The 216,055-nt window shown below is 59.7% G+C and overlaps 17 protein-coding genes across 41 annotated transcripts; 5 read left to right on the forward strand and 12 right to left on the reverse strand.

Annotated features, from left to right (window-relative positions):
- The first annotated feature begins 896 nt into the window (after nucleotides 1-896).
- Nucleotides 897-44,309, forward strand: INTS3 (integrator complex subunit 3). Its single transcript, XM_072846787.1, has 30 exons — nucleotides 897-1,351; nucleotides 4,835-4,918; nucleotides 6,086-6,169; nucleotides 11,542-11,655; nucleotides 11,917-12,001; nucleotides 13,641-13,707; nucleotides 17,297-17,441; nucleotides 18,406-18,535; nucleotides 21,802-21,899; nucleotides 22,672-22,863; nucleotides 23,757-23,844; nucleotides 24,419-24,498; nucleotides 26,514-26,605; nucleotides 27,199-27,305; nucleotides 28,112-28,231; nucleotides 29,661-29,790; nucleotides 30,686-30,740; nucleotides 31,689-31,792; nucleotides 32,353-32,397; nucleotides 32,863-32,982; nucleotides 33,137-33,290; nucleotides 35,181-35,249; nucleotides 37,316-37,391; nucleotides 39,145-39,258; nucleotides 39,345-39,393; nucleotides 40,475-40,642; nucleotides 42,740-42,840; nucleotides 43,068-43,140; nucleotides 43,240-43,396; nucleotides 43,524-44,309. The coding sequence occupies exons 1-30, from the start codon at nucleotides 1,256-1,258 to the stop codon at nucleotides 43,599-43,601; spliced, it is 3,075 nt and encodes a 1,024-aa protein (XP_072702888.1). The 5' UTR covers nucleotides 897-1,255; the 3' UTR covers nucleotides 43,602-44,309.
- A 945-nt stretch (nucleotides 44,310-45,254) lies between these two features.
- SLC27A3 (solute carrier family 27 member 3) lies at nucleotides 45,255-49,442 on the forward strand. The gene is made up of 10 exons (XM_072846517.1): nucleotides 45,255-45,755; nucleotides 46,565-46,774; nucleotides 46,848-47,006; nucleotides 47,089-47,213; nucleotides 47,286-47,480; nucleotides 47,571-47,661; nucleotides 47,741-47,939; nucleotides 48,088-48,185; nucleotides 48,307-48,437; nucleotides 48,522-49,442. The coding sequence occupies exons 1-10, from the start codon at nucleotides 45,275-45,277 to the stop codon at nucleotides 48,696-48,698; spliced, it is 1,866 nt and encodes a 621-aa protein (XP_072702618.1). The 5' UTR covers nucleotides 45,255-45,274; the 3' UTR covers nucleotides 48,699-49,442.
- Nucleotides 49,443-51,650: 2,208 nt separating this feature from the next.
- Nucleotides 51,651-95,733, reverse strand: GATAD2B (GATA zinc finger domain containing 2B). 3 transcript variants are annotated; one of them, XM_072846518.1, is made up of 11 exons: nucleotides 95,584-95,733; nucleotides 69,587-69,916; nucleotides 63,861-63,990; nucleotides 63,458-63,589; nucleotides 62,984-63,115; nucleotides 60,571-60,741; nucleotides 58,308-58,623; nucleotides 57,219-57,421; nucleotides 56,129-56,239; nucleotides 55,473-55,590; nucleotides 51,651-55,136 (listed from the first exon to the last, which is right to left on the reverse strand). In XM_072846518.1, exons 2-11 carry the CDS (start codon nucleotides 69,913-69,915, stop codon nucleotides 55,003-55,005), a joined length of 1,776 nt encoding a protein of 591 aa, XP_072702619.1. In that variant the 5' UTR covers nucleotide 69,916; nucleotides 95,584-95,733; the 3' UTR covers nucleotides 51,651-55,002. The 3 variants fall into 3 exon arrangements, with proteins under 3 accessions (XP_072702619.1, XP_072702620.1, XP_072702621.1); XM_072846519.1 differs by lacking the exon at nucleotides 95,584-95,733 and adding an exon at nucleotides 80,485-80,716; XM_072846520.1 differs by lacking the exon at nucleotides 95,584-95,733 and adding an exon at nucleotides 79,416-79,742.
- An 839-nt stretch (nucleotides 95,734-96,572) lies between these two features.
- On the reverse strand, nucleotides 96,573-106,690 carry DENND4B (DENN domain containing 4B). 5 transcript variants are annotated; one of them, XM_072846838.1, is made up of 27 exons: nucleotides 106,614-106,690; nucleotides 103,850-104,160; nucleotides 103,523-103,775; nucleotides 103,362-103,431; nucleotides 103,032-103,201; nucleotides 102,699-102,940; nucleotides 102,541-102,607; nucleotides 102,401-102,459; nucleotides 102,159-102,303; nucleotides 101,891-102,066; nucleotides 101,675-101,775; nucleotides 101,381-101,596; nucleotides 101,150-101,295; nucleotides 100,922-101,061; nucleotides 100,721-100,844; nucleotides 100,387-100,593; nucleotides 100,173-100,301; nucleotides 99,941-100,094; nucleotides 99,301-99,668; nucleotides 99,099-99,221; nucleotides 98,843-99,018; nucleotides 98,030-98,153; nucleotides 97,719-97,952; nucleotides 97,542-97,647; nucleotides 97,284-97,449; nucleotides 97,137-97,201; nucleotides 96,573-97,005 (listed from the first exon to the last, which is right to left on the reverse strand). In XM_072846838.1, the coding sequence occupies exons 2-27, from the start codon at nucleotides 104,146-104,148 to the stop codon at nucleotides 96,860-96,862; spliced, it is 4,206 nt and encodes a 1,401-aa protein (XP_072702939.1). In that variant the 5' UTR covers nucleotides 104,149-104,160; nucleotides 106,614-106,690; the 3' UTR covers nucleotides 96,573-96,859. The 5 variants fall into 5 exon arrangements, with proteins under 5 accessions (XP_072702939.1, XP_072702936.1, XP_072702937.1 ...); XM_072846835.1 differs by having other exon boundaries at nucleotides 99,301-99,866; XM_072846836.1 differs by lacking the exon at nucleotides 101,675-101,775 and having other exon boundaries at nucleotides 99,301-99,866; nucleotides 101,891-101,972.
- Nucleotides 106,691-107,062: 372 nt separating this feature from the next.
- On the reverse strand, nucleotides 107,063-119,604 carry CRTC2 (CREB regulated transcription coactivator 2). Its single transcript, XM_072846873.1, has 14 exons — nucleotides 119,392-119,604; nucleotides 115,416-115,517; nucleotides 114,965-115,083; nucleotides 114,679-114,738; nucleotides 112,959-113,027; nucleotides 111,361-111,464; nucleotides 111,082-111,111; nucleotides 110,763-110,842; nucleotides 110,519-110,568; nucleotides 110,137-110,381; nucleotides 109,107-109,555; nucleotides 108,306-108,617; nucleotides 108,046-108,220; nucleotides 107,063-107,927 (listed from the first exon to the last, which is right to left on the reverse strand). Exons 1-14 carry the CDS (start codon nucleotides 119,566-119,568, stop codon nucleotides 107,719-107,721), a joined length of 2,181 nt encoding a protein of 726 aa, XP_072702974.1. The 5' UTR covers nucleotides 119,569-119,604; the 3' UTR covers nucleotides 107,063-107,718.
- A 516-nt stretch (nucleotides 119,605-120,120) lies between these two features.
- On the reverse strand, nucleotides 120,121-124,782 carry SLC39A1 (solute carrier family 39 member 1). Of its 5 annotated transcripts, none has more exons than XM_072846587.1 (4): nucleotides 124,627-124,782; nucleotides 123,632-123,918; nucleotides 122,686-122,816; nucleotides 120,121-121,077 (listed from the first exon to the last, which is right to left on the reverse strand). In XM_072846587.1, exons 2-4 carry the CDS (start codon nucleotides 123,801-123,803, stop codon nucleotides 120,457-120,459), a joined length of 924 nt encoding a protein of 307 aa, XP_072702688.1. In that variant the 5' UTR covers nucleotides 123,804-123,918; nucleotides 124,627-124,782; the 3' UTR covers nucleotides 120,121-120,456. The 5 variants fall into 5 exon arrangements, with proteins under 5 accessions (XP_072702688.1, XP_072702684.1, XP_072702687.1 ...); XM_072846583.1 differs by having other exon boundaries at nucleotides 120,121-121,083; nucleotides 124,627-124,781; XM_072846586.1 differs by lacking the exon at nucleotides 124,627-124,782 and adding an exon at nucleotides 124,499-124,615 and having other exon boundaries at nucleotides 120,121-121,083.
- Nucleotides 124,783-124,847: 65 nt separating this feature from the next.
- On the forward strand, nucleotides 124,848-127,605 carry CREB3L4 (cAMP responsive element binding protein 3 like 4). Of its 4 annotated transcripts, XM_072846577.1 has the most exons (9): nucleotides 124,848-125,561; nucleotides 125,693-125,903; nucleotides 126,060-126,169; nucleotides 126,253-126,330; nucleotides 126,408-126,514; nucleotides 126,598-126,666; nucleotides 126,752-126,827; nucleotides 126,906-127,002; nucleotides 127,096-127,605. In XM_072846577.1, the coding sequence occupies exons 1-9, from the start codon at nucleotides 125,403-125,405 to the stop codon at nucleotides 127,338-127,340; spliced, it is 1,152 nt and encodes a 383-aa protein (XP_072702678.1). In that variant the 5' UTR covers nucleotides 124,848-125,402; the 3' UTR covers nucleotides 127,341-127,605. The 4 variants fall into 4 exon arrangements, with proteins under 4 accessions (XP_072702678.1, XP_072702677.1, XP_072702680.1 ...); XM_072846576.1 differs by having other exon boundaries at nucleotides 125,693-126,169; XM_072846578.1 differs by having other exon boundaries at nucleotides 125,430-125,561; nucleotides 125,785-126,169.
- Nucleotides 127,606-127,633: 28 nt separating this feature from the next.
- LOC140644084 (uncharacterized) lies at nucleotides 127,634-131,571 on the reverse strand. Of its 3 annotated transcripts, none has more exons than XM_072846582.1 (13): nucleotides 131,371-131,571; nucleotides 130,251-130,311; nucleotides 130,095-130,155; nucleotides 129,883-129,960; nucleotides 129,727-129,816; nucleotides 129,576-129,641; nucleotides 129,396-129,446; nucleotides 129,263-129,317; nucleotides 128,604-128,802; nucleotides 128,478-128,518; nucleotides 128,277-128,362; nucleotides 128,102-128,181; nucleotides 127,634-127,983 (listed from the first exon to the last, which is right to left on the reverse strand). In XM_072846582.1, exons 1-13 carry the CDS (start codon nucleotides 131,492-131,494, stop codon nucleotides 127,827-127,829), a joined length of 1,149 nt encoding a protein of 382 aa, XP_072702683.1. In that variant the 5' UTR covers nucleotides 131,495-131,571; the 3' UTR covers nucleotides 127,634-127,826. The 3 variants fall into 3 exon arrangements, 2 of the variants coding, with proteins under 2 accessions (XP_072702683.1, XP_072702682.1); XM_072846581.1 differs by having other exon boundaries at nucleotides 128,604-128,853; XR_012039740.1 differs by having other exon boundaries at nucleotides 127,914-127,983; nucleotides 128,102-128,198; nucleotides 128,604-128,853.
- A 226-nt stretch (nucleotides 131,572-131,797) lies between these two features.
- RPS27 (ribosomal protein S27) lies at nucleotides 131,798-132,965 on the forward strand. 2 transcript variants are annotated; one of them, XM_072846902.1, is made up of 4 exons: nucleotides 131,798-131,889; nucleotides 132,112-132,220; nucleotides 132,329-132,439; nucleotides 132,742-132,965. In XM_072846902.1, exons 1-4 carry the CDS (start codon nucleotides 131,884-131,886, stop codon nucleotides 132,768-132,770), a joined length of 255 nt encoding a protein of 84 aa, XP_072703003.1. In that variant the 5' UTR covers nucleotides 131,798-131,883; the 3' UTR covers nucleotides 132,771-132,965. The 2 variants fall into 2 exon arrangements, with proteins under 2 accessions (XP_072703003.1, XP_072703004.1); XM_072846903.1 differs by having other exon boundaries at nucleotides 132,614-132,753.
- A 4,862-nt stretch (nucleotides 132,966-137,827) lies between these two features.
- Nucleotides 137,828-142,424, reverse strand: ECM1 (extracellular matrix protein 1). The gene is given in 9 exon segments (XM_072846737.1): nucleotides 137,828-137,975; nucleotides 137,978-138,047; nucleotides 138,148-138,235; nucleotides 138,610-138,830; nucleotides 139,318-139,689; nucleotides 139,777-139,958; nucleotides 139,961-140,077; nucleotides 140,628-140,699; nucleotides 142,305-142,424. Coding segments are annotated over 9 exon segments (1,290 nt in total). The 5' UTR covers nucleotides 142,345-142,424; the 3' UTR covers nucleotides 137,828-137,847.
- Nucleotides 142,425-143,417: 993 nt separating this feature from the next.
- Nucleotides 143,418-154,030, reverse strand: TARS2 (threonyl-tRNA synthetase 2, mitochondrial). 5 transcript variants are annotated; one of them, XM_072846732.1, is made up of 18 exons: nucleotides 153,926-154,030; nucleotides 153,541-153,767; nucleotides 152,909-153,032; nucleotides 152,696-152,817; nucleotides 152,502-152,619; nucleotides 152,059-152,123; nucleotides 151,885-151,963; nucleotides 151,645-151,791; nucleotides 151,451-151,549; nucleotides 150,832-150,998; nucleotides 150,585-150,747; nucleotides 150,368-150,505; nucleotides 146,139-146,213; nucleotides 145,962-146,062; nucleotides 145,735-145,836; nucleotides 144,665-144,737; nucleotides 144,274-144,388; nucleotides 143,418-143,669 (listed from the first exon to the last, which is right to left on the reverse strand). In XM_072846732.1, the coding sequence occupies exons 1-18, from the start codon at nucleotides 153,983-153,985 to the stop codon at nucleotides 143,521-143,523; spliced, it is 2,124 nt and encodes a 707-aa protein (XP_072702833.1). In that variant the 5' UTR covers nucleotides 153,986-154,030; the 3' UTR covers nucleotides 143,418-143,520. The 5 variants fall into 5 exon arrangements, with proteins under 5 accessions (XP_072702833.1, XP_072702834.1, XP_072702832.1 ...); XM_072846733.1 differs by having other exon boundaries at nucleotides 144,274-144,382; nucleotides 146,139-146,216; XM_072846731.1 differs by having other exon boundaries at nucleotides 146,139-146,216.
- Nucleotides 154,031-154,616: 586 nt separating this feature from the next.
- RPRD2 (regulation of nuclear pre-mRNA domain containing 2) lies at nucleotides 154,617-176,159 on the reverse strand. Of its 2 annotated transcripts, XM_072846610.1 has the most exons (11): nucleotides 175,586-176,159; nucleotides 168,955-169,084; nucleotides 166,261-166,361; nucleotides 164,944-165,021; nucleotides 162,995-163,047; nucleotides 162,300-162,426; nucleotides 161,128-161,303; nucleotides 160,166-160,451; nucleotides 159,554-159,820; nucleotides 159,065-159,268; nucleotides 154,617-158,372 (listed from the first exon to the last, which is right to left on the reverse strand). In XM_072846610.1, exons 1-11 carry the CDS (start codon nucleotides 175,800-175,802, stop codon nucleotides 155,644-155,646), a joined length of 4,368 nt encoding a protein of 1,455 aa, XP_072702711.1. In that variant the 5' UTR covers nucleotides 175,803-176,159; the 3' UTR covers nucleotides 154,617-155,643. The 2 variants fall into 2 exon arrangements, with proteins under 2 accessions (XP_072702711.1, XP_072702712.1); XM_072846611.1 differs by lacking the exon at nucleotides 164,944-165,021.
- A 441-nt stretch (nucleotides 176,160-176,600) lies between these two features.
- Nucleotides 176,601-190,471, reverse strand: PRPF3 (pre-mRNA processing factor 3). 2 transcript variants are annotated; one of them, XM_072846738.1, is made up of 17 exons: nucleotides 190,326-190,471; nucleotides 189,677-189,758; nucleotides 187,796-187,977; nucleotides 186,918-187,048; nucleotides 183,584-183,730; nucleotides 183,030-183,113; nucleotides 182,699-182,919; nucleotides 182,030-182,336; nucleotides 181,161-181,327; nucleotides 180,446-180,528; nucleotides 179,719-179,862; nucleotides 179,336-179,435; nucleotides 178,700-178,813; nucleotides 178,028-178,146; nucleotides 177,351-177,434; nucleotides 177,189-177,250; nucleotides 176,601-176,867 (listed from the first exon to the last, which is right to left on the reverse strand). In XM_072846738.1, exons 3-17 carry the CDS (start codon nucleotides 187,938-187,940, stop codon nucleotides 176,721-176,723), a joined length of 2,055 nt encoding a protein of 684 aa, XP_072702839.1. In that variant the 5' UTR covers nucleotides 187,941-187,977; nucleotides 189,677-189,758; nucleotides 190,326-190,471; the 3' UTR covers nucleotides 176,601-176,720. The 2 variants fall into 2 exon arrangements, with proteins under 2 accessions (XP_072702839.1, XP_072702840.1); XM_072846739.1 differs by lacking the exon at nucleotides 190,326-190,471 and adding an exon at nucleotides 189,995-190,149.
- Nucleotides 190,472-190,669: 198 nt separating this feature from the next.
- MRPS21 (mitochondrial ribosomal protein S21) lies at nucleotides 190,670-192,221 on the reverse strand. Of its 2 annotated transcripts, none has more exons than XM_072846741.1 (3): nucleotides 192,034-192,221; nucleotides 191,617-191,712; nucleotides 190,670-190,893 (listed from the first exon to the last, which is right to left on the reverse strand). In XM_072846741.1, exons 2-3 carry the CDS (start codon nucleotides 191,697-191,699, stop codon nucleotides 190,713-190,715), a joined length of 264 nt encoding a protein of 87 aa, XP_072702842.1. In that variant the 5' UTR covers nucleotides 191,700-191,712; nucleotides 192,034-192,221; the 3' UTR covers nucleotides 190,670-190,712. The 2 variants fall into 2 exon arrangements, with proteins under 2 accessions (XP_072702842.1, XP_072702841.1); XM_072846740.1 differs by having other exon boundaries at nucleotides 191,617-191,715; nucleotides 192,034-192,220.
- A 526-nt stretch (nucleotides 192,222-192,747) lies between these two features.
- On the reverse strand, nucleotides 192,748-195,686 carry CIART (circadian associated repressor of transcription). Its single transcript, XM_072846486.1, is given in 7 exon segments — nucleotides 192,748-193,285; nucleotides 193,397-193,475; nucleotides 193,561-193,636; nucleotides 193,845-193,936; nucleotides 193,939-194,166; nucleotides 194,674-195,016; nucleotides 195,675-195,686. Coding segments are annotated over 7 exon segments (1,221 nt in total). The 3' UTR covers nucleotides 192,748-192,894.
- Nucleotides 195,687-195,807: 121 nt separating this feature from the next.
- On the forward strand, nucleotides 195,808-201,549 carry CA14 (carbonic anhydrase 14). Its single transcript, XM_072846487.1, has 11 exons — nucleotides 195,808-195,858; nucleotides 196,029-196,049; nucleotides 196,900-197,350; nucleotides 197,421-197,563; nucleotides 200,210-200,305; nucleotides 200,385-200,451; nucleotides 200,572-200,729; nucleotides 200,811-200,937; nucleotides 201,020-201,040; nucleotides 201,117-201,201; nucleotides 201,334-201,549. Exons 1-11 carry the CDS (start codon nucleotides 195,808-195,810, stop codon nucleotides 201,413-201,415), a joined length of 1,302 nt encoding a protein of 433 aa, XP_072702588.1. The 3' UTR covers nucleotides 201,416-201,549.
- Nucleotides 201,550-201,783: 234 nt separating this feature from the next.
- Nucleotides 201,784-206,248, reverse strand: APH1A (aph-1 homolog A, gamma-secretase subunit). 2 transcript variants are annotated; one of them, XM_072846973.1, is made up of 7 exons: nucleotides 206,122-206,248; nucleotides 204,304-204,474; nucleotides 203,991-204,112; nucleotides 203,617-203,739; nucleotides 203,312-203,439; nucleotides 202,752-202,875; nucleotides 201,784-202,469 (listed from the first exon to the last, which is right to left on the reverse strand). In XM_072846973.1, the coding sequence occupies exons 1-7, from the start codon at nucleotides 206,232-206,234 to the stop codon at nucleotides 202,405-202,407; spliced, it is 846 nt and encodes a 281-aa protein (XP_072703074.1). In that variant the 5' UTR covers nucleotides 206,235-206,248; the 3' UTR covers nucleotides 201,784-202,404. The 2 variants fall into 2 exon arrangements, with proteins under 2 accessions (XP_072703074.1, XP_072703075.1); XM_072846974.1 differs by having other exon boundaries at nucleotides 201,787-202,469; nucleotides 203,991-204,064.
- Nucleotides 206,249-216,055: the final 9,807 nt, after the last annotated feature.

Genomic DNA, 216,055 nt, shown 5'->3' on the forward strand with positions numbered 1-216,055 from the left:
CTCCGGGGGGCTCGAGGTTCCCGAGTGGAGTCCGGGAGATCCGCGGGTGCCCGACCGTGAACGCCCCGGGGGGGTCCTGAGACTCCCGGGGGGGGCCCCGGCCATACCCGACCCGGGGGGGTCCCGAGATTCTCCGGGGGGGGTCCCAGCCATGCCCGACCCGGGGGGGTCCCGAGATTCTCGGGGGGGGTCCCAGCCATGCCCGACCCGGGGGGTCCCCAGATTCCTGGGGGGGCCCGGCCGTGCCCGACGCGGGAAGGTTCGGGGAGTCCCGGCCGTGCACGTCCCGGGGCATTCCCGGGGGTCCGGGGGGTCCCGGCCGCCCCCGGGAGCGGGAGGGCGGAGCGTCCGCCTGAGGCAGGCCCCGCCCCCGCCGCCCCATTGGCCGAGCAGCCCGCCTTGGCCCCGCCCTCCAGGCCTGCTACCCGCGCTGTCACTCCGAGCCGTGCCGCTGTTGCCATTGGCCAGAGGATGGGAGGGGCGGGCGCTTCCGGCCGCCGTGTGCTTCCTCTTCCCCCCGGGCCCTCCCGTCCCTCTCCCAGTGACTTCCGGTCGGCGGCGCTGGGCGGGGGGTGCGGAGCCGCCGCTCCCCTCCCCCCGGCACCGAGACCCCCGCCCCGCCGCCCGGCGGAGCCCTCACCCCCCCCGCCCCGGCGGCAGCCGCAGCGCCCGCCCTGCCCTGCCCCGCCCCGCGCCGGGGACCTGTCACCCTCCCGGCCACCCCCGCGGCGGGGCCCCCGGGACTCCCCTCCCCACAGGCCTCCCCCGGGGCCTCCTCCCCACAGGCCTCCTCTGGCACGGCCGACGGGGACCCCCTCCCTCCCCGCCCCGGGACCCTACTCCCCACAGCCCCCCGGGATCCCTCCACAGCCCCTCCCGCCCCCAGGGCCCCCCATAGCACGGCCCCCCAGCACGGCCCCAGGCCGCAGGCCGCCGGCCTGGCCTAGTCGAAGAGCAGCCCCCTCCAGCCCTGCTAAGGGAGGCAGCCCTCCGCCCCCTGTACCCCCTCCCCGGCCCGGGGTGAAGCCCCTGAGGCGCAGGCAGGGGTGCCCCCCTCCCCTCCACCCCATTGCTTCCCATTGCAGGAGCGGGGGGTGCTCCGGAGGGGGGGTATTTCCCGTAAACACCCCCCGCCCCGTCCTCCCACGAGGAAGAGCTGGGTGGGGGGGATCGCCAAGCAAAAAGGGGGGACTCCTCTCAGGCCAAGCCCCCTGGATAGGGGCTGCCCTCCCCCCTCTCCTGCCCCCCCCCAGCCATGGAGATGCAGAAGGGGAAGGGGGGAACAGCAGGAGGAGGAGGAGGGAAGTTGCTGGTCTCCACTCTTCTGGATGCCAAGGATGAGTTGGAGGAGGTAGGTGCCTGGGGCTGGGGGCAGCGGGGCTCCAGGGGGTGGGGTACGGGCTCGGCCCCGCATGGGGTGCGGGCAGGGTGGCACACGCTGCTCCCCTTGCCCGTCCCTGTGCGGGGAGGGGGCTCGCTCTAAGCAGAAACCACCTCCCCGCCAGGGTCTCCCTGCCCGCCTCGCCCCAGCCGTGCTTGGGCAGGGCGGCTTCAGGTGGCGGAGCGGGATTACGAAGCTTGCCTCGCGCCTGAGCACCGACAGGACTCATCTTTCCAGTATCTGGGAAACTTTCTGACCTGTGTTCACCAGGCCCCGAATTACACAGCGCTGTCCTACTTCCCATTGAGCTTTTCTTCCTGCACTGGGAAAAGAGAGCTGGTTCTTTTACAGATGGGGAAGGTTTGGGGTCTCCCCAGGACAACTGGGGTCTGTTCCTGGTGTGGAGGAGCCGTGGAAGAGCGGGTGGCTCAGGCACCCGGGCGAGGTGGACGCATTGCTCTGTAACGCTGGGTCAACTCGGCAAGTGTTCAGGGATCTTCCTAAAGCTGATGTAGGGCCGGCTTCCCCGGTGCCACGGGGGCGGCGATGCTCTCGTGAACTGCTAGACTTGTGGGAGAGGCCGGTTATTTATTGTGTGATGGAAACGAATGTATTTGGGGCTCATGAAATGGTGCAGACAAAAAAAAAAATGTTGGATTTCAGTTGCAGGAGAAAAACAGGGTGGTAACTGGAATAACTAGGTCTCAAGGTCTGGAAACTGTCCTTTGCCATTTGGAGTGTATTTATATTCCTTCAAAGCACTCGTCGGTCCCCGTGTGTGTTTTGGGTCCTGTCCAGGTCTGGACAGAACGTTCCCAGCTTCGGACCCATGCAACTCTGCAAGCCCGGCATGGCCGGGAGCTTTGGTTGGGCTTGAAAATTGGCTCCAGGCTATCGAAGCGGGGTCTCCTGGGGTCCAGGTCGCTCTCACCCGGATCTTTCCCCGAGAGCATCGGGTCTGGGAAGGAGCCACCACGAGTCAGCGAGCGCGGTGGAGCTTGGTTTGGTGAAGGTGATGTATCTGATCAAAGACAAGTACGAGAAGACGACTTTCCAGAGGCGTTTTTATCCGGCAGGCCTTCCTCCCGTGCCTCTCTCAAACCACTGGAAAGCAGCGCTTTCGACTAAAAGCCCAGTCAGTTGGGAGAAACTGGTTTGGGTGTTAATTAAACTCCTGAGCGCTGATGGATTTACTGTCACAAGTTTCGTGTTTCTTGCGTTAAAGACTCCAACAAACAGGAAGCGGAGCGTACGTCGAGCGATCGTTGCGCATCGAGTTTTCGCAGTAAACAGGCTGCCACGTTTAGGGAAAAACCTCCTCCGGTCTTTGCCTTTAGCAGTCGTCGGAGCTGCTGGTGGCAATAAGTTGAACACGTCTGTTTTGGGGAGAAAGAGGTGATCGGAAGGACTGGAGCTTGTAAAAATATATCTCGTACCAGGTGTTAACAGAAAGAAATCCTCACCTTGTTCCGCTGTGGACTTTGGTAGAGGCAGCAGAGCTCGTTACAGGAACACGTGCCGTTAAACTTGCTCAAAGGTAGCAATACTGTTTTCAAATAGCCTCCATAGCTGGCAGGAGCGAGTTGGTGCGTCTCCTCTTTATCCCAAGAAGGGAATACCAAACCCTGATCCTGCAAGTCCGTCAGCAGGTCTCAGATCAAAGACATTATTTGACGCTGAACTTCCTTGCAAAGCTCTTCTGGTGGTTCATTGGCTGCATTATCTGCCAACAAGTTGTCTTATTTCTCACTGGGATTTTTCTAACTCTGTTTTTTAGCCGCTGGATCTTGTCCTCCCTTTCAAATAATTCATCAGCTTTAGATTTGAGATTTTCATGGGTTTTGCCCCATTGCTCTTTCATAATGCCATCGCTCGGCCTGGAACAAAGCCGGTTTCACAAAGGCATTGTCTCTGTATTACTGACCAGTACATCTTCTTTCATATTGCCTTGGAGTGGAGAACTGTTGACCTCTTTCTCAATAGCTTCTTCACTGCAGCCCCTTTGATATGCAAAGGAGTCGCTAATCATTTCCATAATCGGTGTGATGTGTTTGCATTTTAATCAAGAAGTGACTGTGTAGAAATAACCTTCTTGTAACCTGCTTATTGCTTGTCTTAGGCTGCATTTGCCGCTTTTCCCTGGTGCAAACAGGTCACCGCTCCGTTAACTGTAGGCTCCAAGGAAACTCCAGGAAAGCAAGACCGTGTTTTGCCGGCTGCCGGTGACCCTCGAGTCGCTGTCGTGGCCGAAACAGTCCAGCCGGCTCTGCAGTTCTGGCGCGGAAGTGGTGGCACCGGCAAAGAAGGCCGGGCACATCTCCTTCGCACAGCAACAGAGCGGTTTATGGAGGAGTTTAATTTAGAACAATGTCTCACCGTGCAAGTCGTAGCGTGAGAGCGAGACCCTGGTGGTAAAGGAGCCCTGCGGTCGAGCCACTGTTGTGCTGGCAGCCGGGAACCCTGCTCTCCACCTGTTTGCGGGCTCTCGGGTGTCATCGCTGCTGCGAGAGCATGTGGTGAGCCTGAGAGTCCATGGGGCCCTTCTGTCACCGTCCCTGAGATGGCACCACGAGGCGGGGAGAGGATGTGGCATGCCCGTGCCTGGAGTGACGCTGCCCTGCTCACGCTTTCCCCGCACCAGAGGCAGGCATCGGCTCACACTGGTGCCCAGCCGACCAGACAGGAGAAACCATTTCACGCCCTACATGAAGAGGAGGCAACCCTCTGAATTCTCTCAAGTTGAGTGGACGCCTTTGCCATTTGCTTCTCCGGTATTTTCATGCCTGTGCTCTTGTAACTTACAGTCCTGACTTCGTGGCTCTTCCCATCACTTCATCCCTCGGGGTGCTTGCATGCAAACATCTGCTCCTGCTGTTTATTCTCAGCCAGAAGTTGCTCAGATGTTAAGTGATGAGAACAGAAGGTTTCCAGGCTGTTGTCCCGCAGCCCAGGGTTCCCACACGGACGGGAGCGGTGGGTCTTGCGCTACGGAGCTGCTGGATGACGGGCTCTGGCTTCCCGGCGCTGGGGGCTGGGGACAGCTCATCATCTCGGGGTGCAGCTCCGCTCGCAGCGCGAGGATTGACGACCCTGCCTCAAATTCAGCCTTTGCACGACTGCGTCTTGGCCTCGTATCAAAGTGACATCAGTGTTAGTATCACTGAATAATCACGCATTTACTTTTTGGCTCTTTGAGCGGTGTCAGCAGAGTATTTAAAACCCAAACCGGTGAATAAATGAACATTGATGAAGCGGTAGCTTCTCCAGCTGGCAGGAGGTTCAGAGCCTTGACATGAGCCAAGAACGGCTGTTGCGTCGCTGGCTGGTTTTTCTGTCCGTTCAGGTGCTTGGGTGGGGGTCAAAGCAGCCTCTGCTGTATCTTGTCTTGGTAAGGATGTGCTCAAATGTACTTGTTCTTCCAAGTTTGTGATGTCTGGCTTTTCTCTGTTTCAGAGACTAGAAAGATGCGTGGGCATCGTGACTTCGCTAACCAACGGGCTGTCGGAGAGGGAAGCTAACGATGCCCTCAATGCTCATGTAAGTGTCAACTCCTTGAGAGATGAGAAATCCTGCCTGGATGAAATAATTCTCGGTATATTATACCAGCACGGATCTCCGTCTGAGGGAGCAGGCATGCCAGGTATTAGCAAGGCACAAAGAACGGGCAGATACAAAGAGGCTGGGGAATGGAGCCTGCCGTGCTCTCGCGGCTCTCAGCCTGTCAAGGATTCCCGGAGCTATTACAGTTAAAAGACAAAACAACATCGCGGCTTTAATCCTTGCCTAGTCACCTATTTGGAAGCCGACCTGCAGTGCAATTTCTGGCTGAAAGGTGGCTGAGTGTGTCTCTCTCCCAGCATACGAGTGCTCTGTACGCGTGCACGCACGCAGGAGTCTGTCACTCTGCGTGTGCTGCTGGTGTTTGCATTTCTCGTGTATTTTTGTACTCCTGCGCTGCTCAGATCAGCTTTTTCCTGGCCTCCAAACAGCCAGACTCCAGACCACTGGAAAGGGCAGGTTCAGCCTTTCTATTGAGGGGATGGAGCATTTATTTCTAACCCTGCATAGTCTTAAAATACTTGCCAGCAAGCCGCAGATGTTACCGTATAAGGAAAACTGTCGTGTGACATGTTAATGGGCTCTCGGACATGTTGGTTGCATTTTTTCCTCCCCAGAACACCTTAGGCTGTTGGACTCAGTGGTACAGAGTTGCCTTCCCTTAATGGGAAAAGGTCGGCAACCCAGGCTGGATTTCAGGGCTCTGAAGCTCACGAAGTGCTTTCCCACATGGATGAACAGGTTGTAGATAAGTCTGGAAGAAGAGCCCGGGCAGGTCCCCAGCCGCAGGACAGGGCTCAGGGATCTGCTGCTGTTCTTGTCTGGGGGTTTGTTGCCCCTCAGTAAGGAGATAACCTGAAGTGGTCCAACTAAAACCACTGGAGAGCTCTCAGTATGGAGAGGTTTGCACCAGCATTAACTTTGCAGCGGGGTACAAATGTTAGGGAGACCCTGTATTTTTCTGTCTTCCCTTGTGATCCTGCTTTGAATTCCTTGCGGGCTGCTGCGTGCTCATTTGACCACCCATTTGGTGGCCTTGAGACGGGTTTCCTTCTTCTTTACTTTACTTTGTTGTTGCTTTACTGACCTTCCTCTAACATCCCATCCCACCTGCTCACTGATGGCACTTGCATTTTTCTCTCTCAGATATGTAAAGGAACCCCCCAACATGAGGAGATCTGCCTGGGTCTTTTCACTCTGGTCTTGACCGAGCCTGCTCAGGCACAGAAGGTAAGGCACGCCTGCGCCCGTCGGTGAGTGCGGAAAGTTTGTCCGCAAGAGAATTTGCTTTCCAGGCAGCCGGGGATTCGGAGCTGTGAAAGTTTTGGGTCTCACGCAGGCGTCGGAAGGCGCCTGGCTGGAACTCTCAGCGCTGAGCAGTGTTTATTGTAGCAGGGCAGTGACTTTGCTTGGACCGTTCCTGGTTTTGTTGTGTCCACGTGGCACAGGGGCCGCAGCAGCTGCTGCTCAGGGGAATGCAGATGCTGCCACCAGCGAAGGGAGCTCGGCTGGCTTCTTTCACAGCCCTAGAATTAATTGTTTTTCGCTGTGGGAGGCGAGTACTGATTCTTCAAGAAACTGTAAGGCCTTTCCCAGTTTCTGTCTTGTCTTTGGAGGCCCAGAATGGATTTGCGTGCTGGAAGCCAGATGTAGATGCCTACAGAAATAATCACCTAGACTCTAGAGGAGGAACATGTTCAATTCCTAGAGAAAATTGCTTTTTAGCAGTGCAGCTCTATTAATTTCCCAGATGGGCTTTAATTTTTAAATAACTCTTTTTAACGACGCTGTAAACTGTGATTTTAAAATTGTAGTTACTCACCTACAGGAAGATGAATGTTTTGTATTCTAAAGATCTTGGATGTGGATTTGGCGTTGCTGCTACAAACTGGGGGTGCTCGGGGAGGGAGTTGAAAACGATGTTTTGTTATAGAAACCAGACCTATTTGTAGCAGCTACAAGGAAAAACAAAAGCACTGTTGGAAGGGCCGTGCGTGGCGAGCGAGACCTGGGGGTCCTTGTTTGGATGCATTTCAGTTAACGGGTGCTGCACAGAATTTGAAAGGGTTGAACTGGACTCTCGAAGTCAGCAGGGTCCGCCACGAGCGCGGCCGAGTGGCGTGCCATTAGGGATGCTCTGTAAATCCTGGCGCTGCGCTGAACCGAAGGTGACTCATGCAATATTCTCTCTTGATTTAATCACTGCTATGAGGGCAGAGCTCTCTCCACCAAAGCAATAGATCCGCATTAGCTGCCGGAACTCAGAGCTGCCTTGGCATTGCTAGATGGGACGGTCCTTGTCGATGAAGGTGCAGCTCCGTTCCCCAGAAATCACCTCTTGAAAGCAAAACATGTTTCTCCTGGGAGTCTTTAGGCCTGGCTGCTTACAGTGCTGGTGCAAGTCGGGTTTCTCTCTGGTTAGATGGCCGTGTTTTGCTCTGTCTCCTTGTTGGCTTTCCCAAACCCTGACCACAGAGTCCCCAGCCCTGCTGTCCTTAGGCTCTGGCCTGATTCTGCCTCCTGCGCTGAGCTCAAGACTTGTAAACCTGGAGAGGCTGAATCCAGCTGAGGCTTGGCGCACTGCTGAACACATCCTTGTTTCCAAGACGCTGCGGGAGCCAAAGAGTATTTCTCGTTGCTGACTAGCAGCGCTCTACAGGATGGTCTTCCTCCTCCACGTCAAATAAAATGCTCTTCTCCCCTCTAGGATGAGGTGGGGAGTATCCAGACACCATTAACTGAGCGTATATAACGAGTCTTTCGTGGGGCAGGTGCTTCCATACACTGGAAGCAAAGGTTGAATGAGTCCTGCATGCGCCAGCTTTCCATCTGCACGGCGCTCGCTGGCCATCCCACTGCGAGAAGCCGAGAGAAACCTGCCCGGCACGTTCCCCTCTGTGGTCTCCTCTGGCAAAGGGGAGCGAGGGGGCGAACGGTTCGGCTCCCTTGCAACCGAGCTGCTGACAGGCACTGACGCCGTCTCTCCGAGATGGCAGGCTGGGGGCATGCTTTGCTGCTCGTGGCCACGTTAATTAGAGGTGGCTGGTCCTCCTGCTCTTGTCAGATCTGCTCTTTGGAGCACGTTACTTTTCTTAGGGAGTAATTGGATCTGCCAGTCTGCTGGGCTTTGATGTCATCTGTTGCTGCCACCTGCCCTGTATCCAGACAGTAAGGACAGGAAGGCAGTCAGTGATTTTTCTACCAGACTCTGGGAGGCGAGTTACTCCTTGCCTTTGCTCCCTGCCTATGAAGAGGGGTTAACACTTGCCTGACTGATAAGGAATCTTGTGAGACTCTTGAGAGAGCTCTGATATCGTCACACAGAGGGCAGAGCTCTGTTCATCCTCCAGTGAGAAGCCCAGGGGTCCAGGACGCTCGGCGCAGCCCGCCCCGGTCATCTGCAATAACCATTCCCACATCTGGTCACAGGTGAAGATTCGCAACCTCGGGTGTCAGCACGGGAGCGTTGTGTCAGGGAGCATCGAACCCAGCGAGGCTGGTGTGGAAGTGGTACCGCTCTGAATCGAGCATACTCCACGAGGCTTCACCGTGCTCCTGGGACCTGTTGTTTTGCTAAAAAAAAAAAAAAAATTATATTGTAGGTGGCCGTGTTTGCATTCAAGGATATTTTAGCGCCTGTTGCCCTGCAAGCCGAGCAGAGGGTGCAGCGTGTGCTCCAGTCCCAGCACGCTAGCAGAGGCATCTCGTGCCATCTGCTTGGTCATCTTGTGTTTCTTCAGTGGATGTCTGTCCCCGGCGTGCGGATCTGTCTTCTCTTGCTCTGTCCCCCACCTGCATCTGCTGGTGCCAGGAGGGGAGGTGGAGGTACCCCCTCTTCCTCCCGGAGAGGCTGTTTAAAACACATCTCCGTTCCTTTTTGGGAGGGGGCTTGAGCTGCCCCATCCCTTTGCTGATCAATTAAAGAAATGGTGGCACAGCCCTCCCCTCACAGGTCTCCTCCTCCCCTTGACACTCCAGCCAGGAGATATTAGCTGTGCTCAACTTGTCCAGCTGTGAGGAGGGACACTTGACCGCCTTCAAATATCAAAGTGACAGCAAGTGATCCATCAGATCTCCCTCCTCCGCCTGGCATCTCTCACTTTAATTAACACTCTGCTCTGGGATCAGAGTGCACGGAGCCCTCCCCACAGATGAGCGCAGCGATTCCCTGACATCTCCTCCGGTGTCTGTCCACCGTGTGCCTCTTCTGCCCTGCTGCTGGGCAGGAGGGGGCTTCTCTCCTCCACTCGATGGCTGTTTTCTTTTTTTTTTTTGTTTTTTTGTTTCTTCTCTCCTCATTTAAAGTGAACATTTATCATTTGTTCCTTCCTGTTAATTAAAACAGCCTGTACAAGTGGCGGCTCCAATCTGCGGAGAGCAGGGAGGAGACGATGGATTGTTTGCAGCCCTGGCAATAACCAAGAAATTCAGGTTCTCTCCCCACCCCCTAGCTGCCGGAGCCCTGAAAATTTTCTCCAAGCACCTTCCTTTGGATTATGGCTACCATCCTTGTGCCGGAGGCTGTTAGGCAGGGGTCCAGTCTGACCCGTCTGAGCAACCGGTCGGTGACATGCCATACTGCCGTGACCCTGATAAAATGGGACTTGTTCTCCTCTGGCCAGCTGTACTTTGGGCCAAGGATCAGCAACATCATAGGTGCAGTTCCAGTTCTGGTTTTCTGCAGTGTTTGCTCATGGGATTTGAGGAAGTTTGCAGTAAGCAAGGTGAAGAGCTGCCAAACTTACCTAGGTAATAGGATTATGGTGTCCTTCCTCCTGCGACTTAAATAGTGAACCAGAAGTAAATCGCTTAGAGTGTCTCTTCTAGCTGTTTGTTCCAGCCCTTCTCCTGAGGATGCTGCCAGAATCAGCCCAGCCGGTCGGGAGCTAATCCACGCTGTCAGGGCCGTATCACAGGACCTCTTGGTGTCTTTAAATGCAGATGTGGACACTGCACCTCACACACGTCCGGCAGAAAACCAAAGCCTAGACGTTTCACCCGGAAAAGCATGAATTCTTTGAACACAGAAGCAGCTACGACCGCCAAGAAAAGCTACTAAGATGAAAAATGTTCACCTTGTCACTGCTCCTAAGGGTGCAGAAATGCACCTGCCTGTGAGAGGGAAGTGCCAGGGGCGATGGGTGGTCGTAATCCTGTCATCAAGCACAGGAGGTAGGATCCAGGCAGGGTAGGGACCTGACAACACCGGCGTTTTCCAAATGAATTAAAAGCTTTGTCTGAGTCCAGGCAGACCACAGGGGAACTGGCATCCCGCGTGCTCCCTGGCCGGCTGTGTCCTGGACCAGCTTTATCCCCTGTGTTTTCCCGTTGGTGTGATGTATGTGTTTCTTTTTCCAAGCTGATGCAGCGGAAGGAGATGTGCGTTCCTGGCCAGGTAGTCGTCTGCGTGGAGACTCTGAGTCTGGCTCTGCTTTGCGGGTATTCATTTAGCATTTCAAAAGCAATTAAAGGCCCCAAAGAGTCTACACCTCTTGGATTCTGGTTTTTGGTTCAGGATATTTTTTATATATGGTTTTGTTTTTGTTTTTTTTTTACACAGTGCTATATCAAAAAGGGAGGGAGAAAGCCTGAGCACAGGGAGCCTAATCAAAGAGATCTTTTGAGGCCTCATTAACTCTCTGAAGGAGGATGCAGAGACCAGAACCCTGCTCTCTGGAATATCATGACATTTACTGGCACAAATTAACATTCATGCAGAACCGCTTAGCAAATTACTTCCTAATCACCCTCCACCCCCTGCTGTCCTGACCAGAGGGGAAGGGAGAGCCAGCACCTTTGCTCTCTGGCCAGCGTTTTGTCTGTCTACTGGTGGCAGACGAGAGTGGAAAAAGTCCTTCCTTTCCCTACGATAGTTCCCTCTTCCCATAGCAGAGCCCCACCAAATGTGCCGGTTTGGACCATGGGCAGGATGTCTGGATTTCTAACCCGAAACAAGCCAACATGGTAGCATGGTTTTGAGCCAAACGGTCTCCAAATTCAGCTCTGTCTGACCTCGGAAGTCTTGTGTGAGCAGGAGCGGGTGGCATGGGGACAATCTGCCTCCGCTCCTGCATCTCCTGGAGCTCCCATGGTATTGAAGCCGCATCACATCGTGGTCACCCCAAGTCCTGTGGGCATCTTCAGTGCAGTTCCAGTTGTCACTGGTGCCAGGGAGACTGGAGCAGCGGGGAGCTTAAGCGATCTGGATGTGACTGTTTCTCAACTGATCCTTCCTGAATGACCGTTGTCTGTCTTTTCTCTCTAGCGCTGGTCTCTCCAGATATGTGGCAGGGTGCAGGGAAGGCTGGGATGAGGGGACAGGGACACCTGACAGTGTCCATTCTGGAGTGAGAAACCTTTGGCTCTCGGGGCTAAATCCAGTGAATCCAGCTGTCAATTTATAACGCCCCAGAGGATTAATGGCTCTCCCTGCCTGGCCGTGGGGTGCCGATTCAGGTCACCCCATGGGAGTCTGCCTGCCTTGATGTTCTTTCCCTGAGATTTGTTTATTTGCTGTTACCTGGTCAGGTTTGATAAAACCATTGTATGTTTTCCATTATGGTCCTTCATCCGTAACCATCTCCCGCTCTTCTCTGCTGCAGTGCTACCGGGACTTGGCACTGGTGAGCCGAGATGGCATGAACATTGTTCTCAACAAGATCAACCATATTCTCATGGAGAAGTACTTGAAGCTGCAGGACACGTGTCGGACTCAGGTGAGGAGAAGGTCTTCTCCCCAAAATCGCTCCTTTGACACCAACCAGGCAGAGGATGAGCGTTTGAGTGGGCATTTGAGTGTGGAGAGCTTGAGGGGGGGCAGTTGGCACCGGCAGAGATCCTTTGCTCCATGTTAAGGACTCACCTTTGGAAGGGAAATGTGGCAGCATTTGTCAGCCGAGGCAGCCACAGTGTTGGGGAGAGGTGTTGGAGTGGGGGGGTCTGTGGCAAAAGCTGCACTGATCTCTCCCTCTGCCCAGCTGGTGTGGTTGCTGCGGGAGCTGGTGAAGAGCGGGGTGCTCGGTGCAGATGGCGTCTGCATGACCTTCATGAAGCAGATTGCAGGTGAGTTGTGCCGCAGGAGTGAGGTGACCGCTGCCTGCATCCCCCCCCGGCTTTTGCCAGCAGGCTGGGTGCTGTCGGTGGTGTACCAGGGCTGACTCGTGGCATGCTGCGCTTGGCGTCAGAGCCAGAGCCTGTGCTGCCGTGCAGCCAGCTCCGGACAGGCTTCCTGCCTGTCTCTGTACCCAGCTGACAGGCAGGAGCAGGGCTCACTGGCAGGCACCAAGCTTGCCCCAACCTGTCTGGTGAGGAAATCTCTCCAGGGAGAATGGGGCAGAGGATAAGCCTTCAAGAGGCTGTTGCTCCCGACAGCCTCTATGAGGGGTGAATCACAGGGAGCGCCAGGAGGCTTCTGGCAAATGCTGGAACAACCAGGAAGTGTATTGGTTCCTGTTGTTGCCAATTTTCACGCCGTAGCACTGCGCAAGAGCACCAGGTTCATCCTTAGTCCCTGCTCTGACCTCTGGGATGGCAAGAGCCATGCATGCAGCTCCTCTATAACTCGTCAGAGACGCAGGAGGCTGCTTTACCCCACATGAAGTCAGTAGCTCCTCCAGGGAGCTGGCCGTATGGTAGCCTGTAGCGTGTTCCCCCCAGCCCTCGGTGTAAGCACCCCACAGCCGTGCACGCATACACACGCACACGCCTTTCCGGATTCACAGGAACGGTGCCTCTTCCGTGTTCTCTACTCGGCGCTGGTGCCGGCCGCTGACGTCCACGAAGGAGGAATTAATGTCCCACCGTAAAACCTGACATTGTGTTTTTATTGTATGTGCCTGTGACACGGGGCCGGGCAGCCTGGATTGGAAATTGCCGTGTCTGCTCTTCAGGGGAGGAAGAATGGAGAGGGAGGGGACAGAGTCCTGAGTGTGAGCCAAGCTGCCCTGGCCCTGTTGTCACAGTGTAAACACAGAACATTTTAAAAACCACTGGTGAAGGCATCCCTTGTTTCCCCTCGGTTGCACCTCCCCATTCAGGGCCCCTTCTGTTCTGGAAGGACGCCTCTGTCTCACTTCTCACCGCTTTTACGATGCCTTAATTGTTATGATCCCATTGTTTTGGCGTGCCTGCTTTAGGCGTTTTCTGTGCCCCTGTGAGCAGGAGTCCCGCTCTGCTCCCAGCTACGTCAGCCAAAGGCTCCAGCTTCGTGCTGGTGGCCCGCGCTGGGGGCATGAGACACCACTTTGACACCTGGCCTTTATTTGAGAGTTTGGGCATTCTTTGCAGATGCTGTTTCTCCTTTGTGGGTTCAGCAGCTGCAAATGTTTTCTCTTTTCCAGCTACTGAATCTCATTCCTTTCCGACTTCTCCTTTGCTTTCCAGAAGGATAATTACTGACTCCATATTATCACAGTTCTTCTGCAAGAATACTGTTGCAGCAAAGACCCCTTTGATCCCCTCACAGAAAGGCACTTGTACCTAGAAACGTGCCATATCTAGGAACAGCCAAGCAGGTGTGGCAGGCAAAGAGGGACCAGACACGAGCGTGTGTGCTCCAGACAGGGAGCAAGCTCCTTAATTAGCTTTGCCTTACTGGGGATGCAGGGATCGAAGCAGTCGGTGGTTCAGTTGAGTCTGGCACCAGAACCGCACCCGTTCATCTGACTGGCTTTTCTCTTCCCTGTTGCCCTTTCGCTTTCAGGTGGGGATGTGACAGCAAAGAATATCTGGCTGGCCGAGAATGTCCTGGAGATACTGACTGAGCAAAGGTACGGCTGGTCGGGAGGTGCTGGCGAAGGCTGGTGCAGTCTGAAGACAGCAGCGGCCAGGCTCGAAGCGAGGGAGAGCGCTAAGAGGGTGGTTGTCCTGCTCAGTGCAAGAGAGGCAGATTTTGGGGCAGCGTGTTTGTGGTGACAGCCTGCGCGGGAGTGTGTTGATGGGGTTTCCTGCGCAAAAGACCTCTGCGTTCCCTTACTGTGTTACCAAGCATATTTTCAAGCCGTGGCACAGATTTCTAGCTCTCGGAGCCCTCTCGCTGCAGGTCGTGTGTGGGAGAGCGTCCTGAAGTCCCTCCATTAGCAAACCTCCTCTGCGGGGTTTGGAGAGGGGCTGCACGTCACGTCAAATAAGATGGTCTGCACAGACTCCTACCTCTCCCGGAGCCGTGTGCGAGGACACGGCTATTCCCTAACGTGCGGCACCCGGGAGGTGGTCAGCCCACCCTCTGGGCAGCACGGTGGCATCGCCTCGCGTGGCTGCGGAGCACGCGTGGCTCGGGAGCAGCACCCCAGGAATATTTTCTTCCTGAGTTTCCCAAGCTGCAGGGGAGGTGTTCCTTTTGGAGGAGTAGGACAGAGTTAATTCCAAAAAGCTTCCTGTGTTTAAACAGCTCCTGCTTCATCAGGGCTGCAACTTTAATTTGTTGTGGACAGGCCATCTGGGAAGTATTGTCCTATGGGCTCAGCATTGTCCTTTGTTGGCAAAGCAGCCGCTAATTGATGATAAGCAGAATTCCTAACTGCAGCCTTTGGCTGGGCAGAGTCATTATTTTTAAATAGCCTATAGCTTTTCACCGAGCGCTGTCTATAATAGCAGCGATTCTCCGAAAATCGCTTATTACTGCAGTTAACAATCAAGTTGTTAAAGTATTTATTTGGCCGCAGCTAACAGTCCTAGTGATTTTTATTCCGGGAATAGCTGTGTGGGTGTGTGCTGCTGCGAGTGCCATCTAGTGCCCCACCATCCACGGGAAGGAGAGACCCTCTGAGATCTTCTGGGCTCGGCTGACCTTCGGTTCTTCGCAGTATCGCTTCGGCTGCCTTTGCGCTAAGCTCAACTCTTCTGTTCCCAACCATATTTAAGCCCCTACCAGCTCTTGATGCGGTCTTCCCACGTACTGGTGCTACTCGCCGCTGCCACCCCGCGCCTTGGAGCATCTCGGAAGCGCTCCTCATCTCGCCAAAGCACGTTGCAGCTCTTGTCTTGCAAACAAAAAACTGCAAACAGCTGGACTGTGGGAGAAATAGCAGCTTCTCAGTGGTGATCCAAAGCCACACCTGGCCGCGGGTCTGCAGGAGATAGTCCTGTGCACTAAATAACAGCTGAGCTTTGTCACTTGAGGAGAGGAGTTTGTCAGAGGAGCAGATGTGAGAGGAAAAGGCTCGGCCCCTGTTGCAGGTATTGCTGGAGCATCAATGATACGTACTGTAGCAGTGCAGAAACTGTCTGAGCACGGGGAGAGCTGAGGATTGGAAGTGAGCCCAAGGGAGAACCTGCAGCTCTTTGCTGGGATTTATGTGCTTTGATTAGGGGAAAGCCAGAGCTTTAATTAAAGCCACGCGTGTGAAGATCTGATGCCACATTCAGAGTGTTGAGTGCTTGGTTTAATTAAAAACAGTTACAGCAAAGCTGCTTCTCAAGCACTGCCCACCTCACAGAGGAGGCAAGTCTGCTACCTCTCGAAAGCCGGGTGTTAATTTAGCTTCTTGCTGCTAATGGCGGCACGAGTGTGATGCTTCCTCCGAGTGTTTTCATTTTCTCTGCCTGTCGGATCGATGAATCCTGTGGCTGTGGGTGACTTTCCCCCCCCCCCCTTTGACAGCATTTTTATTTTCTGCACAGCCCTCACTGGGAAAAGGGGGAAATGCTGACCTGCCAGCCCCCCGGGATCCCGGCCTTAATTATTCCCACATCCTCCCTAACATAACCTCTGCTCAGCACGGTGTGCCACCAGGCCAGCCCGCCCAGCCGACTAATTAACCTGCTCCTACATCCAGCTAGATGCAGGGAGAAGACCCTGGGAAAAACAAGCACTTGTCACGTCTTGCCAGGTTCCCCCTCGGTGATTTAGGCAGCTGACTCATTCGCCACCGGGCTGGTGTCTCTTCAGGTGGCCGTGGCGTTACAGCTGCTGCCCACAGCGGTGGCACTTCCACGGGGCTTCTGATTTACAGCTCGCCGAGCCAAGGGATGCTGTGGGTGATCAATCACGCTGGAGACACCGAGCCGGCCTGGCCCGTTCTTGGCATCCAGCGCAAATAACCAAGCTGACGAGGTCCTTTTTATGGACCGAGAATATTTATTGTCGCGCTTAGATAAGGGAGGTTGAGAACACGGCACGCCCAGCAGACAGGGCGCTGCTGCACAGAGCAGGCAGGGTAGCGCAGGCAGGAGACAGCGGCGGAGCAGCCGATGGAAACGCTTTGCCGGTGGACTCTGCCGCTCCAAGGGAGCGGGGCTGAAGCACCTGCCTGTACTCGGGATGTGAAGCCAGTTGGCTGAGAAATAAATTTGCTTCCAGAAAGCCAGTGCTGGGTATAGAGCCCCTGTGCTGACCAGAGCACTGCTCGCCCCTGTCCTTCCCCGAGGCAGGACAGATTCCTGCCGTGCCCACGATGGGGCTGCGATGTCTCTCCCACCGCAGACCCTCTCTGCGCAGCTAGATCTGCCCTCTCACAGATCTCCCTAGTAGTATTTGATCTTAAGCACATCTGTTTCTCCCCAGTTCTTGCCGTTCAGTGCTTCCAGCTCCCCAGTAGTCACGACTGCTCTTTTCCTTCTGCTCCGCACACCGTTGCCTGGTCAAGCCGGGGCAGGGGCAGCTCTTCTGCCCCCAGTGCTGCGGGAGCTGCTTCCCAGCCCGGTGCAGGGCTCAAGAGCTGCTGTATCTCATTAACAGCTGCCCCGTGTGACCTGCTGCTCAGGATGCCACCGATTTTGCTGGATTAATCCACTTGGCACTGGCAGACTGGCAGCAGGGGAGCGTGAAAACACCTTTTGCACGGGTGTGCGTGAGAGCATTCGGGGCCTGATGGTATGGGAAGGTCCTTTGTAGCTTGTCCGAGTGCATTGTCTCTTGCTTGGTGCTGTTCTGGCTCTGGACACCAGTAGAGAGGCTCCTGTGGCGGTTGGTGTTAGCATCGAGGTCAAGTCTGTTCATGAGGCAGCTGCTCCCTGTACTCGCTCCTGAGCACTTTGTTGCTTGCAGTTGCAAATACCTTAGATTGTTGTGGCAGTGAACATCTCTGTGGCCCTGGAAGTCCACCCAGTGCTTTGCATGACAACATCTGCCACCCTGCCAGAGAGCTTGGGGTGCGAGCACCCGGACGGTAAACTGTGGTGGGACTGTCCTGGGGGAGGAAAAGGTGGACCAGAGCGTAGCAAGCACCCAGTACGGAGCAGGGAATGGTCCGTGAATGAACATTTTCCATGCTGGCACAACAGGCTGGAGTCCCTGCCCTTGTGATTTCCTTTGTGCCTCAGTTTCCTCTGTCCTGAGTCTCCACGTTTATATCACTTCTGGCTGTGGTTCCCTCACAGAGGTGGCTGAAGGTGTTTCTTTTTTTTTCTTCCTTAAAGAGAGTGGGTACTGAAAAGCAGCCTCTTGATAGCCATGGCGGTGTACACGTACCTACGGCTCATCGTGGACCATCACGGCACGTCTCAGCTCCAGGCCCTTCGTCAAAAGGAAGTGGATTTCTGCATCTCCCTTCTCCGTGAACGGGTGAGCAAATCGGGGGACTCGGGGGATGGCTGGGAAAAGAGACCTGCCTCTCTGGAGAGTCTGTGTCTGCGTGTGGTGGCGTTACCCGTGTTCCTCGTGCAGCTGGAAGTGTGAGACATGCCGGTTCCTCAGAGTCACCCCCCAGCTTGCACCGTGTAGGCAGCGGTGTGCGGTTCATTCTCAGTGCAGGCTGTGAATGGCTTTTGAACCCATTTACACCAGCTATCCCATCAGACTCCAGGCTGTAGAGAGGGGGAGAGCAGCTGTTTTGATGGAGCTGCCTCATTTCAGTCTCTTTTATTCAGGCCACAAGGGTTGAAACCATTCTCTTTCTGCTGCTGTGGCCCCTCAGTGCTTGTGGCTTACCATAGCTGCAAGAACATCCGTTCCTCCCTTAGGGAGGCAGCCGGTGTCTTCGCAGGCTTAGGGAGAACACGATAGCCAGCTCCAGGCCGTTCTTTGATCCATATCATGCAGGAGAAGGCACCGAAGCTAGGCATAGGCAGAAATCCTTGCGTTTGGCGTCCCAGCGCTGCAGGATGTGATGGCTCTGCAGCTCCCTGCCCGCTGGTCTGAGTGCTGCCCGCTCTCCCCTTCCTCCTTGCTGGGCAGGGAGGACCAAGTGTCAAGTCCTAGCTTCAGAGACTGGCTGCAGTTCTGGAGAGAAAATGTCAGATTTATGGGCCGATTGTTTGCTTTACAAGAGAGAGAACATTTTAAAATAGCTGCTGACCTTCCCGCCTGTCACCCTGCCTCTCAGAACCTGCTAGCTTCAAAAGAGGGGCAGGCTGCCAGGGGCAGGAGTGTAGATATTGTGCAAAGAGTGAATCATCTGGAGCCAGCGGTAAGGTTGAAGGACTGACTGTTCCTCCCTTCCCCTCCTCCTGCCCCCCAGTGCCTTCTCCCTTCCCCCTGCTCAGGAGCAGGTAAACAGTAAATGAGATTTTTCCTCTCCTTTCCCCAGTTCATGGACTGCTTCATGATCGGCCGCGACCTTGTGCGGCTGCTGCAAAACGTTGCAAGGATACCCGAGTTTGAGCAGCTCTGGAAGGACATCATCCACAACCCGCAGGTCCTCAGCGCGCAGTTCACAGGTAGGCAGGGCCGGGGCCAAAGGGGCAGCCAGCTCCGTCCTGCCCTGCCCGCACGCAGGGATAGCCTCTGCCGGAGCCCCGCTAGCCACAGGCAACCCCCTCCTGCCTTCGCACGCCCTTGCGGCAAGGCTGCCATGACTGTCGGCCCATTCCGGGGTGAGTTGGAGCAAAAATCCTGCACAGGAGCTGTCTTTCACTCTGCACACCCTGTCTGGCCCAGGTCTCGGGACCACGCTAGAGCGGACAGGCTCTGTTACGGCCCTACTAAAGCAAAACACACTGGGTGTGTGGGTTCCTTCCAGGTGCTCTCTTAGAGGAGAGCGTGCAGAGAGAGCTACAATTACACCGTGTGATCCCACCTCCGTCAGCGTCAAGGCCCATGTGGCTACTTCCAGAGCCTCTCTCATCACTAACTAGAAGGTCCCTCCAAAAGCAGCTTTCTGCTGGCTGCAGGGAGCTTAGGAGTAGGGACAGGGAGCCTGGACCAGTCTCCCAGGGTCAGCTCCAGCGCTTGGCAGCTTTTACCATTTCTTTTAAATGTTGCAGAGGCCTTGTAGGCATCTGGGCTTTAAACCATCCTGAAAAACAGATACTTCAGACAGCTGTAATGATAGATCATGAGAATGCAGCTGGGCCACGACAAGAGGGTCATTAAATTGTATTGCTTGTTCTGGGCTTAACGCTGCCATAATTAACTGGTTTATAAGCTGAGATGAAGCTGGAGCCCAAAGATATAAAATGTCTGAGTCTTTCAGACTCTCCAGAAGAAAGCCTGATGAAGCTCCGTAGCTCTAAAGCAAGAAGTCCAGAAGATGCAGCAACTGACACTTTCCAAATGGGATTTTATTTCTCCCAGTAGCCTTGCACGCTTGGTGTGCCGAACGCTCAACCGTGGAGCTCTCTGCACAGTCTGGGTCAAAATAGACATGATGGAGAGAGTGTTATAGTTATAAATTATTCACTTCTCTAGGCACTGTCACATCGTTATCTGTCTGCAGCAATTCTAGTGAGTCTTTGGAAATGGGGCTTTAAAGTGTTCTCCCCCCGTCCCCAGTGCCTGCTCTCCTCTCAGGGGCTGTGTTAATGTCACTTTAAAGATCTCAGATTATGCTCAGGGAAACTCACAGCACATCGTTTGATTAAATGCTCCTTAAGCTCTGTGATCTCTGGCGGCTTCTCCATCTCCAGGACCTGTCCCCTGGTCTCTGCTGAGACTTGCCAGCCGAAGGGCTCCAGGGACGCAGTTCCCCTCTCTGGGTTATCAGAGTTAGCCTGTGGGGCTTGCGGAGGCAGAGGAGTCTTAGCCCTACACCTAAGGAAAGCTCACATTTCACATTTCCAGGGCTCAGCCCTGCCTATTCCTGCGGCTGTACGTTCACTAGAAGCATTTCTTAGCTCTGTCTGGATCTTCCCAGCTGAGTGCTGAGCTTTCGTGTCCATGCTTGGAGCGTCCTGGGCACCTAACAAACGTCCCTCTAGCTTCACCTACTTCCCACACCAGTGGGGGCAGCTGGTCAGGGTTATTTCCTGGTTTGCTGCCAGTTTTAGCCAAATGACCCAGCAAAACAATACCTAAATCGGAGCTAACATCAGTGCTCCTGACTCATTCTCTTCGGACAACTAGCAAACCCCCTGTGGTTTTCGCCCTTTCTCCTTTGGTTCCCTTTTTCTTCTGTTTGACACCACAACCAGCAGCCTGTGGCGTTGTCCAAAGGTTCGTAGAGGTGAGACGACACCTGGGTAAGTGCACACACACACGAGCGTGTTTCTCCTTGCCGTTTCAGCTGCAAAGCGCTGGAGCAGGCAGAGTTCACGCGCGTCCCCAGGGGACAGCCCAGCGCAGGCAGCTGGGCAGCCCTCGGGGCGGCAGGGAGAGGTGGGCTGTGGCTGGCGGTGCACCAGGAGCCCGGTCTGGGTTTGTCACTCCTCCCTGTCCCGCAGAGGACCCCGCAGTTGGCTCTGGGGGCTGGATGGAAGGGCTCCGAGCAGAAGCAGATCTCTCCAGGGGTACCCTCATTCCTACTTGCTCGTGTGGAGCCTGGAAAGTCCCTTTCCCAAAATAATTTCCCCTGCAGTTGGTCATAAGACTACTTCTTTGCCCTCTTGCCTGCTGTTGAGAGCCTCTAATAATTGCTCTGCAAGGTGGCTATTATCTCTAGCAGCTGCCGGTCCGTGTGCTCTCGGGTTTGTATTGCTCTGTAACCTCTGATCCAAGTCAGTCTTGCTGAGCTCCACGCTCCTGCGACCAGGGCCAGGGCTCAGCAGCACTAAGCAAGAGGGAAAACTGCAGCAGGGGGCTCCGGGTGCAGGACCCGTCCTCCCTCTGAGCAGCTGGGAGCTCTTAACAAGCAAGGTGCTTTTGTGGCTCTCTTCCCCTGATGCGCAGCTCGCTCCACCCTTTCTCTGAGCTCCGCAGGAGCTGGCATCTGTTCTTTCTGCTTTGAAGCTTCCTTCCTCCAGCCGTCCCCCAGGTGTGACCCTCCAGCTGCGGGGCAGAAGGACGACTTCCGAACGGCGAGAGAGCGAAGCGCACCTCGTGTGCGCAGGGTCCCTGGCGCCTGCCTGTCTGCATCAGAGCTGTCTGCCCTGTAAATCCTTCAGGTCTCGTCAAGCAGCAGCAAAGCCTCTCCGCTCAGGTCATAAATTCCTCCTCCTCTTGCAACTGTCTGGGAACGAGAGCGGCTTTTGCAACCTCCCCTTCTCCTTCCCATCCTCCGTTCTCTACACGTGCGTACACACACGCTTTCTCTTATGTCTGATCTTCGTTGTCACGTCCGAGTACCTCTACTCCAGGGGAGGAATTGGACTTACGTGCTGGCACATCCCAGGACAGGCACTCTCTATGCCAGCCTTTTTTTTTTTGGTGCCCAGGCTGAAAAAGGGGGATATGGGGAGATGGGGTGGGAGATGGGGAACGTGCTCTGTTGGTTACAGCTTGGGACTTGGCGTCTGGACTTTCTCATTTGTCCTCCAGATCTTGTCCCTGCCCTGCTGCGCATCCTCTCTCCCTTTCTCCAGGCTCTCCTTCCTGGCGTCCTCATTAGTGATCTCTGACAAAAGCTTGCTGCAGACAGGAGATGTTTTAGGATAACTTTTCCAGCCAAAATCTTGATCCCTTTCCACTGCCTGTAGCCTTGGGAAAAGGGAGCTTAGTGCTCCAAACTTAGCTCGCTGCAGATGTTGGTAGATCCCTGCCTGGATCCCGTTCGTGCCATGCCGTCCATGGGGCCGTGTGAGCGCAGACCGACCTCTCTGTCTCTCCCCAGGTGTCCTGCAGCTCCTCCAGTCGAGGACTTCTCGCAAATTCCTGGCCTGTCGCCTCACTCCTGACATGGAAACCAAGCTGCTCTTCATGACCTCACGGGTAATTCCCTCATGCTCACCAGGGGTCCTGTGCCAGTGCGGGGGAGCAGGGTGCTCGTCCCTGCTCGGTCCACGGTGCCCCAGTCCCGTTCCCACGCTGGCACTGGGCACGGGGAGGGAGGGCAGAGCATCGCTCTGGGCAAAGGGCAGAGCTTTACCGGTGCGAGTATTTGTTGCTTCTGTCATCTAATGGCAACGGGAGGAGGAGAGGCTGCCCAGCAGGAGCTGATGTAGATGGGCCTGAGACATCCCTGGTATTCATTAAAAGGCACAAAACAGCTTTGCAGGGGAACATTGCTCCTGGCTGGCCGCTTTCCAAGGCAAGCGCTTTCTCTGAACGGCCACGATGCGGTGGGTTATCGGAGCTCCGACAACAGCAGCCGTATTCAAGAGAGGCCAGGAGCTGCACAGTGACAGCACCGGGGTTAACTGTTATCTGTGTTCTCACACCAGGCAGAGCTCACTTCCCCCTCGCTCTGCCTCCAGCCCAGCCGCTCGCTGGCTGAGGCTGCTCGCAAGGGCTGTGCTGTGCCACACACGTGGGGCGCATGGTCCCGTCCGCTCAGCTGGAGACGGGCCCTGTGTGAGAACGCTGCACAATGGCTTTTTTGCTTCCACGGTCCCTCTGAAGACACTGCCAGCACAGGGCTGATGGGGAGAAGGGTGTGAAGCAGAGTTTGCCAAAAGAGGAAGCTTAGAGGATGGCAGACTGTGGTTCTAGCAGCCTTTCCCCAAGCCTTGAGCAAAACCTGCATCTTTCCCTTTCCCTTCAGGTCCGGTTCGGCCAGCAGAAGCGGTACCAGGACTGGTTTCAGCGGCAGTATCTGTCCACCCCAGACAGCCAGTCCCTGCGCTGCGACCTCATACGCTACATCTGTGGCGTGGTCCACCCCTCCAACGAGGTGCTCAGCTCCGACATCCTCCCACGCTGGGCCATCATTGGGTGGCTGCTCACCACCTGCACGGTGAGTTGCGAGGGCCAGACCCGAAAGCGAGGCACGCAATTGCCTGGGATCTCTTCCCTTCCAGGGAAGGGGGTAGTCTGCTGATGCTGGAAGCTGCCGGGGAGGTTGGGATTAGGTATTTGCTGGCTGAGCTGAAGGAGAGAGTTGCAGAGCAGTGGTTAGGACACCAGCCTCTCTTCTGTGCTCTGGATTTTAGTCCTGGCTCTGCTGCACGTTGGATACTTTGGGATCTGCTTTCCCAGCATAAACCTCGCCTTCTCACTTTCAGCTTGTCGTGCCCTTTGTTTCTGCTTTATGTTTATGGCCCGTCTACAAGGCGTGGGGCCTCTCCTGTCCCAGCGGGGTGCGAGAGCGCATGCAACAAGATGCCTCTTTACAGCCTTGTTGGCTTCCACTCTCTCCGTTCGGCCTGTCGTCCCTTGTCCCACCCAGGGCTGCCGTCTGCAGCACTTGTCAAACAGAGCAGAAGCTGCCGAGGAAACGGCTGTTGCTGTGTCCGTGAACGTGTAGCAGATAACGCCAAGGGATGTGCAGGGCCCAATTATACACGATTCAGGGTTGTAGCCAGGCTTTGCAGAGCACGTGGCTTGTATCTCCCAGTCTTGGGACTGCCTTGGCCTCTGCCGCTCTGCGTGCTGCCCTGGCTGGAGCTGCTTTCAAAGCAGGCAGGTTTGCTCAAGAATTTCTCACCCTCTCTGAAAGCTCACTCCTGCGCAGCAGCAGCAGCGGGTACCTGGGGGGGGGTTTCGCCAGCTCTGCCCTATCCTGCTGGTGGGAAGAGCATCGCCAGCCCCCGCCTCGCAGCAGCAGGGCCCGACACGTCGGGCGTGCAGAGAGGATGGCGGCTCAGTACTGTATTCATCAGGCAGTTTGTATTTTTTTTTCTTCTCTAGTCCAACGTTGCTGCTTCAAATGCCAAACTGGCCCTATTCTATGACTGGCTCTTCTTCAACCCCGAGAAGGACAGCATCATGAATATAGGTATTCCATGGGGAGTCTTTCTCTGAACGGGCAAGGGTTGAAAAAGGGGTTAATGCCTTCCAGAGCTGGTAGAGGTAGGGGGATCTGGTGGGGAAAGCCCAACAGATTACCTCCAAAGGGCATCAGTTCCCTCCCCTGCCCTGAACTCCTGGGATTTGCTGGCTTGCAGGAGAGCTGCTTTGGTGGAGCCACTTTTAATTGTGGCTTTCCTACCCGTGGTAGCAGCAAGCGTCTTCCTTGAGGTCAGCGGCTGGCCCCAGAGCGTCCCTCCCTGTGGGCAGGCAGGCTGCCTGACTGCAGGGCTGTCCCAGGGCTCAGGGCACATGAGCAAGGACTGATACAGCTGGGGGCATTGCTGGGAGCTCCTGCCTGCAGTGAAGTTGGTCCCTGCTGTTGTTTGAAGCCTAAGTGTTATTTAGGAGCTGGATGAGGGCAAGGGTGTGTAACAAGCCAAAAGAAGGGGGTTCGCTCTGTGCCCCAGGGGTAGAAGGCTGGGTCTGCAGGAACGGGGGGCACAGGGGGTATGGGCATCTCTGGGGCTCTCAGCAGAGGTCTCCCTGCTCTCTCCTTCCAGAGCCTGCCATTCTGGTGATGCATCACTCCATGAAGCCTCACCCTGCCATCACCGCCACGCTGCTGGATTTCATGTGCCGGGTGAGCTGCCCCTCGCTCTCCGGGGAATTATCTGGCTTGCCAAATGAGTTGCATGATGGGGGTTGAGTGATGAGGGCTGTGAAAGCAACCGCTGGGGTCCGCGCGGTCCCTCTGCCACCAGTGGGACAGCGAGACTCCTCAGGAGTGTCAACAGAGGACAGCGTAGAGGGAAAGAGCCGTGCTCTCATCTACTTACACCAGCCAGCTGCGCAGAAGTCACACTCCAAAGAGAGCTGGTCACTGTGTCAGCCTCGGGGGCTCGTTTTAGCCTCGTACGCTTGTCCGTGGTGGAGTGAAAGTGCGCTGGCCGGGCGGTGCTCCCTTAGGGATTGCAGCCAGGCCCTTCAGCCGTGCTCTTCTCCAAGCACTCCCCATCGCTGGCGCAGCAGCACGTTGGTGTTAGGTCAGTGCTTTTCCTTCTCTGCCAAGACAGAAGCTGGGAGCAGTCGAGTGGTGAGCTGCACAGACTGCTTCCTCGGGCTGCCCCTTGCTCTGTGCTGACCGGTCATGAAGGGCAGGAACGGTAACACAGGCTCAGGCAAGACAGATTTCTTCACCCCCCAGAGAGTTTCGGGGCAGAGGCCCGTTGCATCTCCATCCCACAGGAAGGGAATTTCATGAATCCCTAGAGCCAGTGATACTGGCGCAGCAAAATAGCATCATCTCACTGCCCATTCTTCAGAGCCAAAAAAACCCCAAACCAAACCAAACCAAACCAAACCAAAAAAAGCTGTTTCCCCTTCTTTTTTTTTCCACATTCCTCAGTGCATCATCTGGTCTGTTCTGGCCTGAGCCTCTTGATTGCGAAATAGCCTGCAGAGTAGCTCAGTATCTGCTGGCAGCCCTTTTAACTTCCCCTTACCTATGCTAAATTAAGGAGGGATTTTCCCCTTGCTGATCTGCCAAGAGCACAGTCAGGCACACTGCTGCGGACACTCAGCCATATTATTCACCTCTTAAAACCAGCCACCAGAGGCTTTGGTGAGTCCTCGCAGTCTCTTGATAAATCCAGGGCTGTTCCTGGAGGTCGGAGCTTTGAGCCCACGTGTCATTCGTTAACGGGAATGCCACTGCGGGAACACATGTAAGACTTCCCAACTCTGCAAATAAATCCTTCCAGAATGGTGAGCATTAGTAAGAAAAAGGCTTCTGAATTGTTCCCTTTAGTACCTAATGAAATCCTTGGCCCAGTGTCATTCCCTGAGGGCAAACAGAATCTCACTGCAGCAGGGGACAAGTCCGACCCATCATCTCCCTTTCAAAGGACAGCCCTCCTTGGGCAGGGAGCAGAGCTGGTCCTGCCCCTCCGTCCTGGGGGAAACAGTGCCAAGAGTTGCTGGTTCCAGTAATTTGGTCCCAGGGAGGCCTGGTGGTGTTTCTTGGAAGCGAGGTCTTTCCGTGGCATGAGCGCTGGACGAGCTGCAAGTTGCATCACTTTGCTCCCTCATTCCCAGCACGCTCTGTGTGCTCCCGTCCCCAGGCTTCCCAAGTCCAAAAGCAGCTTCTGGCAGAGGAACTAGGTGGAAGGTTCTTGGGATGACCCAGATTTCAGGGAGGAGTCCTCTTCCTCCCTCCAGAAGCAAAGGACTGTGTGTGGGCAGAGCTGAATGTTGTTTTGGGTGCCCTTCTCGTATTCCCCCTGCTCCTGCAGCAGTCGCTGCTGCTTGGAGCACGGCCCTGGCAAGCCCCAGGGCTTCTCACAGCTCGCGAGGCAGTATCTGTGTGTTTTTTCTCATCCCTGGGAGATGCACCGGCTGGCACTCTGGGGTAGCAAAGCCAGAGGCATGGGCTGGTCCCCCTTCTGTCCACCGTCCCCAAGCTGCTGCACTCAGAGAGCTCTTCTGCTGCTGCCCCTCTTGGTCAAGAGCGGCTGGGATGTGGTGCTTGAGTCGAGGGTGACCCAAGAAGCTGACCAGTGGCCTTAGCTAGTCCCGGCTGTGTCCTGCCGGCCGACATGAGCCCGACGGTAGGCAGAAGGGTTCATGGCACTAATGTGGTCGTTCTTCTGTTTTCAGATCATTCCCAACTTCTACCCCGCACTGGAGGCTCACGTCCGGCAAGGCGTGTTCAACTCTCTCACCCACATTGTGGAGAAGCGAGTCCTTGCGTAAGACAGCCCTGAATTTTACTACATTTATACAACTGCTGTGCCCCAGTTTTCCTGGGTCTCACCAGCCTAGTCAAAACGACCTCCAGGCTCCAGAGTTGCGGAGGGCATTTTTCTTGCGTATGAACCATAGAAGAAGCCATAGTTGTGTCTTTATGGTGCTGAGGCTTGTCCCTTCCTTTTCCTTGAAGCAAGGGAATGGGTGGGTTGAGAAAGCAATAGCCACTCTGCTTCAGATGAATAGAAATGTCCCCAGCCCTTTCTGGTCCCTGAGCTGACTGGAGCAGCCTTGCTCATGGTGCTCCAGCCTGCAGACAGCTCCTGCATCAGCCACGTTCCCCTCCCAGGAGGTAAGACCTCTTCTCCCCTTGCCACGTGCCTTCTGGTGACACAGGTCCCATTGGTGGCAAAGTGAGGGAACCCCAGCTGAGCTGCAGGAAGGTGGGACCTCGTAGCTTGTGGTCCGTAACACAAACCAAAGCCCTGATGTAAGGGAGGAGATCCCCTTGCGTGTCCACCGAGGTGAAGCTACGCAGCACAGCACCGCATCCCGGCTCTTTCTCATCCCTGTCCCTTCCTACCCCCCAACACAGACATCTGGCCCCTCTCTTCGACAACCCCAAGCTGGACAAAGAGCTCCGCGCCATGTTGAGGGAGAAATTCCCGGAGTTCTGCAGTTCGCCCTCGCCCCCCATCGAAGGTAGGGAGCAGGGTGGGTGGCGGAGGGAGGCTGCGGCAGGTGCTGCTTTCCCAGAGATGGGGCTTTCTCCAGCTCGCGCTGTTTGGAGGGTCGGATTGGGACTCCTGGGAGAGGAGGGCTCTGGGTGCTCGTATTTATGGGTGGTTGTGGTCTCCCTTCATCTCAGCCCTGCTGTACACTAAAGATGCACGTTACCCGTTTCTCTCTCTGCTCCGTAGGGGCTCCTTAGCCTTTCTTCTCTGTAGGCTAATTGATTAACATAATTAGGTTAAACAAAGAGCAAGCATTTCTAACCTGTATTTAACAGGAGAGTGCTGCTGCTTTGCCAGATCTGCTGAAGGACTGTGCCTGTAAGCCTGTCTCTTTTTCCTGTGGCATCAGCCGCTCCGGCTGAAGGGACCCACCTAACCAACAAACCCTGCTGCCCCAAGCTTCTCGGCCTCGCAGAGCTGGCAAAGCTGTTGCTCTGCTCAGGGACTCGGGCTCTGCTGTTGGCCTGGGTGAGGGATGAAGCACGAAGGATGCTGGGCAGCTTAGGTGGGGAATGATCCGGTCCTGCAACGCTTGGCACCGGGTAGGGTTGGTTAAATGGAGTCACTGAGAATGCCCTTCCCCAGCTTGAGTTTTCCAGCGTCCGTCACTTGCCCAGACTCTTTCTTCCCTTTTCAAAGCACTTTTATCTCCTTGCCGGAGCCTGTTTATCGGTAGAGGTGACTGGTAGGCAGAGCCTGCCCTGCCCCTCGGCTGTGCGAGGAGCCATCATAACCTCACTTTCTGCTCTGACCCCTTTGCGTACGTTCTTGCAGTCAAAATTGAGGAACCCGTTTCCATGGAGATGGACAATCATATGTCAGAAAAGGATGACAGTTGCTATGACAACGCCGAGGCCACATTCAGTGACGACGAAGACGACTTGAACAGCAAAGGTGAGGAGTGCAGTCAGCTGGGCTCCAATGCTCTCAAGTACTTCTGCATCGCCGCAGTGTGACTAGCCGCCGTTTGCCTCCGCGCCGGCCGGTGTTTCCCCGCTGGCTTGCAAGCGCCTTCCCTTCGTGATGGAGGATCCCCAGACAACCAGCTGTAAGCACAGTTCCCTCAAAGCCCCTTTCCCACGAGCAGTGGGAATTGCTGCGCTGGAGGCAGACTCCCTTCTTGAGATCCAGGTTTCCTTCTGCAAGAGAGGCTGTTGAGGCCGATCCTCTGCTGCTTCCCAGTCCCTGACAGCCAGACTCAGTAGATCAGATACAGACCTATGCTCAAAGGGAAAGGCTGTTGGGCTTCATCTCCTTGTCTGGTTATTCCCTAGAGCTTAGACCCTTCGAACACAGCGCTTTCTCCACCCGTGTGTCCTCTCTAGATGTCTGACTAGTCTCAAACCCCGCTTTGCTGCACGGTTGGGAATCCCTGTGGCAGATGCCGTGCCGGATGGTTTGTTTGGGAACAGGGTGTCTCTGTTCTCAGGCAGCTGCTAATGAGGCTCAGGCCTCTAATTGCTCAGCCGCACGGTTTTCATTACACTCGCTCCCTCTCGAAGCCATGGGGCTGACAAGCCTGCACAAGGCCAGAATCCCCTTCTGCTCACTCTCTGGAGCTAGAGGCATCTCAAGCTGTTCCTGGCCTTGGTGGTAGGACTCTTGTGGGCTTCCTGCCATGCTGGAGGGCTACCCCTGCGGTGGGGAGGGGCCACAGGCCCAGGATGGGGGAGAGAGTGAGACACTGTGCTGTAGCAGTGTCTTCTATAGTCCCGTCGAGCCCTGCCAGCTGCTGGGGGCCCCTGAGAGGGACACAGGCTTGAAAGCCATGTGCAGAGAGGATTTCTGCAAAGGGAATCGGCCACCTTGTCCCGTCCCTTAGTGGCAGCTTCTTTGTGAGCGCTTCTGCCTTGGCCCTGGCGCTTCTGGACTCTGCTGCAGTTCATTTTTGTGGCCTGGAATGAGCCTGGAGGATGAGGGTGTGGAAAAGCAGTTGGGGTATCTCAGTCCCAGAGTCCTGAACACAAGCATTTGCGCTTCGGGTGGAGAGAGACATGCGAGCTAGCTATGTTCGTTGAGCGTGTTGAAGGACAGGCAAAGCATCAGGTTTGGAAACTGGACTGAACAGGAACCACAATTCTGGACGCCCCCTGCGTTTGGATCTCATCCCACCTTCCTGCTGTGACCTGGACACATCTCTAAAGGGTGATGGCAAGATCTGAGGCTGGACCGCACACTGGGGGCACGCTGCTTGTCCTGGGGTGGTGACTGCCCCCGCAGCCCCACACAACTCCCGCTGCTAGGACAGAGATTGCCTCTGGTACTTCTCACATGTAGCTGCTTGGGAAAATAGACTACTCCACTGCTGCTTTCTTTGTTGCAGGGAAGAAGAGGGAGTTCAGGTTTCATCCGATCAAAGAAACCATTGTGGAGGAGCCTGTTGATATCACACCATTCCTGGACCAGCTGGATGAGTCACTGAAGGATAAAGTCCTGCAGCTGCAGAAGGGAAGGTTGGTATCATTTGGTCGTGTTACATTTCGTGTTGATCTCTTCAGGGCAATGACACACAAGACCTTTTAGTCCTGTTGTACAATGCTGCCTGCTCCAGAGCCCTTCTCTCAGAGCAAATCTTGTAGCTTGTCTCCCTTTAACACGGAGAGGTCCTCCTGCACAGTTTCTGCAGGAAATGTCCAGGTGGTTTTGAAAGGTGCTGGGTTAAGAGCCTTGTAATTTGTCCTTGGAGCAGGCTCAGACCAGGACACAACAGCAATTTGCTGGGGGCTACAGCATTTCTCTGAATCAGTGACAGGAAGGCAAAAGGCTCTGAGTTTCATCCTTCTCCGCTGTTGGATTGACGAGGGGAGGTTGCGTAGGCCTGTGGGGCTATTGCTGCCTGGGGGTTTCAGTACATCTCTGCGTGGGACGCATTCCCTGGGGACAGCGATGTACCTGTGTCTGCGTGTTCTCTGGACTTCCCCACCTCCACTCTTGATTTTCAGTGACCTTGGAATTAACTCCATCTAAAGAAGGTTAAAAAAAAGCTCTTGCTTTGCAGACCTCGGCATAGTAGACTGATTTAACGTAATTTATGGCTTTATGGCTTTAAGTGCATTTAATCTTATGGTTTTAGTCATTTAATTTGTTTGTCTTGCTGCAGACAACCTCGGGCACTTTTGTAAGTAGGTGCTGCAGCGGTGCAGCGTGTTCTTCCAGGGCTGGGTCTCTGCAGCGTGTGCTTCTGAGCCGTGCCTTCCTCTAAGCCTGGCACCAGCACAAAGCCGAGCCTCCCCCACTCTCAGGTCCTGGGGGGCTCCTGAGCAGAGCCAGCTCAGCACAAAGCCCCCTTGTCCCTGCTCTCGGTATCTTCCTATGTAACTTGGATTTCCTCTTGTTTTTGTGCTGCAGCGATACGGAAGCTCAGTGTGAGGTCATGCAGGAAATCGTGGATCAAGTCCTGGAGGTAACTGCACGGACCCGGGGAGCAGCGCTGCTGCCTAACTGTAAAATCAGAGCAGCTGGAGTGGCGTGGGCTGGGCAGCTCCCAGCCTGCACGGCTCTGCCCCGAGAGCTGCAGCTGAAGGAGGGACGCAGAAGCCTGAGGACAGTCGAATCCCAAATGAGTTCAAAATGGCACTATACAGCTCTATCTGTGGTTGTTAAACACAGCCCCAAGCTGCTGCTTGCTGGAAGGGTGTAGCAGGGGAAGATCGCTCCGTCCATGCTCAGTTTCCTTATACCCCGTGCCTAAATGTCCCCAGTACCCCTGTCAGATGGGACGCTGGGTGAGGCGCGCTCACATTTTGACCCCACGCCACTGCTATAGTGTCTGCAGAGCTTCCGGGGGGCTTATGCATGTGCCATGCATCTGGGATGCTCCCTTGCTTTTGGCCCTGGGCTTTGTGCTCAGGAGAGGCTGCAGCAAGCCCTGCCCAGCAGAAGAGCTGCGGATGTTTTCCAGGAGCTGAGCATTCAAGGGAGGTTGCATCCCCTGCCTCTAATCAGCTCCCTTTAGAGTCAAGTGGCTTTTTAGCATATTAGAGCTGCCTCTCCCCTCTGTGGGAACATGGGGAAAGGGCTTGTCAGGGTGTAAATCCTCGTTGCCAAGTGCCTTCAGTTCCTGTTAGCCCTTTGCAGAGGGAGAGCTGAGCTCAGTGAATTACTAGCCATTAGAGGATAAGTGGACCACAGTGATTGTGAAGTGCTTCAGAGCTGGACGTCAATTAGGGGCTTGTCTCGATGACGACCAGCTCTTGGTGCTGCAATATAGCAGCAAAACGGCTCCTGAGCAGCCTGGGGTCCGTTCCCCGCAGCAGTGACTCTGCTGTGTCCCTTCCAGCTGTACCTGTGCTGAGCAGGCAGGGTTTGAGCTTGTGCTTTCTCCTCTCACTCCTTCCTTTCTCTCTACCAGGAGGACTTCGACTCGGAGCAGTTATCAGTGCTCGCATCCTGCCTCCAGGAGCTATTTAAGGCTCATTTCCGTGGTGAGGTTTTGCCAGAAGAAATCACGGAGGAGTAAGGATCTATGTTTTTGTGTCTCATCCTTTCACACTGGGCTTTTCCCAGTAAAATATTCACCATTTTCAGAAGGCTGTGCTGAAGCCAGTAGCTTCCCCTGTGAAGCAATCCAGGGTTCACAAGCGGTCAGTGTGGAGCTGGTCAACAGTTGTCATATCCAGGGCTCGAAAGAGACCATCTTCCCCCTCCCCACAAGCGCAGGGAGAACCTCCTGCCGCAGGTCCTTGTGTCAGAGCTCAGTTTAGGTGATGCTCTGGTGGCTTCTGACTGTCTGACCAGGGCACACAGGGTCCTAAATACTCCATCTCTCCCTGCCGTACTCGCACAAACCAGCACCGTACACTCTTCCTCCAGGGTTTTGTTGGAACAGGGCTCAGAGTCAGAGCTGCTGGGTTCTGTTAGCAGGACCAGACCATTCCTGTCTTCTCATTAGCTTGGGGTAACCCTTGATGGCCTGAGGACCACAGCGAGCAAGGTCCAGGGCTTTTTCCCTGCCATTGCTGGGGAAACACGGGGTGGGTGCACATAGGGCTCTGACTATTGCGTTTGTCCCTCAGGTCTCTGGAGGAGTCGGTGGGGAAGCCTCTCTACCTAATATTTAGGTATGTCTGTTCTGAAATTTTTGAATAATCTTGTTAGGGCTTTCTTGTTTGCTTCCTGACCACCACCATGGGTGAACCCTGTGGGTCTAATTCTGCCACGCCCCAGCGCTGATCCCAGAATCAGAAGAGTTTATTGCTTCGTTCTGCCTATGTTGCATTTTGTTTAGTAGAAAGACTTAAAATACAGGAAAATCACAGCTCATTTGGTCATTTGTGGAAGCCTGGGATCCCTGGGTAACTGAAGTTTGCTTGGTCCTGACCCCTTTGTTGCTGCACGTCCTGCCGTCCTCTGCTGCAGGGGTGGGAGAGGTGGCCCCTGTGTCCAGTCCAGAGAGTGAGTGGCCAGGACCACCTGGTGCTAGGAGCTGGGTTTCCCTGCAAGCTGCTGGTCCTCGTCATTAGCGGAGAAGCTCGTGCATGGTATCCCGTGTAACATAGCTGTCTCCCTGTCCTGCACTCCCCAAGGAACCTCTGCCAGATGCAGGAGGATAATAGTGGTTTCTCACTGCTGCTGGATCTCCTGTCAGAGCTCTATCAGAAGCAACCCAAGATCGGCTACCACCTCCTGTACTATTTAAAAGCCAGGTAGGCCAGTGGAGATTGCGGGGAAACGTCCAAGCTGTGACTTGGCTCGCACTGCCTCCAAGAGACAGCTCGGTGTCCTACCACCACCACCCCAGCCCTCGCTGTGGCACGGGGCTGGCAGGCTCCTCTCTCACCTGGACACGTCTCCTTCTAGCAAAGCTGCAGCAGGGAAGATGAACCTCTACGAGTCCTTCGCCCAGGCCACGCAGCTGGGGGACCTGCACACGTGTCTGATGATGGACATGAAGGCCTGCCAGGAAGATGATGTACGGCTGCTCTGCTACCTCACCCCCTCCATTTACACAGAGGTAAGGCCCCTGCCAGGCACCAGGAACCCCAGTTCAGATGCACAGGGCGTCCCCCTCACCTTCCTGTGGGCAGGCTGGGGGCTGGGCTTTGCTTCTGAGCTTCAGACCTGTTACACTGCAGCAGAGAAGCCATAAAGCCTAGAAAAAGTTCTGTCAGGCTGAGCACAACACAGTCTCCATCCACTCCCCAACTCAGCTTAATGGGGGTCAGCGTGCTGCCGTCGAGAGCGATGTTCAGCTGTCGTCCTACCTGCTTACAGCCACGTTAAAGCCTGCCGCGCTTTGGGGATGGCGAGGTACTAACCTTGCTGTCCCAGATTCATCTCATGCACGTGCTTGGCTCCCAGCACAATGTTGTCTGCGCTCCCTGGTTAAAGAGGTTTTGCTCTCTGCTGCTTTTCTTCTGGAGAGCAGCAGGTGAAGGCTCCGAGCAGACGTGTCAAAGTCTGGGGGAAGCGGCGCTCGGAACGAGTGTTGCTGCCTGCCCTGAACCCTTGGGTTTAATGAAAGGTTTTATTGCTTTCAGCACTCAGTGCTGAGGTGGAGCCAGCTGGACTTAGCGGAGAGCACGTTTGGAACGGGGAGCCAGGCATCTGCACTGGATAGGTCACAGCTCAGTCCCAATTCACGCAGCCTTGCCTGGGTCTTGGACAGAGCTGCTGTTACCTTCCTGCTGCCAGGATGCTGTTGAACTCTCTTGCAGCCCCGTGCAGGCTGCAGCCTTTTATTTGAAATAGTTGCAGGATGGAGGCTGCTTCCAACAAGCGTCCAGAGATCGCCCAGCTTCAGGGAGCAGTGCTGGGGGTTGGAGAGAGGGAGGGTAACATCACGCACTCTGAATAGACGGAGGGGTCACAGTTCTGCGTGTACTTTCTCATTCCCTGGGAGGAATGAGCTGGCCCCGCTCCTCCCTCCTTTCTGGCTGGTTCAGCAGGAACATCTGCTGGGCGTTGAGGCCGTCCAGCCCCATTCCTCCCAAGTGCTTTGCAGGGGCTTCTGTGGGGAAAGGGACACAGCAACAGCGTGGAGAGGGGAGAAAAACCTGCGCGAGAGTAGTCACCACGCCACGCAGCAGCACGGTGCATGCTCTGGGGGGGATCCTGGCGTAGAGCAGCAGCTGGATCCCCTCCCTGGTCCTTTAGGTTTAACAGCCTTCCTCCCCAAAGCGGGGTCAGACTGTTGCTGCCCCCGTGGGCGTAGCGACCAGCTCAAGTCAGGCAGAATGTCCCGAGAGCAGCCTGTCTGGACAGCCAGATCCGAACGGCCCAGCCATAGCTTGCTGCCGCCAATTTTCCTGGCCTTTTGCCCCCTGTGTTGATTTCTTTTTATTTCCTTACAGTGCTGCGTAACGCACAAAGCCCTGGAACGGCGAGCAAAGCTAGCAAGGATAGGGGAAAATGGGGAATTTTAACCACTCTGGTCTGGCTGACTTCGGCCACCCGCAATCAAAGCAGCCTTGCTCCTCGCGCAGCTCCGCTCGGTCCAGGTGGTTGGTGTCAGCTGCATCTCACAGATGTGCTGGGCACTCGCTCGCAGCAGCCTGCCGGTGCCGCTGCCTTGCAGCCCTCGGCCCGCTCGAGCAGTAAATGAACCTGCCTGCTCCAGGCTGCGCACAGAAAACAGCCTGTCAACCCTCCTGCGCTTTCTTGGCTCCTTTTCCCACTCAGCCGCTTCCCCGTTGCGTTTAGGAAGCGGTGCTGGTTCTGGTCCGGCCCCCGGTGAGCCGCCGGGTCAGGCAGGGCGATGCTGCCCCTTGCAAGGAGGAACACGTGCGTGTGTCTGAGCCTGAACCGAGGAGGAGTTTTGCCTCAGCTATGGGGATAGGAGCTTTTGACTGGCCTCTCCCTCGTGTCTTTTCCTGAGCCCTGCCTTGCTTTTGTACTCTTCCAGTTCCCAGACGAGACCCTACGAAGTGGCGAGCTGCTGAACATGATTGTAGCTGTCATAGACTCATTCCAGGTAAGGAGGGGACCGGTGTCTGGGGTGGGAAGCAGCACGTTCCTGAAGTGGCAGCACTTGTCTCCTCCGCTCCCAGGAGGTTTAAACCTGAAAAGGCCCAAGCGCTCTGCTTGTGTAGTCCTCCTTGCCCCCATTCTTGAGTGAGGCACTGGGCTTTGCGAAGAGGAGCCCCAAAACCTCCGGGTATCTCTTCCCCTTGAGGAAGCTGCGGTGTGCAGTGTCAGAAGGCTGAATCCAAGCTGCTTCTTTCAAGGGATGTCCCTGGCCGCTGAGCTGCAGCAGACATGTCAAGAGAGATTTGCCTGGGTTTGCTCTTGATCCTTCTCGAGTTGCAGGCATTGGCGAAAAGCACCGCCACGGCCAGTGCTGCTGTGGGCAATCAATAATAATAATAATAATAAACGCCTTGGCAGGGAGGTGCTTAGTGCTGCTGGGGAGATGCAAAGCTATGGGCAGCGTCACAACGGGCACGTGTGCGGGAGGGCGCAGGAAAGGTGCAGGCAGCACGTCCCCTGCTGCCTGCGGGCTGGCAGGGCTGAGAATGCGCCCAGCTCTTCCCGTCCTGGTGGGAGATCTGCTGCAGGCTCAGCAGGCTGGGGAGGGGAAGGCCAAGCCCTCATTAGACCCTCCTGGAAGGAACCTTTCCCCATGGTCACTCTGAGTTGCCATGAGCAACCCAAAAATAGTCAGGGCGAAAGCTGGGGGCGGGGAGGTGGGCACCAGCAAGAATGCTGTACTGCGTGTTTCTGCTGTCTAGGCTCGTCTGGAGCGTGATCTGCTGATAACCCTTTAACTCACCCTATTTATACACCATTCCTGGCCAGTCGTGCTTTTCCCAGCTGCGCAGGGGCCAGAACGCCTCGCCAGCAAGTTTTGCTTGGCAGGCTGGAGCCGAAGTTGGGTACAGGAAGGGTTTGAGTCACGATGCCCTGACCCCTCCGGCTCAGCCCTGCTCTTACTCCTCTGCTCCTGGGCTCTGCCCCATGCTGAAATGCAAAGGTTTTGTTTTTCCCAGCAGAGGCCCGTAGCGTTTCCTCTCCCCTCCCTCCTCCAATTCCTTCGTTCCTTCCTGTTATTCTTCATCTATTTCCCCACGATGCTCTGGCTGCATGGCCCCTGCGCCCGGCCAACGTGGGGTCTGCGAGCAGAGCCGTGGGGCAGAGCCCGGCCAGCTCAGCCTGCCCTTGGAGCTCCGCGTGCCTCCAGCACCCTGCGCCCCAAGCAGGCTGCAGTGGCTTGGACCCAGAGGCTGAGGAGCAGGGAGGAAGGTAGATGAGAGCCAAGGTGAGCTGTGCAGCTGAGCCTGTCCAGCGCAGGAGCGGGGAACGGTGCTCCCCAGCTCCTGTCCCTGCTCCAGTGCAGCCCAGGCAGGCTCCCCGTGCACCCCGTCCCCCTGCCTCCACTTCCACCTCTCCCAGGGACGAAGGGGGTGAGAGCGCAGGAAGCACCACGCGTCTGGGTAGTGTCAGCTCCTGCAGACCAGGGATGGTCCGGGGCCCCAAGCAGAGAGGTCTGGGCTTGTCGGCGCTTTCCCAGCAGGCTGCTAAACCCTCCCCGCTGCCAGCCCCCGAGTGGGCTTTGTGCATCCATCAGCAAAAGCCTGGGTCTGAGAGTGCCTGGAGCACAAGGAGCAGGTCCCCAGCGCTTGTGCAGCTGAGCCGGTCTGTCTGGGCCCGGCAGCCGAGCTCTCCGAACAGGGTGACACCATCCCACCCGCCCTGGCCCAGCCTGTGGGGATCTGCTGTCTGTCCTGCGTGACACTTGCTCCCCAGCCTGGGTGTTGATGTGTGAAACCATTAACCTCTCATTACTTCTTTGCCTCTGCTGGTGCCTCGCAACAGCTGCCTCTCCCTGGAGCTGCTTAAGCCAGCTCTGATTTATGAGCCACCTGCAGCCCACGGGGTTTCTGGGACTCCCCACTGGATCCCTGCTCTTGCGGAGATGGCTGATTTTGGCAGAGCGACAGCTTCCCTGCTTGTGCTCCGGACCTGCCCGGTGGTCCCCCACATAGGAAGGCTTCTGCAGAGCCTGGGCATCCCGCTAACCCCGTTTTCTCTGCCGCCCAGTTGCAGGAGCTGGTGTGCCACGTGATGATGGGGAACCTCGTCATGTTTCGGAAGGACTCGGTGCTGAACATCCTGAGTGAGTAGCACTCCTGCAGGCACGAGCGCATCTCGGAGAGGGCGGGGGTGAAAGCGGAGCAGTTCCTGGGCACCCCCAAGCCTTCCTGCCCTTTGGGCCCCCATTTTGCAGAGACACTCCAAGTCCCTAGAAAGGGAGCGTCTTCCCTGGACAAGGAGAGCCTTCACCACAGCTTTGCCCTTTCTGATCAGGAGGGCTCGTAGTCCGTGGCCACGCCGCCCTAGGAAGAGCCCTGCAGAAGCTGGCTGCTCACGCAGCATCCGAGAGAGGCTCTTGGGCTGGGCGTGTTATACCGAGGTCTGGATTTCCTCATGGTATTATTGCCGCTGCTTAAAGGATCACTGCCCTAAACCGGATTGTTCGACTTAGCTGTGAGATCCAAGCTGTGCGCTCTAATGGGTTTTACCAGGCTGGCTGTATGATGGCTTGGGAGCCCTGGCTCTCCGCAGTGCCAGGCAAAGTGTAATCCAGGGCTCTGCACATCTGCAGCCTGCCTGGGCAGAGGGAAAAACAAAAAAAAGAGAAAGAGGAAAGTCCCAAAATCTCGCCCAGCTCTGCAGCCTCTCCACGTGGTCCCAGCTGCTGCGTCTCCGGGGATGTGAACTTGTCCTGGTGCAAACCCGTGGCTAGTGCTGCGCAGTCGGCTGTTCCCTGCTGTGCAGCAGCTGATACGGCGATGCCGGAGGCCAGGCCTTTCTGGGGACGGCTGAACCTCTTCTCCCAGTGCAGCAGGGGTGAGGGCAGCTGGGAGGTGATGGCAGAAGGGTGGTCAGAAAAGTTGGAACCGGGATTTCCCTTTGTTTTCCGCTGACTGTGACACCCCAAGAGCAAAAGGACCCTCGCTTCTCTTTAGTCTGGCCCTTGGACCATCCTGAACTAACAGAGTAAGCCTCTCGGATGGACACCCAGCCCTTTGCCAGGACCACGGTCCCCTTAGCCGCTGCATAGGAAAAGGCCGGTGCCCGTGATCTCTCCCTCACGGCATTCCTCGCCTTTCCCCCCAGGAGCACCAGTGGGTGACCCGGTTCCTCTTGTAGCTTTTTAATTGGACTTCGGTTCGCATCTATGCAAGCCGCTGGCTGTCATACGGTGGAAAAGCCCTTTCAATCTCCAGCCAACGCTGCGTTTTGCCCGTGCGCGCCCCGTGGCTCCTGCCCAGCAGTCGGAGCCGGCCGTGGCTGCGGCCCTCTGGGCCAGGGTGGTTTTGGGCAAAGCCAGTGTGGAGAGCTCGGTGCATGGGAGCGTTTCCAGAGAGAAGCCCCATCGCCCTCATCCGACGGCTGCCCAGATCCAGCTTTGGTGTTACACAAGCTGCAAGTAGCAGTCTAAGCCCATTAATTAAAGAGCCTTGTTAATTCTCTTCCTCTGAGCCCCGAGCAGCTGCTTTAGTGACTTTGCAGCTCTGCCACCTGTGCCTCAGCTGGCAGAGCCTACCCCAGTGCCTCCTGCCAGCTCCTGGAGCCCCTGCTCGGCCTCAGCACGCACGGGGCTGCCCGTGCTGCTCACACAGCTGCCCTGGCACGGTGCGGACCCCGACACATGCGGCAGGGTTTCGGGCGCTGTGCCTTTCTCCGGTGCCCTGCTCTGGGCCGGAGGGGGGAGTGTAATGCCGGGCAGGAGCGGCGCAGTCCCTGAGCGCAGCTGGACCTCGCAGAGGGACTGTGGCAGAGCTGCCTGGGGTGGCTCTGGCAGCTTCCTGCCGTTCCTCCGGGCGCCGTGCAGGCTCCCCTCACCATCCTGTGCTTCCCCCTAGTTCAAAGCCTGGACTGGGAGACCTTTGAGCAGTACTGCACCTGGCAGCTCTTCCTCGCACACAGCATTCCTCTGGAGACCATCATCCCCATCTTGCAGCACCTCAAATACAAAGGTGAGCTGTCCCCCGCACGGGAGAGGCACAGCGCTGGGCCACAGCGGCCATGAGCTCTTGTGCTGAGGGTGTCCTTTCCTTTGCAGATCACCCTGAGGCATTATCCTGCCTGCTGCTGCAGCTGAGGCGAGAGAAGTAAGTGCCGCGGGACACAGGGCTGCATGACGCTCTGCGGAGGGTTGTGTGGCCGCAGGCTTGTGGGGCTGCCCCCGACACGCTGCGGCTGGTGGCTTTCTTGAGCACCGTCAGTGTGGCGGGGACGAGGAGATGCCACCCGCTCCGGCTTGTGCTGCTTGAGGAGTGGGGCGTGGGGAAAGCCCCTCTTGCTGGCACTCCCCAGCTCGCTCTGGGTGCGAGTCCGTGTCCTGGAGCCCCTGGGGACAGAGTAGGGTGGACACGTGTGATGAGACCCCAGCGGTAGCACCCTTCCCAAAGGCAGCAGCTCCCTGCCGTGCCTCGGCTTCGGGAGCACCGTTTGCCGAGTGCCACCTCTCTTAGCCCGAGTGCCGATGGGCTGTTTGTCTTTCACCTTGCACATCCTGGAGCCCATTACTTAACGGAGAGCAGGCTGTCACCTGCCTCCCGCGGGGCGCGGTGTTAGAGCTGCCTTGGCATTGATCTATGCTCTCTCTGCCTGCTCCAGTGGATTGGCCACATCCCGCCACGCCGAGTGAAGAGCACTTTATTTGTTTTCATTAATGCAGCGTATGAGGCTGGCTAATCTAATCCCAGCTCTAAATTACGTTAGTGAAAAGCCCGCGATGACGGAGAGCCCGGGGCAGGCTCGGGCCGCGAGCGTGCAGCAGCGCTTTTCCCACGGCAGGGAGGGAGCGGGGCTGGCACGGCCAGGTGATATGGGCTGGGCAGGGAGCTTGGTGGCAGCTGGTCCCCAAGAGGATTGCTTGCCAAAAATCTCGGGGAAGCAGAGGAATCTGAACACTGCCCGTCATCCTCTGAGCCTGGGAGCCAATGTTGCCGGGGTTGCTGAAGAGCGTGCAGGTCCCAGGAGGCGTTTGGGGAAGCTCGGTCCCATCCGAGCTGTGCCCGGGCTCCTGTGCCAGGTCCCTCGCAGCGCGGCAGCTCCACAGACTTGTAATGTCCAGGTCTGAAGCCTCCCATCAGGCTCAAGTGGGCAGCAGTGGCTGCAGAGGTACAGCTGACCGAGGTACAAGCCGCTCATCCTTCCTCCTCGCGTGCCCTTCCCCGTTTGCCGTAGGCCCAGCGAGGAGATGGTGAAGATGGTGCTGAGCCGGCCCTGCCACCCCGACGACCAGTTCACCACGAGCATCCTGCGCCACTGGTGCATCAAACATGACGACCTCCTGGCCGAGCACATCAAGTCGCTGCTGATCAAGAACAACAGCCTACCGCGAAAACGCCAAAGGTGAGGGGCCAGCGCAGGCACAACGTCTCCCGCTGCTTCCCCTGGGGCCGCCCTGCCACCGGGAACCGAGTGACAGACTCGGTTGTGCCCCGCTCCGTGCACCGGCCAGGCAGCCCAGACGACGCGTGCCGTCGACGCAGCGCGGCCATGCCAGCCCATATTGCCGGTTACACCATCGTCTCCTCGAGGCCGGGGCGGTGCCACTGCCCACCCACATGCTGACACGCAGCCAGAGCCCCGAGCGAGCGTCTCTGCTCCAGAGCTGTGCGGGAGGCTGCTCTTTGATCTCGCCTGTGCTGACATCCAGCCAGCAGGACCCTTTTATGCCGAGCCCATTACCCGAGCTGTGTGGGGAAGCACTTTCAGCTGCTTGTGTGAGCAGTGCCAAGCCTTGGTGCTCCCCTGCTGCGGCCCTGCTGTGCCTGCCTGGGCACAGTCGGATGTTTCCAGAGCATCTTTTGGTGCAAATAGTCTTCCAGACGTGGTTTGCTTCGTCTCTGCTGGGACGCTGCTGCCTCTGGGGTGGATGGGGTCAGGGTCCGTCAGTGCAGTGGGACTAAAGGACGCAGCTGGGCCGAGCTGTAGCCTGCGGAGGTTAAATCCCAGCTCCCCGGGGCAAGGTTCCTGATCTCCTGCCTTTGGAGGGAAGGGGCAGAGGGCCTGTTCCCAGCCACCCTGCGTGGGCAGAGCGCTGGGTGCTGGAGGAGGCGGCTGGACCTCACCACCGTGGGCTGTGGGAGAGAAAAGGAGAGCAGCACGGGATGCTGCAGCTGGTTCTGCACCGCCGTGCCGGCTCCTGGCCGTGGTGGCACATGGGACACCTCACCCCAGCCCCAAGATGTCCCTCGGCGGGGAGGCAGGAGCTCTCTCTGCTGCACTCAGCTCCCCGGGTGGTTTCCCAGCCTTTTATCCAGCCTCAAAGACCAACATCAGGCTGCAAGGCAGCCTCTGCCCTTGGCGCAGCCGTCACCCGCCGGGATGGGAGACCCCCGGTCCCACTGCCCGCTCCGTGCCGGGTGACGGCAGCGCGGGTGTGACCAGCCCCACCGGCAGCCCCTCGGTGCCGGGGTCTGGGTTAGGGGGAGAAGAGGGTGCTCTGCTCCGGCAGCCCCCGGCCCGCTGCGCTGGGCTGACGGGGTCCTCCGCGGCCCCTTCCCGGCTGGGTGCCTGCAGCCCTTTGCTGGAGTAGGAAGGACATCTAGTGTCCTGGGCAAGCAGAGCAGCACCGCGCTCCCACCGCAGCAGCGAGGGCTGCGTGTCCCCGAGGACCCCCACCCAGCGCCCAGGGAGCCGGCAGCACCGTGGCACGGAGCTGGGTCACGGCCAGCGGGTCGGAGACGGAGCCTTGCCCGGGAGGTTTGCCATCGCCGGGATCTCGCTGGCGCTGCCGGAGCCCTGTGTGCAGGTCACACACCGGCACCGGGAGAGCGGCCAGTCCTGCCGGCTTCTCGGCCACCTCGGGGTCCCCCCCGTTCTCCAAAGAGGCTGCCGGGGAAGTCTGTGCCTTCATCTGTTCCTCCGCATTAATTAATGGCCTTTCACAGCTGAACAACGCAGCTATTTTCCCTGTGTTTCTGTTCCGGGATCCGAGCCGTATCCAGGTCTAATCCCCACCTAATTAACGGACGGCCAGCTGAGGCCCCGGCTGTTGGCAGCATCCCGGGTGCTGGCACCGCGCCACCGTCCTGCGGCCGAGGCTCGGCACGGGGTGCTTAGTGCTCCCCAGAGCTGCCGGGGATGGAGGCGGTGAACACCCTGAGCAGGACTTATCCCCTTAATCCCCGGGCTGGAACAGCGCACGCAGACCAGCCCGAGGGGACCCTGCGTGTGCCGGAGACGGAAAATGGAGCCTATGTGCTCCCCATCCCCGGCCCCCCCGCTCCAGCCTCTGGGTGCTGGGGGCACGCCGGGGCCGCGCGGATGGCAGGGTTATCTGTGCCCCACATCTGCTTGGGGGTTTGGGGGTGCTGCTGCAGGGCCGTGGCACTCGATCCACCCACAAGCGGGGGCTCCTGCAGCCTGTCCTCGGGGGGACGAGCTGGGGGTGGGCAGGAGGAGCGGGGTGCACGCTAACGGGCGCTGCTCTTCTGCCCTCAGCCTGCGCAGCTCCAGCAGCAAACTGGCCCAGCTCACCCTGGAGCAGATCCTGGAGCACCTGGACAACCTCCGCCTCAACCTGACCAACACCAAACAGAACTGTACGTACTGCCGCGCAACCGGGACAGGCCCCGGGGCCGCAGCCGCTGCCCGTCCCCATCGTCGTGAGGTGCCCCCGGGGCGCACGTGGGAACTGGGATGTTCTGGGATACTGGGAGCCCCTTGCAAAGCTGCCTGCATCCAAAACCCCGGGTGGGTGGGGGGTTCCCCTGCCTGGGGGTACCCGCCGTCAGGTCTCTGACTCCTATTTCTGCTGGTTTCTCGACAGTTTTCAGCCAAACCCCCATCCTGCAGGCGCTGCAGCACGTCCAGGCCAGCTGCGACGAAGCCCACAAGATGAAGTGAGTCGGTCCCTGCCTGCCCAGCGCCGGGTGGCCTCGGGACCGCGAGGCGGGTGCCCCAACAGTGCCTGACCCCCACCACCCCCTGCTTCTTTCCAGGTTCAGCGACCTCTTCTCCCTGGCAGAGGAGTATGAAGACTCCTCCACCAAACCCCCCAAGAGCCGCCGAAAAGCCACCCTCTCCAGCCCCCGCAGCCGCAAGAACGCAGCCCAGCCGGCCAACAACGAGGAGGAGTCAGCTTCCAGCAGCGCCTCGGTAAGCGTCCCCCGTCCCCCCGGCACCCCCATAGCCCCTCGGCCGCATCCGCACCTCGAGGAGGCGCAGGGAGGAGCTGGGTCCCCCCCGGCAGCAGTGACCCCGACTTCCCCCTCTCCCGGCACAGGAGGAAGAAGACACCAAGCCCAAACCCACCAAACGGAAAAGAAAAGGCTCCTCCGCCGTGGGCTCGGACAGTGACTGAGGGCTCTGCCCTCTCCCCCAGCCGCTCTCGGGTCCCCGTGGCGCCCGGTGGCCCTGCCACGCTCGGAGAAAAGCCATTGCCAGGACGGGAAGGAGAGCACGCGTCCCCTCCGGGAGCCCCCGGGGCCGGGGCCACCCCGGCTCCCACTGCGGGCGCTGTGCTTCCACGCCAACCCTCCCCACTTGACTTTTTAGCTCCTTTTTACCATCGGCCGGGGAGGGATCGGAGCGTGCACCCCCCAGGACCTGGCTCCAGCCCCTGCCCGCTTCGAGGGGCAGCGTGGACAGGGGTCCCCGAGAGGGGACGTGACACCATGGGGAGGGGAAGGGGGACTCGGGGGGGGGGGGGGTCTATCACACGTCCCCTATTTTCATATAAAAAATGTAAATAAACAGTGCGAACTGACTTGCTGCTCCAGGATGCTTTGGGGAGGGGTGAACTCGTGTCCCTGCCCGCGGGGAGGAGGAGAGGCCGAGCCCCCCGCAGCCTCCGCTCCCCTCCCAGGGCCGCGTCTCCCTGGGGTGCTGCTGCGGGGGGGACCCGCCGGGCAAGGGCTTCGGTTCGGCGAACCCTGCCCACGCCGGAGCTCGTCACCCGCGCGAGAAGGGGACGCCCCTGTCCCATGTCACCCCCAGAGCTATTAGCGTTTTTAAGTGTTTTTAAAAAAAACAAGAACAATAAAAAAACTCTTAAATGTTTTGTACAAAACGCCACCTCTTTGTGCCGCATGTCCCGGAGGGCTCCGGGGCCAGAGTCCCCCCCGGTGCGGTGCAGCCAGCGGGCCGTGGCATGTGGCTACCAGGGGACCGTGGCCCTGCCAGCTCCCCCCGAGCCAGGGAGGGGGGGGGATCTGGGACGAGGCTGGGCTGGAAGCACAACGGGGAGGCCACGGTGACTGGGGGGGACGGGGACGTGGTGGGGGACCATGGCGAGGGGACGAGGCTGGGGATGGGAGAGGGGGCTGGGGGGTGGGACGGGGACAGGGACGTGATGGAGGGGACGGGGATGACATGGGGGGCTGTGGCGAGGACGATGGGGACATGGAGGGGTTCTGGGGGGGACAGACAGGGCTGGGGCTGGAAGAGGGGTCTGGGGGGTGGGATGGGGACAGGGACGTGATGGAGGGGACGGGGACGGGATGAAATAGGGGGCTGTGGAGGGGACAATAGGGACAAGATGGGAGGGTCCATGGCGAGGGGGACGGGGCTGGGGATGGGAGAGGGGGCTGGGGGGGTGGGACGGGGACAGGGACGTGATGGAGGGGACGGGGATGACGTGGGGGGCTGCGGCGAGGACGATGGGCCTGGGGACACGACGGGGGCCGGTGGCGAGGACGATGGGGACATGGAGGGGTTCTGGGGGGGGACAGACAGGGCTGGGGCTGGGGGGTGGGACGGGGACAGGGACGTGATGCAGGGGACGGGGATGAAACGGGGGGGCCGGTGGCGAGGAGGACGGGGACAGGGCGGGAGGCTCCGCGGCGGGGGGCGCACAGCGCTGGGGCGGGGCGAGTGGCGGGGTGAAGCGGGAAGCGGGGCCGGGGTGGCGGCGAGGGGACACGCGGGGCGGGGACACGCGGGGCGGGGCGGCCGGGGGGCGCGGCTCCCGCCGTGGGCGCGGCACCGGGCGTGCCCGCCCCGCCCCGCCCGCCCCGCCCCGCGCCGCGCGGGGCCATGGCGCTGGCGGCGGCGCTGGCGGCGCTGGCGGCGCTGGCGCTGCTGCAGCGGCTGCTGCGGCCGCACCTCTGGGCCGACCTGGCCTTCGCGGCGCGGGCGGCGCGGTGCCGGCGGCGGGCGGCGGCGGGCGGGGGCGGCAGCTTGGCCGCCCGGTTCCTGCGGACGGCGCGGGAGGCGCCGGCCCGGCCCTTCCTGCGGGCGGCGGGGGGCGCGGAGCCCTACGGGCGGGCGGCGCGGCGGGTGGCGCGGGTGGCCAACGCGCTGCGGCGGCGGCCCCTGGGCGGCGGGGACGGGGGGGAGCTGGGTCCCGGCGTGACCGTGGGGCTGTTGGTGGGCAACGAGCCGCGCTTCGTCTGGGGCTGGCTGGGGCTGGCGGCGCTGGGGGCCCGGCCCGCCTTCCTGGGCACGGCGCTGCGCCCCGCCGCCCTCCGGCACTGCCTGCGCGCCTGCGGGGCGCGGGCGCTGCTGGTGGCGGACGGTGAGGACCGGGGCGGGGAAGGGACCCGGGGGGACGGGACCGGGGGAAGGGACCCGGGGGGCCGGGACCTGGGGGGAGGGACCCGGGGGAAGGGACCCGGGGGGGCCGGGACCTGGGGGGAGGGACCCGGGGGAAGGGACCCGGGGGCCGGGACCTGGGGAAGGGACCCGGGGGGCCGGGACCCGGGGGGACGGGACCGGGAGGGGGCCGGGACCGAGCGGGGACGGGACCGGGGGGGGGGACAGCGGGGAGTGGGAGGAACAACGGCGCCAGGGGATGGGGTGCGACCGGGGAAGGAGGGGGGGGAGCGGGGAGCGGGGATGGGGCGGGACCCGGGGCACCGCGGCTGGCAAAGGCTCCAGGGATGGGCTGGTACCGGGGGCAGCAGGGAAGTACCGGGCTCCGCGGGACCGGGGATGGGGTGGGACCGGGGCCGCTGCGGGTGACGGGCTCTGGGGCACAGGGGTGGCACCAGGGGTGCGGGGGTCTCCGGCCCCGCCAGGCAGGGATCCGGGCAGCTCGGGGGGCCAGGGTGGCTCAGCACAGGGGTGGGTGATGGGGAGCATGTGGGTGCCCCCCGTGGGTCCCTCCAGCTGTGCCCCGTGTTTTGGTCCCCCCAGAGTGGCCCCATCCATCTGCCCCGCACGGGCCCAGCCGCTCGCCCCCCACGCTCCCCCGGGCCAGGGCTCGGGGCGGGAATGGGGCAGCCCTGCTCCCCATCCTCTCCCCACCCTGGGCCGGGCTGGGGGGACCACAGGCTGTGCCCTGTGTCTGCCCCCACGCCAGCCTGTCCCGTTCCCCCCCCCCAGGCCTGTTTGCAGCGGTGGAGCCCATCCTGCCCAGCCTGCGGGAGGATGGCATCGTGGTGTGGGTGCTGGGCTCGGGGCCGTACCCCCCCGGCGTCGTGGCCCTGCAGGAGCTGCTGGATGCGGCCTCCGAGGAGCTGGAGCCCGAGGACGTCTGGCAGCCCGAGGACATGAACGACACCTGCCTCTACATCTTCACCTCCGGCACCACCGGTGGGTGCCTGGGGCTGGCGGGACAGGGTGCCCTGGGTGAGCGGGGGGGCTCGACGCCGTCTCCCCCTTCCAGGTCTCCCTAAAGCTGCCCGCGTCTCCCACCTCAAGTCCATCATGTGCCTGAGCTTCTACGAGCTGGTGGGAGCCTCCAGCCGGGACGTGGTGTACCTGGCGCTGCCCCTCTACCACATGGCCGGGTCCCTCCTGGGCATCGTCGGCTGCATCGGCATCGGTGAGCAGGGCTGGGGACCCCGCGGCGAGCCCGGCGACGTTTCGGGGGGGCTGATCCCCCGCCCCGGCCCGGTTTTCCGCAGGGGCCACTTGTGTGCTGAAGGAGAAGTTCTCAGCCAGCCAGTTTTGGGACGACTGTCGCGCCGAGGGCGTCACTGTCTTCCAGTACATCGGGGAGCTCTGCCGCTACCTCGTCAACCAGCCCCAGGTCGAGGGGGGAGCCAGGGTGGGGGGGGGGGGTCCGGGGAGCACCCCCAAATCTGACCCTGCGGCCCCGCAGCGTCCCGGGGAGCGGGAGCACGGGCTGCGGCTGGCAGTGGGCAGCGGGCTGCGCCCCGACGTCTGGCGGAGCTTCCTGCAGCGCTTTGGGGCCATCCGCATCGTGGAGACCTACGGGATGACCGAGGGCAACGTCACCCTCTTCAACTACACGGGGACGCCGGGGGCCGTGGGGCGCAGCAGCTTCATCTACAAGGTGAGAGGGGCTGGGGGGGGGGTGCTGTGCCCCCCCACCCCATGCCCGTCCCCACGGGGACGCTGACGCCCACCCGGCCCCTCTCCCCAGCTCTTCTCGCCCTTTGAGATCGTGCGCTACGACGTGAGGGAGGGAGCCCCAGTGCGGGACGCGGCCGGGCGCTGCATCCGCGTGGGGACGGGTGAGTAGCGGGGCTTGGGGGAGGGGGGGGCTTGGGGGTCCCCATGGGTGCCCCCTGTCACACGTCCCCATCCCCGCAGGTGAGACGGGGTTGCTGATCGCCCCAGTGACCCCCCGGACCCCCTTCCTGGGCTACGCCGGCAGCCGGGAGCTGTCAGAGCAGAAGCTGCTGCGGGGGGTCTTCGCTGAGGGTGACACCTACTTCAGCACCGGTGACCTGATGGAGCAGGATGCGGCCCAGTTCGTCCGCTTCCGCGACCGCACCGGGGACACCTACAGGTGCCAGAGGCCCCCACCCATGGGGGACACCCCCCACCCCTGCCCTGCCCCATGGGGACAGCGCAGCAGCCCCACAGACCCCATCCATTGCATGGCCGGGGGGCGTCGCTCAGCCCCATCCTGCTCATCCCTGTCGTTCCCTTCCCAGGTGGAAAGGCGAGAACGTGGCCACCACAGAGGTGGCCGAAGCCTTGGTGGCCCATGAGTCCCTGCAAGATGCCACCGTCTACGGCGTCACCGTGCCAGGTACAGATGCCCCCACCCCGTCCCTTCACAGTGTCATTGTCGTCCCGTGTGTCGTGTGTGTGTCGTGTCCCCCCCCCCCCAGCCCGGTGGTGGCCCCCTCAAGCTCTGCCCTCGCCCGCAGGCCACGAGGGTCGTGCTGGGATGGCAGCGCTGGTGCTGCGTCCCGGCTGCCAGCTGGACGGTCCCGCTCTCTACCGGCACGTGGAGCAGCTCCTGCCGCCCTACGCCTGGCCCCGCTTCCTCCGGCTGCAGGTAACGGGATGGGCTGGGGGGTACCCCGGGGGGGTGGGTGACCGGGGGGGAGGTCTCCCCAACCTGCCCCTGCCGCCCTCCCAGGAGCGCCTGGCGATGACGGAGACCTTCAAGCAGCAGAAGGTGCGGCTGGCGCAGGAGGGCTTCAATCCGGCTCACGTCCCCGACCCCCTCTTCCTGCTGGATGAGACCACCAAAGCCTACGTGCCCCTCAGCCCTGCGCTCTGCGAGGGCGTCCTGGACGGGCGCCTCCGCATTTAGACCTCGCCCGGGCGCCCCAAGCCCATGGGTGTCCTGGCAGCGGGTGCCCCAAAGCACCCGTGTCCGTCCCACCAGCACCGGGTGCCCCATGGGTCCTCCACATCCATCCTGCCAGCCCTGGGTACCCGCGTCCGTCCTGTGGGTCCCCGCGTCCATCCTGCCGTCCCTGGGTACCCCACATCTGTCCTGTGGGTCCCCGCGTCCATCCTGCCGTCCCTGGGTACCCCACATCTGTCCTGTGGGTCCCCGCGTCCATCCTGCCGTCCCTGGGTACCCCACATCTGTCCTGTGGGTCCCCGCGTCCATCCTGCCATCCCTGCATGCTCCACAACTCGTGCGGGTCCCCACATCCATCCTGCCGTCCCCAGGTACCCCACACCCCTCCTGTGGGTCCCCACGTCCATCCTGCCGGTCCCCATGTCCATCCTGCCATCCCTGGGTACCCCACACCCCTCCTGTGGGTCCCCACGTCCATCCTGCGGGTCCCTGCGTCCGTCCCACTGTCCCCAAGTGCCGCCTGGTTCCCCATGGCCATCCGCGTCCCCTCCACTGCCCACGCTGGGGGTCATGCCACTGTCCCTGTCCCTGTCCCCACCCGTGGGGCGCCTGGCCCCGGCCACCTGTGCCTTCCCCCCCCCCGGGGTCCTGCTCTTTATATGTACAAACGTACTATTTTTTGGGGGGGCGGGTTTTTTTGGCAAATAAACTCTTTTGTAGCAAGTCTCATCGCTGTCGCCCCCGTCTCACTGCACGATGGGGGGGGGGGTCACCCCCGGGAGGAGGAGGATGTGTCACCTAAGGCTCGGGGAGGGGGACACCGACGCCACCGTCCCCGCGTCCCCTGGGCCTCTGCAGCGAAGGGGTGGGGGACAGGGGAGGTCCCGCTTCGGGGGGGGCCCCAAACCATCGCCGGTGGGGACCCCCACCCCTCTTGCAGCCCCAACGCAACACACCAGCCACAGCGAAAGTTATAAACCATTCCTTTCTTTATTAAACATAGCTTGCAAGTGATAAATATTACAAAGGGTTTGGTGTTTTTTTTTTTTTAATTTTATTTTATTTTAAGCCTTTCTCCAAAAATTAGGTTATTATTTGTCCTCGGTCGCCGCGTCCCCAGCTGCCAGCATTGACCCGGCTTTGCTTTGTCATTAAACCAGATTTCAAACACAACGCAAGGCGGGGGGGGGAGAAAAAAAAAAAATCAACTTAAATTTGTGCAAAAGGCCTGGTATCCCGGCCCCCCAGCCCCGGTCAGCTCGGCTGTGCCCCCCCCACCCCTGCACCCCGCTTCTTGCAGGAGGCTCGAGTTTGGGGGGGGTCACTTGTGGCTGCCCCCCCCCCCAAATTCCCAGGCTTGTTGGGGTGATGCTTGTCCCCCTTCCCCAAAAAGCCACAGTGGGGGGGGACAGGACAGGTTTGGGGGTGCAGGAGACAGCAGTGGGGTCAAGCTGGGGTGGGGGGGGCTGGAAGCGCAGGGGGCCGAGGCACCGTGCACCCCAAAGGACAGGGAAGGGTGGGAGTTGGGGCTGGGGGGCAGCTCTGCACCCAAAGCTCTGCGGGGGACGGACGGACGGACACAGGGACGGCCTCGAGCCAGCCCGTCCCTGCTGGGGTCACAGTGGAGATGGTGGGGTGCAACCCAGGGCACGGGGCTGGGGGGGTCCCCAGGTGCCCTCCCGCCCCAGAGCCCCTGCCCAGGCTGGGGGGGGGAGGGGCTGCCCAAGCACGGCTGGGCCCGATCCTGGCACCGAGCACCTGGGAAGGGAGATGGGGAGCGGGGGAGCCCAAAGCTGATGGCATCCAGGAATGGGGGACACTTCCCACCCCCCCAATGTTCCCCAACCCTAATCCTCCCCTAAAGCTGCTTTTTTGTGCCTGAAAACTGGGGCTGAAATCCTGCAAATGGGGACTGAAATGCCACAACTCAGGCCCAAAATCCTGCAAATTTGGGCTGAAATCCTGCAAATTGGCACCAAAAATCCCCCAAATTTGGGCTGAAATCCCAGAAACTGGTCCTAAATCCCCCCAGACTGAGCCAAAATCCTGCAAATTCAGACCAAAATCCCACAAATTAGACCTAAAATCCCACAAACTGGGGACAAAATCCTGCAAACTGGAACCAAGATCCCACAAATTGGGCCTGAAATCCTGCAAACTGGTACCAAAATACTGCAAATTGGGCCTGAAATCCCAGAAACTGGGCCTAAAATCCTCCAAATTTTTCCAAAATCCTGCAAATTCAGATTTAAATTCCCCAAATTGGACCTAAAATCCTGCAAATTGGGGCCAACATCCTGCAAATTGGAGCCAAGATCCCACAAATTGGGCCTGAAATCCCAGAAACGGGGCCTAAACTCCCCCAAATTGTGCCAAAATCCTGCAAATTCAGACTGCAATCCCCCAAATCGGGCCTAAAATCCTGCGAATCAGGGCCAAAATCCTGCAAATTTGGCCTGAAACCCTGCAAATTGGTGCCCAAATCCTGCAAATTCAGACCGAAATCCCACAAATTGGACCTAAAATCCTGCAAAGTGGGACTGAAATCCTACAAATTGGAGCCAAGATCCCCCAAATTTGGCCTGAAATCCCAGAAAATGGGCCTAAAATCCCCCAAACCGAGCGAAAATCCCGCAAATTCAGACCGAAATCCCCCAAATCAGGCCTAAAATCCTGCGAATCAGGGCCAAAATCCTGCAAATTTGGCCTGAAACCCTGCAAATTGGGGCCAAAATCCTGCAAATTGGGGCCAAAATCCTGCAAATTGGGGCAGAAATCCCTGCTGGGGGTGGGGTGGGGTTTTTTTTGGGGGGGTGCGTGCCGCCGGGGGCAGAGGAAGGAGGCCGCAGACCGCAGGTTGTTATAGATGTATATTGTATATATGCCAATGCAATAATAAAAACAGTGCAAATACAGTTACAGTTTATAATACTCGTCCCCCCCCGGCCCCGCTCCCCCCGTGCTCAGCGCTGCCCCCCACGGGACCCCCTCCCTGCCTCCGGGGCCGCTGGTGCCGCGGGGGGGCCGAGTTTGCGTGTGTGTGAAAGGCACAGATTCGGGAGGTGGCCGCCGCCACCAGTGCATCGCCGGGGCCGGGGGGGGCCACCGGTCCCGTGTCCCCCCCTCCCCAGCACCATTTCCCCCCCCCCTCCCCAAACCAGCCGAGCCGAGCCGCCGGGAACCCCCCTTTTGCACGTTTCATGTCATACACACGAGGTCACACTACGAGAAGGACGTGACGACTTCCACAACACCCATGGCTAGGCGGGTTCGCTTTCCGGGTTTTTTTTTTTGTTTGTTTTCTTTTTTTTTTTTTTTTCTACACAATGTACAATTTTTTTTTTTGTATTTTTTTTTATCCTTTTTTTTTTTTTTTTTCCTTTTTTAATGTGTCAAGAAATAGCTTATATACACGAATGAGTCCTTGTTATAACATTTCGGCAGCAATATCATAAGCTAATGAAGGGTCGGGGCTGGGGGGGGTCGGGGAGAGGTTAGAGGAGGGACGGGTTATGCCTTTGGAGGAACCAAAAATTAAAAAAAAAAAAAACCAAAAAAAAAACCAACACCCCCCCCCCCAAATTAACTCCCAATAAAAGCATTTTCACAAGCGGATCTACCCCTAGCTGTAAAAGAAACGCGAACGAAAGCGGGAAAGAAATCCTTATTTCTGTATCGGGGGGGGGGGGGGGGAAAGGAAAAGGAGGATTTTCTACCGTACGTCACATCCCTGGGAGCTGGGGGGCAGGGGGCTCAAGCCAAAAAATAATAATAATAATAATAATAATAAAACTGTTAAACCTGGGCAGGTCACAGCGGAAGCCTGGGGGGGCTCAGGGACGGCCCCACTCCCTCCACGGGACCCCAGGGAGCAAGATGGGGCTCGGCCTCCCCAGCCATGGTTTTGGGGCCTTTTTTTTTTTTTTGGGGGGGGGGGGAGGGGGAACTGCCTGCAGACCCCGGGGCCGAGGCGCCCGCTCCGTCCCGGCCCCATCGAACCCCCCTCCAAGAGGGGGGTGGGCAGAAAAGGGTCCCCCCGTCCCCGGGGGCGGATTTCACTTATAGCACCATGAAGTCGGCATCTTGTTCTCCATCGCTTCCCCCGTCCGCTCCAACCCCACCCCCCCACCCCCCCCCCAGCATTAAGTATTGCACTTGGATTTTTGTAGTTTTTTTTTTTTTTTCACTACTTTTTTTTTTTTTTTTTTTTTTAATTTTATAATTTAATCTCAACCCATGCGCCCAGGTCACCTCGTACCTCTCGGTAACACCTGACGGGGGAGAATGGCACTTGAGCGAGGGACGGGGAGGGGGGCTCGACCACGTCAAAGGGCCCTGGGGGGGCGGGGGGGGGGAGATGAAGGGTAAAGGCGATAAAGCAAAAAGAAACCCCCAAAATAACCAAAACCTCAGGTTTATCCAAGAAGAAGCGATTCGTCAAAGTGCTCCCGTGGAAGCAGGGCAATAAAAGGGGATTTGAAAAGGATCGCAGCGCCCCGGGGCAGGGGGGAGCGTGGAAGAGGGGAGCCAGCTAAACAAGATTAAAAACAAAAAAAACCCCACAAAAATATATATATATGTATATATATATACGCCACTACGCTTCACTAGCTTCCAAAAAAAAAAAATTTAAAAAAAAAAAAAATCCTTTTGCCTCTGGAGGGCCCCGGGCGGGGGGGGGGTCGGGGCACCCAGCCCCCTCGGGGGTTAAGTGCTCATTGAATTGAGGGGGGATGCTGGCGGGGCGGGGGTCCCCCCCGACCGCTTGAGGGGTGGCATTTTGGGAGAGAAGGCGCCTCGTCCCCGACAGCAGGGGGGGGCTCCCGAGCCCCCCCACCCATCGAGCAACTCCCCACGGGCGAGCTGGCGCTTCAAAATTGCACGAGAAAATTTTAATGTCAGGGAAAAAGAATTTTAAAAAAAGGAAATTAATACAAAAAAGATTTTTAAAAACAACCAGAAAACTCTCAGGAAACCCCCGGGAGCAGCAAACCCCTGCGTGGACGCTCGGGTTTGGGCAAGTTTGGGTGCCGAGGGGTCCCGGCGGAGGCGAGGGGACGGGGGGGACGCGGGGATGGCTCTGCCGGGGTCTCTCCGGCAGCCGGGGCGCGATTTCCGCTGGCTAGGGGTGCTGTCTGCAGAGGAGGAGGAGGAGGAGGAGGAGGAAGAGGAGGTGAGGGCCCGTTAGTGTGAAGGTTAAGTGCAAATAGAGCGTTTCTCAGACGACTTTTCGCGGCTTATTTCTTGCTTTGGGTTCGTTAACCGCCGGCCGGAGCCCGGGTGCCGCGCAGGGACCGCGGTGCCGTCCCCATCGTCCGCGAGAGCCGGCGGCGGGTGACGATGACCGAGAGCGGTTCCGGAGCATGCAAGAGCGCGGAGGGGAGATGATGGGGACTCACCGCGCCCGAGGCCACCGGTCGTTCGCAGTCCGCTCTAGAGCCTGCCGAGAAGCACCGCCGGCACGCACCACGGCGGCTGCCCGCCCGCCGCGTCGGGGGCTCACTGGGCGGCATCGACGCCCCTCTGCGCCCCGCCGGGCTCCTCGGGTCGGTCAAGGGGGTTGCCAGCACCGTCCATCGACCCCGCCGGCGCCGATGCCCGCGTGCCGGTGCCGATGGGCACCGGCTCCTCACCAAACCGGGCTCCCTTCCTCCGGGGAGAGAGAGAGAGATGGGAGCTAAGGTGTCGGGATCGGCGTCTGCTGACTTCTTCTGCCGAGCCAAGGGAATTGTAGCACCCTACCGCAGACGGCGGTCCGGGCTCCAGCCCATCGCATCTCTTTGCCCCCGTTTCCCCGTGAGTCAGCATAGGCTGCCCTTTAAAAAAAATAACGGTCACTTAATGTCGAGTGGATGCCCTTACAAAGTCTCTGGAAAGGAAAAAAAGGTTTAACCATCCATTTAGCAAAGGAGGGGGGGGGGGGGGGAGGGGGGAAGAAAAAAGGAAAAAAAATAAAAACAAAAAACCCCACAACACAATTAAAAATTCTATGCTTTGTCATTACAAAAAAATAGCATAAAACAAGCTTTAACACATGTAGAGTGCTGATTTCAAGCAGACATTGTTCTGACCTCGGGCAAAGGAAGTGACCTCTCACTGCTATAGAAAACCAAAGAAGTTAAGGTTTGGAAAAAGGACAGGTCGCTGAAGGTTTGAAATGGGTTTTTTTTGTTTGTTTGTTTGTTTTTTCATTCGTTTGTTTTTTGTTTCTTTTTTTTTGTCTTTTTTCCCCGTGTACGGTAGGCACCAGTACAGGCACTGCATGCGACGGAAGTGGGGAGGAAGGGAGGGGGACGGTCAATAGGCGTTATTTCTGTCCGCTGATGGACTGCGATATAGAGCGGGGTGGAATCATATCCAAAAGGTATTCCCGCTGCCGGTCCGCCAAACTCGACGCTTTGTGGCCTCCGATCCCAGCATTCAGGTAAGCGATGTTAACACCTGGAGAGGGGAGAGAAAAGCAGGTGGGGACCCCTCCAACACCCCCCTCCGCTCGGAGGTCCCCGTTTTGTGGCCGAGCCCAGCGAGCCAGGACGCTCCCAGCTTTTCCCTAGGAAGCAATAATTTAACCCAAACCCACCCTCCGAAATCCACGGAGGTCTGCAGGGCCTCTGCGGCAGGGGGAAGGGAAGCATCACGATCACCATCAGCCTGTGCTGGTGGCAATACGCACCCCTCCCCAAAAAAATCAAACCGGGCACAGACTGACCCGTCCCGCTCTCCGTCTAGCCCCAAGCCCCGTCCTCCCCGCGCTCCGGCGTGGAGCGGGGACGTTACCTGGCATGCCGAGGAGACCGCCCGCCACGGACAGCTGGGGTGCCTGCGCAAAGTTGGAAAGCATGGAGCGGGCAGAGGTGGGGATGCCACGCTGCAAAGTGCTCTGGGGCTGCGGAGCCTGAGGAAGAGGAGAACAAAGTTGGTAGGAAGGCACCGGGATCGCCCGGCAGTCTGGAAGCAGTCGCTGATGGAGCTGCAGCCAGAGGGTGAAGAATCTGTTCTGGTTTTTGGCCGCTACGTGGAAAATACAGTTTGCAGATTGCTCTCGTAGAGATACGTAATCGGGCGGCAGAGTCCGGAGCCGTGCTGCGGGCTCCCCCGCCGGACGGCATGGGATCGACAGGGGAGGGATCCGGAGGGGAAGGGGTGGGAGAGGAGACCAACAGCAGCTACGGTCTCTGCTGGCACGAGGAAATGGGGTGCAGGGGACTCAGGTTAAAAGTAACCCCACAGTCCCCAGGAAAAAGGGCAACCAGACCCCAAAGCTGCCGTAAGAGAGAAGGCAGCGGGATGCTCGCACCCCCCTCCTCGTCGGGGAGCGCTTGCTGTGCCCACCCCGCTCCAAACTCGGAATCTGGGCTACAAGCGAGGGGACGCACGCTCCGGCTCGGCCGGGAGCCCAGCGCCGGAGCTATGGAAGAACGAGCGCCGCTCACCTGCCGGAGCGTGTGGTGCCGCATGATGTTCTCCTGTTTGCTGACGCTGGAGACGGCAGGAGCTGCGGTGGGGGACAAGGCTGCCTGCTGCTGTAGCCTCTGCTCGATCTCCTGAGCAAAAGAACCAGAAGCATCCTCAGAAGCCCGCGCCATCCGATTAGACCTCGCCTCCCCGACGAGACGCAACAGGTCCAAGCTGATCCCTCCGGTGCCGTAAGCGGGGCACGCCGGGGCTCACGCCGACACCGGCCGCGGTGGGTGGCATTCCCGGAGAGGGGGGAAGCAGGTCCCTCTCCCCACGCGCCGCAATCGCTGCTTTATTTGAAAACCACTGAAAACCCAGCTGCTTTCCCAAGGTGTTACTGGAACCGCAGTCTTGCGGCAGCCAACACGAACAGCTTTTCCATCTCTGCACCCACTTGTTACAAACAGCCCAAAGACTTCTTGCTCCGCAACAGGCACGTCCCATTTGTCAACAGCCAGATTCCACTCGTATTTAGGGTTTGGTTTTTTTTTTGTTTTTTTGTTTTGGTTTGGTTTTTTTGTATTTTTTTTTTACAGTTCACAAACGATGATTCCAGCTTATTTTACCCCAGGGCCTCTAAACAAGTTCTCCAACACCGATTTATCACGGGAATTTAGCGAATTCCTCCCTTCCACAGAAAAGTGAGCAGGCAGCAAGCGGTTAAGCGACTTCCCCCAAGTTCCAGGAAAGTCAGTAGCAAAACCGGGGAGGGAAGGCAGCTGTCCCCAGCCAGCCCTGGAGCTACAAATCCAGGGGGAAAACAACGCACACAGGGAGAGGAGCAGCCACTCCAGAGTGCTCTGGACACGCAGCACCAGCATTTCGCTGCTAGAAGCTCCATGTGCTGAGCTGGGCATCCCCATGAGCTGGGCATCCCCACGGAGAAGCCAAACTCCTCAAGCTCACGCACGGGGAACCCCGACTGACCTACCGAAAAGCCACGCGGCTGGAGACGTGCAAAGGGAAGGGGAGCAGGGGGACCCGGAGCCTGGGGCAGGGAGCTCCAGGCTCTCCCGGAGCAAACGTGGCCCACCAGCGCAGCTCGCAGAGGGGCCGTGTACTTGCCTGCTCCTGCTGCAAAGCTTTCACGAAGGCGTTCTTCAGTCGGTTGGTGTGCTCTGCCTTCAGCGCCTTCTTCTGATTGGAAGTCATGCACTGCTCGCACAGGATCTTCCCGTTTTTCTCCTGCTTCCAGTGAGGGGTGAAGTCGGTGCGGCACTGGGCACAGACAAAGGGCTCCACACGCAGGAGGGACGCGCAGCTTTTCCCTGGGAGTCACCAAGAATGGGAGTTAGGTGGGAAAACGGGAGCGCCCCCCACCCTCACACCGCCTCCTCAACCCCGGGCATGACAGCAACGGGCTCCCGTGCACACCGTCGGAGCACGAGGGAAGGTCCCAGCAAATAAATGGATTTTTCAGGACAACGTCACATCAAAGTCCAACCCCACTCGGGGCAAGAGCTCAGCATCCTGGGAGAGACACAGGAAAAATCCTGCCCCAGGGACGGAACAACCCGATGGTGCTGGGACCAGCTCTACAAGACTATAAAAATCTGGGGGTCCTGGTGGTTGAGTCGCATGAGCCAGCGATGCACCGCAGTTACGCCGTGCTGAGCATGCACGGGAAGAGCATGGGCTCGATCCCAGCCAGCTGGGAGGCGGCAACTCGGAGGGAACGGTGAGGTGGGAGCTAAAACCTCTACAATCCCGCAGGGACAGGACCCCGGGCAGTCACAGTTCCGAGGATTTTGCATCTCAGCTCCCAAACATTCAGGGAAGGGCCCGGGAGACCCCTCCCCAGGTGGGCACCGCCCGACGAGCCCCAGGGCACAGACGCTGCTGCTCCAGGGCCGGCTGCAGGCTTGGCACATCAAGGCTGCTGGCCTCGCCAGACCGGCTCCGTGCCCACAGGGTCGGCACGCAGCTCCCTAGTGCCCGGGGGGGTGCGGGCTCTGCCCTGCCCTCTGCTGCAAGCAGCCACAACAAGAAGGAGTGGAGTTCAGGGCTGGGTAAGACCAGAAACCATTCTCTTGCAGCCTCCCAAGCTGCAGATTTTGGTGTTTTGCAAAAAGAAAAAGGAAAAAAAAATAGGAAATGGCACGTGGGAGCACTGTATCGCGGCGGTCAGGGAAAGCTGCAGCTCCCCGAGCTCACCTTGACTGTCGATAACGCTCTGCACCACCTCCTCCAGCCCCACCATGTAGATGAACTCGCTGTTGGCTGCGCTGGGCAAGAAATGCAGCAGGGGAGCGGGCGGCTTCGGGGGTGGGATCTCCAGCAGCGTTTTTTCCAGCTGCTTGCGCAGGGCAAGCTTGGCGGCTGCCTGGGAGTTGGCGGCATCGTTCAGAGCACTGGGACTGGGGAGCGGAGACGACACCCTGTTCACAGTGCCAGGCTGGATGTGAGAGGCAAGGTTCATATAGATGGCTGAAGACGACGTACGCTGGCAAGGAACAGAAGAACTTGATTGCTGGAGAGGAAGAGGAGATGAGGATTAATACAGCAAATTAATACAGCCTTCGACTATGGCTCAGCCCCTAAAGTAACCTGGATGAGCCAGATCGCCTTCTCACAACCCTCCCTCTGTCTGCAAATGTTCCCAAAAGGACCTGGGGAGACAGGAGCCGTGCTGGGATTCGGGAGCAGGGAGCTCGTCTCAGCCCCTACGATAATGTAGTGCCAGTGCCGAGGAGCCTCCGGTGCACCGGAATCCACAAGAGGAGTCTTGGCGTCTGGAGCAGCCCGGGGACTTCTGCAGGCGAGGGAACATGTGTGCAGGGTCCGGCCTCAGGACCCGGCCTCGGCCTCGCCGAGCGCAGGTAGCGCTGAGCGCCGCAATTCACGTGCCGGCACCATCGCTCCCTGTCGAGTCCTGCTCCTCCACCTCTTGCTTCGCTGATCTGGCAGGCGCCCAGGCAGCATCCCCGCTGCCAGATGGTGTCCGTCCCCTCCCACACAGGTGCTCCGAATGTGCCAGTTCCCTCCTCTTCCATTTCCAGCAGCTTTCTCCTGCATCCTCCGTTCATTTGGATGCGCGGTCCCTCTGGCACGTGACCGTAGCAAAGCACAAAGACTCCTGCTGACCTGAAGATGCAGCTTTCGCAGTCTTTTGTGAGAAGAAGCCATCAGCCTGCAACCTATTTAAGCCCAGGCAGGGCTGCTGTCAGCCCTTCACCCAGCCTACCTGTTTCCCAGGGTAGGAACACTTCCACACATACAAAAGGAAAAATCCCGAACAGTAACAAACCCTCTCAGCAATTCAAACAGGGTCAGCTACCAAAGCTTGGGGAACATGGTTGTGTCGATCGAGAATAACACACAGAAGATCAGTTTGCCCCAGTTTTCTTCTTTAAGATGGCTAACACATCACCGATTGGGGGAAAAAAAAGGCAGAGAACCAAGCTAATCCCAAACCAGTTGTTCTAACGTAGGTCCAGGAAAATTAAGGGCAGAGCTGATCAGGGATGACTCACACTGATTTAAATAGTTGATGAATTAACGCCAATGAACTTGCAACTCTTCTGTAACAATAGTTGGGGTGGTTTTTTTAATCAAACATGTAATTAGGTTTGTTTGACAGTTGTTCAGATGCAAGACTTCCAGATCGTTATGTAGCCATGTTTATAATTTACAAATTTGCACTATACTATCGTTAGGACAGATTAAATGGCTTAAGAACTGGCAACAAACCCTAAACAGAATTAACAGGGGTCGTTAACCCGGGCTCGCACACACACAGCGCATCTCAGCCAAGCGTCGCGGTCTGGGATGATGAACAGAGACTGTCCCACAGCACAGGAGACGCAGCCCAGGAACCAAGGCTCTTCGCAGGCGAAAGGTGTGATCGCTTTACGCAGCACCAGTGCTTAGAACTGGAAAGCGTTATTTTTTTTTCCCCTCTCCATTTCCAGTCTTCACGGAAGTCTTTCCTTTCTTCCAAAAGTAAAACAAATGGTTTTAAGCATCCTGCTTCTCGACTGCAGGGAGTTCGCTGCGCTCTTCCGGCAGACAGAAGGGGAAGAAAAGCACACGCGAGCGAGCGCTTGCTATTGACTGCGGGAAGAGGAACCAGTCCAGCTCACAAACCAGTCACCCTGCTTCACTGGGGTGGGTCTTTGTGTCGCTGTTACAGCAGGAGGCCAGTGCTGCTGGGAGGAACCACTGCTTTGGTAGCTGGCAGCTCCAAATAGGAAGTTTTAAAATTATTTATCATTTCATTCTTTCACGCAGGTCAAGGACAGCCGTCTTCGTCCACGCTTGGGATGTATTTCCACCTTCAAGCTTCCCTCCAACGTCTTCGTGCTGAGCTCTGAGCACCTCCGTGGCTCTCATCAGATTCGTAAAGCACCTCCTTTCCCTTCTTGCTAACCCCACCAGGCAACCGTGCCCAAAACCCAGCGGCAAATTAGTAACCTACCGGTTGGTAGTTGATGGCTGGATTCATGCTTGGAGTTGTAGTGCGGATGAGGCCAGGTTTAGGAGGAACCCGCTGCCCTTGTAACTGGGCAGGGTTTGGAGCAATCACACGCTGCGACATAAGCATATGGGGCAGAGTCGTATTTGTGGCAGACCTAATGACACTGTGACCCTGTCGAGAAAGGAAAGAAGAAGTAAATAAAAAAAAAGAAGGACTTGAGGCAAACCAGAATTTTTAGTTCCCTGATCAGGCTCTGCAACAGCTGAGGATTTCCACGTATCTGGAACTCCAGTTAACTTCTAACGCGAGACACCGCTCAAAGAACTTAACTTTTCCTCTAATTGTCCTTTATTTTAAATAATCACAGCCGTTTTGCCTAAAGGGAGAATGCCTCAAGTTAACATACTCATATTGTCTGTAGAGAGGCTGGAATTGCACCTGAGTCAAGAGAAGGGGTAGTAATCTCGTGGAGCAACCGCTTCCCAGGAGCCAGCCAGCTCACTGGGAAGAGAACAGACCTCCAGGATCTAGGCTGGGATGTTTTGGAAGGTAATTTTCAACACACACATTCGTGGCCTATCTTTGCATTAAAAACAACCCCGTCAATTTGTTCAATATGGAAAAATGCAAAGGGAAAAGAGGGGATTAAAAAAAAAAAAGGAGGCTGTTTGCCATCTGCATAGAGCTATTAAAACCAGAATTCACACCGGTGCCCGAGTTCAAAGTGAAACAGTTATAAGAATCCTGACTAACAGGGAGATGGGTGTTTGCCTTTGGTGCAGGAATGCAGAGGCGTGCTACAACCCTCAATCCCAGGCAGTCGGAAACATGACACCGGGATTGGAAAGACCTGAGCGCAGGCTGAGCCAGGGCTTGACCTGCCCAGGCTTCTCCTAACGCTCAGCTCCCAGCAAGGTCTTCGTGTCTCTGGGCATCGCCAGAACGGCTCCAAGGGGGGAGGACAGGTAGAAGGGCTCATTTTTTTTAGCAGAGATTACCTTAAAGCATTAAATACCTCTTGGCTGACAACCTTTTTCTCCCTCCCTCCCCCTTTCCTTTTTTTTTTTTTTAATTAGACTTGTTCTAGATGAGGTTCTTCGCTGTCACACATAAGAAAAGCTTCACAAAGACTGTGCAAACAATGCGTTTCCTCTTCTCCTAAAGCCCATTTCCTTTACCAGCCCGATCCCACTGCGAAGCCACAATAGACTTGACCCGGAATCGTTGCCATAGCAAAGAAAACAAATGCCACAAACAAAGAAGATGGTTAATGGAGGGAGTAAACGATCAGCAAGATTGAAATGAAAGTCTTTTGGCAAAAGCAGGAGAGAAAGCTACAGGCAGGCAGACACGCTGGAGGATCACCTCCATCCTCGTCCCATACACCAGCTTCCCAGCATCTGGGTTCACAACCGCATCGCGGGGACTTTGTATATTCCAATATATTATCAAAGAAATATAACTGACAGCCTCCTGCTGAAAGGACAAAGTCCATTTGCTGATGCTACAGAGCTTGGGGACACCCGGGGAACGCTTGGGGAGGGGTAAGAGCGTGCCCCAAGGTGGCAGGGGACCCCAAGCCCTGCAGCAGAGCTGGACCAAGCCCCAGGAAAGAAATCCCCATCGCCCGTCAGCGTCAGCACCCCGCTCCACAGGCACAGGCCGAGTGCCCTCCTTCCAGTGAGCTCATACCGTTGGCTTCTTGTTTACTCGTGCAACATTAAACAATTGTGTCATCTAGAATTGGCATTCTTCAGCACGCAGGCAGAAAGGTAGCAGCGTCAGACAGCACCCTGCTCTGCCTATAGCGCTCTCCCAAAGAAGGTAAACATTTCAACTCCCTGTTTCGCTTGCATTTTTCTTCACCCTCTTCCTCTGACCATTCTGCACGGTTTCAAAGAGCAGCTCTGCTGACCGGCCATTCCTGCGGGTACGTGCAAATGAGCAGTCTTCTCCCTGCAGCCCCAGAACTTGTATTCCCAAGCAGCAGACAACTTTCTTCAGGGCCACCACATCTAAATTCAGCTCATTCCACCTCACACGACCCAAATCATCGGCTGGACTAAACTTCAGACTTCCCTGCTGAAAAATCTGCCACTTCTGAAGCAGCAGAGCACCCAGACCTCCCGACGCACATCATGCAAGGGGCCGAGAGCTGCGACAGGCACAAAGTGTTACGGGAATGGCTCAGTCACCACTGCCCAGCTTCAGAGACGACCTCGCCTGCAGAGAGAACTTCCCAGACCAACTGTGGGACACCAGACTGTTCTACTGATGGTGCTGAGACCTGCCAGCATTTATCTGCCTCTTGGAAAAAGCATCTCTGTCAGGCAGAGACAAACGTGCAGCGTCGCGTGTGCACCAAGCAAAATCATAGTCTTTTGCACAGAAAACGGGTGTCAGGAAGACTCACCTGTAATGTCCTTAAGTTCTGAGGCTCAACCCCCTGAGCTCCAGGCCTGGAGGGAAGCTTGGACAGTCCCTGCTGTCCCACGTGAGCAGGAGATGGCTGGACAATAGACGCTGCGTTCTGGACAACTGGAGTCTAGATTGAGAGAAAATGAAAAGGAAAGGTTTGGAAAGGAAATCCATCGACAGACCCGACGTGGACCAAGCCTCATCGACGCTACATCAAATACTAATACTTCAGAGCTGCAGAGATTTATCTTCCCAGCTGGCCCTGAGGGCAGCATGCTAAGTAGGATGGGCTGTGGATTTGCTACAGACACACTTTGGTAAGAAATATCACACAGGAGGACAAATGTGGAGTAAAGGAAGGTCCAAGAGCAGAGCAAGTCTTTGTGTTTGCCCGCTAACAGGCTTCTACGAGGCCCAGCACCTTCCCCTTATCCCACCCAGCCCCAAACGATGCTGCCCAGAGCTTCACCTTCTGTACCACGTTCTCCTTTTGCAGCTGACTTTGCCTCAGTTTCTTCAGCAACACAAGCCTGGCCTCCTCCAGCCGTAGCTCATCCCGAAGCTGCTTGATCAGCTGCTGTCGCTCCTCTATGCTTTTACCCTACAAAGAGGCAGAAAATCAGTCAAAACTCAAACAGCTGAAACCTGCTGCCTGTGCCTTGGTGGCAAGAGAGTGTGAGGAAGCTTTAATACAAGCAAGAATTTGTACCACAGATAACCAAGGATCCAAGAGCTGGATCCTTACACCCAGAAGTTACCACATTGCTCAGAAAGCCCCTGAGCTCCCAAATCCTTCAGAAAAGCAGAACCCCCCTGCAACAGAACAGCTCTCCGCTGGAGCAGCCGCCTGGGACAGCCGAGAAACCCCTTACCTTAAACATTTCAAGATTTGCTGCCTTAAGTCTTTCCTCCATACGAGAGCTGGAACGGGGACTGGATGCCTCATTATCGGAGAGGACAATTATATCTGGCGAAGGGGTTAATCGTCCCCTGTCCTGGTCACTGCGTAACAGAAGCGGGGGGGGAAAAAAAAAGAGAAAAAGACTGAGCCACAACACCGAGACATCGGCAGCAAATCTGGGAGCGGGACAACCCCCCCACCACCACCACGGATGCGAACCGGAGCTCGGCACTGCTCTCCACGCCTGCAGAGCTGACGAACACCAGCGGACCGCCGGCTTGAGGACAGAAGCATCCTCTGCTCGCAGGAGGGAAGAGACTCGTTCAAAAACGTTTTCTTCCCCAGGGTGAAAGGTGGGTTGTTTTAAGCGCAAGGTAAGCAGACACGTGATGCAAACGCTATCTGCGAGAGGACCGGTTGGGTGTTAATAATGAGCCATACAGTAACTAAACAGGGAGACACGACCGTAGCTAGGTGCTGAGATGAGAGGGAACAGGGGTAGATACTCCGGCCTGGTATTGTTCATACTTACTCAGGAAGATCACCACGATGCTGGAGATGAGAACGGGCTAAGTTCCCCAGTTAACAGAAACATAAAAACTCCAAGCCTATCTCAATACAAATCTATTTTAAAAGGTCACTCCATAAAGGAAAATCTGAATAAATACCCTGCATAGAGTCAAAAGATCCAATTGAACCGAGATCTAGAAATCAGTAAACGAAAGGAGCAGCAATGACAACAGCCCGTCACTGGGGGGGGCGGGGGGGGGGAATTAAAAAAAAAAATCAATGCTATAATCCAGCAGTATCCACGCACCGCACTGTTCGTGGTGGCATCATTCAGAGTAGGGAGACACTAATAAAAGCCCTTTGCTATCACCAATTTAATGTAACGATGCTTGGAGAGCCTTGGAAAAATGCGAAATAGTCCAGCGTGAAGCAGCACGAGCACTGTGGTTATAAAGGTGCCGGACGTGCTGCCACCGAGGCAGACAGACTTATCGTTCTCGGACTCCCTGGACGGTCTTTGCTGTGAGGCTGCGTGGGGGGGAAGGAGACACACAGATTATCTTATCCAAAACTTTTAGCTTTGAACATCCTGGAGGAAGCACGGAGCCAAATCCCAGCTCCCAGGCTTGGCTGTTCCAAGGGCGGTGGGTCCGGAGAGGATGCTCGGAGTGGGACGTTGGCTCGCAGGGGGTTTTGCCTTCGGCAGCTTCGTCTCCCAAACGTTACAGCTGCTTTTGTGGGCATTTCAAAGCACTAGTGCTGCGTAGCTGCCCCCTTCTCCAGCTGTTGCACATCTACTGCAAACCTCATCGATCATGGAGTTTGCAAGTCACTCTTCAGCTGGAGAAATGCCCCCAGCAGCTTGGCTCCAAACCATAAAAAAAAAAAAAAAAAAAAAAAGAAGAAATCAAAGCCGTGAAAGCTCTCGGCTGAGCCCAAAAGCGCCGAAACATGGCTCTGCACGGCATTTGTGGGTGCATTATTTCAGCGCCCTCAATAACCTCTTTGTGGGCCGTCACACACTTAAGGTGTCACATGAACGCGGTATCTGCTGATCAACAGATAGCCTGTTCTTGGGGATCCCCTTTCAGCACCCCACGGATGCTGTGTGTGGGACCCAAACCAGGGGTCTTCCAGCTGCTGCTCCCTCTCCGGAGCGAGGAGGAGTTTCTCAGGTCACTGGTGGCAGGAGGGTTTCCAGCTGGGGCTGAGTTTGTGGTCTGTCCCAGCAGCGCGGTCAGCAGAGAAGGTCCAGAGCATCCTATCGAGGTAAAGTCAGCCCGAGCCGGTCCAGGCAAAGCAAGCTGCATCCAAGGAGTTTCATATTTAGCTGGCCAAGAGCAAGAGCTGCTTTTGGATGAGTTTTCAACAGCTCTTGAGTGGCCCATCGCCCTCCCATGGCATTTTATCTGGCTTCTGCTGCGAGCAACCCAAGGGGCCCATCTCCAAACTATCCATTAGGGCACGTCCATACACGAAAGCGCTCGGGAATAAACACGTCCTCGTGACGAAGCAGGGATCCTAGGTCAACTCGCAGCCACCATTCCCCAACAGAGTTTCACATGTCAACAAATACTGTGATGACCAAGTGTTTGGATAGGAGGCTCTCCAGCATGCACAGGATCACACGTCAAAAATAAAACACATCAGGCTTCAGCTGAGGGTCCCTTCCCCCATCAGCATCAGGGCTGCTCGCACGGACCCCGCAGGCACCAAAACCACATCCCTTATTTTGCTGCAAGCCTCTGGATGCACTTGCTTTGAGTAACAGCGTCCCAAACTCTCGGACCAGAGAGACTGAAGGCAATCAAGCATTGAGCACAACAGCTTTTCTTGCTCCTCTCGCATCCTTGGCCACATCTCGGGCACACCCGGAGTAATAAAGCATCGGATTTGGGTTCAGAATTTTCCTAAACATAGGCTGTCATTACGGCTGCTGGTGATTATTTTGCACAAGCATCCAGATATGTCCGGGCTGTTTTATTTACATTCCGTCAGGGGGAAAAAAGCAAAGCCAGAGTCAAAACCAGACAGGGGAAAACAGGGCCATCTGCAAAGAATTGCTGAATATGTCAGGGTTGTTTTATTTACTTTTGTCAAGGGAAGAGCGTAATTACAACAAAACTACTGGAAGAAGAGCTACGCCGAGGGCACAGGAGGCAGGCAGAGGTGACAAGACGTGGAGCACGTTCCCAAGCCAACTCCAGCTTAGCAACCCCTTATCAGCTGGGTAGGAAAATTAAACACCCCCAGCCTTATTTCTCTAGCAAGAGACATTTTTCGCACTCAATTCTTTCAAAACTCGTAGCAGAATTTTTCTACCTCTTTTTAGGGCTGATTTCTTTTCAATCAGTTAGTGATTCAAGTGTCTGCATCCAGTGCTGGTACCTAACTGGATTCCCCGCATCTTGCACAATATTCAAGCAACTCAGCTGAGCGCGCAGCCCTCCGCAGTGCCCGACGCTCACCTGCCAGCTCTTCGGGGAGAAGACGACCTGCACAGTAACTTACCCAGAGCCATGGTTATTCCTACAGCATTTAACACCTCAAGAGCTTAAACCCATTTGCCAAGTGCCTGAGTATTACCCGTGTTGTCTCACCCACAGGGCTTTTTAGGAGAATTGCACTTTTCAGAGGTGCAACACCCCGATGATGCACTCGGAGCAGGACACAAGTAAACCCCGGGTACCTACAAAGGGTGTTGCTCGTACCTGAATGCTCCCACGAGCACAGATAAAACCCTGTGGTACACAATAATAACGTCTCTGCCTCGCCGCATGCAGTTCTTCAGATTTTACGGGAGGCTGAACCAGCGGCAGAGGTGACCGGGCAGATTTAAGCCACATATATTGTCATTAAAGAAAAATAATCCAGGTGGTTTTCTCCTTCCCACCTCCGGCACTCCAGGTCTGTTCACCACTTTGGATGCTCTGCAAGCCAGGGTGTGACAGGTAAGAAAGTGCCCGTGAAGGCATTAATCTTTATAATATTTATTATACTGACAGCACCCAGAAGGGACTTGAAGCATTGAGATCCCCTGCCTTCAAACCCCCCGTCCATCACCCGGTCACCAGCCCTTGTGGGACAGGAGCCCCCCAGAAGAGCAGGGAGCACCCCCTCGTTATCCAAAAGCCACCACCGACACAAAAAGACCCCGATATGACGCATCAACGAAGACAAACAATCCCGGTTTTGCTGAATCACGATCCCAGTTCCTCAATGAAGACGGAGAGTGAGAACAGAGAACGTTGGCAACACGCACCCCGTCACGAAGAGGGCTCACCCTGCCCTCGAACCTTCCGGCTGAAGCGGCCAAACTTCCCGTACATCCACACGCAAAGACGTACTCAACCAGTTGGGACACCAGCATCTATCTCCTGGCCTGTGAATGCAGCTCCTGTCGTTGCAGGCGGAAGCTCTGCACAGGAATTACCACCACCTCCTTCATAGAATCATTAAGGTTGGAAAACACCTCTAAGATCATCTAGTCCAACCATCAAACACGCTTCAACTGCAAATACCTGGTTCCTGAGGAAGGTGCGGTCATTCATCTGAAGCACCAAGAAAACATAAGACTCACAGAACGGTTTGGGTTGGAAGGGACCTTCAAAGGCCACCTCGTCCACCCCCCGCTGGGAGCAGGACCATCTTCCACCAGATCAGGTTGCCCAGAGCCCCGTCCAACCTGGCCTTGAACGCTTCCAGGGACGGGGCATCCCCCACCTCTCCGGGCAACCTGGGCCAGCGTCTCACCAGCCTCAGCGTAAACAATTTCCTCCTTACATCTAGCCTGAATCTCCCCTCTTTTAGTTTAAAACCATCACCCCTTGTCCTGTCGCTACAGGCCCTCCCAAAAAGTCCGTCCCCACCTTTCTTATAAGTCCTGAAAGGTGCAATAAGGTCTCCCCGCAGCCTTCTCTTCTCCAGGCTGAACAACCCCAGCTCTCTCAGCCCGTCCTCACAGCAGAGCTGTTCCAGCCCTCGGACCATTCTCGTGTCCCTCCTCTGGACCCGCTCCCACGGGTCCACGTCTCTCCTGTGCTGAGGACCCCTGAGCTGGATGCAGCGCCCCGGGGGGGTCTCACCAGAGCGGAGTCGAGGGGCAGAATCCCCTCCCTCGACCTGCTGGCCACGCTGCGGGTGACACAGCCCAGGAGACGGTTGGCTTGCTGGGCTGCCGGTGCCCATCGCCAGCTCATGCCCAGCTTTTCATCCACCAAAACATCACGGGAAGGTCTCAGCACTTTGCACCTACTTAAAACAGGGCTCCTCCGTTCTGCTCCTCAGCCTGTTAGCCAAGCCTGCGCTGGCTTGGTATCCAAATTAAGCCAAAAATCAAAATCGTTAACATTTGTTTCCTTCTCTGTCCCAACAAAACTGAAATAAGAACAGAGGCGGGATGCACCGGTGCTGCGCAGCACATGGGACGGGCTCTCACGTGTGACCCTCCGACTCCCCCGCGCAGAACCTGGCTGCAGGTGTTGGCTGCGGAAATTGAGTTGCAGGAGTTCACCGATGATAAAAATCAGGTGTGTGCACGCTGCACGTACTGAGAGCGTGAAGAATGCCAAAGCTTCTCCTGGAAAGCAGGCACAGCTCACCAGCACTCAATCGCTCAGGCAACTGCTTCTCACGAGCAGTCTCAGGCTCAGCAAGAAAAAACATTTATTTCTTCCTCGCAGAGGCACTAGCCTGGCCAGGGTCAGGTTTGAGAGTGACTGTCCGTGCCACTTGCCTGAGATCTGGCCTCCAGCTAAAGAAAGGACTTCTGCCACCACTTTTGTAGGTGCTAATAAAAAGTCCTGGCTGGAGGGGAAACCCTCCTCCTCCTTCGTGCACACCGGCAGGGTCTGCTCTGCCAGCCACCCGACAGTTGTAGCTTATAATACTAAACGTACGGATGGAGGAAGAAACAAAATCCATCTGGTTTTGGAGTGGAATAAGAAGGGCAGCAGAAGCAAAAACAATGAAAGAATAAGTGCTGAATGCCTTCCAGAGAAACTCTCCTGGGAGAGCAGGCTCCGCTCCTCGGCGTTCAGCCAAAGGGACCTCGCAGACACCGGGAAGACTCCCCCGGGCCCCCAGGACCGCAAAACGTCAATTTAATTTCTGACTTGGGTTCTCACATCTGGCAGAGCACAGGATTAACAACAGGCAAGCTACAGACTCTAGTCGTTTAGCACCTACCTTCTCCTTGCACTCATATCCACCGGCTCATCGTTAATGTTTTCCTTCCCTGGCCTCCCTGCAGTCCTGCCATCCCCATGGGGCCTAAGGCTCCCATTCAGCTTTTCTTCATAGACTTTCACACCATCCTGTTTCACCGGGAGCTCGTGGGGCACCTCAATGCCCGAGAGGTCTTTCCTCTTCAGCAGTGCCAGCATCTTCAGGCGCTCCATCGCCTCATGTCCTTCCATTTTCAATCTCTTTGCCAGGACATCATCCCGATCATCTGCTTGGTCCAAGCTCCGTTTCAAGAGGTTCAGGCGCAGAGCATCTTCCGTCATTCTGTCCATCCTGCGGGACAGAGGTTGACATAAGGACACAATCAGCATCACGACAAACAGAAAACGGCTGCGGCAGACCCGGCTTAATTCCCCCAGGGCCGGCGGGGACCTCCGAGCCCAGCCTCCCCCCTCGGGGAGCACCAACCTCCCACGCACCTGCATGCAGTGACCTGCCGGCAGCAGTGCTGCCCGCTTTTAGTCCCGATCCTAAACCAGCCAGGCGGGGAGTTTCCCAAGCAGAAGGAACCGCACGCACCCGATGGGCGAGAGCACCCCAAAGCCCTTGAGAAGGAGGGCACAATCCCTCATTCAGCATTAAAACACCGCCGTCTATGACTTGACAAGATTTACTAGAAGGGGGAGCTGGAAAACACTCGAGTTGTCCAGGGACACAAAGAGGGCAGCTCAGCTCCTTCCCACACTACGTGTGCCCAGCCTTAGTTTTTGTAAGGCTTCATTCGCAGGCTTCGTGCCGTGGACTTTTTTTTTTTTCCTGAGGAGACCCGAGGCATGGCCTGAGCCCTCTGCTATCAGTACGAATGCCACGGCATGCCATGTTTGGTAGCGAGCTTCCAAAATACAGAAAATCCCCTACCATATGGGTTTTTCTGCTCTTCCTACACTTTTGGGCAAAGTTGCCCTTTTAGTCGGCGAGGAACGCGAGGCACCTTCTCACTCAAGGGATGAAGGCACACACAAGAGCATCCCCACCCACGCTTGCTCTCCATCTTCCCTGGCCGACCTCCTGCCTCTCCTCCAGGTGCAAAAATGCCCCGTGGCAAACAGATGCAGTAAAAAAAGGGGGAAGGAGCCGCAGAGCCCATCCCAACCCCATCTCTCTGCTCCCAGGCTGATAAGAAACTAGCTATAACAAAAAAAAAAGCCAAGGGAGCTCCACCTGAAAACAAGGAAAGACCAGCTCGGTGAGGTCTTTACCTACCGACACGCAGACCGGGGCTGGGGACGATGACAAACAACCAGGGAGTAAGTCAGAATTAAAACGTGGCCGTCTCAAGAACGCCGATAACTTTTTTCGCTCCGCACGCCAGCAGCTCACAGGGGCTCGTTAATAAGGTCTACGTGCTCCGAGCTGAAAGATGAGGCCAAAGCGGCTGAATCTCAGGCACTTCTGCTCCTCCACGCTTGCTTCAGGTGGAGCTTCCTAAACTTGGCTCCAAGTCACTCACAAGATAAAGCTTCTCCGAGCCAAATTTCTGCCAGGAAAACGTTGTTCTGGCTCAGTTTTAAATCCCCTATAATTACACATCTTCCAAAGTACAGCTGTCACACAAGTTCAACTACAGCATCAATATGGTTTCAAGGGTACGAACCGTGCTCGAGAAACCTTACTCTTAAAAAAAGGGGTGCAGTCGCGGCAGGCAGCAAGAAAACAAATGCAAATCTGCAATGCAACAGAAAAAAGTCCGACCAAGCCTCTGGCACAGTCCGATCTCAAAGAGACTGCCATGTTCAAGGTGAGCACCTTAGACTTCTTTCTACTTGACAGTCTCGTCTCTCTGCAGGAAAATGCACGTCTACTGCAACCAAATATAGAAAGGCAAGCACGGGCAAGCCAAGGAAGACACATGAAATGCTGCTCTCCGCCCCCATCCCTAAGAAGTGACCCCAGGTTAAATTGAAGCTGTGAGTGGCGATGGGTTATTTAAGACACCATGGGATAGCGAGAAGCCTCACCGCACCCAGCGCTGCGGTCTGGATCCGGCTGCTGGGAAAGCGCCGAGCTCCAATTAACTCAGCCATGAAAGGGCCTCCACGGCTGCTTCCTCCACTTCATACTCTTGGGAGATGAAAGAAAGCGAGGAGGAGGAGGGAGAAGTCCAGATACCTGGCAGACAAAGGCTGGCGCATGGGGAGGGAGCACAGGCACTTTCTAACCAGCCATTGCTTCGTTGTTTGCTAGAGGACACGTTAAAAAAGCATCCCTAGATAGTGGTACCCACCCACGGTGCGGTCAAGTTATCCTGCAGGTTCGCCCCTACTGGGAAGTCACTTTGTCCCTCTGAAACGAGCTCCACATGGAAACGTAAACTGAACATATCGCTTAAAAAAAACCCCAAACAACACACACCGAGCATAGGAGAGCTGGTGCCACCTTGACTGATAAGCAATCTGAAGCAATTTCACTGAATTATGTCTTGGTACTCAAAAACCTTGTGCTGCTTCATGCACGTGGATATTTCACGTCATGTGTTCTGACAACAAGACAAACGCAGCTGTAATATTGCTGGCAAGCAGAAAAATAAAACAATACTAGAGCACACAAAGGAGGTTCAGGCTTCCTGAGCGCACAGTGGTCGTCTTCTGGCCTTCAGAAGGGTAGTGAGATGTACTCACTAGCGAGATGCGCAAGGAAAACCATCAGAATGTTGTAAAAATTTGGCCGTTTTAAAAAATATGAAAGGTGACATCCGCACCTCAAGGTGCCACATCCAGCAAACTTGGCACGGACAAAAAAAAGCAAAGTACCCAAAGGGAGAGTTGCTGGGCTCTGATGGGGTTTCAGATCAAGCCATACCCCTTCACAGGCAGTTATTTAAGCAAGGTAAAGCACCGCCATGAAACGTGAGCAGAGTTGTGTGTCTCCTTTAAAGACCCACGGCAGTCGCCGTCCCTTTGAACTGCTACATGGGAAAAGAGAAGAAATTACCCCCTAGTAACTGCTGGTTCAGAGCCGGGCTGCCTCTCCGCACCCACAAGCAGAAGGAAGCTGTAAAGGCCCGTCTGCAGGCACGCAGGTGAGGAGGAGCGTTACCGCCATGCTCCGATCGGAGTCAGAGCATGACACAAAGCCAGCGACGGAGGCACTGGCAGGATCCGTGCCAAGTGATGGAGTCGGCAGCAGCCAGGGTTCACCACCACCAAGACCACAAAGGAGACACAGCGGCGGTACGAAAGGAAAACAAACTTTTTGCTCGGCCTCTCTGCAAGACAGAAGGTCTCCTTCTGCCTCCCCTTCCCTGCAGAAAGCCCAGAGACCTACCGGGCCCATCACCAAACTGGGTTTTTGGGTGTCCCTCACCTACACGGACCCATCCTGCTCCATCGCGAGAGCGGTACCACGTCCCCCAGCACCACAGCATCCCTGTGATTTTCCAGCTTTGCCCTCACCCGCTAGCACAGAGCTGGAGCACGAGCAGTTTGTCTTTTGAAAAGTTAAGGAAACACCATCTTGGGATGCAGAAGAGGAACGCACCGGGTTAGGAAATCAAGGTCTTGGCCAACAAACACCGAGGAAACAACACACCAGCCTCCAGGACTCAATGGCCACCAGTCAGCGGGATTTCGGGCAGCATCATTTAGCACATCCACTTGTTGCTGGTGGGAAGGACTGAGCAGACCATGAATGAAACCCCTGCTTGCAGAGACGCGAGTAGATGGTATCTGAAGGGTTTCAAAATGCCCTCCCCTTTAACGTAAGTGGCTTCGGTACTAGAACCAAATCAAAAGCACTGTTATCAGAAACAGGTACCACAACTATTTAATCCTTTCAAGAGGAGGCTTTCCAGGCTTGGTAAGGAGCACACGCTTTCAGCCAGATTCAATAAAAATTAAATTAGGCTTCAGATTCTTTGTTGAATGGGGCCCTTCAGTGTTAACACTCAGCTGCGAGGAGGGGGAAGGGGAGGGGAAAAACTGCGGCTTTACTGGGAGCCCTGGGAATTTCCAGAGCACCTCGACTGCAGAGCTGTGCAAGCCAGGGGAGAGCACTCGACTTCATCCAAAAATCAGCACAAAAGAGCAGGAATTCTTTCAACCAGGGGCTATTCAGCGGGTCTGAAGGTCAGACAGTCAGGAACTTCAGTACTGGCCCTGCTCCGTGTCACAGTAACCCAAACGAAGAGCAGAGATTAAACCTCTCCGGTTTGACTCATGAACAAGGACTGGCTGTGGAGCATCTCCTCTTTATCAGCAATCTGGGATTATCAACTAAGCAAGAGCAGACTTTTCCCCCCCTCCTCTGAATTTTAGCCACTTTTCAGAAGAAACCGGCCTCGTTAACCAGACAGTAATGTTAAATGGATGCACATTGAGCGATGCCGTTCAGCTGCACCAGACAATACGGGTGTGCTCGAGTCACACCTGAAGGACGGGAGGCAACGGGCACGATGGCACAGCTTCACCGACACGGCATCGCAAACCAGATTATCCTGCCTCACCTCCCTCCAGCAAAGCCCTCCCGGAGACGTGGCACATCCCAGGAAGCAGGCTCTCCCTCTCGCTTCCCTAAGGAATTTTATTTAAAAAAAAAAAAAGATACAAAATTCTCAAATGGTGGCAAAATCCCCCAGGGGAAAACAAGAGAGCTATAAAACATGTTTTGTTTCTCACTTGATACAGACTGTAATTATCTCCAGTTGCAGCTCTGTAGGTGAGCAAGCTCTCCTGACTACCTAAAAAAAAAAAAAGCTGGTGTCAGTTTAGAGCCAACATTTAAGAGGCTCCCAGGGAGAAGGAGGCCAGAAGAGGAGAGGGGACACCCTGCTCAGCGCCCGCGACGCAGGGACGTGGGGCGGTCCGGGAGATGAAACACAGCATCGTCAGCAAGACTGGAACGGCCGCATCTTCCCCGCTCTGATGCTGGAGGAAAAATGCCTTCTAGGAATCCCAGCAAAACTTCTGCAGCCGAGCCGGAGAACCCACAGCACCTAGTTGCCATGGGAGCATCGTCCTTGTGCTCTACTGATGGCAATTCCCCGATATTTTGGGCTCACCTTCATTTTTGGTTCATAAAGTCCCCGCGGACGACACCACGGGCACTTTGTTGTGTGCGGAAACGCAAGAGCATTGCAGCCCGGTGCCCGTCTGTGCCGATGCAGCACTGTCAGGGGCAAGGCAGTCATTAGCTTCAGCATCATGTGCTCCTCTATATGTTCCTTTAGCTTTAGGCGGTTTCACTTCTCCGGTGCTCGAAAGACAGGTTTGCCATTCCCAGACAAACAAAGCAGCAGCCCAAGTTTCCATTTATATTTGATACAGCACCCACAAGGGAAAAAAAATAAAAAAAAATCCAACACAACTATTTTAAAAGCTGGAACAAGTAAGTTGGGCCAAAAAAATTAATATTGTACTGGAGAAGCAAGTATATCTAGGGACTAGATACAGCCGGTTCTTAACGTGCAGCCTGTACAGATAAATATCCTTCTGAGATCCACCTGATGAAGGTGGGACCAAGCAACTGAAATTTGGCAGCATCAGCAGAATTTCAACTCGAGTTTATTCAGGCAAGTCCCAGGAGGTTACAACCCCTTCCCTGTCTGTCTTTTGGGGCTCCTCCGTTGTGCTAACCCACACTTTTGTCTTTCTCGACTCCTACGCGACCAACCGCATCGTCCAGTCACTATTCCCGGCCTCAGACCCTCTAGAACTAATGGATGGGTTGCAATTAACAGGCTGACACACAGCAAAGCTGAAAGGCAATGCAAGATAATGTGCCATCCTACCTGCCCGACTGAGAACCAGCAGTACCCAGAAGGAAAAATCTTAAGAAACCAGCGGACGCTCAGCAAGACTCCCCGGGAGCCAAGAGGAAGGCTGCAGATGCAGAAAAAACAGACAGAAATCCTCAAATTTCTACCTCTGGATGTGATCCAGACCAGGAGGTGCAACCTACACTTCTCCTTTCTCGCAGGAGTCCAAGCGAGGAGCCCGAGGTCAAGGCCACGACATCCAGAAGTCATGCCACCGCTGCCGGAGGCTTCCTCCAGCTCCCAGGCTGGAGCTTTCTGGCTGCCCACACTCCGGGCAGCATCAACCACAATAAGCATGGATCAGCCGAGATGGGACACACTCCAACGCTCCATCCCTGGCCGGGCAAGAGAAAAGTCTCCTCTTTTCCTCTGCTCCGGACTCCCTGCACGAGGGATCTCTGATCTGCCACGAGGGATCTCGGATCCGCCTTCTCTCTGAGCCATCCGGGGCTAAAACTTTTTGCAGCGTGCTCCAAAATCCTCCTGGCAACCCTGCTCCTGCCTTCCTGCGAAGCTGTTTATACTGGCCACCGTCACAAGCGTCCGAGGCAAGACGGACTCTGCAACAGATCTCCTCTGACATTTCTTAAAAGGAAAATCTTCCCCCGGCCACGTGGTTCCAGTGACACAAGGACTCCCAGTCCCACCCCGCCCAGTAACGACCAGTTTCCTTACTCATCTCTGCTCCAGCAGCACAAGGAGTTACTATGAGCGGAGCTGCCGCACCGAGGAGGCCGACAGCCCTGGAAGAGCCGAGGCGGCTACCTGGATTCCTGCCTCCAAGGGAGCATGAAAGGAAAATAAAAGGACAAACCAGACCTGGCACCTGCTCTGCTCCTTGCAAGGCCGCTCGTCTTCCACAGAGGAGAAGGGTGAGGACACGCCGTGCACCACGGACCATGCAGAGCCTCCGGGTACCGGTGCACAGGGCAAAGGGATGTGCTCCATCTGCAGATGGCACATTTATTTCTGTTCTTATTTCTTTGCCATCCAGGTACGACTTCACCTTTATAACCCTGCCTGGACCTGCTGCCTAACGCAACACAGCTTCGGCGCAGCACCAGATGTGATCAGCCAGCCCGGAGCAGCAGAGGAGGCAGCGCCGGCCTGGCCAGGTCCTTCTTGGAGGACGAAGCACCAAAAGCAAATCTTTCGGCCCTTGCCTGGTTCAGGGCGCTCGCAGTGCTCCCCAAAGCCTGCTGAGATGCTCAATGCTCGCAGTGAGGATGAGACCGGTGGCAAGGAAGTCACTCGGGGTAGTTCATCTCTAGAGATTGCCCGGATAGAAAGCCAGGCTGTTCGTGACGGCGTAGTACTGACCCCGCTCCACGTTACGGCATGACCACGCGATGATCAGGCACTGCAGACGCCAAAAATTTTGCAGGGGCAATAGCATGCACGGGTGTATCTCCTGCACACACATTTATGGATGCACCTATAGGAGAGAAAATCCTCCCCGTGACAAGCAGGTCGCTAAACCAGAGCTCTATGGAGCAAGGAGGCAGGCTGTATTAAAAGAAAGCTGGTCACACTCAAACGAGGAATGGAATCGTACAATCCTTTGCAAAGGTTATTAGCAGAGTTTGGGTGGGGAGCAGCGGTGAAGGACAAGTGCCAACGCCATCCACCGAGAAGCGAGAACTGAACACAGATAGACAGGCATCTGCAGCAGCTTCAGGAGACCAGCAGCATCCTAAACCCTTTGAGAAGGGCTATTTTCTAGAAAGATTAATTTCTACTCTTCCCAAGCACAGCATAAGTCCATCCGTGTGCACAGACCACTACAGCCTAACGACACTCCGGCAGAAGAGAAGGATGCTTTTTCTCCCGGCCTGATAGGGAAGGAGAGACGTACAGAAATATCTCCAACACCGGCACGGACTACGTGACACGGTCCAGGAGGGCAGAGCATCTCCCACATCCCACCCGGGCACGAACAGTTTTCAGTCACCATCGTCAACTAGAAGGACGCCATCCTTCAGCCACAGACACACAGCCAGTAACACCAGTAACACCAGTTGCCAGTAAATCCCAACTGAGTATTTTTTATTCTTCCAAGCCATCCAAGCAGACCCTAAGCATCCAGGGAAGGTGATGGTCGCAGAGCCGCCCTTCCACCACCCGAGTGCCAGATCCAGCCTGAATCGACAGCTCAGTATTGCTTCCAGCTTCAGCCTAGACTTCACACCAGACTTCGCCCCAGCTTAGCAGCAGGAATAAGCCCCACTGGGACGAGAGATTCGGAAGCAGTGCGGGTACCCCCCACCCACCCCATGGAATAAAACCCAAGGGGAAGCGGGCACCTCCACGTGCAATTCAGAAACATTTGAGGCTGCGTTAGTTCAAAAAAGCAAACAGGTTGGGTTACCAGAACAAATACCTTCACAACACACGGGGTCGCGCAGAAGAGACTCAGCAACTCAGGCACCTGCACCAGCATCCAAACCCCAACATTCCTGCGTTATCTGTAACGTTTGCAGGGACGCAATGCCCGACCAGCGTGTCTGTCCTCGTGTGCCGCGGCCAGGTTAGAGCGAAGGCACTCCAAGCAGCTCTGCCACCATCTTGGTCCCTCCAAACAACAGGAACCACGCCACGCCGTAATTTATATATTAAAAACTATCATGTCGGTGGAATAAAGGCTGTTTAAAGCCCTCTTCTGCCGGGCTCAGGGAGCAGAAATGGCATTTACATGCGCTGAGGACACGAGGTCCAACTTACCTGAACGTGCTCCACTCCCGCTGTTCAAAAGCCACTTTTGCACCCCTGAACCGCACGATTCCCCTCGCACGCCTAAAAACACACCAAGCCCGTAAGCAAACCACAGGTTTCACACGGTTTGGCTCCTCATCCAGAGCCCGCCGGCGCTGTGGGATGAAATCGTGTGTCTAGGGGCTGCCGAGAGCCCGGCACATGCACCGCTCCGACGTCTTCGCTTCCATCTAGGCTGAATACAAACCAACATCTACATCGTAAAATGCATTTCAACACAGCACACACAAAATGGCTGGCTCCCAAGACGAGCATTTCCATACAATACTATAAAAAGGATAATAACCTAAAAAGGTAATTATGACTTAACGGCTCGGCAGTCTGAAGAAAGATCTGCAAGAACACTGATGCAAAGGGGAAAAAAAAAAAACCAAAACCCACTATCGAATAAAAACGTGCTGCTCTTTGAATCCTGATGCTACGGATTGTAAGTTGTCAAGAAATACTACGCTGGGCTCGGATTATTGTGTGAGCTGCAAAGAGAAATACTACGCTACAGCCCTGTGGAGGAATTTTTATGCAGGTAAGAAAGAAAATATGTAGGGCCTATCGCGGAGATTTTATCAAGAGCAGAACGTGCACGAGGCTTTAAAGAAACACACAGCCCTAAATACAGCCTTAACAAAGAGAAAATAGCTGGCAGAGTCTTTAAAAAAATTCACCGAGCGTAAAAGGAGAGTTATTCATAAATTGGGGGTTTAAGCAAGGCTTCTCCCTGCCATTCAGATGCACGAGAGGGGGAGAAAAAAAAAAAAGACAAAGAAAATATTTTAGAAGACAAACCGTGAGGCTAGTTTTCGACAGGATCGGGAAGCTGTCTCTCGGTTGCAGCAGACCGTAAATTCTTACGGTCGTTTCGGCGCAAACTCGTTAAACAGTTCTGCTGTTTCCCCTTCCCATCCCCAGCTCTGAGCGATGGGAGACACCGGTCCCCCCCTCCGACAGCCCCTGCTCCCCACCCGGCTTCCTTCGCCCTTCCCCGCCAAACCGGAGCCCCGTCCAGAAAGCAAATTAATAAACGAACGGACAAAATATTTGTCTATGATTCTAAAAGCGCCGGGGTCGGTACAGACACATCGCAACTTCCAAATCGACTCCGTCTCGCTGGATGAAACGCCCACGGCTGCAGCGGAGGGGACAGCATGGCTGGTGAAACAACCCCGGCCCCTCCAGACCCCAAATCACCGCTGGCCGGCTCGGAGCAGCCCCGGTTTTGCAACCCCAGGTCGAGTTTTGCACAGTACGAACCTAACGGTGGGGAGCAGGCGGCGGGCAGAAAAAGTGCTTCTTTCCCTCTCCTATCTTCCCCTCCTAAGTTTGCATTTTTTAGCGAAGTTAATTTATTAGGAGGAGGTAATGACGGCTGCTGCATCCAGCGCAATGGACCTTACACCTTACCCCGTGAAACCATTTTCAGGTTGTGGCAGATGGGGAGAGGGGAAAGGAAAAAAAAGCTGCTTTTTGCCCCTCAATGAGGGGAAAAAAATATAAAAACACTCCTCCTGCTTCACGGGGAATTTGGCTGCGATCGCACGCTTTGGGGAAAGCCAGCCCTGCCAGCTGGAAAACACTCCCCACCCTCGATGAACCGGTCAGTTAGAAAAAAAAAAATATAATAATACTAGTAATAAAGGAGAGGGGGGGAAAGGGGAGCGTTCGCCTCCATCCTCCTCCACCTCTCCTCCCCATCCGTCAGGCTGAGCAAGCCGGGGATGACGCAGGCTTCCTTATATAATGCGCCGCGATTTCCTCGACTGCAGGCCCTGCCTTTGTGCGCGCCGCACGCTCCTGCGCGCTGGCGGCGAGCCACGCGCGCCCGTCAGCTGGCGGCCTCCGTGCACAGCGGGGCCGGGGCTGAGACGAAAGGAGAAAAAAATAAAAATAAAATAAAATAATGGGGGGGGATGCTGTTACATCAAACCATCGGCGCTAGAGACAAAAGAAAAAAAAATATAATAAATTTATTTTTTTTTTTTTAAATACCCTAAATCAGCTTTCCGTTGCAGCGGTAGAGCGGGGAGGGTTGGATTTAGTAATTCCAGCAGAATAGCGATGGTAGGAGCCTGGCGAGAGGTGGGGTTTTTTTGGAGGGGGGGAGAGGGAAAGGAACGGTTCCAACAGCAAATACAAGCAACAGTGCTAGTTTTCTCCTTAAAATATTCTGTAAAGACATTACATTTAGCTGCCAAACTCATGTTTAAAAAAAAAAAAAAAAGAGAGAGAGAAAAAGCAGATCTGATAATCCATAAAGAGCCTTTTGTCTGTTAAAAAAATATTAAAAATAAAATAAAAAAAGGACAGTCTAAAGAATACTTACAGGTACAATATTCCTGCTGCCTCCTCTAGTTGTCAAGAAAATTAGGGAGAAAAGAAGGGGGGACAGGAGAGCCGGGGAGCGGGGATGGCGGAGCGGGAAGGGGGGAGAGGAGGGCGAGGAAGAGCCAAGCTTTTTTTACGAGGAGCCCTCTCGGAAGAGCATGGGCGGCCCCGCGTGCCATCCCCCTCCAGGGACCTGCAGAAACCCTGTCTCAAAACGGGCACTTCCCTGCCAATCATGCGCTGTACTGTTATATTAAACAAAAGAAAAGGGGGATGCTTACTTTTACCCATGATGCCTCGCGGGGTAGGGAAAAAGAGAGAGAGAGGGAAAAAAAAAAACCTGAAAAAAAACCAGTTGCAGCCGGTTTGTAACCTCAGGACATGGAATTATCTCTTAATTTTTTTTTTTTTTAATTTTTTTTTTTTTTTTTTTTTTTTCAAGTGGGTTGTGGTATAAGAGTCAGTTGGCTGCCGCCCCCTCCCTCCCCCCGGCCGCCAGCAGCCCCTGGCCCCCCGCCAAACTTTGTCTTCATTCATGAGAGCTCCTTTCCTCTGATGGTATTTTAACTGTTTCGCTCCCGAAAAACGACGGTCGGGTCCCTCGACGCTCTGCACGCCGAGCTGGCGCGTGCAAGGCTTTACTCCCCCCCCCCAAAAAAATAACCCCTGCACCCCAAGGTAGGGTAAGGCGTCAAAGCATCCTCTCCAGCGCCCGGCTCACGGCACACCGGTCCCAGCGAAGATGCCGAGGGATGCCGGCAAAGCCAACCGCGGCACGAGGGTGGACCAGCAGCATGGGTGACAGCATCCCCGCTCGCTGGAGGAGGGCATCTCCGCACCCTTGGGACAGCGGAGCCCGGTCTGGAGCTCTGACCGGTTTCAACCACCCGGATGGTTTCGAAGACACCGGCTGTGGGTTTGGCATCTCATCTTCCCTCCGGCGGAGAGGAAGGATCCGGTAGGATTTTTGGCTGGTGGCATCTGAGACCGGACTCCAGCAGAGAGCAGCTCTACCAAACCTCAGGCTGAGCTGTTTTACCCAAATCTCAAAGATGACCGATTCCCGCGGCTCTGGCACCGTTCCCTACGGCGAAGGAAAGGATGCCCTAAAGTCTAGAGGTGGAATCAAGCGACTAAAGATGAAATGCAGGAGGAAGCAGCAGTAGGGATGATGGTGACGAGTTTGAGGCCTCGTTAAGGAATTAACGTGCATTTTGAGCATCCAGCACACCGAGCAGTTCCTCCAAAAGCAACAAGGACGGAAATGATTCACATTCATCTTAGTCCGGCTCCGCCACTCCATCAGCTTTTTATAAAATCAGAATTATCGAATTCAGTTTCTTTATGCTGAAAGCAGAAATAAAACCAATATTCTCCTGTCTTCGCAAGCCAGAATGGAGAACTCGAGAGAGGGAAAGCCTGACGTTACAGCGAAGCGAAGCTGGGCTGCCGACGCTTACCCTACCCAAACGTCTACCGATACACATCCAGAAATAGGTTAAAAAACTTCAAACAGAATTTTTTGAATGACTGTATCCTTTTCACAAGGCATCTCCAATACATTTTACCATTTATTACTTATATCTCCAATATATTTTACCATTTAAAGTTCCTATCCAAAGGGAAAGGCCTCATCCACCTTCCCACGCCGCATCCTTTATTGGGACCGGTCTGGTCTAACCCCCTTCGTTAACGAGTCCGTTCAAGCATTGTCCAAAGCTGGTGAACGGACAGATTACCCCAAAACCCAGCACAAACCCGGCTTTGCCAAACACGGAATGGGAATCGGCATCTCAACAGTTCAGATGAAAACGGTTGGTGTGACCGGACGGCTGAAATAACTGATGAAATCGGAACCTTCCATTTTGGGTTGCAAATCACAAAATGGTGCTAATCAAAGGTTAACAAGAGCACTGGCGTCAATTTGGAGAGACTCCCTGCATGTAATTAGTATTAGTACTACACTTAATTTATTTATGGAGCAAGCAGAAGTGATCGACTTACAAATTACATCTTTTTCAAGATAGCGCACACAGGTTTCACTGGTTTTACACGCTGAAAGCATTATCAAATCATCTTCTAAAAATAAAGCTATTACACAGTGCACAAATAACCATGTAATCTATAATACCCAGTAACTATCATGTATTTAGTCAACCTATGGGCTGCAGAGAATCTGGTAATTAAGCAGAGTTTCAATGCCACTCCAAGCACTGGTACTACCCGAGTTTGCCTTTATTAGATAAAATGGAACAATTTCGTTTACAAAGGGGGAAATAACTAATTAGGCTTTAATTACATGGTAGTTACCATAGATTTATAAACTAATGAGGTGGTGGTTTGGGCCCCAATAAGACTTATTTCCAGGCTGCGTCCACCAAAAACCTGCAGACTGAGTGGCAGGTCATGGGAGGACGAAGAAGAGAAGCGCGGGTTAAGAAATTGGTATTTTTTAAGAGAAAGCCCAAGCACATTACAGCTGAGAAGTCTTCAGAAACCCTGAGGTTCCACTTGAAGAAATGATGTGTTTTGGGGTCTCGCGGGGGAAAAAGAAGATATTACGTTAGGAAACCTCTCTTCCATACGGCACGAAGAAACCCGCAGCCTCCGATGTGCTGCGGTTGGTGGTCATCGCTGGTGGGTCTGGCCCCTCCACGCAGAGATGGGCACACGTGGCTTCTCCCAGGGAGCAAACACTCATCTTTCACGGTATTTGTTCAATCCTGGGGAAAAAACCTACGTGGCAATACCTGGGAAATGCTTCTCAAGTCCAGGCAGGGCTGGAGGCAGCTGTCTCACCAACATCCCGGCACCGGTTCTCCTTTCCCTCCGCAGACTGCAGTTATCTTTAACGTAATGCTGCTTGGGTCCGATTACAGACAAAGTTGACACTCTCTTCATTTAAAACCCAGAATTGAGATGTTTTTGCTCACTGTCAACATTCACGCCTCAGCAACGTGTCCTCGGCTGCGGGTCTTCGCAGGCGAAATTCAGTTCCCCAGCACTGGGTCCACGTATGATGCTCAGTGCAGCCCCAGCCCGTACACTGGTACTCACTGGTATTCACTGGTATTCACCTCCCCGGGCACTGCAGGGAGACTCTGCCCAGCCTTGCAGCTTGTAATTTCTTCACCATGTCATGGAGAAACATCAACCGCTATCAAGGAGGAGACTGCGCTACCTCAAATGGTTCCCTCTAGGGAAATCTCCATCCTAGACTTCTTTATCTCACCTCCTCATTGACATCAGCCCACCACGGCAAAAAGTTTCTTCAGCATTTTTTCTCTGTCCTCAGCCGTTTCTATTCTCTGATTTTTAGGACCATCTCACGCTTTTTCCATACTCGCCATCCTCCTCCAGGCCTTTCATCCTTGTTTTAAGGCGTGCGGAGATTCGGCAGAGATGAAACTGTTTCCAACAAATTAGAAGTGGTTGAAGATGCCTTACATCTCTCCTCCTGCCCTGTCCTTTATCCCGCTGTTGCAAGGCTTCTGAAAGATCTTTATGGCCAGGATGGGGAAAGGTATTGGTAAAACATCACTGGACTGTTCATTTAATTGAATTTTAGGGTCCTTTCACAAGGACCTATCCTCTGGGTGCTTCTATTTCCAGTATGAAAAGGCCTTTGACGAAGTCTGCAAAAGTGCTAACAATAGCTGCTTTTATGCGGCTCTGTTTCCCGAACCCAATTCATTATCTGCAGGTGATCCATCGCTGAGAAATCTCTCCCCATTCCTGTCAGCTCTGCTGGGTGATTAGCCCAGAAGTCCCCGTCTTCTCTTCATTTACGCTTTTACAGCGATTCTTATATATAATACACAAAGGACGGGTGGCAAGGGTCTCTAGGGCGGCAAACCTTCAAGCTTTCCCAGGTTATCAGGAAGGTAAGAAAGAGGCGGCTGACCAGAAAAGTAGGATGCCTGGAGTTAATTTATTGGGACGAAATATTTGGAAAGTTTGAATTATAAAGTCACTTGTTAAAGGACTAACGCAGCGTGGTACCCAAGTAACAGCAGGGTGAGATTTAGCCCAGAATCTGACCACCGCACACTGGCCCAGGAAACGACGACGGTGCCACAACCCCAAAATAAGCAATAAAATTGGGTAACGCTCCCGACACCAGGGACAAGTGATGAATCCATCGCATTTAACTACGCAGGAGAAGGGTGTAAGAGATGAAGAGCAGAGGGTGGGTTTGGAGGTAGATGCTGGTAATGAGGTTGAGCCCAGAAGACTCCCAACACTCGGTGTGAAGATGGCAGGAAGGCTAATTTCATATACAAACCCATTATATGAAGTTATGAGAAGAAGAAAGCCCATGATCCAAAGAGCAGTAAACGTCACGATAGTCATTGGGGAAGAGAAAAAGATTTAATTACAACACTTCTATTGAATTTTAACTTCAACCAGAACTAAACATCCAACAACGGACAGTTGGTGGTGGTGTAAATATAGGACTAGTAATAAAGTCAGCAATTCAAAGCAATAACATCCCTGTATCACTAAAGGATGGGGACACCGGCAGCATCGCTCCTCAGCGTTGCCCAAATCCCGCGCTGAATCTCCAGGCAAGGCTCCACGTGGAACCGAAGGACAGGTCAGGATACAGACTTGCATCCATGCTGCTGGTATTTCAAATCAACACATCTAAAGAACAATAAATCTCTCCTAATCATTTTTCTGGGGGAAAAAACAAAAACAAAAAAAAAAACCACCAAAAAAACCCGGTCCTGTGGTGTGTCACTGCTCTTCATTGTGCCCGGGAGCACCGGAAAGTCTCCAACACAGCAGGACCCAAACGGGACAGCTTTCTGCAGCAGAGCGAGCGATGGGAATAGGGTGGGTTTCAGCAGGACTCCTCTCTTCCCTCATTGCTTATTCCCCACCTTCGTTGTCCTTTGGTTATAAATCTGTCATCCGAGCTGCCTCTTCTCCTCCAAAACAGAGGGATCCTGGACCAAACCCCCTCCTCTTCACGTTTTTTTGGACCTGCTTTTCTTCCTTCTCATTAGCCAATAGCAAGCAGATGACCGTCATCATCATAATACAGCTTCAGACTAACAGCAAGTACTTTGAAAAATATTTTGGTAAAACTGGAAGATGATTACATGAGGAAAGGAATGAATTTTTTTTTTTTTTAATTTGCCATTCAATACTACTTCAAAGGCTGCTAATCTCAAGGCAAAGGAACTGGTGAACAAGGTTTCACCAGCAAACTCACAGGAAGCAGAACAACGTTCACCAGGAAAAGACCACCAGGACTGCCTCAGCCTAATTCACAGTTATTTCGTTTTCTACGGGCTGCTCACAACCGGCGTAACCCCACTACCCAAGTTCAGTCCAGGTCTGGGGTTAACCCCTCTGAAATTATCAATTCTCTCTAAAACGCAACACAACCAAGGCTCAGATCTGTCCTTTGACTGATCTCCTTTTGAAAAATTCAATAGAGTGCCAAGGTTAGCTCCCCTCACTCACTTTTAATGGCAATTTTAACAGACCGGTCACCATCCATGACACCACCAACTAGCTGCAGTGCGATATTTTCATCATGGTGCTATCCCACCGGAAAGCGAATGGACGGCAGTCCTATTTCTATCCTCACCACAAAGCGTGGGAAGCTAACCATGTCCAGCAGCTGCCGGCTTCCCAGTCCAGTTGTTTTCAGCGCTGAAACGTAAAACTAGCGAGCGGCACTTTGGGTCCACATATTTCAGAGCAGCAGACTAAATGAGAGTAAAGCAAGTACAATTAGCACAAAAATGCCAGTGTGAGAGCAAAACAACAAAAAAAGCCCATATGGGGAAGAGAAAGCAAGGAGTCCAGGGGCTGCTGGTGGTCCAACCAAACCCCATTTGCAAGCCATCGAGAAAATGGGCTCACCGGTACACTGAGAGAAACACCCGAAACTGCCATATGGTGCCCAGCAATTTATTGAGACATCCTTGGTGGCTTGCAGCAAGCTTCCCAACCCATCATTCCTTTGATTTATCCAAATCTCAGCAAAACACACCGACTAAATACACCCAAGCCCGGAAGGGCGGTTATTTTAAAACGGTATTGCTAAAGAAATTCAGGATCTGACCTTCCGTTAAAGCCATTCCTTTAAAAACAAGTCTCTTAGCATCTTTCCTCTATTTCAGCGGACCCATGTGTTGTTCCAGGGGTACCGAACACGGAGCGTTACGTTAAACCAGTGCCTCGAAATCGAGAGCGGAGGCTCCGGCCACCGAAGTGCCGCCTTCCTCTGCACGGCCGCTGGTTTGTTGAAATTGTTGCAGGGACTAAAACAATAAGCTATTGAAATGCCAAATCGGACACACGCTGCACTAGTAGGTATTTAAAGTTGTCAGGTCTCCAAGATTAAATTAGAATCAGGGACTTTAATAAGAAGCAAGTTAAGGAGTGATTCACAGAAAGGGAAAATGCATTGGGTTTGGACTTACTCAACAAGGGACGACTACCAAGCAACCATTTTGAAACTCTCGGAAAGTCTGCATCTGTCTGATTGATTTCCTTTCACTCAAAATCCCCTTTTAAAAACAAAAAAATCTGAAGAGCATCACCTCTTGGCTGGCGACAAAGGTAAGCCAGACTGCGCGGGGCGTTAACAGATGTGTTTGAGGAGCGGAGGGCTTCGTTCCAGATACAGGAGCAGATCTCCCACCTGCGCGGGTTACACCCGCACATAGGTCGCCCGCTCTGGGTAATCGCTACAAACCACCACCTAAAGGGTGGTTTTAAACTGGGAGCAGCTCAGCTGATGCCCGGATTTCCAGCTACTCCCCAGTCCAAGCCCCGGTGCGGACCTTCACTCAGCCACCTAACTGAGACAACGATCCAACTTTAATGAATACTCGACAGCGTAAGTCTTAAAATTCCCTATGATTACATAGCAAGTCACACAGCATAACGGACAAGTAGGGTTTCCATTCAATATCTCGGCCCCTCACTAAAAACGGGTAGTTGCCGGAGTGCAGACGGAGAGGAGACTACGCCTGTAGGTGTTTGTAAAGATGTTGCAGAGTTTCATTAATTTTACACAGTTTGTTTCCGGATACATGCGTATAGCTCTCGGCGACTGACTGGGAAAACAAAAATACATATATATAAAAGAACCATTTTTAAATGGCAAAGTGTTTAAACATAAAACTCCAGATTACAAAAAAAACCCCAAAACATTATGATTGGCAAAGCATATGGGGCCTTTGAGATAATGTCCTGCCCCCTCCCTCCCTCAGCTCCTCTCAGCAGCGAGGAGTTTCAGCTCTTTTGTCTTTTCAGGGACTAAGTTAATTTTATTCTACTCAAACAGTGACTCTGCTGCAGACAAAAGGAAAAATGAAGACCCACTGCAGTGAAACAAGTTTTATAATTCATTAAAGTGAATTATCTTTCTTCTCCTACAAACTGTGTTAGGCAGTTGGGAAAAGAAAGGAAAAAAAAAAAAAAAGACAAGCAAACCGTTAAACCCAGAACTTGTCAGCAGCAAAAACCTCATCGGCAGGAGGATTTTACGTTATCCATCTCCATTCACGTCTCCCCTGCTCCTCGAAGTGAGGATGTGATACCGGGGCGGTGCAGAGCGAGATCTCGCACATTTGCTTTGCAAGTCTTCGTGCTGGGATGTCGATGAGAAAGCTTCTTCCACAGACCGGAGGAGACCGGGGAGCCGTTCACCAGGGCAAACGGTTTGGGGGAAAAGAGCTAGATTTAGTCTCCGATGAGAGGCATTTCAGGAGGACGCATCCTCCTTCCTTGCTGGGAGCTTGAAGAAACACACTTCCATCTGTTTCCTGGCTGGTAGGGACGCGACCAAAAGGTATTCGGGCTCGGCAGAAGAAGGAAAAAAAGCCTGATCCCAACACATGAGCTCCCCAAGACAGCAGGGGGAGGTCTGGCCTCTTTCCTCCGAAATCCCATTTCCGTAGCTTGCCTCTCGGGACCCCTCTTGCCTTGGGAAGAGGAGGGATGTGCCCGTCTGCTCCCCAGGGGAACCCCAGCCATCCCAGACCGCAACATCAGGCCCAGAAAGATTTGGATGGGGAAAGGCAACGCTTCGAGATGGTGCAGGCAGAAGGGTTTCTATTCCCTGCAAATATTTATCTTCATGCAGGTTTGGTGATAAAGATCCTGTTTCTAGCCCCTGATACCAAACCAGAGTATTAACTGGAATGAAGGATAAGTATTTAAATGTTTTATCTTCACGTATCAAAGCACATAGCTGCTCTGCTCTCAGGTACGGACAGGGCATAACCCAAAGCTGCAGGTCCAGGAGACGGAAAACAGGCAGTAAGCAGCGGCATCCTCTTCCCAAGATGACAGATGGGTTTTAGTTAGGTCTAATCCCAAAGAAAATGGGATTCTTGCATTCATTTTCTGAGATGCAATGAAAATGAGGCCTAAATCCAGGATACTCCAGAAAAATACTCTTATTGGCTTCAGGCGGTTTGAGCTTGTGGTCACTACAACTTGCCCCAGAAGCCCAAGTCCAGCAGCACCGGGGTGCAGAGCAGCAGCACAGCTACCACTGACCCTACAGGATCCAGAACTGGGTGTTTTACACCATTTTTAACTCTTCCGTTGAACCGAAGGGTACACGGCCACAAGTTATTTTATTAGCAGCACCGTCTGGCCCCCGCGCAGCCGTACAGAGCTGCTATTTTGACGCAGGCGCCCGAAAGGCACCAGCGCACGGCTCCGGCAGCCGGCACGCTGGGAGAGGAGAGCGCATGCACCAGCCGCCCCACCGACGGCACCGCGCGTTTGCATATTCAACAGCAGCGAGATTTGCCTTTAAAGACCAGGCATGAAAAATTTACACAGGAAAAGAACCGCGACGAGAACGCCAACTGCTGCGACGAAAACCAATAAGCAGGAGGAAACGCACGGCTCAGGGCAGATCCTCCCGTGACTCTGAGCACAACAGGACACCTTTCCTCCTTCCTCGGCACTCTCCATTGCGCCGCAGGACCAGAGGGGAGACGGCTCATTTCAGCCCGAACCGAGAACTTCTCTGGCTTTTGCTTTCCGTCACCACCTTAATGGTCTTTTAATGCCTCTCTCTCCCCTCTTGCAACTCTTTCCATCATCCGGCGGGATGCTCCTCCGACCGTGAGGAACCAGGCAGGGCTTGTAAGCGAAGGCTGCCTCTAATCTACCACCAGGACTCTGAAATCGGACAATTTCAGGGTTCAGCCCCAAAATACGCACTCAAACCTGAGCAGTAGCACCCTCCACCCAGTGAAAGCCTGTTAAGCCATCCCGGTACGTGCACGGCTCCACCGGAGTTGGTACCACCTACCTGGAAATACCTGCTGCCGCCACAAAGCCGAAAGACTTTGATTACGGATGAAACAAAATGGATGCAGGACTGACATGCAACGGTCACGTCAATGCTCCGTGGAAAAAAAAAACCCCGAGGCTCTTTATAGACTCCTCCGTGCCGGTCTTCAGTCTAATTTTAGAGAGGAGGCTTGGAAGCGCCTCTCCTCACACCCTCCAAATTCCAAATGCTGGTGCTGGTCTTCAGAAGGATTTCAGGCATATTCCGGATACCGTTATCACAAATAACCGGATGATATTCCGCATCCAAGGGGCAGAGTTGTAAAACTAACTGCGATCCGAAGTTTAGCGTTATCCCCCTTTCCTCAATGCATCTTAAATAATCCCGTCTTTGCGAGGGCTGAGCGAGCAATTAGAAGCAATACGCCACATTTATATGAAAATCATGGAGAATTAAAAAAAAAGAATAAATCCCGGCACTGTAGCCTCTTCCCTGACCCACTTCCCGCGGATGGGGATGAGCTTTCCAAGGTCTGTGCATGCAATGAGGCGCTTGACAAACCTAAAAACATTCGACCTGGGTAATCATCCATGTTTTGAACAAGACAAGACCGTAAGGCGACAGGAGGGAACCGATCAGTCACAAGAAGGAAGCCCCTGTACCTTAGGGCAGTATTATCAGCAAACAGGCCAAAGCTCTACTTGAAAACACAGCTTTGTTCTGTTAGAAGTAGCACCTAGAGTTGTTAAAACAAACAGAGGGCAAACCTCACTCTTGTATTCATTATAGAGAGCTCATTGCCCCAGTTATATGGATCACACTGGGGAAAAACAACAAAACCATCCCTGGAACTATTTCAGTTTTTCTTGATTCCATTAAAAACAACAAAAAAGTCCTAACAGCATTCTTTTAAGATTTTGGGTATCTGAAGGGGAGAGAGCAAAGGGGAAGGAATGCCTCCAAGGGAATAGTACGAGATGAAAAAGCTGCCCAGCTCAAGGACGGGACCTGCCATGCCCAAACGACCCCCTCGCACCTGGGGGTCCCCGAGTCCCCGCTCCCCTCCCCAGCCCGAGGCGGTTTCTCTCCGTATCCCCACCAAAGCCGAGCCACGTCCATCGCCGGACGCAGGCACCACGACACCGGGACAGCTTCCATCCTCTGCCCAATTAACCCGGGAAACAATTTCTCTCCAAATCAGGTTTGGCGCATGAAGGCAGCGGTGTCCGAAGGCCGGTTTCCAGTTTAGCTGGAGGTCCGGGAAAGAGCAGGAAAGCTTGGGACGCGCTGCTCGGCTGGCAATGCTCGGGGCAGGGGGAACGTCACCATCAGCCTCAACTCTCCCCATAGAGAGCCGGAAAGCACCACGAGAGCCACCAGGTACGTAGCTCCATTTTAAGGTTAGCTAAACTTTATGTCCATTCATTTCCAGCTTTAACAACAACAAAAAAAAAAACCAAAAAAAAAAAGCAGGAAGACAAGAAGCACTGCACATCCCCAGGCCACCGGCAGCCGTCCAGCCACGAAGCTTTGTCATCCACCCCAACCGGACCGTGAGGGCCCCCGAAAGCAAGATCAGATCCTGAGCGTCACACCAGGCAGGTTGACGTATTTGTCAAAGTCCCAATTTCAGAGTAATGCTCTTTAAGGGAAAAAAACTAATTTTAAAAAAAAAATCTCTTTTTCAAATGACCCAGATAATCCTTTCAACTCCACCTCTCACAATAAATACACGCCAAGGCAAAACGAGCCTCTCCCCGGGCAGACGGTCCACCGGGACGCGTGCGAGCACAGCTCCTCGCTTTTCCACCGCCTTCCACAGAAACCTCCTGAAGAAAGCGCAGCTGAGGCAGAGAATACTTATGATTTTTTTTTTAAATAGCCAAATTACCTGAAATACTGAAACCGATCAAGAGAAATGACGTGAAGTCTATCCATAACAGCGAAGGAGAGAAATACAGGCTCATCGCAACATCTCACTTCCCAGGCCCCGTTGCTTGGTGCATCACCCCGAGATGATGCAAACTAAGTTATGGAACAGCGATATATCATCCCACGTGTTTAAAAAAACCTGCAAAATAACCTACATGCAACAACAACAACAAAAAAGTCACTGCAAATGAAACCCCAGCCATCTGTAACCAGGCTCCTCTGAACCGCCTCGAGATTAAGGAGCAGAAATCCACGAGTCTCTGGGCGAAACCCAAAAAGACGGCTTTCCACGGAGGGATCGCTCGCGGCACCGAGGAGCTACGGAAGCAAATGGATTCCCGAACCGCGTCCGCGCTCGACCTGCCCGCGCAGAAGCGCCAGCGAGGTCTCGGCACGGCAGCTCCGCGTAAAAGTAAGTTTCTTCTCCATCTTCCAGCAGTCGATCCAACGCTATAAAACTGCAGCGGCATGTGGCACGGCCTGATAGGTTGAATTTCTGCGCGTGAGGTGGATAGCTTTACATGGGGATTAGATTTATAGCCAATCTCTTTTTTTTTTTAAAAAAAAAACCCAGAAACATTTCTACGATGTTTCTTTCATTTAAACGATGCAGAGCCACGCGTTCAGTGCTCACACACCAGCAGCTTTAAACACTACCCGAACCAAACGCCCCTTTAAAAAAATAAAAGTTTCTCTCCATGGGGTAATACGCTGGGTTGTTAAAAAAACCCAAAAAAACAGGGATTTCCCCCCCCAGTTCTCGTTATTGCCAAAATGTTTTAAAAAATCAGCGATTCTTACGACAGAGCGGTGCAACAGGACTCCTTCCAAGCCGGGATGAGTGGGGCCGCTTGCCAGACAAAGGCTCCCAAAAAGGGGCGAGTTATCCCGGTGCACAGGGGCCGCAGCCCACTACCCCCCGCAAGATCAGGGTCCGGTGAGCGGTTCGTAGTTGCAGGATGGGGAAGAACAAAGCGCAGAGAATTGTCAATTAACAGGGAAATAAATTAAAAGAAAAAAAAAAGTCTTCGGTGATTGTTTCTCCTTAAATGCTGAAGGGAGTAGTGAGCGACGAGAGCAGCTCAGTGAATGAATCCGGGAAGCTCCTCTCATCCAAACCCCCCTGCATCTTCCGAGCGGTTGATCACGAGCCCCGCACCGCTCCCTCGGAAGAAAACATTGGCAGAAAAGACACTTTCAAGAGCATCTTAAGTTTAATTAACTCTGCCGAGTAGCTATTTCTGCTCTCCCTTTCCCAGAAACATTTGAAAGAAGGCAGTGATCCTCCACCCTGCTCCAGAGCAGCCGGGAGCACAGCAGGGACCGGGATGCTCCAAGTGGAGCCGGGTGCCATGACCGGCAGGAGCCCGTTAGCCATCGGAAGAGGAAGCCAGGCCGCTCTCGGCACGGGCAAACCGCAGCGCTGCAAAGATGGATGCTCCCTGTCAGCTGCACGTCACATTCGGTTTCACGCAGCCTCGTGATCAGGAAAAGCGCCGAAGCGAAGGTTGCACCTCACGCTAAAGATCTTAACGGCTCGGAAATCAGGTCGCCGGCCCCGAGACAGGTCTTTTTGGCCGTTTCCCACCGCCGGGCGATCAACAGCTCCGATGCGCCCAGGAGAACCAGGAATGCAACAAATTCCAGGCATGCTCCTAAATCACGGCGAGGCAGGGGGATCCCTACAGACACCCGACCAAGGGGACACGAACCCCGTTTCGGATAAGGTACAAATGCGGTAAAGGCATCGTTTCACCCCGAGGGTGCCCGGTCCCAGCGGCATCCCAGCTCGACGGCTGCACCGAGCTCCCGCGACGGCCACATGAGCCAAAATCGTGTTTGCCCCCGGTGACAGGAGCATCACGGGCTATTTAAAATCCAGGGATGTGCCAGAGCAGAGCACCAGCATTTCAAGGGGTGGGGGCTCTCCCTGCACACCTAGACAGCTCAAACACGGCCGGCCCTCAGCTCCCCGGTGAGAAGGCACGCGCTCCTCTGCCGGTAGCCAACCACGCACAATCCTTAAAAACCACCGTCCTCTTGAACCGCTTGTTGTTGCAATCCTTCCCCAACCCCCACCGAAGAACACCGAGAAATAAGAGTCAAAACCTCCCACACCTTCTTCCAGAAGGACGTCGTTCCCCACAGGCTCATAACCCCCCCCCCTTCCTCCTCCAGCCTGTCAGCAGCCAAGGCAGGCTCAAAAAAAAAAAAAAAAAATTTAAAAAAATCCCTTTTCGGAGGGTGATTTCAGCAAACAGAAGGCGAGGAAGGCAAGGCAGCTAAAGCGAATCGATACGATCGCATCCATATGCTGTTGCTCTTCCTCCTTGCTTTCAGCTACCCTCCGCTTGCCCAAACCACCTCCTCCTCCTCTCTTCCTGGCAGAGCACCCCCCCCCCCCCCGCCATCAAAGAGACCCTTCTTTCTCGGCACAGAGGGGAAGGGAGAGCATTTCTAAACGCCTTGAACACTCTTATTTTGGGAAATTGAGCAAAGGGGAGAGGAACCATACCGCCCAGCTTCCCAAACACCGAGTGAGGAAGGGCCTGTGCCTCCCCAAAAGCGGGGTTTTCATCCCCCCGGCAAAAGGGGTGCGGGCAGGGCTGCTTGTGCTGCCCGCGCTGCCCGCATGGAAGGAGGAGGCAGTTGCTGGACTCTCTTGCTCCATGTTAAAGCAGAGATGTGAAAGTTTTCCTGGCTGCCCCCCTCCTGGTTTTGACGTGGGGAAGCAGCATCAGGAAAGGGGGGCGGAAAGCAAAGAAAGGAGGCAGAATCCTGCAGGGCAGAAAACCTGGATTCCCAACCGACGGCAGAGCGAGACAGGGACAGTCATTCACCCCTTCCCATCGCCTGCCCAACGAGGGAACAGGGAAACGCCGCGATGGCAACGCTGAAGGAAACGGGAATCGCAGAAGGAAACGGGAATCGCAGAAGGAAACCCAGCAGAAGAGGGAACAAAGGGGGTGCCCCCTCTGGGTGACGGGGGGGAGCAGCCAGCCCCGAGCCCCCCCCATCGTGGGGGGCCGCTCCATCGCGGCGTCGCTCCCCGTGAAGCGGCGGTACCCAGCCCCAACGCCGAGGATGGGGGGGGGGACGGGGGGTGACGGACCCTGCTCCCCCAAACCCTCCAGGTGCGCGGAGAGGCGGCTGCTCCCGCCCCGCTCTCTCGCCTCCGGGTAAAAGGAGGCGGCCGCCCCCGCCCCGCTCTCCCTTGCCCCGGGGACCCCCCACGCACAGCAGGCCCGGAGCCAGGCAGCGCCCGCACCCCGCTTCCCCACCGCCCCCGGCCCAGACAGCCCCGCCCCGGCCCAGACGGTCCCCAGCCGGGCAGGGACCGGCCCCCAGCCCTGGAGGAAGAGCCAACACCCCGTTTTACCACGGGGCATCCCCGCCCCCAGCCCTCCTCGCCCGTTCCCGAGGGCTGGGCCAGCCCCTGCCACCCCCAAACCCCTTGGGCTCTGCCCCCCAGACCCTGGGCTCTGCACCCCCAAGCCCCCTGGGCCCCTGAACCCCTCCGAGCTCTGCACCGTGCTAGTGCCAGCCCCAGAAACCCGGGGCTCTGCCCCTCAAACCGCTCTGCCCCCAAACCCCTCGGCTCTGCCCCCCCCACCGATCTCTGAGCTCTGCCCCCACAAAGGCCCAGCCCCCCCCATCCCCTGCCCCCCAAATCCCTACGCTCTGCCCCCCGAACCCCCCGGGCTCTACCCCCTGCCAGAAGAAACCCCCCTCAACCCCACGGGCGCTGCCCCCAAATACAGACCCCGCTCCCCTCAGCCCCTGGGCTCGCCCCCCCAAAGCCCCGGGCCCTGCCCCCCCCACACACACACCGGTACCGCCACCCCCGCCGGGCCCGGCCCCCTCCGCCTCCGCAGCCCTCACCTGGCTCGGGGGGCGCCGCCCTGGGGGCCGGGGGCGCCGGTGGGTGCCCTGGGGCCGAGCCGGGGCCGAGCCGGGGCCGGGCCGGGCCGGGCGGGCGGAGCAGACGCGGCGCCGCAGCCACCAGCCGCCGCGGAGCGCAGCCGGCACCACCACAAACAATGCCGCTGATTGGGCAGCGGCCCCGCCGCTCTCGCCCCGCCTCCCGACCCCAGACGCGACGCCCATTGGCGCGGCGCGACGACGGACGCGCCGCTTCGCCAATCGAACCCGCAGGCCTCCCCTGTCGGGCCCGCCCCCCGCTTCTTACTGGCGGGCGGGTGCGAAGATTGGCGCGGGGCTCCGCCAATGGGAAGCCGCCCAGCTTCCCCGCGGGGCGCCTTTAATGGGTCCCCGAGCCTCGACATCCGGGTACCGCCGGCCGCGCGCGGTGTCGGCGGGCAAAAACCACCACCACCACCCCCCCACCCCCCCCCCCGCGCGCTGCTCGCGGGGGAATTTGGGCCCAAAGCGGCCGCCGTAGCCGCCCTGTGCGCGGCCCACGTGGCGCCCGGTACGGGGGTGCACGTGGCCCGGCGCGACGCCGCGGGAGGAGGAGGGGGGGGGGGCGGGCCCCGGGACCGGGCAGAGCCGCGCTTCGTGTCCCCTCCCCCCCCCGCTTCCCGGTGTCGCCGGCAGCGGGCAGGGCCCCAGCGCTGAGGAGGCCTCGCGCCAGCCCCGAGGTCTCTCTGCCAGGCCCCAAGATGGCCGCCGTGGCTGCAGGCCAACGCTCTGGCACCTCTTCCCGCCTCTCGATGGTGCCGCCGACACCCCCGGGGGGACGGGGGTGTCCCGTCCCCGCCCGCTCCCCCTCGACGCCCCCCAAGAAGGCGCCCGGGGAGGCAGCAGGGAAAATACCGCAGCGGCTTTTATTTACAGACCCCCGGGGCGGGGGGCTCCTATTGCACAGTGCGAGGGGGGGGCCCCCCCAAACCCCTCCCAAACCCCCGCGATGGCCCCCGAACCCCCCCGGGGCACGGGCAGGCGGCGACGGGAGACGGGGAGGTGGGGGATGCGGAGAGCCTGGGCCGGCACCCACACGGCTGCCAGCACAAGCGAGGAGAGAGGGTGCTGAGGGGGGGGGGGGAATAAATAAATAAAAATATATTAACACTGACATATAAAACCTTTTGTGAGCCAGGGGCTGTGGTGGGGGCTTCCCCCCCCCCACCCCGGGCTTGGGTGGCCTGGGACCCCCCCCCTTCTGTCCCCACGGTGGGGGGGGGCGTGGGGGCCACCTCTAGCACTCGAGGGTGGCCCCGAAACTCTTGCGGCAGTCGATGGCTTTGGAGCTGGGGGGCTGCGCCCGCCGCCGCCGCAGCTCCTCCTTGCCCAGGCTCCCCGCCAGCTTGTTGTAGGCCGACTTGTACTTCTTGTCGAAGGCGGCTGCGAGGTGAAGGGGGGGGACACGGACACACACACACACACGGGACAGACACACCGGCCATCAGCGTTGCTGGGGGGGGGCCCCAGTGTCGTCCGTGTCCCCCCCCAGCCACTCCCCGAGCCCCCCGTACCGATGTCCATGTGGTCCCTGCCCAGCGCCGCCAACGTGAGGAAGAGGATTTCCCGGTAGATGCTCCTGGGGAGGCAGAGCGGTGAGGGGGGGGCCGGCCCGGTGCTGACGGGGGGGGCGGAATCTGGGGGGGGGGTCACACTCCTACCTCTGCAGGTTCCGGGGGCCACCCGGGGCTGCCACCGTCTCGAGGAAGAGGGCGATGGCCTTGTGCACCTCGCTCAGCCCCACGTGGCTCAGCACGGCTTCCAGGAAGGCCAGCGAGAAGGGGTGGCCGTGGGGCCGCCAGGACCGCAGCCGGGTGGGGACATTACCTGGGGGGGGGACGGGACACAACGACAACGGGGACGGGGTCAGCACCGCCCTGCCGCTGCGGTTCCCCCCTCCCCTCCGCCCCCCGACTCACTGTGAAGCCTCCAGAGGACGTAAAGCGGGGGGAAGCTGTCAGGCTCGGGGGCCAGGACGTCCCAGAGCAGCCGCACGCGTACGCAGGGAGAGTCGGGGGGCTGTGCCTGTGGGACAGGCAGGTGAGCACCGGGCCGGCGGCCCCCCCAGAACCTCCTCTGTAGCCCCCCCGCCTTACCTGGGGGGCCGGGGCGACGTGCTGGGAGCCCAGGAGCAGGCGGGGGAGGTTGCTGGGCAGCCCCAAGCGCTGGAAGTACCAGACGAGGTTCCAGTAGATGATGGGGTGGCTGTCCACCAGTTCCGGCTGCGCCAGGAACTCGCCGCCTTCGTTCTCCACTAAACTTTCCAGCTCTTTCCGCAGCACCAACGGGCTCAGGTAGGCGAAAGCCACCCGCTCCGACCGCCGCGGCACCTACGGGGGACACACCGCTGGGAAACTCGGCCCCTCGCGGGGATGGTTGTCTCCCTTCTCCGTGCCCGGCACCGTACCGCTGCGTCCGGGCAGCCGTTGCAGAGCTCCGGCTCGGCCTCATCCAGGGCCAGGCAGCGGCGGCGGTCGCTGAGCACCGGTCCCTGCGCGGTAGGAGGAGGGAGGGAGCCGTCCTCGGCGGTGCTGCGTGGCAAAGACGGGGGGTTATGGAAACGGGGGGCACCGGGGAGGACACGGGACGTTAGGGATTTCCCCGGAGGATGGAAGGATGGGGGAAAACGGCAGGCAGCGAAGACGGGGTTTGGGGACACTTGGGGACACCGGGGGGGATGTGGACATTAGGGTTTCCCCCAGAGGATGGAACGATGGTGAGCAGCAAAGAAGGGGGTTAGGGATACTGGGGACACCAGGGACACCGGGGTGGATGCGGGACATGGGGGTTTTCCCCCAGAGGGTGGGGAACAGCAGCGGGCAGCAAAAAGGGACGTTGGGGACACCAGGGACACCAGGGAGTATGTGTTTTTTCCCCGAGGACAGGACAGGGGACTCCAGTGGGCAGCAAAGAGGGAGGCTGGGGGCCCTGGGGACACCGGGGACACCTGTGTGGGTGCGGGACATTAGGGTTTTCCCCCAGAGCACAGAGAGACAAGTGACACTGGTGGGCAGCAAAGAAGGGGGCTGGGGACGCTGGGGACACTGGGAGGATGCGGGACGTTAAGGTCTTCCCCCAGAGGATGAGAGGACGGGGCAACACTGGCGGGCAGCAAAGACGGGTGCCGGGGACCCCGGGGAGGATGGGGGACATTCGGGTTTCCCCGGGAGGACGAGGGACACAGGGGTGCGCGGGGTCCCGCCGGGCCGGGGGGTCCCACCTGGGGGGCAGCTGGAAGTCCTGGATCTCGATGCTGAGGAAGGGGACGAAGGAGCGGCCACAGAAGGGGCAGGTGGTGTTGAGGTTGGAGTCATCGGAGGTCCAGCCGGCCATCACCTCCTCGTCGTACACCAGCGCGCTGCAGCCTTGGCACCGCGAGCAGCTGGACAGCAGGACCTGGCCACCGCCGGCGGCACCGTCAGCCCCCACGGCACCGGCACTGGGGGGCTGCAGCGGGACAGGACCCCCCGACTCACCTCCACGGCGGGCGGCTCCTGCCCGGCCACCCCGTCGGCCGGTGGCTCGGAGGACTTGGGAACGCCAGCGCTGCCCACCGAGGCATCCGACAGGTCCAACTCGCTGCCCAGCGAGACGGAGCTCTGGGGGGGGGGACACGTGGCGTCAGCGAGGACGGACAGACAGACGGACAGCCACAGCCCCCGGGGAGAAGCCGGGTACCTCGGAGGCGGTGGATTCGGGGCGCTCCCGTGGGCGCAGCAGGGTCTCGGCGGGGCTGCGGCGCGGCGGGGGCTCCCCATCCCGCTGCTCGGAGCCTCGGCGCGGGCAGGCGGCATCGGCGGCATCCCGGGAGCCAGCGGGGAGCTCGGCGCTGGCGGCTAGCCGGAGCGGGGGCCGCTTGCCGGGGGACAGCAGCTGCTGCAGCTTAGCGGCCAGCCCCCGTCGTGGCGTGCCCCCCGCCGGCCCCCCGGCACCCACCGGCCCCTCGTCCGCCCGGTCGCTCTCGTCCGTGGCAAAGCTGACGTCCGACAGGCTCCCGTCGGCCGAACCGGGGGGACCCCGCAGCCGGGGGGGCAGCGGGTCCGGGGCTGCGGGAAGAGGTGGGGGCCGGGTAGCTGGGGGCTCCCCCGGTCCCTCCCGGCCCCCCTCACCCTGGGTGCCGCCGGGGAAGCTGAGGCTGCCGCTCTTCACCAGCCGGGGGGCTGCGGGGGGGTCCCGCAGGCTGCGCCCGGCCCAGGTGGTCTGCCGCTGCAGGCCGGGACGGGGTGCCGGGGGGGCTCGGCCGCCTGCGGGAGGGGATGAGGGGGCCGTCAGCGGGGTGACAGCGGCCCCCCCCGGCCTCTCCCCCATCCCCACCTACCTGGGGGGGCGGCGGCGGCGGCGGCAGCAGCCCGGCGTTCCCGCTGCCGCAGGGGCTGCCGAAACTGGGCGGCCCCCAGCACCACGTTGCGGAGTTTGGCCCAGCGCAGGCGCCCGCCCTGGGTGCCCGCCGGCCACTTGCTCTCCAGCACCGCCTGCGAGGTGGGGGGGACGCGGTCAGGCGCCAGAAGGGACCCCCTCCGTCCCCGCCGTGTGCGCGTCCCCCTCGTCACCTTGTTGTAGTAGCCGTAGGTGATGGTGTTGGGCACGATGCCGGCACGCTTCATCTCCAGCAGCACCCGCACCGACAGCACCGGCTCCCCGTACTGCCCGCAGAGCTGCATCAGGATGCGGTAGCAGACCTGGGGGGGCAACCACGGGCAATCAGGGGCAACCGGGGTGTCCCCCCCCCCGCCGGCGAGTCCCCCTGCCCCAAATGCCACCTACTTCATCCGGCAGCACCACTTTGTGAGCCTCCATCTTGCGCAGGACCTCGTAGGCCAGCTGGAGCGCCCGCAGCTTGGCGGGGGCGGCGCGGACGTGGGTGGGCAAGTAGAGGAACCAGAGCCCGTAGCAGTGGCCCAGCAGGCACTTGGCCCACATGTCGGGCACCGAGGAGTACTTCTGGGCCACGCGCTGGGCCACCTTCATCTCCTGAGGACCAGGGGAGGAAGAGGAGGGAGCTGGGGGCGGGGGGAGAGCAGCCGACATCCTGCGCCCCCCTCGCCCTCCCGTCCCCGCTGAGGCCAGGCCAACTCGTCGCACCGTCGGCCCCGCTCACCTGCTTGGTCCTGCGTGGGGCTGGGCTGCTGGGGGCACTGCTCCTGGCCTGGCACAGCTGGGCCACCAGCGGGTCCCGGGGGGGCTCCAGGAGCTCGGGGCGCAGGGTGGGGAACCCATCATAGCTGGGGGGAGGGAGCAGAGGCTGAGTTGGGGGGGGACGCGGGGGCGGTGGGGGCTGGGGGGGCGAGGGGGGTCTCACCGGTACCGCGCAGGCGGCTCGGTGCCGTCGGGACCCGCCGGCTGCTCGGGGGGGGTGATGAAGACGGTGTGCTCGCCCCCCCGCGGGTCGTCCAGCTCCATCAGGGGGGTGTCCTCCGGCTTCTCCAGCTCCGCCTGCACCTGGGGAGGGGGCGCGGGGTGTCACCGGGGCGGGGGGGGGGGACACGACGACGACACAGGGACGTGACGCGGAGCCGGCAGGACCCACCTTATCCACGCAGGTGTCGAAAAACTCGAGGCAGGGGTCTCGGTCGCTGGCGAAGGAGCAGTCCTCGATGAACTGGGTGAAGAGCTGGGTGCGCAGCAGCTGCCCGTAAAACCGGTGGTACGCCCGCTCCCGGGACTTGAGGAACCCTGAGGGGACGGGCCGGGGGGAGTTAAATCCAGCCGCCCCCCTCCGGTTACCCCCCCGGGCTTTCCCCGCCGCCCACCCACCCACCCTGCAGGGCGAAGAGGCTGCCAGCGTCGCGGCCGGCCGGGGCGGGGGCCAGGGCGATGGGGCGCAGGAAGGAGCGGTAGCCCCGCAGGGCGCAGGCCATGAAGCGCAGGAAGGCCGCCCGCGCCTCCAGCTCCAGCTGCGCCCGCCGCCCCCGCGCCGCCTCCGCGTCGCTCAGCAGCAGCTCCAGCGACGCCTCCTCCCCTGGCCCGCTGTACACTGCGAAAGCAAGGGGGGGGGGAAATTAGAGGGGGGGGGGTGCAGGCGGCTGTGGGGTCCCCCCGGACCCCCACTCACTCTCATCCAGCTGCTGGGAGAGGCTGTGCAGCGAGGCCAGCAGCACCTTGCAGGGCCGGCGGGGCAGGGAGCGGGGGGACAGCAGCTTGCGTTCCTCGCTCCTGGCGGGGGACAGAGGGACGAGGGGAGGGCAGCCGGCGGACCCCCGGCATCCCTCCAGGCAGCACCCGGCTGGTGAAGCCCACCCCGCACGGCCAAGAATCGGGGGCCACTCACTGGAAGATGGTGTTGGTGTCCAGGTCGACGAAGATGACGTCCCTGGGGGGCTCGTAGAGGTCGAAGTAGCTGGAGTGGATGCCTACAATGAAGGGCACGGGGGCACACAGCACGTCAGCCAGCGCCAGCGGGCACAGCGGGATGTAGGGGCACTGCCAGCGCAGCGGGAAGATCATCTGGGGACAGGACAAGGGCGGTCAGCGCCGCGGGCCGGGGGTCCCCCAGCGCCGCGGCGCGTCCCCCACAGCGTCCCCTCCCCGGCACTCACCGCCACCAGGGCTTCGCCCACGCTGGTCAGGACGTCGGGGCGCAGGGAGTGGATGAGCAGCTTCTGCTCGGTCAGCACGGCCACCAGCAGTGCCACCGCGTTGTCGGGGCCCAGGTTCTGCAGCAGCGTCAGGAAGCTGGCGCCGCTGGGTGGGGGGGGACGACGTCACTCAGACGCCCCATGTCCCCTTCCCACATGTGGGTGCGTGCCCCCCAGCCCCAGCGCCCCGCAGCCATCCCTACCTGAGCGGCAGCGGGGAGGACACGGGCCGGCACAGCAGCAGGTTGTCGTACGGGGACATCTGGGGGGACACGGGGACACAGTGGGCTGGGGGGAGGCAGCACGGGGACGGGGACGGCGGGGGACACACACGATGACTCACCTGGACCAGGATGCGCGGCCGCTGCGGGGACGGGAAGGGGACGTTGTGCATGAAGTGCGAGATGTGCCTGCAGGCAGAGGGGCCCGTCAGCGGGGGGAGATGACGGGGGCCACCCCTTTGTGTGTCCCCCCCCAAACCTCCCGCCGCCCGGCGCTCACGTCTCGAGGGGCAGCACGTGGGGCCCCGAGATGGAGTAGCGGTAGATAAACATGAGGAACTTGCGGAAGACGTCGAAGAAGGGCCAGTGGGAGAGGACGCAGATGCTCTTACGGGTCTGCAGCGAGCGGCCGGCCACAGGCCGTCGGTCCACCACGCTCAGCAGCCCCAGGCGCAGGCTCTGCTTCTCCGACAGCCGCTCCCGGGGAAACGCCTCGTGGAACTGGATGGCCGCCCCGTACACCTGCGTGGGGTGGGGGGTCAGGGCGGGACATCCCCCCCGTCGATGCCGTCCCTCCCCCCGCCAGCCCGGATCCCCCCCGGCCCCGTCCTGCCTTGTCGCCCGAGGCGCCGGTCAGCACGAAGGTGGAGAAGACGGGCAGCGGGTACTTGGTGTCGGCCGGCCAGCTCTCGATGGTGGCCCCCATGGGCAGGCAGAAGACGGGCACCGATTCGGGCAGGGGGAAGGACTCGCTGTCCTGCTCGGGGTAACGCCCCAGCAGCCCTGGTGGGACAGACGGACAGAAGGATGAGCCTCACCTTATCCTTTCCCCCATCCAGCCGAGGAGGAGGAGGGTGGGAGCAGCCGGGTGGGCGCCTGGCAGCCTGCTAAGGCGAACCCACAGCGGGTTGATCCCCCCCGCAGTCACCACGAGAGACCCTACCTGCTTCGTAGACCAGCGTGTTGGCCTTGGCCATGGCGATCTTGTAGCACAGGAACAGGGCAGGGCCCCACTGCAAGGAGGGAGCGGAGAGGGGGGGGTCAGCGTGGGCCGGATGGCGGCGGGGGCATCCCGGCAGCGGCGAGAAGGACCCTGCCACCCACCATGCTGGTGTTGAGGTTCTTGTCCACCCGGCAGAAGGTGTGGGGGGTGCTCTCGCCCTTGCTGGGCATGACGAGGCAGATGTCGGTGATCCCCAGTGTGTTGTGGCCGTGGGGCTCGGCCGCTCGCCGGTACGTCAGGAAGGTGCGTTGGTGTCCCGGCCCCCCTGAATTGAGGTTGGCCGAGCGACTGTAGGGCGTCGTGTCCAGGACCTTATAGCCCGGCTTCGGGCGGTCCTTGCCCTCGTAGTGCACCCTGGGTGGAGAGGAGGGGTGAGGGGAACCCCCGGGAGCTCGTCTTCCCCCACAGCCCCGGTCCCCGGGACTCACCCCAGCTCGATGAGGGGGGGCTTGTCCCGGCCCCGCTTGTAGCATATGAACATCTGGGGGTTGTTGAGCAGCCCGGCGTTGAGGTCGACGGGGTGGCCCGAGGTGGTGGTCTCGATGCAGGTGAAGCCGTGGGGCACCTCCTCGCCCTGCGAGCGGATGATGACGGCCACGTCGGTGATGGGCTCGCTGGGGCGGGCCGGGCGGTGCTGCTGGTTCTCCTCCTCCAGCGGCCGCGAGGTATCCGTCAGTCCGGCCACCACAAAGTAGTCCACCAGCTGCGGGGGCTTCTCGTCCGACATGGCTCACGGCATCTGCGGGGGGACACAGCGGGATGGGTGTCACCTCAACCCACCCGGCCTGGCCGTCCCTGGGGCCCCGTGGAGCAGGGGAAGCTCCTTCGCCTCGGCAGGCTGGCAGCGTGGGGTGCCCCACGGCTGAGCTGGTGGCCGTGGGGCACGGCGGAGCTGACGGGGCGAAAGCGCCGGGGACGGGAAGGGAGGAGGCTTCCGGTCACGCCACGAAGCACAGGGCGATGCGATGGGGACCCCCACGGCTTGGGGGGCGGGGAAGCACCCCACCCTGAGCACAGCGGCTGCGGGGGGGACACCCCTCAGGCAGCGCCTCTGAGACAGGACCCCCACCCTGCGGCGTGGCCCCCCCGGCTTGGTGGCTGCACCCCTGGCCCGCAGCTGGCCCCTCTCCCCTCCACGCGCTCCCTCCCTGTCCCCAGAGCCCCCAGCTTGCCCGGGCGCCGCAGGAGGGGTCTGCGGAGGCTGTCGGAGAGCTGCGCGGGGCGGGCTGGAAAGGGGAAGGAAGCAGGCGACGAGGCGGCGAACACCCACGTCACACCCCTGCGGCCATCACCCCCCTCCGTGGGGCACCGGGGCACGACGCCAGCTCTGCCCCAGCCACACCGGGGGGGCAAATCAGTCCCAACCCCGAACACAGAGACCCCAAGCAGGGACACCGTGGTGGCCCCACGATCCCAGGAGGAAACCCCCTTAGCCGGGGGGGGTCGCACCCCACCGGGGCCGTGCCAGCATCCCCCGTGCTGGCAGAGGCAGGGCCATGGCAGCAGCTGGAGCCTGTTCCCGTCCCCCGGCTGGGGACCCCGAGACCCCCTGGCCCCAGGAGTGGCCACTCGGGGTATTTTTAGCCCAGCGCCATGTGACAATGGTCAAGCCACCAAGACGCAGCCCCGGCTCCCAATTTAGCTTCCTGCCACCCGCCTCAGGTGGGGAGAAACCGGTGGGGGGGGGTCCCCACAGCCATTCTGTGCCCCCCCCCAAACCTCCCTTCTCTCATGGGTCCTCCCAGCTGGGCCCCTGCAGTGGGGCACCCCACTGAGAGCCAGCAGGACACAGCAGGGTCCCGGATGACGGGTCCCCTGACCCACTCTCATGTCCCCATGGACCTCCCCCGGTGACCCCCGGCGTGGGCAGCCCCACGGAGGGGTCCCGTGGGAGAGGCAGGGCTTTGCCCCCAGCTGCAGCGGGAGCAGGAACCGGCCCCACCGCGGGGCTGCTGAAGGGGAAGTGGCAACTGGGGGGGGGGGCGGGACACCCCCCTGTGCCCCAGCCCCAGCCCTGGGGCAGGATTTGGCCACTGGCTATGGGGCGAGCCTGCCCCAAAGGCAGGGGAGCCCTGGGGGTCCCCAGGCAGCAGCACGTCCCCGGCAGACCCTGCCCCACGGTGCCTGGGGACCCTGTCCCGCTGCGTGGCCTCTGCGCCCCATGGGGTGGGCAAAGCTACAGCAGAGCCCACGGGCCCCCCCACCCCGGCCCCATCTCGGCCTGGAAACCCTGGGGTGGAGATGGGGGCGTCTGCAAATGTCCGCCTGGCCACAGAGCCACCCCCAGCCGGGCCTGTGCACCCCAGACACACGGCCGGCCCCACAGGCCCTATAGCCAGCCCTATACACTGCACAGCCGGCCCTACCTACCCCCCCAGCCGGCCCTATGCACCACATATCTGGCCCTATATACCCCACAGCCAGCCCTATACACCCTGTATACACGCCCGGCCCCACAGCCCCTACACCCAGCCCCACAGGGCCCTATAGCCGGCCCTATACACTGCACAGCCGGCCCTACCTACCCCCCAGCCAGCCCTATGCACCTCATAGCCGGCCCTATATACCCCACAGCCAGCCCTATGCACCCTGTATATATGCCCAGCCCCACAGGCCCTACACCCGGCCCCACAGGCCCTATGGCCGGACCTATACACTGCACAGCCGGCCCCACCTACCCCGTCAGCCGGCCCTATGCACCTTATAGCCAGCCCTGTATACCTCATAACTGGCTCTATATACCTCATAGCCGCCTCTATATAACCCACAGCCGGCCCTATGCACCCTGTATACACGCCCGGCCCCACAGGCCCTACACCCGGCCCAGGCCCTACACCCGGCCCCACAGACCCTATAGCCGGCCCTATACACTGCACAGCCGGCCCTACCTACCCCCCTAGCCGGCCCTATGCACCTTATAACCGGCCTTATGCACCTCATAGCCAGCCCTATATACCCCACAGCCGGCCCTATATACCCCACAGCCGGCCCTATGCACCACAGGCCCTACACCCGGCCCCACAGACCCTACAGCCGGCCCAGGCCCTACACCCGGCCCCACAGGCCCTATAGCCGGCCCAGGCCCTACACCCGGCCCCGCAGGCCCTATAGCCGGCCCTACAGCCAGCCAGCCCCCCCGGCCCCGGCCGGCCCCGAGCAGTCCCGGGCCCCCGCGGCCGCCCCCGCCGGTACCTGCGGGCCGGGCCGGGCCGGGCCGCGCCGCTGGGCTCCACCGGGCCGCTACCGCGCGCCCGCCCGGCCCCGCCGCCGCCGACAGCGGCCCCTGGCGGCCGGGAGGACTCTCTGCGGAGGGGCCCCCAGGGACTCCCCCAAGACCCCCAGAAACGGCCAGGACCCCCCAGGACCCCCGGCACCCCCAAGAACTTCAAGGAGCCCCCCCCAAGCTCCCCGGGCCCACCATGGCCCCCCAGCACCCCCAGGAAGTGGGGGACCCTATGGCACGCACCCCACACGCCCAGGAAGGGACCCCAGACCAAAGGGCCTGGCAGAGTGGGGGGCTGGAGCCGCTGAACCCCCGTGCCCCCAACCCCCCGGGGAGGCCTCAGGGGTGCCCCAGCCTCAGCAGGTACAGGTCGTGTATGTGCCCCCCATAAAATCAGCCACACGCCATCACAGGGGCATTTAATTAACATATAATATATTTAAAAAATAATAATAATAATAAATCACTCTGGCTCCCTCCCGGGCAGGGGGGAACGCGGGTCCTGGGGCCCCAGGTCCCCCGCCCGCGGACGGGGCCCCCGCGCCCCGGGGGTGGGGGGTGGGGGGCAAAGTTACAAGTGCTTTCTACATGTCCCGTGGGGTCCCCGGCAGCTGAGTAAGGTGGGGGGGAGCTGGGGGTACATACGGGGCGCAGCTGGGGGGGGGAGCGGGATTTTTCCTTAAACATGATGATTAGCCAGAAAAAAAAATAAAAATAAAAATAGAAGCGGCCCCCCCCACATCCCCCCCCGGGGGTCTCTACCTACGGGGTTATGTACAGCCGCCCCCGGGGGGACGGGAGCCCCCTCTCCGCTGGGGTTTGGGGGTGCCGTGGGGCCGGAGAGCGCCTGGCTCGCGTGTCCCCCCCCCCTTCCCCACCGGCTCCGGCGTCCCCCGGCCCCGTTCTCCGGGGAGAGAGCCGGCGGCGGCCCCACCGTTATATCAGAAGGGAAAAAAAAAAAAAAAAAAAAAAAAAAAGTGAAAAAGAGGGGCGGGGGGAAAACTGGGGAGGGGTCCGGAGGTGGGGGGCAGGGGTCCGCGGGCGGGCGGGGGTGCTGGCGGAGCCCCTGGCCCCTCACTGGAGGCGGTCGGTGCGGAAGGAGTCCTCCACGGCCGGGTCGGTGAGCAGGGCGTAGGGGTCGCTCAGCATGTTCAGTCCGTCCAGGGTGAGGGGTTCGATTTTCAGATCCTCCTCCAGCCCCAACGCCGCCGCGTCCACCTCGAAGCCGGGGACGCTGGCCAGCACCGTCGCGATCTCCTTGGAGATGCCGGGGGGAGAATCCCCTATGGGGAGGGGAAGGGGGAGGGAGCGAGGGGGGGGGGGGGCGGTTCAGGGTTCAGCACCCCTCATGTGACGTCCTGCTCCCCGGGGGGGGGCTGCCGGTGCCCCCTGCCCACCCACCTGTGAGGATGATGTTGGGGATGGGGCCGTGGCGGCTGCAGTTGCTCAGGTTTTGCCGGTTGAGGACGTGGGGGTCGTAGGCGCCCTCGGTTGGGGGGTAGCTCAGGGTCCCCAGCTCCTCGGGGAAGCCGCTGCTGTTGCCGGTGGGGCTTTCCCCCATCCCGAACTGCTCGAACTGTGGGGAGAAGCAGGTTACGGCGACGAACACCCTTGCCGTCCCCTCGCCGTCCCCGCCACGTCCCCGTCCCGGGAGCACTCACGCTGCCCAAGCCGAAGTCGCTCAGGGGCTGTCCCAGCTGCTGCTGCTGCTGCTGCTGCTGCTGCTGCTGCAGGGAGGCGTTAGGCTGGTATTGGGGGGCGTACGGGCGCTGCGTGGCCCCGCTCGGTGGCACCGGTGGCGGTGGGGGCCGTGCCGGCGGGGCGGGGGGCAGTGCCGGCTGCGGGGGGGACTGCACGGGCTGGTGCAGGGCTTTCTGGCTTGGCTGGGACTGCAGGAGCAGGCCGGGCTGGCTGTAGGAGTACGGCGGGAGCCGCTGGTCGGCCGGCAGCTTGCTGGTGTCCAGGGGCACCCCCTGCGGAGAGAGCGGAAAGGGGGGGGGTCAGCCTGCACCCACCCCGGTGCCCGCCAGGATCCGGCCCCTCTGCTCAGCGCCCTGGTGCCCCCGTCCCCGCCAGCCGCCGGTGCATCCCCCAGCACCGGCAGCGGGTCAGGGAGAACACGGCGATCCGGGAGACCCCGAATTTCAGCCCCGCCGGCAGCACCCGGCGCCAAAACCCTGCACCCAGCACCCGCCGCGGGCCGGGTTCCCCCCTCCGGAGCGGGAACCCGCGGTGGGGGAGCCCCGGCTGGGACGTGCCGCGTCCCCCCCGTCCCCGACCGCGCGGAGCTCCCTCCCGGTGGGGAGGGGTCTGCGGGCTGGGACGGGGCGGGGGGGCGAGGGGCTTCCCTGGCATGTGGCTGAGATGAGGATGGAAACGAGACAAGAGAGAGAAGTTGAGGGAGGAGGAGACGGAGGCGAGCGCACGGCGCGGGGCCGGCGCGGGCGATGGACCATGCATACCTGGGTGATGGAGGACAATGTGGGTGACATTGTTGGTGAGAACTGTTTGGGGTGCTGCCTTCTGGAGTCGCCACCCATTGGGAGGGTGAGGGGGCTGAGCGGGACCCGTCGGCGGGGCGAGGTGTTTATGGACGCCTGCACCATGGGGGTGTAGGAAGAGCCGCTCAAGCCGGAGGGCAGGCTGGGGTTGCTGGGGGAGGACTGCATGGGCTGGCTGCGGGGGGACGTGGGGAGGGAGGGATTGCTGAGCGAGGAGGAGAGGGAGGAGGGCAGGGACTGGTTGGAGAGCGAGGAAGGGATGGAGGAACTGCTTTGGGAGGATTGGAGCGAGGGGTTGCTGAGGGAGGATTGGAGCGAGGGGCTTCGCAGGGAGGCCTGGAGGTTGGGATTGCTAAGCGAGGACTGCAGGGACGGGTTACTCAGGGAGCTCTGCATAGGTGAGGTAAGTCCTGTGGGGACAAAAAAGAAGAGACACCACCGTTACCCACGGAATCGCCCCGCGCCCCAGGCTCTCCTCCCCCGGGCCGGGCCGGGCTGGGGCTCCCCGTCTGCCCCGGGTGGGATGGAAGGTGACCAAAACGATGGAGACAGACACAGAAACACACACACCCCGGGAACGGGACCGGCGGCGGCGCAGGATGCTCCGGCTCGGCAAGCGGAGGGCGCCGGGGCAGGAGCGGGGCGGGTGGCGGGCTCCCCGCCGGGGCCGCCATCCCACATCCCCGCGGGACCCCCCGACGCCGTCGGACCCCGCAGCTCTCCCCACCCCGCTCCCAGGCTGCGGCATCTCCGTCCCAGGCCGGGATCACCCGGAGAGGCCGATTTCTGCCACAGGGGTGCCGGCCGGGGGGTTCCCGTCTCCCCCCGGCCCCACCAAGCACTCGCTGCAGGCAGCTCCCCACCACGGGGGACCCTCTCTCGGCTCCCCACGCCGGCCCCGTGTGTCTCGGCGGCTGGTCCAGCCACCCCGGGACGTCGGCTCCGGCGTCTCCCTGCCCGCCGGCGGCAGCGGGACGGGGCCAGCCCTCACCTGGCGAGTCGTAGCCCGTCCCCAGTCCCATGCTGCCGCTGATGCCCAGGTGCGTCATGGTGTTGGCCAGGTTGCTGGTGCTGTTGCCCCCGCTCAGGCTGGGGTAGGCGGTCTCGTCCGGGTCGAGGGGAGTGGGCAACGGGGAGGGGAAGTGCAGGTTGGTGAGGTCGGGAAGGGAGCCGCCCGTGTTGAGGGCCGAGGGGATGAGGGGGACGTTGGCAGGCTGATCCGGGGATGGAAATATGCTGGGGGGAAAGAGAGAGGCACGCTCAGCGTGGGAACACTGCTGCCTCCTCCGGCATCCCGGCCCCCCGGCTCCAGCCCCTTTTCCGCAGCCACCCGTGGGCTCGGGCCATGCCCCAGAGCCCAGCTCAGGACTTACTGGATCCCAGGGACTTCGCAGGAGCGTGGACGGGCCGAGGATGACGAGAGCTGCGAAATCAAAGAGGAGGAGTGAAGCGAGGCGTGCCGAACCTGCGGTGCCCCCAGCCTCGGGCCAGCCACGGTTTGAGGGCAGGAAGGAGGCAGAGCCACCCGGGTGTCGCAACACCCGGCGGACAGGAAGCAGGCAGCCCAGGCAGGGGGACGCAGGGGTGACTTCCTCGCGGTCCTTCCTCTGCACCCACCTTCTTGGTGTCCCAGGGCTTCAGCGAATGCTTGTTGTCGTCGAAGCTCTCTTCGATGGGAGGCACTTGGAAAAGAAACACTGCAAGGGGGAAGGAGAGCGTCAGCAGGGGGAGAGCGGCACAGCCCACCCATATCCACCCCGGGGGCATCGACCGGTCGTGAGTGGGACATTACAGACCCACTCGCCGCAGAGGGGTCCCCGGCCACTAGCCCCCCGCATCCCACCCGCTGCCCCGACTCTTTGCAGACTGCGGGGGGGGGGCACACGGGTCCGTGCCGGGTTTGGTGGCACGCTGCCGGGCGCGGGCAGGCGCTCACCTTTACTGTCCGCATCCCCGTCCAGAAAACCTGCAAGAGAGCAGGGGACCGTTAGCGGCAGCACACGGGGACACGGGGGACATCAGCCAGCACCGCGGAGCGAAGGCAGGAGGGGGGGGGTGCTGCGTGACCCCGCCGGTCCCTGTTTCCACCCCCAGGTCCCCCCACAGGGTCCTCGAGGGGCGGAAGGGGCCCGGGGGTCCCGAGGCAGCCGGGTGGAGGTGGGGAGCAGCAGGGTCCTACTGGGGAAAGCGGGGTGCAGAGGGAGGGGACACTCACCGCTCCGGCGGCCGGGCGGCGGGGCACCCTGCGAGGGGCCCAGGTACGCGTCCTGGGGGTTGGGGTTCATCACGCTCGTGTGAAGCGCCGAGTCGGAATTTGTTCTAATTGGAAAGGGAAAGGAAATCGTCAGACGGGCCCGGGCTCGGTCCTCGCCCTCCACCCTCTTTACAGCCTGCTGCTGTGACAGCCCCCTCCCCCCCAGTCAGCCCTGGCCTGGGGACGGTGGGCGAGAGCAGGGCCAGGGCAGCAGGCAAAAAAGGGGAAGAGCAGGAGGAGGAAGGGAAGAACACAGGGGGTTTCCCTGGAGGAACAACTGTCTCCTTCAAAGCCCTCCGTGTCTGACGCTCGCCGTGCCCAGGGCGAGCCCCGGGGGCAGATTGCCCAAGGGGCTCTGCGGGGACCCCGTCCCCTTCTGCCAGCCCTGCTCTCCCCTCCCCACACGATGCTCTGGGGGGGTCCCTCGCCCTGCGCTTCCAGACACACTGGGGCTTGCTCCGGCCCCGTCTCCTCCGAGGGACGGCTCTGCCACCGCAGCGAAGGCCCCGGAGCCCTCGTCACTCCTGGCACGGGGGAAGAGGGGCTCCCCGGGGACCCTTTGTTTCCCCCGGGGGCCCTGGAGGGGCTGGGGGCAGAGGACCCGGGGATATTACACCCATTGTGCTCCCAATTAGTTGGTCTGAAGCGGATGAGTGTGGGGAGGGGTTGGGAAAAGGCTGCTCCAGCTAATGACGCGTCCTGGGACCGCACAAGGGGGATATTGTTCAGCTGCGGAGCAGCTGGGAGGGAGGAAGCTCCCCCCCATCGCCCATGGGACGCAGCCCCCTCCGGCGCGGGGCCCAGTCGGGGAACGATGGGCGCCCGCCTGCGGCACGGCCACGGCCCCGCTGCCAGCACCCCAAGGGAGACAGAGCGGGGACTGCCGCGAGCAGCATCAGCAACGCGCCAGCCCCGAGCCCCGGCTCGCCCTGCCGAGACCCGGCTGTGCCCCAGCCCGGGGAAAGGGACAACCCCAAAGCCACCCCGGCCCCTGCGCGGCAAAGCCACGGCTCTCCAGGGCTGGCAGGGGCAGCTCCTCCCTGTGCCCAAGCCCGGCCGCAGGCCCAAACCCCATGGGGAACCTGCTGCTCCGTCACCTTGCTGGACTCCCGAGAGGTGGCCCGATCCCCCGGGGCTGCGCTGGCTCCTGCTCCTTGTGCCGTGCCGGGGTGAAACCAAGCAGCCGCGGCAGCGGGCAGAGCCAGGTCCTCACCCCGGGAGCCAGCACCGAGCCCGGGCAACCCTGGGGGGACACCCTGCCCTGCATCCAGGAGCCCCACGGCCCCAAAAGCAGCTCCTCGGGGAGCTCAGAGTGGCTGCGGGACCACGCAGCCCTCGGAGGCACAAGGGCTGCACCGAGCCCAGGGTCCCCAGGGCCACCTCCACCCCAGGGGTCCCCCCGTTCAGCAGCCAGGGCAGCCTGGAGACCCCTTCCCTTCTCCTGGGGGACTGGAGTTGTTACAACCAGGGCCGTGCCCACACTGGGGGTCCTGGGGAACGGCTGGAGCCCAGCTTAGAGACAGGGAAGAGAGAGAAAACGGAATAAAAAAATCATTCACCTGTTGAGAGCTGACGGCAGCCTAAACAAATGTCCTTTCTCCATAGGAAAGTTACCCCAGGGCATGGTCCTTTGTAAGGAGAAACAGCAGGGTTACTTGGGGGGGCAAGGGAAGGGGGCACAGGGCGGCACTGCCCCACGGGAGGGAGGGTTACCAGTGGGGAAGCCAAGGGCAGCAGGAGGAGGCAGACAGCTCGCTGCCTGCAGGCTGCCTGGTGCGGACAAGCTGGGGGGTATCTCCGCCGGCCCCGGGGGACGCCCCTCGGCACCGGGTCGGGGCTGATCCATGACATCCTCACCCTATTCCCTGCCTTAGCCCTCTACCCACAGCCCAGACACCGCGGCGATGGGCAGCTTGGCCTCGGGGACCCAAAAACACAGCCACTGGCCCGGCCCGTGCAGACCACAGCCAAGACTGTTTCAATCTTGAGGTTCCCGTGAAGGCACCCATTTGGAAGACAGATGAAAGTGTCCCACCCCGAGCCTGGAACGAGGCATTTGCAGCGGGATTCGGAGTGAGATGCTCCTGGGGATGGCTCCCCAGAGCCCGAGGTCCGGCGGGGAGGGCGGCTGCACTCGCTGCGGGGAGGTTTTGACACAACCTCTTCTTTCGGGGAAAAAAGCCAAGGCTTTGCCCCGGGAGGTCAGGAAGGACGGCAGAGAGGGCACCCGACGGCTGGGCTCGGACACGGTGGGATGGAGGAAGACGTGCCGGGGGACAAGGCCGTGGCCCTCGCACTCTGGACTGACCGGCACCGAGGCTCATCGGGGGGACAAAGTGCAAGACACAACGTGAACCTCCAGCAGAGCCCTGACGTCGCGCGGCACAACCCAGGGCTGCCACCCGGTGCCTGCCGCCACCGGTGTCCCCACCGGGCTGAGGAGAAGGGGCCCACACAGCCCCTCGGGCTCCCGGCGCACCGAGACGGCAACCGAGCCGCACCGGGCACCGAGGCACGGACACGGCAGGAGCATGGGCAGCGAGTCTCCCTGGGAGAATGTTCCTCGGGCCAGGGAAGGAGAGCTGTGCTGAACGCAGCGCTTCAGAGGAAGGGCAGCCTTGAAAATAAAGCCCAGGAGCCCTGAGCGACCTCTAAAACGGCTGAGCCGTGCCGAGCTGAGCCCAAACGGCTCCTGCGCCGAGCCGCAGCTCACCGGGACCTCCGTGGGATGGAGCCGATGCTCGGGGCGTGCCCGGGCTTGGCCAGCCAGCCCTGTCCTCGCCTGCCCCCGGGGCCAAGAGCCGAAGCACACAGGGGCTCAGCCGCCCAGTGATTCACCTCGGGCAGGATCCCTCTTCCCACTGCCGCAGTGGGTGGACGCCGCCCCGCGTGCCGGAGCTGGTTCTTTTGGGCACGATGAAATCGTTCCTCCTTAAAAATCCCCCCTCTGCGGGACAGTGCGGGCAAAATCAGAGAGGTGGGAGACCTCCCAGCCCCACTCCCAGCATCTCAGCGTTTCTCTCTGCCCCCCCAGGTCCGGTTTCTCCCCCGCAGACTGGTAAGGGAAGCCGTGTAAATCCTCCCGGGAGGGCTGCCCGTTGCGAGGGACTCTCCTGCGCTGGGCTCCTGCCAGCCTGCCTGTTTCCAAACCTCCGGGTGCTCTTTAACACAGAGCAAACCCCGGGCTCCAGCCACCCCGCAGACACAGGGAGGCAGCGGGCTGGAAACCGGCACCCGGAAAACAAAGTGTCGGGAGCCAAGAAAACACGGGGTCTTTACCTCCTCCAGCTGGGCTCGGGTGGAGGCGACAGGTAGGTCGGTCCGTAGGGAGAGCTGTCGATGTGAGAGGCACGTTAAGGGCCAAACGGAGAGCGAGGGGCTGAGCAGCCAGCGTGCAGGCACCTAATGCAACCCCGCAGGCAGGCGAGGGCAGCACGCGTTGCTAAAACTCGCTGACCCCAAAGGGACGAGCACCGGGGTCACTGGGATCGGGCAGGAGCCCCAGCAGCGGGAGAAAAGGCTGCCTGCCCCCGCCGACAGGGCAGGAGGGAACGGGATAAAGGATATCTGCCGGACGTATCGGCGAAGGGGTGACATCATCCGGCGCGGGTCCCGCTGCACTCGCTCCACCAGGCCGTGGTGCCGGGTGCTGCGCGTGGAGTCCAGCGGTGACTGCAAAGGGCCCTGCGGGGAGGAGACACCGGGGTGAGCCCACCGCCCGTCTGCGAGGGAAGGGGTCTCAGGATCAGCCCTCCTCAACTGCTCCATCACTGGCAGCGCTGCCGGGGGGATGGAGCCGGGGCCAGGCACAGGGATTAGAGGAGAACATCCCCTCGTCCCCATCTGTCCCCAACAGCAGCCCGTGCCATGGCTCTTCATCCTCCTCCCCAACACCCACCCCGAGTCCTGATCCCCCTCCCCAAGGCACCGAGGGTGGCAGCCACTGTGCCACAGGGGGCGGCCCTCCCAGATCCCCCCCGGGGCAGCCCCCAGCCAGCGGAGCGGGCTCTGCTCACCTGGAAGTCGGAGACACCGCTGCCGATCTGGTTGACGTTAGGCAGGGAACCGCTGTAGTAGGGTCCTCGGCTGTGTGCCAGCCTCAGCTTCTGTGCCTGCAGCTGGGCCGGGGGGGGGAAGGGAGGCAGGTCAGAGGGGGCCAGCAGGCACCCCGGGGTGCTGGGCTCCTCCGAACTACCCCGTTACACCCTAGACATCCTCGTCCCCATCCTGGCGGGTCATCCCCACGCTCTCCCTCCTGCAGCTGAGCCCCAAGCCTGCCCCACACATGGTATCGAGTCCCCAGGGTGTCCCACAGGAGGAGGTGGCCCCCGAGCGAGGCATGTCTGACCCGGTCAGCCTCAGGAACCACGCAGGAGCAAGCCAGAGGGCTCGAGGTGCCCGGCACCTCTCCACTTTGAAGCCACCGAGTGCAGAGGAGGCCCCACAAGGGACTTTCCTCCCTCCGTGGGTGCTCTGGTGCAGGAAGGATGCTGAGCACCCACTGGGTTCAGCAGCCGGGAGCGGGGAAAGCCACATCTCTCCCACAGGCTGCGGCACCCACGCCCCCAGAGCAGAGGCTGAGCCCAGCCCTGCTCCCCCCCAAACAGCCGAAGCCCCCGTGCCCACCCAAGAGGGCTCTGGGCTCCCCGGACACCGGCGGTCAGTGCATCAGCCCATCCCCTTCAACCCGGAGGTGCTGGGTTTTCCAGCAGGCACCTCGTCCACACCAAAGACAGCCCTGGGGCTGTCAGCAACACCGAGTGCCACAGCGCAAAAACTGGGGGAGATCCCAGCCTGCGGCCAGGCTCCGGCAGGACGAGCAGTAAGGGCTGCCTGCTCAGCACGGCACGGCAGCCCGCCGGCTCCAGGCACTGCTCAAGGCCGAGGGAAGGAGCCACGGCAAACCGCAGACGGGAGATAACTGGGTCTGGGCACCCACCCACCATGCTCGCTGGCGGAGGAAAACCCCACGGCAGAGGAGAGCCGCGGTCCCGGGGCAGCACCAGCACCGAGTCGGCCCCGAAAGCCCCCTCCTGCTCCGGCCCCGCAGGCAGGAGCCTGCCCGCAGCCGACCCGCAGACTTCCTCATCCCGACAGCAGCCGGAAGGCGCTCTGCTGCCCGCATCCCGGGAAAGGGCACGGCCCCCGTCATCCCCTCCAGCACAAGGGGATGTCCCGTTCCCCCGCTCCGGCATCCCACCGGGGAAGGAGGGCTTCCCCGATCCCAATCCATAAAGCCAAGGCCAAGCATATACAAATCCACTTGCCCTTTGGACCCGGGGGGTCCCCGAGCACCCCCACACACTGGCCAGCACCAGCACTCATTGGTCCCGGACAAACCCCAGGGAAAGCGGAGATGAAGCACAAAAAGCAGCTCGGAAATGGGCTGCAGTCGGGAAACCTGCGACAGCAAATTCCCAAGCTTAAGACCAGCAGAATCCAGATCCAGGGGAAAAAAAAAAAAGAAAAACAACCAAAAAAATGGGAGATTTAGTCAACAGCTGGCTGCGCTGGCACTGCAGGATTAGTGCGAGGAGTTGTGCTGGGGCTTAAGGTCTTGGGATCCTGCTCTGTTCTCCGAGCCAGGGTCCCTGCGGGAGCCGGCAGAGCCAGACAAGGCCGAAATCAGGCAGCAACACACAAGCAGCCAGAAAAAAATCCAGGAAACACGAAGCAAAGCTTGAGGGGCTGCTAGATCCCCGCGGCGGGAGCGAGACACCCCAGAGCTGGGCAGCAGCCCCCAAGCTGTGCTGACGGGGTGCGGAAGCCTCTCCCCCGGCAAGGAGCCACGAAACGGAGGTGCCCGTGTGGGACACAAGCTGCCGGCGCGACAGCCGCTTCCAGCTCCTCGCCTGCAGCCCTGTGGGCAACGATGGAGGGGACCCACGGGGCTGGGACCCCCCTTGGGACCAGCTCCTGTCCCAGGCCGAGCTGCTCTGTGCCTCTCCAGGGCTGCCGGTCCCACATGCGGGGAACAAACTCCCGGAGGAAGCGTCCCGGGGCAGGGATTAGCGGGGAGGACAGTCCTGCTGCCTCTCCCCCCGGCTTTGCTGCACATTAACCAGCTGTTTACTGTGCAAACACAGTGCGGGAGGCTCCAGCCCACTCCCACACTCACCGGCGATGCGCAGGTCGCGGCTCCCGCCTGCCATCCCGGCGAGAGAGGGGACAAAACCTCCGGAGAGATGTCCCCGGCTCGGGAGCCCTGCCTGCCCACCGGGGACAGGGCTGCCCTCGGCTCGGAGGGGAGAGCCGCACGTCGCTCCCTCAGGGTCGGCGGGACCTTGTCCCCGTCACCCTCTCAGCTCTGTGGATGTCAGGTCACCGCTGCCTCGCCAGACCCGGGGTGCCAGCGGGGCTCTCCGACTCAAACACCCCTTTTTTTAAAGGTCTGATGGATTTTGCTTCCCTCTTCTCCCAGTTCCGCCGACCCCAAGTGCAGGGTGACACATGAGCCTCCCTGTCAGCGGTCCCTGTCACCTGGAAGAGCCTCTCCATGTCTCCGGCTCCCTCAACTCCGCACTCCTCTCCCCTCGTTCATCCATGCCATATCTCCGCCGGGAAGGATGGCGCCGGCTGCCAGACCCCGCAGCTGCCGGCACAGCAGCCCACGGCACTGCAGAGCCCCATCGCCAGGGTTGGCACAACCCGCCTCTCCGGGAGCTGAAATCTGGCCAAACCCTGATCTTGGCAAACGGCCGCGCAATCCCCACTGACTCCTCGGGGCCGACGCAGAGCGAAACGCAAACCAGAGACGACCGTCTCCTCTCAACGGCTTCCCCCACCCGGGAAACCACGCTCCTGGAGACGTGCCATGGCGTTCCCGGCCTCCCCGCTCCACTGCCAGCCCCCGGCACCCCAGAGCAGCCCTCCTGCCGCCGAGGTCCCTCTGAGAAGCCCTCGGCCCACGGGGGACGACGACTCCCCCAGAAGCTGCCGAGCAGGGCAGTTTTGCCGGCTCAGATCCGGCGCGCTCATCCGCTCTCCCAATGCTGCGTTTTCTCAGGCTCTGGCCAAGCTAAATTTAAGCCTCTCCAGGGATGAAGCATCTGCTGCTTCCCGCGGGAGCCGGCTGCATCGGCTGGAAGGACCAACCCAACCCTCCTGAGGGTCCCCGGTGCTCAGGGACAGACCCCCCCGAGGCCCCGGGGCCGGTGGAGGATCGCCCGGCAGAGACAACGCAGGGCTGCGACACGCTGGGAGGCCATCCCAGAGCCGTGGGCACGGGGATCCACTCCTCGCCCCCGCGGCAAGAACCGGTGAGAGCCCCGGCAAAGCCTCAGGTGCCGCAGGAGGCGAGTCGCTTTTTCCACCCAGTCGCCGGGACGTGCGCTCGGAAGCAGAGGAGGCGCAGGGCGCGCACCGGGACCCACGCTCAGCGGCCACGGGCCGGAGCGAGCCACGTGCGAAGCCTTGCCGAGAAACCCGCAGCCAAAATAATAAATCAAAATAAAGGCACGGGAAGGAGAAGCGGGGTGCAGGCGGGCATCCGGAGAAGGAGCGTTTCTCTAGGGGGGCCCTTCCCGGCCTCTCCGCACCCCCCAGTACCCCAAATGCGGACCCACCCCCCAGCCTCGGGGTGATGCCCCATCCAGCCCCATCCCCTCTGCACCCCCAAACCCCCCCCAGCCCCCCTGGGCACCCGCCTGAGCCCCCCCCCTCTGCGTTTCCTGACCCCCCACCCGCTCTGCACCCCCAGCAGAGCCCCGGCCCCCGCTACCCCACGAGAACCCCCTCCTTCTGCACCCCGAACGCCCCCCGAGCCCCGAGTCCCCCGCACTCCCCAGCCCCCCATCCCTCACACAGCCCCCGGCCCCTCCAACCCCGGGCCTTCGCTCAGCCTCCGGCCCCCTCACAGCCCCCTGGACCCCACGACCGCCCTGGCCCCTCACAGCCCCCGGTCCCCCCCCAGCCCCCGGCCCCCCTCACAGCTCCCGGCCCCCGGGCCCGTCGCGCATCCGGCGGGGGGAGGCCGCGGCGGCCGCTGCTCACCCGGGTGGAGCAGATCTCCATCATCACCTCCTCGAAGGCCGCCGTCTCCTCCGCCTGCCGCTGCTTCTGCAGCGCGATCTTCTCGCTGAACTTCCGCGGGTTGGAAGCACCGGCACCGCCCGAGGAACCCGCACCGGGCCCGGGCCCGGGCCCGGCCCCCGCGCCCGCCGCCGCCATCTTCCCTGCTCGGGCCGCTCCGGCCGCCGCCGCCGCCGCCGCCGCCGCCGCCGCGCGGGGCAGGCTGGGGCGGCGAGTCCGCGGGCCGCGCGCCGCCGCTGGGCCGCCGGGGTGCGGGGGACCACAACTCCCAGCAGCCCCCGCGGCGCGCTCGCAGGGGCCGCCGGGAAATGCAGTCCCCGGCCTCCCCCCTCCCCACGGCGGGGTGGGGAGGGCGGGCCCGACTATAACTCCCGGCGTGCACCGCGCGGCCTCCGCCCTCCCCCGGGGTGGGGCGGGGCGGGGCGGGGGCGGGGCGAGGGGGTAACTGGGGGCGAGGGGAGGGTTAGAGCTGGGGGGCACAGCGGGTCACCCCCATGGCTGGGAACAGAGCAGACCCCACCTATCCCCCAAAATCGGAGGGGCCCGGACCCCCCAGCCCATATAGGCCCAGTGGGGGGCACTGTGGGTCCCCCTGGGCACTGTGACCCCCTCAGGCACTGTCGTCATCGACGTCACCCCCATATTGTGCCCCCCCGAACCCCACCCCCATCCCAGGCAGAGGCAGCACCGTCAGGTCCAGTCCTTTATTTGCTTCATCCAACACCTCGCCCGGCCGGGGGGGGCCAGGGCTGCGCACCCCGGGGTGCCCACCCGTGTGTAAGGGCACTTGTGTGTGTGTGTGTGGGGGGGGACACATGCTCAGCCCCCCCACTCTGGGGGTCCCGCGGGGGGGACAGCACCGTTCCCCCTGTGCAGATGGGGAAACTGAGGCACGGGGAGGGCCCAGGACAGCCGGGGCAGCCCCTGGAGCTTTGGCACTTGCACGGAGGAGCGGGTGCAGGGGGGAACCCCCTTCCTCGGGGTCCTGCACGGGGGGCGGGGGGGTCACCCAGCATCTGGGGCGTCTCAGATCTTGATGAAGAGGATGGCGGTGACGAGGGCGAAGCCGGCGAGGAGCAGGATGACCTTGGGGACGCGATGCTGGGGGACCCCCAGCTCCTGGGGCAGGATCTCCAGGAAGGTGATGTAGAGGAAGGTGCCGGCCGCCAACCCCTCCAGCACCCCCCGGCACAGCCGCTGCCGCGGCCCCGCTCCCGCCGCCACCGCCGTCCCCAACCCCACGCCCAAAGGCGACATCATGGCGAAGAGCGCCAAGCAGGCGACCACGGCGGGGGTGCGCAGGCGACCCCCCAGCAGCTTCAGCCCCAGGCTGAAGGCCACGGCGCATTTGTGGAGCAGCAGGGCCAGGCAGACGCGCAGCACGGCCCCCTCGGCCTCCTGCAGCCCCAGCGCCAGCCCCTCCAGCACGGCGTGCAGCGCCAGCGCCAGCACCAGCAACCCGGCACGGACGGCACCCCGAGCGCCGGGAACGGGGGGCTGCGGCGAAGGGGTCTGGATGGAACCGGCGGGAAGCAGAGCCCGCGTTTCTTCCGGCACGGACGACAGCTCCTGCTGCGCCAGCGCGACCTGCTCCAGCACCAGCACCAGGAAGAAGCCCATGGCCAGGATGAACTCGGGCAAGGGGAACTGCAGCTGGGGGGGAAGGGAGCTCAGGGCCTGCCTGCACCCTGCCCTGCCTGTACCCGGCCCCTGCCTGTACCTAGCCCTGCCTGTACCCGGCCCCTGCCTGTACCTGGCCCCTGCCTGCGCCCGGCCCCTGCCTGCGCCCGGCCCCTGCCTGTACCTGGCCCCTGCCTGTGCCCAGCCCCTGCCTGCGCCCAGCCCCTGCCTGCGCCCAGCCTTGCCTGCGCCCAGCCTTGCCTGCGCCCAGCCCCTGCCTGCGCCCGGCCCCTGCCTGTACCTGGCCCCTGCCTGTGCCCAGCCCCTGCCTGCGCCCAGCCCCTGCCTGCGCCCAGCCTTGCCTGCGCCCGGCCCCTGCCTGCGCCCGGCCCCTGCCTGCGCCCAGCCTTGCCTGCGCCCAGCCTTGCCTGCGCCCGGCCCCTGCCTGCGCCCGGCCCCTGCCTGTACCCGGCCCCTGCCTGCACCCGGCCCCTGCCTGCACCCGGCCCCTGCCTGTACCTAGCCCTGCCTGTGCCCGGCCCCTGCCTGTACCTAGCCCCTGCCTGCGCCCAGCCCCTGCCTGCGCCCAGCCCCTGCCTGTACCTAGCCCTGCCTGTACCCGGCCCCTGCCTGTACCTAACCCCTGCCTGTGCCTAGCCCCTGCCTGCGCCCAGCCCCTGCCTGCGCCCAGCCCTGCCTGTACCTAGCCCTGCCTGCGCCCGGCCCCTGCCTGCACCCGGCCCCTGCCTGCACCCAACCTTGCCTGTGCCCAGCCCCTGCCTGCGCCCGGCCCCTGCCTGCGCCCGGCCTTGCCTGTGCCCAGCCTTGCCTGCGCCCGGCCCCTGCCTGCGCCCGGCCTTGCCTGTGCCCGGCCTTGCCTGTGCCCAGCCTTGCCTACGCCCAGCCCCTGCCTGCGCCCAGCCCCTGCCTGCACCCAGCCTTGCCTGCGCCCAGCCTTGCCTGCGCCCAGCCTTGCCTGCGCCCGGCCCCTGCCTGCACCCAGCCTTGCCTGCGCCCAGCCTTGCCTACCCCCAGCCCCTGCCTACACCCAGCCTTGCCTACACCCAGCCCCTGCCTACACCCAGCCCCTGCCTGTGCCCAGCCCCTGCCTGCACTCGGCCCCTGCCTACACCCAGCCCCTGCCTGCGCCCAGCCCCTGCCTGTACCTAGCCCCTGCCTGCGCCGGCGGCCCTGGGGAAGGAAGCCGGAGGCAGCGGCTGCCGGGAAGCCACGGGCAGCGGGAGGATCTTTCCATGAGTCACAGCGGGACACGAGGGCCTCCCGGCTGGCCCGGCCCTGCCAGCTCCCTCCCCGCTGTCCCATCCCCGCTGTCCCTGTCCCCTCTGTCCCGTCCCCGCTGTCCCCCCCCCACCATCCCTTCCCTGCTGTCCCCAACCCCCCCCACCATCCCCTCCCAGCTGTCCCCTCCCCACTGTGTGTCCCCCCCCCCCCCGGCCGTCCCCTCCCCGCTGTCCCAGCACAGCTGACACCCCCGCACCCAGCCAGAGCTGCTGACCTCAATCCTGGGGACAAGGACACCAGGAAGCCCCCGAGGCAGAGCCGGGGTCCCCCCAGGCAGGGTCCCCCGGGGGGGGGGACACGACACAGCACCCCGGGGGGGTCCTGGGTGCTCACCGTGATGCGCAGCCCCTCCAGCGCCGCGCTGATGCTGGCCAGGTAGTCGGGCAGGAGGTCGAGCAGGCAGGTGGCCAGGAAGACGCCGCCGGCGAAGCAGCTCACCAGGCTGAGCACCGGGCTGCGGGCGTCTGCGGGGCGGGGGGCTGAGACCCCCACCACAGCCCCGCACCCCGGGACCCACCAGGCCCTTTGGGGTCAGCCCTGTCCCCAGCCCGTTCTGGACCCCCGGGATCCTCCAGACCCCTGAGACCCCCCCAGGGACACCTCAAGACTCCCTGGGACACCCCCAGGCCCCCCGGACCCCGCCAGACTCCCTGGGACCCCCCAGACCCCTGAGACCCCCAGACCGTCCCAGACTCTCTGGGACCTCCCCAGACCTCTGAGACCCCCCAGACTCCCCGGGATGCCCCCCCAGGACACCCTGAGCCCCTGGGATCCCCCAGACCCCTCAGACCCTCCCAGGCCCTCTGGGACCCCCAGAACCCCTAAGCCCCCCGGGATTGCCCAGATGCCCCAGACCACTGAGACCCCCAGAATCCCCAGGATCCCCAGACCCCTCGGACCCTCCCACGCCCTCTGGGACCCCGGGACCCCCAAGCCCCCCGGCATCTCCCAGACACCCCAGACCACTGAGACCCCCAGACTCCCCAGGATCCCCTGGACCCCCAGACCCCTCCGACCCTCCCAGGCCCTCTGGGATCCCCGAGCACCCCTGGGATCACCCAGACGCCCCAGACCACTGAGACCCCCAGACTCCCCGGGATCCCCAGACCCCGGGATCCCCAGACCCCTCCGACCCTCCCAGGCCCTCTGGGACCCCCCCGAGCCCCCCAGGATCACCGAAACACCCCAGACCACTGAGACCCCCAGACTCCCCGCGATCCCCCGGGATCCCCCGGAGCCCCAAACCCCCTCAAGACCCCCCGGACCCCCCCGGCCGTACCGGCGGAGCTCGGGAGCTGCCGGAAGCAGCAGAGCGGGGCCAGGCCGCAGGCGAGGGGCAGCAGCAGCAGCAGCACCAGCGAGCCCAGCTTCGCCTCCAGGCCGGGCGAGGGGCGCGGGGCCATCCCGGGGCTCCAGGCCAGCTCCTCCCCGTTCCCGGTTCCCGCCGCCATCGCGCCCGAGCTCCGGTGCGGGAGCTCAAAGGAGAGCTCCGGTGCGGGAGCTCCGACCGGCCGCCGCCTCCTCCTCCTCCTCGACCTCGCTTCGCATCCCCGGGACGAATCGCAGCTACGACGGGACGGGACCGTCAGAGCGATCGGTGCCGCCTCCCGGCCCCGGTGACTCACACACCCCTCCCGCCGGCACCGATTCCGCCTTCCCGGGGCCCGCGGCGGGTTGGGAGGGCGATCCCCGGGGGTCGTGGGGTGGCCCGGGGAAGCGGGGCAACGCGCCGGTAACGGAACAGGGGGGTGGCGGAGCGGGACCGGGGGACTGGGACCGGGACTGGGGACCGACCGAGCGGCACCGGGGACCGGGATCAAGGACGGGGACCGGAATCGGGATCAAGGGCCGGGATCGGGGACCGGGGACCGGGATCAAGGACCGGGATCGGGGACCGACCGAGCGGCACCGGGGACGGGGATCAAGGACGGGGAGCGGAATCGGGATCAAGGACTGGGACCGGGGACCGGGATCAGGATCAAGGACTGGGACCGGGGACCGACCGAGCGGCACCGGGGACCGGGATCAAGGACGGGGAGCGGAATCGGGATCAAGGACCGGGACCGGGACCGACCGAGCGGCACCGGGGACCGGGATCAAGGACGGGGACCGGGATCAGGATCAAGGACCGGGACCGGGGACCGACCGAGCGGCACCGGGGACCGGGATCAAGGACAGGGAGCGGAATCGGGATCAAGGACCGGGACGGGGACCGGGGACTGGTCCCCGTCCCGGTCCAAGGTCCCGGTGTCCCCGTCCCCCCCCCGCACTCACCGCTCGCTACATCGCTACGCGTCCTCAGCCTTCCGAAGGGCGGAGCCGGCACCGTAGCCAATAGGAACGCGAAAAACCCCGACGGTACCGCTGAGTGACGCACCTCGCAGCCAATAGAAAAACAGAAAACCCTACCGCCGTCCCGGGAACGCGCGGTGGCGCGCACACGTGTCCCGTCCCCGTCCCCCGTCCCCCCCCACCCGGGGCTCCGTTACCGGGAGGGGACCGACCCGGGGTTGGAGCCACCATCGACTGCAGCGAACCGGCCCCCGGCCCCGCTTTCCCCGCGGAACCGCTCGCTGCTTCTCCCCGGTGCCTCCGGGACGCGGTACCGGGGCAGCCTCAAGCCCGGCTCTCCCCGGTAGCCCGGGCGAGCCCTCTGTGCCCCCCCCCCCCCCCGGTAGAGGCGGGAGGGGGGGAACGGGAGACCCCGGGCCACGGCGGGGGCGGGGAGCCCGGCCCTTCTACCGGTGCAAGGCTCCGGGGGTGGGACTTGGCGGGGTTTGCCCAGGATACCGGAGATCCTGGTGCACAGCCCCGGGAGCGGGGTGGAGGCGGCTGTGCCAGCCGGTACCAAGGTGGGAGACCCCCGAGAAACGGTGAGAAGGGAGGCCCGGGAGCCCATCCCCGCTGCCTCGGGGCACGGAGCCGGCAGAGGGTCCCACCGCCCCTCACCGGGATCTGACCGGAGCAGCACCCACGACACCCGGCCCGGGAGGGTCCCCAGGCACCCACCGGGGTGTCCGGCGGCCCCCGCTCACCCTTCAGCCCAGGGGATGGAGCCAGAGGCCCTGGAGCTCCTGGACGCTCTCCTGGAGCCGCGGGACGAGCTCTTCCCGGGCAGCGTCTTCCCCGATCCCCCCTTTTCCGGCTCGGTCCCGTCTCCCAGCGGCTCGGAGCCGGCCTTCGAGGGCTGGAGGCTCCCCGAGGATGGCGTGAGTCGGTGTCGAAGGGGGAGCGGGGCAGGGAGGAGCCCCCCGAGGGACACGGGGGGCTGGGGGGGGGACACGGGACACGGGAGCCCTCGGGGTCCCCGTCTCCCCTGCCAGCGTCTCTCCGGCCGCAGGGGAGCAAAGCCGAGGAGCCGCTGCGGCTGATGGTGAACCCTAACGTTGCCTGCGGCCTGGGTGGCCGCCTCGCCTCCCCGGGTGGCCACAGCTCCCAGGTCGCCAGCCCGGAGCCCCCCCCGCACGATGAGGCCCCCACCGCCACCCTCTACGAGGTGGTCTGCGACCTCGGCACCCCCCTGCACGGCAGCGTCGTCTCCATCCAGCTGGGTCAGTGGGGTTCAGCCCCCAGCAGGGCTCAGCCCCCAGCAGGGCTCAGCCCGGGGGCCGCGTCCTGCCAGCGCGGCGCAGGGCAGGGAGCAGAGCGGCTCCGCGGGTTAGCGCAGGCAGGAGCAGGCAGGGCATGGCTGCCTCTCCCCCTTGCAGACGACTGGCTGTGCCCCGCGCTGCTCCCCAGCTCCTGCATCATCAACGAGCTGCCCGCTGCGCCCCTGCCCGCTCCGCTGCCCGTCACCCTGCAGGCACCCGGCCCCGCCGTGAGTCCCCGCAGCCCCTCCGTGTGTCCCCACGCTGCCAGGCACCCCCGGCCCATCCCCACACGTGTCCCATCTCTCGGCAGCTACGCCTGACGGAGGAGGAGAAGCGGCTGCTGGCGCAGGAGGGGGTGACGCTGCCCGGCACCCTGCCCCTCACCCAGGTGCGTGGGGGGGACACAGACAGGGGGGGACGGGCGGGGGGCAGCACGGGGCAGGGCTCACCCCTCCGCCCCCCCAGGCTGAGGAGCGGATCCTGAAGAAGGTGCGGAGAAAGATCCGTAACAAGCAGTCGGCCCAGGACAGCCGGCAGAGGAAGAAGGAGTACCTGGACGGGCTGGAGAGCAGGTGGGTGCCGGTGGCACCGCGAGCCAGCACGTCCCCTGCATCCCGGCGCGTCCCCTCACCTGTCCCCATCTCTGCCCGGGCAGGGTGGCCGCGTGCTCAGCCCAGAACCAGGAGCTGCGGAAGAAAATCCAGGAGCTGGAGAAATGCAACGGGTAAGCACGGCACGGGATGCCGCGGCGGGCACGGTGCCGGGATGGGGCGCGCAGGGCGGGCGCTCGCCGACCCCTCGTCCCGCAGGTCCCTGCTGCGGCAGTTGCAGGCGCTGATCAAGCAGACGTCCAACAAGGCCGCCCAGACCAGCACCTGCGTCCTGGTACGGCACGCGCACCGCGGCACGCCGGCATCCCCCGGCGCCGCTCGGGGGTACGGACTTCCTGTCCTTTCCTGGCAGATCCTGCTCTTCTCCCTGGGACTCATCCTCTTCCCCAGCTACAGCCCCTTCCGCCGGGGCCCGGGGGGCAGCCGGGACGGCGACAGGCCCACCGGAGGTAACGGGGAGGCTGCGGGAGCCCCGGGGGGGGGCCCACCTGCAGCTCCCCCCTCCCCAACGCTGCCCACCCCGGCGTTCCCTGTTCCCACAGTGATTTCCAGGAACATCCTGACCCAGGGGGAGCTGCTGGGACCGGCGGGAGAAGCCCCGTTCTCTGCGCCGGGGTGGCTGCGGGTGGGAGACCCAGAACCTGTGGCTGCCGTGGAGGATGGAGCCGAGGGGGGGCACGGGGATGGGAAGCCCCCCCCCGGCAGGGAGCCGAGCACCAACTCCTCAGACCGGGCCTCCCCGGGGGATGCGGGGGCAGCGAAACAGGGACACGGGGACGAGATGTGACAGGGAGCGAAGAGCAGCCCCTGCTTTGGGGGCCCAGGGTGGGGGGACACCCAGCCCGGCCCGGTGGTGCTGGATGTGCCCCCTCCCCAACCCCAGCAGCTCTGTGCGCCGGTGAATAAACCCGTGCCTGGTTTGCACCCCAACGTGTGTTGGAGGGTCGGCGCTGAGCGCGCCGTGCTGCCTGGGGTGCGGCCGTGCGGGACCGGGACCCCCCCGGGGCTCCAACGGGGGCGCAGAGCCGGCAGCACAGCCCGGCGTCACTCCCGTCCTCCCGGGGACAAATGCCAGCATCGTTCCGGTGACAACGATCAGGATTTATTACACACTGTGGACCCCAGAGGTGTCTGGGGCAGCGGAGGGCAGCTCCCGGCAGGATTCCGTGTTCGCGGAGCAGAGCAGAGCCTGCCCCAGGCACCCGTTCCTCCTCCCAGCCGGTTGGGAGCAGTGGGTGAGCAGAGTCCTCCACTCCAGGGCGGCCGGGCTCTGCTAAATGGACTCGATCTGCTTACGGACCTTCTCCAGGGCCTTCCTGTCCAGCACGCGCTGGCGACACACCACCAGCACCGCGAAGACGGTGGCCACGCACATCATGGTGCCCACGAACCTCCAGAAAACGTGCGCCTCCATCACTGCGGAGCGACAGCTGCGCCCATAGGGAGAGTTAGGAACCCCGGAGGGAACAGCCTCAGCCCCAAATCCCACCCCGTCTCCCCCGGGGCTCACGGCTGCCCCGTCCCCCCCACCCAGGGCCCGCACCCCACCTCTTGAATTCATCCCTCTTGGAGGTGGCACAGCTGATTTTCTCTACGAAGCCTGTGGGGCTGCACTCCATTATCGTCTTCTGCAACCGAGAAGGGTCTGTCGGAGACCGTGCCGGGGGCAGGACCTGCCCCCCGACCCCGCCAGCCCGCCGGGTGAGGGGCTGAGGACACTCACCACCTCGAAGCTGGAGCAGCGGGCGCACTCCTGTGCCACCACGAAGTCCTCCACCCGCCAGCACGGCGTGGCCGCCACCGGGCTCGCTGCGGAGAGAGCAGGCCTAGCCAGGAACCCACCCGGCCCGGCCCCGAGTCCCCCGGCCCCGAGTCCCCCGGCCCCCCACCGCCCGTGCCCCGCCGAGCCCGGCCCCGCACCTACCCGACCGCCTCTCATCGCTCGCCGCCATCGCCGCCGCCGGCCTGTGGAGAGAGAGCAGAGACGCCGTCAGGGCCGCGCTCTCCGGGCCTGGCCGGGCCGCGCTTCGCGCCCACCCGCCCCGCTCACCGCAGGCCGCAGACCAGGGCGCCCAGGACGGCGTAGAGGCCGCAGCAGCGGGGCCCGGCGGGGCCCCGGGGCCCCATGGGCGCGACGGAACTACCGGGCCGGGCCCTGCGCTTCTGGCAGCGCCGCCATCTTGAGGCGCGGGGGCCGCTGGGAGAAGCGGGGGCGGACGAGAAGGGCGGCGTCAGCGGGGGGGCGGTGCCTGGACGGGAGGCGGGGCTGTTGCGGGGCGGAGTTTCGTGCGGGGGCGGGGCTTGAGGGACGGGGCGTGACTTGAGCATCAGGGAGTGACTTGAGGGAAGGGGCGTGGTTTTCAGCGAAAGGGCGGGGCTTTGAGCGGAGGGGCGGGGCTTCGCACGGTCCCGGCGCGCCCGCGGAGCTCGGCCCCCCCCCGCCCCGTCCCCGGTTCCCCCCGCCGGGCCCGTCCAACCCCCCCGCGTCCCCAACAGAGACACCGGAGACGGGGCAAGGCACAAGCTGGGCTTTATGGCACGAGGTGCGGACCGGGGGGGTCAGCCCTTCTCCCCCCCGCCCCGCTCCGGTCGGGAGCCCCCCGGCCCCCCCTCCCCGGAGAGGCGCCCGCGCTGCCCCGGGGCAAGCGGGGGGAGCAGCGGCGGCGGGGGGGGGGCAGCGGCGGCGGCCCTATGCCAGGGAGCATTTACCCCCGGCTTTCCTCGGGGGGCCGGGCTCCAGCAGGGGCTTGCTGCTGCTGGGGGCCTGGAAGAGGGAGGGGAGGGGGTCAGGGGGGGGCCGGAGCAGGGGGGTCCTCGCCCGGCCCCCCCCGGCCCCACTCACCGCTTTCCGGGAGGATTTCTGCAGGATGTCCCGCGCCAGCGTGCTGAAGGCCTGGGGAGAGGGGACGGTCAGCGGAGGCAGCACCCGGGGACCCCCCCCGGGGGATGGGGACCCCCCCCGTGCCGCTCCCGTTGGGGGTCCACGCCCCCCCCCTCCCCCACATTTGGGGCCCCCTCTCACCTCCTCCACGTTCACGCTGGACTTGGCGCTGGTCTCGAAGAAGCGGATCCCGTGCTCCTTCGCCAGCTGTGGAACAAGGGGACCCCCCCCTTTGACCCGGGTGCTGTGGGGGTGTCTTCCCCCCCCCTCAGCCCCACGGTGGCCCCCCTACCTTTTCGGCCGCATCCCGCTGCACTTTGCGCTTGCCCTCCATGTCACACTTGTTGCCGATCAGGAGACGCTCGACCCCGGCAGAGGCGTTCTGCAGGCAGGAGAGGACGGGCAGGACCCCCCGCCCCCCGTGTCCCCAGCCCCGGCCCACACTCACCTCCTTGATGCTTTTCATCCAGTTTTGGATATTTTCGAAGGATTTCTCATCGGTGATGTCATACACCAGGATGATGCCCTGCCAGGACGGTGCAGTCAGTGGGGCAGGGACCCTCGGCCCCAGCTTGGGGGGTGTCTCGCCCCAGGCGGGTGCCGTCCCCCCCCCAAGCTGCCCCAGCCCTTCTGGGGGCTGCCGGCACCCCCTCTCCGTACCACGGCTCCGCGGTAATAGGCTGTCGTGATGGTTTTGAAGCGCTCTTGTCCCGCCGTGTCCCTGTGGGAGAGAGAGAGGAGGGGGGTGAGGGCAGCTTGGTGGGAAGCGGGGGGGTCCCCAATTCCACACACACACCACCCCCCCCCCCAACTTACCAGACCTGCAGCTTGATCTTCTTCCCATCGATGTCCACCGTCCGGATTTTGAAGTCGATCCCTGGAAGAAGAGAGAGACGGGGCCGGCGCTGCCGGGGCGGCACTGGGAGGGGATGCCGTAAACGGCTCCACTCCCAGTCCCAGTCTCCATTTTCCCAGTAACCATCTGGCATCCTAGGAAAGGGGGTGGGGGGGGGGGGCAAAGTCCAGGCCTGGCACCGGCTGCAGCGGGTGGGAGCGGGTCACCGGCGTCCCCGAGCCTGCCGGACGCGGCATTCCTGCAGGATGGCATCACCCCGCATGGCTGCCTGCGATGCTGCCCACGGCGGGGGGCAAGAAGAGACGGAGGGAGCCCCAAAAGCCGGCAGATGACCCCCCCCCCCCCAAAACTCCCACCTCCCTGCACCCCCTCTCAGCTCAGCCCCGTTTCGGGGGCTGGAGAGGATGATGAGGAGGAGGAAGGGCTGGAGCCCCAGGCCAGGGGGATGATGGTGGGGCACACAGCCCGGACCCCGGCCTAGCCGGCAGCTGGCAGCCGGCGTGTCCGCGCCGGAATTTATGGCACGGGCCGTGCCGGGGCGGCTGCTCCAGGCTCAGGAAATGGCTTTACCAGCGCGGTGGAAACTCGGAGGAGAGGAGGAAGAGGAGGACGGGGCGGCGGGCACCGGGGTCCCGGTTCGGTGGCGGCCGCGGGGCAGGACCAGCGTCGAGCCGTGGCCGGCACCGCCACACCGCGCTGGCTTCCTTCGCCATGGAGCCCCTGGAAATGGCTCAGACCCCTGGTTCACCGGCCGGGACGAGGCTCAGAGCTGCCCCGCGGCGAGGCCGTGTCCCCGGTGGCGTTCCCGGTGCCGTCCCCGTCCTGCCGGTGCCGGGGTGCGGGCAGGAGGCAGGCGGGGGAAGGAGGAGGGCGGCGGGCGATGGGAGCGGACCCAGCCGCCCCGGCCCCCGGCCCGCCGCCCCGGGCTGCGCGGTGGGGACCCGGCGGGAGGAGAAGCACCGCTCTCCCGGGGCCGGGGGTCCCGGTGAGTCCCGGGGGGGGGGGTCCCCGGGGAAGGGGGGGGTCCCCGGGGAAGGGGGGTCTCCCCGGGGGGGGTCCCCGGGGGTGCCGCTGACGCACCGATGGTGGAGATGTAGGTGCTGGTGAAGTTGTCCTCGGCGAAGCGGATGATGAGGCAGGTCTTGCCCACGCCGCTGTCCCCGATCAGCAGCAGCTTGAAGAGGTGGTCGTAGGCCTTGGCCATGGCCCCCGCCCGCCGCCGGGCCGCTCTCCCCCGCCGCCGCCACCGGGACCCGGCCCGGCCCGGCCCCGGCCCCGGCCCGCCCACCCCCGGGCGGGGACTCGCGCCGAGCCCGGCCCCGCCGCCATGACGTCACCCTCCCCCCGTGACGTCACCGCAGCGATCACCCGACGTCACGACTCCAGCGGCCGTACCTCCCCACGGGCGCCCCTCCCAAGATGGCGGCGCACAAGCGACCTTCTCAACATGGCCGCCCCCACAGCGACCTTCCCAACATGGCGCCGCCCCGCGGCCGCGCCTCACTTCCGCCCGTGCGGGGAACCCCGCAGCGGATATAGCGGCGCCCGCTTCCGCTCTGGCCCCTTTTCGGTCGCGGCTGCCTCCACGCCGACATGCCTGTGAGTGCGGCGCCGAGCCCGGCCCCGGCCCCGGCCCCCTTCCAGACCGGGCGGGGCCCAGCGCCGCGGCACGGGAGGGAGGGAGGAGGGCGGGAGGCGGGCGCGCCCGGTTGTCGGCCCGGCGGGGCTGCGGGGTGGGCCGTGACCGCCGCCATCTGCACGGCGGGGGCCCCAAGATGGCGGCGGGTGGGGGCCGGGCGCTAACCGCGACTGTCCCCGCAGTTAGCGAAGGATTTGCTGCACCCTTCCCCTGAGGAGGAAAAGAGGAAGCACAAGAAGAAGCGGCTGGTGCAGAGCCCCAACTCCTACTTCATGGACGTCAAGTGCCCGGGTAGGGCGGCGGGCAGGGCCGGGGGCCGGGCGGGCGGACCCGGGGAGGGGGAGCAACGGGTCCCGGTGCCCCCCCCCGCCTCCCTCAGAGCTCTCCCTTTCCCGGCAGGTTGTTACAAGATCACTACGGTGTTTAGCCACGCTCAGACCGTCGTTTTGTGCGTGGGCTGCTCGACCGTGCTGTGCCAGCCCACGGGGGGCAAGGCGAGGCTGACAGAAGGTGGGTAGCAGGGCTGAGGGGCGGCTTACGGCCCCCCCCTCCTCCTCGGGGAGCCCCCGAGGCTTTGAACCCGAGGTGCCTTGTGGAGATGCGGCTCTCCTGGGCTGGAAGACTCTAAAAGCCGCTCGGTTGTGAGCGCTTTCAGAACTGACGTGGTGCTTTTTCGCTTAAAAGCAGGCAAAAAGCGCTGAATTTGGGCTGGCGAGACGAGGAGATGCCTGTAGGGAAGGGCTTGGAAGAGGCTGCAGTGTTTCTGACCGCTCTGCGTGGGTTGGGTTTTTTCTTTTTTTTTTTTTTCTCAGGCTGCTCCTTCAGACGAAAGCAGCATTAAGCGAAGGGGGCGAGCGATGGATGGCACTACTGGCACAGGCGGCTTCACAGAGCACGAGAGCAGGGGCTGCCATCGCAGAGCTGCGTGTCCCAGCCTGTGAGCAGGCGTCCACAGAAAGCCAACCGCAAATGTGACTTTCATACTGTCCCTGTAGCACCACCCATCATGGTGTCAATAAATTTTGGATAAAATACATACGAATCGGTTTACTTTTAACGCTCGGGTTCATCGCTGTGAGAGACGAGTGGTTTGGCAGCAGTTCCAAAGTTGGTTTTTGTCTCCCCTGGGTAGTTAAGTGATGGAATTTGACAGATATTAATCTTTGAGACAAACAAAATGCTTCCTTTTATTCAGGCCAGAAACAAAACCATCCCCAGGTGCAGCGGAGGATCTCTCGCTGCTGTAACACCGCGTTTTCCACGTGTAGGGATGTATTTCCCTAATTCCAGAGCCCCGGCTGAGCCCTGTTTCACGCTGGGAAGCTGCAGGAGGGTAGGAATATCCTGCGAGGCAGGAAATACAGGGAGGCTGCTCCGAATATCCGAGTATTCCCAAGTAGCCGCTTTCAACTGGCGATACGGGAGTCGCAAGCGGAAGGTTTCCTTTCTTGTCGCCCCTTTCCTCTGGCTGAGGTTCGGATCGGCTCCTCACCGAGGGGGTGAAGGCTCAAGAGAAGCGATTGCTGTCGGGTCCAATCTTGTCTAGAATGACCCAAGTTTGTTTTCCGCAGCTCAGGAATGTGAAAAGCAGAGGTGCCTAATTGGTTGTAAAGCTTAGACGGGAAAAAAAACCCCAAACTCTGCATTTTGGCTGTCCATAAATGATAATTACTGAGCTATAAACCTCTTTCATTGACTGAGGACTGTAACTGTGGATGTGAAACAGCAAAGAGAGGGAAGAGAAGAGCCTGGTCAGGGGTTCCTCATGGAACAGCTCTGCTGTGAGGACGGGCTGGGGGGTTCAGCCTGGAGAAGAGAAGGCTCCGGGGAGACCTTACTGCTCCTTTTGGTGCTTATGAGGTGGGGACGGACTTTTTCACAGAATCACAGAATCGTAGAGGTTGGAAAAGACCTTTAAGATCGAGTCCAACCGTAAACCGAACACTGCCAAGCCCACCACTACACCATGGCCCTAAGCACCTCATCCAAACGGCTTTTAAACACCTCCAGGGATGGTGACTCCACCACTGCCCTGGGCAGCCTGTTCCAGTGCTGGACAACCCTTTCAGTGAAGTAAAATTTCCGAATATCCAGTCTAAACCTCCCCTGGCGCAACTGGAGGCTGTTTCCTCTCGTCCCATCACTTGTTACCTGGGAGAAGAGACTGACCCCACGTTTCTACACCCTCCTGTCAGGGCGTTGTAGAGAGTGAACTTTAGGAGTTGAGAGGTCTCCCCTCAGCCTCCTTCTCTCCAGGCTGAACACCCCCAGGTCCCCCAGCCGCTCCCCATCAGCCTTGTGCTCCAGACCCTTCCCCAGCTCCGTTGCCCTTCTCTGGACACGCTCCAGCCCCTCCATGTCTCTCTTGTAGCGAGGGGCCCAACACTGAACCCAGCATTCGAGGTGCGGCCTCACCAGTGCCCAGTGCAGGGGCACGATCACTGCCCTAGCCCTGCTGGCCACGCTATTCCTGACACAAGCCAGGATGCTGTTGGCCTTCTTGGCCACCTGGGCACACTGCTGGCTCATATTCACCCGGCTGTCAACCAACACCCCCAGGTCCTTCTCTGCCGGGCACTTTCCAGCCGCTCTTCCCCACGCCTGCAGCGTTGCGTGGGGTTGTTGTGGCCCAAGTGCAGGACCCGGCACTTTCCGTAGCGACAGGACAAGGGGTGATGGTTTTAAACTAAAAGAGGGGAGATTCAGGCTAGATGTAAGGAGGAAATTGTTTACGCTGAGGCTGGTGAGACGCTGGCCCAGGTTGCCCGGAGAGGTGGGGGATGCCCCGTCCCTGGAAGCGTTCAAGGCCAGGTTGGACGGGGCTCTGGGCAACCTGACCTGGTGGAAGATGGTCCTGCTCCCAGCGGGGGGTGGACGAGGTGGCCTTTGAAGGTCCCTCCCCACCCAAACCATCCGTGATGCTCTGGACAGACGGCTGGCCGGCCGGACGGACAGGGTATCTGGGGGTGGGTGGCTCTAGGGAAGGACACGTGGAAGGACGGACGGATGGAGGGAGGGACACCAACCCTGGGAAGGGTGGACAGACGGACAGCTGGAGGGTCCGGGGCAGATGGATGCGGGGAAGGGCAGACAGAGGGTGTGGGGGAGGAGGCAGGACCCCCAACACCTCCCCCGAGATCCCAAACACCCCCCCAGGGACCCCCAACACCCCCCCAGGGACCCTTAACATCCCCCGGGACCCCTAACACCCCCCGGGACCCCTAACACCCCCCGGGACGCCCAACATCCCCCTGGGACCCCCACCCCCCTGCGTCCCCCAACACCCCCCAGGATCCCCAACATCCCCCCAGGACCCTCAACACCCCTCAGGGACCCCCAACACCTCCCCGGGATCCCCCCTTGGGACCCCCAACACCCCCCAGGGACCTCCAACATCCCCCTGGGACCCCAACACCCCCGGGATCCCAAACACCCCCAGGGACCCCAACACCCCAGGAGCCCACAGGGAGCCCAAGCTGCTGGAGGGGAAACTGAGGCATGGGGGGTGGATGATGGGGTCACCCCGCAACTCGCTGCTGCCCATGGCGGGGGGCTAAAGTGAGGGGGAGGCAGAAAGAGCGCAAAATGGGGGGGGCAAAACAGGGGTTAAAAACGGGGGTGCGAAACCGGCATGCAAAAGGGGGTGTAAGAAAAGGGGGGCAACAGGAGGGGCAAGAAGAGGGAAGGCGGCAAAAATGGGGGGTAGAAAGAAGGGGTGCAAAGGGGGAGGTAAAAATGGGGGTGCAAAAAAGAGGGGTGCAGCCATAAGAGCAGGGCAGCCCCCCGCCCAGCCCCCCACACCTCAGTTTCCCCACTTGTCATCTTGGGGGCATGGGGACGCTGTGGGGAGGTAGGGACATGGGGGACATGGGGACACGCCGGGGGGGGGACAGGGACACTGTGGGGGATGTAGAGAGATGGGGGACATGGGGACACCTCGGGGGGGTCATGGACACAGTGGGAGGTGTAGGGACATGAGGACACCCTGGGGGGGGACAGGGATACTGTGGGGGATGTAGGGACATGGGGACACTCGGGGGGGCACAGGGACACTGTGGGGATGTGGGGAAATGGGGACACCCTGGGGGGTGGGACAGGGACACCATGGGAGATGTAGGGACATGGGGACACCCCAGGGGGGCATGGGGACACCTTGGGGAGGTAGGGACATGGGGGACACGGGGACACCCCAGGGGGCACGGGGACACTGTGGGGATGTAGGGACATGGGGACACCCCGGGGAGGGACATGGGGACACTGTGGGGGTGTAGGGACATGGGGACACCCTGGGGGGGGCACAGGGACACTGTGGGGGATGTGGGGAAATGGGGACACCCTGGGGGGTGGGTGGGACAGGGACACCATGGGAGATGTAGGGACATGGGGACACCCCGGGGGGGCATGGGGACACCTTGGGGATGTAGGGACATGGGGGACACGGGGACACCCTGGGGGGGGCACAGGGACACTGTGGGGATGTGGGGAAATGGGGACACCCTGGGGGGTGGGTGGGACAGGGACACCATGGGAGATGTAGGGACATGGGGACACCCCGGGGGGCATGGGGACACCTTGGGGATGTAGGGACATGGGGGGACACGGGGACACCCCAGGGGGCACAGGGACACTGTGGGGGATGTAGGGACATGGGGACACCCCGGGAGGGACATGGGGACACTGTGGGGGTGTAGGGACATGGGGACACCCTGGGGGGGGCACAGGGACACTGTGGGGGATGTGGGGAAATGGGGACACCCTGGGGGGTGAGGGGTGGGACAGGGACACCATGGGAGATGTAGGGACATGGGGACACCCCGGGGGGCATGGGGACACCATGGGGGTGTAGGGACATGGGGACACTGTGGGGGGTGTAGGGACATGAGGGGACATGGGGACACTCCGGGGGGGACGGGGACACTGTGGGGGATGTAGGGAGATGGGGGACATGGGGACACCCCGGGGGGGGGCATGGGGACACCATGGGGGATGTAGGGACATGGGGGAACATGGGGACACCCTGGGATCATGGCAATGGGGGGGGGACACAGGTGACAGTGACCCTGTGGGGACATGAGAATGTAGGGGGTATGGGGGGGCAGAGGGACACCCACAGGGGACACCGCCCACTCGTGTGTGTGTCCCCCCTCGGATGCCTGGGTCCCTGCGGTGACCGGGGTGCACCCTGATAGCCAAACACCCTGTGTCACATCCGGGCCCTGCCACCTCCCAACACCACAAACACCCCGACACCTGGCCCCACGCCCCGCCACGCCCCGGGGCCTGCGGGGAAACTGAGGCACGGGGGGACCCTGCACACGCCCTGCGGGGACACTGAGGGATGGGCGGGGTGCCAGACGCTATGGGGAAACTGAGGCACGAGGGGACACACACACACACACACACACTATGGGGACAGTGGGGACACTGAGGCACAGGGGGACACCCCCCCCATGGGGACACTGAAGCACGGCCTCCCCCCTCCCCATGGGGAAACTGAGGCACCGGGGGACACCGCCACCCCCCCATGGGGACACTGAGGCACGGGGGGCCCACACACACACTATGGGGACACTGAGGCACAGGGGGACACCTCCACCCGCCCACGGGGACACTGAGGCACGGGGGGGGACCCCCCTCCATATGGGGACACTGAGGCATGGGGGACCCCACACACACACTATGGGGACAACGGGGCACAGGGGACACTCCCACCCCTCCCATGGGGACACTGAAGCACGGGGGGGACCCCACACACTGTGGGGACACTGATGCATGGTGGGAGGACACCCCCCCCCCCGTGGGGAAACTGAGGCACGGGGGGACATCCCCACACGCTATGGGGAAACTGAGGCACGGGGGACTCCCCCCCCCCAAACAACGGGGACACTGAGGCGCTCGGAGGTGACACCACAGCCCCTTTATTGCCCCCCTCGCCCCGGGGGGGGTTCCTCGCCGTGGCCGGCGGGCGGGGGGGGCACAGCGGCCCCCAGGGTCACCTGCGCCAGGTACGCGGTGTCGAAGCAGCGGCGCCGCTCGGGGTCCCCCGCGAGCAGCAGCCCTGGGGGTCGCGCCAGGCGTCCCGCGGGGTGGCACAGAGGGTGGCGATGCCCTGGGACAGCTGTGGACAACGCGGGGGGGGGGGGGGGGGGCAGGGGGGCCATGGGGGCCCCCAGAGCCCCTGGACCCCCCCTCGCCCCGTTTCCCCCCCATGCACTCACCTGCTCGTGGGCGCAGGCGCTTTGCTCCTCGGGGGGCAGCGGGCAGCACGCCGCCGTCACGGCCCCCAGCAGCTCCGGGACCGGCCGCCTGCGGGACACGGACACGAGGGGGGGGTCACTCCTGGGTGGGGTAGGGGCCTGGGTCCCCTCTGAGATGGGGGGGGGTCCCGGCGGCCTGGGTCACCTCCCTGATGAGGGGGTCATGGGGGGGGCTCTAAGATGGGGGCCATGGGGGATGGGGGCCCATGGGGATGGGGGCCCACGGGGGATGGGGGCCCACGGGGATGGGGGTCCCTCCCTGCTGGGGGGCATCCCCACACTCCTGGGTCCTCCGTGCCCCCCACGATACCGCCCGCAGCCGCTGGGGGGCGCCCCCGCCCCGTGGATCCGTCCCGGGGGCGGCGGGGGCCCGGAGAGGGGGGAAGCGGGGATGGGGGGGTCCCGGGGTGGGGGAGCACCCACCTCTTGGTGAGCAGGCGGGTGGGCGCGCAGAGGGAGCGGAGCAGCGCGGGGCCGGGCCGGGCCAGGCTGACGTTGTGCAGCTCCCGGTCGTAGGCGGGGTGGGGGGCGGCGGCGGCGAAGCAGCGGCCCCGGGCGCGGCTCCCCCCGCGCTGGCAGCACCGGTGCTGCCGGGTCTTCACCGCCGCCTCCTCCCGGCAGAACCGCTCCAGCCCCTTCCGCCACTGCGGGGAAGGGAGGGGGCGGGGGGCGATCAGTCGGGGCACCCGGACGCCTGGGACCCCCCGTTCCCCCCCCCCCACCCCGACGCCGGGGCACCCGGGTCATTCCGGGGACACCTGGGTCCCCTCCCCGGACGCCTGGGTCCCTCCCGGATTCCTGGGTCCCTCCCTGGTTTCTAAACGCCTGAATCCCTTCCTGGATACCTGGGTCCCTCCCAAACACACGGGGCCCCGCCCGGACACCCGGGTCCCCTCCCCGGACACCTGGGCCACCTTCCCGGACACCCGGGTCCCCTCCCCGGACACCTGGGCCACCTTCCCGGGTGCTTGCGTCCCTCCTTACCACCTGGGACCCTCCCGGACACGCGGGTCCCCCCAGCCCCCGGCTACCTGGGACCCTCCTGGATGCCTGGGTCCCCCCCACCCCTGCCCCCGGACACCCGGGTCCTTCCTCACCACCCGCGTCCCCCCGCGTCCCCCCGGCACTCACGGCGTTGTGGGCGCAGGCGAGGCTGCTGTTGCGGCAGCAGTGGCCGTAGTCACGCTCCAGGCGCAGACGCAGGCGGACGCGGGGGCCGGAGGAGCTGGCGGGGCCCGGGGGGCCGGGGCGCAGCCCCCGCAACCCGCAGATGTTGCCCATGTTGGCATCGGTGGGCTCGCCGGGCGGGAAGGGCGGCTCGTCGGTGGGGTCCCAGGCGGCGGCGATGGCGGCGGTGACCTCGGCGGTGGCAGCGGCAGCAATGGCGTCAGGGTCTTGGGTGAAGCAGCGGCGGCGCGCCCCACCTTGCTGCCGGCAGCAGTGGAACTGCCGCGTCTTCACCCCAAATTCATCGGTGCAGAATCCGTCCAGCACGTCCGTCCACTGCGGGACAGCGGGGTCAGACTCTGTGTGTCACATCCCCCCCCCCGAAAAGGTGTCCCCATGTTGTGTCCCCCCCCGGGGACTCACGGCACGGCGGGCGCAGGGCAGCGGGGCCTGGTGCTGGCAGCAGGCGTCGAGGCGGGGCCGGAAGGCGTCGAGCGCGGCTGCCTGCCGGTGCAGGTGGGCGAAGGCGGTGGGGGGCAGCTGGGGGGCAGGGCGGGCGGGGGGCTGGCGGCAGTGGCGGGTGACAGTGTTGGCCATGGGCCAGGCGGGGGGAAGCCGTCCAGGGTGGTGGCCCAGACTGGGGGGGAGTGCAGGGGGACGGTGGCACCCGGCATCTCTTCCAGGACGTTGGGGAGCCGCAGGAGGTCCTGCTCGTTCTGCAGCACTGAAAGGGGGGAGCGGGGTGTGGGGACGCGGCAGGGGGTGTCCCCGCTGCCCTGTCCCCAGGTGACGCTTGTCCCTATGTGGCCCCCCATCCCCTATTTGTTCCTTGTCCCTCTGTCCAGCCCCCCATCACGGCGTCCCCCCATTCCCAACCCTCCCTGTCCCCATGTCCCCTGTGTCGCCCCCATCCACGTCCCCATCCCAGGGTGTCCCCCCCATGTCTCCCCATCCGTGTCCCCCCTGCCTGCCATCACCATGTCCCCCCACCCGTGTCCCCATGTCCCTCTGTCCCTGACCTTGGCTGTCCCCATGTCCCCATCTCTGGGTGTCCTCCCGTGTCCCCCATCCATGTCCCCATGCCCCCCATGACCATGTCCCCCATCCATGTCCCCATATCCCCCCATTCATGTCCTCACCCCTGGGTATCCCCGTGTCCCCAACCCTGGCTGTTCCCATGTCCCCCCATCCCTGGGTGTCCCCCTCATGTCCCCCCCATGTCTCCCCATCCCGGGGGTGTCCCCCCACTGTGTCCCCCCTGTCCCTGCCCTCACCTTGCTCGATGTGGGGGTGCTGCAGGACCAGTCTCTCCTGCACCACGTGCTGGGGTTGCTCCCGTGCCACTACTGTCACCAGGGAGGGGGGACAGGGTGGATAGGGAGTCAGTGGGGGCACCTCCACCCGCGGGGGGACAAGTGGGGACCCCCAATCCCACAGGTTTGGAGTCCCATAATAGGGAGGGGACCCAGGCGCCGGGGAAGGTGGCCCAGATGTGTGGGCAGGGACCCAGGTGTCCAGGAAGGGGAACCCAGGCGTGCAGGGGGGGACCCAGGCGTGCAGGGGGGAACCCAGGCGTGCAGGGGGGGACCCAGGCGTCTGGGGAAGGGACCCAGCTGCCTAGAGAGGGACCCAACGTTCTGGGAAGGGGACCCAGGCATGCGGGTGGGGACCCAGATGTGTGGGGAGGGACCCAAGTGTTCCAGAAGGGGACCCAGGCATCTGGGGAAGGGACCCAGGCATTCGGGAAGGGGACCCAGGTGTGTGGGCAGGGACCCAAGCATCCGGGGAGGGGAACCCAGGCATGTGGGTGGGGACCCAGGTGTCCAGGGAAGTGGCCTTAATGTGTGGGTAGGGACTCAGGTGTCTGGGGAGGACACCCAGGTATGCAGGTGGGGACCCAGGCATTGGGGAAGGGGACCCAGCTGTCCGGGAGGGGACCCAGGCATCCAGGAGGGGACCCAGGTGTCCGGGGAAGGGACCCAAGCATTCGGGAAGGGGACCCAGGTGTCTCGGAACGGGACCCAAGCATTCGGGAAGGGGACCCAGGCATTCGGGAAGGGGACCCAGGTGTCTCGGAATGGGACCCAAGCATTCGGGAAGGGGACCCAGGCATGTGGGAGGGGACCCAGGTGTCCGGGGAGGTGGCCCTAATGTGTCAGCAGGGACCCAGGCATCCAGAAGGGGACCCAGGTGTCCGGGAGAGGACCCAGGCATCCAGAAGGGGACCCAGGCACTGGAGAAGGGGACCCAGGTGTCCGGGAAGGGGACCCAGCTGTCCGGGAGGGGACCCAGGCATTGGGGAAAGGGACCCAGGTGTCTGGGAAGGGGACCCAGATGGCCGGGAGGGGACCCAGGCATCCAGGAGGGGACCCAGGTGTCTGGGAAGGGGACCCAGCTGTCCGGGAGGGGACCCAGGCATTGGGGAAGGGGACCCAGGTGTCTGGGAAGGGGACCCAGGTGCCCAGGAGGGGACCCAGGCATCCAGAAGGGGACCCAGGCACTGGGGAAGGGGACCCAGGTGTCCGGGAAGGGGACCCAGCTGGCCGGGAGGGGACCCAGGCATTGGGGAAGGGGACCCAGGTGTCTGGGAGGGGACCCAGCTGTCTGGGAGGGGACCCAGGCATCCAGAAGGGGACCCAGGCATTGGGGAAGGGGACCCAGCTGTCCGGGAGGGGACCCAGGTGTCTGGGAAGGGGACCCAGCTGTCCGGGAGGGGACCCAGGCATCCAGAAGGGGACCCAGGCACTGGGGAAGGGGACCCAGGTGTCTGGGAGGGGACCCAGCTGGCCGGGAGGGGACCCAGGCATCCAGAAGGGGACCCAGGTGTCCGGGAGAGGTGGCCCAAGTGTGTGGGCAGGGACCCAGGTGTCCCGGGTGGGACCCAGGTGTCTGGGGAGGGGACCCAGCCACGCAGGGGGGACCCTGGCGTCGGTCGGGGCCGCGGGACTCACCGGCGGCGCCGAGGAGGAGGAGGAGGCCGAAGGTGGCCATGGCGGCGGGCGCTGTGGGGCTGTCGCCGGCTCCGCCGCTTTATGAAGGGCCGGGGCGGGCGCGGGACGGATCCTGCGGGGCTGAGTCACGGCCCTGACGTCGCAGTGGGGCCGGGGGGCAGCGGGGGGGGCCGGGGGGCTGCGCTCCATCCTGCACCCCCAAACGGGGCCACGGGCACGACCCCGACCGCCGGGGGGGGGTGGGGGTGGGGACACTGCAGGGGTCCCGTCCCCACCCTGGTGACACTGTCCCCACCCTGGGGGCCCTGTCCCCACCCTGGGGGCCCCGTGTGCTCCCCCCTGGGGGGCCTCGGGGCCCCCTGCCCCCCACCCAAGGACCCCTGCGTCACTGCAGGGGGAAGCAGCTGGATTTTTGCGGTTTTCGTTCGTTTTGGGGCCTGCCCCACCCAGTGAGTCACTCCCGGTGCCCGCAGGAGCCGGGGGGGGCACCCATGGAGGAAGCCCCCCCGGGGAGGGGGGGCTCAGCTTGTGTCCCCCATCCCACGCTGGGAGACCCTGCTGCATGGGGCAGCGGTAGCAGGAGCACGTCACGGCCTTGGTCACCTCCCTTCACCCCAGGATGCAGGGTGGGGGTCCCGGGGGGGGGGTCGCAGTGACCCCCCCCCCCGTCCCCGTCCCCTGCAGCACAGCCACATCCTGCTCGGAGCTGAGCCCAAGCTTTTGGGCAGGTGCCCGGGGAGGGGGAAAAACAGCCCCAGCCCCCCCGCGATTGCCCAACACCCCACGACAACGTGACGCGGGTTTGCGCAACCCCCCCTCGTCCCCCCCCCACCCCGGGGGGGGGGGGGGGGGGGCACCCAGGCGTCTGCATGGGGAAGTCCCACGTGGGAAGGACCCAGGCGTCAGGGTGCAGGGGGGGGGAACGGGGACCCAGACATCGGGGTGGGGGAACCCAGACGTCTGGGGGTGGGGGGAATGGGGACCCAGGTGGCGGGGTGGGGGGACCCAGACGTCCCGTCCCCCCCACCCCAGGACACCCAGGGGTGCTCCCAGCACCGAGGGGTGCGGGAGATGCACCGAGTTGCCGCGGTCTCAGCTCCTGCCACAGCCCAGCACCGTTTCCCAGCGCTTTAATGGGTGTCAGGGAGGGGGACGACGACGATGACGACGATGCCCCGGGCAGGGGGACACCCGGGGAGGGGGGCACCCGGGGGGGTCAGAAGCGCTCCTCGGCGTTGGGGACGCGGGCGTCCCGCAGCTCCCGCAGCCGCTGCAGCACCCAGCGCAGGTCGCGCTCCCCCAGCCGCCGGTTGTCCCGCGTGCGGACGTTGACGGTGCCGCGCGCCCGCTCCCGCCGGCCCACCACTGCGGGGGACCGGGGGTGGGGGGGGCACGTGTGTGCGTGTCCCCCCCACCCCTTTTGTCCCCCACAGCCCCCCCTCGTGTCACCCCTACCCTGCACATGCACCCCCACGTGTGGGGCACGCTCCCCCACACGTGCACCCACCCACGGACGCACGCACACGTCCCCCACGTGCGCACCCACAGGCCCCCCCGCGGCCAGCACCCAGCACCCAGGGGCAGGGGGGGCCAGTGGGTCCCGGGGCGGGGGTCCCAAGGGGGAGGATGGGGGTCTCAGGAGGGTCTACAGGGGGAGTCCTAGGGGGTCCCAAGGGGGTCCGGGGGGGCAGAAGCTCACAGGGGATCCCAGGCGGGGTCCCCGGACAGGTCCCAAGAGGGTCTCAGGGGGTTTCCAGGGGGTTCCAGGGGGTCCCAAGGGGGGTCCCAGAAGGGTGCTGGGGGGGGTGTCAAGAGGGGGCCCAGGGGGTTCCCGCGCGGTCCCACTGCTCCCCCCCCCCCCAGCAGCTCCCAGGTTGCAGTGGGGGGGGTGGTCGGGTGCTGCTGACTCAGCACAGGTGGTCCCGGGGGGGTCCCGGGGGGCTGGGGTGTGTGTCCCCCCCCCTCTTACCCAGCTGGAAGTTGTAGTGGGCGAGCTGGGCCCGGCGGATCTTCCTGGCGAGGGTGGCCCCCGCGTCCCCATCCAGGTCGGCCACCAGGCCACCCCCCCGCAGCACGGCCTGCACCTGCCCCACGGCGTCAGCGGGGGGGCACGGAGGGATGGGGGGCCGGGGGGGACATGGAGGGACAAGAAGGGATGGGGGGGACATGGAGGAACAAGAAGGGATGGGTGGACACAGAGGAATGGGGGGGAATGAGGGGGACACGGAGGAATGGGGGGAAAGGGGGGGAATGGGGGGGGAATGGGGACACAGGAGGATGCTGGGGGACTCAGGGGGATGGGGGGGACATGAGAGGGGGACACGGGGGACACCTGGGGGACCCGGCGGGGGCACGCTCACCTCCCGGGCGTAGTCCTCGACCTCGGGTGCCTGCGGGATGACCATCGCCTGCAGCGGGGACAGCCAGAGCGGCCTGGGGGTGACATCGGGGGGTCACAGAGGGGTGACATCGGGGATGGGATGAGCCAGGGATTGGGGGGTGTCCCCAGGGACTGGGGGTGCCGCCAGGATGGGGGCTGTCCCCAGGGATTGGGGTGCCCCTGGGTTTGGGGGCTGTCCCCAGGGATTGGGGTGTCCCCTGGGACTGGGGGCTGTCCCCTGGGTTTGGGGGCTGTCCCCAGGGATCGGGGGGTGTCCCCAGGGACTGGGGGTGCCGCCAGGATGGGGGTGCCCCTGGGTCTGGGGGGGCTGTCCCCAGGGATTGGGGGTTGTCCCCAGGGATTGGGGGCTGTCCCCAGGGATTGGGGGGTGTCCCCAGGGACTGGGGGTGCCCCTGGGTTTGGGGGCTGTCCCCAGGGATTGGGGGGTGTCCCCAGGGACTGGGGTGCCGCCAGGATGGGGGCTGTCCCCTGGGTTTGGGGGGCTGTCCCCAGGGACTGGGGTGCCCCTGGGTTTGGCGGGGCTGTCCCCAGGGATTGGGGGTGTCCCCAGGGACTGGGGTGCCGCCAGGATGGGGGTGCCCCTGGGTCTGGGGGGCTGTCCCCAGGGATTGGGGTGCCCCTGGGTTTGGGGGCTGTCCCCAGGGATTGGGGGTGTCCCCAGGGACTGGGGTGCCGCCTGGGTTTGGGGGGGCTGTCCCCAGGGATTGGGGTGCCCCTGGGTTTGGGGGGCTGTCCCCAGGGATTGGGGGGTGTCGCCAGGGACTGGGGGTGCTGCCAGGATGGAGGTGCCCCTGGGTTTGGGGGGCTGTCCCCAGGGACTGGGGGGCTGTCCCAGAACAGGAGTGTCCCCGAGAGCGGGGAGTGCCCCAGAACAGGGGAGCCCTGGGAAAGGGGTGACGCTGGGGATGAGGGGACCCTGGGGATTGGGGGGAGGGCGTCCCAGGGATGGGGGGGTGCCCCTTTTACAGCCCTAAGGTGTGACTTTTGTTGGGGGGGACCCTTCGGGGACACCCCCCCCCTCCTCCTCACCATCGGCCACCGCAGCTCTCGGCCAGCACGGCCACCATGCGCTCGACGGAGCCCAGCACTGCCCGATGGATCAGCACCGGCCGCGCCGCCCCCCCTGTCGCACTAAAAAGGGGGACACCAGGGGTCGGGGGGGGGTGCAGGGAGAGACCCCCGCTCCCCCCAGCCCCAATTCTGCACACCCCCCCCCCCCCCCCCGCCATGGGCCCAATCCTGTTTCTCCCCCATACCTGGCGTACTCCAGCTCGAATCTCTCTGGCATCTGGAAATCCAGCTGGATGGTGCCGCATTGATGCTGCCGCCCCAGCGCATCCCGGATCCGGATATCGATCTATCGGGAATAATCGGGGTGGGGGGGGTCCCGAAGGGTCCCGGTTTGCCCCTCCCCACCCCTAAAAATCTCTCACCTTGGGGCCGTAAAAGGCGCCGTCGCCCCGACTCAGCTCCCAGGGCTGCCCGAAGGCACGGAGGCTCCGCTCCAGCTGCTGCGGGGACGGACGGACAGACGGGGGGGACACACAAACGATGTAAGGGACGAGGTGCGGGGGGTGTGTGACACAGGGGACGCGACGGAAAGGTGTGATGGAGGGGACGTGACGCAGGGGATGTGACGCGGGACGATGTACGGGTGGCAACGCAGGGGACGCGACGCAGGGGACGCGACACCCGGGACAATGTATGGATGCGACGCAGGGGACACGATGCAGGGGACACGATGCAGGGGACGATGTACGGGTGCAACACAGGGGACGCGAAGCAGGGGATGTGACACAGGGGACGATGTATGGGTGGCAACGCAGGGGACGCGACGCAGGGGATGTGACACCCGGGACAATGTATGGATGCGACGCAGGGGACGCGACGCAGGGGACGCGACGCAGGGGACAATGTATGGATGCGACGCAGGGGACACGATGCAGGGGATGTGACACAGGGGACGATGTACGGGTGCGATGCAGGGGATGTGACATGGGACAAAGCATGGGTGCGATGCAGGGAACGCGACGCACGGGACACGATGCAGGGGATGTGACACGGGACGATGTATGGGCGGCAACGCAGGGGACGCGAAGCAGGGGATGTGACACAGGGGACGATGTATGGGTGGCAACGCAGGGGATGCGACGCAGGGGACGCAACGCAGGGGATGTGACACCCGGGACAATGTATGGATGCGACGCAGGGGACACGATGCAGGGGACACGATGCAGGGGACGATGTATGGGTGTGAGGCAGGGGACACGAAGCAGGGGATATGACACAGGGGACGATGTATGGGTGGCAACGCAGGGGACGCGACGCAGGGGACGCGACGCAGGGGACGCGACACCCGGGACAATGTATGGATGCGACGCAGGGGACACGATGCAGGGGACGCGATGCAGGGGACGCGATGCAGGGGACGCGACGCAGGGGACGCGACACCCGGGACAATGTATGGATGCGACGCAGGGGACGCGATGCAGGGGACGATGTACGGGTGCGACGCAGGGGACGCGACGCAGGGGATGTGACACCCGGGACAATGTATGGATGCGACGCAGGGGACACGATGCAGGGGACGCGATGCAGGGGACGCGATGCAGGGGACGCGACGCAGGGGACGCGACACCCGGGACAATGTATGGATGCGACGCAGGGGACGCGATGCAGGGGACGATGTACGGGTGCGACGCAGGGGACGCGACGCAGGGGATGTGACACCCGGGACAATGTATGGATGCGACGCAGGGGACACGATGCAGGGGACACGATGCAGGGGACGATGTACGGGTGCGACGCAGGGGACACGAAGCAGGGGATGTGACACAGGGGACGATGTATGGGTGGCAACGCAGGGGATGCGACGCAGGGGACGCGACGCATGGGACGCGACACCCGGGACAATGTATGGATGCGACGCAGGGGACACGATGCAGGGGACACGATGCAGGGGACGATGTACGGGTGCGACGCAGGGGACACGAAGCAGGGGATGTGACACAGGGGACGATGTATGGGTGGCAACGCAGGGGACGCGACGCAGGGGATGTGACACCCGGGACAATGTATGGATGCGACGCAGGGGACACGATGCGGGGGACGATGTACGGGTGCGACGCAGGGGACGCGAAGCAGGGGACGCGACACAGGGGACGATGTATGGATGCGACGCAGGGGACACGAAGCAGGGGACGCGACACAGGGGACGATGTATGGATGCGACGCAGGGGACACGAAGCAGGGGATGTGACACAGGGGATGATGTACGGGTGCGACGCAGGGGATGTGACATGGGACAATGCATGGATGCGATGCAGGGGACGCGACGCACGGGACACGATGCAGGGGATGTGACACGGGACGATGTATGGGCGGCAACGCAGGGGATGCGACGCAGGGGACGCGACGCAGGGGACAACGTACAGGTGCAATGCAGGGGACACGAAGCAGGGGATGTGACACAGGGGACGATGTACGGGTGCGATGCAGGGGACGCGACGCAGGGGACGCGACACCCGGGACAATGTATGGATGCGACGCAGGGGACACGATGCAGGGGACGATGTACGGGTGCGACGCAGGGGACGATGTATGGGTGGCAACGCAGGGGACGCGACGCAGGGGACGCGACACCCGGGACAATGTATGGATGCGACGCAGGGGACACGATGCAGGGGACGATGTACGGGTGCGACGCAGGGGACATGAAGCAGGGGATGTGACACAGGGGACGATGTACGGGTGCGATGCAGGGGACGCGACACGGGACGATGTATGGATGCGACGCAGGGGACACGAAGCAGGGGATGTGACACAGGGGATGATGTACAGGTGCGACGCAGGGGATGTGACATGGGACAAAGCATGGGTGCGATGCAGGGGACGCGACGCACGGGACACGATGCAGGGGATGTGACACGGGACGATGTATGGGCGGCAACGCAGGGGATGCAACGCAGGGGACGCGACGCAGGGGACAATGTACAGGTGCAATGCAGGGGACGTGAAGCAGGGGATGTGACACGGGACGATGTACGGGTGCGATGCAGGGGACGCAACACAGGGGATGTGACACAGGGGACGATGTATGGGGGCGATGCAGGGGCAACACAGGACATGACAGAGGGGACATGATGCAGGGGACAGGCAGGATGCTGGGGACATGACACGGGACAGGACACAGGTGACAACGTACAGGCACAACGCAGGGAACGTGATACACAGGCACGATGCAGGGGACACCACAGGGGACAGGACACAGGTGACAACGTACAGGCACAACGCAGGGATCGCGATACACAGGCACGATGGAGGGGACACGACAGGGGACAGGACACAGGTGACAACGTACAGGCACAACGCAGGGATTGCGATACACAGGCACGATGCAGGGGACACCACAGGGGACAGGACACAGGTGACAACGTACAGGCACGTTGCAGGGACGTGATGGAGGGACACAACACGGGACGCGATGTGCAGGCACAGCGCAGGGGACACAGTGTGGGGACACGACGCAGGGGATGTGATGCAGGGGACACACAGGGGGTGTGACACAGGCACCACATACAGGTGTGATGCAGGGGATGCGATGCACGGGTGTGACACAGGGACACGATGCAGGGGCCGCGCTGCACGGATACAGCACACGGACATGACAGCAAAGCCGGGAGGTGACACATGGGACACGCCGCACGGGACGCAATGGCACAGCTGGGAGGTGACGCACAGGACACCGCGTGGGACGTGACACAGGGGACGTGACAGCAGAGCAGGACGTGGGGGCAAAACTGGGACACGACGGCCAGGACACAGCGCAGGGGACATGCTGTGTGGGACACCTGGGCACAGCCAGGATGTGATGCCCAGGACTTGGGGACGCAGCAGGGAGGGGACCCGACACAGGGGACACACCAGCAAAGCTGGGACACGATGCCCAGGGCACGTTGCAGGGGACATTATGGCCAAGCTGGCGCATGGAACATGGGGACAAAGCTGGGACGCGGTGTATGGGACAAGGGGACAAAGCTGGGACATGGTGTATGGGACAAGGGGACAAAGCTAGGACGCGGTGTATGGGACACGGGGACAAAGCTGGGACACGGGATATGGGACAAGGGGACAAAGCTGGGACACGGGGACAAAGCTGGGACACGGTGTATGGGACACAGGGACAAAGCTGGGACACGGGATTTGGGACACGGGGACAAAGCTGGGACACGGTGTATGGGACACAGGGACAAAGCTGGGACACGGGATTTGGGACACGGGGACAAAGCTGGGACACGGTGTATGGGACACGGGGACAAAGCTGGGATATGGTGTATGGGACACGGGGACAAAGCTGGGACACGGGGACAAAGCTGGGACATGGTATATGGAACATGGGGACAAAGCTGGGACACGGGATATGGGACACGGGGACAAAGCTGGGATATGGTGTATGGGACACGGGGACAAAGCTGGGACACGGGGACAAAGCCGAGACACGGTGCACGGCACATGAGGGAGGGGTCACCGCAGGGGACACGCCAGCAAAGCAGGAGGTGACGCGTGGGGCACACGCCGCAGGGGACACGGTGGCAAAGCTGGGATGTGAAGCCGGGGACAGCGCCCGCGGCCAGGCCACGCTCTGTCCCCGTCCCTGTCCCACCTGCTCGGCGCGGTCCCAGGTCTCGGGGTCCCCCAGGAATCCGGGGGGACGGGTGGCCAGGGCCAGGCGGAAGGAGAAGCCCAGCACGGCGTAGACCGCCCGCACGAAGTCCAGGCAGGCGTCGATCTCCCCCTCCAGCTGGGGACGAGGCGTCAGCGGCGGTGGGGGGGCGACACGGTGGCGGGGGACGCGGGGACACGCACGCGGGGACGCTCACCTGCTCCAGCGTGCAGAAGATGTGAGCGTCGTCCTGCTGGAAGCGCCGCACCCGCGTCAGCCCCGTCAGGGTACCGGGGGGCTCGTTGCGGTGCAGCACCCCGAAATCGGCCAGGCGCAACGGCAGCTCCCGCCACGACCGCGGCCGGTGGGCGAACATCAGGCTGCGGAGGGACAGACGGACGGTCAGGCGCATCACCCCGCGTCTCCCCCACGTCCCCGTGTGTCCCTCCCCCCCCGCCACTCACCAGTGGGCCGGGCAGTTCATGGGTTTGAGGGAGAGGGTCTCGGTGCCGGCGGCGAAGGAGAACATGTGGGTGCTGTAGTGCTGCCAGTGCCCCGAGAGCTCCCAGAGCCGCGGGCTGAACACGTTGGGGGTCACCACCTCGCAGAAGCCCCTCGCCCGGTACTCGCTCTGCAGGGACGGGGACAGGGATGTCAGCTCAGCCCCACGGCACCCATCCCGGGGGGGGGCTGCGGGTGCTCCGGGAGGCGGGAGCTGCAGCAACGGGTGCTGCGAGGACGGGGCACGGCAGGGACTTGGGGTGCGGCAGGGGCGGGGTCAGGGTGCAGTGGGGGCACAGGCAGGGGCTGGGTGCAGCGGGGAATGGGGTGCAGGCGCAACGGGGTCTGGGTGCAGTGGGGCCGAGGCGTGGGGGCAACGGGGCCAGGGCGCAAGCGAGTCTGGGCGCAACAGGACGGGGGGGTGGGGGGCAGCGGGGTGCTCAGGCTGCAATGGGGACGGGGTGCAGCGGGGTGCACGTATGCGGGGGCCACAGTGCAGGGCGGGGTCGGGGTGCGCAGTGGGGCGGCGGGGGCAAAGGGAGACCCCGATTTCTTCCCCCGGGGGCGGGGGGGGGGCCGTACCCTGATAAAATCGACGAGGGTGTTGTAGATGTGGGCGCCGCGGGGCAGGAAGAAGCAGCTGCCGGGGCTGAGCTTGTGGAAGAAGAAAAGCTCCTGGTCCTGCGGTGAGGGGGTGGGCGTTACTGGGGGGTCGACGGCGGCCGCCGGCGATCCCCCAGTAACGCCCACCCGCCCCCACCCCGCGTGGGGCTTACCCGACCGATGCGACGGTGATCCCGCAGGGCGGCCTCATCCTGCGCCTGCTGCCAGTCGGCCAAATCCTGGGCGCTGGGGAAAGCGACGGCGCTGACGCGCTGCAGCGACCGGCGGCCCCCGGTTCCTTGCCAAAATGCAGCTGAGCTCTGCCGTGGCGCGGGGGGGGAGGGGGGGGAAGAAAAGAAATCAGCGGGGTCCGGATATCGGGGTCCCCCCCCCCGCCCCACGTCTAAACCTACCGTCAGGACGCGGAGGGCTCCGATCAGCCCTGTGTGCCGGAGGAGGGGACCGCGGCAGAGCTGGAGAAGGGGACCGCACCTGTGGGGACAGAGGGACGGGCGTGGGGACGGACGCGGGGACCCCACAGCCCCGTCCCTGCCCGGACGCGCCCCCGCGGTGTCCCCCGCGCTCACCTGTAGACGGTGGCCGTAGGGGACGTCACCTCCTCCTCGATCTGCTGCAGCTGGAAGCTGTTGTGCTGGGGAGGGGGACACGGGGGACGGACACTGAGGTGGGTGACAGTGGCATGGGTGACACTGAGGGGGGTGACACCATACTGGGGCGGGGGGGGGGGAAGGACCGAGGCGGGTGACAGTGACACAGGTGACACCGAGGGGACACACACCGAGGGGGGGGTGACGCTGTGCTGGGGGCGGGGAGGACCGAGGCAGGTGACAGTGGCACGGGTGACATTGAGGGGGGTGACACTGGTCCCCATTAGCATCACCCTGGTCCATAACCCCAACCAGGAGAGTGCCGATGTCCCCAGGCTGGGTTCCCTTGCCCCATCCCGCGATGGGGAGGTGACACGCCGGGGAGGGGACATGCCAGGGAGGGGACACGCCGGGGGTCTCACCTTGAAGAGCTCGGCCAGCTGCTGGCGGGTGGCCTCGAGGCGCTCGAAGCGGTGCCCGGCGCGGGCAAAAGCCGCGCAAGCGTCCTCCAGCGCCGGCAGCTCACCCCGCTGCACCGTCCTGCGGGCGTGGGGACGGGCTGGGGACACCGTGCCCCACGGGGGACACGCGTGTGCCGTCCCCCAACACTCCTTACCTGTCACCCATGTGGACATCGCAGAAGAAGCCGTCCTCGGTGGCCTGGGCGCTGCAGAGCATGGCCCCGAAAAACTGCTCTGCCACCGCCCCCAGGACGCAGGCGCTGGACTGCCAGAAAGCCTGGGGGGGGAGACACGGAGGGGTGGACACGGGTGACATGCTGTGGGGGGAGTGGGACGCGGGTCCGGCCCCGGTGTCCCGTGGGACTCACCGTCCGTCCCTCCGGCGTCGAGAAGTCGAGGAGCTCCAGGTCGGCGTCGCTCTCCAGGGGCCGGTCGAGGTCCTGGAGGGTCCCGTTCACCCGGGCCACCAGCGCCGCCTCCGCCAGGCCCCCGCTGTGGGGACATCAGGGGGACACCGTGGGGACCCTGGGCATCTTGTGGGGACCTCGTGAGGACCATAGGGACAATATGGGGACCTCATGGGGGCACTGTGGGGACCCTGTGGGGGCCCTGGGACCCTCGTGGGGACAATGCAGACACTGTGAGGACCTTGGGGATCCCGTGGGGACCACAGGGACAGCATGAGGACACCAGGGGATGTTGGGGACCTTGTGGAGACACCGTGGGGACCCTGGGGACCACGTGGGGACCATAGAGACAGTGTGGGGACCCTGTGGGGACACGGGGACACTGTGGGGACCCCGTAGGAACCCTGGGGACACCGTGGGGACCATAGGGACAGTGTGGGGACCCTGCGGGGATGCGGGGACACCGTGGAGACCCCGTGGGCACCCCATGGGGGCCACAGGGACACCGCGGGGACCCGGTGGGGACGCAGGGGACCCCGTGGGGACCCTGGCTGTCCTCGGCTGGGGAGGGGAGGGAGGGGGCCTGCACGTACCCCAGCTGCGCGGCCACCTGGAAGGGGGTGGTCTGCAGGGCCCGGCCGGGCAGGCGGCCCCCGCCGGGCAGGGCGATGCGGATGGGGGTCCCCAGGGGGAGGCGGCCGCCCCCGGCCCCGGCCCCGGCCCCGGCCCCGGCCCCGGCCCCATCCCGCTGCTCCTGCGCCGCCCGCAGCTGCTGGAAGAGCCGGAAGCGCTCGGCGAGGTGGGGGTCCGGCCCGGTGACCTGGGGACAGGGGCCAGGGGTCAACGTGGGGTCAACGTGGGGTCAGGACGCCCGGGTCCCCTTCGGAGCGCGAGGGCGCCGGTGGGTAAAGGCGGGCGGGGGTCGGGGGGAATCAGGGGGCAGGGGTGGGGTGAGGGGGGGGGCGGGCCCGAGCGCACCCGGTGTCGGCGGGGGGCTCCCCCGAAGAGCAGCCGCCCCCCGGCGCGGGCGGACGGCATGGCGGGAGGCTCCGCCCCTTCCGCCGCTGGCCGGACGCCGGGGTCCCCGCGGGGGCGGGGCCAAGGGTCGTAGTCCCCGCCCGGAGGCGGGGCCAGAAGCGGGATCGTCCCTCTCAGGGGCGGGCCTGGGGTGGAATCCCCGCCCAGAGGCGGGGCCAGGAGGGGAGGGTCCCTCCCAGGGGCGGTGCCGGACGCCTGGGTCCCACCCCCCGCCACTGTCAGGCGGGAGCGGTGCGTGCGGCCTCAACCTCGTCCTCCCCCCTCCCCATCCACCCCCCCGGGAGGCCGCATTGGACTCGCCCGCCCGTGGGGAAACCCGGCGGTCTCCGCGCGGGCTGGACGGAACCACGGACACTGGGGGGGGGAGGGGGGGTACGGGACCCCCTCACGGCGGGTCCTTGCGCCTCAGGGCACCCGGCGCTCCCACAAGCCGAGGCGTCCGGAGGGCAACCAGGGGTGAGCCTCGGTGCGAGGCCCAGCCGGCTCCCACAGGCCGGGGAAGGGAAGGAGAAGCCCCCGGGGCCTCAGCCGGGGGCTCCCCTCAGGGCTGAGGTGACCGAGACGACCCCCCCCGCGCCGCGAGCACACGCGATGAAGAAAGGATGCGCCACCCGCTCGTTTCTGTAATTTTTATGTAGATATTTAACCCTACACCTTTATCAAACATATATGATGGATTCTAGCAACTAAAAAAAAACAAAAACAAAAAAAAAACCGAAACAAAAATAAAATAAATCAAGTAAAACTCCAACTTCATATAAAAGCCGCCGGGGCGGCCCTGGGTGGGGGCAGCACCCCGAGCCCCGCGGGCTCCGTCTGCGCGTTTTGAACGATCCGAGAGATGGAATTAAAAAGTGATTATTATTATATACACACACGTAGAAAGTCAAACAGTGTTCCCAGGGGAAGAAGAAGAAGAAGAAGGAAAAAAAAAAAAAAAAAAACAAACCAAAATAAACCAAAAAACCAACCAACAGACGACAGATTTTGTTTTCTTTTCCCCGAGGTGGGTGATGGGGGGACAGGGCTGGGGCCCCCTCCTCGCTCCAAACAGTCCGCGGAGATCATCATAGGGTGGGTTTGTTGTTTTTTCTTTTTTTTTTTGCCTTTTTTTGGTGGTTTTTGCCAGCTGGAGGGGGAGCGGCGAGGGGTTGGGGGTCTCTGTCCCAAGTGGACCCTTCACTCCTCCCCACGGCAGCGATTTGGTAATCGGCTAAAAAACATCATCCCCACAACACGCCTCATCTTTCCTTTCGGTTGTTGTGTTTTTTTTTTTTTTTTTTAGGGTTTTTTTTGTGTGTGTGTCTTTTTTTTTTTTTTTTTCCCCTTTCAACTTTTTAAACTACTACTGGAAGTTTTTATTTCAACAGCAACCTTTCTTCTTTTTGTTAAAAAATTTTTTTTTTTTCTTTTTTTCTTTTTTTCTCTCCTAGTCTTGCACCAACTGGGTGGGCTTGGGAAATAAAGAACTGGAAGGAAAAAAAAAAAAAAAAAAAAAAAAAAGAAAACAACCCAGAACATTTAATTTAGGAGAAGGTTATGGGGCTCTTGAGGGAAAGAAAAGAAAAAAAAAAAAATATGGAAAAACCAAGTGAAAGCGCTACTCCGCTGCTCTCCACAGCGTCCGGATGCCTTCGCTCGGGAGCTGGGCGTCTGCTTCAGTACCTGGGGGGGAAGAAGGGGCGTTTTGGGGCGAAGAAGGGGGACCCCCTCCCGAATGGCGGCCGGGGCCTTTTCAGGCTATGGAAGGGGTCTCTGCTTACGAAGGGCTCTCGCGGCCTGAAGTCGGCCCGGGGGGTCCTGACCAGCACCCCGCCGCGGCTCCCACCGTCCCTGTGAGCCGGGGGGCCCAGGCTGCGGGCCGTCCCCAGCTGCTCCCTGGAGAGGGGGGTCAGACCCACGGCCTCGCGGGTGCGGGACAGGGGGGCTGCGGCGTGGTCCCGCTGTTGGGGCTGGGCCACCGGCTCCCGGGGTCCGGCGTGCACGGCGAAATGCTCTTTCATCGTCCCTTGGTGGATCGTACCGTGCTCCTTGGGGAAGGCGCCGGCGCCGTGCTCCACCGCCATGGGGGGCGGCGCGGGGAAGGGGACGCCGCCGTGTTCCCCGGCCGGCGGCGGTTGGGCGGGGAAGGGGACGCCGGCGTGCTCCCCGGGGACGGGGGGCGGCGGGGGCGTGGGGAAGGGGACCCCGGTGTGCTCCACGGAGGGAGGCGGGGGGACGCCGTGGGGCAGCGAGAGCGGAGCGGAGGTTTCCTTCGAGAAGGGGTTGGCGTGATCCACCGACGGCATGCGGGGAGGGACCGAGTGATCCCTCGGGAACAGGCTGCCGTGGTCCTTGGGGGGAGCGGCCGGGGGCCCGGCCGGTGGACCCACCGCGTCGCGCTGGAAGGGAGTCCCGTGCTCGATGGGAGGCGGCGCGAGGGGCGGCGGCGGCGGCATGTGGTGCTCGAAAGCGGGGCTGAAGTTATTTGTTCGGAAGTTGTTGACGCTCTCCTGGAAGGGCGGCACGTGCTCCTTGTACGGCGTCGGGAAGCCGCCCATGCCGGGCAGCTCCGAGGTGCCCGAGGGCCCGTTATCGAAGGCGCTCCCGCCGCTGCTCATCTCGAACCACCCCGCCGCTCGGCTCGCCTCTCGCCCGTGTCCTCTATTCCCCTTCCCCAGAACCCGGATGGACTCCACGGTCTGGATGGGCTCTCCCGACATCCCCCTGCTCGAGGCGTTGTGGTAACCCAGCGTTTCGATGGGAGCCCCTTTCTCCTCGGTGCTGTCGGGCAAGTCCAAGCAGGACGAGGAGACCCTGGTCTCTATGCGGTAGTGCTCCTCCTGCGGCTGCGGCTCTCCCTTGGGAGCTCCGGCCGGGCCGTGGCCGGACAAACTCACCCCCTCGCCGGAGCTACTTTTGGAAATCTGGCCAAAATGCTTCTCCTCGGAAGGCTTACGGGAGGCGTTTTTGAGCATGTTCTTGAACTCGATGGTCGACGTGGCGGAAATGGAAGAACCCAACGATTTCTCCACGCTTGCCGCGGGCGCTCTGCCCGCGGGGCTGGAGAGGGCGTTTTGAGAAGAGAAAAGCGAGCGGTGGGGAATCGAGTGGGGCGAGTCCGGGTATTGCTTCTGCGAGAGGCCAGAGTGCACCACCGATTTGGGTAAGTTGTTGTGGTTGGAGTCCGGTGTGAAAAACACGTCGTTCTTGCTGGGCGAAGGGGAGCCGTCCGAGGTGGAGTCGTTCCCCCTGAGGCCGTAGCTCCCGTACATCCCTGGAGACGAGGCCAGCGGGTCGCAGCTCTCGCTCTGATCAAGAATAGACCTCATCGACTGAGGGAAGGACGACTTCACGCCAAACTCCTGCGATCTTTGTCCGTAGCTGGACAGGACCGGCTGGTACTCTGCAGCTTCAGAGAGTTTACTCGATTTCAAGATAGACTTGGCGGGCTTCTTCTCCAGGTTTAGCATGGCCGATGGCGGTGGCCCGGAGTAATCGAAGTCACGGTAATCTTCGTCTTCTTGAAAAGACGTGTCTGGGTAAAACTTCTCCTGGGAGGAGTCCATTAAAGAGGAGGGTATCTCCATGCTGTCTGCGGACTGCTTGTACAGGCCGGCCGGAGACTCTCTGCCGAGGCCGAAGGGCCGGTAGGTGTGCACGGAATTGGAAAGTTCTTGGGGATATCCGTCATCCCGGCTCTGAAGAGGTGACCTCGTGCTGCTGGGAGTAGAAGAACCGGGGCTCATGATTTTCGACAGCAGGGAGATAGTGTCGACGTTGCTCGACGTCGGCTTATCCATCATCTCGTCCTGGGTGGGCGTCCCGCTTCGCTCATCGCGCACCGGTGTTCCGTCCACGTTGTCCAGGGAAGTGCTGGTAGGACCACGCTGGAAGTCAGACGCGTGGCTTTCCGTTGCGATGCTGGACCCTAAGCTGCTGAGAATTGGAATATTCAAGTTCAGACCGCTGAAGCCGGGATTTCCCTTCAAGAAATTGTGTATCTTCATCTCCAGGCTCGGAGAAGGGGGTTCCGATTCCAGCTTCGCTTTTGAAATTTCAGAGGATTGACCCAGTGAGGTTTCTGTTGGCAAAAGGGAAGAAGGACTGGTAGGGTGGGAACTGGAAAATCCCAGGGAATTAGTTGGCGGCTTAAAACTGGAGCTTGACAGCCCTGGGGTATGTCCAACGGGAGCCTTATTAACTGAAGTTGAGGAAACCTCAGCAGTAGATGAGTTTGGAGAATAACCAAAACTTTTGGATATAAAGGACTGAGTATTGGGAGGAACACTCCTCCCCTTCATGCAAGGAACAGTCGTGTTGGCTGGCGATGCTGAAGTGCTCTGCGACGCAGTTTCGCTCGACTGAACGGTATTTCCAGCGACACTCTGAAGTAAGGATGACAAACCTGGAAAAAAAGAACGCTGCGTTCAGATAGTCAGGTAAGAGGCAAGCCAACTTGAGCCGCTGTCAAGGGAAAGGTTTCGGTATTTGTACCGCAGGTGTCGTTCCTTAAAACGACTTCAGGTTTTAGCCAGGAAAATGACTAGATTTTGCTGCGTTAATATTGACATTAGCACCCCCTGAGGTGCAAACTTTTGCCAGAGGCTCAGATTGATCTGTAAATATAAATTACAACATACATCTGAGTAAGTTGGGTAACAATTCATCCTGGCTTCGTAGCCAGGTGTAAAAAACATTGCACTACTGGCCAGGGTTATACATGCAAGGTGAAGAAGGAGGAGCAGCACCTCTGGGAAGTTTTCTGCTCTAAAAAAGTGCTCTCGGAAGCACAGGGAAAGCACAAAGAACCTCTCGGTCTCCTGTCCCGTTCAGTGCCCTTCCACGAAGTGTTCGGGATAAGTGCGCTTCGGTCACGGCAAAAATACGAAGATGTACAGAAAAGTAGTGAAACTCACTGGTCCGTAACACGTATGCTACCTGAGAAAAAGTCATCTGCACTTGCCAAAGACGTAATACATTCCAAATTAAGGTTTTCTCCCTTCATTTTTGCTTTAGGATAAGCACAGCAGCACGTTTCAGCACGGCCACTGCCCTCAAATACACAGTTAGCCATTCCCTCAAGACCCACTCCGGTACCTTGCAATGCTGGTGCAGTCTGAGTCTGGGTTTTGGAGAGAGCAGACAAAATACTTTCAGGAGTTATTTCAACTTTGGAGAGAATATTTGCTAACGGATTTGAAGGAGCAGATGGAGTCCCCATGACAGGAGTCTTCAGGCCACTAGTAAGAGCTGTTGGGCTCGTCGGGGTTCCCGGAGAAGGTCTCGAGGCGGGACTGACACCTAGGACGGAAGCACACACCACTCACGTACGTTGCTGCGTTAACAGAAGCTTTTTTTGTCTCAAGTTTTCCACAGATACAACCGCAGCAGAGCTCCACTGAGCGTGAGCAAGGAGAGGCTCACAAAGCCGACAGTCGTGTGTCAGAGAGACTGAGCCAGATCTTTTAAGTAGTAACTCATTCACGTTTATTTTGAGACAATTCAAGCTTTAAAAGATTACAGAACAAAACTCCATTGTTAGCTCCATTAACCAAACACCTGGGCTAGTACCGCTTCAGCACTCACCTGTATTTTTCATTACAGAAGTTAAACTGCTAAGAATGGAGCTGATCTTCGCCAGGTCCACGTTGGCCAGGTTGGGCAACGCAAGCGCTGGCGACGGAGGGATGGGCGCTGCGCTCACCACCTTCGGAGCCGGAGGAGTCTGGGCAGGCGTCGTCACCGTCACCGAAGTTGTGCCTGCTGCAGCAGTAGACGGCACCGCTTTGGGGACGCTTTCAGTCTTCGCGGGTGCCGAAGCTGGAGCAGCCTGCTTCTCCTTCCTCTCTTCCACTGCATCAGGGAGGGGGAGAACAAGATCAGAGCCGTCACCCTGTCCCCGAAAGATTACTTAGGGTACAGGATTTTCAGTGGCATCCTCCTTAGGCATGCTAGGTCTGATTCCCATCGGCTACGGAAGAACGTATTTCGATGAGTCGTTTGGGAGATGAGAACAATCACAGCTAGATCGGGACTTCCCTGCTCGTGTCAGGGGACTGGGGCAGGAGATCGAAACCCAACAGCACCAATCCGCAGCCCGACGAGGGCTTTGCGCACCTGCTACATCAAGGCTTGAAAGGGCTGTTTTGTCTCGATGTAATTTCTACACAATTGCTCTGCTGCTCCCGCACAACGTACCAATAATTTTAGACGTATCATCCTCCACATCAGAGAGCTCCATGTCTTCCACATCTCGATTATCCGTCACAGGCTCCGGAGATATCGTCTTGCGGCTTCCGACCACTGGAGACCGGGAGTTATCCTCTTCCCCCATCCCCTGAAAAGGGGACTCGGAGCCCGTTGGAGATGGGGCGTCCATACTTGGAGAAGGGACAGGAGACTCCTCCGGATCAGGAAGCGTTGCTTTCAACTGGTCTAGCTTTTTCTTTAGATTGCTCACTCGATTAGCAAATGTTTTATACGCCTACGAAAGAAAGGACATCGGACTGAGTACTTTTTATAGGAAGAGAGCATGCCTCGATCACTTCCCTAACGAAGCAGCACACGGCCTTAGAAAACCATTTCCAACTACCTGTACCCCACAGTGAGAACTCTGTGGTAAGAACACAGCTTTTCAGTCTGAGTTGCAGAGAAAGGACCACAAAAAAAGGGGAAGGTAACACCTTTTTCCAGTCACTTAAAACAATTTTCATTAAAAAAAAATGTTTTCTAACAAATATGCTGCCTGTTTGGGGGTTTTTCTTGGTAGGGTTGGGGGTGGTGGCTGTTTTTACAATGCTTTACTGAATTCTTTCTTCATTTGTTCATCTATTTTGCATATTGATCACAACTTGTGCACTTTGTAGAATTTAGGATTTGTTAGACTGACTGTAATTTTGCCCCCGTTTAAAAACACAGAGGGGCTACAAAATTCCAGCAACACAGAAGAATTGAGCTTCTGACCCATGGATTTTTGTAGCGTCTCCTTTTCTGGCCCGACACCTCAACTCTGCTCTCTTTTGAAACCATTTGTACGACAATCACACCAAACTTCTTCATTTGTGAGTAGCGAGATGATGCATCTTCTAGCCTCCGAGGTGCTTAGCAAACACAGACGGACATCGGTCCACCTGAGAAGGATCGAGGAAAAGCGTACTCACATTTGCTACCACCTTGACTTCCTTATACTGCGCTTCATAAAATATACCGGCGTTCTCCAGGGCTTCAGTGAGAGAGGGGCCATTTTTCACTTGCTTGTCTAAGCCGTTTACAAACTCTTCCAGCTTTGAACTTGCTTCTTCAAACTCCTTGGAGAACTTCTTTCCTCCTGTTTTGTCTGCAAGGAGATAAACACCATGTAAATAAGCTGCCACCCGCCAAATGGGATATCAGCTCTCAGAAGCGCGTCCTCAACAGCAGCAACCGGGAAGTTCAGACAACGGACTGCGTCATGCCGTGCACTCCCCAGACCACCCCGTTCATCCATCGGTATCCATCAAAAAAAGAGGCCAAGTTGCTAGCAGTATCTGTTGTTTTTCAACTAGTTATTAGTGATAAATAAGTTCAAGACACAGAAGTGTAAAATTTTACTCTTTCAACTACCCAGAGAGCGTACTTTCATTTTGGAAGAGGCAAAAATCTTGAGTTTTATTTCTCCTTCCAGACTCCATGTTCCAAGGAATATATTCCAAGGAAGAATATATTCCAATATTACCATATTCCAAGGGTTCCTAACATCATCGGGCTTCACAACATCCACGAGTTACCACGACCATGACCATTTTCAAAGACTGCAGTCACGGATTACCAAGCACAGCCAGAGCTATCTGCAGTTTTACAATTAAATTTCCTGTTAATATGGCTCAATATATTAAATGAATAGTAAATGAACTCAAAACTCAGTTTATTTACCCTTAATATGCACTGCTTGCTACTGGACTCACAGTTGGCATTCTCAAACTGTAGCCATTGATGGATGCCTTAATTAACTTAAATCCAGAATTATTTAAGGACTTCTGAACATATTAAGAACAATGCAAGTTTTAACGATATAACGATATACGTTAGAATAGTACAAAAAACATCTCCATCACTTCTGCTTTGTTTGAGCTCTGTATCTGTGGGTTTCTACGAACAAGTTCAAATTAACAAAGGTTTTAGGCTCCTGCTTGGTGGTTCTTAACCGCACTTTGAAATTTTGGCGTTTTACCGACACAGTCTGATTTCTGGTCTAAGGCTCAACAGAACCGAGGAGCTCCTACAACTGTTAGGACACATATTTGCGCCTCCTTCAATTACGTCGGGTTTTGTATGTTATACGCTGTGTCTTTACCTTTTAAGCATTTAAGTGTTTCAGTGCTGCACACGTCCACTCTCATAGTGGAAAGCTGCTTCTCTTTCAGTTCTATCTGATCTTCAGAGCGCTTATATAATAGCAATTCATCAATGAGAGACTGTGGCTGGGAAAACAAAAAAATCAAACAAGAAAAGCATCCTCATCACATTCCGTGGAAGAGAAGCCCTGCTGCGCAGAGCTAACAGCACAGACCTGCTTCAGCGACAAACAATGCTCCGGTTCAAGACCATTTCCGAATGAGAGCTAACGCAGAAACGAACCCTATGAATCTCTGGATTTTTAACAAGTCAACAGATCAGCAGGCTCGGGGTCAGGCAGGGGCTGTAATTCTACGAGTCTCCTGGCTATGATGGTTAAGAGTAGGGACAGGCCTTTTTTATTATCTTTTTTTTACTCTACTACTGCCCGTGCATTTCGTAACATACCGCACTCCTTTGGGGGACCTAATTTACCTAAATTTCTTGCCACCAACTCCCCAGCCACCCTAAGCTCCTCCTTCACTAGGATGACCTGACAGGCAGCCCCTCTAAGTGCAGGACCTGTGGATTTCACGCAACTCCTGAGAAGGCAAACTGCTCTCTTGTACGAGGTTACCCCAAATGAAAACCAGTGTTTCCGCAGGGAGCCTCACGGAGGTTAGTGCAACAGAATATTTCCACTTGCAGACTTACTCTGAATTCGGCAACAATCTTGGACTTCAAAGCAGCTTTCGGGTTTGTGGATGCTGTTGGAATAAAGAAAAAGTATAAAGAAACCAAGGAACTACACCCCGACTAAAAGTAAGTCACAAAAAGCAGTTCTAATATAAAATATTTTAACATAATTCAACGAAAGGCTCGCAGGCTGTTGTTACTCATTACATTCTCCCCTCCACACAGATGTCCCTCAATGCTCTGGCTTTCTGTTAGCTAAACAGGACACGGTCACGTGCAGCTAGATCATGGCTGAGGTCAACAAATTATACTATCGCCTTTTTTTTTTTTTAATGCGTTATAAAAATTTACGGCGCATACCTTTTCCAGCTCTACGATTGGGAAGACAAGTCCCTGCAAGGGTTGATCTAACAGCCTTACCCGATGAGTTTATACCTCTCTACAAGGAAGGGAATGTTATTTCCTAAGTGCCAGACTTAGAGCTGACACACGCAGCCCAACGTTCCCTTCGGACGGGGTCTCCCTTCGGTCCTTACTAGGTCTAACCACGCTCTCAACCTTAAAAACTCTTACACCTCTACTCTGACATCTTATTAACAGAGCGGGGGGAACGAATCCCACTATCAAGAGACACTAAATCCATTGGTTTCTGGACAAAACAGGAGAAATATCTGCTAAGAAGCAAAATGCTAAACCCTTCATCCATGCTGAATATAGCACATTTTTGTTTGGGAAAGCAGCTTGTGACGTGTCGTGGTTTAACCCCGCAGGCAGCTGAACACCACGCAGCCGCTCGCTCGCTCCCTCCCCGCCAGCGGGATGGGGGAGAGAATCGGGGGCGGGGGGAAGTAAGATTTGTGGGTTGGGACAAAGGCAGTTTAATAGGACAGAAAAGGAAGGGGAAATACTAATAATAATGATGATAAAAGAATATACAAAATAAGTGATGCACAATGCAATTGCTCACCACCTGCTGACCGATGCCCAGCCCCTCCCTGAGCAGCGGCCCCCGGCCAGCTTTCCCCTAGTTTATATGCTGAGCGTGACGCCCTATGGTGTGGAATATCCCTCTGGGCAGCTGGGGTCAGTTGTCCTGGCTGTGCCCCCCTCCCAGCTTCTTGTGCACCCCCAGCCTTCTCAGTCGGTAGAGCGTGAGAAGCTGAAAAGTCCTTGACTTAGCGTGAGCACTGCTCAGCAACAACTAAAACATCCGTGTATTAACATTATTCTCATCCTAAATTCCAAAACACAGCGCTATACCAGCTACTAGGAAGAAAATTAACTCTATCCCAGCCGAAACCAGGACGTGATGTTAAGCCAAGTAATAAATGCTTCCAAACTCTTTTGTTAACCTTCTGATCTCAGCACTTGTACAGGCGGGCGCATGCCACGTCTTACACCTAATGTTCCACCAGCTCGCTTTACGGACCATTCAAGGCTTTAGGGTATAATGAGATTAGTAAGATTGGTATATTATAAATGCATTTCCTGCTAGACTGCACTCCTGGTACTGTCAGACGCCAAAGTTCATTATCTGCACTGCCAGCTTCCAGTTTTCTTTTATCCTAGCACCTAGTTTGCTGTTGAAGATGTGTTCCTGAGCACGAAGGTACTGTCCACCTCCTGCCGCCAAAGTACACGGTTCTGTCTGTCTTCTCTCCATCTCCGAATAGTCTAACGCCAGTTTCCAAGAGGTTCCACCAGCTCTTTCCTCTACTGTTCACAACCTCTGCTCTCATACAGATTTTTTTTTTTTTTTTCATACTTCATTCCTTTAATAGGTGGTTCTCTAGCAACAACTCCTTGGTGCTTTACATATTAGTCTGTAAGGAGCTGTACAAGCCTGGAAGATGCATGCTGGCTCATGTTTTAGTCCAGGTACTTTGCCCGGTTTGGGCTAGCCTTTCTTCTGCTCCTCAAGAAGGCAATTTCTACATTAGTTCAGAGAGTTCACATTGTTTCCTTACTTTGCGATTTCTTCCACGGCTTATTCGGTTGTTTGTTCAGAGTTTCTTTCAGCTGCTTCTGAGTTTTGAAAGTGGTACCTGGAAAACATTTCATTTTTTGCAGTATGGCATTATGGGATTCCTTTAAGAATCTGGTTTTGGTGCCATACGGTTGCACGGTAAAAGAGTGAACAGAAATTTGTTTTAAAATACCTAGACCAACTTCCTTAGATGAGCTGCTGGATGCCCAAGAGAACCTAAGTTTACTCAGGAATACAGCAACCTGTGGGATGGTCTTCCATTTTTAAATCAAGTTTCTGTTTGCCCTTACACTAAGACAGTTCAAAAATCACAGCAATGACCAGAGTAAAAAGGAAAAACACAAAGCATCTAAAAATAAAACCATACTGCTTGGCTCTTTAGGTAGGCTTTTACGAAATCAGCATTCAACAGGCAAGTAATGCAAGTCGGGAAAATAGCCACAATACCTAATTTACAAGTAATCTGAAATATTTTTGTTTTCAAGTTACAAAAATTAAGAGATTTCAGAACATACGCATAAACTTCACTTCTCAACATGCAACGCCCAACTAAAGCCTTTTTACGTGCCAAAGCCCGAACCCGAGACGCCGTGTTTCTCCTGCCATGACGACGACTGGCTCTCAAAACCACACGTGAGGATTTCCTGAAGCACCTTTAGCTCTTAACGATGTAACCGAGTAAAGCAGAAATGTGGACTAATTTCCTTCAAGTATTTGAGTATTGGCTAATTTCTGGTTTTAACTGACTACACGTGCTTCCAGTTAACATTAGCCATTTCAGCTTTTACGCAGAGTTCTTTCATAAGTACTCGAGGACACTTCACCCTCCAGCTTTGCTTCCAGCCTCTTTCCCACACCACAAATATTATTAGTAAGAACAACTTATTGCTAAAACAGACTCCAAGGTGGTAGAGCCAGGGACACAAAGGTAGAGCCAGGGACACAAAGGTAGAGCAAGAGCCAGGGACACAAGCCCTCTACCAGGGCACCGTGTTCGGCACTTGTAGGACTGCTTTTACCTTCGCATTCTGTTTACTCTCAGCTGGAACAATTCCAGCTTACGTGAAAGGATTCAGAGCTGTCTTTAGAAAGGTACAAAAAACGTGAAGCAGATGAATTCGGTGCTGCTCACGTACAACGCCTCGCTAACTTTAAATTCTGTGCTAGGTGCAAATCCAGGCAGAACAGATATGCACAATAACTTCATTTTACTCAGCGATTCCAGGCATTTTCTTTAACCTCATCAAGCTCACGTGTTAGTTTGTAAGGTAAGAAATGCAAAGGGTAAGTAACTTACTCAGAGCTTCTTTTAGTGCCAAAATGGTTTCCTCGGGGTACACATTTCTGTCCTCCCAGATTTTGAAGATTCTTTCGATAGATTTGGAAACGGATGGATCCCTGAAAAAGAAGAGCATATTGGCTTTTCTTTAGCCCCACACTGTAATTTCTTGTGATTCTAAGAATGGACAATAATGTAAACAATTATGTGTTTAAATCACAACTTTAAAAGAGCCTTCAGACCGGGGAGTTCTCTGTCCCGGTGACAACTTTAGTTCTACTGCAAGGGGTCCCAGTGAGACCAAGGCAGCAAGTCCACATGCTTGGAGTCAAGCACACACATACTTCCATATCATAACTGATCAGGGCCCTTTTTTGGGTAAAATTAGAAGGTTTCAGAGTGGTAGGAACACCAATAAGTTTTCTCTGAAGCCTTTCTTCAGGTGGAAAAAAAAAAGCAGCTTTCTATATGGATGCTCTGGGAAAAAAGTGATTATTCGTGGGGGGAATAAAACATTACTCTCTTCACAGAGAATAGTAACTACTTCAGAGAGAAGTGAGTGTATAGTAGGCGATCAGTGGAGTCGAACTTCATCAAGACGACGAGCTCTCCCACTCATCTCTGATCACACATCCCCTCTGTGCCTAGCAGCATCAGCCTTGGGAGTTAAGCAATGTCATCTGTAAGAATCTCCAAAGAAAGAAAGAAAAGGAGACAGTCTAGCGTCAAATAGTGTATCTCATCCAGGTGCTTCTGTTTCAAGGAAAAAAAATGGACAAATAAAACATCTGTAAGCAACCCCTCTCCGAGTGTGTTCTCACTAGACTCCCAAGTCAACACAAGGGCGCAGACCCAAGGGACAGCTCTTGGGATAAGAGAGGAAAAAAGCACGACCAGACCAGTCGTTACCCTGCTAATCCCCCAAACGAAGAGCGCTTCCTGCAAAGCAACCCGAATTCAAGTTCACGAACCCCAAATTTAGCACTCCGAGGGCAGCACGCGAGCCTGAACCCTGCCAACAACCAGAAGCGACTGCCCCAGAGGACTCGAGCTCGGAATAATAAACTCTAATTGGAAAGCGGAGCTGCCACCACCGCTCCCAGTGGGACCCGGGAGGCAGCTGGCACCACGGCAGGGCTCCAAACCCAGAGCAAAGGAGCTGCTCCGCACTCTCGGGTGGTGGGTGCTCTGCCAGGCAGAGCTATGGAAGGAAGGGTGCTTACAGAACCGTTTGGGTCAGGAGGGACCTTTTTAAAGACCACCCAAGCAGCCGTCCGACTCGACCTCGAGCCCTGCTGCGTTCGCGTTCCAGCTCAGCACTCCAAGAAAGAGCGAGGCATTTTCTGGCCACTTTTACTGCTTTTTAAACCGACTGGAAGAAGGTTGGTCACCGAGTTTCTGCCGTGGAGTGACACTGCCGTCCCCGGCCATGGAAAGCTTTGCAGAGGGACAGACCAGAATGACACCAACTGTCAGGGCCAGCGAGGTGCACACGGAAGAGACAAAAATCTTCCATCGGGGTCCATAAAGGGTAGCCAAATCACACCTCCGTGGTACACAAACACTGAAAGACGGAAGCAGCAAGTTCACACAACTTTCACCCATTTAATCATTTCTATACCAACATCTGGAATAGGACCGGGCTTGGTAAAGCCCGTTGGGGCTATCAAAGGATCGGTAACTTGCAATTCTTGCTGTAGCTTTGCCTCCTCGTTTTTGCTTTGGTAGCTACTCCCAGAATTTTTTCTCCCTCCTCCTCATTGTTGACATCTATTAATGGTATTTTTCAACTTTCTCTTCTGGCAACTTACATTTAAATATAAGCTAATGAGCAGTCCGACTTTAACCTTTTCCCTGCCTCATGCTACGTTCAACCATCTGCCGCTTCAAACTCTGTTCCAAAGACACACAAACCCGCAACATCACTTTACTACTAAGGAGCTGCTTTGTATTTTTACTATGTCCTGCCCCTTAACAACCATCTGGTTTGAGGAAGATTCGGAAACCAAAACGGAGGGCAACAAGGCAACCTGCCTCGCAGCGGGGTAACGACGGGATGGGGCTCGCCCCACCTGGACACGTGCCAGCACGAGATCTTTTAATCCAACGTTACTCTAATAAATTAAAGTCTCCAATTTCCAGCGGAGCACAAAACCACCTTTGAGAACGCATTACCTTGAAATAACGTTTTAGCAGGTGGGTACAGTAGCACAGGAGCCAGGGAGAAGCTCGCAGAAGCCAGGGAGGGATCAGACTGGCATCTGTGATGCTTGTTCTCATGGTGGTCGACCACAGGCAGATCCCTGGAGACTGCAGAGACCTCCTCCTCCTCCTCTTCCTCCCTGTCTTGTCACACCCCTCCTTGCTGTGAGCACTCCCCTGAGTTTGCCGCCACCCCCCCAGCAGCAGCACAAGCCACCGCTGCCTGCACACAAGCACGAGGAGAGCAGGGCTGCAGGGCACGCACGTATTGGTGCAAGACTCGCCCCTCGCATGACTTCACGTGATAATTTTACTCAGACGAGAACCCCACGCAAATTAAAAGCCAGCTCTACGCCCGTTCTAGCACACTCCGTCTAGAGAACCTCAAACCCACACAGCTGCTCGAACAAAATCCTTGAAATCTTGCTGATGTTTCTAGAGAGTTTGAGATGTTAGAAGAAAAATTCACATTTTTTGAGACATTCAACCTTCCAACACATTGGTACTTACTTCACTAGCGAAGCAGCTTCAGGAAGCACTTCTGCAAACGTATCACGAAAGACAATCGCGTTTTTTCTCTTGCAGTTCTGTATGACATCATTGGCCAAGTAAAAAAGGTTCAGTCGATGAGGAAAGGCAGCTAAAGACAGAAAGAAAATTCAGATTCATCATAAAATAGAAGTAGTCACGTCAGTGGCATTTTGATAACAACATTTAAGGGCCTGCTTTTGGGGGTTTTTTTGGCATTTCCATCAACGGTGCGTCCAAGGGCAAGTCCAACGGTCAAAACTGGGGACTAGAGAGGAAGACTTCAATTTACAAATCATTTCCAGATCTTCCCCAAAACGAAACGTTAGGTAACATCAAGCCTTGACTCTGACTTGGGCTTAGAAAGGACAAAAAAAGCCATTGACCCTGTGCTATTTCTACAATACCCGCACTGCAAAAGCAACCATACAGCCAGAAAGATCAGCACTGCCCATGGTAAGAGGCCAAACACAAAATGGCACAAACTTCTGCAGGGGAAAAAACCCAACACATGTCTGGTCTGGTCTCCGAAGCTCCAGCATCACCCTGTTCAGCTACTGACTCAGTGCAACCTCCCATTTAATAGTTTAGAGGCCACTTATTCCTATCTTCTAAGAATCATCACGTATAAATCTCCCTTTTTTTAAGCTGTAATGGCTTAAAACGGTCTCTAAGATTGGCAGTGTTATCGGGGAGGTTTTACCAGGCACGTACCTACGTCCATAGGTGTCCAGCGGGCACTTACTACAGACAGGGAGAGACCTTTTCCACATCCGTTTAAATGCCTCCTATTAATAAACCGATGTTTATTAATATGTGTAATAAGCGCTGCCGGTTCCTCGGACGCAGCTGCCTGGACGGCCCTTTCCGACGTGCGATTTAATGCCAGTCAGGCACCAGCTTTTGTGCGGCACACAAAAGACCCCGCATCCCCATCCCTTCTCCTCCAGAGATGGATTTCTCCAAAAACACCTCCCCTGTCCCCGCTGAGACCTTCGCACCCAGACCTCCCACCCACAGCTGTACTCCAAACAACGCACCTCTGATCTTCCTTATATTCAGCTCCAAATTTAATTATTTCATCAAACCTCTTCCTCAGTCAGCCAGTAAGAGCGCCTGTAGTGCAGTAAGCTCATCCACATGCTAATTAGCTTCTTCACTTAATTTAATGACACAATATGAGGATTTAAATATAGGATCGGTGACAATAGACGGTTTTGTTTCACGTGCCTGTGAGCTCTATCAGGCTCCCACCTTCCCTGCATTATACCCCCCTCCGGCTGTACCCCAGCCACAATAGTAATCAGAGTTTTTATCTACAAATCCCTTAATTCTCTATCCTGCTTCATTTTCCAGTTGTCCCTACCTCGGCAGAGCCTCTTCCTGCGGCACAGCTGCACCTCATGGCTATCCTGGTCTCTGGGTTTCCTGTCGGGAAGCTCTTAGCATCATCCCTGGTCCAGAGCCCTTGGTGGGAGCTTACCCTTACTGACACCACTCCTGCATTCATAACCTGTCGCAGAAAAACCCCAAACCACCCATCGCGGCGACTCGATCTCTGGCAGCTCTGCGCTCTCCTCCTGCTCAAAGCCAACCAGAAATAAAGCCAGGATTTTCACAAAACTCATTCGTGCCTTAGACCGCGCCTAAGGAAAAGTCACTACATGAATATTTTCCAGCCAACAATAAGCTAACATGCTTTTATTGGAAGCTAATTGTTAAATATTGCCTCCCTCTTTTCTAACGTTCCTCTCTGATGCAGAGAAGAGAGTCAGTGGCCACCAATGGAATTCTGGCAAGGAGCCCATCAAAGTAGGATCATAGCCACAGAAATAGGGGGTTAGTTCATTTTTAGCATACTGATTGCAATTATTCAAAAGCCTTATTATAAGGCAGAGGATCCCTCCTCATGAATAACACGGCGTGCTCGCATACGGGAAGCTGGGCATGAAACGCCGGTGCTCTCCAGGACCCCTCTCTGTGCACAACTCTTGCTCATGCTCTCGCACGCCTTTCCTGCAGAAGGGCTCGATCCCAGACAAGGAATTGGCACCAAGCAGACCTGGGTCCAGCACACACCTAGCACAGGACTCCCGGCATGCAGCGAGCTTGCTTTAAAACCTCACGCCAGGAACATTTTGACTGGGTGAGCTCTATGCTGACCTACCGACATTAGGGATAATTTAGCAAGTCATTTGTTCAAAATGAAGGTCTTTCACAGAAGGCAGCCTCTTCGGGAAAGCAAAGTTGAGGATACATGCAAAGGCTTAGTTTGGTTTGATCGTCAAATCCTCAACAGGTTGATGTCGTGAAGCGAAGAGCCTCCACGAGCCCCTACAAGCGGCACCGATTCTTCTTGCTTGTTGCTGGCTCCCGCCAAGTGTCACTACGGACCGGTGCGTGAGCAAGAAGCATCGTCCAACCCCAAACCCGGGGCAGGAACAGCGCGGTGGGTCAAGGGGACAGCCAGCCCCCAGGATGTCCCTGCTCCCCACGGCCCCGTCCCCTCTGTCATCTCTGCCTGCAGCAGCCACCGGGACATGCGGCCAAAGGTGCGAGACCTGAGCCAGGCATTGCACAGCCGCTGCCTCCACCAGCACTGCCGCCAGCTTCTCACCTGTAACTTTGCTCCTCACATATTTTCCAGCTATTTTTTTGCTGAAAGTATTTTTCATCGTTCCCACCAGGCTACTCCAACACTGCTCCGGCAGCTGCCGTGTCCAGGAGCCTCAACTCCCATGTCCCAGAATAAGCTTTTATAGCAACAAACACAACAAGCCCAAGGATTCATTACCAGAAACTGTTATTTACAACCTTCACCCTAAACGTGCTTACACGGCAGATCGGGGTTTGTTTGTTTGAGCGAGAAGCGGAGCGAGGAGTGCTCTACTCTGCCTGGAGGGCTGGAAATCCAACCGGAGCCATGCTGCGCTTGCCTGGCTTCCCGAAATGATTCGGAGCCAGCTCTCCCCAAAACACCAGCCTCAATAATCTATCAGGTCATCATCCCATCAAAATGGGTTTTCTGTGATTTAATTAAAACCCAGCACTCCACTGCTAATTCACCCGCTGGTCATTGGATGCTCTTTCGATCTCAGCGACGTTATTCACCAGCAGAGATCGCGCTGATTTCAGACCTTATGACATAATGCAAAATAGATCTTGAAGACAGATAAACCTTTGATTGAAACGATTCAACGTATACGCAGCCTTCAAATGCAGCAGAAAAACCCAGAGCCAACTTCAAGACAAACGCCATAAGGAAGGAGCACAGCTTGCACCATCACTCCGCCATCGTTTCCACAAGGCTGAACGCGGACCTCAGTCAAGGCAGACTTAATTTAGCTCCTCGATTTAGAGCTAATATTTTATTATAAAACAAGATTCACCCAAATTGCACAGTAGGAAAAATCCATGCTACACCAATACCTAGCCTACGGACAAGCTGCACGAAGAAAATCAAGTGGGTCCAAGACGCACTTTGTACAAGGGATTTCAACCACGTTATGCAACTGGCCGTATCTGATCGGTGAACGGCTTCTTAATTACTTTTAGATTGTCTCGGCTTAAACCAGAGAGGAAATATAGACAAGAAACAGGAAATTTTATAACTGAGCCCACCCCAGCTTTTTGCTCAGCTCCAGGACAGCCACCTGCTCCACCAACCGACGTCTCCAGGCGGCAGACGCATGATGTGTCCAATTTAACTCACATTTAAGAGCTGTTCGCGTGGAGACACCAACAAGACAACCCTCCTGCAAGAAAGCTCTTGATTCACAACAGAGACTTCCCAGAGGTCAAGTTATCGCAGCATTACCTCGCAGAAACATTTATGTCATGAAGCTCTTGGCCAACAACTGCAGCTGTGACCGGCTTGTGCTCAGGACAAGCCTTGACCTGGGAAGGAGATGCCCATGCCAACAGCAATGTATTTAAATATCAGCACTCTTTTTTTTTTTTCCTGAAAGGACCAAATTCTTTCTCCAAATAGCTGCGCCTTCAGTTAAACTGGACATTTCACATCAGCTGAAACAAATATCTAACAGCGAAACGCAGGAAAATCCATCGAGATACGGTAAAATGCAGATGCTAGGAAATACCTACAGCAAAATGCAGCTGTTTCCTCTCAAGAGGGTGCAGGGGGAGAGGGACCGACCACTCCCCGGGGCGGGAGCACCCACGAGACCACCAACGGTTGGGCAAAATCCCTTCACAGCCCAAGGCAGGAGCACCGACCGCCCTGCAGGCCAGCCCAACGCCTACTGACTCTCATTTATAGAGGATAAAGAATAAAAAGGCCCATTTTTTTTTCCCCCACACTTGACATTTTCTACAAGCCTCCTGCAAGAAACTGCCCGCAGCCCAACGCCGGTATTGCTGGAGAGACACCGGGCAGGAACTGCCCTACTCAAGGGTTTCACGCTTAATGGAGATGTGCATCTAAGAGATATGAAAGGCACTTCTCCCCCTGATTAAACTCAGGCACCTTCATCTTCACCTGGGCAGAGCGCTGAGATACAGCCCCCGATCCCACCACATCCATCCTTCGCAAGGAGCTCCCTGGAAAAAGCAGCTTTTACATGTTCTTAGAAGCTTTAGAGTTAAAATATTTAAAAGCTGGAAAAGGAACCCAAAAGCAAGCTGTACTCGCCATTGTTATTACCACTGAACTCTTCTGGTTGGGACTGTGACTGCCCGCTGCGTGAGAGCACGGAGAGGTTGCAAGGTCCTTGGGGCAGAGAATGAAGTGTACCACAAAAGGAAAAGCAGGGGGGGAAAAAAAGCCCCACATAAGTGGGAGGTAACCAAATAATCAGGGGTCAGGGCACAGAGGCATCACGGCGCTGTCAAGAGTTGTTTTAGCTGGTACCTCAGATAAGATGCTTAAGGAGGAACTTGGACAAACACCAGGGGTGTTGAGGGGAGATTCTTGCGAGGGCTGCGCAAGGAAAGTCCTTGAAAGCGCCTGTACCAAAAGAAAAACAAAAAGTCCAGGCTGGTACCAAGGGCTCAGAGGCAGGAGCTGACAGCCCAGCAGTGGATGTGAGCCAGCAGGGCAGGACCAGAGCATCAAGGGCCCTGCAAGCGGGAACAATTAAATTACTTTTGATGAGGCTGGAAAGGAGGGAAGGAGTAACGGAGGAGTGCAAGGGAGAAGGAAGGGGCAGTGCCAAAGGAAGCTCAGCTCCCTTGGCCAGGAGCTGAAAGATGAATGACAGCCACGGAGAAGCGGCATGAGTCCAGGGAAGAGTCTCCGCTCCACGAGCCAGCGGGACGGGAGCTGTAGGACAATAAACATGGGGGAGTTGCACTGGCACGAAGGCTCCGCGCTCCCAGCGAGCAGCCGGGCAAAGCAAGGACCCGGCCCAAGGTACAGGCAGGGAATGAGAAGCTGCATTGTGTTTAGGCTGACCTACAGTGAGACGTTCACCGAGGTCCTAGAGAGGAGCCAAACGGCAGCTGCGACAAGAGACGCCAAGTCCAGAGGAGTCTGCACATCCCAAGGAGAGATGGGAGATGGATTTTGTTTGGAGAGGGCGTGCGCGGAGCAAGAGAGCGAAGAGGACCAAAGACGGTGCTGCAGGACCCCCTCGGTGACAAGGGCTGTCAGAGGGAAGAGGATTTCTAGGAGAGGTGGGTAACGACAGCGAGGCAGGATGGACCAGGGCCAGCTTCTCCTCACTAGCAGGTCGGTACGGACCAGAGAACAGCCCTCGGGCGCTTACCTTACTCTCTTTAATCACGTGGTGTGTGTGGACGAGAAAAAACGTAAATCAAAATCTGGTGGAAGAGAGCCCTTTGCATTTTGCAGAAGGGCCTCGATAGAGAAAACAAACTACCCCAAACTTTACAAAAGGTTTAGCGCAAACCGGAGCGACGCTCTGGGATGGGAACATTATCTTTGCGCTACTGCAAAGCTTACTTTAACTCCAGCGACAGCACGCAAAACCTTCACACGGCAGCGAGACAGCGGAGATAACGCCGCCTTGTTTAGGCTCATGAAAACATTAACTTTCCCACTCTCGGGTCACCGCTGCGTTGCCTGCGGGTACTCACCAAATCCGAGCCTTGGCACCCAATGCTTATTTGTGCCCGCAACAGGCTACTTTGCTCGTGGAAGGGGAGAGCGACGGTCCCTCGCCCCCACAATGCTGTGGGCATCTTTCCCCCCCCAGCTCTCAAAATAACGTTTTAGAAGACCCCGGGCAAGCACACGCAGGATTCAGGAGGTTGAAGGTGCCACCGCTCAGGTGCGCTCACGCGATTTCTGTTTTTCTAAGCGTGACAAGGAGATGCAAAGCAGAAACACTGCCCAGGAGCCACGCAATGCCAACAGCTTTCCGAGCGATCAGAGAACCTCAGATTTCAGTTCGCTGCCTGATGTCGGGTCCAAAACCTCCGGCACAGACGCGTAAGCTGCACCCCATCTCCTTCCCCCCTGCGGACCCCCAACTGCAGCCGACAGCCTCCTGCCCCACGCACCGTCCTCGCCCCGACAGGCACCAGGCGAAGCGGGACGAGGCTACGGGGAGGTGGACGAGCACCTTGCCCGAACGCAAAGGACGGTCCCCCCGCTCCCGGCCCCCCCCCCCCGCCGGCGCCCCGCACTCACAGCGGCGCAGCCACTTCATCCAGTGGTAGACGATGGTGCTGTGGTGCCGCTTGTTCTCCAGGCACCAGGAGGACAGGCCCTGGATGGACTCCATCGTGTTGGTCACCGCCTGCAGCTTCCTGTCGAGCGAGGCCTCCAGCGCGCCGGCCGAGGAGGAGGAGGCGGCGGCCGAGGAGGAGGAGGAGGCCCGGCCGCCGCCTCCGCCGCCCGCCGCCATCTTCCCGCCCTGCTCGCCCAGCCGGGCCGCGCGGACGGCGGCGGCGCGGCGCTCCCCGCTCCGCTCTCGGCCCGGCGGGGCCCGGGCGGCGGCGCCTCAGGAGGCGGCGGGGCCCGCCGCGGCGGGGCGGGGAATGCGGCGGCCCGCTGCGCCGGGCTGAGGAGAGGCGGCGGGCGGCGGCGCCGCCCCGAGGGCGATCGTTCGGCCGCGGCCCGTCGGGCCCGTCCCGCTGCCCCGGGCGGCGGCTGGGAGCGGCGGCGGCGGCGCGGTCACCGGCCGGCCCCCCCCGCGCGCAGCGCCCGCCCCCCCGCCGCCATTTTGTGCCGGGCTCCCTCACACGGGCCGCCGCGGCGCCCCCCGCCCCTTCGCGCCTGCGCCGCCGGCTCGCCGCGCCTGCGCCGGCCCGCCCGGCCCCGCCGCGCCTGCGCCATGCGCCCCGCCCCTTTGCGCGCGCCCGCGGCCCCCGCGCCTGCGCCGGCCCCCGCCGTGCAAGATGGCGGCCGCCCCGGCCGTGGGGGGGGGCGTCGGGCCTGGTCACAACCCCGGGGCTAGAAAAGAGCTGCGGCTTTTAAAGCAAACAGTTTGTGGTGTAAATAAAGGAGGGGGAGGCGGCTCCTGCCACCGCCCGACGCCCAAGGGCAGCCTGCGCCCCCCGGTTCCCTCAGACACCCTTGAGAGCAGGTCGCCCCCCCGTCCGGCTTCTTTCCACAGACAGCGAAGGCAAAACCCAGGGGCAGGCAGCCTCCGCCGTCACCCCCCCACCTCACCGCTTTGTCCCGAAAACAAGCGTAACGGTGATTTGTTTTAAAAAATATGTCTTTAATCGCTGCACTGAGGAGAGGAAGGGGAGGAGAGGGCTGTCCGAGATCCAGCGGGGGGGGGTGGTGTGAGGAGGGGGGCGGCGGCGGCCCCCTCACCTCAGTCTGTGGACTCCAGCACGGACTCGCTGAGGGCCAGGTCCCAGTAGTGCTCTGCGCCGTGCTTCTTAAAGTGCTCCCGTGCCATGTTCTCCGTGGGGCACTGCTTAAATTTCATTTCGCCGAAGCTGCGGTCCTTCGCTGTGCCCTGGGGAGGAGAAAAGGGACGCTTTCCAACCCACCTCTGGGGGAAAGTCACGGGAAACACGGCTCCGAGCGACTCGGGGAACCCGGGAATGAATATTTTTTCAGGCTGACGCGTGACTAGGGGGAGCGCCGCACAGGCACTGTGTGCGGGAGACGTTCCTAGTTCGGCTACAGCTCAGGAAACGCTACAGAAAGCGTCAGAGCGGCAGGTTTGCGTCCGATCCGAAGCCTCAGAACATCGTTTCTGCCTCAGCTGCTGTCAGACGGGGCTCGCTTCCCTCCAGCCTAAGCCCCCCCGTATTGAACTACACCCGCGACTCACCTCCCAAACCAGAGAGCATTTGTTTGTTTTCTTAACAGACTCCTCATCAGACTCATCATCATCTGAAAAAAAAAAAACCAAACCACCAATAAAGCTAATTTTAGTCCCAAAGGCAGAGAAGGAGCTGCTTCACCACCCCTCCGCACGCAGTTTTACACTTACCCTCTCCCTTTGTGTTCGATGTTTGTTCGTCCCATTTTATTCGATGAAGCATAAGACGTTTGAATTTCTTCTGTGCTTTCGGGCCTGGGGAGAATCGAGACTCAACATTCACAAAAAGTCCTTTAACCTTCAGTTTTTAGGAGGTTCTAAAAAGCAGCAGAAGCCAAACGATGCCCACAAACACTTCCCAGCGCACCCAGCCGACCGGGCACGGGCAAGTAAAGCGTGGCCAGGCCGACCCAGCACTAACGCGCCCGGGTTGGCCAAGCCTTTCCCGCATCCTTTGGCGCAGCTTTCGGCCACCTCGGGATTTCCTGCTGCCAAACAGGCTCTTTGACACCTCGCAAAATTACTTAGAACTGTGCAAACCGTGAGGAACTGCGCCAGACTGAGAGATGAGGCTCTCCTCCCTCTAAGCATCCGCTCAGAGCATCGCGAATTCAAATCAAGTGCTTTTCCCTTCAACATCGAATGCGCTGGGTTTTCTAACTGGATTACAGTGCGCTCTGCAGTCAGCACTAACCCCATTAGAGCCGTAATTAAGGGAGTTTCAAACAGCCTCCTTATTTCCTTGTCCTTCCGTAACCCTCAGTCAACAATTTTCATGGTAATTTTTGCTAAGAGGCAAGCTTTTGAACGCTACGCCGTGACCAAAAGCCTGCCTCGGAAGTCCTCACCTCCTTCTACCACGACCACGTTGACATCTTTATGTAACACCACCACGCCTGTTAAGTACAGCTGGCCAGCGTTCGCCTCGATTTTGAATTTTTTTGCTGGATTGCTCAAGTTTCTGACCCTAAGGATCGGATAAAAAAAAAAAAACAAAACACCAAACCTTTGTAGAAAAACAGAACTATTATCACCAGCCATAAGAGCTTCCTACCCTGCCTCGATTGGGTCCAGCATTTCCTCCTCCAGCTCCTCAGGGGCTTTACCCACACCTCGTTTGTTATTGGACTGCTCAGAGGAGCTGCGTCCGTCCCTTCCCATTCTCATTTCATTTAGATCTCGAAAGTTTCCCGATTTCTGCACATCAATGTACCAGGTTAGCTCTGACAGCCGGGAAATGGCTCTCCTCATCAGAAACTTCAATCCCAGCTGAAATGCTCCAAACCTGACGTGTTTTTAGTGCTCGGCTGTAACACGGTGAGTTAAGGACAGAGTTAATGGACACGTCTTTTGGGACAGTGGAATTGCTACAGGCCGGGATACTTTAATACTTGATGGAAACCTGACGTGCTACTGAAGGCTGCTCCTCTCTATCAGCAAGTTTCTATAGGGCAATTCAGGTGTATTTAGAAAGAGACGTACGGTGAACCACTGCCAAGAGCGCCCAGCCCAGCGCTCACCTGTACACAGCTATGTGAACTCCCTGCGAAACGTCTTCTTTCAGCTTTTTAACCTTCTTCGCTTTCCGCTGTTCTGCCGTGAGCTTTCTCGCAGCGTTTGCTTCTTCATGAGCTCTGGATGCAAAGAGAGAGGCAGCAATAAGCAAAATGCAGCCTGCGGTGTACCCGTTACAGCTTCGAAATGGATCCTTCTCTTCCTAAGCACAGAATATGTTCCACGGATCCCAAAGCAGCTGCAACGCCTGCCCGGATTTCTGCCTCCACCTGCCTGAATTAAAAGCACAGGGGCTTTTTTAAGCCAGTCACCAGTCCAATGAATCCTCGGTCTCTTCCCTGAAAACACTGATTAGTAACAACTGTGACGGCGATCATCATCATGGTGAGAAACTCGTTTAATACAGGGCACGAGGCCACTCTCCAGTGGCAAGAGCTGATCACCAAGACCCAGCTCCCCTCACGCCTGGGAAGGGTCATTCAAGGCAGCTGAAACAGGATACAAGAACAACACGCAGAAAATCACACTGCTTCTGCTTTGCTGCATCCACTCAAGCATTTCGTTCTCTACAAATGCAGCACCAGCACTAAATCCATCTAAAAATGACCAAAAAAAAAAAAAAGGTACAACGTGCCACCTACTTCTGTCTCTTCGCCATCTGCGCTCTAACGTGAGCTTCGACTTTTGTTGGGTCCTGAACAGCTTCTGTCCCCAGTACTCGCATCAAGTTTGAAATTCTCACTGCAAGGGAAACGGGAGGGGAGCTGTGAGAGGCTCCTGTCGGACACCAGCTTGCCATAAAAATACCAAGCACGCCTGTAGGCTCATAAACCGACTGTACAGGTAGGTATCGGGTCACACCAACACACACCGATACACAGATCTGTGCAATCCCGTAGAGGTGGTGCTGCCTGCAGCATTCCCAACCACGTCCGCGCTTGGCCCGGGCCGCTGGTTTGACGGCTAAGGGCCTGCATCAGCCCGGAGCTCTGCTCGCAGCCTGCCCGCCGTAGCCGTCATTTACCTTTGGGCTCTGGCGGTGGCATCAGGCCCAGCCTGACTTTCTCTTGCAGCTCCTTCTGGGCTTCTCTCCGAGTCTGTCGCCGTAATTTCTTCTGCTCTTTCTTAGTTAAATAAACACCCAGGGTCACTGGTGTGTCACTGTCCACTGGGAAGAGAAATGAAGCAAGATAAACGTAAACCTGCTTTTGAAGATGTGAAAACACTGCCTGCAACCGTGACACCCGTACCACGCTCCGTTATATCCACACCTTATCGACAAACCCGACCTCTGCAGCGCTGCAGGCTGTTTGCACCAAACACAGAACCAGGAAAACAGGCTATTTTTTGATTTTACTGAGAAGTAAAACGCTCTGTGGTTATTTGATGTCCCTTCCTCAGGGCAAGAAGGTCAAAACCAACCTGCTGGAGATGAGGAACTCGTGTCTGCACTGCTGCCCCAGCGAGCACAGAGCAGGCCATCGATAGGTAAGCAAGCTACTGGTAACCGCTACAGGTTTTATATCAGGTTTCCAAAAACCGGGCAGAGAGTCTCCCTCCCAATTTCAGCTACCTTTGCAGAGCTTCCAGACTTATCTTTGCACAATTTTTTCTCCTCACAGGGACAAGAGACACTGGGCTGCAGGGCTACAAGTGGGGGCTCGCATGCTGGTTCACCCCACCAAGCGCCAGCCGCTCGGAGTATTTTGTGTCTAGTTTAACAGCAAAGTCAACCAAAACTGGGGCAGTACCTGGCGGGTTGAGCTGCGCTGGGTGCTCCACGAGGTTTGTGATCCCAAAGTACTCGTCTCTCTTTGAAGACGTTCCACCTTTTCTAGAAAGGAGAGAGTTGGGCGTCATTGCAAACCTCCCAGCCTGAATTCCTGCGTTCCCTTAAACACAAGCCATGAAAAAAACAAAACAAAACCAAAACACTTCCCTTGGGCCAGCCGTGGTGGGTACGTGACATGCGCAAATCCCTACCCAAAGCAAAGCCCAGAGCTTGACGTGCTGAAGGAGACGCGCAGTGACCTAGTATTAATGCGTAGGCGTCTCCCCCGGTGGAATATCCACCCACAGTTCATGGTTAGGAGGCAGGCTTCCCACAGCTCTGCCGTGAATGAGACTTGTACAGAACACTCACTCATGCTTGGAAAAAAAAACCAAACCAAAACACACCACCAGCTTTGGGCCAAAATAAAATTCCTCTAACTCTATGGCAGTCGCTGGAGGAACGCTGCCTCCAACAAGGGAGAAGGGCTACCACCAGCCCCAAGAGAGACTTTGGGAGCAAACCTAGCGCCTACCTGGATCTCGGAGACGAGGGAGGTGGAATTCAATAGCTCAGGCAGATACGTCTGGCCTGAGTTACCCAAGTGCTCAACAGACCACCGTGTCACCCCCGAGAAACTCCCCGAGTTTCCTCCTGCGGCAGAACGATCAAAATCTGGCAAGTAAACTACTTACAAGTCAAGGCCGTTAGGGATGATGTAGGAGTCCCACCACTCTATCTCCGGGATCTCCCCCTCTTTCAGCTCTTTCTTCGGGGTGATAAGAGCCAACTTGGTGGAAGTGTGTATCCCCGTCTTCCTGGCAGCCTGCGAGATCTCTGCCTGCAGTTTTTCTAGTTGAGCCTGAGAACAAGGAGAGGAAAATGGCACATAAAGGTCATTCCAAAATAGCACAACCTTCAGGAAAAGCACAATATGTAGGCACCTGCTGATTTATTTGGTTGTTTTTTTTTTTTTTTTTTAAAACAATCTGAAACAGACCGCAGAAGAAACCACACAGCACATGACGGTGGAGTGCTTTTGCAGAAGCTCACAAACTTGCCAACAAAAATCTGGTCTTATTACTGAGCCTTCTAGGAGCATGGAACGATCCCAAAGGAGCGTCTCCCTAGGCATCATATCCCTGGACTTTCCTGTCTAATGAAGCTGTTCTCTCCCCTTCTCCCCAAGAACTTGGGCATTTTACCAAGATTCCTTTAAATCTCCACCTCCAGGGTGATCACTTCTGTGGAAAGAACACTCGGCCAGAAAATGATCGGTTCTCTTTGGAAATTTTCAATCTTTTGTCAAAAAAATAGATTTTTGTCTTTCATCAAGTGAAGACAGCTGTAAGAAAATGCCTTCCACACACATGTTCTAATTTGGATGCCCGCCTTTCCGACAAGAACGGTGTTGACAGAAAAGTTTCAGGTGACTTTACTGAAAAGCTTCTCAGTCAAAGCCAACACAGCATCCCTTCACATCCCAGGAGAGGAGAATCAACTCCCATCCCGAACCGAACCCTCACTTCTGTGCTGTCAGTTAGCATGGCAAGACCTCAAATACCTTCGTTCGCAACCTCTGGGCAATTTTCTCAAATTTGCCTTTTTCATGGAACTTAAAGGTGCGTTTCTGACGCTGGGCTGGGGTTATGGAGACCCGGGGGTCAAAGTAAGTGTTCGACTCCATATCTTCCGAGGGCTTTTCTTTAAGCTGTTGTTTGAACTGCTCTCTCTTCACAGCTCTGATGTTTGCTTTTAGGGTTGGCATGCGGTGAGTCAACTCAATCTCTTTACCAGTCGCATCAACAGTTCGGCCTTGCTCATCCAAGATCAGTGGCGTAGGCTTTGTCTGATCCTTCAGCTCCACTTTCCTGGTGGCAAGACAAGATACATTGCATTAAAATGCGAGTACAGCATTAATCCAAAGGAAACGTGAGCCTTATTTCCACGGTAAGCACCAAAGCAGCCCACGACTTGTGAAAGGCCTCCTCATAACGTTAAATCTCATCTATGCCGCCAGAAAGGACTCAAATCTCGCGTGCAGAAGTTGGGAGTCTTACCCAAGGAAGGAGTAACCTCCATTTCACCTCCTTAATATAAAATTTGTTCCTTCAGCAGCCGTTAAGGCCACTGTTAGGGAACCAACAGTGCTGGGAAAACCTTTGGTCACACTATCCATCAGCATTCTGGCGTTACGCTCATCAGGATTACACAGCAAACGGCAGGTACTCACGGTGGCGCGATCCCCATCGCGTGCAGGTTGGCCAGCCCCACCATGTTGGCGTTGCCGATGAGCCCTGGTTTCAAGGCCAGCTGAGCCTGGATTCGGGCCTGCAGCTCCGCAGCTTTCCTGGCCTTCTCGATGGCATCATTCATGAACGTCGCTGCCTGGGAGGGCTGGATCGTGTTGCCGATGGGGAGACGTTCCGATTGGGATGAAGAAGAAATTTTTGGCTGTTGACAGAGAAAGAAGTTTTGTTACGTGCCTGTTCCAGCACACCTAAGTCAACATGTCATAGCTGAAACGGGGACCGTGGGATTCGCCTGTTGCTTCTGGTAGGTACCTGTGGTGTTGGAGGACTGATGAAACTCAGCTGCTTTTTCCTCTCTTCAATCTGCCGGGTGGCTGCCTCCATCATCTGTTTGATCTGTGGAAAGAAAATTGGATAGTGAATTTTTCTTCCCTCTATCAGAAGGAGGGAAGGGGTCCTCAGCACCCTTTTACAGCTGCAAACACACGCAAGCCAGCTTAGTCAGAACAGAATTGTACCAAACTGCTCCAATCAACAACCTACGGCTGTAGAGAAGGAATCCAAGTGCAGGCACTCTCTACCAAAACCATTTACTCCAGCTTATGTGAAGAGAACATCCAAACTTTCCTCACTCGAAGGCTTCACGTTATCGTCAGCCTAACGCACAAGCGGCAGTGAGCCTCGTGAAGCAAACGCAGGCAACGATCGCAGCAAACAAAGGACGGTCAAGAGCAATTTGACATCTGCTTGCTCAGCTTGTGATATGAATTAAGATAAACACTAAACCACGTTGGGATTCATGATCTCAGGCACAGGCAGCTCTGTTCCGGGGCAGAGCTCAGGTAACACAACCTTGTTAGACTGACCTGTAGCTTGGTCAGCATCCCAGGGCTCTCTGATGGCGGGCCTGGAATGACCTCAGGCTCATCCTCAACCTCCTCGAATCGCGGTATGCGCCGCTTCTTGACGCCGGAAGATTCCTTGGATACCTCAGAGTCATCACCAAACACATCCTAACGTAAAAGGAGAGAAGGAGAAAAGAGTGGTTAAAAACAAAGAGTTGTCCTCACGGCCACTGTTTTAAGATGAGAAACCACCACGCAGATCAGATCCGCCACGGTACAGTCAGCACTGCCTTGTGGTTCAGAGTTTCCAGGGCGGCACTTGCAGGCTGATCTACCGGTAATCCCACATGAAGCCTGCGCCCTGGTCCCCCACCAGAGAAGCATCAATGATGATCCATGCAAGAGCTTGAAGGACAGGAGACATCACAGGGATGCGCCTGTGTAAAAGCCGGCATTGTTCTCTCAGGCGGTCAAAGTTTTTTTGGCACTGAGGAGATTTAAGGTCTCGCTCAGCTACCCAGAGAGATGGAAAAAGCCTACCCACAAGCTGACCTGACTGGGCTAAAATGCTTTCCACATCTTCTGCCAACTTCAGAGGGTTTGGTGAAGGAAGCTGCGCTGTCCTACCACCTCCTCCCCAAAAGGAGGATGCAGCTCCAGCCCCAGCGTGGGTTGGGACACCTGCGGCACTCCCTCACACTCCGACCCAGCCGACTCCAGCTCGGATCCCATGACGCTGCGCTCAAACTGAGCCGCTCCGGAGAAGCGCAGCTCGGAGAGCAGGCGGAGCAACGACCACGCTGATGGACTCGCATGCAGCGTGAGGGTCACAAAACAAAAGGCGAGGTGCGCTTTATGCGGAGCTCTGTTCAAGCAGGCTCCAGCTCGTGAGACTGCAGCCATGGATTTCATCTAGTCAGTGCCTGTTTTGTGTACGGTAAACTGGATTTGTCCATGCGACTGTGTTATCGTAGTGTGTGTGTGTCAAGGTGTTATTCGAAAAGAAAATATACACACCGGTTGTAAGCGTTAGTTGCAATCCCTTCTTCACTATAACGGTTCATATTCTACAAGGACACTTCCTCATCCAGACACAGGTACTTCTTGGAAAACCTACAAGTTCAAGAGAAAGGACTTGCCCATAGTATAAAGTGTGTAAACCATTACGTTTTAGTTCCTGAAACTTCCCAAGCAACGACCTACCCCACAAGAGTTAATCGAGGAGAGAGAAGGCAGGCCAGGCAGCACGCTGAAGACAGCTAACATGACCAGTAAGTAGCATTCTGAATTAATCCACTGCTCATTGCTACAAGATCTAAGTGTGCAAGTACAAATTCAACTCTAAAATCTGCACCAGGGTGGGGGGGAAAGTCAGTCTGCAAGTATGACCATGATCTGACAACCTCACCAGACCATCTCGCGTTACAGCAGGGTCAGGACAGATCTAGACCTTGATGGAGGACCTCCAAGAAAGGTAATTCTGGAGAGAAGGGCTGACAATTTGGCAGGCAGGACGCCTGTCCCCACGCCAGGAGCCAAGAGAAGAGGATAGGTCTGCTCTGCGGCTTCCCAGCCGCGCTTTCGGGTTAGCTGGGAAGCTGAGAACACCATTAATCACCTGCGGTCATGCGAGACACCCCAGCGGACGCTTCACTGGAGAAGAATCACCTACTGCACACCCAGCCCCATCCCTGCTCCGCTCGACCAGCACAAGATCCCCTCTGCAACAGGATGCTGCTCCCTCCCCTCCCCGTAATGCAGCACACTGGCCACGGCCTCGAGGAAGATGAGAGGACAAGACAGCCCGACGGTGGGCACGATCTGAATTCAACTTGTGAAGAAAGGTGGGATCCACACGTGTTAGCCGTGCCACGGGGCTGCAAGACTCACCCCGCCAGGCTGCAGCCCCCAGTCCTGCCACCACGAAGCACCAAGCAGCGATGGGATTGATGACGTCCCTATCTCTCTGCCATCTCCCCAAGAGGTCAAAAGCAAGAGGGTGGAGGGGAGCAGCTAGGATCCACCAGCCTAGCCGAAACCTCGCTTTCTAACGGCCCCATGGCAGCTCGGCACAGTGCGTGGCTGTGCCAGCCCAGTACCCAAATTAAAGTGGAACGGCAGCACGGAAATACTCGAAAGACACTTATTGGCACCTCTGTTGTGATCAAGAAAGCTGCAGAAGACTGAAGTCCTTTCAAGCTACTGCTGCTCTCGGGAGGCTGGGACATGTGAACCCAAACCTCTCCAGACGAGTAAATTGGGTTGCACCGCTACTCCTCGGGCTGCACCAGCTCTGCAGGATGGAAGCTGTTTTAACGCGCCATTCCCTAACCGGTGAATGTACCCAGACCTGGAGGAGACCCTTCTCTGGCACCAGTTAAAGCCTCAGCCAGACAGTGGGAGAAAAAAGCAAGTTTCTAACAGAAAATAGGGAGTGGAGGAAGCTGTCTCCCAGCACACCTGAAGAGATCCAAATCCTGAACAGGATTATTCTAGCTCGCTGAGGTTAAGTGCTGACTAAAACCATAAAATTGGAACCTCGGAAAGATTGCCATAAGATAGGAACCTCGGAAAAAGTGAAAGGAAACTTACTTTGTAAGCGGGGAGCAGCATGGAGAGTAGCCCCTTTTAAACTCGGTATGCAAGTGATGGGAAAAATGCAATTCCAGAAGATGGCGAGTAAAGTCTTCAAGAGAAGAAAGGAGGTGAAAACAGGTTTGGATGCATGAGACCTCCACCATCCCAGACAAGCGTTAGATGGGAGAAACACCAGAGCGCTATTAAATCCCTGCTGTAATTAACCTTGTGCTACGACGCGACTTGTCAAAAACCACCCTCTGTTGATTTCGGATGGAAAAAAGAGAATGAAAACCCACCAGATCACCCACCGCAGAGCCCCATTCACTTGCTGACGGGGAGACTCGGCTGGCGGAGTGAAACGCGGCGCATCTGGGCGAGGAAGAGCAACGGGAAGTTGCTGGGAGCTGGGAGAACCTATCCCAGGCTCCCAGGAAAAACACAGCACTGCCAACGCAAGAGTACGAAAGAAAACAGAGAGATGGTGCCCTGTGAAGTTACTCTGCTGCACAAGCCTGGTGGAGATCGTTAGAGAAACCAAAAGCCTAAGCTTCCATCTTGGCCGCCAGCAAGGAGAGCACGGAGAGCACGGCGCTACCTCATCTGAAGGTAAAGAGAACCGGAAGGTAAAGGCTCACACACTTCATCATGGAGAAGGGTCTTTTCTCTTGAACTTTAAGCGTTACGAGATGTACCTCTCTGGAAGAGGAAAGTGTGGCAGAGTACCTGTGCTGCCTCCACGGCCACCGAACCACAGAAAAAAGCAATCAATAATCACCTTCAGCTCTCGCTTCCGATTCCGGTCACTGTTGGATTTGGAGTGCCTGGAGCTTCGGCCTTCCTCCACCGCTTCAAAGAGCTTGTCCACAAATCGTAGGGTGGAATCGTCCAGAAAGGGCTTGAGGTGGTCTGGAAAAGAGGGGGAGTTGTGTAAATGGCAGAATTCACTGCTTGGGATGAGCAGGAGAACGGAGAATTTGCAGAGACTTCTGCGAAGCTGTAAACCACTTATTTAAAGGTGGATTCAACCCTACTAATGCAGCGGGGCCTGCGACCTGGGCTCCAGAGGCCTCTGGGATCTGCGGATCCTGTTGTCAGGAGCTTTAAACTCTGAAGGATTAAGGCAGTCCAGACCTCGACTAGAAAAAATTAGGGCTCTAATGGTCAAAAAAAGCGCCACAGGTTAAATTATCGTTTTCAATTCCTTTAGAAAAAGAGGCCTTAAATTCTTTTTCACTTCCTCGGTTTTTGTAACATATTCCACAGCTTTTGATCGTGTCTCACCTGTCTGTGTGGATTTGCATGTACTCACCTCTGCCTCATCCAGGTTGAGTCAGAATCACCCCCACGTACACTCGAGAGTTTCCAGGTTTGGGGGGTTTTGTTTGTTTTATAAAACTGGCTCAACGCAAACCAGATTTCACACCTGCAAGGACGCCCCCGACACTGCCAGCCATCACCGGCAACAAAACCACAACCTGCCATGCAGCTCAGCATGAGGTCGGTCTTCCGGGAATAGAGGGAGGGAGTTTAAATCTGATTTGAGGCTATTTCAAGGCTATTTGAGGCTTTGTGTGCACCTATTTTCTCCGTCAAGGGGGTCTGACCACCTCTACAAACAGCTGCAGGGTTAGGGTTGGAGCCTGCGGGACGTACCGGCTGCTTTCTTCTTGTCCATGCCCTTCCCAACGCAGTTCAGCGCTGCAGTGACCACGGTGGGCTCCGAGAACCCCAGGACTCTCTTCACTGTCTTCTCGATCCATGGTTTCAGCTCATCCAATTCCCTTTTGGAGAGCGACATCTTTGCCAGGAGCTGAATTGAATTATCTCGCTTGTACCTGTAAAGAAGACAGACGAGAAAACCACAGCCTAGTAAAATAAAGTCTCAGATCATCATTGCTCCAGTGCTGTGCCTTGCTCCTTCATGAGAAAGCTCAGAAGTGGTGAAAGCTCTCAGAGATGACTTTTTCTCCATTGTTTTTAAAACACAAGCTAAAATTAGGTGAGCCACACGTGGAGGAAGGCCCTCAGCAGTGAGGAGCCCACGACCTGAGCAAACAAGACATAGCATCAAGCCCTGCGAAGGGAAATTGTGCTTGCAGATTACTCTGCAGAGAAAGCCCTGAACCTCCCATGTCCCACCAGCCTTCCCTCACGGACAACAGAAGGACACGTGATGAGCACCGTACCCGTCCTTCCACATCAGGCTCCGCTTCCACACACGGATCCCCCACAAACGGGACGGGAACATTTGGTCTCGGGGCGTCCCTTCACGCCTCAGCTTCTCTCTGAACCTCTCTCGGTTCTTTTCGTGGCTGCTAGGCCAGTTACTAATGCGCCTCAAGACCCACAGTCTGCGCTCCATAGTTTCAGAAGAGCGATTGCAAGCCTGCCTCACACGACGTGAGCTAAACAACACCTCAAGCAGATATAGGAAAACCTCACACGCACCCGCTCACCCTTAATTAGTCTCTTTCCCGTGAGGTTCACAAACTACTTTGAACACGCTCTGCTTCACCGATACTTAAAAGTTCAGCACACGCCCAGCTGCTTCTGTGTTTGCTGCTTAAACCAGCAGCCACCGTCGGCGAACCCGAAATTACAGATTTTTCAAGGCAAAAATTTCTCGCAGTTAAGTGTTAGCGGTTCTCACGCTGTCGGTCACGGTCTGCAGATGCAATAACATTTAATTACGCGCCCGGGCTCTAATCTGATTTGGAAACCAAGTCTCCTTTATCTGGAAACAGGAGAAAATCTTCTTAAGGAAATATGTTTGACCTCGGCATTTCTTCCCCACACGAAAAGGCCTGCAGAGCCTTGACATTAACGTCGGTCTATTTTAACAGAAATCCGATCAAATACGGTTATCGTTCCTGAAACTAAGAATTAAGAGCCTGGGCGTTAGTTCTAACGAAGTACTTCTCGATTTGTGGTCTGTGAACGGCAGCCAAGAGAAGAAAATCTTAAGGTTTAAAGCAGCGACGAGGGGGCCCGCTCCCTCTGGAGAGCTCTTACCTCTCTGCAGCCCAACGCCTGAAAAATCTCTGCGGCCGCCTCCTTTTTACGGCAGGTTTCGCAGAGATATATTGAAAAACAACGTCAAATACAGCCTAAAAAGAACATTATTACAGAATTCCACCTCTAAGTTCTGACTTTGCAGTACGTAACGCTTCGGGACAAAGCCGAAGGTTCAAGACGAGTTGAAATAATTAATTACTACACTGACACATCAATAGCTTCGTGCACTTCTGCTATTAAACGTGGAACTTATATAATTAGTGCTTCTTTTAAGCTCTATATTAACCTTCAACCTCTTTAATCTAACAAGGACCCACAGAGGAGCACAACAGGTTTATCGGCGTTTCACTCAGAATATCGGGAGAGCAAACGCGCCGTTCACTGTCCGTAGGGAACGCCTCCGCCAGCACTTCGAGCACCCCCGGGACCGCGGGGACTCGCATGGGGCGTCAACAAGGAACCCGGTGGGGAAATAAATAACGGCTACGTCAGATTTTAAATACAGATACAAGCACTAACCGTCTTCACTGCGTTACTTCCCGGAATGGTGAGAACCCGAAGCCGATGCTCCCGCGATGCTGTCGGCCAGACAAACTGCTTCCTTCGGGGAGAAAACAAGGAGAGTTCAGCTTCGCCACCTCAAACTCGCCCGCCTGAGGTCAGAATTCCCGCCCAGGCTCCGGCCCCGAGCAGACACCGGCTTCACATGCCCGGGACGCGGCTTCACACGCCCGGTCGCCACCGAAGCGCTGGAACTCGGCGCCGGAGATCCCCGGCGGCCCCCGCAGCCGCCACCCGCGGAGCCCGCCGGTCTCCCGCACGGCCCCAGCTTCCCACCGCTACGGGAAGCGGCGGCTCCATCCGGCCCGCCGGAGCCCGCGCTGCCCTCGCCGGCCGCCCCCCCTTCCAGTCCCGGCGCTGCGAGCGGGACCCCCTCGGTGCGGCCTCGCCGGGGGAAGCAGCCCCAGCGCGGAGGGCCCACGGCGAACGGCTCCGCGCCGGTTGGGGGCCGGCGCCCAGCCCCGGGGCCGCCTCAGGCCCGGCCTCCCCGGTGCCGCCCCTCAGCCGCGTCCTCTCCCGCCCGGCGCCCCCCTCCCTCCTTCCTTCCTTCCTTCCCGCGCTGCCCCCAGCGCCCCCCTCCCGTCAGGGGCGGGCCCCCTGCCCTCACCGGAGCGGGCGCGGCGGGGCGCGGCCCCGGCAGGCCCCGGCCCGGTCAGCGGCGGCCCTGACGGCGACGGCACGTCGGGGCGGAAGCGGAAAGGGCCGCGCGGCGCCTGCGCGCCCGCTCACGCGGGGGGTGCCGGGAAGAAGGAGGAGGGTGGGGCGTGAGGACAGGGGCGGAGCTTACAGGGAAGAGGCGGGGCGCGCTCTCCCGGCCCCGCCCACATCACGTGGTTGGCGAGCACACACCCCCCCCACCGGCTGCGAGCGCGGGAACCGACCACGTGTCCGCCGCGGGGCCAACCCCCGCCTCATCAGGCGTAATTAAATAAAAATAAATTAAAACGCGACTAAAGGGAGGGGCCTTTATTTGGAGGGGGGAACGGCCGCCCCCCTAGCAGCCCAGCCAGGGGTCCTGCCGGCTGCTCCGTGCCAGGAAGCCGATCTTCCGCCCCATCTCGGCGTTGTAGACCCGCCGGCACGCCTCGTAGGCCAGGCGCTGCCGCCGCCGGCACGGCTTCTCGTAGTACCGCCGCCGCCGCACCGCCTCCACCAGGCCGTCGTGCGAGAGGATCCTGGGGAGGGGGAGAGGTGAGGTGAGACACCCCGCACCCCCCACCCACGGCCCCCCCCCCAATTTCTGCGGCCGCGGCGCCAGAGCCGAAGCGTTTCCGCGTGGGGTTTGCGGCTTCCAGAACCGTCGCCCGCGGGAAGGACCCGACCTCGGATCACGAGGGAGCTTCTAACGCCGGGAGCTTCGTTAAGCTGGGACTAACGAAGGCGGGTGCGGTGCGACGATGGCCTCTCCTCCTCGGCTGCCCCTGCGAGGGGCTGTCGCCGGCCACCAACCCTCCAAATGCCCGGCGACGCCGCTGCCCGCATCCCTGCCCGGTTTTGTGCCCATTTCTTTTTTTAATTCTTTTTCATTGAATAAAATCCGTGTCCGAGGAGGCGGCGGGACAGAGAGCCGGCGGGACAAGCCCCGCAGGGCCCTCCCGTCACCGCCTGTGCTTCAGAGGCCTCAAGCGTAGAGAAAACCCCTAAAAATCTATGTTCTGAGCCCAATTCTCGGGGTCAAACGGGACGAAGAGCCCCCACGGACGCGCCACGGGGGGATTCGAGGCGGAGACCCCCACCCATTAACTAATTAACCCCGATTTAATTAGCGCCATCGTTCTGTCCTCCAGCTTAACGGGACCCTCCCGAGCCCCAGAGCCGCCCCAGCGCCGTGGGGTCCCCGCCCGGCCGAGCCCCGGGGCAGCCCCGGTGACCCCCCCCGGTTCCCCCCGGCCCCTCACCTGTTGAGAGCGCCGTACGCCGCCTCCACGTTGCCGTTCTGGACCATGACGGTGCGGCCCACGAAGCGGAGGTGGTTCGCCATGGCGGCCGCCGCTCTGCTGCGGGACGGGGGGCGGCTGGGCCGGGGCGGCCCCGGGCCCCGCACCTCCGGCAGGGCCGCTTCTTGGTTCTTCCCCCCCCACCCCACGGCGGGAGCTGGCAGGGCCCCCCCTCCCCTCACGGCGGGACCCGGTAAGGGCCCCCTCCCCTCACGGAAGGGCCCGGCCCCCCCGCCACCGGAGGCCCCGGCAGAGCCGCCGCTGCCCCCCCGCCGCGTCCCGGTCCCCGTCCCCATTCCCGTCCCGGTCCCGCACACGTCGCGATCGCGGCGGGACCCCCCCCCCCCCCCCCGGGGAAGCCGCGCCCGTTCCACTCACCGCCCCAGCGCCCCGGAACCGGAAGTCAATCCGGGCACCGCGGGGGCGTGGCTTGCGGCGAGGGTCGCGGGGCTGTGGGGCGGGGCTTGGGGAGCCGGGTTCGGGGAGGGGCGTGGCTGGGAGGCGGGGCCGGGGGCGGGGCCTGAGCTTGTGGGGCAAGGGGCGGGGCTGGGATGTGGGGCACGGGGGCGGGGGTTAACCCTCGGGGTGCAGGTGACGGGGTCAGGGCTCGGATGTGGGGCAGGGGTCAGGGGCGGGATGGGGGGGGCACCGGGCCCTGTCGAGGGCCTCCAGGCCCGGCCCCGTGGGGCTGGGGGGGTGGGGCACGTTGGGGGCACCGCACCCCGTGGGGCCAGGCTGGGCGTCCGGGAGATGTGTGGGGCCAGGCTGGGGGGCACCGGGTCTGCCCCCCGCCCCCGGCCCTGCCGCACAGCAGCGGGGCACCGTGGGGGGGGCACACGGGGGTCCCACCGCGGAGGGGGACAGGGGTGGCACCAGGCACAGGGACCCCCCCCACCCCCCCAGGGGACAGAGGACACCGGCACCGGGCGGCCCCGGCCGCTCCCGCGGCGTTTATTGCTTCCAGCAGGGCCGAGCCGTGGGGCAGCCCCACTCGCGGGGGGGACACACACGACACCCCGCCCCGGCCCCCCAAAATGCCACGCGGGGGAAGGCACGAGCCCGGCGGGGGGCCAGCCCCCGCCCCGGCCCCCCGCAGGGCACCAAGGCATGAGACCCCCGGGGAGGGGCTCCGCTCTGGCGAAGGCACGTGCCCCACCCCACCCCCACCCGGGGGGTTTTGGGGCTCCCGGGGGGGGTCTCGGGGTCCCCCCATGGGACGGCCCCGCCCGCCCGCAGGTCTCACTGTCCACAATTTAAAAAAAAAACCAAAAAAACCAACCATCCAAAAAGGCAAAACCCAAGAAAACCAGGAGAGACCCCCCCCCGGCGGGGGGGGGGCGGGTCACGCATCCGGCACCGGGGGGACGCGGGGGCCCCGGTCTGGGTGGGGCGGTGGCACCTGGGACGTCCCCCCCGATGCGTTGTCCCCAACGTCCCCGTGGGGACGGAGGGGGGGGTGTCCCCGGGCAGGCGTCGGCAGCGGGGTGCCCCGGGGGGCCGGCGGGGGCGGCAGCGGACGAGGAGGAGGGCGGAGGCGGGGGCCGGATCCTGCGCGGGTTTGGGGGCGACGTGTGGGAACCAGACCCTCAGCATCCCCTCGACCTGCAGCAGCGTCCCCAGGTAGCGGGCGCTGTGGGGGCGGAGAGCGCCCGTCACCCCGCTGCTGGGGGTTGGGGACGCCCTATGGGGGGTGTCCCTCTGCCCCCCCCCCCCCCCCGGAGTTTTGGGGGGGGACACTCACCCCATTTCGGGCTTCTGCAGGACCCCGATGATCCGCTGGATCCGGTCCATGGCCACGCTCTGCTGGAAGCTGCTCAGCCCTGCTCGGGACCCCAAAACCTGTGAATCCTCCTTGGGGCGGGGGGGGGGGGCGAGGGGGAGGGGAAGGGGTGCGGGGGCACCCACCTCTGTCGTATCGCCCCCGCTTCAGCCCCTCCAGCAGCTCCGCCAGCGGCTGGATGAAGCCCCGCAGCTCCAGGCACTGCGAGGAAGAGGAGGAGGATGGTGGCCGGATCGACTGGGCAGGGGGTGTCGTGTCCCCCCCCTTGCTTCTCCCCCCCCTCACCCCCCCCCCGTTTCAGGTGGGGAAACTGAGGCAGAGCCGGGGCGGAGAAGCATTTTGGGGAGCCAAGTGCTGCCCCACCCCCCAGATTTGGGGGTGCTCCTCCATTTTGCTGCCCAAAACTCACTTTTTGGGCAAAAAGCCGGTCGCCCTCGCTGGGAGGGGTGTCCCCCCCATCGCCCTTTCGGGGCCGCTTCCCCCCCCGGGGCGACGAGGGCAATTCGGGGGCGCTTGGTCCGGCTGTCCCGGCCGCTTGCGGCTCCGCTCAGGTTTGGGGGGGCTCGGGGGGGGGCCGCCCGCCTCGGCCTCGCTGTCGGAGGGGCCCCCCGGGCTGGAGGCGGGGGAGCCGCAGGAGCAGGCGCGGGCGGGGGGCTCCATGGCGGGGGGGGCCCCCCCGGAGGAGCCTCTCCCCGGGTTCAGCTCCTGCGGTGCCGCCCGGCCGAGGCCGCCTGGAGAGAGGGAGGAAAAGAGGGGGAAAAGGGGGGAAATTGGGGAAAAAATGGGAAATAAAGAAACCGCCGCGCTCCCCCGTGGGCACCCCCTGTGGGCTCCCGGGGCGGCGGGTCTGGCACAGGGTGGGGGGTGCAGGAACCGGGACCCTTCACCCCAGCACCAGGACCCCCCACCCAGGATGGGGACCCCCCGCCCAGCACCAGAAGCCCCACCCAAGGTGGGGACCCCCCACCCACAGTACTGGGACCCCCAGGACCCCCCCGACCGGCCCCAGGACCCCCCACCCAGGGTGGAGACCGCCAGCTCCGGGACCCCCCACCCAGCACCGGGACCCCAACCTGGCACCGGGCCCCCCAACCGGCCCCGGGAGCCTCATACCCAGGCCCGGTCGTCCCCCCCCCATCTGGTCCCGCGCCCCTCACCCAGGCCCCCTAACCCTGCCGGGGACCCTGCCAGCCCCAGCACCGGGACCCCCCACCCGGCCCCGGCCACCCCGGTCCTACCTGCTCCCGGCCGCAGCTGCGGCGGTGCCGGTGTCCCCGTGCCGGTGGTGGTGCCGGTGCCCCGGTGCTGGTGCCGGTGTCCCCGTCCCGGTGCCGGTGCCGCTGTCCCCGTCCCTGTCCCCGTCCCCGTTCCCGTCCCGGCGCCGGCGCCGGTTCCGCCCCGGCTGCGGCGGCCCCACGCGGACACGTGCGCGGCCGCACGTGCCTCCCGCTGGGCCCCGCCCCCCCCGCGCGCCCATTGGACGCCGCTCCCCGGCAGCGGGCGGAGCCTCCGCGCCCCGCCCCGCCCTCTCGCCCCCGTTGGCCCGCGCCGCCGGCGGCTCTGCCCAATGCGGAGGCCGCCCTGCGTTGATTGGCCGGGAGGGTGGGGCCGCGGCCACGCCCCCCCATGTGGCGACACGGGGGGACGCGGCGCCGGGCAGCGCCCCCTGGCGGGCGGCGGGGGGCAGGCAGGAGCCGGGCCGGGTCACGGGGCCCCGCGCTGGGGGGTCCCGGGCCACGCCCCCGCCGCGCGGCGGGGGCACGAGGAGCCCCCTCCCCCCGCCCCCGCCCCGCCCCGCCGCGAGCCGCCAATGGGCGGTGGCCTCGGCCGCGCGTCACGGCCGGCGCGGCCAATGGGGGGGCGCGGCCTCGCCTGGGCGCGGTTACATAATGCGGGAGGGCCGGCGCGTGGGCCCCCACGTGGGGGCGGGGCGCGCGCCTGGGTGACGTAAGCACGCGCACGGGAGCGCTGGCGGGGCGGGGCGTCCTGGGCGCGCGCGTGTCCGCGGGCCGCCGCGGGGGGGAGGGGGCGGGGCTAGATAAGGAGGCGGGGCTGGTAAAGGGGCGGGGCTGGCAGAGGGGCGGGGCTGGCAGAGGGGCGGGGTGAGGGGAGCCGGTGCAGGGTCCGCCCCGCCCCAGGGCCCCCCAGAGCCCCCAGCACCCCCAGCCCCAAACCCCCAGCACCCACAGCCCCCAGCCCCCAGCCCCCCAGCCCCTCCCAAGGCCCCCAGCCCCACAACCCCAGAGCCCATCCCCGTCCCCCCGCCCCGACGCCCCGGGGATGGCCCCTCCATCCTCCCCGTCCCCCGGGGGGCCTGTCCCGGGTGGGTATTTAAGGCCGGGCCGGCGGCCCCCGGCCCCCCCCGCCCCGCCATGCTGCGTGCCCTGCTGCTGCTGGGGGCCTGGCCCCCGCCCTGCCCGCCGGTGAGTGCCCCCCGTCCTTCAGGCATTCACCCCAATTCCCGGCACCCGGGAGCGGGACCCGCTTTGGGGTGCAGCCGTCAGCACCCACGGGTGCCCCCGGGGAAGAGCCGGGGGGACCCACCCGAGCCCTGGCCCTCCCCGGCCCCCAACGCCTCTGCTTGCCCCCACAGGTCCCCACTGGGCGTACGAGGGTGAGTGGGGCCCCACCCCCCCAGGGACCCCCGCTTGCCCCCACACCCCGAATCCACCGCCCCACGCACCCCGGAGCTGAGGGGCATCACCCGGGTCCCCCCCAGAAGGGAGGGGTTGGATGGGTGCAGCCCCCCCCCCCCCGACACCTGGGTCCCCCAAATGGGAAGGAGGTGAACAGGTGCAGCCCCCATGCCCCCCACCCTGCTCCTGGATGCCTGGGTCCCCCAAATAGGAAGGAGCTGGATGGGTGCAGCCCCCCATGTCCCCCCAAATAGGAAGGAGCTGGATGGGTGCAGCCCCCTCCATGCACCCCCCAGAATCCTGGGTCCCCCAAATGGGAAGGAGCTGGATGGGTGCAGCCCCCATGCCCCCACCCCACCCACAGACACCTGGGTCCCCCCCAAATAGGAAGGAGCTGGATGGGTGACAGCCCCCCCATGTCCCCCCGACACCTGGGTCCCACCAAATGGGAAGGAGGTGAATGGGTGCAGCCCCCCATGCCCCCCACCCCACCCACAGACACCTGGGTCCCCCAAATGGGAGGGAGGTGGATGGGTGACAGCCCCCACGCCCCCCAACACCTGGGTCCCCCAAATGGGAGGGAGATGGATGGGTGCAGCCCCCCATGCCCCCCACCCCACCCACAGACACCTGGGTCCCCCCAAATGGGAAGGAGCTGGATGGGTGACAGCCCCCATGTCCCCCCGACACCTGGGTCCCCCAAATGGGAAGGAGATGGATGGGTGCAGCCCCCGTGCCCCCCACCCTCCCCGGACGCCTGGGTCCCCCTCGCTCCAATGGTCCCATTGTGCTCCTTTACGTAAGGCTCCGGCTGCCAAATCCAATTAGGGTCCGGCTCCGGCCAAATCCCGGCTAAGCCCCATCCCGCCGGGCCCACGGGGACCCCCCGAGTCCCCCCAGACCCCCCCCCGGGGTCGGCTTTGTCCCCGCTCCCCCGGCCGGAAAAAATGTCCCCAGAAGATTAACGAGCACGTTGGGAATGTCACCCGTGGCCTCGTTTGGGGGGAAACGAGGGCGTTTTGGGTCACGGGCGCCGTGCTGGGAATCAGCAGCCCCAAGGCGGGTGAGGGGCCCACCCGGACGCCCGGGTCCCCCCCAGGTCCCCACGGGCAGCAGCACTGGCCCGAGGGCCACCCGGCGTGCGGCGGCCGAGCCCAGTCGCCCATCGACATCCGCACGCAGCGGGTGCAGCCGGACCCCTCGCTGCCACCCATCCGCCCCGTGGGCTACCGCCGCCCCGGCACCCCGGCCTTCACCCTCGCCAACAACGGCCACACCGGTGAGCGGGTGCCGGGAGGGGTCTGGGGGGGTCCCCGCGTGTCGCAGCCCCGCTCAGCGTCCCCCCGCAGCGGTGCTGGCGCTGCCGCCGTCCCTGCGGCTGCAGGGGCTGCCCCGCAGCTTCGCCGCCGCTCAGCTCCACTTCCACTGGGGCCGGCCCGGCCGCACCGGCGGTGCTGAGCATCTCCTCGACGGCCGCCGTGCCCCCGCCGAGGTAGGGGGCGGCCCCGAGGGTGGGGGTCCCAAAGGGGTGGGGGTCCCCAAATGGGGCTTCGGCCTGGGAAAGGGGCTGGGTGCGGGAAATGGCACGGGAATGGGAGTGAGAAATGGGGCGGGGGGAGGGAAATGGGTGCAGGGAACGGGAAAGGGGTCCTGGTGCGGGAAACAGGTCCGGGCACAGGAAACAGGCAGGGAAATGGGTGCGGGAAATGGGTCTGGGGGTGGGAAATGGGTGTGGGAAGGGGGCTGGGTGTGGGAAACAGGCAGGGAAATGGGTGCGGGAAATGGGTCTGGGGGTGGGAAATGGGTGTGGGAACAGGGCTGGGTGTGGGAAACAGGCAGGGAAATGGGTGCAGGAAATGGGTCTGGGGTGGGAAATGGGTGCAGGGAGGGGGCTGGGTGCAGGGAATGGGAAACGGGTATGGGAGTGGGAAATGGGGCTGGGGGCGGGAAATGGGAGCAGGGAACGGGAAAGGGGTCCTGGTGCGGGAAACAGGTCCAGGCACAGGAAACAGGCAGGGAAATGGGTGCGGGAAAGGGGGCTGGGGGTGGGAAATGGGTGTGGGAAGGGGGCTGGGTGTGGGAAACAGGCAGGGAAATGGGTGCGGGAAATGGGTCTGGGGGTGGGAAATGGGTGCAGGGAATGGCAAAGGGGTCCTGGTATGGGAAACAGGTCCGGGCACAGGAAACAGGCAGGGAAATGGGTGCAGGAAATGGGTCTGGGGGTGGGAAATGGGTGCAGGGAGGGGGCTGGGTGCAGGGAATGGGAAACGGGTATGGGAGTGGGAAATGGGGCTGGGGGTGGGAAATGGGTGCAGGGAACGGGAAAGGGGTCCTGGTGAGGGAAACAGGTCCGGACACAGGAAACAGGCAGGGAAATGGGTCTGGGAAGGGGCCTGGGTGCGGGAAACAGCATTGGAATGGTGCAGGAAGTGGGTCTGGGGGTGGGAAATGGGTGCGGGAGCGGGAAAGGGGTCCTGGTGCGGGAAACAGGTCCGGGCACAGGAAACAGGCAGGGAAATGGGTGCGGGAAAGGGGGCTGGGGGTGGGAAATGGGTGTGGGAAGGGGGCTGGGTGTGGGAAACAGGCAGGGAAATGGGTGCGGGAAATGGGTCTGGGGGTGGGAAATGGGTGTGGGAACGGGGCTGGGTGTGGGAAACAGGCAGGGAAATGGGTGCGGGAAATGAGTCTGGGGGTGGGAAATGGGTGCAGGGAGGGGGCTGGGTGCAGGGAATGGGAAACGGGTATGGGAGTGGGAAATGGGGCTGGGGGCAGGAAATGGGTGCAGGGAACGGGAAAAGGGTCCTGGTGCGGGAAACAGGTCCGGGCACAGGAAACAGGCAGGGAAATGGGTGCGGGAAAGGGGCTGGGGGTGGGAAATGGGTGTGGGAAGGGGCTGGGTGCGGGAAACAGGCAGGGAAATGGGTGCGGGAAATGAGTCTGGGGGTGGGAAATGGGTGCAGGGAGGGGCTGGGTGCAGGGAATGGGAAACGGGTATGGGAGTGGGAAATGGGGCTGGGGGCAGGAAATGGGTGTGGGAAGGGGGCTGGGTGTGGGAAACAGGCAGGGAAATGGGTGCAGGAAATGGGTCTGGGGGTGGGAAATGGGTGCAGGGAGGGGGCTGGGTGCAGGGAATGGGAAACGGGTATGGGAGTGGGAAATGGGGCTGGGGGCGGGAAATGGGTGCAGGGAACGGGAAAGGGGTCCTGGTGCGGGAAACAGGTCCGGACACAGGAAACAGGCAGGGAAATGGGTCTGGGAAGGGGCCTGGGTGCGGGAAACAGCATTGGAATGGTGCAGGAAGTGGGTCTGGGGGTGGGAAATGGGTGCGGGAACGGGAAAGGGGTCCTGGTGCGGGAAACAGGTCCGGGCACAGGAAACAGGCAGGGAAATGGGTCTGGGAAGGGGCCTGGGTGCGGGAAACAGCATTGAAATGGTGCGGGAAGTGGGTCTGGGGGTGGGAAATGGGTGCGGGAACGGGGCAGGGCCCAGGAACTGGCACGGGAATGGGTGCAGGAAGGAGTCTGTGTGCAGGAATTGGGTGCAGGGAATGGGAAATGGGTCCAGGCACAGGAAACAGGCAAGGAAATGGGGTGGGAAATGGGTCTGGGGGTGGGAAATGGGTGCAGGGAGGGGGCTGGGTGGAGGAAATGGGAAACAAGTCTGGGCATAGGAAGCGGACAGGGAAATAGGGGTGGGAAATGGGTCTGGGGGCAGGATGGGTGCAGGAAACAGCACAGGAATGGTGTGGGAAAGGGTCTGGGTGCAGGAACCGGCACAGGAATGGGTGCAGGAAGGGGTCTGGGTGCAGGAATTGGGTGCAGGCATGGGAGAGCGCATGGGAAAGGGGAGGGGAAAGGGGTCCGGGTGTGGGAAATGGGTGCAGGAAGGGGAAGCAGGGATGGGAAATGGGGGCAGGAACGGGTCTGGGTGCAGGAACCGGCACAGGACCGGGTGCCAGGACCAGGGAACGGGTGCGGGCAGCGGGTCCAGACACGGTGGAAGGTGCCGGGATCGGGTCTGGGAACCGGGCATGGGAAAGGGGGCGATGGGGGGCACCAGCCTGGGGGTCGTGGGGTGGGGGGGGGGGGGTGGGGTGTCCCTGCTCTGCCCCGCCCGCGCGGAGCCCCTCTGCCCCCAGATGCACGTTGTGCACTACGACGCGGAGCGCTACGCCAATGCCAGCGAGGCGCAGCACCACGCCGGCGGGCTGGCCGTGCTCGGCGTCCTCCTGGAGGTACGCGGACCCCAAAACACCCCCAACCTCCTCACCCCCCCCCCCCCAGCCCTGACACCCCCTCCTCGCTCCCCCTTAGGTCGGTGCTGACCCCCACCCCGCCTACGACAACATCCTGAGCCATCTCGGGAGCATCCGCTACGCGGGTGAGCGAACGGCGCGCGAGCGAGGGGGTAGCGCAGGGAGACAGCAGGGAAAGCGCGTGGCGGCGGGGAGGGGGAACCCCAAACTCCTCACCCTGCACCCCCCAACTGCTCCCCCCCCAGGGCAGACGACGGCCGTCCCCTCCTTCAGCCTGCAGGACCTGCTGCCCCCGCGCCTGGACCTCTACTACCGCTACAACGGGTCCCTCACCACCCCCCCCTGCTTTCAGGGCGTCCTCTGGACCCTCTTCCAGCAGCCCGTCCGCATCAGCCTGGCCCAGGTAGGACCCGCTTTGGGGTGAAACCCCCTGGTTTTGGGGGGTTTCACCCTCAGAGAGGGTAGATGGGTCCCCTCATTTCAGCTGGAGCAGCTCCAGGGAACCCTTTATGCCACGGAGGCGGCCGAGCCCCAGCCCCAGCGCCTGGTGGATAATTTTCGGGTCCCGCAGGAGCTCAACCAGCGGCTGGTGCGGTCGTCCTTCCCCAGGGGTGAGAGCCGGCCCAGGGGTGGTGGGAAGGGACCCCCCCCCCCCCAAAAATGGCTCCCAGAGCCCCAGCTCTTCTCTTGCAGGGCCCGAGGGGTATTCGACAGGTACGGTCTGGCCGGGGGGGCTGGGATGGGGGTTCTCCCCCTCCCCCCGAGTCCCCCCTGAGCCCGCGTCACGCAGGTGAAGTCATCGCCATCATCTTTGGCACTGTCTCCGGCTGCCTCAGCCTCTTCCTCGCCGTCCACTTTGTGGCCAAGAGGATGCGGTGAGAGGCCCCCAACCCGAGGAAGGGCCCCCCCCCACCCCCAGCAGGGAGCCCGGACCCCCAGATCAGAGGGTCCGGACCCCCTCTGGGGAGGGTTGCTCTCACCTCAGCCCTTCTCCCCCCGCGAGGCAGAGCCAGGAGGGCGCAGGAGCAGGACGTCGTGTTCAAAGCCTCCTCCCGCCGCACCCCCTCGGACGATGGCCCCCGCCCTTGAACCCCCCCCCGGGCCAGGCTGTGGCGGACCCCCGCTGCCCCCCAGCCCTCTGCCCGTGCCAGAGGAGCCGGCCGATGCTCAGCCCCACGGCAGCGGCAGCTCCTGCCCCGGCCCCACTGGAAATAAAGCCCCTTCCCCACCCCACGGCGCTGGCGGCTCTTTGCTGGGGGGGGAACGGGGCCGTTTGCCGAGGGGCTTCGGGGCCAGATCCTGTCAGCCCTGAGAAACCAGGACGCGTGGGGTGCTCCCCCCGAAGCTTGGACAGGGGCTGGGAGCAGAGCAAGATGGGGGGCACAGACCCTTCTCCCCGCCACACACCTCACCCCAGCCCCAGCACAGAAGTCGCCTCGGGGCCGTGGTACCCGTCGCTCTATTAAAATGGTTTTACTCTGAATAAAAAAAAATAATTTACACACCCCCCCCCCAGCTGCACAGCAGGGTAACGCGTACCCCCAGAGAAGACCCGGCGGGGAGCAGAACGGGGGTGAGCAGGGCAGGGCACCCCCTGTCCCCGCTCCCCCCGTCCCGAGAGCGTCACCCCGCTTCCGCAGAGGCCGAGCGGAAAACAGCAGCACCGAGGGCAGGGGTCCCTGGGTGGGGGGGAAACTGCGAGGGAAGGGGGGGGTCCTGCCCCCAGCCCCACAAGCCTGGCCGCACCACAGGGCCCCCCCTCCCACCTTCCCCGCGCTTATCCTGCAGCCATACCCTGTAAGGAAAAAAAAGTCTAATGGAAGTCACTAACGAAGCTAACGGAGCGCCCACGAGCACCGGCTGGACACCAAAAATCCCCTCCGGAGCGGGACGGGGCACGGAGCCGCCTCTGTGCCACGGAGAGGGGCCGGGGCTCGGCCGGGCGGCAGCACCGGAGGAGCAAACCGCAGAGGCGAAGGCAGCGTCGTGACCTTCCAGCTGCCGAGAAGAGGGCACTTGGGTACGGCGGCGGCGCGGGCAGCGCAGGCAGCACGAGCAGGCAGGGCTGCGGCTGCCGCTCAGTCCTCGAAAGGCACCTGCAGTGCTGAGTACCTCATCACTCTGCTGTCGTCCTCCTGCTTACCTGGGGGGGGGGGGGGGGCAGAAAGGAGGGAGAGGGTAAGCGTGGGGGGAGCAGGGGCGTTTTGGGGGCGGGAGCCTCCCGTTAGCCAGGAGACGCGGCCCCCGCTCAATGAAAGGGCGACGGTTGCAGGTGAGACCCATCCTCCCCCATCCCAGCAGCTCCGCACCCGTGTCCGACCCCCCCGACAGCTCAAAGGGGGGCAGAAACCCACCAGAGAAGCCCCCGTGTCGCAGCGGGGACACCCCTCACCGCGCATCCCTCCCCGCTCAGCCCCCCCCTTACAGGAGAGGCACTTGAGGATGTTGCGGAAGGAGCCCCCGGCAGTGAAGAAGGCCCAGAGGCCCGTGCAGAAGGTGATGATGAAGATGGGGACCAGGCTGGCCTCGTACCAGGGGTTCAGGAACGTCTGGGGGACGGAGAGAGCCGTGTTAGGAACGTCACCGCCTGCCAGCTGCCCCCACAGCCCCCCCCAAATAGCCGCAGGGGGAAAGGGGAGCCAGGCCCTCCAAGCGGAGCAGAGCTCTGGTAAGCCTGGCTTAAACTCCTTCCGAGCGGTTTCCCACCAGGAGCTTAGCGGCTAATCCTCCGTCCGCCCCCCAGTCCTTCGTTAACCCTCCTTCCCCTGCGCGCACCCCACCAGGCTGCCCTGGGCAGGAGGTGCCCAGGAGGGCCGTGACTCGCCCCGCAGCTCAGAGGCAGAGATTTAGGGAGTCCGAAGCAGCAGCGAGCGTCCCCGCGATCCCCTCCCCGTGCCCGATGGGCGTCCGATGACAGCCGCAGCTGCTTTACTTTGGGGACAGCTTTTGGTGCAGGTCCGGTCGGCGCTGGCTCATCAAACTCACCAGCCCCGAGGTGAGGAGGTGACTGGCAACCACCAGCCCCAGGCACCAGTAGCGACGTTTTTCGCAGGCATCGAAGAAGATCACTCCCCAGAAGGTGTGGAGCAAGACGAGGGCCATGGTGAGGAACGCTGGGGGAAGAGGGTGACACAGACCCCCTCAGACCTCGCCACCGCTCCGCCACCTTCCTCCTCCTCACCTCGGTGAAGGGCCGCGCGCCGGGGCCGGACTCCAGCTCTAACCGGCGCTGCCGCAGCACCCCGGGCACGAGCCCATGTTCCGTGGCGCGTGCCGGCCCCCAGCCTCACCGGACGTGATGAAGTAGTACGGCGAATCCCCGTGGATCCCGACGATGCCCGGCCCGATGGAGTCTGCCAGGATGTTAATGACGGAAAACACGCCGCTGATGATGCCGAAGGACAGGCCTGAGACTGCGGAGGGAGAAGGGAGTCAGCCAAGAGCGACTGCAGCCGTGCTACCTCTGCCGCCAGCCCCAGACTCGGCGCGTGGGCCCAGGGAAAGGCAGGAGAGCGGCAAAGAGAACCGGGAAGGCTGCGTTAGCCCGGCGGGCCCATCGACACCATCGCCGGTCTCCGATACCCGAGCATCCCGCTGCCAGGCAGCCCCAGAAGAGCGCGGGGAGGTCAGTGACAGCCCGAGCCCTGTCCGGGTTCGTGCTCACCGTAAGCCATCTGCCTGAGGGAGATGGGGGACCGGCCGTCCTCGCTGATCGTCGCCAGGCCTTCATCTGCCTTCCTGCTCGGGCAGGAGAGAAAGCGTGAGCAGCTAGTTCGGAACAGGGGCCTTGTCACGCAGAAGAGGGGAAGGGATGGTTATAAACGAGCCTGGGGCGAGGAGGAACAGCTCTCTCCCAGGATCTAACGAGGAAAATACTTTGTGGGGTTCCCCAGACAAAAAGCAGAGGGATCACAGCTACCAGAACAGGTCACCCGGCCCCACGGGGACGAGCGGGCCGCCCTCGGACGGGCTCTTACTTCAGCAGCTTGAAGTAGGCGAATCTGAAAGCCTCCTGCAGCAGGACGGAGACAGCAGCCCCGAAGATGAGGAGGCCGTACTGCAGCTTGGCATCCTCCCGGTCGCTGAGATGGACCAAAACGAACCAGATGAGAGAGGCCAGGAGCAGCGACACCAGCCAGAAAAACGCCCTGGGGAGAGAGGAACACCAAGCTCACGCTCCGGAGCTCAGAATCACGCAGCAAACGTGTGCCGAGCTGCTTGCTTGGTTTGCCTGGGCTCCAGGTCACGCGTTCAGCAGGGGAAGTTTTCGGCGGCAGCGTGGGCCGCCTGGTCACTGTCATGTGAGGAAGGCACGCGAAGGAAGCGTGTGGCTGAAAACCAAACAGATTCGGAAGCCGAAATCCTCCTTTCTCTTCTCAGAGCCACAAAAACCTGCTCGGGGGAAAGCTGCTGCCCTGCGAAGCGGGGAAGGATGCTGAGTGCTTCGCCCCTCAAAGGTTAAACACGGGTCTGCCCTGGGGAAGCCGAGAGTGGTGGGACATGGCCGGCGCAGAGCCGCTCCCCTCGCTCTTTTTTAAATAGCGAATCCCCCACGCTGACACACGGGGCAGGAGTCGTGAGCCTGGGGCCCGGATCGGGCACAGGAGGGAAGAGCCGAGCGCTTGGCACGGACGGCATGTTGCTGCTCCCGGCTGCGGCTTTCCCAGCACGAGGAAGGCTTTCGGCTGCTTCCTGCCCGGCCAGCGTAAAGCCCACACGTGCTCTCTCTCACCTGCGAGACGCAGGAAGGACGGCACTGCGTCTGCCCCGGCGCGGCACCCGGCACGGCATAGGCTGCGCAGTTAGAGCCAGGAACGGCTCCCACGGTCCCGGGGGGGTCGCTGAGACGAGGCCGCAGCCTCCAAGTGTTTCGCCTCAGCTGGGATGCCGTCTTTAAGCCGGCGGAGCCGACTTTTGGGAGACCCCAAAGCGAGGGGACCCCGGTACGGTGACAGCCTCTCCCACCCCCTACAAATTCACGGCCTCATCCCACCTGCGCAGGTGATTTCCCAAACCCTCCTCAGGCCCGCCACAGCCTCAGCCCCCTGCCACCCCAGAACTGCCCCCCCAGGCACTGCCTCCCACCCCAGACCTCCTCGCCTGCCCCAAGATCTCCCCTTCAGCTCCTCCCCGCGCTGCCGTGGCCTGCCCAGGGCTGCCTGCCCCTCTCAGACACCCTCAACTGCCCCCTGCACCCCCTCCAGCGCTGCCTGTACCCCAGACTCCTTCAGCCCCCCATCTACCCTCTCTGAGCTGCCAACCCCCGCGGCCCCCTCAACTACCCCAGAACTGCCCCCACCCACTTTTCCGGCTGCCCCTTGACCACCTCAATCCTGCCTGCTCCATCACCCCCTCGACCATCCCCTCACCCCCAGTGCTACCTGCCCTGCCCCAGACCCCCCATCTGCCCCAGAACAGCCCCTCAGCCCCTCAGTGCTCCCTGACCCCCAGCTGCCCCCACAGCCCCCCCCACCTCCTCCGAGCTGCCTACCCCCAGAACAGCCCAGTTGCCCCCTCAGCCCCCCTCAATGCTCTCTGACCCCCAACTGCCCCCTCGCCCCCCGCAGTGCTCCCTGTCACCCAGCACAGCCCCTCAGCCCCCTCAATGCTCTCTGACCCCCAACTGCCCCAGAACTGATCCCCTCAGTCCCCCAATGGTCTGACCCCCAACTGCCCCAGAGCTGCCCCCTCAGCCCCACAGCCGCCCTCCCGGCGCCACAGGCCCCTCAGGCCTGCCCTGAAGCCCCCCATCAGGACCTCCCCGGACCCCTCCCCGGCGGCCCCCCCGGGCTCACCCCGCCACCAGGACGATGACCCGCAGCGGTTCCGCCGCCACCGTGAGGAGAACGAGGGCGAGCGCCGGCCCGAAGGCGATACCGGCGCAGCCGAAGAAGACGGCGGCCCCCATGGCGGCGGGGCGGGGCGGGGCGGGGCCGCGCGGGGCATGCCGGGAGCTGTAGTCCGCGGGGCGGGGACAGCGCCGCCTGGCGGCGGGAGGCCGCGCCGCGCTGCGGGAGTGGGGGGGTAGGACCAGCCCCGGGGATGCTCTGGGGGGGGGGGGGGGGGGGAGGATCTGCACCCCAAAAAACCCGGCAGCGAAGGGGCCGCGCAGCCCCCCCGGACAACCCCGGGATCAGGGGAAAGTCCTGGGGATGGAGGGGATGGAGCGGACGGAGGGGATGGAGGGGATGGAGGGGATGGAGGGGATGGAGAGGGATGGAGGGGATGGAGGGGATGGAAGGGATGGAGGGGATGGAGGGGATGGAGGGGATGGAAGGGACGGAGGGGATGGAGGGGATGGAGGGGATGGAGAGGGATGGAGGGGATGGAGGGGATGGAGGGGATGGAGGGGATGGAAGGGACGGAGGGGATGGAGGGGATGGAGGGGATGGAGGGGATGGAGGGGATGGAGGGGATGGAACGGACGGAGGGGATGGAGGGGATGGAGGGGATGGAGAGGGATGGAGAGGGATGGAGGGGATGGAGGGGATGGAAGGGACGGAGGGGATGGAGGGGATGGAGGGATGGAGGGGATGGAAGGGACGGAGGGGATGGAGGGGATGGAGAGGGACGGAGCGGACGGAGGGGATGGAGGGGATGGAGGGGATGGAAGGGACGGAGGGGACGGAGGGGATGGAGGGGATGGAAGGGACGGAGGGGACGGAGGGGATGGAGGGGATGGAGGGGATGGAAGGGACGGAGGGGATGGAGGGGATGGAGGGGATGGAACGGACGGAGGGGATGGAGGGGATGGAGGGGATGGAAGGGATGGAGGGGATGGAGGAGGGGATGGAGGGGATGGAGGGGATGGAGGGGATGGAACGGACGGAGGGGATGGAGGGGATGGAGGGGATGGAGGGGATGGAGAGGGATGGAGGGGATGGAGGGGATGGAAGGGACGGAGGGGATGGAGGGAATGGAGGGGATGGAGAGGGATGGAAGGGACGGAGGGGACGGAGGGGATGGAGGGGATGGAGGGGATGGAGGGGACGGAGGGGATGGAGGGGATGGAGAGGGATGGAGGGAATGGAGGGGATGGAGGGGATGGAGGGGATGGAAGGGACGGAGGGGACGGAGGGGATGGAGGGGATGGAAGGGACGGAGGGGATGGAGGGGATGGAGGGGATGGAGGGGATGGAGGGGATGGAGGGGATGGAGGGGATGGAGGGGATGGAGAGGGATGGAGGGGATGGAGGGGATGGAAGGGACGGAGGGGATGGAGGGGATGGAGAGGGATGGAGGGAATGGAACGGAGGGGATGGAGGGGATGGAGGGGATGGAGGGGATGGAGGGGATGGAGGGGATGGAGGGGATGGAACGGACGGAGGGGATGGAGGGGACGGAGGGGATGGAGGGGATGGAGAGGGATGGAGGGAATGGAGGGGATGGAGGGGATGGAGGGGATGGAGGGGATGGAGGGGATGGAAGGGACGGAGGGGATGGAGGGGATGGAGGGGATGGAGGGGATGGAAGGGACGGAGGGGATGGAGGGGATGGAGAGGGATGGAGGGAATGGAGGGGATGGAGGGGATGGAGGGGATGGAAGGGACGGAGGGGACGGAGGGGATGGAGGGGATGGAAGGGACGGAGGGGACGGAGGGGATGGAGGGGATGGAGGGGATGGAAGGGACGGAGGGGATGGAGAGGGATGGAGGGAATGGAGGGGATGGAGGGGATGGAGGGGATGGAACCCTCTTTGGGGGAGCACCACAGCTCCCCAGCCTGAGTTCCAGCCGTTTGCATGGCAGGAACAGCTCAGAAGCAGCCCGGTTGCTTCAAAAAACCTCAAAATTGGGTGCAAGGCTGGGTTAGACATGAAATATTTCATTTTCCAAGTCAGAGGGACCACGTTTTGCCATCGCTGGCACCGATCCCCAGCGTCACCCGCCCGGTCTCACCCAGGGGAGCTAAAACCACTCACAGCTTTTGGTTTTGCTCCACATCTCCTCAAATGCAAAATGAGGTTTAATAACGCCAGTTCTCGCTTTCTCTTGCAGAGGGGCTGAAACGCCCCTGCCCCACTCTGCCAAACCCGCCGTCCGCAAAACGGGATAAAAACCAAGAGAAAAGGGAAAATTTGAGAGTCTACAGGATGGGACGTGGGTGGGCACAGCCCCTTGTCGGCCGCGGCTCACAAACCTCCATCGATAACTTTCAAATTTGCCCCAGGAATAGTTTGCAAACTTGCAGGAGCTTTGCAAAAGCCAGGAGGATTTTTCGGCGTAATCTTTTCCGATAGGATTTGAGCACCAGCTCCGGGAAAATTCCCTTCAGATATTTTCTAGCCTCTCGGGGAGGGTTTTTAGCAGAATTTTTTTTGTTCATTTATAATCTTGAAAGCGAACTTCCCAGCTGCTCGTAGATGGTATCACACGCAAACCGCCCGGAACACTGATTTCACGGGTTTACCAGCTAATAAGCACACAAGTGCTGCGGAAAAATGCAGCCCCCCGGGGTAGCTGTCAAGTGCTCGGAGCGAGGTGGGACGGGACGAGCCAGCGCGGTGTCACCACCATCCAGTGCCACCACGACACGGTCCCGCCTGCCGGAGCCTGCGCCCAGTTTGGGTGGCCGGAGCCTCTCCGGCAGCTCCACGATGCCATTTTTTCCCTTCCAGGGCAGTGGGGCTGGGGAGGGAAATAACCTTGGCTTTTTTCCTGCTGGGTTTCTCTGCTTGGCTTGGAGGAGGAGGAGGAAGGCTGTACGCACTGGCAGGAGGAGGAGGAAGGCTGTACGCACTGGGAGGAGGGAAGGGATGCTCGATACCCATGAGAGATGGTGTAAAAATAATAAAATCCCTGATTCCTGGGTAAGCAACTGAGCTCTTGGATTTATCTCAGATTGCGCCTTGTGGTACCCTGTATCGCGGCCGCCAGAAATTGCTGTTAAACAGGAAAAAAAGGTATTTTAACATGACAGAATCAAGCAAAGCCACATTACAGGCCCTTCTCCCCTTATTTTGCTTATTGGGCAGCAAAATGCACTGAAGAGCAACCGCACTGAGCGCGCTGAGCAACTCCTCTCCTTGCTCCGAGGATGGTCCCAATTTTCCCAGCTGCTCGGTGACCCCCCCGGATAACGCCCGGAGGCTGGGAGCAACGGCACGGCAGAGGTTGTGGCCGTGACGTGTCTGTGGGTGCTTGGGTGCAATTAATACCCCCCGTTTCTGTTGGTGCTGTGGCTGGAGGGGAGGGGAAGGGACGGGAAGCACCCCTCATTGCTCAGAGCCCTGGAACGCAGCCTGAGAACAGCCTGGGGGTTCACGCGGCTGATCTGGGTCTAATTAAGGAAGGAAAAAATAAAAGACAATGCTTGGAAGCGTCTCAGAGCCGTGATCCTGGGACGGGCCACCCAGCATCGCCTCCCGCAGCATCCCACAGCCGGTGATGGCAAGGACCGGTTGCAGGGCCCATCTCAGGCTAAAGCCAGCGGTGGGACAGCACGGGGCCACAAATCCCTCCTGTTTCATCCCTGTCCAGAGCCCCCGAGAGCCCCCGAGAGCCGGTGTGGGGACGATGCCCAGAGGAGGAGTGAGCTGCTGCCCCGGTGCATGGCAGGCGCCAACCGTGAAAACCAGGAACATGTTTTTCTTTTATTTCATTAAAAATTACTCTTTAAAAGTGCTTTTTTTTTCTTTATTTCAAATTATCTGAAGAATCATATTATTATTTCCCAGTCTCTCTGGCAGAGCTGCACACCCCGGTTGGCAGCAGCCAGCCCAAGCAGCCGCTGTTTACAAAAGGGCAGGGAAGGGCAGGAAAGCTTTATTTAGAGTAGAAAACCCCGTCGGACAGCGAGAACAGCCTGTTCGGTAGAAAAGCCCCTCCATTCCTCAAAGGACTCCTGCGGGAAGGGCAGCTCATCCCACCTACCTCTCAGCCGGCACGCAGCACCGTGGGGAGCGGTGGAAACCCCACGGCAGCCGGTGCCACGGGGGAATGGATTTTTTGGGTTTCCTTCATCCACCTTGTCGTCTCCTGCAGTGAAACCACCAAACAATGTCCCCTCCGGTGACTTCCGCAGGAATCCTGCTAATATCATCTGCTTGGGCACGAGTCATTGTTAAGGGCAGAGTCTTATTTACCAGCTGCATTTTTTTAATTTCCCTTCGAGTTTTGCTTCCGCCTATTAAAGCTGGGAAATGACGTGATGCTTCCGAGAGCCCGGGACGGCGGTGATCTCATTCGCACCTTCATCCTCAGCATAAAGCCACAGCCGTGGTACAAGCCCCCACTCGCAGCCTGCCCGGCTTCACCGTGCCGGGATGCTCAGAGCATCCCCAGGATGCCGCAGCCTCGGCATTGTGAGAAGCAAGAGCCGGCTTTGCCGTCCCTTTCTGGAAAAGCCGGTTTTTTTTGGCTCGCACGTTGAGTTTTCCCACGTGAAAGGCATCGCTCCCACGCTGCTCCTTCGCTGCGGGACCTTTTACGGTTTGATTTCAGCACGTAAACTTTAATAATTAAAAAAAAAGACATAAAAGTACAGAGATGGTGCAAAATAGGAATTAGGTTTTGGGAAAGGAGCATGGGATCGGAGATAGAAAAGACGTTGGTTTGGCTGCTTTTTTTGGCTGCTCTTTGGGCGATGTTTTCGCTCTGTCTTGCGAGACATGAAAAGTGAGCGAGAACAAACGTAAAAGGAAAAAAAACTGAACAAAAATAGAGTGTTCTCTTTTTCCAGCCAGAAATACAATTCCAAATCCGCACCCGCAGTTCCCCAGCGGTCCCCAGCACCCGAGGACCGTCCCTCACGCCACGAAGATGCGGGATGCTGCTGGGGGATGCCCAAGCTGGACACCGATGCGTTCGCAGCCATGAAAGAACAGCAGAGTTTGGTGCAAAAGCGTTTGTTTCCCCCCTTGTATCACCTCATAGCGCATTTCATCCAGCTCCCTTAGCAGCGTCTCCGTGCTGCAGGTACCACAGCTTCCCCCCCCCCCCAAGTTTTTCATCATCACATCCAACCACGAGGAGCCGTTCTCAGCCCCAAGCCAGCAAATCCCTCTGAATTCAGACGCCAAGAAGTTTGGCCGTCCAACCCCATCCGCTCATCTTTTATTAAAAAAGACACCACCATCCTCATAAACCTTCCTTGCCCCTTCCCTCCCCATCGCTTTAAAACCACAATATTTTAACTCTCACGGCTCGACGTCTCCCCACGCTGCCCAAGCGCCTCCCGGCCGAGCCGGCAGCTCCGGCCCCGGTGGGATTCACCCCAACAAGGTCAGATTTCTGCTTGGGTTGAGATTTTGAGTTTTGATGTTATTTTGTGGGTCGAGGGGAGGGTTTGGAGATATTCACTTCCTGCCTGCTCGGCCGCTCAGCATTCCTCTGTGCTTAACCCTTTGCCAAGCATCTCCCTACGGATGGGAAAAGCTCCTTCGGCAAAGCACGTACAGCCCCGGGAGGCTGCAAAGCGTTTTTGGGATGCGCTTGAAAAGTTCTTCAGTTGGGTCCCATCTTAGTTGAAAAAAAATCTGCCTTTGGAAATCCTTGGCTTAAAATCGATAGGAATCCTTGGCTTAAAATCGATAGGAATCCTTGGCTTAAAATCAATAGGAATCCTTGGCTTAAAATCAATAGGAATCCTCGGCTTAAAATCGATAGCAATCCTCGGCTTAAAATCGATAGGAATTCTTGGCTTAAAATCAATAGCCATCCTCGGCTTAAAATCGATAGCACAAGGATGAGAAAACCATCGACTGCCACGGCTCTCCCTGCCTGGTTGCCCCGCAGATGCCCGCACGCGTCCCACCGCAGCCGGTGGTTTTCCCTCCCTGCCCGCAGCCCGTGCCCCCCCTTGGGCTCGGCTCAGCACAGCTGTTTGCCATTAAACTCCCTTGCCCCGCTGAAAAACTCGCTTCCGTTTATCTCATCCGCGAGAGGAAACTCCCGAGCCCGCATCCCGCGGGGGCAGGCACCCACCGAGGGAGTGGGGGCGGACGCAGCCCCCGGCTCTGGGGGTGGGGAGCATCGTCCTCCAGGCATTTTGCTGGAGAAAAGTGAAATATAGGGCTGGGAAAAGACGTTTAAGATGGGGAGAACGTGCCTCGAGGGATGGGGGGTAAAGACAAGGCGAGAGCATGGTCCGCACCACCTCCTAAGGTCGTCAACCACCCTCTTGGCCGGGAAGGGTTCTCCTTCCAGGTGAATCTTCCTAGTTAGGAATTTCTTCTCGTCCTATCTCAAAATACAGCTCCTCTCGTACTTTCTAAGCCCTATTTTCCTCTTGCTCCGTTTGCTAGCGTCCATCTCCTGCGCCACGTCCGCGAGCCCCCAAAACCCACCATCACCCATCACGCTCAAGAGAGCGGTTGAGAGAGGAAACCGTCTTGTGTGAACGTGTGGCTTTTTTCCCCCAAAACCTGATTATCATCGCTGAGTAAGCACTAAAGTCACAGCGATCTCAGCACCCCCCCCGGCAGCAAACCCCCACCACGTGCTGCTCAGGAGCTGATTTTACACCAGCTTGGTCGCATCTCATTTACCTCCCGCTCCTTCTATTCCCCTTTTTCACACCCAGGGAACACCAGTTTCCACCAGCATCACGTCATCTCCTTGGAGAAGGCCTTCTGCACCGGTATCAGCTTTTCCGCACAAAGCAGAGGAGCCGGATTTTCTTTTCCTACCCATTTCTCTTCCAAGAAATGTTTTCCTCTTTTATTTTTAGAGAAGAGAGGAAAATAAGCAGCTGACAGCAATACGTACCAAGGCACCATACCCTGCGGATGCAGTAACAGGAGCTGAGCGTAGACACCGAATGGGGCTCCTAAAGCATCCCAACCCAGGGTATTTCTAGCCACTACAAAATAAAATAAGCCCACGACCGTTCACGTTTCTTCTCACTGATGGAGAAACTGAGGCATGGGAAGGTGAAGTGAAGCCAAGAAAAAAATCCCCCAAGATTTTAAGGGAAGTTGGCAACTGAATCTGGCTCCCAGTTGTTGTTTCTGCCTTTGCCTCTTAATTGCCGCCTTCTCTACACGAAGGATTTGCTATTAATAACTCCTGTTCTACTCCATTATAACATAATCAAAGCCATCCTCCCTCTAATTGCGAGCTCATCCAGCGGCGCTAACCCTCCCTGGGGAATAACTTCCCAAGATTTGCAACTCAGCCATCGGAAAAGTCTTTGCAAAGGGAAAAACCTTCCATCGCTGGAGCGGTGTCACGGGCATCGCGCATCTCCCGGCCCACACAGGACAACCTCTAGCCCAGCCTGACATTGCGCCGCTTAGCAAATTGCAGAAAAACTTGTCTTTTCTCTGAGCGCGGAGGCTGCTCGGTCCAGCCCTTGCAGGAGTCATTTCCTGCCTCTGCTGGGACGCCTCAAGAAATTCCCGAGCAGCAGCGCTGAGCCACACCAGCGGACGACACCGAAACATAGGATGACGAACTTCTTAATTGCAGCGCTCTTGGTTCTTCATTTTTTACCAGGTAAATGTTTCGCTGGTTTTCTGGCTTGCAATTTAATTTAATCATGCTGCTAAGTGCTGGGCTCTAATTATTTCTACGCTTCTGGGATGCTGCATGGCACTCGGGGGGGTCTTGGAGGCTGAAGGGTCTTGGGGTGTTTGCTTGAAGATGGGGGATCAGTAGCAAAAAAAAAACGGGAAAACATGATGCAATGACTGAAAGTTACTGAAAGTAAAGTGTGTGCTTGGAGAATATAGTCTGTGCTTGCAGAATATAGCGTGCGCTTGCAGAATAGAGTCTGATAATTAATGTTTTCCATATTGCATTCAAAATAATTTGCAATATACAGCTGGGAGCTATTAAGAGAGACAGATACAGGCAAGGGGGGGAAAAAAAAAAAAAACAAAAAACAAACAACCAAAGAGGATTTCCTGTTAGGTGTGAGGTGGGCACGTAGGGAGACCCAAGTCAGGGGCAACCGAGGGAAGAAAACCACGGCACTGGCAGCGCCTGGGCGAGACGAGCGGCAGCGTGAGGCAGGAACCTGAAGCTAATTAGGGATGAACACACGTGCAACGAAGTAATGTTTCTGGGAACGTGAGATAGCGGGCAGCACGGGCCGAGGGGTGGGTAACTGGAACCTGGCAGCTGCCTGCGGCTCTGCCGTGCCTGCTGGCCACAAAGAGCCTTCTTCCTTCTCTACCGCGCTGGAGGAACAAAGCCAAATGCAAAACATCACACGAGAGGTTAAAAGCGGCCGCGGAGGGGGGATTTCCAGATGGAAGCTCTTTGCGGCAATATAACTCCTCTATTATTCTTAGCATGGCTCCAGTGTAAATACAATAGCCAACTTGGAATAACTTTCTCAGAAACCTTCGTGCATGGGATAATGTGCCCCAAGAGCCGGAGTTTACACCACCGGAGCCAAAAGGACAGAGTATTTTCAAAGGACGAGCGTGGGAAGGCGCGTGGGGAGGGTGTACGCTATGTGACGCAGCTCCCGGTTTCGGATGGGGATGGGATGGGTCGAGGCGTTTCACACAGCAATGGAGGAGGCTGCGCTGTACGACGACCCGCAGACCCAACTCCTACCCCAGGGCTTTGGTGCCCGCGCAGGAATCTTTAGGCTGGGTCACCATTTTCAGATAATTTCCTAATGATGAGAGGTTTTGGATCCAGGCTTCTTGCTCAGCCCGCTGCTGGCGCTGAGAAATTCGGGGCTACACTGGGAAACGGTGGAAAGTTTTAGAGAGGGGTACCCAGAGCTATGGCTGGTCCCGGGCATGACTAATGGCATCATTACAGTTATTAATAGTGTAACTTATAATATTTATAATTCATATTATCTGTATATATGAGTATATATGAGTATGAAATATATTATAGTATGAGCATCTTATCTTATTGTATGAGTATGCAAGTATATGAGTACGCAAGTATTACAGTATCAATATTCCCCATTAGTCTGCTTTACAAGGCCCCAGAAAATAAAACACATTTAACCTTGTATTTGGAAAAAGGGAAATGAGTGACTTAATACAACTTTGACAACGCCATAGGATTCAGAAATCTATTTATAGTGACCCAACCCTAAGGAAATGCAAGGCTCCTTTCTGAGCCTTCAGCAATTTCACAGCAAAAGGCACGTGAGGAATAAAGCAGCCAGGTTGGCGGCCGGGGAGCGGCTCAAAATGCACGAAGCAGAGCTCTGAGATCCACCCCAGAATAAAGTTGGGGTGTGGGGTGCAGGAACGTGACCGGGGGCTGCAACCCCATTACTGCATCTCCCTCTCCCAGCACATCTGCACCCAAAATAAAGGAAAAAACCCACCTGGGACGAGCTCTGGTCCGGCCTGCAACACATTACCTGTTGTTGTGAAGTCTCTGATTTAATTACAGGCCAGATTGCGAATCCGTTACTCCCACCAGGGAGTAGGTTTTGCAGAAAGCACCAATAAATCAATGAAACTGTTCATGTGAAACCGCGTCCAGCCAGCTCAACACGAGTCTCTGCTTATGGTGCCAGATGACGAACCGTTCCTTTTTTGTTTGTTTTTAGGAAATGCTGAGATAGGAGAAGAAGAGGAGATTACAGAGTTTTTATATGACTACGCATCTCGTTTCAGTGAGAAATTCTTGCTTTTTTTGGATCATTTTATGCAAGCTGCATGAGCAAGCTGGAATAACCGGGGTTGGAAAGGATGCTGGGAGGTCTCCATCCAGCCTCTGCCAGGCAGGGAGATCAGGCTTTGCCCATAAAAACCAATGCAAAGGCACCGAGAAGCCACTGAATCGAGTCCTCTGCAATTACAAA

This window comes from Ciconia boyciana, chromosome 26 (assembly GCF_034638445.1).
Source record: "Ciconia boyciana chromosome 26, ASM3463844v1, whole genome shotgun sequence".
Lineage (NCBI taxonomy): Eukaryota > Metazoa > Chordata > Aves > Ciconiiformes > Ciconiidae > Ciconia > Ciconia boyciana.

Bases quoted from the DNA above. Each gene is read 5' to 3' on its own strand.
- CA14 (XM_072846487.1), top strand. From the start codon at position 195,808: ATGCTGCGTGCCCTGCTGCTGCTGGGGGCCTGGCCCCCGCCCTGCCCG. The intron at 196,050-196,899 runs GTGAGTGGGGCC...AAATCCAATTAG, and splicing joins TCCCCACTGGGCGTACGAGG to GGTCCGGCTCCGGCCAAATC. The intron at 200,938-201,019 runs GTGAGAGCCGGC...CTTCTCTTGCAG, and splicing joins GCGGTCGTCCTTCCCCAGGG to GGCCCGAGGGGTATTCGACA.
- RPS27 (XM_072846902.1), top strand. The intron at 132,221-132,328 runs GTAGGGCGGCGG...CTTTCCCGGCAG, and splicing joins CATGGACGTCAAGTGCCCGG to GTTGTTACAAGATCACTACG. The intron at 132,440-132,741 runs GTGGGTAGCAGG...TTTTTTTCTCAG, and splicing joins CAAGGCGAGGCTGACAGAAG to GCTGCTCCTTCAGACGAAAG.
- PRPF3 (XM_072846738.1), bottom strand. From the start codon at position 187,940: ATGTCGCTCTCCAAAAGGGAATTGGATGAGCTGAAACCATGGATCGAG. The intron at 179,863-180,445 runs GTACTGCCCCAG...TTCTCTTCCCAG, and splicing joins AGCGCAGCTCAACCCGCCAG to TGGACAGTGACACACCAGTG. The intron at 176,868-177,188 runs GTGAGTCGCGGG...TCTCCTCCCCAG, and splicing joins AATGCTCTCTGGTTTGGGAG to GGCACAGCGAAGGACCGCAG.
- APH1A (XM_072846973.1), bottom strand. From the start codon at position 206,234: ATGGGGGCCGCCGTCTTCTTCGGCTGCGCCGGTATCGCCTTCGGGCCG. The intron at 203,740-203,990 runs GTGAGCACGAAC...CTCCCTCCGCAG, and splicing joins CCTCAGGCAGATGGCTTACG to TCTCAGGCCTGTCCTTCGGC. The intron at 203,440-203,616 runs GTGAGGCTGGGG...CTCTTCCCCCAG, and splicing joins GTACTACTTCATCACGTCCG to CGTTCCTCACCATGGCCCTC.
- MRPS21 (XM_072846741.1), bottom strand. From the start codon at position 191,699: ATGGCGAACCACCTCCGCTTCGTGGGCCGCACCGTCATGGTCCAGAAC. The intron at 190,894-191,616 runs GTGAGGGGCCGG...CCCCCTCCCCAG, and splicing joins GCGTACGGCGCTCTCAACAG to GATCCTCTCGCACGACGGCC.
- INTS3 (XM_072846787.1), top strand. From the start codon at position 1,256: ATGGAGATGCAGAAGGGGAAGGGGGGAACAGCAGGAGGAGGAGGAGGG. The intron at 24,499-26,513 runs GTGAGCTGCCCC...TTCTGTTTTCAG, and splicing joins TGCTGGATTTCATGTGCCGG to ATCATTCCCAACTTCTACCC. The intron at 33,291-35,180 runs GTAAGGCCCCTG...GTACTCTTCCAG, and splicing joins CCCCCTCCATTTACACAGAG to TTCCCAGACGAGACCCTACG.
- DENND4B (XM_072846835.1), bottom strand. From the start codon at position 104,148: ATGTCGGACGAGAAGCCCCCGCAGCTGGTGGACTACTTTGTGGTGGCC. The intron at 102,067-102,158 runs GTGAGTGCCGGG...TCCTGTCCCCAG, and splicing joins TGGGCGAAGCCCTGGTGGCG to ATGATCTTCCCGCTGCGCTG. The intron at 98,154-98,842 runs GTGGGACCCCCC...TTTGCCACGCAG, and splicing joins GACTTCCAGCTGCCCCCCAG to CACCGCCGAGGACGGCTCCC.
- SLC39A1 (XM_072846583.1), bottom strand. From the start codon at position 123,803: ATGGCGGCGGGAACCGGGAACGGGGAGGAGCTGGCCTGGAGCCCCGGG. The intron at 122,817-123,631 runs GTACGGCCGGGG...CCCGCCCCGCAG, and splicing joins GCAGCTCCCGAGCTCCGCCG to ACGCCCGCAGCCCGGTGCTC. The intron at 121,084-122,685 runs GTGAGCACCCAG...CTTCCCCCCCAG, and splicing joins TGGAGGGGCTGCGCATCACG to CTGCAGTTCCCCTTGCCCGA.
- RPRD2 (XM_072846610.1), bottom strand. From the start codon at position 175,802: ATGGCGGCGGGCGGCGGAGGCGGCGGCCGGGCCTCCTCCTCCTCCTCG. The intron at 161,304-162,299 runs GTAAAGACACAG...ATCTCCTTGCAG, and splicing joins AACACTTAAATGCTTAAAAG to ACAAAACAGGAGGAAAGAAG. The intron at 159,269-159,553 runs GTGAGTGCTGAA...CTTCCGTCCTAG, and splicing joins TTCTGTAATGAAAAATACAG to GTGTCAGTCCCGCCTCGAGA.
- SLC27A3 (XM_072846517.1), top strand. From the start codon at position 45,275: ATGGCGCTGGCGGCGGCGCTGGCGGCGCTGGCGGCGCTGGCGCTGCTG. The intron at 47,662-47,740 runs GTGAGTAGCGGG...CCATCCCCGCAG, and splicing joins CTGCATCCGCGTGGGGACGG to GTGAGACGGGGTTGCTGATC. The intron at 48,186-48,306 runs GTACAGATGCCC...CCTCGCCCGCAG, and splicing joins CTACGGCGTCACCGTGCCAG to GCCACGAGGGTCGTGCTGGG.
- LOC140644084 (XM_072846581.1), bottom strand. From the start codon at position 131,494: ATGGCCAAGGCCTACGACCACCTCTTCAAGCTGCTGCTGATCGGGGAC. The intron at 128,519-128,603 runs GTGAGCGGGGCG...CTCTCTCCACAG, and splicing joins GCCCTGGTCTGCGGCCTGCG to GCCGGCGGCGGCGATGGCGG. The intron at 128,182-128,276 runs GTGAGTGTCCTC...TCTCGGTTGCAG, and splicing joins GCTGCTCCAGCTTCGAGGTG to AAGACGATAATGGAGTGCAG.
- GATAD2B (XM_072846518.1), bottom strand. From the start codon at position 69,915: ATGGACAGAATGACGGAAGATGCTCTGCGCCTGAACCTCTTGAAACGG. The intron at 55,591-56,128 runs GTGAGCGGCGCT...CCTCTTCCTCAG, and splicing joins GGCACCACACGCTCCGGCAG to GCTCCGCAGCCCCAGAGCAC. The intron at 55,137-55,472 runs GTAACGTCCCCG...TCCCCTCTCCAG, and splicing joins CGGTCTCCTCGGCATGCCAG to GTGTTAACATCGCTTACCTG.
- CREB3L4 (XM_072846576.1), top strand. From the start codon at position 125,403: ATGGAGCCAGAGGCCCTGGAGCTCCTGGACGCTCTCCTGGAGCCGCGG. The intron at 126,170-126,252 runs GTGAGTCCCCGC...ATCTCTCGGCAG, and splicing joins TGCAGGCACCCGGCCCCGCC to CTACGCCTGACGGAGGAGGA. The intron at 126,515-126,597 runs GTGGGTGCCGGT...CTGCCCGGGCAG, and splicing joins CTGGACGGGCTGGAGAGCAG to GGTGGCCGCGTGCTCAGCCC.
- TARS2 (XM_072846731.1), bottom strand. From the start codon at position 153,985: ATGCCGTCCGCCCGCGCCGGGGGGCGGCTGCTCTTCGGGGGAGCCCCC. The intron at 152,620-152,695 runs GTAAGGAGTGTT...CCACGCCCGCAG, and splicing joins GATGTCCACATGGGTGACAG to GACGGTGCAGCGGGGTGAGC. The intron at 151,550-151,644 runs GTAAGCCCCACG...CCCTCACCGCAG, and splicing joins ATCACCGTCGCATCGGTCGG to GACCAGGAGCTTTTCTTCTT.
- CRTC2 (XM_072846873.1), bottom strand. From the start codon at position 119,568: ATGGCGGCGGCGGGCGCGGGGGCCGGGCCCGGGCCCGGGCCCGGTGCG. The intron at 111,465-112,958 runs GTGAATGATTTT...CTTTCCAATTAG, and splicing joins CTGCCGTCAGCTCTCAACAG to AACAAATTCCGACTCGGCGC. The intron at 110,382-110,518 runs GTAAGTCCTGAG...CTTTCCCCCCAG, and splicing joins TGCGAAGTCCCTGGGATCCA to CATATTTCCATCCCCGGATC.